The following is a 288358-nucleotide window of genomic DNA, read 5'->3' as shown; positions in this document are numbered from 1 at the left end:
TCCAGGCCCCTCACCAGCTTCGTCGCCCTTCTCTGGACCCGCTCAAGCACCTCCATGTCCTTCTTGTAGCGAGGGGCCCAAAACTGAACACAGTACTTGAGATGCGGCCTCACCAGAGCTGAGTACAGGGGGACGATCACTTCCCTAGCCCTGCTGGTCACACTGTTTCTTATGCAAGCCAGGATGCTGTTGGCCTTCTTGGCCACCTGAGCACACTGCTGGCTCATATTCAGCCGACTATCCACCATCACTCCCAGGTCCTTCTCTGCCTGGCAGCTCTCCAACCACTCATCTCCCAGCCTGTAGCTCTGCTTGGGGTTATTGCACCCCAGGTGGAGGACCCGGCACTTGGCCTTGTTAAATTTCATGCAGTTGACCTCAGCCCATCGGTGCAGCCTATCCAGATCCTCCTGCAGAGCCTTCCTACCCTCAAGCAGATCAACACACATGCATAGCTTGGTGTCATCTGCAAACTTACTGAGGGTGCACTCAATGCCCTCGTCCAGATCATCGATGAAGATATTAAAGAGACTATCTACTATAAGATGCTTGTAACAAGTGACCAGGACTTGAAAAGAGTATCCAAGGCTGGGAAGATTGACACCAAGAATCAGAAGCCAAAAGCAAGACCAAATCAAAGGTGTACCAGTGTAGTTGTGCTGGTAGGACTCAGAGAGACATCGTATACATCCCTTCAGGCACTATCTACTTGAGCTAGTGTGTGAACCTCAGCTACGAAGAAAACCTTGAGCAGCAAAGCTGTTTTTCATGCTGCAGCTCACTGAGGAACCCAAACTTGAGAGCAGATGGGCTCCCTGCAGCAAACATCACAAATTGTTCCCTCACCTCTTCATCAGGTATAGATGTCCCATTATTTTTTCCTCAATAAATTGTAGGAGACCCTGCCCAAGAGAATAAATTTATGAGGGGAATGAAATCACAAGCAAATGTTTATCAGCTGTATCTTCACTGAACATGGTAACATTAGGTCTGATCTACGTGGTCTAGAATAAACTGGTATGTCTCAACTATACGGACCACTTAACAAAATACGGATAGGAAGAAGGTAGAGGGAACTCAGGCAACTCATCAGAGAGTCCTAACTGTTTAGCCCATCCACGGTAGATGTTGTTTCCATTAGTTTCAGGACTTCTCTGTAAATCTTACCTCCCCAGTTAATGATTACATTGGAAAACAACAAGTGAATCCAGACCTAAATGCCATCTAATAAAGAACCTTTTGATTTGCTATTTCACTAAATATTTTAGATCAGTAATGCCAATTAGACCAAACTGCCTGCCACAACTTTGAAAAAATGTTTATTGGAAAGTGGTAATCCTTGTGATAAACAGAGGTATTTTTGGAAATGGTATCCCAGCCATATCTACAGAGGGGTAGTTGGGGCATTTGTGTCTTAACACGAAAAGCAGACATCACAAAATTGCTGTTTTGTTTATTTAGAGCAAAGCGGAAAGAACATATTAAAATGAAGGTGAACAGCATCCAGTGGTGACAGGAGGAATTTACCAAGTGTGATAAATATGCTAATGTTACTAGAAATAATGGCAGCATCCTGCAGAGACTGATGACAAACAGCTTCTTCCTCAGTTCTGGTGCAGCATTTAATGCTCTCAGACTGACAGGAAAAAGAGAGGAAAGGAAATGAAAAGAACTTTCACATTGAGTTTCAGTTAATTAGAAGCAGAAATTTGGGAGACAGAGAAGTCTTACCTTTTGAAATCTCACTTGCCCCTCTTTAGATTATATTATGCCCAAAGGCTGAATAAATATTCTTTTGTTGTTTGGAGACAAATGATGACTCTACTGCACAAATATTCCCAGTTCCCTTGTATGTGCAATAGAAGGAGCTGAACATATGTGAGTTGATTTTTTTTTTTTTTATTTCTCCAGCATGAGCACTGAAAGCAAAACAAGAACTTTAAGCAGTTGTGGTCAATTCAATCTGGAAAGAGAGAAAGGAAAAAAAAAAATATATATATATATATATATATCACAGGAAATCACACTTCTATTCTGCACTTGTAAGATTGCTAGAGGGAGCTGACAGTAAAAAGGAAGCTAAAAATCTGAAGATTTACAAGAAATAACCACTTCCCCCTTAGGGACTGTCATCATATTCTGATTTAGCGAGGGTACATTTTCTGAATCTTAGACCAGAAATAAGATCTCTATAGTAGTTCCTCAATTTGTTAGAATCACCAATAACCAATAGTTACTTACTTTATCCATTCCAGCAGTTATTCGTATCACAGTACTTAAAAATGTTTCCTACACCAGAAATTCCACTAATGGTCTCAGAAGCTATTTATGTTTCCTTTTGTACCATACACTATACATCATTTCCCCATTTCACCCTCTTAAGAATAACACTGTACACAGTCCAACATTTCATTTCTTTCACATTAATGTAAATGAAGACTTTATTAGAATAACTGATTGTGTATAGTGATTGCTGATTACTGATTTGTAAGGGATAATTTGCCTGAAGGATTGAGATCTTGCCTACATAATCTTGGAGGACCTGATCTGGGAAAGCACTTCAGTGTTGAAACAATTCCCATAAATTTGATGTATCTTGTTTAGCATTTGATGTGGTTTATTTCTTTCTTTATTTTGAAGTTTCCCACCCACCTAAAAGATTTCCTTTTGTTCATGCTCTAAAGCATCTCAGTTTTCAGAGAACTGGTCACTTGACTCAGCTCTTGCACTCTGCCCTGGGAACCAAGTATTCACCCAAACAGACAAACAGCTGTGGGAACTGCTCACTCTGGGTTTAGCACATGCACTGACCATGCAGCTGGTGGAATAATACACGAAATACCATGAATACCTCCCTTTCTCTTAGACACATCCAGTCAGAGAAGGACTGCAGAGACTGCCTCCTTTTAGCATACAATGCAGACAGAAAGTACCCGCCACCTACAGTAAAGCTGTAGTCCTCTTTCTGGGATGCACAGGGTGTGCATGGTAAATCTCCTCAACCCCAAAAAATTAGTGAGCCCAGGATTTCCATATCTCATGAGGTCCTCCAGCCATTACTGCACTGCAGAGCCATATCACATTATACTCACCCTGCTTTCTCAACCATATTGAAAGAAAAAGCAAGGCCACATCATTTCCTCAAAAGCAGCAGAGTGAGTAGGAGAGCAAGAAGCCCAGACCATGAATCAGAAATGGAAAGGTCATCTTCCCACAGCCAGGAGTGAGAGTGAGGCAGGCAAGGAGAAACGGCCTACCACTCCTTGCTGCCTGCAGGATTTCCTGTGGGCTGCCATACAGGATGATCATGGACTCTCCTGGGCACAGCACTGCTCCTGCAGGCTTTGTTAATCACTATGCTTAAATGGCAACATCCCTGATCTCTGCTTATTGAGTGGGGCCACCCACTACTCGCATGTGTGACATTTTGGTGGCATTTTTTAATCAGGTAACTCTCTTCGGCCTTTAGGGTCTTTAAAGACCTTTAGGTTTTCAGGGTGACTACCATAGCATAACCCTGTTCCTGGTTGTCCTCAATCACTTCCGTAATAAGCATGAATAGTTTTATGAAAATAACTAGTGAGAACAACTGTGAAACCATTAAAAAGTATAGCTTCCTGACATGAATATAATTATCAGACCCATCAGCAGCTCCTATAACTCCAGTGACTCAACGAAAATACTACTGTGCGAACGTTTGAGGTCATATTGAATTTGGAAGGCCTTGTTCCACTTTGTACTCACTCCAGTTTCTTAAGATTCAGATCATCCAGTCCCTGCCCCAGCCAGCTTGATCTGATAAAACTGTTTCCTACTATGATCTCTTAACAGTTTTGTCTTTTTTTTTATACCGTGCATCTTTGAAATTTCTTGTCATTATTACATACAGACTTACATGATTTTGAAATTAAAGTTGATCTGTAAGCCCTGAAAATTAATAAACTTGCATTAAAAATGCATATCTTTAGCTACTGTGGTAACTAAAAGGTTTTACACTTGTGTGTTAAATAACCTGTGAATAGAAGTATGTCCTTTTAGCTGTTGTACAAGTTCAGTATTTTCAGATTTGGTCCTTGTATTATTTTAGAGAAGGAACAGATCTTGCTTCCTAGCCCTGTGCTATGTTGTCTCTGTAGGCCAGCAGAAATAAGAACAACACATCAGTATTGTTGGAGAGATGCAATTCAGCTGAACATGTTACTTGAACAGAAATGTTTATCACATGCTTTGACTATCTCTGGGAAAATACTCTGACGTTTGGGTCTTATGTAGCTTATATATCAGATATGCTGTTACTGGTAAATAAAACAGGTCCAGGGTACAAAGTCAAGCTCAAGTCCAGGATCATCTGAACCATTCAATCAACTGTCCTGGGCACGACTCTGGCCTGTTCCCCCTTCACGGGCAAGGTGCAGGCAAAGCTTCCAGCACATGCCAGTACCATGGGGACATTTCCTGCAGGTGGTTTGGATGCCAATGCCCTGTCTGGGGCACAAGGAAGGCACTGAAACATGGGCACATGCTGGGCCGTGTCACCCAGCTTCAGAGCCAGAGAACAGAGTGAGGTCTCTTCAGTGATACCAGCACAGCTGCTGGTGTCCTCCCCATTGAGACAGCCTCTTTGTTTCTGAACATAATGGGTGGCATTGGTCATTGCCCTGCAGTGAGCAACAGCTGAATTAGAGCTCTGTTACTTATTACACTCAATTATTTTTTCATAAAAGTGTTAGAAAAGATTATCAGCTAAAAATCATTTTTGCGATGAAGTAGAAGCACAAACAGGCTGAGCAGAACATCTGCTTGAACACAGAACAATATCTCAATTTCTTTGCCAAAGGTGGTATCTCTAGAATTAATTTTTGCTGAACCCAATTAACAATGCATAGTACCTACTTGTGGACCTAAATATTCTGTGAATGATAATATAGGCATAATAATATCCTGAGCCAAATACCCACTCCCAAATTTGGAAAATTTTCTTTTCAATGATGCCAAAAATTATAATTGAACCAAGTCAGGTTTCTGAACACATCAGCTCTGCTGGGATGGAAGTAGACTGCTAGATCTTCTTCCAGAGTATGTATTATGCTAACATGTAACATACTGTACCATTGCAAAGCTAGCTCTATTTACCTTAGGCAACAATATCAGGATCAGGGAAAAATACTGCTTCACTAATAGCAAACTCTCTTATGTCTGTAAAAGCACTCTTATAAGTGTGCAGTCTTAAATACATGAATTTCGTATCTCTATTCCATGACATTTCCATATGCTACATAGTTAAAATTTGTTACCACAGCAAACAAGTGAGAGCAAGAATATTAACACGTGATTTGATGAGTAAATGAAATGTGGAAAAAAGGCCTGTCCTCTTGGGAGGAGTATAGAAGTGTTGTCAGGGCCTGCAGGGACACAACAAGGAAGGCTAAAGCCCACCTAGAGGTGAGGCTTGCAAAAGAGATAAAAGATAATAAGAAGGTTTTTTTTAAGTATGTAAACAGTAAAAGGAAGACTAGGGATAATGTGGGTCCCTTGCTGAATGAGGGGGGTGTCCTGGTAATGTAATGGGAGATGCTGAGAAAACAGAGATACTGAATGCTTTCTTTGCTTGTCTTTGTTTCAAGGACTAACACACACACACACACACACACACACACGGGACTCCTCAACCCTGGAGGGAGGAGAAAGAATCTGGGAAGTGGAGATCTCCCCGCCTTGTTGACAAGGGAGTGGTTCAGGAGCGTCTGAGTGGGCTCAATGCACACAAATCCCGATAGGATGCATCCACGTGTGCTAAGGGAGTTGGCAGAGGTGATCGCCAAACCACTCTCTATCATCTTTGAAAGGTCCTGGAGAACAGGAGAGGTGCCTGGAGACTGGAGGATAGCCAGTGTCACTCCGGTCTTCAAGAAGGGCAAGAAAGAGGATCCGGGAAACTACAGGCCAGTCAGTCTCACCTCTGTCCCTGGAAAGGTATTGGAACCGCTTGCTCTGGATGCCAACTCCAAGCAATTGGAAGAGAAGAATGTTATGAGGAGTAGTCGGCATGGATTCACCAAGGGGAAGTGATTCATGACCAACCTTGTTGCCTTCTGTGATGGCATCACCAGCTGGGTAGATGAGGGGAGAGCAGTGGATGTCATCTACCTTGACTTTAGCAAGGCTTTTGATACTGTCTCCCATGACATCCTGATAGCAAAGCTGAGAAAGTGTGGGATAGTTGAGTGGACAGTAAGGTGGGTTGAGAACTGGCTGACTGGCCAAGCTCAGAGGGGGGTGATCGGCGGCACAGAGTCCGGGTAGAGACCGTGACTAGCGGTTTTCCCCAGGGGTCGGTGCTTGGTCCGGTCTTGTTCAACATCTTCATCGACAACCTTGATGAGGGAATAGTGTCTGCCCTCAGCAAGTATGCCGATGACACAAAGCTGGGAGGAGTGGCTGACATGCCAGAAGGCTGTGCTGCCATTCAGCAAGACCTGGACCGGCTGGAGAGATGGGCAGGAAGAAACCAAATGAGGTTTAATAAGCAAGTGTAGAGTCCTGCACCTGAGAAGGAACAATCGCACGTATCAGTACAGGCTGGGGGATGACCTGCTGGAGAGGAGCTCTGAGAACAAGGACTTGGGGGTCCTGGTGGATGACAGGTTGACCATGAGCCAGCACTGTGCCCTCGTGGCCAAGAGGGCCAATGGGGTCCTGGCGTGCATTAAAAGGAACGTGGCCAGCAGGTCAAGGGAGGTGATCCTCCCCCTCTACTCTGCCCTGGTCAGGCCTCATCTGGAGTACTATGTCCAGTTCTGGGCTCCCCGGTACAAAAAAGACAGGGATCTCCTGGAAAAAGTCCAGTGGAGGGCCACAAAGAGGATACGGGGCCTGGAGCATCTTCCCTATGAGGAAAGGCTGAGAGACCTGGGTCTGTTCAGCCTGCAGAAAAGAAGACTGAGAGGGTATCTCATCAATGTGTATAAATACCTGAGGTATGGGACAGAGGCATTTAGCCAACCTCTTTTCAGTGGTTTGCAGGGACAGGACAAGGGGTAATGGCCACAAGACAGAGCAAAGGAAGTTCCGCACCAACATGCAAAAGAACTTCATGGTGAGGGTGACGGAACACTGGAACAGGCTGCCCAGGGAGGTTGTGGAGTCTCCTTCTCTGGAGATGTTCAAGGCCTATCTGGACACCTACCTGGGCAGCCTGCTTTAAGGAACCTGCTTTGGCAGGGGGTTTGGATCTGATGATCTTTTGAGGTCCCTTCCAACGCCTACAATTCTGTGATTCTGTGAAATCCTGGAAACAAGCAATGCAGGGATCTACCTTAGAATATATGCAGAAAAGGAGAGTAAAAATGGTTATCAATAAATGCTTTATTGTAGTAAATTCCAGTTTTACAAAATTCAGACTTTCTACCCATACTCATCCTGAGTAATTCCTGTGGGGTCAACTCAGCTCATAGTAAAGTAGAGAGACCCACATGATTTCCTTCCCCATGTCAGATTTACCTTCATTTAGCTCAGGCGTTCTTCCTCCCACAGATATTAGTGTGAAGCCATCCTGCTAAGCACATGCAAGATGACATAAACTATGATAAGAAAGGAAGGGTTTCTTCTCCTTCCTGCCCTCTGGGATGATCTGTGAGAGTCTCCCTGACAATGGGATGCAGTCTCAGTAGTGCTCTGAGTTGGCACCCATTCACAACAGGGGGAATGGAGAAGGTGGACCCTACTCATGTCCTTGGAGGTCAGAACAAGCTGTGCTTGTGGAAAACACATCTGTTGAAGCAGCACATTAGGAAAAAGCGGACTGAGTGTTGTGCATATGACCTACATGGAGCAATAATTGGAAAAAAAAAAAAAAAAAAAAAAAAAAAAAGGATGATTTTTCCAAAAATTAGAGTAATTTGTTCTCCTCTTGTTAATTTTTCATTTGCTTACTTCCCTGTACTCCTCAGTTCCAAGTGAAATTGAAAGAGGAAGTGTTGAAACAGCAGAGAACTTTTTGCACAGTATTTCTGGATGAAACAGAAACATTGAGCACTGGAAAAGTTTTGCACAAAAAGTAAGCAACATAGATGTGACTAGACAAGTTATGAATATGAATGTAAAGTCGTAGACATCAAGGTCTGCATGATTTATCAATTGTGTATTACATCTTACCTCTACCCCTCTGCCTCATGATTATGTAAACCACATTTGTCTCCTGAATGAAAAATATTAAAAAGGAATAAAACAAGACCTACAATCATTTTTTTGTTGATGTTGTGTGTGTGTGTGTTTTTTTTTTTTTTTTTTTTTTTTTTTAAGGAACAAAACAAGTCAGTATTTCCCTATCATCATTTCCCTTGCAAAACATAGTTGGACATCCCTGAACTAAGAAGTAAAGACTTAAGTGTTTGGGTTTTTTTGTTTGTTTGTTTGTTTTGTTTTGTTTTTTGCTTTTTTTTCTCCCTTTTGCTCAATTATGTCCGGTTAGATCTGGTGGCTGAGAATTTCAGCACCCTGATTAAGCCAGAAGTGCATGTAAAAGCAAAACCTCTGCTCTAACTGAGGACATAAGCATATATAGTTAACAAAGTAAAACAAGCACATGAGATCGCATGATAAATAATAACAAAATATAGTGGGGGGGGGGGGAAGTGTAGTGTAGGAGGAAGGATAGAGAATGTTATTTGATATTCATGACCAAACACAGAAAAGCATGCTGTACAAATGGCTTCATGGATTTCTGTGTATTGTTTAGGCTGTTTATGAGCATTTGCCTTGGGGAATAAAATGGTTGTTACAAAGAGAGTGATTGCAGAATATCATTTTAATAAAAGAAGGAAAATTCAGTCTAGGATTTTATTTTATTTTATTTTATTTTATTTTATTTTATTTTATTATCAATCAGAGATGAGAAAAAATAATCAAAAAGAACTTTGCCTGTGTTATCTGCAAACAGGGCTAGAAGAACCTTCAAGAGATCATATAATTTCTTTCTGTCCTATGCTACCTACCACTTTCCCTTAGTTGTCTGCTTTCTAGACTTTTCCTGAAACTTCGTGTTTTCTAAACTTATTTGCACTGCTCTTCTCTGGGCTATGTCATGAAGTCTGGGACCCAGTAATGAACAAACTGCTCCTTCTGAAGCACAAGCAGCACTATGTAAAGAATTACAAGCACAAAGCTTTTATATATATGATGCTCTTATCTGACCTTCTTTTTTTTTCCAAGAGTGCCTTATTACTCTTTTACTAACAATCTCAAACTTTCAATATCACTCGCATAAACCTAAATTTTTATGTGCAAAAAATAAATAAAATAAAATAAAATAAAATAAAATAAAATAAAATAAAATAAAATAAAATAAAATAAAATAAAATAAAATAAAATAAAATAAAATAAAACAAAACAGGTCTCACTTTCTTTGGCTCAGTGTTACATTTACATGGAGTGAAATATATTCTGGGGACCAATGCTAATATCTGCATGTTCTTTGTTCTGGTAGGAAGATAGTTTCCATCCTTAGTAATTTTATAGATTCCTGCCACACTTTCCTCACAAGCCATGGCAGCTTTAGTCCTGCAGTCCGGTATTTACAATACAAACCTAATTGTCTTTATTAGCCATTATATTTTTCTTAACAAATTAACATTTGAAAGGCTTGGTAATTCTATTTAGAGGGTCTGTTGTGGGAAAATCAACCTCCAACAAATGACTGAATTCCTCAAGCTCAATGCAATCATAATTGCTTGATACAAGGTACAGATTGCCTTTGTGTTTTCCTAAATGGGATTAATGCTTGGAGGATTCACTAACTCCTCATTAACAGGCAAAATGATTGAGTGCAAATGATTTCCAAATAATGGCATTGGTCAGATTATGAGTGTGCCAGAGAAACATATACCCTAAATGACTGAAATAGTCCTTTCAGCTTTCCCTTCTGCGCAGACCATAGATTTGAAGGGATAATAGACTCTTAGCTAGCATAATTGTGAAGTATTTTCTTATTATCTCTGGATAAATATCTATGTGGGCTAAGCAGAAATGCAAAATTTGAATATAATTTCCTGCCGCTGCAGGAGCAGACTGTAATATTGTGGTGGTTATCACAAAAGAGAGATCACAAATGCAGAAGTGCTTTTCTGGACTCTGCAGATCTGTTACCATTTAATAGCAACAACTTGTAGTTTAATTCAGAACTTCCATGGAGACAGAAAAAAAAAAGAAGCATTTGGTACATACAAGGATGCATGTGCTTATATTTTTTCTTATTTTTTTAATCATCATTTGTCTATATGTGAAGCAAACCACAGAGCTCTGTGTTTTGATAGGGCACTATGCACACCCATTTCATAAAATATGCGATGGAGCCAAATTACAATGGATACAAAATCTTAGCCTCAACAGCTGGAGTGTTTGAAAGGTAATTGAAGAGGATGCAAGTGAGCCTCTCAAGGCAAATGACTAAGGCAGTAGGAGAATGATCCAGATCCCGTTCAAGACCTTGAAAATCCTTTCATGGACAGCAAAGGGAGCCAGATCAGGACACTGTCACACATGGTTACTTCCAGGTAACTTCCTCTTAAGTCATAACAAGCATGCAGACACCTCTATGTAAGACCTCATGGTCTTACAGCACTGTAAATGCAAGGAAAACCTATAGCAAATTATTAGTAGAAAATCCATAGAAAATACTTCTAAGATTAGTAGTGGTGCTATAATTAAAATAAAGTCTTTACTTACCTTGGAAATGTGTTTCTGAATTTTGCCTTCTTTGATCAAGATACATTATTCTAAAAATATATATTAAAACATGGGGGTGGGATTATGGGGTGGATGTATTCTCTGCACATCACACTGTATCTGACCAGCACACCACTGCCAGTGCTGCAAGTGTGCCCCAAGATCTCAACTGTACTAAGAACACTCAGGATAACAGAGTTCTTGCTCACACAAATCTCTGTTCTTTGCAGTGCTATGCTGTAATTGAGTGCTTGTCTGTTATGCTCCAGTGATTTCCATCTGCAGAATGGAAATAAGTATAGCACTTCAAAGAGCTGAAATTATTTACTCAGCATCTTCTAAAGTATTATGTACATCAAAAGACTAGATAGCTGAATGATAATATGCAAGGATGTTGCATAAACAGCTTTAAAGCTTTTCTTATGAAAGCACTGTGTGGTTGGACTAGATAGTTTATCTACTTGCAGGAGGCAGTGTACTCCAGGAAATTTTAGTGGGTCAAAAACTAAAAGGCAGAAGTAGAAAAATATAAATTGAAGCCTGAGTGAGAACACTTCCTATTTTAATAGAGACTTCAACAGAAATCTGTAAAATATATTATCATTCAAGTCAGGTGGACAAGAAGGAAAGCAGAAGAGCAATGTGTCGGTAGAAAAGAGGAACTGTATAACAAAAATCAGAAAAAAAAATCTCCTAGCTTCATTTCTGAAGAAATATTTCAAGCTGAAAATTATGCTTCTTACAGCTCACATGACTCAAAAAAAAAATATAGGTATGAAAGATAACAAAGTATAAACCTGTAGTGCACCATTGGTTTGTCTCTTGTGAGAAAGGAAAGGCCTATAAGTCTTTCTAATCAAATATGATTATCACTTTTGGCCAGGTTCCCAAGTTACACTCTGTTGTAGAACATTGCTCTAGAAGAGCATAGTTAAGAAACAGGGAGCACCACCAAGCAGCCTAGGAAATAGTAATGCAGCATAGAAGTAAGGCCTTTATGAAATTTCTCTTTAATGAGGAAACAGTTGTTTTCTCAGCTGCAGGTAGTTGGATGTAGGTTTCATAATCACTAACTCCCCTTTGAAGGAGTAGCTTTTCCTCTGCTCCCACAGGCAGATGGCAAGGTACATCTCCCCGGAGGGAGCTGTGACAGTGTTCCCAATATGTGGAACAAGTGTTTTCAATGGGAGGTGTTCCTCAGAAAGGTGCAGCACATATTTCCTTGCCTTTCATTGGCTTAGGCAAATGAGTTAAATACTTTGCCTCTGTTTTGTGCAGAAAGATATATTTTCCACACGGGAACTTCATATCTACCAGTGCATTTTCAAAACTGATTGACGTGATTTTTAATGTTACTTGGACCTAAGTTCATTTCATTTAGAAATTTAAAAACAGATGGATTTTTTTAATAGAACTATAACTTTTTTCTCTCCTTTGTAGATTTTCTCACTTTCTGGTTTATTTCAAAATGCCATGTAAGCAGAATAGTCCAAGTAGGGTAAAAAAGGAGAGAAAAAAAAAATAAATGAAAAGACAAATAATCAATTCAATGCCACACACTATTTATCACTGAGTTGTCAGCTTGTGATTCATCAGCAAAATAAACCAGCCTGGTATTACTCTTCCATGCTTCTCACATCTGCAAAAGGTCTCTTTTGAGAGCACCTCATATTATGACATTCTCTCTTCTAAGCTTAATATTTTTAAAGGAATAAAAAGACAGTGTAGTTAAAGAAAAGTCATTTTATTTTATCCAATGTCTTACTAAAATTAACATCTTTAAAACAGATTATTAAATCATGACTAGCAGCATAATACATGCAAACATGAATTGTTCTTTATTTATAACCAGCAGCTTAGGAATCTTTATCTTATCTAACACAGAGTTTTCTGGAATATTTTTAATGATGTGGGTGGTAATGATGATTAGTGTGGAAGACACAAACAGCCTTCTCAAAGTTTTTCTCTTACAGATTTAATACTTCCATGTCCAAACTTGTCCACAGAAAATCTGTTAGACTATACCAGAACATAGCTACACAAACTCTGCAGACTTGGTCTTGCTCCCCCAAGCCAGTGATCATCATGGGAATCACTGAAGATACCAGATGTAAAGATTGCATGTAATTTCCAAAGTACAGTTCAGAAAGTTGCATTAAAATGAGTTAAATGGGAACTTATCTACAGCTCCAGGACTTGGAACAATGTTTTGGTTGTAGACAGTGACAAAGGCAGGGCTGGAAGGTACAATGAATATACCAGTCAGTTGTAACCTGCCAGTCCCTAGGACTGTAGGGCATGTAGGTACTTTGCAGTTCCAATCCCTGTTGCTTTAGGTGGGACACTTAGGTCTGGCCACTGCATCTGGGTTCCTTCCTGCTGGAAACACAAAGGTGCAGAGTACGAAGACTGTGGGCACTCATCCAAGCCTGCAAGCTGGTGAACATGCCCATGTCTCAAGTACTAGACAAAACATAAGAAAACACTGTACTTTTGCAGACCAAAGAAAATTTATTCCCTGTTGTCCTAAGCCTGGGGAAGTTAAAAGTGCACTAAAGGTTTACCCATACCTATGCGAAGGATGAGTTTAATAGGAGCTGAAAGCTTTCGACATCTTCCCAGAGGCAAGTATAAAAAGGTTGGTTTGGAATGTTTGGCAGAATTTGTCCAAAGATATGTTGCAGTGGAGGTAACACTGTTTACCGAATAAGATAGGCTTGTGCCTAGGCTAGTCAGGCTGAGCCCTGACCTCAGGACAATTCAAACTGTGAATCTCCTGACCTACATAGACATCTCCTGCTCCCACCCATGTGCAGAGTGAAGGCTGAGCTTCTTCCTAAGCGCAGAAAGGACAGAAGCCCATGCTGCCAGAAGCCCACCCACTGCAGTCTGAAAAGCATTGTGTTGGTGACCACCTCTTGCTAAGAGCTGAAGTATACAAGTACCCTAGCTCTGTTCCTATCATGTAGCATAAGCCACGTCTTGGCCCTATAATGCAAGAGAGAAAGAACTCTTGCGTAATCTGTCTCCAGCCATAGCAGAAACATAGCACCAGTTAGTGTTGGTTCCAGTTAACCCCACCAGCTCAGATATCTGCTCAAATACAGCCAAGCATTTTCAGTATGCTACCAATGAACCTAAGGACTCAACAGGACTAATCTCTGTATTTGGGGTGAGCTATAAATGTGTATATGAAACGTGAAATGAGGCTAAACTTTTTCAAGGATAAATCTCAGAGCTCTGTATTGGGCTGGGACTGGTAACGTGCACTGAACTACACTGACACAGTTCTGCTCCTTAGATCTTTTCTCACAGTTTTGCCAAAGAATAATACGTGTATTATTTATTATTAAAACAATTCACAGAAGTCTGAGGATATTACACATACTCTTTTAAACTGACATACTGTATAATAAGAAATGAATCAAATTTTACATCATCATTAACCTAGGGTCACCTGCCATCCCAGTTTGAGTGAGACAGTCCTGATTTTGTGGGAAATATTTTCAGGACAGAGACTGAGGGAACAAAAATTAAATGCCGTGAACACTTGAAATACATGATTGTGGGCACCATGTGTATCCTGGCTGGCTGTTTGGCAAGATTCTACTTCAGAGACAATGCACTGAACTTCATTCAGGACCTCTATGTTAAAAAATTAATAATAATAATAATAATAATAATAATAATAATAATAATAATAATAATAATAATAATGTGAAAACAGCCACCTAATCATAATTTTTGAGCATAAGCAAGGGGAAAAAACACTGTAGGTCTCCAGTATCTACAGAAAAATTTTAGAGGAATTTTAGGGGACAGATTTTAGACCTTGCTAGGACAATACAAACCAACACCTGTACAAATATGCTCCTTTGGAGGGTGTCTCCTTAGAAAGATGTCAAAGCTATCTTAATACATTTGTCTTTTTTTATGCATTTGGACTGTTTTTCCTCCAAGCTTGCTCGATGAGCCCATCAGCAGTATAACAAAGAACAATCTGATCAAGGATTTTTGACATTTATTGTGGTTACACAACCACAGTAAAAACACTTAATATTGAAATTTTTTTTCTTTCTTTCAACTATTGATAACATTTTGGAAATGTTAAAAACATATTCTGAAAATGATTTTTTTATATAGAAATACAGTGTATATTGTTCAAGGGATAGTACAGAGTAGACTAACCTTATTATTCTTGCTCATTCTGAAAACAACTGTCCCTAATTTTTATAGTTACAAGCCATGTAATACAGGAATGTGATACACCCATATTCCTGAGCCACAGAAGACTGAGATAATACTTACCAGAACCAAAAATCTTTTGTAGCTACCCAATCCTTCTTTAATGATCAATAGTGTAAACTTACAATATTTTAGTTTAAAGCTGTTAGCCTTTAAATCCCCCCAATTTTTCAAGCTGAATAAAGGGTTAGACCAATCATTTGAAATCTGATTGCTCAGCTGTACCCTGGGCAGAAAACCAAATTTGTTTAAGACTAATTTTATTTCAGGCTAGAGAATTTTGGTCATCAAAGGTTGCTTCAATAATCATGTTAGCTTTACATTGGAACAGATGCTTCTAATTGTAGGACTAAAGGCCTCAATTGAAGTCTTTACTTAGATGAAGCCTTTATTCAGACAAAACTCCAATTTATCCCTTTAAACACAAGTCAGTGTAATTTGTGAAAGCACTGAAGGAGCACTAGAGACTGAGCTAGCATTCTGTCTGGAGTTTGTTCTGCTAGTCTGTGGATGACATCTGCTTTCTAAACAGAAGATGCAATGATGTTATTAAAATATCTGAAAAAAAAATAAAATAGGACAATTTCCAGGGGTGGGAATAATTTTGGACCATAAATTCTGAGTATAACAAGTCAGCGTGGAAAGTCTGGAGAGTAATTTGAACTTCTGTTTTGATTGTAACTTCAGTTGTATGGCTCATGGTTGCAGGGAAAAAAAAAAATGAAGCTTTGGCTGGGGATAATTTAACAGCAAATTATAAAAACATCAGTCTCACAAAACAGGTTCTAATTTGCAGAAGGTCTGAAAGAAATACCATGAACAATATAATCCTCTCTAGGTTCCCACCCTGTTTGTGAAGATGAATCAGTAAATCAACACTATAAAGTTTTCAACCACTTTTGACTCCTTCCTTAGGAAAGAGTTCATTTCTGTGGCACATCTAACAAATAATTCATGCAATAAATTGTTGTGACATCTACCTTGATAGCTGCTTTCTCTCATTTTTAAGAATCACTTCATTATTTGATATTTTGATATTGCAGTTGAGTTGGATGCAGCTGTACATATTGTATAGTAAAAGTTTATTTGGGCTTTGTTGGAGTTGTCTTCAATGCAGCCTGAGAAAGGATACCTGTTGATTCCTTCATGAAAAGTGAAGGTGAGGAACAAGGACAGAAGTGCTCAGGGCCAAAGGAAACCAGGACTGGAGAAGAAGGAACTGGCTAGGCAAGGGGACTCAGAACAAGAGACTAGACAGTAGATAGGGACAGTGTCTGAAAGCAGATTTAGATAGAAGAGCTAGGCAAGTTACCCTTTGACAAATTGGGTAAGAACAGGATGGCAACCAGGTACCTCAATGTGGACATCTGTTCCTGAGAAAAGGAGTGGGCGTGGCTAGCTTAGAAGAGGGAAGTAGAAGAGAGAAATAGGGTGAGCAAGATACAAAATTAGGATGTGCAGAAGTTAGAAAGAACAGGGAAGAAGTGGTTGAGTTCAGGAAAGAAAACAACAACAACAACAACAACAACAAAAAGATTAAAAAATCCATGTTCCCTAGGACACTTCAGAGACCAACGCTGATTCCAGACCTGCTTCATAGAAAAGCTTCTTGCAATACACATCTCTTCCTCCAGCTTGTGACAGCAATCCAGCAACCTGCTCCTTCCATCACTTCCTCTCTTGTAGGTCCATGAATAGACTTAAACATTACAATGTCATGGAAAGCTACATGGCAGAATTTAGTTTTTTTTTATTTGCTTGTTTAAAATAAAAAAAAAAATAAAAAAGAAGAATGAAAAAAAAAATGAAAGAACTAAAGGAACAAAAGAAAGAAAAAAGAATGAAAAAAGAATGAAAGAACAAGAAAGGAAGAAAGGAAGGGAGAGAAAGAAAGACAGGAAGAAAGAGAAAGAGAGAAAGAGAGAAAGAGAGAGAGAGAAAGAGAGAGAAAGAGAGAAAGAGAGAGAGAGAGAGAGAGAGAGAAAGAGAGAAAGAAAGAGAGAGAGAGAAAAAGAGAAAGAGAGAAAGAGAGAGAGAAAGAGAGAAAGAGAGAAAGAGAGAAAAAGAGAGAGAGAGAGAGAAAGAGAGAGAGAGAGAGAGAGAAAGAAAGAGAGAGAGAGAGAAAGAAAGAGAGAGAGAGAGAAAGAAAGAAAGAAAGAAAGAAAGAAAGAAAGAAAGAAAGAAAGAAAGAAAGAAAGAAAGAAAGAAAGAAAGAAAGAAAGAAAGAAAGAAAGAAAGAAAGAAAGAAAGAAAAAGAAAATTACCATCAGAGCCCTGAGTGTCTTACTGGCCCTACCAGCCTCACCTGGTTCCCCTCGCCATCCCTGGCCATGGGCTAGGAGCCCCATTTCAGCTCAGCCCAGGGCCTTCAGTTCCCGCCCCAGTGATGCTGCAGAATATCAGTCTCCAACCCTGTCCCCTGTTCCCCTGGATGGTGTCCTGCCACGGCATCGCCTTGCTAGGGCTGGGCTGGGCTTATATCTTGCCTCCAGCTCCCTCCCAGGGCATCCCAACTCTTCCTGCACCCTGACACTTTACATCCCAATCACATCAAGAGATGATAAGAATAGCAAAGTCAAGCACTTGGAAATACAACAAGAATACAGATAACCTTAATCTGAATTTGGCCTATTCCTACAAAATCACTTTGTAAACATAGAAAATCCTATGACAGAATAAATTATTTGGTCTTCCATTAAAACGTTTGTGTAGTGTAGAGTGACAAAGACAGTGTCACTTGCTGAACAGCAAAGTAAAATACTAACAATGATCTTCTAAAAGAAGTTTAGTGCATTTGTGAAGTTGGTAAAAGTGTTGTTAGGATGAACTATTGTATGAATGCACTGCTTCAACTAGTAGTCCAAATAAATCAAAATAACTTCCTTCTTTCAATGTTCTCTTATCGCAAGCTGGATAGAAGCTGTTCACTTTCAGAAATTATGTCAGTCTAGATTGTTTGCATAGCCTGTGTCTGCCTGGAGATGAGTCAATTCTGTTGAATCAAGGTTATGTTTGATTTGGTCTCTCAGCAATGTTACAGCTCTGCTTTCAAGTCTGGCTGTATTTTAACTCCCACACTGCACCTGACTGTTTTTTATGGTATCCACCTACCATGTACCTTTCTTAGATTAAAGATTTCTGTTGTTAAGTCTTTTCAGCTTTTCCATGTAGGTATGACAAGTCAATACCAGAGGACATTGCTTCCAAAACCCACATTAAATGTGAAACATAGTATAAGAGTAATTTCCTGAGAGATCTTTGGAAAAAAAAGAAAAAAAGAAAAAAAAAAAAAAAAAAAAAAAAAAAAGGGCCTAAAGAAACCCAATCTTTAGACTTAGTTTTTGGTTTCCAGTGAAAAAGAGTTAATTTCCTGAAATCAGTGATGTTCTGTTACAGTTCTTATCTCATCACTCTTGTTCACTTCCAAGAATGGTAGACAGATATTAGACATCATCTGATGTGATAACGTGTTATGTTTATAAGTCTGATATGAATCATCCTACAAGTGAAGCTGTGGCACCAAATTTACTGCTCTCTGTACAGGATCTGGCATACAAATTAGTCTGCTGCCATAAACTTGAATTATGGAACAGGAAATACCAAGCTTACCCGCTTACCCTATAGTAAAACCAAAATGCTTACCTGGATGATTTGCCCTGAAGACAAGTTTTAATTATGTGTTTTATCCTGGACCTGCTCCATACACACACACACACAAAAAAAAAAAAAAGCTACTAGGCAAAAATAAAAGACAGCTTTTGAAAAGAAAACCAATACAGTATTAAGAAGCTTTTGTGTAAGTCGGTTAGAAATGTTTTCTGTCTTATGCAGAAGTTAAGCAATGCTTATAGGTGTGTGTGCATCAGGTCTCCCTTTTTCTGTTAGCGTCTAACTGTTGGTTGATGGACAGCTCTTCCCAGGACCAAATGTGCTATGAAAACACTGGGGAGCCAGCTGAAACACTGAAATTGTTAGAATAAGTCTAAATGCAATGCTTTACTGCTAGCAGTGGGTGACTGCAAAACAGAAAAGAGTCAGCAGGAGTCAGAAAGCAGCTTTTTGATTACAGCACTGTCTGTCAAACCATGTTTTTAAAGGATTCTGGTTAACAAGAGGAGGTTAAGTATGAAAACAAGATGTGTACCTGTATGCCATGTGAGAGCAAAACGTGGCACATGCTGTTAGACCAACTTTTAAAATGTGGTGGAAAAAAAGGGTCTTGTAAGAAGCTGCCAAATCCAACAGGCAGAGAGAGGCAGGGCTGCCCTCGGCATGCCTCCAGGTCTGGTGAGGCCAAAGGGCACTCACACAAGCACACGTGTATGCTGCATACACACCTATAGGCACAACCTAAGACACAGATCAGCACAGCCATGCTCAGCACTCACACAAATGCAAGTGACCTCATCCTCTTCCCCTCTTTGGCTGAATTTCTGTTAATAGGAATACACATGTATGCATGCATAAGGTGGATCCCTCCAGCAGCTCCCTGGCTCAGACTCTAGGTTTCCTGACCCCTGGATCCCAGTCTCTTCAGTTGCTGGCACCTGGGCAAACGAGCCCCTGAGGCTGAGGCCCTCCTGTGCCAGACACACAGACCACACACACAGACAGACCTCTCCGTCTGCCCCAGACAGAGCTTCATACACACATGCACCCAGAAGGCAGTGCCCTCAGTCAGAAATGGAGTTGATCACCTTGATCCCTCCTTTTCCCTACCTTTGCTTCCTCCTCCACAAATCCCATAATAAGCTTTGTGCCGTCCCCAAATGCTCTTCCCCTATGTCCTGTATTGTGTCCCATACCCTCAGACTGAAGGGTGCTCTGGAGAGCAGCTGTCGCCAGTGCTGGGCGTCACCCCCAGCACGTGGGGTTGATGGCACTGCTGGGACAGCCCCATCAGGGACTGTGTCCTTCTCTCTGACTGGGGCATTGGGTTCCCTGACAGTCATCATGCTCCTTCATGTCTGTGGAGAGGAGCTTTTTATTACAAAGCATCACTGTTGGACTGGATCTGATCATGCAGTTTTATGGCTGAGACATGAAGAAACCCCGTTAATCACACCTAGGAACTGCGGGCGTATGGAGGAGGGGCCCTGGCATGACCATGGAGAGCCCCTGAAGTCAGTCTTTACACAGCAGCTGGAATACTGCAAGCAAAAGGAACCGCCAGTTCAAACTGAGTCTTGAAAGTGGCTCTGTCATTGTGAACACGATGAGAAATCAAAAACATCACAAGAGACCTGAGGCAAAAATCTCCAATGCCATGTTCACAGGCCTTTATGGGAAAAGGAGTCCCACAAATTAGAGCAAAAGCAGACAGCGAGATTATATGTGCTTTTTGTTAGAAACACAAGAGGCTCCGCGGTTTATATCTCTTTGCTTGAGTGTTGCATTACCATTCAAGTGTGCAAAACCTGAACAAACACAAAGGCATCAGACTTGCTAGGCCAGGGCAATTACTCCTGCAATAAAGAGCAACATTGCAGCAGAAGGTTACCGAACCACCTTTTTCACTGAAAGCAGAAGGGACTTGCATTAGTTTTGATAGAGATCTGTAGGTCAGTGTAGTAAAGACCTGCTGATCTGGATTAAAACATTGAGCACCACATAAATATTACTGCTGTGTATAAACCGGAATAGCTCAACCACAGCAGCCATTGCAGCCAGTTCCCAGAAGATCCCTCTGTTGCCGTAGGCCACCGGGATGGTAATAACTCTCAGCTCCTCTGCACCAAGCACCACATGAATCAGATATTACATGCCTCCAGCCTCCCACTCCATCCCCTTAAAGTGGAAGCAAAAGCAGCAAAGGTTTTTGGTTGCTTTCTCCCAGGCTATTTGCAAATGCAGAGGAAGGTACTGGCTGCTGGGACCCTACAGTTAATCCACTTCTCCTTGCTGTGGTGCCCATAGAGGGGTGTCCCCAGCCAGCTATGGTGAGCCACTCTAGTCTGAGTAATGAAAGCCTTGTAAGTGTTTGAAACTCCTCTGCCTGGCAATGTTATCTGTTACCTGTCAAACACTGTATTTTCTGAGAGAAGGGAAGGTGGAAGGAGGAGTACTCACTGAAGGTGCTGACACCACTTGCTTGGAACCACTTGTATGTCTCAGCCTTTGTTACACTTTGTTATAGGCTGCAGACAATGACAGAATTAAACCTATAGGGTTCTGCAGTACATCTCTTGCCCCCATCCCCACCCTCTGTCCTGGATCCCCTCTTGTCCAGGCAGCATGTGATAGCCCCCGCCCCTGCATTTGCTCCCCAGGGAAAAGCAGGCACAGCTGCATGCCCACGTCTTGCTGAAGAGCTGGGAGACAGCCAAGGCACATACCTGGGAGGAGCTGAGTCACAGCATGAGAGACTCCTTGGCTCCAAGGTGTTGCTGAGCAACACGTTACATGTTGTGACCTTAGCCACCTTTCAAATGGCCCTTGGCCCTTTTACATTATAAAGGTAGCATGCTGCAGTTGGTTTTGCCATCCATCCATCTACAAATCTGTCAGAGAAAGCAATAGGGAAAAGCTTACAGTCATTTTGGGCAGTGAGACATAAGGAAAAATAATATGCCTTTTCTATCCTCTATTTTTAAATCAAGTTTACCTTTCAGGGAGAAGCTGCTCCCTAAAAGATGATGGAGGAAAAAGGAAAAAGAAAGAAAGAATAAAACCATATTTTTCTTTCCTCCCCCAAACATATAGTTTCAATAAAATTCTTAGTGGGAACATTTCACTGTTATTAGTGCTAGAAAAAAAGAAATCTCATCTGTTTTCACTGTAGCTTCATGTTCTGTCATTCTGTTACTCTTCACGTAAATTATTGTAAAATACTGCTGCTGTTGTGCATTCACCTCTCTGCTCTGGGAAGCATCACCTTGGGGCCACCAGAGCAGCTCTTCTGTTCTGAGTGCTTTACTCTCTAGCTTGTAAAAGGATTTTTCATTATTGCAAGGTACACTTCTATTATACCTAAAGCATTTCTACCCCAAGGTAGTGTCAGACTGGCATCACCAAGAAATGCAGCCACGGCACAGCAATGGTTTTGTTAAATGCTGAATAAAATATGTGTGCTAGAGTTTTGCCCAGTGAAGGACAAAGAACTGCACTATCCTGTAACCACTGTATAATGCAGTCAGAAGAACCTTCTCCTTGTTGTACCCCCTAGCTCTGTCCTTAGCTGTGTCTTTGTGTGCCCTTTGTTAACCACAAAGTGTAAAAAGGCTGTGCTGATTTAGGCTCAGTATGACATTTTTCAATACTCAAATATTCCAGGAGCATTTCCTAAGAGCATCTCAAAGTATTTTCAAGAGGTGACTCACAGCACATCTTTCTGGGTTCTCCTTCAGTTTGAATCATAGAAAGCGGATCCCACATTGCATTCCCTCTTTGAGACATCTGTGAAAAATGTAATGCTTACCCAAGAAACTGTCGCATAAAATTTTGCACGCTCACATCCTTCTTGTTGAGCAGGGAAGCTGAAGTGGTCACTAGGCCACTACTCTCACAGGTCCCTCAGTTCCAAAAGAAAGTGAACAAGTCTATGGAAGTAATTTTTCCAATTTGCTGTTTTTCTGTTTGTTTGTTTCTCAAAAATGAATGTCCACCTTTATATGAGGCTTTTTTTTTTTTTTTTTTTTTTTTTTTTTAAGTCAGCACAGAAGGCTACTTGTGTCAACCTTCAACTTCACTCCTACAATCCCAGCCCCATAGGCTTACAACAACAATAAAAAAGAGCCACATGATCTAGACAGGCATGGATGCCCTGAGCCACTGACCAGAGGTAAGATCTTCTGGATTTGTGAAGTGGAAAAAAAAACAGGAAAATACAAGTGTGTGAAAGCCCTGGGGAGAACCAGCACTCTGCTGCTGACATGCAGAAGGACACTACATCTGCCTTGAGAAGTCTCTGGCCCCAGCAGTGATGTTAAACTTCAACTGCCGGAAGCAAAGAGAAATTAAATGCAAGTTTTTCCTTTTGCAAAGCCATTAATAAGCTCTGTCTTTCTACATGAGAATAAATCGTAGGCAATTTAAAATTCTGCACTGCAAATAGGTAAGAGAACTTCAGAAGCCTCATCCATTGGCTCTCATCCCTCTCTCCCAGTTCTTGGATTCTCTTACAGAAAGGCTACTACTGTATTTGCCCTATCTTTGGTATTCTTGCTAAATATTTCCTGCTAGCTACCCTAGCTGATAGAATACTGAGTTAAACAGATCAGAGATGTGACTTACTGTGGCTGTTCTTGTTCTGCCTTCTTACCCATTTAATATCACTTCCTCAAAGGAGAAGGATGAACTCTTCCCAGTGCTTGCACTTGGCATATTGTTTGCACTCACATTTTTGGAGAACAGGACATGGAAAATTAGAGCAAAGCCCTGTGAAATCAAGCTGACAGATCCTGGAAAATCCGAGACATCCTTCAGAAAGCACAGTAGTATTTCCTGAGCCTCAGAACCTCATTCCAATTGTATCAAAAAGTTTTTAATGTTAATTCTATTACTTTTCTTTTTCACAGTTTTCTGTGACTGTATCCATGAACTCCATTTGGTAAGAATTTCAACTACAAGTGTATTGCTGAGCAGGCAAAACACAAGGTTAAGATATATACCTTACAGGGAGAGATTTCCTCACCAAAAAAAAAAAAAAAAAAAAAAAAAGTAGACTGGTTTGTATCCATTCATGTAGAATGATATGTCCCTGCAGAACATCATACCGACTGCAATCATACAATCATACTTCACCTGCAACCTGGGGGAAAACACAAAAACCATCCCTGCAACATCCAGATGGTGCAGCAAGAGGCTGGAGGGAAAAGAAACACTAAAGTTCCCTAACTGCGCAGAAGCAGCCAGAGACACTCTCCAAGAGCTACACAAAAGAGGCTTTGTCTCAGCTGATGAGAGATCCCTTTGAAGCTTGGGAATCCTGACTGGCAGCATTTCATAACTGGCCATCATAAGGTTGGAGCAATGAAGAATGGAAAAGAAGGAAAAGATGGGAAAGGAAAAAGCAGGAAGGAGAGAAAGTAGGATCAGGTCAGAACGGATCTGGCTGAGAGCCCATGATGTCAACATATATTTTGCATTACCACACCCATGCCATTTTTTGTTTTAAGACTTTCTTATCAAAATGGAAATTTCCAGTCTACTTTTGCCTTTTTGGTCAGAAGGTGGGAGACATCTCATAACTGCAAAGACATATTACAACCCACTGTTAAAAACAGAAGTCCTCAATGTAAAGATACATTGTAAGACATAATAAGTCTATACTGAGAGCAGGCACTTTCATTTTTAAGAATGCATGCATTGCTAGTTTATCTATCAGATTACAGGCATTTTTTTAAATGACCTAATTCTGACTACCTGGAAATAAGCTGATATTGTTTGATTATTAATATTTCCAGATTTAGAAAACTCTATAATTCACTTCCTGCTTCTATACTGTAATGTGGTTACAAAATATTTTTACTCTTCTGTGTTTTGCTTTCTCCATTCACAAACTGCACAGCTTCCTTGTTGAAAGCTGTAACAATATTGTAGCTGATTCTTGTACAGCAGCAAGTGTTTACTCTTTAAGATGTAAAACATTCTAAAGTTACACAAATCTTTTCCCTTAAGATGTTTTTCTTCACCACTGTCAACTTCCCATATCCCTATTATATAAAACTCAAAAACTTCATTCACCTCTCTGATCAACTGTTCTTTTGTCTTTTCATTATTATATTTTATTTAATTAAATGTCTTTAACTGTGGTTGCAATGGCAGAAAATACAAAGTAAATTAAGCTTTCACTTTCAAGTCTTTGAATACAAAAGAATCAAAAATTTATTTCATTTGTGATATTCTATTGTTGACTCTGTTATTTTCACCTCCTCTATTTAAAATGTATAACTCTGATCTTATGAGCAAAGAATCCTTATATTAGATATTTCAGAGAATGCAAGTGCTAACCATAAAACTTTTTCATTGGATATAAAAGGGCACTAGAGATTACTCTCCACATTTAATAATAGGACAGGCTATGTTTCACTGAAGCCAAGCAAGAATGGTAGAGAAAGGATTAGACCTCAAGCATTTGTGATTCTCTCACAAGTTTTGAAACTAAATCTTGCTTTTCTTGAAAATATCAAAATTTCTCCTTCTTCCAAGTGTATTTCCCAGTGCTTTCAACAATTGCACTTTTCTCATAAATTGATAGGCTTTCAAGAGTTTCTTCATCATTTAACTATAATGGGATCTCTTATGAAATGTTCATCATAGGGACCACCAGCCATGATGCCTGATCTGTATGCAGTTCAAAGATGATGTCCAGTGACCAGCCACAGCACTTTACCAGGGCACTGTCATGCTCACACACCTCCACAGTGCATCTGTATGGGACTCAGCTGCCTTCCACCTCACCTGTGTCCTCCTAGGAGGCTTCTAGGGGGCCAATGCCCGTTCCCCTGGTTAGGAAGAGACTCTTTTGGAGTTGCCTTTCCCTTCCATTCCCAAACAGATGATATTCCTCTGGCCACTGAAGAAATGGTTGTGAGGGGAAGTACACGAAGGAAGGTTGCCTAATCCTTGATTAGTGCTTTCAACTTTGCTCTATTGTGTGAACACCTCTGGGGAAAAATAAAAAAGAAAAAATAAAAGAAAAAAATACTTCAACATTATCTTCTTCTTTCTATGGCTCAAGACAGGAAAGTAAAGAAAATCCCCTGATGATTAATTTAAAGGGCAAGGAGGGCAAGGAGTTAGGGATTTTTATTTTGCACGTCTGAGTGGATATCAATGGATGTTGACATTTTTCCTTAAAGTTTACTATCTGTCCTCAAAGGGTAGGAGTAGCTGGGAGAAAGTCTCTGTTGTGGATGGGACATAGGAGACAGAACTACCAACCCCTGTAGCCTCAAAAAAATAAAATGTATAAAATATTTAAACTCTCTGAATATAATTTAATTGGGACTTGCCTACAACTCTCATGCTCACTGATTTCACTTAATCTATGCTGGCAGAGTACATCAGGCTGGCAGAAGTGCTGCTGCATTACAGTGCCCTGACTTCGTTAAAACACCGAGCTGCAGCTAAACTGGAGTAACCTTATGTTTATCAAATCCTCAGCTGGCCCTGATGACTCAGGATGGAAGCTATCCCTAGAAGAGGGGAAGTGTAAGGAGGCTGCCCTCCACTGCACACCTGGAAGGGTGCATTTATGAAAAAAGAAGACCCTGCAGGTCCCCGTGCCAGGGAATGGACTGTCACCCTTCTGTGTTCCCCTCCCCAGTACGTTACCGCCCTGGGAACAGCTTCTCTTAGCACTTGAGGCAGCAGTCAAAGAGCTCAGAGTGGAGCCACTCTGTGATTACACTTCTCATGTGCTCATGTAAATGCTTTATTATGGTCTTTAAAACAAAAGCAAACGTGTTTTATTTTTTCTATATCTTCATGACAGTTCCCCGTGTCATATGAGTGAGACATAGGAGACTGAAGGACTGAAGTAATGACCCCCTTAGCCTCAAAATACATATGTATATAAGTATGTATATATGTAAAATAGTAAAGCCTATGAATATAATTTCCTTGGGAATTGTCTACAGCTCTTGTGCTCGCTAGTTTCACTTAATTTACCAATCATGAGCACATAGTCTAAGTTCCAGGTGATTGTCACCCCACCTCATGTACTACTCTGCAGTTATATGAAGCCCTTTTACTCACAACCCCCTGCTGCCACTGATAGCCCCCATTTTGGGATGCTTGGAGCTCAGTCTGAGACAAACCAGTGAAAAGACAAAAGTCAGCAGTCATTGAAAGGAGACTTGTCAGGGTTCAAGCACACCCACTACCTCTGCCACAATTCACTTGACAGGGAGCAGAGTGCCATGACTGAAATCTAGCTCATCAGCACCAAGTCAAATATTTGCCATCTCTCCAGGTAGGTCCCACTTCACGTCTGAGCTGGCGCCAGCTGGGCTCCTTGCTGTTAGCTGACAAGACATCATAAAAGCTCAGAAGCAACAGTTGCTTCATGTGCAAGCAGGTACTTATTAACATCTCCTTATTGGGTCTGACACAGTGTAATATCTCCTGTATTCTTTCTGAATTAAGTACACACAGGTGCTGAGAGCTTCAGCTATAATGATAATTACTGCTGATAGCCAGGAACATCAGGGCACTTACCACCAGCTCCTGTCCTGGGAAGCTCTTCTGGGTGTATATGGTATACATCCTTCTGCTTCCTCTGGGACTTTGCTCTTCCTTCTCCAGAGCAATTCGAGGCTGTGCCATCATTGCACAAAATTGCTTTCCATTCTTTACCTCTTTGAAAGGAGTATTTTCTTTCTTGCATGAGGTCTCGTAGCTCCCTTGCCAGGCTCTGTTACTCTGAGTAGTCAGACAGGAATTGCATTATGACAGTTACAGCTGCCAGCTTTCTGTTGAAATTTTGGGAGGCAAAGATCTATTCATTTCAGTCAAATAGCCCAGCATTTTTCTCTTGGACTTACAACATTCATAAAATAGATATTTCTTCTTCTTTCCTATCCTGTATCAAAAAACAACCTAGCTTTTATATAGACATTTGCAGCTATAGTTCTGATAGCACATTGAATAGAGGAATTACTAATACTGTTTCAAGATAGGAAGTTTAGTAGAAAAAAATCAAGTGACATACCCCAGATCGCTGAGCAGGCATGACACATATAGTAGTAAAGCTCAGGTCTGCTGTGCAGAGGAGCCTTCCTGTACAGCATAGCAGAGTTGCAACAGGATCCCAGTGCTGAAGAGCTCCTTCAGGGTCTTCTACAGAATAAATAAATACTATTTCCCACTAACACTCCAGGCATTTCCTGCTATTAAGCTGTTCGTTGGTTAACATAGCAATGCCAAAAGATCAGCTTTAAAATATTTGGCAACCAGAGTTGCAATTAGTCTCAAAAAAAGATGTTGCCCAGATTGTTAGAGGTGAATAATACTTGCATGTTGCACTCTCTTGGCACCAACTGCTTGCCCAAGTGCCTGGATATGTTATGTCCCTAGCAGATGTCAACCAAGTTAAAAAAAATTGTTCATACTGTAAGTTCACATTATTTCCAGCATGTTGAATAGTATCTGTGATAAAGAGCTTTGCATCTGACTGAAAGAAGCAGCTTTTCTTCTCTGAAGTGACTTTCCCGGCCCTCCCTTTTTTCTTTCAGGCACCTAATTGTCTTGGGAAAAAATGACCTGTTTATCAAGTTAAACAAAACAACTGCTCTCCAGAACAGACCAATAAAACAGGATTTATATGAAGAGCTACATTTTTATTGGCTATTGGCTTAAGCTCTTTGTCCTAATTTAGGACAGTATCATTTTTATTAGTTTTTCCCCCTTGTTGAAAAGACTATTAACTATATTGTCATAAATAAGGAACTACATTGTTTAATATGACTGTTAAAAAGGAGGTTTATAGCTCACATGGTTACAAGGGTTCTTTTAGGTCTCATAGTAATTAATAGAAATAGATGTATAGGATTAGTTCACAACATGCTTTTGTTTGACCTTTTTGTCCTACATTTTTGACCACTTTGGGACTGCTTTATGCAATCGCTCCAAAAGCTAACATTCATTGCCCTCTGCTGGCTACATCTTTTATTCAGTGTAACTTGCTGTGCACAAACTTGAATATTAACTGGGAAAGTTACAGGGCACCCTAGGCAGGCTGCTAGAGGTAGGAGCTCTCTCAGAGACTACCAGAAGCAAAGCTGTGGTCGAGCTTTGCTGTCTATAGCATCCATGTTAATGAGTTTAATGCATAGTCTCACTCTTGCTAAGGGCAGAAATCACCTTGTGAACAATCAGAGTGAATATTCCTAAAATATTCCTATGGTACAGTCCAGCTTCTCACCAAGGAATTTCCATAAAGCCAGGGAATGTGAGAGTCAGCTGTTTGGTTTTCAGGGAGAGGTGAGGGGACAGAGCTGAAGTAAGCACTGAAGCAAAGCTCATCTCTGTCTGCCTTAGCAGGGAAGGCATTCATTGTGGAGTAAGTGCACTGGAGGTCTAGGAATATTTGCACTGTTTTTGCCTTTGCTATGCCTGTTTCTTGAGTAAGTACATTGTGTGTTTCAAGAGCAGCTTATTCACTAAACACTGAAAAAACTCTCACTTCATACATTCTCCATGTGCTTGGCAGGTGCTGATCACACATGCTGTAGGAAGCTGGCTTTGAAAAAGTGATGAAAATTCTCTTTCTCACAGAGATAATGTAGCTCATGACTCTCTGACTCTTTATTTTTTCAGTCATATCCTCTTCCTTGAAAACAGTTTTGATATGTTTTTGCCAAATATAAGATGGCATATTTAGTAAAGCACCATGTAGACATTTTCATTCACCAACAAGGAGTATATTATACAAGTTGAAGCCTACATGTGCTTTATGTAGGAAAAAATATTTTAAATGAGGAGATGTGGTGGTTTTACTCAGCTGGGCAGTTAAACTCATAGGAAAGGGGGAGAAAATATGATGGAAAAGACTCAAGCGTTGAGATAAGGACAAGGAGAGCACTCAACAATTACCATCATGGGCAAAACAGACTCAGCATAGGGAGGTTAATATAAGTTATTGCCTATCAATAACAAGCTAGAGCAGTAAGAAAATAAAAACAAACTAAAAATACCGTCTTTCTCATACACCCTTTTCTACTTCCTCCCCCTAAGTGGCGCAGGGGAACAGGGAATGCGGGCTCCAGTCAGTCCCCTCCGCCACTCCTTTACGGTCACTCTCGGCCCCTGCTCCACGTAGGGTCCCTCCCACAGGATGCCATCCTTCCCAAACTGATCCTGCTGGGGCTGCCCACAGGCAGCAGCTCCTCAAGAACTGCTCTCACATGGCTCCATACCACAGGGTCCATCCCCCAGGAGCAAGATGCCCCAGAAAGGGTCCCCCACGGGCTGCAGTTCCCCCCAGTCCTCCTGTTCCTGCATGGGCTTCTCTCCAAGGGCTGCAGCTCTGGCCCCAGGGCCTGCTCCTGTGGGGGCTTTCCATGGGCTGCAGCCTTCTCCAGGCCACATCCACCTGCTCCACAGGGAGCTCCTCCATGGGCTGCAGGGTGGAGATCTACTCCATGTGGGATCCATAGGCTGCAGGGGGACAGCTTGCTCCACCAGGGACCTCTCCACAGGCCACGGGGGAACTGCTGCTGTGTGCCTGGAGTACCTCCTGTCCTCCTCCTGCACTCACGGTGGTGTCTGCAGGGCTGGTTCTCATTCCTTTTCTTTTCCCTTTCTTAAGTCTGCTTTCACAGAGTTGCAAAAAACACTGCTTATTGGCCCAGCTCTTGCAGTGGTGGGTCCCCTTTGGAGCCAGCTGAAACTGGCCCTTATCTAACACGGGGCAGCTTTTGGACTCTTCCTCACAGAGGCCACTACTGCAGCCCCCCACTACCAAAACCATGCCACATAAACCCTATAGAGGATAACAGAACACTTTGGGCATCTTGAGTTCAGCAATCGGATAAAAATAAATTCACAGAGTACTGCACATAGCAAACTGGAGCTGAGCTGTTTTTAATAAAGCAACAATAGCCTTTAAAAAACTTTGGGATGATATAAGGAGGAGGAAGAAAAGAAATGTTATATGAATCATGGTCTTGTAATGGAGAAGTGGCTATTTCTCTTTTGTGCTGTCTGAGTTCTTCAAAATTAGCAGTATGGTGCCCCTGTGGTTTTCTTTCAAAGGGTTTAAGATACACAGGACTGCAGTGATTTTCCCACAGTTCATCAGTGGACTTTACCAATGCTGCCTATAATTTTCAAACTAGTTCCTGGAAACTCTCAAGACTCTGCTAGGTCTGCTAGGTAGGCAAGGGATTTCACATAACATCTCTGAGTTCCTTGTGCACAATAAATTACAGAAAGTCCCCTTTGTGTAGCTGTCATTGAGCCATTCAATATTTAACACAGCATTTCCTTTAAATGAAAAACAAAGAGTGAGGTTGTTATTCTGTTAAATTCACATTTTAATAACAGCCGTATACAGCTCCCTAGTTCCTACCACTGGAAACTATTCATCCTCATTGGGTCTTAGACCATTCTCAATTTATTAGCAGATAATATGTTGTAAGAAGAAAGCTAGGATTTTCACTGGAGCAAAAGATGAGGTCCAGTCCTCTGACTGACAGCTTACGGAGAAGCTGCTCAGCCTGAAAAGAGCCCCTTGGCTTCCCCAAATGCCACATGCTCTTACAGAATTATGGAATTATGGAATTGTAGGGGTGGGTTGGAAGGGACCTTAAGAGATCATCGGGTCCAACCCCCCTGCCAAAGCAGGTTCCCTAGAGCAGGTAATGTCAATGCGCTTAGTCAATATGCTGCACAATTAAGGCCCAGAAGTTTCAACGTTACTTAATTTATGTACTTCCCTCTTCTACAGTTTGGTTCCACACATTTTGAAGGAGAAAACAGCTGTTCTAAAACCTGTGAGCATGTAAAAATGTGAGGTATTCTTTCCTGTAGCTCAACAGACTCTTTATGATGACTCCCAAGTTTATCTGTCTGAGAGTGAGTCAGAAATGAACAATACAGTGTGGAAAGGGGAAGTATCCTCAAATGGAGGTAATGCTGACAGTGGCTACAGCCAAATTCTTCACTACCACAACAGTTTCCCACCTGGGACTCATGCTGGCCATCGTGCCATGACTGTGTATCTGCTTTATTCAGCACCAGAAGAGAACACTTCCTCCCACACACCTCCTGGGCTTGAAAACAAACATACAGTGTGACCTAATGCTTCACACCCAGTGCAGATTAACCTTCAAAAATGATATCATTAAAATGATGTGCTCCTGCGGGTTATTGTGAAAAGCTTGCATTAGACAGCTAAGTAGCTGTCCGGTTATCTAACATTTTGTCTTTATGCAGCCAGGATCCTGGATAATGATTGGAGCTAAGTGCCAAAAGAAAGTAAAATGCATTTGGGATTTAAAAAAATAAAAATAAAAATCAAAACTACTTGAAGAGTTGAAAGTAAAGCATTTACACTCCCAGGGGACAAGACAGAGACACGATAAATCCTTTCCTCTCATTAGAACCAAACATTAGAGTATCTTTCCTGTTCAAGAAAAACCACAGAAATGGGAAATGTCATTTATGAATAATTATCCCTCTTTCTGGGTTCCTGCTCACTTTACCAAGCCATCTGTAAAAAAGGCCCCACCTCCATCAGAGCAAAGGCAAAAGAAAATTTATTTTTAACAAGATGACAAACTATCAGGAGGGGTCCTCAGCAAGATCTTAGAAAATTGATTAAAAAGAAGACAGGCTGCTTTTTAAAATGTTATGAAATCAGATTTTCTAATGGTATCCCATTGCTTTTTTGTATTCTCCATTAGTCTGCAATGGAAAATGTTCAAAGGATCTTGCCGTGAAAATGCTTCCTATAGAATAATGAAAATCTCTACTTCCATCTTGAAAGCAACATGAATACTGGCCTGCTATACATTAAAACAACAGACAACAAATGAAGTTACCATGCAAGTTCTGGGAAAGGGAAATGTAAACTCATACTCGTCTCTCCCTTGTTCCTTTTGATGTCATACATTCATTCATCAAAGAAATACAGAAACAAAATTGAGCAGAGGATAATGAGTCTGAGGAAAAGTTTCAGAAAGTTCTGGCTTCCCTTTTAACAAACATCAAATCAACAACACATCGTTAGTTCATAAGAGACCACATCCAAAATCAGTGAAATCAGTGGGAAAGCTCCCAGTTGGCTTCAGCACGCTCAGAATCAACAAAAGCACAATTACAGATGTTTAATTTTTTTCAGTGAAATTACATTTTTAAATGAGAAATAGCTTTTTAACAACAGTGAAATTCTCATGGGGCCATTTGTTTTCATTTATCTACTTTTCTTTCCTTGGTGAAGCAAGCTGGAAATAAATAAATAAAATGTTTTTCATGTCGCTCATCCCCCAAACTCTAAAACTTCATTTCTTTCTTTTGCACTGGAAAAAGGATATATGAAGCAGCATAAGAGGGAGAAAGGTTCAAAAAGGCATCACAGTGGTCATGCAAGGGAATTGGCACACCTGGAACACTATGTCTGCTAGAAGGACAGGATGAATTACCCCTGGAATGGGCAGCTTGGTCGGTTCTCTTACTTTCTTTGTTGCCCTAGCAAATAACTTCTTTCTCCTTTGTCTTTTTTTATGTTGCATACAAACTGATAAAAGAAATGCAGATATGATACTGAATGGAATCTGAGAAAAACTTTCAGAAAGTCTTAAAATAATTTGACAGAACTGATAAATTTCAAACAAATAATACAACTGAACAGAAACAGAAACCATCAGCTGTTTCTTGGTCTGTTGCAGGTACAAGGGGACCACTCATAGTCTACATGACAGTCTGCAGAGTTCTCATTCATTATTCTTAGCACATCTGTCCATTCTCTTTTTTGAGAAACATTTAAATGCTCAAAGCAAATCCCTATCTTCTATAGTAATGCCTGGAAGATCACCTTGTTGAGCTTCTGTGAAAAAAAAAGGGGGAGGGGGATGGGGGGGGAAGGTATTATTGCATTATTATAATTTTTGTGGATTTTTTTAATTATTATTATTATCATTCACTATGTAAATCTATTTTAACTGGCAATAAATTAAATTAATTGTCCCCAATTCAAGACTGTTTTGTCTATGCTGATAACTTCTAAGTAGTCTCCATGTCTTTATCTCAACCCACAAGATATTCATCCTATCATTTATTCATTCTACTATTGAGGAGGGGGAGTGAGTGAGCAGCTAGGTAGGTACCTGCTGGCAACATTTTTTTTTCTTTTTGTGGGGTAGGGACTACTGAGAATAAAAATCTACCTCTGTTGAGAGTGTTCTCAGGCTTCCGTCTTCATGCCTTTACTCTATTAAATAGTTTTGGAAGTCCAATAACTTATATTTATTTAATGATTTGCATTTATTAGCTTAAAAAATATATGTTTCAAGGTATTAGAATTCTGTGTGTATTTTTTCAGTGTTGAGATCTTTAGAGATTCACATGTGTCTCCTGGAACTAGTATTTTTGGTGGAAAAAATGCAACAAAGTGTCTGAAGAATAAAGAGGAATTTAAAAGGATCTTTATCAAACAAATTTTGGAAGATAGCCCAGCAGGAAGAACAAGGACTTGAGGTAAATGCAGATAAACCTATCTTTTCATTTTAAGAAACAAAGTTTGACTCAGCTTTTTGAGGATAGAGGGAAGAAAATAATACAACCACCACTTCATGATGTATTGATGACACCGTGTTTTGAGAACTGAAAAAATACCCCTGGTGTCATCTTTTCTGTTTTAAATGTTCAACAGTGGAGACATTTTAACATTCTTCAGTCTATTTAAGACAAGACTGATAGGGAAACTGGTGGGGGGAAAACTCTTCTTATATAAATGTATAATAAGTAATGAGTTATGTTATAACTTACAGGCATAACTTACAATATACAGAAGAGCATATAAAAATTTGGGTTGCTATTTTGTCTACTATTCAGAGTAGTTAACAGTCTGGTTAACTACTGCTAAAGGGAAACAGTACTAGTGGTCAAAGTCAATCCACCACAATTTTGGTTTTACTATCATTTATGTTGCACTACTATTTTGGAGCTCCAGCTAAAATATGAGTTCATACGCATAAGATGTTTCAAACATACAGATCTCTTCTCATTCTATGCCAGCCACTAAAAATTAATAACACTAAGAAGACATCTAAATAAATGCATTAATGACATCATTTTCCCTTCTTTCTTTTGGATTCTTGTAAAGAGTTACACATATTTTCCACTACACTGCCATCACCCCAAGAAGCATTGTGTTTAGCATTACTAAATTCTGGAGTAACAGTCTCTTTTTTCCACTCCAAATGTGTTTTAATTAGCAAAATCTTTGAGCTTTGAGATTTACTACATGTCAACACATGGATTGATGTTGCTTGAGTTCATAACACTTTCTCTTCCACTTCATAACTGTAATTTACTACATTCAAGCATCCTATTTGTTTTGCTAACTACTGATACATATTGGCCAAACACATATGCTGAGCTCTCTGCTGTCAGGCCTCAATAACAGAGCTCCTGAACAGCACTAAGTGTTGGGAGACTGTGGTGATCTGAAGCATTATACCCAAAAAAACTAGGTCATGCAGAAGAGGAAGATTCTCTGCTGTCTTATCACATTTAAGATGTCACTCTTCCAATCTGCAGTGTTCAGATTCTAAATCTGTGTTCAGATTCTAAATCTAAGTGTTCAGTGTTCTAAATTCACTTAACAGGGTAGGTCTTACTGTAAGTGCTGAGAAGGAGTTAGAGTCCCATACCTTGACCTTGGTCAAACAAATTAGAAATGGCTACCTGGTTATTCACATTGGGAGGTCAAAAGTGACTGTACTTAATATGAGGTGCACCACTCCCTTACAAGCTATGACCTGCATAGACTAGTCTATTCCAACTGCACTAGCTTCTAGGATTATGTAGACACAAAATTTACACAGAAGTTCAGATAACTGTCAGACACAAAACAAATCTTACATGTGTCTTTCTACCCAGTATTGTTATACATCATATATATGTTCCACATTTGCATTCATCCTTAGTTTTACTAACAAATTGTCAGGCCAATTACACAGCTAACTCTTCTCTATTGCATTCTTCATCCCTTCCATCTGTCACTCTTTCAGTCCTTCTCCTCTTTTGCACTCCTTCTCTAAAAATCCTTACATTATTGTGAGGTAAAATAACACTCCATCCAAACTAATATGGACTTACTTGTTGGCACAAGGTCTATGTCACTTCTTAAGGTAAGTATTGGAGCTTAAGACACAGAGATCTTGAACTTTAGTGGATCTGTGCATAGCATCCCAGTGTAAACTAGAATTTTTCATGGTTACCCAACATTATGTTTCCTGAATATTGCCACGTGGCCTGAAAAGGACAAAAAATGCACTATACTTTCTGTTTTTACAGAAGTATGTGAAAAAAAAATGTTTGTTTTCCATATGCAGGAACTCTATGAACTCTGTTTTTCTCTAAAGACATTCAGAGGTCCATGACCACATCTGAAAATGTTTTCTGTCATCCCTGCATGTTTCCTGTAACAATCCAGTACACTACCAGAAATGTCTAGAATAAGGCCAGATAGTTTCAATTACTTGTTTCAAGAAGATGTCTTTTCAATCACAACTTCTTACTTAAAGGGCAGCTGCTTGGGTCACATTACCCGTCAAGAGCCAGACTTCATGATTATTGAACTTTTCTGTACATCAGTCTCAGAAGAAAAGAAAGAACAGACTGCATACATAAAACAGCATTTCATAGTAAGAATTACTTCAGGTACATAGGCAATCACTGAAAGGATAGAAATCATGAGAGAAATATAGCTGTACTGGATTATTTAATTTGATTTTTTCACTGACCACTGTGGCCAGAGCTGCACAAGATCTACAGTTATGTCTTGCCAACATTCCAAGCAAATAGAGGTAAGTATCAATAGACATTGTTTCTTCATGGCCAAAGGCAGCACCTTCTAAAGTCAGTGAAAAGGCTCTCAAAGACAATGAAAACTTGGGATGAGGTTATTGATTTCTGTTGTTTAGCCAGGAATTTAAAGAAAATGTAAGCAAGAGACCTTGCAGATGGCCATGTACAAAATACATTTTCCTTTTTTAAAAAATCTTTTTTAAAAAACAATTATTTTTTTATCTTTTTTTTTTAGAAAACAATAATTATCAGTTTCTGAAATGGGTGATTTTGAGATAAGAAATTATACTGTGGTACATGATATAAACCAAATCTGTCAGGCAGACATGGGTTTGTATTACTTAACCTGTGCTAATTCATTAATTTTTGTTTTTGCAAAACTGAGATAATTTGGTTCCTCTGCAAAGTTCACCAGTGAGATGGGTATAAAGGAAGGAATACTCCTTTCCTAACTATAGCCTCTAACACAACTGAGGGAGTCCATGAATAAAGTATCTACTGCCTACTCAAATCTATAATCTCAGTAACACCAACATAGATTTCACATTAGCTGAAGAATCCCAAAAGCAGAAATCCTCATTGTCTATTCCCAAAATCTCTTTCCCACCCTGTCTTAATTCAAGTTGTTTTCATTAAGTTGAAATCTGTCCCTCATAAGGGATTTCCGTAGGCAGATATCATACAGTGGCTCACCCCTGTATGCAAGGACCTAAAGTAGATACAGTACCATGGAGCACCTCCATCTGTGAAAAGATGTCACTGGACTGCCAGTAATTGATTGCTTTAACACATCAGCTTAAACTTTACTTCTTTTATTATAGATCTCTTTTATTAGAGATCTATTTTATTAAAGCCATCCTTCCTTTTTTGAAATATGAAATTTAAAAAGCTATCAAAATGTTGCTTTGTATCACAATACTGCCAAGTACTGAAAAGGAAGTCCTGTCTAGACATTTTTAGACATATCTACACCTTATTCATCTCTGAAAAAAGATTTAGGTCCCGTTGTGGTAAAAGCAGTTTGGTTGATACAGGTAGTGGTTTGTTAAGCTTCTCTTGCACATCCTGTTCTCTGAACCGAGGAAGAATGAAGAAAATTAAGTTATTAAAAGCTTCAAACAAGTTATTTTCTTGTGGTAGGAAATAATGCTGTTAGCTGGGGAGAGGCACAACTGACTGCATATTGAACTTCCAGAGTAAGGTAACACTGTTTTTCAGAGATTTCTTGTAACTACTTCGCTAGTTAATCTCCATCTCACTAATGCAAGAGATTACATTTTTCCTTGTCTCCTAATACTGCTCATCACCTGCATTGTCTTCTAGAAGCTCATTGCTTTATACTGTTCATATTTAAGGAATTGTTTATACCACAACCATTGCCATGAAAATACGAAGCAATAACTCAGGATGAAGTATTCATATAATGAGGAACAAATTAAAGCAAATAAACACTTCACTTGAAAAACTTCTATTACTGTTGTGGTTTTTTTTATATATATATTAATTACAGCAAGAAAAGAAATAACGAAAATATTACTGCTGATTTTTCAACTTCCTGGTAGTCTTCACTTTGCTCAGCTTACAACTGGGTTACATTAAGATTTTCTATGAAAACTCACATGGACTTTACATCTCTGTGTCAGAACTATTCCATGAAAGCTCTGATGAATGTACCATTATAATATATAATATATAATATACAAGATATAATATACAAGATATAACATATAGTATATAATGTATAGTATATAATATATAGTATATAATATATCATATAAAATATATAGTATATATTATATAATAAATATGAGATAACATATAAGCATAGAAAAATGATAAATACAACTGGTAGATGGTATCATCATAACACAATATGCTACATTTCCCAAGGGCACAAACATACCAAAAATACCTTGCTATCAAAATACAGAAATAGGGCTTTCCAAAGTCATTTATGAAATTGATAGTCCAAAGGAGTGGGACTCCTGAGACTCCCTGTGAGTATGGTCTACAGGCATTGCCACAGAGTCACAGAAAGCATAGTTCAAGCAACCACTGAGGAATTTATTCAGGTCAGTGCTATATAAGAGAAAATTCAGGGAAATCAATAGGAATGACTAAAATATTGATTAGTAGTTAAATTGTGACATATAAAAATTAACAGATTATTAAGTACTTTGGAACGCAAACTACCTAAGTCAAAGACAAAGGTCAAGAGCTATTTTCTTGATGTCAGACATCATAAGCATGCAAAGACAATGGTAAATGTGATATAACATAATGAAACAAATTCTGAAAGAGAATAGAATAAGGAGTTACAAGAAAACCATATGAGTTTTTAGTTTGCTTTTTTAATAGAAATTGGTCATAAGTAACCTACCTTAAACTTACCTTAGATCTTCACTTTTAAGGTAAAAAAGTTGGAGCATTATCAAGATGTTCAAGCACTGTTAAGATGAACAAAGAGAAGATGCAGGAAGTAATTAATTTCCAGAGCTACTTTCTCATTCATCCCTTCATTGAGGTAAATTATCTTTAAGTAATAAAGATAATCAAAGGAGGCAGGTATATTTCTTCAATGGCAATAATCACGGAAGAAGTCTGCATGTCTGCATTCACAGCTACAAAAAGATATTTTTAATTTATTCTTCTCTCAAGTTTACACAGCAATCCTTTAGGATACAGAATAAAAGAGAATCCCTCTTCATCCTGCCCAGAGACAATTGTGGAGCCTCATCTTCACCTGCTGTGCAATTGACTGCATCGCTTGTGCTTTCTCACCTTACCAGCTCATTCCTCAGTAGGTTATACCAACCGCACTTCTGTGAGTAATGTACTTTATCAATTACCAACTTAAGGCCTCCTCCACATCACAGTTGATTTCACTGATGTAGTATGAAACTCATACTGAAAGAAACAGGACATGGCTAGAGACTGGAGAGTACTAATTTTGTGTTTTGTTTTGACCTTGTGATGTAACAGGCAGCTGTTGAGTTAGGAGTGTTTTGCATAAAATAATGTGACAGCTAAGAGAGCACAAAGAAAGCGTTAGACCTTTTTTGCATTCCAGACTCTTTTATTTTTTTTTTTTTTGGATGCATTTTTTTTTGGATAGGCCCAGGCAACTGGCTTGGATAACCTGCCTCATATTAACTAGACCATCATTTTTAGGATGAATTATTGCAACTTGAGAAGAAATATAACTGTTCAGTCATTTCAAAATGACATTTAAAAACTGTGATTTTTTTTTTCTGCATTATTTAAGAGTGTCTGGTACCCTGGCAGTGAAAAACCATGCAATCTGAAATTTGTCTTGAGGTATCAGACCTTTTTGTTGTCCTTTTCTACTTTCTCCCCTTATTTATTCTGCTATTTTCATTATGCAACAACTTTGTCCAAATGTTTATTTTTCATTGATAACATTTCTCAGTGATTTAGTAAATATTGATTGTTTGTTGGGTGTAATGATCAGAGATCAAGTTATATTGTTTTTCTTGTGTAAATGAATACACAAGATAAACCTGGACTACACATAGTCCAGATACACCACTCACCAAAGACATTGTGTACAATATTTTGTTTTGTTTTGTTTTTTTAAAAAAAGTCAGAACCAAAGGACAGTGGAAAAGAAGAAAAGAAGGATGAGTACAGTTGCATGAATATGCAAAATAGGTGCTCAGGATAGCCTTAGATAATTATCTCTTTGTTGTTTTTGTTTGTTTTCATTTTGTTTTGTTTTTCTCTAATAACTACACTTATAAGTTTGCAATATCAATTCTCTCAGCACAGCTAGTCTACTAGTTTCAATTATACATGCTGGGATGATTTTTTCCAGGTTTTTCTGTGCTTTGACAGGTCAAAAATTATTTTAAGATCCACCTCTGGGATAAATTTTGATATATAAATTTTCAAATATCATTTTCCAGATGCTTCCTCTATGAATATGAGAGACATATGAGTATATCAAAGGTAGATTTGAGAGTGTCTTGCAGATTGTATCATGAACAAAACAGAAAACCAGTTTGGTTCTTCTCATGCCCAAGAACTTTTCCTTCATTTAGGACTCAGTTATGAAAATAGAATGTTTATGGATATAAATTTGTAGGCTCTAGCTTTAAATATGCAATTGTGAACTGTTAAATCAAACCAAGAGTATGCCTTTAGATTCCTGCCTAGTTTAAATCACTTTGTCTTATTTTGTGTTGTTCTATTCTAACTATTTCTGCTTTTCCATCCTAACCATTTCTGCTGTCTGTTTGAGTGGGGTGAGGAACTAAATATGCTTTGTTCTAAGCCTGATTTAATATGATTATATTTCTGGAGTGTCATGAAATTCAAGAAATAAAAACGGAAATTCCTGTAAAAACCTGGGTTGAGTTAATCCACTACAGTGATGTTGTCTGGACACTGACCAGTTTTAATAGCAGCTCTTCTGAAAAGGATTGGGGTCTTGTTTGGCAGTATGCTAAGCATAGGCCAGCAGCATGCCCTGTCCTCAAATAGACAAAATTAATAATAATAATAATAATAATAATAATAATAATAATAATAATAATAATAATAATAATAATAATCTGGACTGAATTAACCAAAGTTCTGTTAGTGATTCTTCCCCTTTATTTGGCACTTATTTGACTGCATCTGTAAAGCTGCATTCAGTTTTGTACCCTTCAATAAATGCACACATTAGCAAGTGGCCACCAAGATGGTCAGGAGCTGGAGCAAGTGTACTTTGTGGAAAGTCTGGAAGATTTGGTCTTGTTCAGCATGAGGAAGAGATGGCTTAGGGGGAATTTAACAGTGCCTGCTAGGTTGCTAGGTTATAAAGAAGATGAAATCAGACTTTCCACTGGAGGAAAAATGAAAATAAATTGGAACAAGGAGAAGTTACTACATTCCACAATTAAAAAAAAATAAAAAAAATAAAAAAAAGTAATATCTGAAAAATGGTTAATCATTTCAAGTTACCCAGAAAAGTCACAGAATACCTTTCCTCCAATGTTTTCAAGACCAGTCTGGACAAAGCCCTGAACAACCTTGTCTGAACTCAGTGTCAATCTCACCTTGAACATGACACTAGAAGAGACCTCCCAAGGGTACTTTCCAAACAATTTCCAGTTAGAAAATGGGAAATAGATTTCTGCTAAAGCAATTGAAGAAAACTTTGATTTCTCCAGTTTTAAAAAGAATGCTTTAAAAGAAACCAAAATAGCATGACCTGCTGGTCAATAGAGATTAATGAAGACAGGAAGATCGGGAAAGAAATTACTAGGTTTTAGAGTATCACCCTATCACCTTGTTACCCAAATACCATCTCAGCAGTATACAATTAATTTTGGCTTCACAAAGTACCTCTGAAGAGTTTCTCTGAAATGTGTTCAGTGTCGTACAAGGAATTGCTGGGTTTTTTCCTATTCTTGTTGTGGCCCATCTTTTGACTAAGCCTGTTTTTTTGGTTTGGAGGATGTTGTGAAAGTACATGTAAGAGACCTCCTCTTTAGACTAATCCCAATTTGGCTTCACTAAGCTGATCTCCATTGAGTGCAAAGAGAGCCAGTGCATTGAGTGCATTGAGTGCAAAGAGAGACACTTGCTCAGATGCAGGTGTCCATATTTCAGGTGTCTTCATTTGCCAGAGGAAAAATTACCATGGTATTTTTGTTATAATCACACTGGATCTGGGTATTTCATCTCAGATAGATACAAAAACATAATAAATTGTGCTGTGACATCCATATAGCACTCTCATGCAACTTATGGCTACCAGCAAGCTGAACTAGAATTAAATCAACGTGCAAGAGAAGGGGAAAGTATCTGTAAGCCACTAGCATTCTCCCAACTAGTCCCATTCCCACCAGTGAGAACCTGTGCCAATTAGCTCTCCAGTATCACTATATCGCAGACATAGTTTAGAATTCAGTCCAGTTCATGTTCTTATGACAGACAACAGACATTTCAGCAAGTCTCCTGACTTTTGGTATGTAATTTGTATTGTGTTTTCCTGCAATAATTCAATATTTTAATGACATAATTTATTTCTTTTATTTATTAACTCATTTAAATTTATCTTTCCTGTAGTATGGGCAAATTAGCTCATTCATTGTCAGGCATTCTTTTTCATTCAAGTCTCAGCACAGAAATCATACAAGCACTGGTGCAAACTATGCAGTTTTCCTTGTCCTCACTCAAGGGATGTCACAGAGCCCTGTGTAATTTGCATGCACCTCTCAAATGACAAACTTTGAACAGTTTTCTCAGTTTATAAGTAAAAATATCCCCTCACATTGCCTTAACCGCCAGCCCTGTAAACTTAACTTTTAGTGAAAATGTTTCTCTCTTCTCTGTCATTCATGTTCTTCCCTAAGAATAATAATTTAAATAAATAAATAAATAAAATTCAGCCAGCTCTGCTGTTTAACAGAGTGGCAATAATGTTTTTGTACAGCATAAGAACTGTTTTTATACAGTATCCTGAATTGCTATGGTTAAAATAAGGATTTTTCACCCTTTAGGAAAACCTTGACAGAAAAAGAATTTTCAAAACTACATTGTTATTATTAGCAAAACAATTAGGAAATGTTCTGGATAAAATTGCATACTGTCAAAAGATGAGCTTATGTTTCAGAAGGCATACCACCACATTTCCAAAAGAAAAAGATTGTTGGAGGTGATAGCACAGCACTCACTTAGCAGATGAGGCCAATCTCCTAAACATCTGCTTTTGGTCAATTGAGAAAGAAAGGACCTCTCAAAATGGTGACTGAGAACAGGAGTCTAGCTTAGTCTTTTTTTAGCATAGACGAGGTATCTTTCTCACTGGGAACATAAAGTTAAGAAACGTGAATACCACTTCACAGCCTTTAATCTGAACATAGTGGTCTCTCTGTGGGCTGTGTCTAATTTTCAGTGGTGAAAGTTGAGAGAGAAAGTTCATCAATTTGCATTTCACCATGGAAGTACAGCAAGGCAGAACCTGAACAGAACCCCATGGCAGTTACAACCCCCACCTCACCACAAGCCACACATCTTGAAACTTTGCACCAAAATTTTTCGGCCAAATGCCTGTTACAGAACTTCACATCTATAAGCAACAATAACAAGTTACTTTTTGAAGAAGGGGAAAAAGATAAAGCCACTGGAATCACTTATGCCATCTTTTGTACAACATGACCAACAACAATAACATATATCTGTAAGGTTATACCTGCTTTCTGAGACAGCTCACTAATTCAAGCAAAAGATAATCCTTTATTCTCAAATAATAAATAATAATAATTATATATGTATATAATTATAATTAATAATATATATATGTATCAGAGTATGCCACATCTCGAAGCTGTTATGCACGTCTTGGAAATTATCATCATCAGCATATGAGTTAAACAGGTACATGCTGATGGCTAGGGTTTGTAATAGACACAATAAGGCTGGTTAGAGTATCAGTAACACAGACTTCAGCATTTAACATATCCAGATCTTGGGGCTTAAAGTCTCTTAAGGTTTATTTGAGATCTAACATCATCTATTTTTGTGAACATGCTAAAGAAGAATGCAGATATAATGAGATCCTCCGAAGATGTGACTGGAAGGATAGCTAATGAGACTAACATCAGCTGGTCGGAGCCAAACTCCTCATCTGGCACCTCCCATCCCAGTCCCATCTGGCTTGTCCAGATGGTGATTTAGAGTAGACTTAACCTATATGTTTGCATTCATCTATTTTCATCTCTGTTGCCTAAAGTAGCAGCTTTAGGGAAACTAACTTCTTCAGGCTAGTTATAGACTGAGCGAATCCTCCTATAGGGAGAAACACAAGTGGTTCCAGTTCTCTTCACCGTACAGGCTAGCCCATCTAGATCTTATAAAGATTGTTAAAGATGGAAAAGGCATTCCTACACAGAATTATTTCCACAAAGACTACTAGCAGATATTTCTGCTCAGAGTTTGAGGGCTGCCAATTGGAAAAAAAGCCTGGAAAATAAAGATATGGGTGCACTTATGGTCATAGGATGACCATAGGATGGATCATATTATGATTGAACATCAGTAATTAATACAGAAAAACCTTAAGAAGTCATAGGTAACTCTGGGTCATATCAGACAATGTGTTTCCAGAGACAGAGTGGTCATACAGGCCCCAGGTAGGACCATATCTGTCACACTGAGATACACTTCTGTTCAGGAAAGCTGAACTCCTGCTAGAACAGATACAGAAAAGGGCAAGTAGACTTGGTGAATACAGAAGATTTCTTGCAACGAAGAACTCAACTCCTCTTCTTTGTTTGGTTCAGAAGAATGAAGACCAAGTTGAGATATGATTTCCGTGCAGAAATACTTACATGAAAATAGAAGAATCATTGAATCATTGAAGTCAATGCTGGCAAGAATGCTTGATAAGAAATTGCCAAGCATTAAGTCTAGGCTAGCTAAGCAAGAGTTTCTCTCAAAGGAGTACATTTCAAAGGAAGTTTTATGAAAGAAGAATGGGACAAAATTCTTAAGTAAATCTGAGGTAGTTCAATGCAGCTATAAGCGGGGTATTATGGTGTGGCTGTCTCCAGGAGTGGTAGACAGTGTTTGATGACTCACTCTCACTCCTATGTTTCTGTCTGTCTCCTATTAATCCTTGGCTTTTTTAAAAAAAAAAAAAAATAGTGAAGCAAATGCTACAGTTAAAAGCTAATCTGAAGCTAAAGATGCTTCTGTATTAACTATACAGGTTATAAAAGTAATAAAATGGCAAAAAGTTATGTTGGGCCAGGTTAAAAATATGTCCCAACACTGGAAGTGAACTGTTTCCCAGGGAACACCACAGTGTGATGTCCTACAGCTTTTAATGGTCTCAGAGATAAAGAAAAGGAACACCTGGGATACCTGCCAACATTTCAAGGTACATCCATTTTTTACATGCCCCCTGTTTCCATCTCTGCATCCCTACTCAAAGAGAAATTGTTTTAATTTAGATAATGCTATCTGTGTCCTTCTTCTCAGGTGTGAATTGTAATAAAAGGAGGCCATAGTAATCCCTAAAGGTTTTGGCACTGTTGTTTGTTTTTTTTTTTATGTTTGTTTTGTTTTTTTATAAACTCTGATTCAAGTTTTCTGAATATTCTATATATCGACGTATATTGTGAAAGATAATATATGCAAAAGCAGCTTTCTTTATTATGAATATACTTATCCTTTTCAGACTGAATAAAAAATGTTCTATGTTGCTCAACATCAACAGCAGGTTGGTGATGATGGGATGACAACTCCATGGATCAACTGCAGTGAATGAGCTCACAGTTTGTGCAGTGGCCTCAGATTATGACTCCACAGAATGCTCACTCCCATGAGCTGAAATCTTTCTATTGGTAAAGCAGCACAGTCTTCTCAGTCCACAAGAAATGATCAGCAAGAGCCCTTTCCAAGTAACTGCCTGTTGGGGATAAACACTGCTGCATCAGGACAGGTCTACATCAGAAGAGAAGCTTGTCTGGCTTCTTTAGGAGAAGCCTTCCTGGAGACTTGCCAGTGAGCTCAATCCTGTATTCTCTGATCCAGTATAAACACTCAACAACATGCTTAACTTTAAGCATATGAGTTGTCCCATAGACATCAATAGGGCTGCTAATGTGCCTAAAGTTAAATATGCATCAAGTGCTGTGCTGGAATGGGGCCAAGGACTCAGAAATTTGCAGGATCAAGGTTTGGCTGAAGAACAGAGAGTAAAAGGGAGACAAAAGCTGAGAGATACTGAGTTACTCTCATGCCCTCTTGCGTCAGTCTTTCATGGAAGCAAGCCCTGAGATAAACCCCTTATTATAATAAAAGTTAAAGGAATACCTGTACAGAATACTTAGACACAAAAAGATATTGTGAACACTCCTTTTTTACAGCCTACAATGTCTTGTGATTGTTATATGGTATTACATTTTAAAACAGATACAGTGATGTCACTGCAGGAAAACATCACAAAACATTACAGCAACAGGCATGTCTTTCAACAGATGCCTGCTTGACTCACTCTCACAGCTGCACCAAAGTACTCCAATGTGTTTCTGGAGAGCATTCCTGCTTGTGAAGTCTTTATTGGGACACTCTGACTGTAGGGGAATGCAGCCGCTTTTCATTTCTTGTGGCAGTCAAAAAGTTTCATTGAATATTTCTGAGCTCTCAATCTCTTCCAAAACACATGCCGAATTTCCTGGCACTCTTCCTTAAAATCTGGTCTGGGTTTCTACCCCTGTCCCCTCACAAATTACTTTAAGTGCATGTAAATTCCAAAATTGAAATAATATATATATATATGTATATATAAAATTAAAAGCATTCCGATTTTTCAGAATTGATTTTAATTGCTTTTCCAAGCTTTGTGATTTTTTATATTTAATCACTTTTATATTTAAACAATTTGTATTTTGAACTTATCACTGGAATCCAGCTAAAATAAGCTAAATAAATAAGCTAAAATAAAAACAGTTGTCCATTAACTATTAGTAATGCAACAGTGCCAACTAGAGGCATTGGGAATTATCAAGTTCTTCTCTTATGGACCACATCAATAAATGTGAAGGGTTGTAGAGCTATAAATACAGAAAGATCATATTTACTCTACAAAAAGCCCACCCAAAACCTCCAAACAGAAAGGTGTTTGCATTTAATTTTCTGTAGATGTTGATGTTTCAGTAAGTAATTTATTGAATCCAAACACCACAAATATTATCATTCAATTAAAAATTGCATCATCCAGAAACTCAGATATAATCAAGTCAGATCTCAGATTACCTCAGGCTCCTCAAAGAGTTGCTAAGCCATTTAAAAAACTTTGCAAAAATACCTCCAGGCCCTGGAGGTGGTCTCACCAAGCAGAGCCATGCTTGGTGGCCCCTTCAGTGCCTATGGTGGTAGGGCACAATGGTGTGCAGGTTCCCAGCATCTGGCAAGAGGACGCTGGAGCAGAGAGGATTGGGGATCTTCTGCAGGTCCTCATGCCTCCTCCTTTTACTGCAACAAAGCACTGGGGAAAAGCTCTTTCCAGCTGCACACTTCTCCACAGTTCCCCCACTGTTTTATCACCAAGTTAAACACAACCTATGTGTGGTCAGTCCCCTGGTGCAGAGAAAACTGAGGTTCCTGAGGATGCTCCATGCCTGAGGATGCACCATATGTGCACACACTGTACCCCTCCCAAGGAAGGGAGCTGGCAGCATGCACGCTGGGGCATGCCAGCAGCCTGGGGGGCCAAAATGCCTTACAGAGGTTCTCCTTGCTATACTTCTGTACCACTCTTCAGACAGGGAGACACCTGAACCTAAACAGAGATGGCTTTTCTTCTGGCAGAAGGATTGTCTGAAATCTGCACAGCTAGAAACACAGTGTCACAGAAAGGTCTGTTGGTGGAAGAGGAAGCTCTGCCTGTTGGAGCTGACATAGCAGTAAATAAACATCCCATAGAGAACATTTTGTACTTTTAGGCTGGAGGGTGGAGCCAGCAAGATCTAGTCCTGGTATCCCTCTTTTACCAAAATACATTTATTCTGTAAATCTCAGTGAAAATCATCAAAAATAATACATTCCATTTTTCCCTTGACATCTATACAAGCCTTTCCTGGGGCTGTAGCACAGGGCAGCTGAAGGACAGAAGAATCAGAGCATCCCAAAAGAGCAGAGGAAACACTTGGGGGGGGCTGAAGGTGACAGTACTGGAATAAGATGAAGGCTTAGAAGTGAAAACATAGGCTTTGGCCTGGGAAGCTGAGAATACAGCTTGCAGCCAGTATAACCACTGTAAAATCTTTTTTTTCAATAAATCTTTTTTCCAGTTATATTTTTATACTTATGTTCCATAACTATGTCTTTACAGGAATACAAAGCTAAAAAAGAACAGTGGTCCAGTGGAATCAAACCTCTGGGGCTCTGGCAAGACTGAAGTTATTCAGTTGACTGTTACCTAGAGCTCTACTTTCAACAGAGGAAAAAAAAAAATAATAACATCTGTTGTGAATCATCTTGTAATACCAGAAGTGACATTTCCACAATGGTGACTCTTCTGAAAGACACACACAGAAATAAAGCAGCATGTCATATCTAGATTTCTTTTAATGGCTTCATTGAAATGAACCAGAAATTTTCTAAAAATGATTTTTGGCTGTCAGTCAAAACCTAAGCCTAACGGACACTTGTAGGGTTTTTCCATTTATTCATGTTTCTGTTTGGCAGTGAAAGTTAATGTTCTGTACTCTGAGCCTGAAGCATAGTTTTCATCTCTGGTACTATTTGCTCTTTGATTGCACCCTGAGATCCAGACCTGTGTTAGTAGGAGCCAGATGTACCTCTCAACCACAAAAATATATGCTCTCTGAAGCTTTCTTGTGCTGTTTTTTCTAAAATTTGCTTGGGCATTGTGTCTATGTGATTTCCTAATTATTTTGTTTATTGATTTGCAAGGCACATTAGGCATGTGTAAAATTCTTTCATGGAGTTATAGATGGATGTTGCGGGAACCATGCTGAATTACAGCTGTCACGGGAGCTGTGCTCTCATCCCTATGTACGTATGAGCTAAAGCAGATTCACACAGTGTAAGAACTTCATCAGCACCTTTTGTTTCTGTGGAAGCAGATCTGAATCAGCCTGTGATGATCAGTCTGACTGCTAGCGAGTGCTAGCTGGAGGTGAGGTCTTTAGGTAAGATAGACCCAAGGACTTCCCAGCTTCTTGCCATCAACATCTTTTAATCCTTACATAATTTTTCAAGGATTGTTATCATAAAGTTTGTATATCATTTGGAGGGATCAAGCAGGTTGAAAGGAAATATGCAGACACAAAATATTATACTGTCACATCCTAGAAAGGCAGTACAATGACTAAGCAAGTGCTCCAGGATTCATACAGTCAGATGTGACACTGATATCTGCCACCTGTTATTTTTCCATGCTGCACTGAAAAAAATCTCTATATGCCTGAGAATTTATTTATGATTATATTGGCCAAAACAAAACAAAACAAAACAAAAAAGCTTAATAAAAATAGTGTCAGTAACACGGGAATAAATACACAGAAGGAATTGGTATTAAAAGTTCTTTGCTCAAGGAAACCCATGTACACAGACAGAAAGAACATCCTCCAGTCATCCTGACACATATGTACCTGGGGACCAGGCTGGTGAGGCACAAGGATTACAGGAGCCCAACGGCTGGATGAAGCCCCTTCGGAACTGGACACAGGCAAATGTACTATGGGGCCCTTGCTGAGTTCACCAGGAAATCAGCACAAAGCTGCTCAGCCCTGCCAGGACCACTTCTGGGTGCAATGCCTTTGACATTGTCAAGCTAAGGCGATTAAATGCAGTGCCTACGTCCTCTTGTGAATCTGGGTTTCTTGAATAATCTCTGGTTATTACACAATGCACTTGAATTATACTCATTCACAAGATGGTTATCTTCAGCAGGTTCAAAAACAAAGACAAAAAGATCTACTTACCATTGCTCATTGATTAACATCCCGACTAATGCATCACAGCAGTTTTTATAAGCAGAACTAGGAATTCACTGTAATACTAACTTTCGTATGTAACTAAAGAAAAACTAAGAGACAAACATTAGTGTGGTCCATCATCATTTAATTCGTTATAAGCCTTTCCACACAAATGCCTGTGTGATTAAAATTGTAAAGATAATGTAATGAGTGTATATTGCAAACTAATTTTCATGCCATGTTAGTTACTGATGGTAATACTGAACAACAGTATTACCCTCTGCAAGTCTTTGCTCTGGTGTTATTTGCCTTGTTTTTGTAAAGGTATTTTATCTCTAGAATTCATCTTATCAACTCAATATCTTATCTGATCTTGGCTGGTATCTTGCCTCTCCGTGGCATGAGATGTGTTCCCCACAACATAGCCAAGTACACTACTCCCCACAACATGGCTTAGTAGGGTGAATAACAAGGACAGCTTTTGTAATTGCTGCTTTCCTAAGGTGGATGTGCTCTGAAATGCAGGACCTCGGTGCAGCTCCACACAGGTAAGAGAGCTGCTGCCATAGGAATTCAAGCCACCACAGGGCTCAGTTTCTGCCTGCCAAAGTGTGAGTACAAGAGGGGTTTTATGGCTTTCATAGGCACTGGCTAGCATGGTGCAATGTCTACTCCACCATACTACCCCCTGGTACCAGAGAACCAAGGAGTGACTGGACGCACATACACACACATATGCTCAACACAGACTTCCACAGCTGTAAGTTAACCCTGCTAAGGTCATAGCTGAGTCACTCAGTTCACTAGCACTGGATGAGACACAGCAACCTTCCCAGGTTGCTCAAATGCTCCCTGAACAGCCATGCCTAGCACAAGCAGCAATCTTCAAAACTCTAGAGGAAAATTTTGTCACCATACAAGCAAAAGCTGATTGACTTCCATGGGGCAAGGCACTTTGCTCCCAGTCTACAGTATGACATGGTCCAACCAAAACAAGCGGCAGCATTATCAAAAATTCACAACCATCAGGTGTGGGAATTGGAGAAACAACTCACAAGGAGAATGAGTGAAATCTTTTATATAGGTGTAACTTGTCACTGAAACCTGAATCCTTTATTATCTTTCCTCTCTTCCATCAATGACGCTGAAGCACTTTTGCTTCTCTTTTTAAACCCAGAGTCTTTTGTCTTACTGTCATAAAGAAGGAAGCTGACACTGTCTGGCTTACAAAACAAAGGGTCAAACCATTTGTTTTCATTTGCTGAAGAAACGTGGTCAGGGTTCAATGTGACTGAGCTGCAAGCCCCCCCTCAGCTTCCCACAGTGAGACCAGCTCACCTGTTGCAGCAGACAGCAGCCCCAGCAGGCTCCTTCCAGAACAGGCAATCAGACCTGTTCTGCCCTTTTTTAAAGCTATGCTTTCAATATTAGGATATATTATTATATTAGGACCCAACAAAACATCTAAATTATAGATGCTAATACAGAAAAGAGCTTTTTAAAGGTTCTTAATAATGCCCTTTGTTACTGCAGTGGTGCTGTGCTTCACCCTGTCCATACTTTCTCTGGAGCACGGGAGGAGCACATGGGACCCAAAGGGATGGCAGCAGCAGACAGGAGGTACCTGACAGGGGTGTTTCAGTTCTGCAAGTGCTGAAGGAGGATGTTTTAAACGGTCAAAAACAAAAGTGAAAATTTTCTTTCTAATTTGAACTAAATATGCTTTCTCTACATATATTAAGGGTTTCTTCTACTGAGCTGTAATTCTAGGGATTCTATACCTACCATTACGAGGGGAAGCCATAACCTGTGACAAAGAAGAAAGAATGAAGAGGTGTCACAGGGGCATCTCTTTTTCCTAGAAATTCTCTCAGATGCTTAATTTCTTCTTTTATTCTTATACTATGAATTCTCATATTATGCACTCAAAAAATTCATATTTGTATTCAGCTTAAAGGCTCAAACAAATTTGCAAAGGTTAAACAATCTGATATGATTATCATATTAACTGAGCCCGGCAGTGTCTACACTCATGCCCACAAAGCAGAGTTCTTGCAGCTCAGCCAGCTTCCAGCTAGCTGGAAGTGCAAGTTTGAAGTCTCCATTAAAAATGGTAAAGATAAGTTACCACCAAAAATACAGAAGGTCGTATTTTGAAATTTTTATTACAAAAGCAGTGGATTTTTTATTTTTATTTTTTTGTAGCAGCAAATATTTAGGAGGAAAAAAAGGAGAGAATCAGAGATACCACCTGAAAAGGTAATATTTTATGCACAAATATTAGAAATCATACTGAGAAGGCTTGTTGAATAGATAGAAAAACACAACACAAGAATTATGTTATTAATCACATATATATTTCAGTGGCAACAGAAATCAAAATATCAAAGCATCCAAGTTAAACAAGATTCACATGAAAAGGAGAAGGAAAAACTAACAATACAGTCTATACAAACAAGCACACGTGAGAGGAAGAACCAAAAGGGGATTGCTCCTGATTCCCATGCAAAGGCTATCCAAGGAAGAGGGAAAACATGATCCAGCTAACTCCTTGTTTGTGCAAAGGGAATAAATAAAGGGCTGGGGGATTGGACTAGATGATTTTTCAAGGTCCCTTCCAATCCCTAACATTCTGTGATTCTGTGCTTTTCCCATCTTAGTCAAGATAGATAAAAATTGTATAAAGCAACATGTCCCAAGAATTAGACCATGTTTAAACTACAACTCAGAGAAGCAATAATCATAGAATCATAGAATGGCTCAGGTTGGGAGGGACCTTAAACTTCATTTAACTCTAACCCCCCTTCCTTAGGGATTCCACCCACTAGTTCAGGTTGGCCAAGGCCCCATCCAGCCTGGTCTTGAACACCACCAGGGATGGGGCAACACCTCCAGGAATGGACCAATAATTTAACTTTATACCATATTTTAAATAAAGAATTTTATTTTAAAAAAAAAAAAACTTTATTTGTTAATTACTTTCCTCTACACAAAGTAACCCTTGTTACTATTAGCTTCATACCTGTCTTCAGGCACCAGTGAGCACAGCCATTCACTGGGAACAAAAGCCCCTACAGTTCCAGCTTTCATTGGTGGTTTCTTTTTTCACTGGGCATAAGCCAGACTCAAACTGTTTGAGGGGGGAAGTAACAGGCACACATAAGCCACTATTTATTTTTGATCCTCATACAAGACACCTGATACAGGCCAAGATGAAGAGAAATCCAAAGATTCAGAGTACAAGCATGGGAACTCACAAGAGTGCAATTTGGAGGGATGGCAAAAAAGGAAGGGGGAGGGTGGAAATGCATGAATTTGGTTTCCAGCTAAAAGGTCTCTCTCCTTTTTCTCAGATGAACGTGCCATTGTTGCCACACAGAGATACGGAGAGCTGAGGCATTCTGTGCTTAAATCACTGTTTTTAATTTCAGAAAAAGGACTTTCCAACAAGAGAACTGATTGCTGCTGGTGAGAAAACATTTCTTATTCCTAACTTTCCTTTAATACAGAAATGAGTTTTGGCTGACAAATGCATTACAAGTCTAGTTATAAAAAAAAAAAAAAAAAAAAGACAAATGATAGATGCTTAGAGATTAGTTAGCAAAATGTATGTTCTGATAGAGAAATGAAGGTAATTTTTATGTTTTTCGGGCTGCCTTTTTTTTTCTTTACTCAGTTCAACTAACATTGGATCATGTAGCATCAGAATTTCAGAATATTGAATTTCAATTGCCTCCAGCTAAAACTCCATAAATCATCCTTCCAAAACCCTGTGGATTTTCAATAGGGTGGTAATCAATTATTTAAGCTTCAGATAAATAATCATGTGACTTGGAGAGATTTACACTTTGATTGTTTGTGAATACATTATGAAAGGTAGTGTTTCACACATTCCATACCTGATTTATAGTGACATATCAGGTGTGATTTCAAAGCCATAACTATTTATGTTTACATAGAGTTTTAACAGGTTAATATAAATGCTATATTTTATCATTAACATTTGACAGATAAACTAACGTTACAGTTGTTAGCTTTCTGTGAAAGAGTTGCTTTAAAAACTGAGTTGTCAAGAGTAGCAGTACACCCCATAGAAGGGTGTGTATATATATATATATATATATATATATATATATATATATATAAGTATAATGATCTGCTTTTGCTGACTCAAATTAGTGGTCTGCACCAACATAGTGAAAATTTGAATGGAGTTTCTATTCCCAAAAATTTCTCAGCCTGCAAGCTTAGCTAAAAGTTATAGTCTTTCCTTATGAAACACTGGAAAACTTTATGTTTTCTTATTAAAATTCTATAATGTCCAATCATTAAATTAATATGCAGAATTAATAAGCTCCAGAGGATGTGTCTTTCTAAAACTCACTCTATAATAGAAAAGATGAACAAACTTAAGATGGAAGGTATGTGAAAGAAAGAACAATTCTGATGCCATGTTGGGGGTGAAAGGGAACTGTGATGGACAAGTCTGAGAAGAATAAATATTATGAGTGTATTAATTATTTTAGCATTTGGGGGAAATTTCTTCAGAAACACAGAATTGCAACAATAAAATGATACTTTTTTTTTTTTTTCTGTTTCTTAATGTGCTTTTTTTTTTTCCGGTCACTTAGATAGAATACTTTTTTTGAGATTGCCAGTTATTGGAAGCAGTATTTGAATTTGTTCACCAGAAATTGAACCATTAACAGTGATGTTAGTGGTGTTGGAGGATTCATTAAAGAAAGGATAAAACCTGCTGCACTTTTTATGCCTTCATGTCCTGAGAAGCACAAAGCATTTTGTTTTGCCAGTGCTCAGGTCTGTAATTCCACGTAAACGACACTACTAAATTCAAGTTTGAAATTTTCTTTATAAATGCAGGCAAAAGTGCTTTGGGGGGTTCTTTAATTTTTTTTTATTTTATTTTTATTTTATTTTATTGTCTGTTTAAGTCAAAGCACTTTATCAGCAGATCCTTTATCCTAAAACTCAACCTTTGAAAAATGAATCTCCGGTGAGGATCAGCAAGCTGACTGGGTGATATTCTGGGCTACACAGATTACATCTTCTAAGCTAGTACAAATCATTGGGTATTGTCCCAGACATCAGAGTTTTAATGTCTAAAGACAGCTGTACAGGGCAGAAATAAGAGTTATTTATTCAAAATATTTGGCTTTGTTTTGCCTCTCCTCAACCGTCACTTTTGTTCTCTGACTGTTATCAAAAACAGAATTACTGAAGTTCTTATAGTGATCTTTGTCAGGAAGAGAAGCAATCACCTTCAGAATATGGAAGCAGACAGGAACACTGGTGGATAGTTTTATTTGAGATGGAAATTGCTTTTTAAATCACTTTTTAAATGTCATGAAGAATAGGGGAAATATTTGAGTTCTTGTTGTGAGAAATAGTTGAAAATCAGAATATTTGTTTGAAAATTATCTCACAAGATAGTGGCTTCCTGATAATGCCCTGGTTCACAAAGTTAGGCTTTATTTTCCAGTTTCCTTGCTGCACTGAAAAGGATCAAATAATGTTCCATTCAACATTGGCCTTGCCCCTTCTGCTAATTGCAGTCTCATCAAACCTTGCAATGGCAATCAAAAAGGAAAAAAGAGCACCTCAGACACTATCAAGAGGTAATGTATATTTCACATTATGTAGTTATCTCCTCATCTTACCATGTAGGTCTGGAAATGTTTTTATTTAGAATATACCTGAAAGCATATATATACTTCCTTAGGTTCACTTATCTCTAAGGATAAGTGAAACACTAAGTAATGTATCTTTTTCCTCCATGTCATTTCACTCCATCAGTTTGTTCTTAAGAATATGTCTGAGGGCCTCATATAGCCTCTGTAATTTATGTCATTCACAGTGACCTAGTAGAAGCAAATAAACTAAATTAAGTCTCTGAAACCCATATGCACTTGAAGAACTGTCAGTGAAAAAAATAGTTTTTCAGATGCCTGTTAAAAGATAATTTGATATGGTAACTTATAGCTCCTGAAATACAATTTCATAACTTAGTTTCTGTGCATTTTTTTTCTACAGACCCATTTGTATATGCAGAACAACAGGTTGAGCCATTTGTGGGGTTTGAGGATGATCTTTCCTTTTCATTTTCATTTTCATTTTCATTTCCTTATTAGCAGATAGTCACACTTAAAAGATTCTCTTGTGGTTCATAATTTTCAACCTGGATGTTAAATGAAGATGCTATTTTAAGTTCTTTATGTCTAATCAAGAAAAAATGACTGGAAAAATATCTGACTGAGGTCTTTTCCTATTCTCAGTCTTCCCTCTCCTTTCAGGTCCATTCACCCTCCAAAATTTCCAGCTCACTTCCTGAGCTGCTCTGCAAGCTGTGCAAAGCATGCAGACCCCATGGCTCACCTTTGAGTTCTTCCCATACAAAGCCTTGGCAGAGCCCTGCATCAGAGGCTAGTTGCTTGGGAGGCATCTGGGCAGCAAAGGGAAGTATAGGAACAGATCAACTGTAGGAACTGTACTGATGTTTTAAGTTATTCCATATGACCAAAAATAAATAAATAAATAAATACAGGGCAGTCAAAAAGCTTCATAAAATACCAGAAACAAGGATAAATGCTTTTCCATATGAAACACTTCATATATACAGGACAGCATTTTCTAACCCCTGGACTAACCAAAGAGAAATGTCAAATCACTTTTCGTAAGTAGTATCCACGGAGAATGGTTACACCCAATCTGGTACCTATTGCCTATCTTGCCTAGATCAGAATTCATTTTTCCCACTCAGCCAAAATTCAAAAATAAATAAATAAATAAATAAAAGAGGAAAAAAAAAAAAAAAAAGAAAGAAAAAAAAAGCAAGAAGTCAATTTTATTGTGTCAGCTTTGAAACAAATTATCACAGAAAGCAAGTGTCAGTTTTCTAATTCTGATTTATGGGATTTTGGGATACTGCAGAGCCTTGAGCACATTACATGTAATTTTCACAGATCAAAAGGGAATACTTAAGCATGCTGTAAAATGACCCCAGCTGACTTCTCTGTGTGACTACCTATGTCAGCAGTTGATTTCAGCCAGGGCTGGGAACACACTGGTTAAGAAGCCAGAACCCCACCATCAACCAGACAGATCTGAAATCAAAGTCACTCTCCTGAAAGAAGAGATGGCCTAGTAGACTCACAAGCCCCATGAGAAAGCTAACAGCAAATCTCTGCATAACCAAGGCTGGACCAAGCATTGCCCAGACAGTGCAAAAGAACGGGAGACTTAACATGGTCCAGACCCAGAAGCTATTCTGCCATGTGCAGATTTTTATTTAACAGACATTCTTTTATTAAATTATTTAATTAAATGAAGCACTTGCAACTCAATGGATTGAAATGTGTGACTCAGGAGTTATGTTTAAAACTATGTGTTCTTCAAAAACTATTCACATTAAAGTTAATATTATTTGACTTTTCATATTTTATTTTTCTCTCTCATTTTTATAAGCCAGCTTTCTTTTTAAACACATCTACAGCATCTACATTAAATACAGAACAGACAATATGAAGAAGAAATATGAAGATATAAGGAATTTTGTCACTGATTTAGGGACCTCTAAGTATTCAGGAAGAGATCTAATGAGTTTGTCAAAGGACCTGAACTGGGTACAAATCCTCAGCCAGCTGAGGTCTGTTTTTTAAATATCCCAGTGCACCTATCAGCAGATTTAGAATTTGCATATCCACAGTGTTTGGGAATATTTGACTGGAAAAAAAAAAAAAAAATCCTATTTATTTACAACTACCAATAAATGTCAAAAATGTAATTTCTTATGAGTTACTGGCATGGCCACCAGTTAACCATTTTCTTATATTTCTAGGGTGGGGAGATGAAATAACCTGGGTACAAACTTATGAAGAAGGGCTTTATCAAGCAAAGAAAAGGTAAGAGATTACAAAATAGTTTGAGAGACAAAGCTGTTAATCAGACAGTCATGCTTGAATACACTGTAATGAAACAGAACAAAGAAGCACTGTCATGGTTGATTTGCAGACCACTCACTCAAATAAAACAGATTTTCTGCATATAAATAAAAGCACTTGTAGAGATCTTATGACTCTGAAGCAATAATAGACCATTAGGCAAGTCTGCTTTGAACACTGTCTTTTCTTTGTGGAAAGATGATACTGCTGTTCAACGACAGCAGTGTTGTCATTTGAATAGGCAATGATAAATAGACAATAATAATACAGGTTTTGTTTGTTTGTTTGTTTTTTAATGTATCATGGATCTCTGATTTCCTCCTCAGTCAACAGCTAGAAATCAATTATATTAGTTCTTGTATGGTGACTTACCACAATTTCTCACTATCCTGGTAGGACCAAGAGTTAAGTGAGTCATTCTCTGAGTTTCAGCTGAAAATATGTTTGAGGATGCATAACAATACTTATTTAAATCACTATTCCCATTAATTTTAGACTATAATAGTGTAGCACAAGATATTGCTAAATTGAAATTTAGCAAATTGAAATTTCAATTTAACAATATCTTGTGCTACACTATTATAGTCTAAAATCATATTTATATTATAGGAATCCTGTCTGGACGCCTACCTGGGCAACCTACTCTAGGGAACCTGCTTTGGCATGGGGATTGGACCCGATGATCTCTTGAGGTCCCTTCCAACCCCTATAATTCTATGATTCTATGAAAGCAAATTGTTTTTAAAGTAAATGACAATCAATTTCTTGTACCCTGTGAAAATGTCTATGAACCAAACAATTCTTGACAGTGACTGCAAATCAAGCATTAATAACTCATTGGCTGAACAGTAACACAAGTTGAAAAAATGTAGGAGAAAATGCATAGAATTGTTTTATATTTTGACATGCTAAAAAATATAAAACTTTGATAATCTATAAAAACATTTACCAAAATAAATAAATAAATGAAAATAAAATTAGAGTATATCTGTTCAAGAAAGCTTAAAAGAAAAAAAATCTTTTCATAGGGAGCATTTGATGAGAAACCTAATTTTATAAAAATTATTTCATTCCAGTTTGCAGATTATTTTTATTTTATTAATCATGGAGAACTACACGCCTAGGCTATATTAAATATCTCTTCAGTACTCATAGTTTGATTGTATATTAACTAGGAATGAAATGATTCTGACTCTTGTCACAGAATGCTGTGGTATCTCTCTTGTAGAATCTTCTACTTTAGAAAAACTATATAGACAAGGAAACTCTGTTCCTCTACTTTCTTTTATTTCCTTTGTCTCTTTTACAAAAATGCCTGTCATTCCTCACAGAATGCCTATATGGTTTTCCTGTGAGTTAACATAAGATGAAACAGGCTGCCCAGGGAAGTGGTGGAGTCACCATCCCTGGAAGTCTTTAAAAGACGTTTAGATGTAGAGCTTAGGGATATGGTTTAGTGGGGACTGTTAGCGTTAGGTCAGAGGTTGGACTCGATGATCTTGAGGTCTCTTCCAACCTAGAAATTCTGTGATTCAGTGAAATGTAATTTGCCTTTTCCAGTCTGCTAGTAAAATTATCTATTTATGTACTTGTCAAATTATCTAACCACATGTTTTATTATTGTTAATAAAGTAACAAGCCACTGATGGTCATTCATCATTTGGAAGACTGCCAATACTGCCAAGGTAATTTTGATTTTTTTTGAGTGTTAAATTTTTGTAAACATATTTATAAGAAACTACAAATATCTATATATTTACCTTGTACTTACAAAAACTTATTTAAATAAATAGGTATATGAAATTGTAGTTGAAAAGCTATGAATTTATTACTATTTTTTTTACAAAAAGTACACTATGAACCTACTAAAAAAAAGAACATAAAATATTCAATGCTGCTGTCCGTCTATCCCTGATGCAGCACTTGTCAGTTTAAATTAAGAGTAACATATTTGTTACTGACTCATTGAACAGATTTAATATTGTTGGCCCTCCTGAACGGGTAACTAGAGAAGCAGACAAGACTGATGAAATTGATCTAACAAGAATTTTCTGAGAATAAAGTACTTTTGTCAAGCCGAGACATGGTATCTGTTGAAACTACAGGCTTCATAAATAACAGAAGAGAGCTTCCATTTTCATAGCTGGGAGGTTGCACAGACAAGGGTCAAAAAAATAAAGGCTGTGACAGAGCCCTGAAGTGTCTCCTCAGGAATGTGAATCGCCAGTGACAGGAACAATGTGGCCAGTCTCCAGTACCCAAACACAGAAGGAATAGCAGTGTTTGAGATGGACTTCAAAATGCTCATGTCTTTTCTAGCACTGAAGAAAGCTTTTGCTGAAAATGAAGAGGTACAAGAAATGGCCCAAAATAACTTCATTATGCTGAATCTCATGGTATGAAAGGTTTGGGGAGATTTGACAGGTATCACTATTTGGCTTGTTTTTTCTCTTTCTAAGTCTTGAATTTTTCATGCCATCTAATTACCTCTGGCATTTCAGTTACATGCATATATATGCATTTGTGTGTGGATATACACACACAAGTAGTACCTTTGGTGTTTCTGTCCTCTGGTATGAGATTGTTCACAAGGGATCCTACTCCAGGAATATATATTTACAGGAATATTTTAATAATTAGCTTTAATTTCTCTGCCAGCATGAAACTACAGATAAAAACCTGTCACCTGATGGACAATACGTGCCTCGAATCATGTTCATAGGTAGGTACAATATTTATGCATCTTTTCAAGATATGATTTCTGAATCTATGCAAGTGTCCTCTCCTGGGGACATCAAAATGAATAATTTTGTAAAAAGAAAATAGCTCAGAACTTGTCATTACCATTAATCTGGAATTTGGCAGACCTGAGTTCAGTTCTCCCTCTATCGGAGGCTTCAGCCCCTGTGAACTTCGCAAGTTACAGATATGTTCTGGGGGGTATGTTGTGTTTGGGAGCAAGGTGCCTAAATATCTATTAGTATCTGGGCCTCTGTTAACCCCTGTTAGCTCTTTGTCTTTCTTGCTAGCACTGTTAAGAGAGAAAGTTTGCTGAAAGTAAATATCTAACAATGTAGATGTCCATAGTGCAGACATTACCAAAAAAGTCAATGGCCAGTGGAGTCTAAGAAATGATTTCTTGCATTGCAAAGTTGACTTTTGGAATAAACCAAATGAATTGTGCCCCACTGTACACATTCCTTTTCGCTGACTGCGCAGGGAACCTAAGGCGGCCAGCTCTGGCATAGCATCCAAAGTTAGGTGGGATGAAGCCCACACTCAAACAGAGCAAGGTAGCAACAGGAGTTTGATGATTAACTAACAAAAAACTTGTAAAAGGAACCTGTTGAGTAATGTTCACAACTTGCTTTCACAATAGAAACATTAAGATCCACAAGATCTTAGCTCTGAAGTCTCTCGGTAGGTCATGCTAATATTGCATTGTCTGCATCACCTTCACTATCTGTCCAGTCAAACTGGCCTCTCCTGAGGTAACCCCAGAACTTGTTATACAAGATATTTTTCTTTAAATATGGATGAAATGCATGCGTAATCAATCCCTTAAAAATAGCTGCATAATATAAAACTGAGCTCTAGCTTTTGTTCAGGATTTCTTCACATAAAGAGCAGTTGGTTGGAACAGAGCGTAACGGCCTCGTAATTGTATGGCTGACGAAATCAGGACTTCTCAGGAACAGGGCTGTCAGTGCTGCACCATGGGCATCGCCTTCAGCTGTTGTGGAAAGCAGTGATTAATATGGTTATTTTTTCAGACCCATCTCTCACAGTAAGAGCTGATATCACAGGAAGATACTCTAATCGGCTATACGCTTATGAGCCACAAGACATACCATTCTGTAAGTGCCCGCTTCATGGTGTTACTTTCCATTTCACACTGTAAGCAGCCAGATACACACTAATCTCAATCATCTGTGCTTGAGAATCAGTTAAGATCTCAAAGTAATGAATAAGGAATGTGTGTGAGCATTTACAATCATTTATAATCATCTAACCTGTTCTAGCAAGACATGTTAGCCCATTAGTAGTAGTCCCACTGAATTTACTGGGACTACTCAGGTAAGACAAGTTGAAAGAGTTGTGTGAGAGCAATCAGGACCAAGATCTGAGCAGTTTGCTGGAGAGTGGTGAAAGTCACTATGGCTCAACTACAATATAATATCCAACTGCAATATGTAAACAGCTGGTGGTGGGAGGAAAACAGAAAAAAAAAAATGCTGATGGTTACCTGAGTACCATCTATGACCCATATTTTGAAAAGGAATGTGATTTTTCAAGTTGAGCTAGTCCTTACACTATACCATCTACCTGACACCAGTATCTCACAGCAGTATCTCACTGCAAAAATGTATGTCACCAATGATTACCAGGTTTGCTGTTGAGAAGTAAAGAAGTTGAAAGGAATCTTGTCAAATCCCTTTAATTTAAACATTTTGATTCATGAAAGTTTTTGCCTTCAGCTTTAGCATTCTTACGCAGAAACTTTTACTACATACTTTTACTATATGCAAGAATTTTTACTATATACTATACAAATCTCTAAAATATAATGTGTTAATGAATTAATTTTATAGTGAATAATATAGTGAACAATTTTATAGTGAATAATTTTATAGTGAATAATGTACTAATCAAAATAGATTTTCTTAATCATACAATGCATTTTAAGTACATTTTACTGTTCTTATTTATTTTTCTTTCAGTAATAGAGAACATGAAGAAAGCATTACGTCTCATTCAGACAGAACTGTAACAAACAGTGAAATGATCATAGCCTCTACAGGGTGAAGCTACACCAGGATATCCAATATTTTAAAATATTTTAGTTAACCCTTCTGTCTCTACTAGTATTTTGAACTCTAACCAAGCAACTTTAATATACCAGATTTTGTAAGAAGTACATATGCATGATTTGGAGAACAAACATAAAAAGACTATCATGCCCACTTGGGAAACAGAGAAGAAATCTATCAAACACTTGAAGTTAGTTTTCTGAATAACTGAAAGTGATGGTTTAAGGTGCAGCAACTTTGAGCTGCATTTTATTAATTCAGCTATAGCTTCATTGTCAGCTACAGCTTCTGATCAAGAGCTATGGACAATCTTTTTTTACGTCAATTTACAATTTATTATGTAAGGTAATATCTACATCTCAGCTCCTAATTTTTATTTTTATTTCATGTAGCTTGTAAGTCTTTAGTGTAGCTCAGATTTACATGCTTATTTCTCATTTGTTGGCAAATCAGACAGGAAGGTTCTTGCTATAGACTTTAGAATAGCTAATATAGAAAAAAAAAATCTGAGATCCAGGCTTAGCTTTACTCTGTGTCTTTAACTATTATTCTGATAACTTAAAACAGAACATATTTATTATTCTGAGCACGTGGTCTCCATGAAGTGATGAGAATCATCAAGTAAAAACTACAGGCTTTGCCATGATAAAAATACAGTGATGCAATAGAGATGGAAGGAGATAATCCCAGAACTCCACACCTGAGGCCAAGTCATGCTTGTAAAGTCTGATATAGAAAACAGGAGCAGGCTTTTCCTAGCTCTTTTAAATGCCATGTAAGGCATGTGAAGCTCATCACAGGCCATTCCTTCTTCTGCAGCATCCCAATTCAGACATCATGGTAGAAGCGTAGTGAAGGGATCTGTACTTACAAACTCCTCTTCTTAACAAAACCACCATGTGGAAGGGCATGCACTTATTTTAAGTAAAAAGCTTAAGTCAGTTGAGATAGTTTGTTATCCCAACAATATTCTTTTTCACTAGAGTAAGATGGTAAGTCATTAATCCACAGGAAGAGCAAGTGTGTTACGTTCTGTGCAAGAAACCAATGTCACTTATCTGTGTAACCTGCCATTTCCTATGATGCTGCCTAAATGCACATATGAAAGATGTGTCCTTTTCAGGACATCTATGTCAATTTACAATAATGAGTAATAATTCATAATAAATTAGTTATATTGTGGCTATCTATGTCTTCATAGCTATGTAAAATTTGGATACAATAACATATTCCAACAGTGGTCATAAGTGGTTGGTAAAATCAGAGAAAATAGTCTTGTATAAATCATTAATGGTATATTGTCTTCATAATCTGTTAAATGTTTTGTTTCCTTTTTTTTAAAAAAAAAAAAAAAAAAAAAACTGGGGGAAAATGCTAGAAACAAAATTAAACTGGTGATCTCATTCCTTTGAATTGTATTTATTTCTGATCATTTCTGTCCAAATCTACTTAAGATGTAGTAACGTTTCCCACACTGTAGCTACATCCTCTCCTGAGCATACCAGAGATGTTCAGGAGAAAGGGATGTGAGCTAGCTGCCAGACATGACACAAGATAGATATGGCAGTACTTTCAAAGTAGGGTTGAGAGAACACTGGAGAGAAGCACACCACAAAATAACTTTGGAAATGCTGGCATACAGTAGATTCAGAATATTACCAAAAAATTAGATGTAATGTGGTAGGTCTTTACTGTCATTTTGCAGAGGATTTCTTTTTTCCCTCCATATATTCATTTTCAAGGACATTGGCCAAGATCTCCCAACATGACAGAATGGCTCAGGTTGGAAAGGACCTTAAAGATCATCTAGTTCCAACCCCATTGCCATAGGTAGGGATGCCTCCCGCTAGACCAGGTTGCTCAGGGCCTCATCCAACCTGGCCTTGAACACCTCCAGGGAAGGAGCATCCACAACCTCTCTGGGCAACCTGTTCCAGTGCCTCACCACCCTCTGAGTGAAGAATTTCCTCATAACTTCTAAAATAAATCTTCCCTCTTCTAATTTAAATCCCCAGAGCCCCCTTCTCAGACTATGAGAGACATTGGCTTGAAACAACTCCTGCTCTAACTTGAGTAGCAAAAAATATGTCAGACAGTTACACTATCAGCCAATGCCTGCATGATGTATTTATGCTTCAGAAGACAAAGGTTTCAGGCTCTTGGTGGATATTTAAGGCAAGGCTGTACCTTTGGAAGTGTCTGTATGCCTAAGCTTTCGTTCCAGTGTGAAAGAAAAACTTTCAGTTTGAAATCTAGAAAGCAGCTGCAAAACAAAACAGTTGGCATTCCTTCAACTCCAGTAGCTACATCTTTGTTCATGGTATTCTTGCTTCCTTGCCTACTACTACCGTGCCACGAGATACAAAGATGACTGTGTCAGACATAAAAGGCTACCCTTGTGGACTACCCTATTCAATGCAGATACTACGTCAGCCTTTCTCTATAGGAAGGGTATCCTCATACACACAAAAGCTGAAGAGCATAAATATGCTGAGGGATCCTTTGGGATTGTACAGTGGATGAACATTTTAATTCCTCTCTCCTGTTAGATAAATAGACAACAGCACAAAACATACAAAACATACAGCCCAAACCCAGGGATGACAGCATTTTTGTGCTGATTGTTGCCACTGCTCACACCCACGTTACTATAACAGAGGGAAACCACAGACACAGCCTGGTGTCACAACACAGTAACTCAGAGGTTCAAACTTAGTGCAAATATATAGTTGAAATCATAACTACAATGCTTTTAGTGAATTCTTTATCAGATAAAAATGCAAGTTAGTTGATATAAAACAAGACTGGTTTGCTTAACTGAATGGAGCATAATTGCAAAAACAACAGAATTCACAGCAACAAGGTCTTACTTTTACAATTTACACAGTCAAGGTTATGGAGATGAAGGGTGGCCCTCACAGCTGGTGACTAGCTAATTTGCAGGAGATGTTCCTAGATACAAGGACACACTGGAGTCTCTCTGAGATAAGTTTACCAAATTCAACCCACATCTCATATCTGTGGTTGTCCTCAGACAATTCACAGTTTTGAGAAATCCAGATGTGCAGCCTTGGCTCTGTTTTTTCTGGAGATAGCATATATTGGCTGTTCTCACTCAGTCAAAGTCAGATTTATTCATTTTTCACTGTTGATAACAATTGCTAATAAAATACACACTTGAATATATTAACCTTGGCTGGCACAGGCTTAAATGAAAATGGATAGTATTGTCATGTTTCTCTCTTCGTATCTGTGATGCAACAGGTAGTGTTTCAAGTTAGAAAACTAGCTAATCAAATCAAATACACCTTAGTCCCTATCAAAGCACCAAACTCCTGTATTTATGCTTCTTCTGCTTAGCTACAACCAGATGGGTGTCACCTTGCTTGATCTGAAAGTTGCATGCCAATTATTATTTTCTGCAAGCCTATGGATTACATTTGGGTCACTTTTTTTGTAGATCAATTCAAAAGGTTTGTGATTCAGGACTATAGTCCTGAATTCACCTTGGCTCAGTAATGCTAAACTCCACAGTCTCATCTCACTGCTGTAACAGAAAATAAATGGTAGAATTATCAATTATTGGCATTGTGGAAGAAACAATTAACTCAAGTCCTGGAACCTACTGTCCTTTTCCTTATTATAAAGAACATATTTTAAACAATAAAAAAAATCAGAACAATATACAGATCATTGAGTTTCATTCTAGGAAGAAAGTTGACCTGTGCATATACACTACAATGCTTGTGACTTTGACATTTGAAGAAAATCAGGATCTATTTCCAAAGGTCTTACAGATACAGACTACATCTGTAATATAGAACTATATTTTCCACTACAGAATTTTTTGACAGCTTTGATGCACCATCCATCCAAGCAGACAGACAGCAACCACTTCCCAGAAATGTTACAGGCACAGGAATCCCTCTGTGTCAGATGAGATCTGCTACGCTAAGTGGCCAAATGGAATTCAGTCCTCCTCTTTCACTTCTCAAATCCCTATAGACATCAGGCTGAAATGTGTAACCTTGAGAAAATAGAACTAAGTTTATCTGATTCTTAAAGATTCAGATGCAATCCTTTTGGTGGAGCTAGATATTCAGGTAAAAAACACCCTGAATGTTGCGCAACATTTTTTCTGTTCACAGTTTAGCTCAACATTCATCCGTAATTTTACAGCTGATACTATCTTTCTGCCCTCTCTTCCTTGGAGATTATCTGACCTGATGAAACAGAAATTCAGATCTGAGATTAAATTCTTATTGCTCAGGGACAAGATAACATTTCTGTAACCTGTGCAAGGAAAGACACAGCATGATTCTTTCCCCTTTTGTCTTTTTGAAATAAATGACTGCTGGCATGCCACAGTATTCACAATATTCATGGGCAGATCTTTATTCATGCTGTTTACTTCAATTTCTTAAAATAGATTGGGAAACTGTTCCTTTTGTTGTTGTTGTTGTTGTTTTTGGTTGGTTTTTGTTTAACCAGAATTAAAATAACCAGCTTTACTTGACCTCTGTTCAATTTAGAGCTAAAGAAGGAGAACAAAAGACAGCATATGTGAGTGTGAGAGCAGTAGCTATTTTAAACAGGATGAATTCAAGCATAATGTAAGGACCTATAGCTGAGAAAACCCATCTGGGTAGCTTATGCACTTTATAGAATTCATAACCATTATATTATACACATGGATGCTAATATTAACATGGGCGTAGTATCACCTATGGAAACAACTATTTCATGTAAAAGACTTCTCTGATTTCTGCCTTTGTTCTGACCACGACATATTCTGGAAAGCAAACTTTATTGCCACTTGCTCACATATCCATACCTATTTCACTGCCTGGACTTATCTGTTGTAATCAGACCAAGGGTAGTCAAACAAACGTGGACTTAACGTCAGTGAGGTGAGGCACAGGAATCTATGAACCGACAGAACAGGATCCTCCCCTATGTATCCGTCTCAAAGCAGAAAGGCGTTGGCTTTTCTAGGCAGATGGCTGATGCATTGGTCTGCAGAGCTAAAACATTTCTCAGTGTGCAAATATTTGCGAGGAACCAGAACAAAAGAAAAGCCACCATAACTTTGTGTACCGTGGAGACAAGAGACTGTGGGACACCTCAGCACTTAAGTGGCAAAAGTAACATTGTCTTGCAAAATAAGACTGATATACTGTGGATTGGTTCATGTACTACACGTGTTCTTGCCAAAGGCTGACGCAGAGAAATTTCCAAATGCTGAGGTGTCCTACACAGGACTGACCAAGTCATTGCTGTGTTTCCTTTTCTTTCTTCCTTTGTTCCAAAGGTTTGCACAGATCCTCAGAGTGCATGAGATGGAAACAAGAAGTCCCCACGGTAATTAAAATGTCCATAAATGCCAATGAAAAGGGGAGCAATATTTATTCCTTCAACAGAAAATCTCCAGAATTAACAATTCAAATATTCATACATTTTCCTTGTTATTCAAGGTGCTCATGATATTCATCACTTACCATGTTGGGTTGCTACAGTGCACTGTAAAGTAACTGACCATGTAGATCCATTTCAGCAAACATTTTTCTTTTAAAAGGTATCAGATTTTTGCTTAGAAACATTTAGAATGACAGAAAACACACAGCAATATCTTTTATTTTTAATAAGAAAGAATCCAAATGCAGTAGAGCCATCCTTCAGTTCACACTGACATATCAAGCACTGCATTTCCAAATTTCCTTATAATTCCAAATCCAGTTATTCTTAAGTAGATATTCATCAAGTCACCCTTTGCATACATGTGACCTGTATGAAAGAGAGAGAAGATGCTATATGTGACAGTTTTTCAAGGTTATAATGCTCTTGAGAAAACACTCCCATTTTTTGGTGCTTGGATTTGGTTATGGCTTCAGAAAAGAGCCTAAAAATACTATTAAAAGATCTACTATGTCTTCTTTTTTCCATGTACTCTAAGGATCACTCAATTCAGCACACCCTGGCTGCCAGTCCCCAGTACATTGTTTGTAAAAGGCTGGCACACAGGAAACCATTCTGCTATTTAGTACTCAGACAGCTGGGGAGAACTGAGTTCATAGGTATATATACACTTCTGTCTTCACTGCCTATGTCCACACACAGGGAAGATGACAGTGACTGACTAGAAAAGAAGCTAAGTTAAGGTCTATTGTACAGGGTAGAAAAAAGGAGCCTTGATCTGACAAGATGGTTTTGTTATCTTTGTTGTTTCAAAACTAAAAGCAGGTAGGGCTGTAATTTTACACATTTCTTGAACATTTCTATCAGAGAACCATGAAACAAACTTGGAAAACAGTTCCACATACAATATACTTCACTGTTATCAAATATTTTCACATGTACATACTCCCTGAGGCAAAATCTCACCCTAATAGAAAGAATTATTCCCTCATGTCCTAAGTGGCTTTAGTTCTCATTAATTTGTATACTCTTGGTCTTAATGAAAAAAAAAGACAAAAATGCCAAAATCCTATAATGAACTTCCAACAGGCCTGAATGACTTCAAAGATTTAGTGCAGCTGTTACACTGAGCCTGGAAGCTCAATCTTTTCTTCCTTGGAAGAATGCCCTTTCTTATTTACTAACCAAACAAATTAATCCATAGAAAACCACACTCTACTGAAAACACATTATGGGTTGTTCTGCTTTCTTCAACTAAAGATATGGGAGGTGGGACACTCCTTTAAAGAGAAATAAAGTTTTGGAGGTTTTTGTTTGTTTGTTTGTTTGTTTTTGTTGCGTGCGTGTGTGTGTGTGTGTATATAAGAGCCAATAAACAATTTTGTTAATGTTCAATAGAGATTTTTAAAATAATAAGTATTATTTCATGAAATCATTCTAGAAGGCTAACATGCAAATGTGAGCCCATCTTAAGTGCTTATGTGGTGTCCACTACATTAACACCATCAGGTAGGACTACAAGTCTTCTTAGAGATACATGAAGGCTGTCTTTCCTGACCACATGTGTTGACTATAGAGTAAGCTGAACTTGTACCGCCTCAAGTACAGTTATAGGGCATCGCTGGAGTACAAATGACCAGACAGCTTAAGCATTAGGCAATGCTGTTACCTTCAGACAGCTATGCTGCCTGAAGGTTGCCTATAATAAATGGGTAGTATTAAAGAGACTGATACATCTTTTGGTTATTTACCTTGAAAAGACTCACAGGGTCTAAGGATGTTTAGTTATCTGTGTTTTTATATAGAAGTAACTAAAACATCAGCAGATTAAGATCACACCTAAAACATGTAGCAGGGCAAAGAAGTGGAGATGCATTTACCCAGCTTGTATGAATGGGAATAATAAATAAATAAATAAATAAATAAATAAATAAATAAAGTAATTAGCATAGCTTTTTTTCTGACTGTGAAATGTGTTCTATTGGTCATTTGAATACTTGAAATGAAGGGAAAAAAGGCACTGTGCTAAGATAAATGAAAGAGAACATCCACAGTTTTATAACCAATGCAGATGCCTTAAAGCATAAAGCCTTTCCTTCCTGCACTGAAATGAATCAAGGGATACGTGTCCTTCTGGTGGAGAAAGGATGACTCACCAAGAAAGCTAAAGAAAATTCTCTGTGTGCTATATAATTTCATGACATGCTCTGCTGAGCCATAAACTAACCCAGAGGTAACAATGTCATTGAGAAAGAGTAAATTCCAGAAATATTTGTGGTAAACAGATAATTCCACAGTTTTAGCTAGAGGTCTTAAAGTAGCTACCATTTCTCCAGGTAAAGTTAAAATTAATTTAAAGAAAAAGCTGTTGTTCCAAGTCTAACAATACTAAGTATTGCCAATGCTAGTAAATACTTTGGCATTGCTTTGTCATATTTTAGTCATGTAGATTCAATATATTTGTGACTATATGATAATAAATTACAGAAATGTTCGAACTACGAAGTAACCACAGAGGAAAGTTGCCAAAAAGACTTCAGGCTGATAAGCTTATTTTGAAACAGCAAAGTTGAAAAACAAGTAAAACCTTCCATAAGAACAGTAATTTAAAGCAGTATAAATATATATATATATATTATCTAAATGTATGCTTAAATTCTGAGTGTTTTGGCAAATCTCAGTGATGGAACCAGAACAAAAAGATATGCTTTTAAGGGTATTTCATTTATAGAAATACAGATTGCTTTGCATGATGTTACAGGAGAAAAAAAAAAAAAAAGTATCATTGCTCGCTAAGACTGCTGCTAATGTTCTCAGCAGAAACTATTCAGACACCAAAAGCTTCCAACAATTAAATAGTCCCCTTTGCCTCACCACAACAAAGTATTCTCTAATAAAGTTGTAGTTTCTTTACAACATATTATCAAATAACACATTAGAGGTATTTGTATCCAAAATTAATTTGGAATTCTAACACTAATTAATTAACCTATGTTCTTGTTGGATAAAGTGGGCAAGTGAGGGATCTGAAAACCAACAAAACAAGGAAGAAGTGGGCCTATCCCAAGGGTATGCCTACAGCAAATGAATGCTGATGAGGCACCATTATGGATCTGGTCCTTGCGGTGGAATGCTTGAACCACCTTGATATTTACTTGAGGGACAGCACAGCAGAGCACACGCAACCCAGGAGGCTTCTGGAGTGAGTTGAGGATAACTTCCTGACACAGGTTACAAAGGAGCCGATGAGGGAAGATATTGCTGGACATCATACAACAAGGATGAACCTGTCAGGAATGTGAATGTCATAGACTCAGTGACCTTAACATTGTGGAATTCAGGATCCTGAGAAAAGGAAACAAAGCAAATAGATCACAACCCTGGCCTTCAGGACAAGAGATTTCAGTCTGCTCAGGGTTTGTCTGGAACAGTCCCATGGGACATGGTCCTGGAGAGAAGAGGGGTCCAAGAGGGCTGGTTGACTTTTAAGGATAACCTCATCCATGCCCAGAAACATGTCAGCTGAAGGGCAGGAAGTCAAAGACAGTAGAAGATGTGCATGGATGAACAGGAAGTTCCTGATGAAACTCAAACATAAAAAGGAAGCATAACAGAGGTCAAAGCAGAAACAGGAGACCCTGGAGGTATACAGAGATGCTGTACTTTCATGCAGGATAGGAAAAAAAAAAAAAAAAAAAAAAAAAAAAAAAACCTCAAGCTGAATCTGGTAATGAATATGAAGGGCAACAAGAAGGTTGTACGGGGGTACCAACCACAAAATGAAGACTAGGAAAAATATGCCCCCCTTGCTGAATGGGGCAGGATCCCTGATGACAGAGAACATAGAAAAGACTAGGATAATCAGTGCCCTCTTCACCTTGGCTTTACTGGTTAGATTTGCTCTCAGAAATTCAGAGAACACAATGGGTTGTTCCAATGAGTGCTGAAGGCGCTGGCTAATATAATCATGAGGCTACTCTTGATTATCTGTGCAAGATCATGGCAACCAGGAGAGGTTCCTCAGGACTGGAAGACAGCAAATATCACTTCTGCCTTCAAGAAGGACAAGAAAAAGGATCCAAAGAACTTTGGGCCAGTAAAGACTTAGCTCAATCACAAGGAAAGTGATGGGATAAAAAATCCTGGAAAACACTTTGAAACATAAAAATCTATAAGGTGATTTGCAGAAATCAGTATGAATTAAAAAGGGGAAAACACGTCTGACTAACCTGATAGCCCTGTATAAAAACACAGTCTCAGTGGATGAAGGGAAAACATTAAATATTGTTTATCTCAACTTTAGCAAAGTTTTCTGACCTAACACCCCCACAAACTGATGAAGTACGGTGCAGTACAGTGAACATCAAGGTGGACTGAAAACTGGCTGAACTTCCAAGCTCAAAAAGTTGTGACCAGCAGCACAGGGTCCAGCTGGAGGCCATTCACTAGTGGTGTACCCCAGGGGTCAATATTCTTGACACCTTCATTAGTCACCTGGATGATAGGACAGATAGCTCAGCAAGTCTGGAGATGATTCAAAATCAGAGGGAGTAGTTAACAGACCAGATGGGTGTTTCAGAGAGACTTCAAAACAGTCCGGAGAAATGGGCAGGCAGGGAACTCATGAGGCTCAACAAAGCTGCCGTTTTAGCAGCCCAGTGCTGAGAAGTGCCTCAGTGCATGCCCTAGTTGGGAAGTAATAATTGCATGCACCAGTGCAGGGTGGGTGCTGAGTGGCTGGAAAATAACTCTGCATAAAATGGACTGGAGATCCTAGTGGACAAGAATTTGAGCAGGAGCCAGCAATGTCCCTTTGTGGCAAAACCATCCAATAGCGTCCTGTGCTACATTAGGCAGAGCATTACCAGCAAGTCAAGGAAGGCGATCCTGCACTTCTGTTCAGCCCTGGTGAGGCCACTTCTGAAGCTCTGGGTCTCTGCAATTTTCCTATTAAACAATACTGGCTGTGCTTTGATGTTGGGAAAATATGGTAGCTGATGTATTATTATTGCACTTCTTGGTGCATTTTGATACATGCTTAAACAATCATAATAATTTCTTGATTATTACAAGCTTATCAGACGTTAATCAAGTACTTAAATGCTAGTTGGCTTTGTTCAAACTCAAGGGAAAAGCTTCAGTTTAAAGTCAGGACATTCACTACAGATCACAGCTGGCTACAAGAGTAAAGGGACAGCACTAAATCTATCATGAAGGGAGACACATTCTGTTTAGAGGGCAGTGATGGACGAGAGAAGAGCTTTAGTTTTCAGTTCACAGCCAATTACCATCCAAGTCTTGAGGATTTCTTAATTTTTTTTTCTCTTACGTTAGCAGTATTACTCTTAAATCAAAATCATTATTAGCATAAAGTGTCTGATTTAGGACAGATGCACTGATGTCCGTATGTACCTGAAGGTGGGCATACATGAGCGTATGAGGACTTAACACTCAATGTGCCTCAGGGACTTATCTACACATCAAGTGCTTTTCAGGAACTTTTCAGGCACATCAATGCAATTTAGTCACATACTTGTAACATATTGTCTCTCTTGTCAGCATTTTTAATTGCCTATTTTACTTCCCATAAGAAGGATATAAATTTACTATGCATTAAATATCAAGCACGTTCTAAATGTGTTTCTGCAGTTTTGTGGGGGTGGTTATAATCTCTATTTATAAAATGCTTGAAACAGAAAGGTTACATCCTCCTGGTAAATGTTAGCTTTAATTACTACTTTATACACCTCTCTGTGGAACAAAACTTATCTTGATTATCCGCATACTTACCAAGGTGATTACTGTGCAAAGATTACAGAAAATTTTCAAAGTCATCTCCTGTATAAGCTAGGCTTCATGTGACCAGAATAGAACAGCAGATAAATATTAGCTTGTTTACTAAACAAGACCAGCTTACACTGTTGAAGACATAATTAGGAAAGATTAGATGCTGAATTAAAGTACAGATTTCTTTTAGATGCAAACTGATGTAGATAAATGCTAACCAAAAATTGTTTGCCATCTGATTAAGGCTCTTACTGGAAAATACAGATCATCTCAATCTCTGCTCAAAGGGCAAGTCACTACCTAAACTGAATGTTCTCACCCTAATTTTAGCAATTACTCTAGATTTAAAGAATCTGTTATAAATGTCTGAGACATTTGGGATTACATAAAATCATTCTGGGTGTTGGTCAGGCTAGTGAGATCTCTTCGTTGACATGTAAAAAAAATAAGTGAACACAGTATAAAAAAAACAACATCCTATAAGAAATGTATCAAGTATCCAAGTGTATTTTCCAGTAAATGACAAGAAAGCAGGCCTAACCATGAGGTAGGAAATGGTACTAATTGAATACATCTACTATACTGTATTGCCTAGCAGCATAAGATTGCAATAACTGCTTCACTGCTTACAGAATTGGAAAGGTTAACCTGAAAATTGCACCATGGGGAGATTTCAAGGAGCCGTGTGAACTCCTAAGGTGTTTCACACTACTACATTAATCTGCAACACAAATTACAGCACTAGGTAGAATCAAAAGGATTAGCCACACTACAAATTAACTAAATTTTGGAAAATAAATACAATTTTTAAAAAAGTTCTTTCTTTCTGCAGCTCTTTTTTTTTCTTTTTTTCTTTTTCGTTTTGACAAAACCACATCTACCACATGGACCTAAAATTCACCTTTATAATTCAGCTCATTCTTTGGATAAGACAGCAAGAGACTACAAATGAGCATGATAAATTTGTTAGCAACCCATGTCACTAAACCACTAGTTTGGTTAATATAATGCAAAATATTGGATATTAAAAAACATAAGAACGGTGTATTTCTTCATTTGTTTTCATAAAAAACACTACCTCTCAGTTCTCCTTCTCACTGTTCTGACTGGTCTGACTACATAAACTTTGCATCATTCCTTGATTTAAGAGGGAAAAAAAAAAAAAAAGAAAGAAAACAATGTCAAAGGCAAAACTAATTCTGGAAGGCAGTAGAGGAACAAGGGAGAAGCTACATTACAGATATGATTTCTCCTCTCCAGTAACAGCAGTCACACATTTCTCCTTCCCATATAACTAGCATGCAGCTTCCTCATGGATGCAGACTAAGCTTGACCTTCCAGGACCAAGATGAAAAGGAACTAGGGGCATGGCCAAAGAAAGGACTTTCGGATTAATTTAGCTAGTAAATGAATTAAAAAAAAAAAAAAAAAAACTGAGTTTCATTCTATATTTGTGTGTAAATAATGAAATACTTCTCTAGATGATTTTTTTCAAAAGTTACTCCAGTATCATTTTGTCACCCTGACATATAATTATTATTATTAATAAACCAAAAGAATGTTCACAACCATTAAAAATTCCATTTAAATAAAATCAACTTTTAGTTAAGATTCTCAGTAAGATAGAAGTTTTTTTGCACTAAGAGATCCTTTATCTTAGCTGTATAAAGTAGTTAGTAGCAAAATGAAATAACCCAGAAATTACAGAATCATAGAATGGTTTGGGTTGGAAGAGACCTTAAAAATCATTTAAGTCCAACCCCCCTGCCTTGCGTAGGGACACCTCCTACTAGACCAGGTTGCCCAGTGCCCCATCCAGCCTGGCCTTGAACACCACCAGGCATGGGGCAGCCACAGCTTCTCTGGGCAACCTGTGCCAGTGCCACACCACCCTTTGAGTGAAGAATTTCCTCCTAACATCTAATCTAAACCTACTCTCTCTTAGTTTAAAATAATTACCCCTTGTGCTATCCCTATACTCCCTGACAAAGAGTCCCTCCCCAGCTTTTCTGCAGCCCCCTTTAGGTACTGGCAGGCCACTATAAGATCTCCACGGGGCCTTCTCTTCTCCAGACTGAACAACCCAAACTCCCTCAGCCTGTTTTCATAGGAGAGGTGCTCCAGCCCTCTGATCAACTTTATAGCTTTCTTCTGGATTTGTTCTAATACTTCCACATCCTTCTTGTGCTGGAGGCCCCAGAGCTGAAGGCAGTGCTCCAGGTGGGTCTCACAAGAGCAGGACAGAGGGATAGAATCCCCTCCCTCGCCCTGCTGGCCGTGCTGCTTTTGATGCAGCCCAAGATAGGGTTGACTTTCTGGACTGCGAGTGCACCTTGCAGGCTCATGCCAAGCTTCTCATCAACCAATACCCCCAGGTCCTTCTGCTTGGGGGTGCTGTCAAACTATTCTCTGCCCAGCCTGTATTTGTGCCTGAAATGGGCATGTGTCATTGAGGGTAAGCTTTTTGTCCCTTTACAAAGTTTTGATTGTTGCTCAACTCTTCTTTGTCATTCTCTGGTTTATTATATTACTGATTCTATTTATCTTCATTTACCTTGTGAGCCTTCTTTCTAAAACACCAGTGGGAACACAAGCGAGCCAAAACCCTTCACAATGCAGCTATTCACTGCAGACTGTGCTAAGCACTTGCTCAAGGTTATTCATGTCAAGAGTGGTTGTAATTGTTCCTACAAGGCTTGCAGTAGATAAGAGCATCCTTTCCTATGCTGCAGAAATCATAGAATCATAGAATTAAGCATAGAATGGCTTGGACTGGAAGGGACCTTAAAGATCACCTAGTTCCAACCCCCCTGCCATAGGCAGGGACACCACCACTGGATCAGGTTGCCCAGGGTCTTGTCCAACCTGGTCTTGAATGCCTCCGGGGATGGGGCATCCACAACCTCTCTGGGCAACCTGTTCCAGTGCCTCACCACCCTCTGAGTGAAGAATTTCCTCATAACCTCTAAAATAAATCTCCCCTCTTTTACTTTAAAACCAATCTCCCTTGTCCCGTCATCACTGACTGAGCATAAAGTTGCTTTCCATCTTTTTATAAGTCCTCCTTAAGTATTGAAAAGCTGCAGTAAGGTCATGCTGGAGCCTTCTCTTCTCCAGGCTGAACATCCCCAGCTTTCTCAGCCTTTCTTCATAGTAGAGGTGCTCCAGCCCCTTGATCATCTTTGTGGTCCTCCTCTGGACCTTCTCTAACAGTTCCTCACCCTTCTTGTGCTGGGGACCCCACATCTAGATGCAGCACTCCAAGTGAGGCCTCACAAGGGCAGAGCAGAGGGGGACAATCCTCTCCCTCTCCCTGCTGCCCACTCCTCTGTTGATGCAACCCAGGAAGTGGTTGGCCTTCTGGGCTGCAAGCACACACTGCCAGATCATGTCAAGGTTTTTGTCCACCAGAAACCCCAAGTCCTTCTCTTTAAAGCTGCTCCTAATAAGTTCTTCACCCAGTCTGTACTCCTGTCTGGGATTGCCCTGACACAGGTGCAGCAACTTGTTGGACTTGTTGAACTTCATTAGGTTCACATGGGCCCACTTTTCCAGCCTGCCTGGATCCCTTAGGATGGCATCTCTTCTTTATGTTACATTGACTGACACCACTCACTTTGGTGTTATCTGCAAACTTGCTGAGGGTGCACTCTATCCCACTATATCATTGATATTAAACTGTACTGGTCCCAAGACCTCCACCTGGACATAGAGTCATTGACCACCAGTCTATGGGTGCAACTTTCAAACCAATTCCTTATCCACTGAATGGTCCACCTGTCAAATCCATCTCTCTCCAATTTAGAGATCAGGATGTCTTGTGGGACCATGTCAAAATCCTTACAGAAGTCCAGGTAGTTGACATCAGTGGTTCTTCCCTTACTAACTGATGCAGTCACTCCTTCATAGAAGTTCACACCATAAGCATGCGGGTCACCATCCTGACTCTGCTTCCTCCCCCAGCACAGAGCTGCATCCAGTGAGGAAAGAAACAGAAAGGGCTGTCAATGGCTGTCACATCTTTTTCAAGGATCTTATGCAAAACAGGTATATCAGTCAGAGCTCCTGTTCACCTTCCCTTGTCTCAGAGAGTCCACCCAGCTAAACAAACACAGCAAGAAAAGCTCTGCAGCCAGCTGCAGCAGTGAGCCTGCAGTTACACCACTCCCTCTGCAGAGGCACAGCTGAAGCAGAGAGGAAGGGGTTTAATTTCCAGGACACATCTCTCCTGCCAGCCCAGTTTACACAAAGCAGCCTGTGTAAGAGCGGCTGCCCCTTAATTCTCTTCCACACACAATAACTTCACTGAGCATGCAGCAGGGCCTCACCCTCAGCAATGAACTTAACATGACCAGGTTAGGGACCAAAGGTCTTCCTGAGTCTTTACAATGCAAAAGGAGCCTGTAAACAATATGATAAGAGTGATCAAGCATTCAGCAACCGTTCCCTGTCATTTTATTTGACAGGATATTCTGTTTCTTATGCTCCTTCCAAGCCCATAATATTAGAGGGGGGGAAAGGCATCATATTCATTTGCAATAAGCACAAAGTAAAGAAAAAATAGCCAGGGTCAGAATGACAGCTTTTCCCTACATGGGTATGTTTAGGGTCTTTGTTGAGCAGGCTATTGTTTGAAAAACTTCCCTAGATTTCTCTCAGAGCAGCAGTTTAGCAGAATATGCTCTCTCATTTCTGGGCCCCCTTAGCAGCAGGAGGCACTGCTCAGCCCTGGGCCACTGGAGAGGCAGCCATCTCCTTGAACCACCAGCCATGCCATGGACCTTCTACCAGGTGCTGCCATGGGAGGCCTGATACCCACTGGAGACAGCACATGCCATGTCAATGGGCAGATTCCTCCGATCTGACAGTCCCCCTCCCCAGGCATGGCTTGTTGGTTTGGAGTAGATTCACCCATAGGAGAGCAGGTATTCATGTGGCTTGTTTGTTTGTTTGTTTGTTTTCTCCAGGGTAGGATTATTGGTGTCACTGCTTGTTGTTAGTGCTGTATGTTGGTTGTTGACCATGATGAAAAACCTCAGATGGGTAGCATTAACATCACTCTGCACAAAACAAGCAGAAAAGCCCATGAGGCTTTTCAGTTTTGCAACAGCAAGAAATGATCTTAATGGATATGAAATGCTTGAAATGGCCATGAAGAAAGCTTATTTCCCATTTCTGAATATTAACTGAAAGAGGCCTGCTGTGTCACTGCTTTGGCAAGACCCCATGTCATTTCTGCACCGTCTTTGTGTGTACAGTCATACACAGATAGATGACAAAAAATGTAGATTTGATAGACAGACACAGAAATTTGAAATTCATAGAGCAGATTTTAATGATACATAGAGATTGACATTGATTAGAAACCAGAAAGATAACAGTGATGAAAGTGGACAAGATTTAGGGCAGGCTTGAGATTTAGAACAAAATATTTAAGTCTAAGCATTCTATAAATAATTGCTTAATACAGAAGGAAGGTCTTTGAAACTTAAATTAGCATCAGCTTGAGAAACGGAAACCTTCACAGATATATATAGCATGGGTATACTGTAGCCCTGAAACTGCTCTTTAAAACAGGAAGGAAATAAGAAATGGAGAGGCAGCCATTCACAGTCTAACACGTATTCTCTCCTTCAGTAAAAGTGATTTGAAAGGGATCTGCATAGCAGGAATTCTGAACAGATTTGCTATCATTTAATGAAACATGCTGCAAGTAGAACAACATTTGCAGCAGACATATTATCTGACCTAGGTCACCTCCTGATTAAACATATATAGACTGGAAGGAGATTAGTCATTAAACCAAGCTGAAACAGAAGCCAAGCTACAGCTTACACTGAGAAACTCTATCCAATTAGCTTTGCAAGTGAGCTAAAAGCAGGAATTACGAGGAAGGTGGTTCCAGGACATTTCTGCCAGCACGTCCGGTATCAGAATGCCTGAACACATAAATGCTTCACCGTGTGCGTGACTTAGATGTCTACATTAGGTGTTTCAAAGGTTATTAAATCTTGACATCTGTATAACCATGAAAAGAAAATTGAAAAATGAGGGAGTGAATTAAAAAATTTAAGGCAGGTAACAAAAAACTTGCCTTGCCACATTATCTTAAAACCAAGAACTGTAATCACACATGCATGCATCATCATGCATGCACGTCATTTGGGGTGTGGGACGCTCACTCTAGGCTGGTGCCTCAGCTCAAAGCCAGTTCTCAGAAACTGGCCAGGAACCAGTACAAGGCTGAGCACTTACACATGATCCACAGGCATACCTCAGCTAGTTTAACCTTAACACCTGGTCTGGAAGAAGTGAAATTCTTCTCATACCCTGAAGAGGTGTCCAGCAATATAGCAAAGCTTGCACAAGATGAAATGGTAAGTTCTGTGACTGAGAGTAAGGAACAGTGTAGGATGGAGGCACCTGGCTATGTGCTTAATGGATCGTCTGTAATTATAAACTAGATGTACTCTATCTATCAAAATGACAGTACATTCATCTCTGCTATCTCCCAACATAACCTCAGTGCTGAGTAGGCTGATTTTATTCCTTCAGGGATTAAAATATCTCAGTGTATCATACCATGTAAGCTGAGATTTTCCACACAAAAGACAGCTTTTTAGTCTCACTGTGTTGTGACCTGCTGATTACTTCACCACTGCGTGCTTGTACATTGCTCTGCTCTGGCAGCCCTGGCATAGGTGACACAATCCTAGGTACCTTCAACAACAGTAAGACTCAGATGCAAAACTGGGCTGTGTACCTAAGTCCAAAATTTCTCAAATATCCCTGATATTTTGTTCTGGAGTTCCAGTTCAAATGAATCACCACTTCAAAAATTTGAAAATTTTGCTCTCATATTTTCAAAAGCCTCATTGCACTTGAAGAAGCACTTAAACTCCCTGTTTTACTCCAGGAAAAATTCCACTATCCTATTTTCTACCAGGAGTGGAAGAAGTGTTTCTGTGAAGCACTACTTACACCATTCCATTGGTTGTGCCTCTTTTTGTGCTCATTATCATTTTATGACTTAGTCTATTTCATCCTGCCAATTTCTCATCAAACCGCATACCTGGTTAACTCCTTTGTAAAGCACTGACTTTGTGACTGATTCATGCCTTCATTTAAAGCATTCTTCATGCTTACAGATCTTACCAGATATCCACAAGTTAGAGGCCATGCTCTGGAACACAATTTCATTGTGGGAAGGGAAGCCAAAATAATAACATTTTCTAAACAATTTTCATTTCTTTTGCATGAGAAATTTTGAAAGTCTTACTTTTCATTCCCAAATGGATTTTTTTCAAAATGACAGTCTGAAACAGAAAAAAAATCTACACTTCAATCAAAAATTGAAATAATAGACACACAAATATTAACATTTTCCAAAACACTTATTAATACCATGGTACTGCTCTTATGCTTCGAACTAGCTTTGCATTGTAAAGTAAGTTGTGGGAAAATTTGTTAGAATCTTTTTTACTAGTAGTTGTAAAGTATTTGTTGACAGCAAATAACACTCCAGATCTCCAGTCTGTCCATTCAAAAAGGTTGCCTTAGTCATAGTTTTGTCCCTCAGGAAAAGGCTGAATGAAATGAAAGATGGAAGGAAGGAAGGAAGGAAGGAAGGAAGGAAGGAAGGAAGGAAGGAAGGAAGGAAGGAAGGAAGGAAGGAAGGAAGGAAGGAAGGAAGGAAGGAAGGAAGGAAGGAAGGAAGGAAGGAAGGAAGGAAGGAAGGAAGGAAGGAAGGAAGGAAGGAAGGAAGGAAGGAAGGAAGGAAGGAAGGAAGGAAGGAAGGAAGGAAGGAAGGAAGGAAGGAAGGAAGGAAGGAAGGAAGGAAGGAAGGAAGGAAGGGAGGGAGGGAGGGAGGGAGGGAGGGAGGGAGGAAAATGCTCCAGATCCAACTCCACTGTTATTTTGAAGATGTACATGGTGCAGTAGCTATTAACAAGCCTTTGGTAGAGGGGGGAGCATTTTCATTAAAACATAGAAGTAGTGTTATTATTTTATTACAGCTCCCAAATATGCATTTATTTTTCAAAATATCAACATTGGCACATGCAGCTAATGAGGAAAGAAATGCTTCTGGGTCCATCATGAAAATCTTTAACACTGGTATAGCATGAACTGGAGAATAATGCAATCTTAAAAGTGGAGAAAGATATAACCAAAAAAAAAAAAAAAATCCAGGGTGGAGCTTTTATTTGCATTTACTGTTATATCCAATTCAATTCCTGTTAGCAAAAACTACAGTCACATTCTCTGGATAACTTAGCTGCAAGCTATTGTTTAACCAGCACAATAAATTCAGCATTAACTTTTAGATGTCTCATATTGGCTAACTGAGTGCTGCATTAAGATGTCCTGTCCACTGTGTTCAGAACAAAATACTATTCTTCATAAAATATATAAAGACAAAGGAAGACAATACCATTTTTCATGAACAGAAAAGGGTCTCTCTCATCTCCCATAACACTTAAACCTCATTACTGTGACCAGCCACAGCTGCTCTCTGTCCTTTTCCCTAACAAAACTAAAGGCAGCAAGTGGCGTATTTTGATTATTAATTAAACAAAGCCGCTCCCAAATTGCTATGGTGCCACAGAACGGAGAGCCAACACCCAGGGCTGCTGCTGTTATTCCAGATTCCTGCTCGCCAGCTCTGCAGGTTGTCCTGGGTGAGACTCACCAGGCAGAATTCTGTGAAACTGAAAATTAGTGCAGTATTTTCTTGCACCTGACTAGGTGTTTTTTCAGAATTCAGCTCCTGACATGATGTATCTTTCACTTTAAAATATTTTATCAAGAAAATTTTAAAATTATAAACCAGTTTGTAAGGAAAAGTGAATTATTTTACTAGACCAGTAATATATAGTCAGCAAAAGCAACAGGTGTTCAGTTTGAGATGGCTTGACAAGGGCTGACCTTTAAAAATGGAGACATTTTTATACTCAGAGTCTTGAAACACACCATCAAGGTGTACGTGTAAGTTTCCTTTATAAAAAGGAATTTACCTGTAGTCAATAACAAAGCTTTGTTTTAACCTAGTATTTTCTAGAAATTGCATTAAGATAGATTGAAGACAGTCACACAGAGAAGCTGGAAGCTTGCATCTCCCTGTTTTTTTGTTTGTTTGTTTGTTTGTTTTTGTTTGTTTGTTTTTAATTAGTAAAAATGACATTCCAACATGAGTAACAGAAAGAAATCTTTATGATCATGCAGTAAAATGGTGCCTCTGGAATATTCCTTCTTTCAATTTAAATTACCTGTGAACACAGAGTAACAGTTTCATTTTCCCCACACTTTAGGGAATTTAACACTTCCATTTAATGAACATCTTTCAACCTTTAACCTGAACATCTTTAAATATCTTTAGTCTTCCAAGGCACATATCAGATATCTGGAAAAGATTTGTTAAATTATTTTTTCTCATTTCCAGAATTAGAAGGAACTAAAAAGTCTGAGTATCTAGGCCCTAGCTCTGCTAACCACATGCACATGTGGCACGTGGTTCCACTGCCTCTTCTGAGCGCCTCACAATGCACTTAGTACAACACATTTCAACAGCACAGGCTCTAGCAGTCCCAGCACATACATATAGACTCCCAGAAATTCTTACAGCCTGCAATGAAATAGTTAAAGAGTAATAGCTACTGGCATTAGGAGATTTACATTCCCATTTCCTGTATTTAACAGAAGAAATAAGCTGGTTTTATTTCAAAACCAATCTGATTGCCTTGCAGAGACAATTGGAAAATTCCTATTATTGCAGTGCATTCAGGCTTAAGTTTCATAGGCAGAGCATTGTCAGTCATCAGAAGGATGGCCTCCTAGTTCAAGATGCAGCTTGTTGCTGCTCACATCAATTCTTAGGCTCTTCAGATAACTCTACTTTGGTTAATCATTTATTTACAATAACATTATTTACTTATTTGGGGGACTCAGCAACAACAGCAAGAGTGGAAAGTGGGACTGCTCCTGCACATATCACTGATATATTGCACACATCAACCAGGAATTGTACAAGGAAATACAGGTGCTACAATCTTATTGGTCAACATTAAGAAGAAACCCGAGTATAACATACAGCTTTAACAAAACAACAGTGGAGGCATTAGTTGGACACACAGTCTATTAGACTGTAATTGTCTTCTATGATAGGTCTCTCTTTACAGGAGACCATGCTGGAGGTCACAACTCCTAAAAATAGGGCACGACTTCTCATGTACACAAGCACAACATTGCAATATTCAAGTGCCCATATCAATCTCATCTAAAGCTGCAAGTTATTTGAGTCTTTTGTATGACTTCTCTGGGCTTTCCTTCCTGGATTTTAGAATAGAAAGTACAGCTAGCTAGAACAGAAGGTATAGCATACCAACTATTTGCAGGTTATTTGATCATCACATGAGAAAGGTGAAAGTTACCTCCATCGTATAAACTTATAATGAAAATAATGTTCATCATTTTTGGTTTACAAATGAGAACTGATGCACACAGACACTCCATCAGGATGAGAGGAAACAAAAAAAGCCCATTACAGGCTCCCATGTCTGTGGTCTGTCAGCAGAAGCACACGGTATCCACATCATTGTGCATTACTGAAGAGCATAGCCTAGATGATTTGCTACTCTCCAGGAAACTGGCATCATTTACCTGAGTCAGCTATTCATTACCTTCAATTTGTTTAGCTTTTTTTTTTTTTTAGTAAAATATTTGAAAATATTTAAAACTGACAGGAATTGGAGAGAGCAGCACTCTGTATTGAATTAGTAACTTGGATCTCAGCACTGTTAGCCAACCCACCCAAGCAGCAGACACTGCAACAGCAGAGCTCCACACCAAGCAAAGGCCAGGCATACAGAGACACGTACATTCCTACAGTGCTGTTGGTTTACATCCCCCCACCCATGCCAGCAAGCAGGCGGGTGCTCCCAGTTATCCCCAGGTTGTTTCCGCCTGGTGACACCTGCAGAGCGCAGTGGGCTGCTGGTGCCAGCCAGCCCTGCACCAGCCGCCTGTTTGCTCTGCAGTGCCAGCAGCTGCATAGTGTGCAGGAAGAGTACAGGAACTGAATCTCAGGCCTGCTGGAGTTCATAAATGCCTTGAATTCGACTCTGAAAACTTAACTAATCCAAGTTCAACAGCTTCATGTTTTTCAACATAAAATAAATAAATAAATAAATAAATAAATAAATAAAAGCACTGTATTTAATATTTTCCTTTCAGAGAGGTTAAAAGCACAAGTGGCTGCTAACAAACCACTGACATAGCATCTCTAGTACATGGAATTTTACATACACATTACTCTTCTTGAGTCTTTACGTGTTCTGCTTTCAGATCACTCTCCCATCTCGATCTTTCCCACCCAACTTTATTGTCAGTCAGAGCACCTGTGACTTGACCATGAAGGAATTCCCTGTGTCTTACAGAATCTCCCAGTGGTACAGCAGAGAACGGCTGGCTGGAAGGAGACCGCATCGTCTAAGCTCACTTCTATTTCAGCCATTCTCAGCTGCCAGAATGACCTCATGGGGAGGGAGGAGAAATGAGACTTGGCTGCTCTCTCCCACTTTCTGAATATCTAGGCTAAGCAAAACTGAAACATATTTCAGCTGTTTGACCATGGCAAGCTAAGATTCAGGATAGTGTTGTTTATGCAAGCTACAACAAAAACACAGTTTTAGAGGAGCAGCATGTATTTCACTGCATTTGAATGCAGAGATAGAGCTTCATGACACCATCTGGAACAGGGCCAGCAGGAGAGTGGGAACACCCATACTCCTATCAGCTCACCATGACTGATAGTGCTTATTTAACGTTACCGCCTGAGGGAGGGTGCTTACCACTTCCAGGCCATAACGTTTAAACAAGACTTTAAGAACACGTACCCTTAAGTTATTCTAATTTGCTTAATTAGACAGCTAGCTATTCTGCTAGAGATAACACAGCAATATTTGTTCCAGTACCCAATAATTCTCACAGTTAAAAAAAAAAAAAAAACCACCTCTTACAAGTTCCTGAATTTCAGTTTGGGCCCATTTCCTCTCATTCTGTCACTTGATGTCAGTGAGAAGGTACTGTGTCTGTCTTCTTTACTTCCCCCATCGTGTATTTATATACATTGATAAGAGACCCCCAAGCCTTCTCTTCTCCAGGCTGAACAATCACAGCTCTCTCAGCCTCTTCTCAAACAACAGTTGCTCCATCCATTTACCACCTCCACGGCCATTTTCTTGACTTGACCCATTATGGCCATATCTCTCCTGTAGTAGGGAGCACTGCAGAACACCAGATGTGGCCTTACCTTCCATGACCTTATGGCAATGCTCTGCCTAATGTAGCCCATGATGCTGTTGGTTGCCCTTCCTACAAGGGCATATTGTTGCCCATTCCAAGTTCTTGTCCAACAGGACCCCCTAGCTCATTTCTAGCAAAACTACTTTCCATTTACTTGAACCCCAGCACTCACTGGTGCCTCCCCAGGTGCAAGACATTGTTTTGCCTTCTGTTGAACTTCATTACTTTCCTGTTGGCTCATTTCTCCAACTCTCAAGGTTCCTCTGCATGGTAGCACAACCAGTGGTCTATCAGCCACTCCTCCCAGCTTTGTATCACCCACAGACTTGTTGAGGGTGCACTCTTTTAATCAATTAATGAAGATGTTAAATGATATTGGCCCCAGTATTGACCCTTGGGGTACACTGCTAGTGATTGGCCTCCAGATGGACTTTGTGCTACTGATCAGAACCTTTTGAGCCTGGAAATTCAGCCAGGTTTTGATCCATGTCACCCACATCTTATTTAGTCCTTAGCTTACCAGTTTTACTATGGGGATGTTATGGCAGATGTATCTCATCCAAGGTCACTGTGGTGATGTGTTGATGTGTTGATGTTGATGTGTTCCCTGTCTGAGGGAATGACTCAGTTCCTCCATGATGGATGAACTCTGATAAGTCCCCATCATTGATCCTGCTCCTTTGCCAGCATCCTGCACAAACATAGTCAAGTTAATGCACTGATAAAGTGTGCTAGGTTATTGGCAATAAAAAGCTACTCTTTAAAGAAATTGAGGGAAAGACTCTCTTCCCTGTGAGATGAACCATTTTTGCAGTAAATAGTGTTTAGATACGAGGAATAGTGAAAATCCAGGAAAAATCAATACTCATACAATGAGGGAGTGCAAAAAGAGGAGGAATTCTATTACATGACAGAATCCTGGCATATATTAGGATTTGTAGTTCTAAAGGGATTTTTAAGGGTGACCTTGGTTAAGATCTTTTTAAGGTATATGTCCCTAATGTTCCTGTTGTATTGGCAAATATGAAATTATTTCAGAAACTAGAATCAGTGTAGTATAGATATGTAGGCAATCTAGAATGTATATACATATGGACAACCTAAAAATAAATTTAAAAATAAAGAAAATGTGAAGTTCCAGGCATTTCAGTTTCATTCTGCAACAGGATGACTTTTCCCAATGGGAAGGCAAACCAGTGGTCTATAACACGTCATTAAGATACTGTGTAACTAAAGGAAGTATAGTATGTCAATATTTGCCGACAAGAATTATAGTGAGAAGCCTTCACATTCAGCAATCAGCATTAAGAACTAATTCATAGCATGAACCAGCTGGAACAGGCTCCTACATTATTTCAAGGTTCATGTTATAAACTGTCAAACAGTTGAAGGTCAGGATGACAAACAGGATGAAGGTACTCTTTCCAGCCTCATCCCTCTGCATGACCACTGACTAATGACATTAAGATTCAAACTTTGAGAGCCATCTCTTGGAAACCTGACAGCAGAGCTGTCCCTCCATCTCTCTGTGTAACCTGTGCCACTGCTACCATTCTCATGAAGATGACTTTCCTGATGTCCACTATGAATCTCTCAAACTCACTACAGCCTACACAGCCTGGAGAAAATGACCAATGGCACCAATAACAGAGAGAAACTTGGCAGAACAAATAAGCTTCATTGCAGAGGTAACGTTGATTAGGATAATGGCCTAAACACAAAAGTAATATTTAATAATGTGAGATTAGCACACATAGTGGGGCTGAGAAAGGAGTTGTGTCAGTGGATTGAGCTGGAATTTCACTACAGACACATAGCACTCTAGAGAAGACAAGATACTGCTCATTTTGAAAAGAAAAAAAAAAAAAAAAAAAGAAAAAGGAAGGAAGGAAGGAAGGAAGGAAGGAAGGAAGGAAGGAAGGAAGGAAGGAAGGAAGGAAGGAAGGAAGGAAGGAAGGAAGGAAGGAAGGAAGGAAGGAAGGAAGGAAGGAAGGAAGGAATGTTTTATTTTTGTAAGCACTCAGGTAAATTAGTAAGAATAAAGAGAATCCTCTCTGTAACACTTTAGGGACCAATTTTGGGAATCAGAGCTTACACTGTGTAATTCATCTCTGTTTATTGTATCAGTGGCCACTTGTCAGGCCCTTTTAGAAAAGCAGAGTACATAGTGGTGCAGGGTTACATCCATTGCAGGAGAAACTTGTTTCCTTCCTTCAGCTGAGTTGTGAATGGGGTTTGGCACCTGATGTGTTCCAGAGAAAAAATACAGACACATTTGGTGGTGCAGAGGGCACTAATATTGACTAGAAGAAAAAAAATTCTCATTCATAAAAATGATCTTTGAGGTAAGCCATTAAGAAAACTGAATGGTGTCAGTCTGGGCTACAGGTAACCAAACATAAATTCAAAATAAGAACTATGAATACAAGGAGGCAAACAGAAAGATCAAAGGAAGATGGCAGTTCAAGAAGAGTCACTGAATTTTGGACACTGTGGGTAAGCTACTTCATTCATAACAGAGCTTATCAACCAGGGAGCAGGGGAGGAAAGTTTTATAACAGAAAAGAGTTAATTAAAAACTCTCTAGCTGATACCAGGTACAAAACGAAGCTGTTCAAAACCCAAGAGTCCTCCCACCATCTTCATAGATAACAGTAAAAATAGTAAACTTTTGGTTTACAGACTTCAAGCAATCCTGAAAATCAAACATCAGTTGCTCAGACTGAGGAGGAGTCATTGGCTTTAATACTTGAGTACATATATATATATATATACACACATACATATACATATGTTTTAAATACAATACAGATAACTATTGAAATTAATTAAAATGCATTTACTTAAAATTAAGTACAAGAATTTCAACTATGAAGCCTTCCCAATCATAACCAACCAGCCTAATTATGAAGATTAAATAAACAGTCTTGTCTTCTCCATAGGCTGAGGTACATCCCCAGCTTCCCAGTCCCTCCTACCAAAAAATTCACTGAAAATTTCACTTCAGATTTGAATCTAAGAGTCATTAGAATCAGGCTTTCTCTTACCAAATACTAGGTGAACAATTAAGCCCCACATATGCTGAAAACCTTGAGACTGCTTGGTAACAGATCTTGATAACTTCCCTACTACTGTGAAAAAGGACACTAAACAATACAAGAGCAGGTGTATTTACCTGTTCAAATGACATATGGATTTTAAAACACATCATTCAGCAATGCCTTCCAGACATTCCAGCATTTCACAGCTCAAAATAGAGTATAGTATAGGAACTGGTCACATGGCAAATCCCCATCTTTATCTGAGGCTATGTAAAGGATGGTTCATGGTTGCATTACAGCCTGCTGATTTCTATCAAATAGTGTTGATTTGTATTATAAACTTGCATTTGCAAATAGAATGTTTTCAGGCATCTCAGAATCCTGACAGATTGTTCTTTTGTTTGAAAGTGGTGGACAAAGTGCCAGATAGTTCTAAGAATGTAATATTTTAAATCCTAACCATCTCTTTGCTATCCTCTTTGAAAATGTTACCAATAAGCTGCAGGTACTCCATGTTAGTAGAGTAATTCATTCAACAACAAAAAAGGGGAATGTGTTAGGCTGATATATTTTGGGAAGTCATCGTCCTTCAAGACAAATCATCAAATTCTTAGCAGACATTTACCTGAACTCCAGATACCAACTTTGAGTGTTCGGAAGTAAAAATGTGCTGAAGTTTTGGGTTCCCAGCTGAAATGCAGTTGAAATGCAGTTTTGTACCAAAAGTAATTGAAAAGGAGACTGGTTGAACCATGTTTTTCCAAGACTCAGGTGTCTGGACTTCTTAGAAGATACCAAGTTCCTCCTAGTCTCTCTTTAACCAAAGTTCCCTGAAACAACTTGAGAAAAAAAGCACTTTCTTGCTTAACAGAGCAAATACCAAGCTGGGAAGTGAGATATCTGGGGTCTGCTACCTCCTCCAGCATGAATGGCTGTTAATAAAAAACAAAACAGTATTGACATACATAATGGGAAATGTTAATCATCACGCTGTATCCTAATCCAGAGAACATGTAACTATAATGTAAAATATAAAGGTTTAAAATATTTCAAGGGAAAAAATGTGTATATATAGAGAGAGAATGAGACCTGCATCTGCCATAGGTGTCTGAGTTCCTAAAATGTAATGTGAAAGTTTTTCCTGAAAAACTGTCAGGCCAATTTCATCCAAGTAGATTTCAGGTGAGGACAAAAAAAAAAAAAAAAAAAAATCTGTTCATGTGATTAAAGCATTGATGAAAGAAGTTTGACAAGTTCTCAAATGAAAGTATTCGACTTTCAATCACAGTGTCTAACAATATACTACTATTTTAGCAGCACTGGAAGCTCACTGACTCCCAGATACACTAGTTTCCGGCTTTGACTTGGAGTATTTCTAGTATGTGTCTGACTTTACATTTTGTTCTTTACTTATATTCCTCCTGTGTAAAGTTCTTTTGTGTTTTTGTTTTGTTTTGTTTTGTTTTTTGTTTTTTTAATTCTGAGCAGCAGATCATGAGACTTAGAAGCATGTGTGTTTTTTTTTTTATGAAACTATAAGAAATGGCAGAATTTTCTGTGCTTCTGTGAAATCTAAAGCTTATTACAAATCATAAGGAAAAATTAACTGCTTCTGAAAATGCCTTTAAATGGGCTATATTACCAGTCACCAAAACAGAGATGATTTCTGTGCCACATGATGAGTGAAAGTACCCACAGACCAGAGGAATGAAAATGAAAGGAAAAATTCAGTGACTAGCTTTGTAAAGATTTTAACTATTATCAGTAAATATAGAGAAATACTTATCAGATCATTACAGCAAAAGAATAAAAAACTTCCAGGATGGTCCTACTTCATTCCAAGTTCTCCTGGGGCAATGTGTTTTTAGACAAAATTAATTTTCACTCCAGCTGTGTGAGTGGGACCCTACATGCTCATTATCTCTTCACTTAACAAGAGAACAGCTAGAACTTCTGCTTCAGACTTAAATGTTACCAGGTGTGACCTGAGAAGACAGTCAGCAAGAACATATTAAATTACAATTAGGAATTGCCTAAAACCAAGATATCAGAAATGGGTACCTAACTTTTGACTCCTATGTCCACATTGAGGTGGATTACAGATGTAACTTGATTGCCCAAAGTGAATACTCAAATACCCTAATATTGATCTTGGAAACTCATTTTGGTGTATGTTTTAGAAGAAAACCTGTATGGATGTGATTTGAATACACAATATTGAAGCTAACAAAACACATCTCTGACTCTTTAGAGAGAAGTACTGGAGCAGGAGCATGAATTCACATGCAGTCTCTCTCTTATTTCATTCCTTGATTAGGCTATACATGACAAAGACCACATGGAAATAGGAGTTACAATGACTGGCCTCCCTGGGAGCTTTGGTTTTGCCATTCTGATAAGTCAAGCATCTGAGCAGAGCATGGTACTACTGTATTTTGTAAGGAAAAGCAGTTAGTTCTTTGTTTGAGTTCAATATCTTGTTTCTGCACCTCATTTTCCTAATTGTTCTTTACAAAATACGTATTTTTAAGTTATCCAAAGCACTGTTTTCTTTTAAATATATTCAGAAGAAATGTGTGTCATTAACAGCCATTAGAGAGTGAATTCAGAATTTCTGTGAATTTCAGACCGGAAAATCCATATATCTGATGGAATTCACCTACCCAGCTGAATAATGGTAAGTACTCACTGCCTGTGAATGTGATTCCAATCTCAATAAAATATATGAGGCATGCACCAAACACAACATACTTTGGTTTCCCTGTGTTGACCTCTGAGGAAGGACCACCGGCAGGAGGTGCAGTACTAGGGCTGGCCTTTCAGCCACCTAGGAAAGGGACAGTTTTCCTCAGTGTTGCACTCTAATATACACATACCTGAAAACTGAAATGGTTGGTTTTCATGGTGTAATTAAAAATAAATGTCTACACCGTTTATTAGACATGAAATTTGACTTAAATATTTATTTAGACCTCAATTTATGAACACATTGTTTTAGCTTCCAAATACATTCCTGTGGAGATCTTTATAACCTTTCTTTCAGACTTCATTAATTTTTTCTGTATGGTGTTATAGCTGTATGTATACATATATATCTGTGTAATGTGCACGATTAATTATCTCATTAACACCTAAAACTCTGAGTCATCAATTTAACTCTTTTTCAGAGAAATAAGAGAACAGTGACCCACGTTCACTTTCCAGCCAATCAAAAAAAGACAAATCACTCTTCAGGCAAATCAGAAGTCTTGACTTAAGCTTACCTGGACTTGGACCTTTGCCAACATTTTAAAATCACCTTTCCTAAATGTTCAAAAAATCTCTGGAAATATCTCTGAGCTTTATACCCAGCGCTTGGCAGGAAACCGAGATGTTAACTAATTGCAAAATTAACCCAGAACATTTTGGTAGGGGGAAAAACTGGAAAGTTTAGCTCTTTAGAAGTAGTATTCAAATTCACAGCTTGTGGGTGGGGTTGGGGTGTGCAAAGGTGCATAAATAGGCAGAAGGAACCGTGGTGTTCACAGTGGGACTGGGAACACCTTCGCACCCCAGTGGGCAGAGCAAACAAGGTAAGGCAACACATGCGGCACTGGGAGCTGCCAGCGGGAGCACCCAGGCTGCCCAGAGCTGTGGCAGCTAGTCAGAGGAGAGAAAAGACTGCAGCAATGTAGGCATGGTTTGGTACAGCTTGCTAACAAGAAATATATGTAGAGAAATGCCATCTTTGCAAGTTAAAAGAAGCAGGACAAGGAAGGGCTTTTTGTGGGTTGAAGACCTTGTACAAGTGTGTACACTGAGGAGAAGTTTTGAAAGAGCAGGTTTAATGTTTCTCTGGCTTGTCTTTCTGCACTAGCAATAGAGTAAACTTTTCCTGGTCTTTGACTTCCTGGTTGTACATTACTTTCTTTTTTTCTTTCTTTCTTTCTTTTTTTTTTTTTTTTTTTTTAAATGAGCATTACTTCCGCTATACAGTTCTAGTCAAAGCAATTCAAGGCAGCCCTGAAAATCCACTGCATTTAATCTAACGTCATTTAATTTTCTTCCTTGCCAAGGAGACTTTTCTTAGGACAAGCAGTCTCTTGTGAAATCATATTTGATGTCCTTAAAACAGTAACTGTGTGGATGCTTGAGGTCTGTTGGACATCCCAGTAGCTAAGAGCACTATATCACTGATGCAAATTCATCTACTGCCTCTCCCTGCAGTTCCTACCTGTAAAAATGCTTCTATTTTCCCAGAATTTTCATTGTCTGAATTTTAAAAACTCTCAGCCTGTGATAGTTTTTGCATTAATGTTTTGAATTTTCCATATTGTTTTTGGAAAATCTTAGGTTTTCCTACTTTACCCAGTATATTGGTATTCCATTTTCCAGGAGGAAAATTAATGAGAATTTAAATTTAATGAAATTTAATAGTGTCGTGTTGTTAAAGTGTTTCTCCCCTTACAAAGCATCCCAGCTGAAATGCTGAGGAGTTTCCCATTGGACATGTCTTGTCTCCATCTCCATGCCCCAGGGTCAGGGTCAGAAAAAGCACTCTGCTTTGCATTGCTTAAACCAGCAAACTGCATTTCAGTTCTTACTGTTCCACCAGGCATCTCTTCCCCACTCTTTTTATTATAGATTTGACTGTTTTTCAGGATTAGATGGTACTTTTAAGGGAGAAGACAGGATATGAAGTTTCAACAACAACATTAAGCTGCATCTATGTTAATCTATCAGTATTATACCTAGCTCAAAATTTTACATCTCCGTTGAGTCACTCCTATTGCAAAATGGAGGAAGAGCCTAGACAGGTGAATTTTTCAGCCCCTGGGCTGCTAACCTGCTCGTTTACTGTAAGACTGGGAGATCCAGAGATAACCATGAATTTATGAGTACTTAAAAGTACTTTTGAAATGGCCAAAACTCTGTTGTTTTACTGAGCAAATTCAACACATGCAAAAAGAACAGAGGGAAACTGACCCATAAATGTTCATCTTAAGAGGACCACAGCTCAATACCACAAACACAGCAGCAGAAAACTGCCAAGTCCTTCATGACAACTTGCTAAGCAAACTTCACCTCTCCTGCACATTCCCCCAAACCCAGGCCCCTTCCTGGAGCAGCCAGGCTGGGCTCTGGCTCACCCTGCTGCACACCTGACCTGCTTATCTGCTGCATGCCTCAGAGCAGCAGCCTGGGAGGCATGACAAAATGTAGTTTCTCTCCTCTGTCCCAGGAGCAGCCATGGAGAAGAGTTATGTGTCCGTGTTCCTGCTGCTCGTTGCGATCTCCTGTGTTCTGGCCAAGGATGTGGGCAAGAAGGATACGAAGGAAACTAACGCTAAGCCCAAACTGCCTCAGACACTCTCCAGAGGTAAACATAAATTAATGAATGAATTATTTCTTTAAACAATCTAAAATTTTGATTCCTATAATTTTCTGTGAAATTAATTTTCTTGCAAACCATTCTGCAAACATATTTTCTGGTATTTTCTACCCCCTCCTTTTTCCTGTCTTAAAGCCCTCCAGCTTTGTCTGTCCAAAACCCTCTTGGGCACAGGAGGGCTGGGATCAGATATGAGCTCAGCCTGTAACATGCCTCCTGTCTTTCCCTTGCAGGCTGGGGAGACCAGCTCATCTGGACACAGACGTATGAGGAAGCCCTCTTCCGCTCCAAGCACAGGTACCGAGCCCCTCCATGCCCCTCTGTGCTGAGGTGTCCCCCAGCACCTCCCCTGCACCCCACCAGCCCTAACAAGGAATTTTCTTTCCCAGCAATAAGCCCCTGATGATTATCCACCACCTGGATGACTGCCCACACAGTCAAGGTAATTCTTTTGCACAGAAATAAAATAAAATAAAATAAAATATCTGGGTTTCAGTTTCAGATAGATGCAGTTTAAAAAATAAAAATGAAAATCTGCTTGCTGGGGAAGCAGTAGCCAAATGCCAGCCTGCACACGCACCAGGGAGCATTGGGCATGTCACTGAAAATACATGGGCATGAGCTGACCCACATGGCAAGAGGCATGCATTCCTCAACAGCTGTGTACAAGGGTTAAAATTCTTTCAGATATTCCAGGTTGAGGTCCTATATATATCTCCACACTGCATTGGCCATGCCCTGAGAACTGGAGTTAGAAGCTGCAAGAGGAGAAAAGGGGTTTTAAAGGGCAAAATGCTCAAATTCAAACTTGAGCAGACAGTTGTGAGAGAGATGCACTATCTGAAGCAAAAAGGGACATTTTGTCCCATTACACTCATTCGTTTCCACAGAATAAAGCTGAGTTCATCACCTTTCAGTGAAATGAACTTTAAGTCTTTATTTGCTGTAATTGTAAACTGGAAATTCTCATTTTGATTATTCTGATTTTTTTTTTCTAGGACTATTTCACAAGCATTTTTTATTAACTATCATTTCTCATTGCTTTCACTCTAGCACTCAAAAAGGTCTTTGCTGAACATAAAGAAATACAGAAACTGGCTGAAAAATTCATTCTCCTGAACCTCGTGGTAAGTTTCCTAGTTACACTTCAAGTGAAAGCAACAAAGTTTTATTTCCAATTTTGGCTTCTCTAGCTATAACTAGGCAGTTTTATAGCTAACTAGGCAGTTTTATAGCCATGATTGGCTAGGAAAAACAGCCGGTGCTGGAGTGTAATAGATTTAGTAATAAAGATATTTCATCTTAAAATATCAAACTGACAAAATATAAAGGAATTTAAAGTTTAATATAATAATATCATTAAATGATATGAGCAATATAGAGCTCTAGCTAGTTAAAGGTTGTAACCCAAGCAGTGGATTTACTGGAAGTGTGAAATGCATTGCTTAGTTTGTATTTGATAGCACTGAGTATAAAGGACAGAATCACATAACACGCCCTCTTGCAATCTTGACTGAAAACCCCATCTGTTTTCTTTAAGTATGAAACCACAGACAAGAACCTGGCACCTGATGGCCAGTACGTCCCTCGGATTTTGTTCATCGGTGAGTACATCTCAGATCAAAGACCCTGCCGTGAATCTCAAACCCTCAGGCTTATTAGCAGGATTTTATTCCATGAGAAACATAGAATTTCATGTTGGTTTTGGTGCACATAAGAAAAGAAAAATCTCCCCCCCAAAAAAGCAATAGCTGAGCAAGAGCATATTTCAGGGCTAGGTGCACACAGGGTACAAGGATAAGAGCAGAGATGGAAAAGGAAAAGCTTGCCTCTGGCCTGGCTCTGAAGATCAGGGAGCACACCATGCTTAACCCCTGAAGCTGCCACTCTCTAAAGTGGACTAAAATGCAAAGCAGCCCCAGCAGTGCCGTTAGCAGTGCCATAGGTGTGGAATTCCTCCCTCTGTGATTTCATCTCAGACACAATCTCAGACATCACAGGAAGAGCAGTAATGCCGGCTGCTTCAGGGGCTGGTTTTCTAGGCCCAGTCCATAGCTCTGTGCTCCAGCACTTTGCATCAATCCCTGACAAGGATTTGTATTTTGGTGATTTATCAGTGGCCATGCATGCAAACAGGTATTCCCTCTCCCAGAAGAGATACACAACCTGACGTACTTATATACATATGTCATTAGCATATCTGCACAAATCTAGGTCGTGATGACCATTTTCATCAGACCAAAACAACTAACTTCATTATTTCTTTCTTAATATTTGTAGCCTGAAAGCAGGCTACAAAGCCTCAATTAGCCTCATTAGCCTCATTAGCTGGCTGAGCTAATTTACGTGCTATGCAGCAACACAGGGTCTCAGGCTGATCAGCAATGATCAGAATCAAACCGATCGCCTCCCCAACAAACCTGCAAACACATCTTGACACCAGAGCTGCAGTTAACCGCAGAACAATGACCTGTTAGTGGGAGCAGACTTGTCTTGCAGAAACACTTAGGAAGCAAACAGAAATGCAGAAAGGCTTGCTTCCTTTTTCTGCTCAAGGGTTAATCCTGCGCTCTGCAACTTTCCTCCTTTTTTTCCAGATCCTTCCCTGACTGTGAGAGCTGATATTACTGGAAGATACTCAAACCGTCTCTATGCATATGAGCCCTCTGATATTTCATTGTGTAAGTAGTGTGTTCTCAAAGCAGCCACATTTTTCACTTGGCAAGGAGTAAAGCCAGATGTGGCACACTTGCTGTCAGTGCTGGTTGAGGGACAGTTCCCCAGCATAAGCTATGGGCAGGTTTGCGAAGGGTATCGCATGGCTTACCTCTGCATGTTAACCTGCCCGGGTATGCTTTGCTGTACAAACACTGAAAATACTTTCTTGTGAAAAAGTTGCAACAAAAAATAACATATGAATTTCATTTCTAGTGTATTCAAACATGCAGAAAGCGCTGAAGCTGCTGAAGACTGAGCTGTAAGGGGAAGAAGGAAGCCCCTAAAGACCAGAAAGTCTGATCTTCCATCTCTTCTCCACTCATTGACACTGGTGAAGAGACTATTTAGGGTGATGTTTAGTGATGTATAGTGCTGGTTTATACACAAACACTAGTTTCATGTTAGCACTTTTGTACTGGGCAGCATTTTTAAAGGCTGGAGTCTTTTAATTTAAAGCATACAGAATACTGTATGATTCAACTGTACAAATGATTTTTTTTTTAATAAATCCATTTCAAGTGTTTACATACAAACATTGCTCTGTTTTGTTTTTATTTTACCTTATTATTATCTCTTAATATTAGAGTAAATTCAGTGTTACTTGAGACCACCCCTCGCACTTTCTTATCTAAGCACTTTGGAAAGAAAACAGCTTTTTATCTCGGTTCAGCAGCTAGCAAAGCTCTATTCCTCAGTGTACTTTATCTCCATTTACTTTCCTGTAACACCAACCCCTGCCTTGCTCTCATCAGTCCTTTCTTTACAGCTAGGTAACAAGAAGTGCAAACCTTTTACAAAACTTTTCTATGTTTGCAGTTAATTACATGGTAATGTGCAGAATGCTTGAGCCTTTCAGAAGGAAAACAATTTCAAATACAAAAAAAAAAAAAAAAAAAAAAAAAGATTAGAGAATGTGGTGGTTTACATATAGTTTTGTTGTGCATATTTTTTGTTTTCAAAGTTGGCTGCATTCTAAAGTGATCTGAGATCACCATAACTACATGAAGATCTTTTTTAAAAATTAAAAAGTTAAATACTGCTTGCTTTAGAAGACCTTTGTTTACAGTAAAGCCTTGAGATCATTAATAGAAATTATACTGTAGTGAGTATATGGCTGGTTTCCTGATTTTGTGGCTTGTGATTGCCCAAAATGGACAACAAAAGTTAGAACTAAAAGACACGCTGGAGCTGAACACCTGCAGAGAAGGACTTGGGGGTTCTGGTGGACAAAAAGCTCAACAATAGCCAGCAGTGTGTGCTTGCAGCCCAGAAGACCAACAGCGTCCTGAGCTGCATCAACAGAGGGGTGGCCAGCAGGGTGAGGGAGGTGATTATGCCCCTCTGCTCTGCCTTTGTGAGGCCCAAAGATGCTCAGAGGGCTGGAGCACCTCTCCTGTGAAAATAGGAAGAGAGAGCTGGGGATGTTCAGGCTTCGGGGACACCTCATTGCAGCCTTTCAATACTTAAAAGTGGCTTATAAAAAAGGAGAGCAACTTTTTACCTGGGCAGATAACGATAGGGTAGGAGAAATGGCCTCAAACTAAAAGACAGGAGATTTAGGTTAGGAGGAAATTCTTCACTGAGAGCATGATGAGGCACTGGCACAGGCTGCCCAGAGAAGCTGTGGATGCCCCGTTCCTGGAGGTGTTCAAGGCCAGGCTGGACAAGGACCTGAGCAACCTGATCTAGTGGGTAGCATCCCTGCCCATGGGGGAGGAACTAGGTAATCCTTAAAGTCCCATTCCACCCAAGCCCTTCTGTAGTTCAGCATTCTTCCAGCAGTTCAGTAAGATGTTCCTTTCTATTGCAGCATCCTTTAGTTGTGGTGAGGAAATTCTTTGCTACAGAAAGGTCTTTCCTTTTCCCTTTCATCCCAAGCTGAAGTGGGGGAAAATGTGGCAGTTTGGGCAGAAACTTTCTCTAGAAGCAGCTATCTGCCACACACAATAAAATAAAATTAAAAAAAAAAAAAGTTTTTACACTACTGAGAAGAGAGACAGCACTGATGAAGGTAGGAACTGGTTATCAGAATCATCTTTATCTGCTTGACTCAACAGTGCACCTACAGTATGGCATATTTTGCAAGTCTAGTGGTACTCTTAGTTAAGCCTGAGTACTCCCCCCCCCCCAAAAAAAAAAAAAAAAACACACTTTTTAATTTGAAACTTTTTTTTTTTTTCACTCAATGCTATACTTTTGTAATTTACTTTTCACCTTAGCCTATTTTTCAAGAATACAGAAGTGGTCTACATAATTCTGCTCTTTTCATTCCCTCCTCTAAACACCAATTATTTAAAGAGGCACCAAGTCAAGTAACTTAAAACTATAAGAATTTTTATCTGAAAATCTGGGGAAATCATTTCTGAAATGTATATGTACAGTAACTTGAAGTGCACTGGATGAATGGGGTTTCTGCAATTCCATTACGCTTCAAAAAATCTTTAAATAATTACAATTAAAATAACAATGCAAACTCGTAACACCAGTATGTTCCTATTCTCTTGTCAGCTACAGATTTTAAGGTATATTTTACAGGTCGGATAGTATATGTGGTATTTTTTTTAAATGTGTTTTACTGCCCCCTCTTAAGAATCAGATTCTGAAATTGAATCCGTATCTTTGATATGAATTTCAAGGTTTGTAGTTTATTTTAAAAGCAAACAAACAAAAAACCAGTCTTAGACAAAGTATTATTAATACAATAGAAAAACTTTAATCAAATCTTATGCTCCACTGATCTGTCTTTTGAACACTTAAATTCACACTAAGTGTGCTGAGGCATGACAGTTTCTGAAGTAGTAACATTTTCAGTATTTCTTCAGTAACACACATGTACACACTCTATATCACCTACTATAATCATGAAGCTAGAACCACCCCAAACCAAGCTCTAAATACAATGAAGAAAAATTTCAAAGTCGAAGCAATGATATAGTATTATTTTAACATTCAAAAACCTCCTCCTTAATTCTCTTCCTCTGGTTTATGACATTAATGCACAGAATACAAAGCCCATCTAGACTAGGAAAATTAGCTGTTGCTACGGACAGCTTTGAGATCATCACTGTCCTCTTGACACGTATTGAGAATGGCAGGGTAAGTACCCTTTAACAGGACAGCACTTGGAGGAAAATAAAAACAAAAAGACTGTGCATATTTACATTATACTTCAGTAACAGTCTGAAGGCTTTTAAGGTCCCATTCCCCTCAGTACATGGGTTCAGCACGTCCTTGAAGCAGAAAGCAATACTTCCAGACATATGAAGCAGGAATACACAGATCCAACACCAGGAGATGGCGCTACTAGCAGATGTTGAAGAATCATTTGAGGACAAGCTGACCTAAGCTCCTCATAGCCCTCTCCATGTTCAGGTTCAGCATTTTCCTTTGAAACCTCGAAACAATTCCTTCTTGAGAAGCACTGGGCACATGAAGTCTGAAAGCATTCTGATAAGCAGGTATTTCAACTCGTTTGTGCCTTCTTTGCAAAAGCGAGAAGGCATCTGCCTAGCAAAAGGCGACCCCTATGAGAACCTTCTTTCATTTGCACTCAGTGACAGCCCTTCCACCACACTCAGCTACTGTGTGCAAGGCAGATGACCTTAATACACTTCCCTTTTTCTCCCTGCAAAGCTGTCTTTCAGGCTACAGAAACTGCCTACACCATGCTAGAAGCAGCAGTTTAATTAAGAAAAGGTATAGGTCTGCAATTCATTGTGGTTAGAAACAAATGGAACACGCACACCTCCAGCTGCTTACATCTTCCAGCTCATGGATCACTTGTGTTGGAGATTGGACCAGGGACCGTGCTCTCCTTTAGCTTAGACAACACTCAGCACATGAATGATGTGCCATTCTAACGTTAATCTTTTTTTTTTTCCCCTCATTTTTTCTCCTTTTTTCCTCCTCCCCACTAGTCAATTTCTTATCAAATCAAGACTTGAAGTTGGATGACAGAAGAATATATACTGCTAAGTGAGTACAACAATAGTTTTATACTATCTGTAAAAATATTTATACAGCTTTCCAAACACCAAGTCAGGTTTCCTACGTAAACAAGATGACAGACCACTATCAATGCTTATGTTGTGCAAATACCAAATTTCATTCAGTTGTCAAAGAAAAAAGGCTCAGGTTAATTAGCTCCAGATTACATCAATGGTTTTCTTCATTCGTTGTTCTCATAGTGAAGATATCCATAAAAGTACTTCTTTTTAATTGTCAAAACAACTCTAAATCTGCCCCCAAGAAAACAAAACAAACCGGGTACGGAAGGGGTGAAGAGTACAGTAGTCAGTTAATACACACTTACACGCACTACAGATTATAACATCTTTACCTTTTTAAAAAATAAGAACAGGAGAGTGGGAGACCACTACTAAGACAAAAAGAAGTTGACTAGAACTCATTGTAAATCTTAATAAAAATCATACAGCTTCAAACACCCACCATGTAATTTTTATCATTTTAATGAGAAATTACATGAGTTTTTGTAATCAATGAATACAGCAGAAAATACTTTGTTTTTTGGTTTTTTTTTGGACAGCAGAGAAGCCAGTAGTGCTACAAAACTCACTGAACAGAGTTCACCATGTCAACTACTGAAGTCGTAACAGAATTACTCTGACTCTGCCCAGCTACTGAATACTCTGATCTACTTCAAAATAGAGATATTTAAGAAAAACAGTGGGAATTTAAAGATGAAAACCACAAACTTCTTATGGAAAAAATTTTCTTTTGGGTACATGGAGAATCCTTATTACTGGGAAGTATCAAACTGGAGATCTAATATTTTGAAGTAGAGGGTGCAGAGAGAAGATTCAGTCTTTTATAAACTTATCAAAGAAAAGCACTAGGGTTTGCACGGGGATCCTTTTGGTTCCTGTATCTATAGGTCAGCCAGACTCCCAGAATCTGAAAGGAAAAAAACATGCAGATATTATTAAGCAGAGGGAAAGGGTTTCCACCCTCATCTTCCATCAGTTTTAGTAAGTTTGTTTTAAACATAAAACCCCGATAACGAATTTATAGTATATGAGTGTAGGGTATTATACTTTTGCTGAAATTGCACAACCCCACACCAACTACCTTAATTTAAAAAAGAATGCACCTTCTCAGAAGGTATTCTTATCTAGCAATAGGGAGAAGAAAATAAGGCCAAAACTGTATCCACAGTGCTAAGCAAAATATTTATCAGAGGATACCTAGTATCACAGTATCTAGAGCTATCCTTCCCCCCCCCCCAAGATAAATATTCATAAGCCTGTTTTTAGGATAATGATAAATAATATCCTCCAAATTGTTTCACTTCATCAGCTACCGCTTAAGAATAGGGTTATATTCCACTACATTTTCAAATTCCGCATAAAAACACACACACGCACCCCCTACAGCAACTTCACATTTCGAATACAGAAATTGAGGGCAGAAGTCAGAGTAATTGTACTTAAGTTGCTATATCCCTTGCTGCTGCAATATCTACAAACAGTCTGAAAACTGCACTACACAGCAGGAGCAGTATTTTAACATGCCGTACTGTGAAATTATGAAAGATCTGCTCCAACGATTTTTATTCACTGATTGATAAAGCAAGTATATGAACCATCTGGATACTAAAGCATAGAGCCAAAGACTTTAAAAAAAAAGAAAAAAAAGAAAGCACACCATAATGCATAAAATACAGTTCATTTATTATGGTACAGTCTCTGCGCTACTGGAGGCACAAAAAAAAAATCCAAAAATAAACAAAGGAGCATGGAAGAACAGAGAGAGCAGGGAGAACATGGAAATAAGCTAAAAGTAACAGCATATCTTTATTACTTTTAGATAACAGTAAACCTGAACAGCTAACTTTTTGCAAAATTTAGGCTTTATAGCACCACATTTTAATGCATTACATAGTAAGTTTGTAGTCTAAATAACAGAAAGTCATAAATACTCCCAGTGTTGAATAAAGACAAGCCCTACTTTTGGCAGACTTAAACAAGCTGATAAAGTGAAAAGCTTTGACCTTATTAGGTTTGACCATGTGGGGAGTTCCTGTAATAAAACCCCTAAAACTTAAGGCTTTGTTTTGTGTCACAATTATGGGGGGGGGGGGAGGGAAGCACTGTTTTCTAACCTACTTACCTCTGTGAAACTGAAGAAGAGTCCTATGCCTCCAACAAATCTGAGCACCATTCCAGAATATTCTTCTATTATCGGTGCACATGGTTGACACTGGTGACTTCTAAAGCAATCCTGTAACAGATACAAACGGAGAATTGCATTCCATTTTCTGATGAAGCTTCACTGATTGAAAGTATCCAGTTAGCTTTATAGAAGACTGCGAGCCACAGACAAAGCTTTAGGAACTATAAGACTCCAAAAAAGCAAGTACACAAATAGAACCTTTAAAGAGGGCTCTGTAAGGTTCCCAGTAAGTTAAATAAGGACCTTAGTATTATCATTACAACTAACTTACAGATTTGTTAAAAACCTCTATTTTCTTCAACTATGAAAGCAATTATACATTATTGAACAAATACAACAATAGAAGGTTGAGGTCTTCTTACACTTCAAAAAAAAAAAAAAAAAAAACAAAACTTACAGAGGAGCAGGTTTCATTCGGATCAAAGACTCTGAATCCACAACAATTGAGATTTCTCTCAATATCTGTTCTTGCACTGTTAGTGTTATTCCATCCCACCTCTAGAAGTTGACTCTACAAGACACAAGCAAATACATTAATTAATCTGTTTTATATATCAGTGGAAACCAACATGAGGCAAAGTAGGTGATTCTCTTTTTGCTTCCTTCATAATTGGAACAACGGTTGACTTCCCAAACACAGCTCAAACAGAAATCTTATGTGATAGCTTCTCATTGAGCAGGCACATCCAAGTAACAGAAATGACGTTTCTTAACTAGCTTTGCTCCACCAATTATATAGCCCTTAACAACTAAAACCTTCAGATCCCAAAGTCTAACAGAATAACATATTAAAGAATGACTTCAATGTTCAAACAGTCTGGATTGCAAATGAGATTGCAGCACTTAGCAGCAGCACGTTTATGGTCGTAAATTGTTTTCCTCCAATCCTTTTCCTAAACTGAACAAGAGCACGAGTAATAGAACACACGACTAATCTAAACATGATTGCTAAGGTTTTAAACAAACTGTGTGTACATGTAGAAGCTGGTCATTTCATCACTATACCCTTGCCTCCTTCTTATGCAGTAAGAATTGTTCTCCATGCCACAGACGCTTGTCTTACTTTTCCACTTATGGGTCAGTCACTCCTGTACCTAATGTAGTCATAACTTTTTCAGTTACACAAGAACAATTCAGTGGATTTATCACCTTTACATCATGATTACTGTAGATTTTATCAGCTTATCTGGAACTGCTGAACACATGATATACCACGCTGCTACAGCTGTGAACATAAACCTAGATGGGAACCTTAAAATCAAAACAATTAAAAAATAAAAAAAGACATCCGCAGAGCATTTTTAAACCCAGATTTTCTTAAAATATGCACTACACACTTGGAAAACTACATATATATGTATAGATAAATATGCACACACACATACATATAAATACATGAAATAAAATATTATGCTATAGATTAACTGAGAAGTCATTAAACATTTCTTACCTGCTGTTCCTTGTTTAGTGCCAAACAGGCACAGGAGACAGAAAACTGGACAATAAAAACCAGCAAAAGGATGATCATGTACTAAAAGTAGTAGTTAAAGATACTCTCAAATTAATTTTGTTTATAGAACACAAATGACTAATGGCATGCCTTATTTCATCAGATAAGGACAGGTCTTTGGAAACAAAAGAACTACAGAAAAAATCTAACTAGATGTGGAAGAGATAACAAATAACATCCCCAGAACTCAATCACCATATGTTATCTCATTTTGGCTATTAGTATTCACAGCTTGTATTTTGGGGTTTTGGTATTTCTTGTTTAGGAAGACAATATGAGCAAAGAAATAATGAAAGTTGAGAGAGAAAAAAAAAAAAAATCTCTGTAGTTGGTTTCTTTAGCTTTACAGACTAAGGTTGCCATTTCAAGATACTTCACTTACAATGATAAATAAAATACTTCTCCAGATATTACACATTTTTTGCTTTGTTCAATGACATCACACTGTAATTAATTAAAAAGGTAACTTTAAGATAGATTATAAAAACTGAGAGCTGCTTTTGGAACACAATTTTGCACTGATGTATCTGAAAACAGTATAAAACCAAAAAATATCATGTTTTATTTATTCATGTTTTGGATTCACAATTTTACTGCCATGTTCCAAGGCAAAAACCTTACCTCATGTAATTAAATTGTGTATGATGCAGACATCACTATTTATTCACAGACCACAACCAGAAATATAAGAATTTTATCTGATTAATCTCTTCTCTCATCCAAACAGATCAATTTTGTTATGCAAGGCAGCACCACGGACTGCTTACCCATAAAGGGACAGCACAGCACACTGAAAAGGCCTGTGCTTCTTTCAAATCTGGGTTCACATTTAAAGACCAGGTATGAAATAAAGTGCTTATTGGCAGCATGTATGGGTAACAACACCCTCCTCTGCCAGCTACAGCCAGTTTACTGTCTGGAAGTATTGTCTTCCTCCACTGTTAAACGTTAGTAGTTCACACACTCCAGCTTGCTAGATGGTTGAGTGCACAGTGAGAAGGGTTTGTAACATGTAACACAGTGGCACACTTCTCAATCTTCTCAAAAAGCTGAAATATTTTAATTTTTAAAAAGAGAAGGATAGAATAGTTCTGTCTTCAAAGTGAAAATAAGGGCAGAACAAGGAAATTAGAATAAAGTAAACAGGGAATTATGTTTAATTTAAACTGCACCTGACCAAGCCAGAAATTCACAGCTTTGTTCTGTTTTTGAAGCACCTTCCACAAGGTGTCAGCCCACAGAGCAGGTTGTTGACATGGCTTGAACCAAGTTATGATTCATGTACTAACACATCAGAAGGATACAAAGAACAGCAATACTTGATGATGTTTCACCGCACCAATCAATCCAACAAGGGCAATGAGGAAGAGGAAGATGCCTACTGCAATTGCCACTCCGACAACTCTGAAACTAGAGATGAGGCCAAAACCGATTCCCCATGCTGCAATTCCAATCAGCAGCAAGCTTACCAGCTGGAGGGAAGAGAAAACAGAGTTAGTCTGCATGTTAAAAGAGGCTCAACCAACACACAGCTACATTCCTTACGTTAAGGTTGTTAACAGAAATGTACAATTCTTTCCAGTTCAAAGAGAAGCAGCACAATGCTAAACAAACTAATTTTCCACTTCATCCTGGAAATGACTTTACCAGATGTTTTAAGGCACAGATACTCCTCAACACTGTTACAGAGGAACTGTGGTAGCTCATGCAACATGGCTTGACTTGTAGGCTATCTGTAACTGACTAGAAACAGTGAATTTGTGTGGATTATAACAGAATTGACAAAATAAGATAAAAATCATCATCTTTAAAGTACAGAATGGTAGAATGAAACTTCCCGATGTTTTCTGCAACTCTGCATATTTATGGAGTATAGCTCCACAGCTCTAAACGTATAAAAAAAACGTACTTTGCCAAAACTTACCGTAATCAGAAATACTTGTATTAATTCGTTACAGAAGATTCTGTGTAGTACATGATATAACACAGCAGTTAAAAAGGTCACACAAAAATACCTTTTAGATCTGTATCTCAAGGACTGCATATAGTGCAACAATTAAGGGGTCCTGTCTCTGCTATGTGTTTCATCAGGAAATTAGCTCTCCTATGAGGTCAATCCTACTTCAATACCCAAAGCACTCCTATGCTGTTTCCTTCCTTTTAAAGATGGTATTCGGGGAAAGCAAGCAGAATCTGTCCCAGTTAGTTAGCTAGAATTTATTGTTTATGTGGGCAGGAAGCTCCAGCCTTTCCTGTTTCCAGGCCAAAAACATAGGAAAAAAAAAAAAAAACAAAAAAAAAATTTCCAACATGAAAAGCTGCAGAGAAATCTGCAATGAGTTACAACAGGAGGGAAGAAGCAGACAAAGCAACGCAGATGTCCTTGACACAAGATGCCTAACACTCATTTGAAACAGTTAGACCTATGCATAACATATCGCCTATTACATTCTCCATTAAATAACATCAATTTGACATGCAAATTTCAACTTTCCCAAAACCTGAACTCACCAAAAATACCCAGAAGCTGTATTATTATAAAAAGTAGTAAGCACTCTGTCTAGTCCAACTGCATGGCTTTATTCAACAACAAATATAGAGCAGCACTTACACTTGTTTGAACAAAAACTGATGAACAAGATTATCATGACATTTTACTACTTACCAGAGGGATTTAAAAAAAAAAAAAAAAAAAAGTAAATTTCCAGTTTAACCATCATTTCAGTATATTTACCCTAAAGCAGGGCATTTTTACTGGTTTTAATGCTAAACGTGATTCTATGAGAGCGTATTTTTTCAACTAAAGTATCTTTTAGAAGACTGGTTGATATAATGCTGCTTTTGAGAGAAGGAAATCTAAAAGAACATCGAGAAAGCTTGTGAGCTTTCTTGATCACAAGTTTGATGCTCAGCAAGATCGAAAAACAGTGGGAGTTTCCCCCAGCTTGCGTTCAGACAGAAACACATCTCAAAAAAGTTCTTATGAAAAGCCACAAATCCTCAGGAGAAATTTAATCAGTCTGCAAGAAGAAAAGGAGGGTATTTGCCATCCCTACACCTTCCGTTCACAACATGAAGAGACAGAAGAGCAGTATAACAGTGTTAGAAATTGTTCAATACCAGTAGAGTTTCAGGATTAATTCACATATTTGTTTCTCTTAAATGAAAAACCTTAATCATCATGTTTAGTGAAAATCAAAACACTGGGCCAAGATGTCAAGAATCTAAATTACAGGGAAGAGAAAAATAAGAAAACAATAACAAAAGCGCCTTGGCTCTGCCACAGACAGATCTTCTGAACGTATGCTGCATAAGGCTATAAATTTCCTAAAACTGCTGGTTAAAAATTAGCCACGCTATCAGAGAGTTAAGTGCAAGATCTTCCTGTTCTGATCTATGCCCATTCACTTTATTTCATTGCTTTGTACCACAGGAAAGATTCATTTTACTACATTAGCGTCAGAAATGCCCATATCTTTGCTCAGTTATTTCTTAAAAATTCTAAAACAGGTTTATTAAATCACCTTATTCTTAAAAGGATCAAAATCAAAAAACAGGAGATCTAAACAAAATCTATGCTTAAAACATTCTTAGATGTGTGGTATGTGAGCTGCAGAGTACCCCTTACTTCTTGCTGCTGTTAATTGCCTCAGCTTCCACTGCTCCAAGGATATGTACATTAAACAAATATGTATGACACCAGAAATTATTACCATGACCTTCTGGCCCAAAAAACATTTGTGGTAGAAACAGACACATAAATCCAGAACTGCTATGATTTTCAGCAGACAGTAAAAAGGAAAAAAAAATACTCTTCTAGACTCTTAAACCTGTTGTTCAACCTCAAATGTTCAATAGTCTGGTGGCCAGCTTTGACCAAAAAAAAAAATAAATAAATAAGAAAGAGATAAGTTTTCTCTTCATTTATGAAGCTGACCACTGCCTAATTCTTCAAAACATCTGGAAGTTCCTTATGATCACAGGTCTATATTACTGGGTTCCGGTTGGCAAGTGATGTGAGAATGCTTCATCCAGTATCAGCCAGATTGGGATCAAAGCCACTCCAGACTCCTCCAATTTCAGCCACTTGAAAGTGTGGAAAATTGACCGTGTATTTCAAAACTGAACGCAAACTGAAGGCTTACAAACCATTTTCAAAACGGACTTAGGATTAAGCTTGTGCCTCTTCTGCATGTTGAAAGATGAATTTTTTTTTATTCCTTTGTTTTCAGTTGTGGTTCGACACTGGGAATCATCCCCTCTGGCTTCTTATTACCAGGTCGACAGGTGGCTGTCAGGAAGCGTCAGACATGCAATTCAGCAGCTACAGATCCAGACTGTAGACGTAACCAATTGCTCAGATGTAGGTCTCCAAGAAACGAACTCCCTGTCTAGTAAACTAAGCTTTTCAACTCTTTTGTCCTCTCCCTCCAAAGAATAAAGGCATTTTTCCCTGTTATTGTTCATTCCGTTAAGCAATAAAGGCAGAGATATATGCAGTTTTATAGCGTCATAAGGTGAAAAACTAAAGTAAACACATACTACTACAAACAGGAAAAATAACTTAAGCTGTTTTGGGAAGTTTTTACAGTTCTGTAAAACAAAGCAAGATTCTTAGGTTAAACAACTGTTTAGCTGCTACTCAACACTGTATATTCAGGTGTTTTGAAACAAAGAACTTAGATGTAATATTTCGAAAAGTTAACCTACTGTGACTTTGAAATTAATCATGGTTCAAAAAAAAAAATCAGTGCCCCTAACTACTTTTAAATGAACAGTATGTACATTCTAGAGGTACCAACTTTTTTTATTTAAAAACTCATCTATTTCTGCTAAATAAAGACAAAAGGATTGTACAGATCTTCCAAATGTCATGTTTAATTTTACTGACTCAACATTTCACAGCAGCAACCCCCCGAAGAAAATAACGTCATCTTTGGAAGACTGAAGTAGAAGTGAAACTATTTTCTCTACATAAATTTTACATTATGTAAAGCTAGCCTTACTTACTGGTGCTTCAAATATTTACTACCAAAAACATAGCAAATCACAGCCCAGTTTCTAGTGAATAGGACAGATCTGTTTTCCCACAGGTCATTAATAAGCTGAAAAAACTTGGGTTGGAAAAATGGACTGTTAGATTGAATGAAACCTGGCTGGAGCTTAAACAGTTTGAGCTTAAACAGTAGTAATGGATGGCTCTGCATCCTGCTGGTAGCTGGTAAGGGGGTTGATAGAGGGGCCAACATCACTCAGCATCTTCAACAACAGCCTAGGTGATGGAATAGAACAAATCCTTCAAACATCCATGGATGATACTAAACAAGAAAGAGGGACTGACTCTCCAAATACTAGAGGTTCAACTCAGACCTTGATGAACTTTGTGAGGTTTTTATTGGCTCACTCCTAAAGTGCAGAATTGTGCACCTGGGTTATGTCATTGCAGCCTGGGAACAGACTGGCTGAACAACAGCCTTCCGAGATAGACCTGGGGATCACACAGGTTGCCAAGTGGAATACGAGCCAAAGTCTGCTCTCACTGTGAAGGGAAAGCCAAGAGGAGGACGATCAAAGGAAACTCAATGCTGGAGAAGCTGCAAGCTGAAGTACTGTGTCCTATTTCAAACCTCCCAAGTCAAGAAGAAATATGAGAAGCTGGAAAGGGTCTCCGAATGGCCTGGAGATTTGAAGACAATGTTTGAGAATCAGGTGATGGAGCTAGGTTTGCTTAGTCAGTAATAATCTAATAGTAGCTGAAAATGAAGGAGTGTTATGAAAACAATGGAGGCAAACACTTCTGAGTACTGCCAGGCAACAAAACAAGGGTGACAGCCACAAGCAATGGCTTGGAAGGTCCTGAACATCAAAAAAAATAAAACATCTGCAAGGTGGTTTGGTGCTACACTCAAAAAGATGATGAAATCTCTGTTCTCTGAGGTGTTCAAGACTGAAGTAGACAAAGCCACAGCTGGCAACCTAGTGTTGCTCATAATCCTGCTCAGAGCAGAAGCCCAGACAAGTGGGCCCTGAAGTCCCCTCCAAACACCACTGCCAGCAGATCTACCATGGAAATTTTACCACTCCCCACACCAAAAATCCAAGTTTTATGAGAAGGATGGGGGACAGGTTTAACACTAACCAAGGACTCTGCTGAACCACCTGGTTCATTAAATACTACAATCTCCTAAGCCATGCAACAGCAAAACACCTTCTTACAAGTAGTTCTCAATAAAAGAGCTACAAATGGTTCTTCAGAAGTACTTACACAGTGATTTAAAAGGTCCCATTCACTTAAGAGCAAAAGAATTTATTACAGCCTCAAACTAGAGCAAGTTGTCTCACAGAAAGATACTACAAGCACATACTATCCACAAACCAGAAAAGCAAGACAGAGCCCCAGGAAGTATATGAATATGGGGAAACAACAGCCAGTATTCCAAATTTAAGACTCTCTGTGGTGGCTTTACCCTGCCAGGCAGCTGAGCTCCACCACAACTACTCTCTCAATCCCCTTCCCAAAAGGAAATGGGGAGAAAATACGATGTGGTAAGGACAGAGAGATCACTCAATAATTACCGTCATGGGCAAAACAGACTCAGCATGGGGAGATTAATGTAATTTATTGCCTATTGCTATCAAGCTAGAGCAGTAAGAAACCTAAAAATACCTTCTCCCCCATCTACCGTCTCCTACGTCCTTCCCCCAACAGAACGGGGGCTGCGGTCAGTCCCTGATGCTTCACCTCCACCACTCCTTCATGGTCACTCTCAGCCCCTGCTCCCCCTGGGGTCCCTCCCACAGGATGCCGTCCTTCCCAAACTGCTCCTGCGGGGGCTGCCCACAGGCAGCAGCTCTTCAAGAACTGCTCCCACATGGCTCTGTACCACAGGGTCCATCCCCCAGGAGCAAACTGCTCCAGCACGGGTCCCCCACAGGTGGCAGCTCCCCCCAGACCCCCTGCTCCTGTGTGGGCTCCTCTCCATGGGCTGCAGCTCTGGCCCGGGGCCTGCTTCTGCAGGGGCTCTCCATGGGCCGCAGCCTCCTCCAGGCCACATCCACCTGCTCCGCCGGGGGCTCCTCCACAGGCTGCAGCGTGGAGATCTGCTCCATGTGGGACCCATGGGCTGCAGGGGGACAGCCTGCTCCACCAGGGAGCCTCTCCACAGGCTGCAGGGGAACTGCTGCTGTGTGCCTGGAGCACCTCCTGCCCTCCTGCTGCACTGACCTTGGGGGCCGCAGGGCTGCTTCTCACTCCTCGCTCTCTCAGCTGCTGTTGCACAGCAGTTATTTTTCCGCCCCCCCCCCCCCCCCCCCCCTTCCTTAACTCTGCTCTCCCAGAGGCCCACCCAGCATCGCTCCCTGGCTCAGCTCTGGCCAGCGGCAGGTCCCTTTGGATCCGGCTGGAGCTGGCCCTGACCTGACATGGGGCAGCTGCTGGGCTCTGCTCACAGAGGCCACCCCTGCAGTCCCCCTGCTGCCAAGCCCTTGCCACGTAAACCCAGTACACCCTTGTTTACTACCTTCACCAATACAAACTCCAGCAACCTTTTCTAAAAACACATACACAATAACCCAATATATAAACCCACAGATTTGAAATTAAATGTCTTCCTGGAACAAACCTACAGGCAGCACAAGTCCTAAGAGAAGAACAGTAGATTTCACTATGAGGTCAAGTACTTTTTCTACAGAGTCTGAAAAAAAAAAAAAAAAAGTAAGAAAATCAAGCATCTTGTCATTAGAGAAAATGTTACTCCCATATCAGCATCTATTTTAGAAAGATTTTAGGGACTGTATGTTCAAGATCAGTGGAATGAATCAGACTCCACTTGAAGCATCTTCCATTATACGCGTCTAAAAATACACATATAAATGTTTGTCCATTACACACACACACTTGGATTTCAGAGATGCTTCAAAAAAACAATTTATAGACAAAGTAGAATTTCTTTGTGACAGAAGCTGAAGTCATCACAAGTTTGCTTGTCCCATCCTCCAGTTAACTTATTGTTAACACGAATAAAGGATTAGCCTTTATAGTACTTGTCTGGTTTTCTTTTCCCTTAATATTGCATAAAGTACTCCTTTAAGTCATCTGAAAGCAAAAAGGAAAACAAATTCTTAATTCACCAGTCTTTAAATCCAAGTTTTCCTGTGCACAAGGTTGCTCATTTGCACTACCACTGCACCAGATAAATGCATTTCCCTTCACACTTACCCCATGTATTTATACACAAGCTTAACTTCTATGTTACAAAAAGAAACCAAGACACCAAGAAATGATTTCACTAGACACCACTACTGACAAACAATTCAAATGACCAGACCAGTTCCTCCTTCCCTCAATGGCATGCCATAAGCAAATCTGCTATTTTCACTGGCTAGCAACTTTTCAGCATTTCAACTAGCTTCAACTGCTTGCTAGGAAGCAAGTCAGACACAGAAATTAGCGTTCTCAGTACTTCTTTGTAGCCTCAGACCAAAACAGAGTTAATAAAAACTACATTTCAGAAGTTAAATTTCAAGAAATACGGCCTCGCCATTCCTGCATTAAGAGACTATAAAGCCTTCGCACCACTATCAGCAAAGAAAATATTTACAGAAGAGCTGTCAGACTGGATAAGGAAGAGGAACTGAAATCAGAGAGATTGCACACATGATGAAACGCATCCTCCCTGACCCCTCTCTCTCTCTACACAATTCATAATCATAACACTTCTTTTAAGGGGGCTTTAAAATCTAAACCTGAAGTGGTATATTGTGTATTATATTGTGTAGTGGTATTTTGATGTCAAAGATTTCTACCACTCTCCCCTTCAACTCGGTCAATCATTTCTTCACATCCACAGAGAATCTACAAGACAATTTTTCTGGTTCCCCACACTTCATCTAAAAACAACGTGTTAATATAAAAGGCAGTATGTGCTGGTGCACCTTTAGCAAGCCACGACTAAGTGAAATTGATTTTTATCACGCCTGCAGGTTATCCAACCCATAAGCAACTTTGCCTCTCAGTATTTCTTCAGCTTTACTGAAAGCAAAGTTAAGGTTAAGCAGGAAAGCTTTGGGCACTTCCAGAGGATTTCCAACAGAAAGCAGAACCTTTCACAATTATAATACTTATTCTATTTACATGAGGAACTATCAGTGGTCTGGTTACTGAACAGCCTTGAAAGGCATGATGTGGAGTGAGCAATTTATGTGAAAGGCAGCATTCCTGTCTCTTATCACAGAAGCCAGCTCCTTGGGTTTGATGGCCCAGTTCAGAGTTCTTTGTGTTGTTGGCCAGTAATTAGGAACAAATTGTTGCTGACCATGTCACAAGCTTCTGTAAGGTTGAACCAGCAGTGAGATTTAACCCTTGTTTTGTACTCCATGGTTTTGGGAAATGCAAGCTTTCTGCTGTATAATGGGAGCAGCTGTCTTTTAAAATGCTTACTTTTGCTTGCCCCCTCCCTCCCCCCCCCTTTTTTTTTTTTTAATAAATGGAAAATGTTTTCAGGAAGCCCAGTGATCCTTCCACACATATTTCATAAATGATCTTCTTCCACAAATATTTCACCCTCCACCTGAAAACGTCAGTAGAAAATAATGATTTGAGCTCCAAGACTACTTCAGGGCATTCAAAGGGCATCTCTAAATGATACTGGTTTTAAAGTGTCCACCTGCACTGTCAGAATGGTTGAACACATCAGAAAACAAAACATACCATACTCCATACGACCTCCCCCTTCTGCACCCTATCATTCTCCAGTTCTTTTATTAAGCATGGTGGTCTGGCCTTCCTAGGCCTTCCAACTGCAACTACATACTCTGCACAAGCTGTTTCTAAATAAATAATTAAAAAAAACACTTAAACACTCATATCTGATCTAGAGACCCACAATTTGGCTACAAACTGACACACAGCAAATCTGAGCGCATGCCCAAGGACTGACAAGTTTTAAAATATATTTCAGTGTAGATACTCTTTGGTATTCTCAAGTGTGAGCACAGAAGCTTTCCAGAAAAGCCAAGGAAAACAAACACACTAAATTAACATGACCAACATTGACCTTCCTTGCCACATAGTCGGGAGCTTCTGTACCACTGTTGGACTTACACACAAAAACAGCACAGCTCGTCCTGCTGCCTTCACACTGTCCTTGGGAAAGAAGGAACCACTCCAAGGCAGCCTGCCCCGTCTGCTGAGCACCCAGTCAGGACAGTGAGTTAGAGCAGCCCGATGCACAGGCAGGTGCTGCAGCAAACTTGACCTGCACGCTTGTACACAGACCGGAGAGCGTCAGACACAGCAAGCTATTTGCTGCTTGCTTCTCAGGGCAGAAAAACTTAGTTGAACCAAAAGGGAACTGAGCTCAGAGATCACAGGTTCCTCTACCACTGTGAAAGAAATTGCTGTGTAGGACAGGAATTGGGTTTCTCTGATTACTGCCTGCTAGTACCTGGGTCTGCATAACCACTGCAGCAGGCAGGAAATTACCAGAAAGCACAAGCGACAGCTGCATTCCCTTTCCCTAGGAAAATCCAAATGTTTACCCTGCCTCTGACACCAGCTCTCTCTATCCAGAGTGAGAAGAGATGGAGCCTGCACACTTCCTGGGGGATGCAAGGTGCTCTCCCCTCTGCACTGGGAAATGTGCAACTTCCACGAGCACTATTACAAGCCCCACCATGCCAAACACTTGCTGCCCAAATCTGGGGTTTTCTGTCCTCATCTTTGCATATATTTACATAACACAGGGAAGGCAATTTTGCAAAGGTGGCAGACAGAACAAATGTAGTAATTACTTACAGTAATTATTGCACCCAGAGAACAGACAGCAAGAGGTAAAGGAAAAAAAAAAACACACAAACTTTCAAGTACAATACTTTCAATAGCGATGCAAAGAACAGGGAGGGCACTGAACAGGCAGTCTAGAAACAAGTTCAGAGAGCAAAGTACTATAAGAAGTAGATGATTTTGATAAGGTGCTTTCTAGTGTTATGAGGAAACATGGATGCTCTCATGGCATGAGCCCTGTGGTACTAAAGAAAATACTTACTTTTAATGATAATGTTTTACCTTAAAATCAAACAGCCACTCTAGGTGTAAGAAAAACTGAAAGCCTGCTCTTAAAAACAAAGGCAAGATATTTACATACTGAAAACAAACAGTTAATGTTTGGTGCTGCAGGAATAACTAAGCTGCTCAGGTAATAAAAACAGCAAATACCATCCAAATGAACTGTATTTTTTTTTAATTTAAATACATTTAATGTTGCATCCCAGCCACCACTTCAATCTTTCATCACTAGCCAGGACTTGGGAATTTCCCTTTCCTTTCTGGGGAATCTGATCTGAAATAAGATATCAACTGTTCACCCTTCAACAGAATTACTCAGGACTTCCTTGAAAGGAACACTGTCTACCTAAGGAAATCCTTGTCTGATTAAAATGAGCAAATACCGGTGAGGCAAGCAACTAGGGTTCTCTCATACCTGGAAGATTAGAAACCTGTAGTTACAATGCATCCTTGAATCCAGATGAACTCCACGGACAGCCCTTTTAAACAGTTTATATTGGTCTGACATTCACAGGAAAACATAAATATGATTGACTAAAACAAAATTGGTCAGATATCTAAAGCTAGAACTCTAAAAATTATTGTAGGCAGACAGTTCTTCCATGTAAAACCTTATTCTAGCAATGCACTTCATTTTATACATACTAAGCCAACAGTTTCAATTATTTTTCTCTACTCTTCCTATACCTGCAAGGAACCATACTGAAGTCAGCAAGACTCAGATGCCAGAATTACTCACAGAAAAAAAAAATTAAAATAGAATCTGTGCCTAAGGACATTAACTCAGTCCAGAGAAAAACCAAAACGCATCAGCAAATATCACCTGAAAAGAATGGTAAGCAAGCAATTAGGTTAGGCAGTTTCTGGTTTCTTACCTTAAGCCAGTAACTGATTTATTACTGCCAGGATATGTATTTTTCTTGGTATACAAGAAAATAAGAGTAAAACAAGACAGCAAGCCCCAATATCCTACTTTGCTGTTTTGAAATTCAAGATATTCTAGAAGTGCTTAAAAAAAAAAAAAAAAGCTTAATACAAACTATAACTCCCCCAAGCACGTGATACAGACACATTGATGTAGCTGAATGTTCAAGAAGTGTTACCTAACAGAGCTTGTTATCTCTCCTCACTACTCCTCTCACCAATCCTTGCTGTGAATTACTGTTGCTTAAAAAGGTGAAGCTCGTTCTCTGTTGGTCTTCCATGTGCTTTTCCAGTTTGGAAAACTGAGAGCAGGCCATCTCCTCTCTTACCAATCATTAATCGGCAACACAAGCAGTAACAGGTGGATATCCCAGTTACTGTAATTTAAAGTCATTCCTTCCTCTCAGCAAAAGCATATGCTCTGCACAGGTGACACAGATGAATACCAAGTGACACCCACAAAGTAAATTCTACTCAGAGACATCAGAGCAAGATTCAGGGCACAGGTACATTGCACAGGTGTTACAAACGGTACCACGGAGGTCTGAGAGATCAACCCACCCCTTTAAGGCTAAATATGCTCACAAGTCCTACCGGACCCCATAGATCTGGTTAGTATCTGCCTGTCAGAATACGCAATGAGATTTCATGAAAAACGCATACAGATTGAGATTTGTGCACATATATTACATTAGAAAGACCTACATTTTTCTCACCTGTCGTACAAGAAATAACAATTAAGAAAATAAAATCTTGCTTTACATCTTGGTTTACTTAAAGAGAAATCAGGGTGGAGCACTCCAAGTTACCTTCACCGTGGTCTACTACACAAAGGTTACCTGAGACTACAGATGCCAAAGCAGACGATGCCTGCCTGCTCTGTTAGCTGGGGCGAACGTGGGCAAGGCACAGTGCCACAGGGACCCCGTGCGACTTCCTAGGACCACCCGGTGTTCCCACCACAGCGAGAAGCAACCCTACACCCACTCACACCCCTCCAAGGAGCTTACAGCCACACCTGACAAACCGCTGGCGACGGGAAGGGTTTGGTGGCTGAACCCCATCAGACCCGCTCACTCCCTGGGCACACGCAGCCGGGGGCAGCCATTACACGCAGCCCTGCTCCCCGCGCTGCCTCGTGTGAGCATGGAAAAGGAGGAGAAAAAAGAAAAAAAACACCCACACCCCAACCACCAACGTTACTGCTGGCTGTTGAACACCGCCCCCCAGACTCACCGAAATAACAGCAGGTGCCTGCCCGGGGGCAGGACCCCCCAGAGGGCAGTTACCCACCCTAATGCACGGCGTCCCCCTCCTGCCATGCCCCCGCTCCCTTCTCGGGGAGGCAGCGGAGCCCAACCGGGGGGCAGCGGGACCCCCCAGACACACACCGCAGGGCTCTCCCCCAGCCCCGCGGGGCAGCCCTCGCCGCCAAACCCCGTCCCCCGAAGCCCCCCGCGCCGCCCCGCGCCGCCCCGCACCGTGTAGAGCAGGTTGAGGGCGCAGAGGCAGTTCTTGGAGCAGGCGAAGCCCCCGCACACCATGGCGCCGGTGCCGGTACCGCTGCCGGCGCGGTGCGGTCCGGGAGAGCCGAGCCGAGCCGCGGGGAAGCCGCACCGCCCCCGCCCCGCCGCCAGCAGGTGAGCGGCGCCCGCTGATTGGCCGGGCCCCGGCGCAAAGGTAACAATATGCAGATGAGGGGCTGAGGGGATGGGGATGGCGCTGGCTGCTCTCTGAGGAGCAGGGGGTGCTCGGGGCTCAGCCCCGGCCGGCCTCCCCTGGGGCGTCCCCCTGCCGTGCCTGGGGCCTGGCGCGGGGGTACGGGGGGAGAGGCGGCGCTGGGCGTTACCGGGGGGTCGGCACCGCCTCGGCCATTTTGTTGTGCTGCCGCCTGCAGCCGCCTTCCCCCTCCCCTGGTCTGTGATCGATAGCCTCACCCCCGGGGTAATGAAAAGGAGGCGTTCAAGGGGTTGTTTTTCCAGAGCATTTGGAGTACTGTGAAGTTTCACTGGCTCTTTGTGTATTTCTTTTTTTTTTTTTTTTTCCCCTTTTTTTTATTGTCAGGTTCTTTCTGTGCCTTCTCCTACAAGCCTACATCAGTACATTTCCTTAGTATGAGAGTTAAATATTTTTCCTCATGGGCAGCCACACAAAATAACCCATCTATACCATTTCACAACAGCCTTCCCAAATTTGTGCTGCTGGTTCCACTTGACTGAAGCACTGTCCCGGTTCACCAGTACCCTCCAAAACCCCATCTTCAGACCCTGTGGAGCGATGCCGTGCAATAAATGCAACAGGCCCAGTAACTGCAGGCTACTTCAGGGTGTGCACATGTTGCAGGATTGGTGACCAAAGTGTTTTCTTATCTTTTTCTGTGCTTCACAAAGAGGCAAGATCTGTGTTCCTCCACCATGATCACTTGGGCTGTTTTGTAGCGCTGTGGCTTTATTGCAGGAAGGTTTGGTGCCAGAGCAAAACTTGCCAGCGATGGTCAGTTCCCGGATAGCAGAGGAAGCTGCATCTACTATCTGATGAATTCACGACAATTCTTAATGGGAACTTGTCATCAAAACAATTTAAGAAGGAAATTTCAAAAGCGTTGTGTTTTATGTAATTTGGCTGGCCTCTGTCTGCTAAGGAAAGCCACAGCAGGCTAGTGATTCCTGCCAGCAGCGAGACAGAAAGAGGCTGAACAACAGCAGGCTTTGTCTTTACTGGGCTGTCAGTCAGATCTCTCTTTTTTTAACATCTTTTTCCTATGCTCTTTGATGTTTTGCCAGACTTCTGCAATTAAACAATGCTCTTTTTTTTTTTTCTCCTCACACAGTAATGAAGACCCATAGTTTTTTACTGATGTACGTCTACCTCTCAGCTGCTAGCCAGGCAACAAATTAAAATTCTCCAATACTCGTGACCACAAATTAGATCTGAATGCTCAACAGCTGCTAAAGCTTTTTGTTTGTTTGTTTCCAGAGTTGACAGACACAGACTATCCCTGCTGCTGGAGCTCTGTGAAGTGGCCGGATGAGTGAAAAATATGTTGTGGGTTTTTGTTGTTGTTGTTTTTTCCCCTTGCTAATTAAGCTGACTTGATATTGTAGCTAATTTGGCCTATTGCTATTGGGAACGCAGATTTACTGACTTGAGCTTCTGGCTTTATTGGGCCCTTCTGAACTTTTGGGCCCAGATCTGGCAGAGCACAAGCCCAGTATGAAGTCACTTGCTTCAATGCAGTTTTACCAGCTGCTTCTAATTTTGTTGTAAAGAGCAGTTTCAGAAATTGTTTGTTGTCCTCTCAATAGGAAATAGTATCTTGAATGTGTGGCCTTTCCTGAACGCAAGAAGCCATTAGCCTGTCAAATGTTTTGTTGGATTTTGTTGCAAAGGCTCACTTATTAAATTACTGTACCATTGTTCCTTTTGTTATAGTGCTGAATTATTCAATATTATCACCCACTGCCCTTCTTGTAAGAAGATCTCTTTCTCTATTAATTATTAAAAGGTGTACCTCCACTTTCTTAATCAATGCCAGTATTATTAAAGGACATGGCTCCTACAGTCCCACTTAGTACAGGATTACTTCTTCAGATTCGAGCGTGCATCCAACCATATGCATTGCAACTTGGTTTGTCCCCGCCTTGGACAATGATAAACTCTGTGGGGCACAGTTCAGCTTGGCTAGATAATCAGAGGGTTCAATTAAATAGAGCTATGACAAATGTAGCTGGGCTTTAGGTCTTTTCTCTCCCACGCCTCTGATTCTGTTCACAACTTACAGTAGGAGCTTGGAATGATATTGTTTTGATTTAATACAAAACTTGCTTTTACAGCACTGAGCTGCACAAGTGCTCTAATTTCTGGTAGTGGCCAGAAGTACGCCTGTGCTCCTGTTCTTATCAGGCTGAAGAACTTGTATCATATTCTGGTTCTGGCTAGAACTAATTGTCTTTTTTTTTTTTTTTTTTCTTTTTTAGTGAATTGTTTCAAATTGTCAGTTACAACAAGGCACTTTTGTAGTTGGAGATGAATCTTCCTTCTCTGTAGGTAAAGCATAGATAGTGTTTACTTGATTTTATATTTTTTTTTAAAGCTTAGTTATTTAAACAGCTGGTCCAAGTGAGAATCCTAAGTATGTCTCCTCGCCCTTTGTCTCTGTAGGGGACAAATTCTGCACTCCCATCTGTGACATTAATCCCCAAGCTGCCAGACATAACCAAGAGCAGAATATGACTTTTCCTGTTCTTCCCCCACTTTTTCCGATGCCTATTCTCCGCTTCCTTGCACACTCTTTGTTCTCCTGCCCTTTTTTCTTGCCTCTCAATGGCACTGCTGGCAACAGGAGGAGCTACAAACAGTGTAAATTAGTTGTTCTTCCATGGGAAACTGCGATGGGGGGAGAGAACACTGGGCGCTTGTGCTGCTGCTGGGGCAGCCCTGACGGACTGGGCAAAAGGAAGAGCTCCTAGAGGGAGAGAGGGGAGTGAAAATGCAGAGCTGCCAGGGCTTGCTGCCAGCATGCTTCTTGCAACTCAACAGAGCTTCAAGCAGAGACACTTTGGTTCTTCACTGTTCATTTCCATATAGACTGGTGATTTCAAGGAGGTTTTCTGCATGGGGCCTCCTGTGGAAACACTCAATTCAAACTGAGCATTTGGGCAAAATCTCTTCTGTATCAGTAGGCTGCAATCCCACATTATTGTTGCTCTTTTATTTTACTTATTATGTGCCTGAAATCTAAAGGCCTGTGTCACTTCTGAGTACAAATTTGAAATGTGGAGGCACGAGTATATACTAAGTTGTCTTGAAGTGTATACCATTGGCTTAAAATTACGACATTATGACACCTAATCTTGCTTTGTACTAGTACAGAGTACCTAAAACATTGTTTGCAGAAATTGATTTTTATCGCTTTATTTTTCCCAGGTTTACAATGAGCAGTTGACAGCACTCTGAGCAGTTCCTTTCATTCTTTGTCTCACAGTCATTTTTCTTCCCTGTTGTTTGTATAAAGTCTCTCATGCACATCAAAATCAGGGAGGAGAAAAGCTGGGGTAAAGCAAGCCAGGTGTTTTCCAGAGCAGGAATGCCACATGCAGGATCTGTACTTTGTAATTAGTATCAATTGGCCTTTACTTTGACTTTCTCTCCTTCAATGTGTAAACGAAATACTTGTGAAAGTAGGAAAAAATACAGATAGTGGGACTAAATGCTATGAACTGAGTTGCAAGACAATCAGGCTTGTTCAACACTTGCTGATTTCATGAAAATTTGTAGGAAATCTGAAATGCACCTTGCACAATTTTCTTCTCTGCCTGCTTGTCTTGGTATTTCTGCTTGTTTTGTTGTGTGTTTTTTTTTTTTTTGGTTGGTTCTGTGTGTGTGTGTTTTCTCTGAACTTGTTTTTTGATTGTTTGTTTTTAAGTCTAGCATCAGGCTTTTTGCTTCCTTTAAGGCATTATAGGAAAACTCCAAATGATAGTCTTACAAACAATAATGTCGTATTTGTAGCTATGATGATGCAGCATCTAGAGAATTTCTCATTTTTCTTTTGTACATGCAAAAAGATCCCATAGGATTTTTTTTAAAGCTTACTGCATCAGCCCAAAAACCAAGACAAGCATCTACAGTCTAAGTTTTATTTAAAATATTTATTGTACACGGTTGGCATTTTTAAATGTTAGTGTTGAGGCACATGGTGAATATGAACAAGGGGAGAGGGTCTCAGCTACCTTATCATGGAGTATATAAAGGGCTCAAACTACCTTGGCACCTGACCACTAAAGCACGTCCCTGTGCTTGGCACAGAAGTGTGTCTGAAGTTTGCTGATAGCTGCAGGGTCTGTGCTACAGTCAACGAAGTCTGTAAATCAAAATGACATTTACAGTCTGTGTATGATCAACTGCATCTCTCCATGGAAAGTAGAGGTTCCTGTATCAAGCCATTTCTTGTCACTAAAAAAGGAAGTCTGAGTCATCTTGGTCACCTGAACTACCTCAATTATTCTGCCAGGTCAATTAGTCACCCTGGTTACCAGTAAAGCAGCAGGAAGAATATATGGAGTCAATAAAGGGGACACTTAAAACCTTGTCTGCAGCAATATTTTTTTAAGAGCTAAATTCAGTGCAAATGTCCAGCGGCCATGCCCCAGCTATTTACCGTATTGTTTGTCATGAACTCACTGTGCCATGGTAAGTATTTGCCCACAGAAGTGAATTTCTCTCTGCTTCCTGGAACAAAGTGGGTTTACCAGCAGCACTATTGTGCCTGTGCCATTCCACCCCCAGCCTTAAGGAAGCCCTTTCTGGCACCAGGCACTGAAGACAGCATAAGCAAGGTGTATCTATCTGTTCAGGGATCATATGGCCATCATATGGGTGCCAGGTGTAGATGGACCAGGTGTTGGAACAGTGCTTTATGCTGATGTTCATTATGTTCAATTCTGGTGTATAGAATAAGCTTGCCTGTGTTGTATGGGATGAAACTTCTCCGTACAGAAGAAAAAATATACAAAACTCTTTTGGACTTTTATTTATTTTTAGTGAATAAAACTCATTGTAAACAGAGAAAGGGGAAATTAGGACAGGAAAACATGCCATTTAAGTACAGAGGCTAGAGCAACCCACAGCTAGGTCTGAAAATAGCTCCTCCAGAAGCACAAAGATGTAGCAAATTATCAGTTTAATAATTCTGACAAGCAGTTACAAATGACTAATGATCAAAGAACAATTCATTCATCTTTACTTTTAGAATGATAAATGCTGGATGTATTCTTTAAGAAACTTTCTGACCAAAATCAAAATGGCATAAAGCTCTTGAGTTAAGCCTTGAAAATTAAATCACTGTTAGAAAGCTACTTAGAATGGAGTCTCTTTTCAAGCAAAACTAGTGACAGGCAACTGTGAAGCCATTGTTCAGGACTGAATCTTTTTTTAAAATCCCATGATCCACCATGCAGTGGGTGAAAATAACGTTTGAGTATAACAATAGCATTTCTACTAGTTAATTCAGTTGATACCCGTTTCTTTTGTATTGTCCCATGAATAGTGCTTTCCAGACAAAAGATTGTTGAAGGGACAAACTTGGTGAAGTTTGTCCCTGTTACATCTATAGACAGGTGAGAGAGGAAGGAAAAAACAAACAACCAACAACAACAAAACCAGGACATTGATTTTAAAAACATTATTTTTTGTATTTCAGAGGTCAGCCTTCCAAAAACATTTTAAAAGGCAAATACTGGTTTCATAGGATTAAAAGCTAGGTCTTGGGATTTTCTGAAGCTCTTATCATAATTGTAAGATTTGCCTTTCAGCATTATTTAAAATCCATTCTGAATTAAGCTGATAGAGGATTAGGATAAGGAGAGTTTGTTGTATCTAATGTATTAAAGAAACAAGTAACCAGAGGCTGAAAATAGCAGAATAGTTGTATATTGAACAGTAACACGTCAAAGGCTTGACACAAAGCCTCTTCCTTCTGCTCAAGGTAAATATCCAGGGATGTTGAATGAGCTGATTTTAGTTACGTCTGAAAGAGAAAAAGACAGACTTCTAGATCCAGGCAGCTGAGTGGGCTAATATTTCCTGCAGACAAACTGAAATATATTTGTGGCATTAAATACAAGGCATTTGTGTGTCTCTATAGAGACAGACCTGCAGCATAGATTGGCTTTTGGAGAGGATATTCACTATGCTCTGTTCTACCAGGAGGTGGGGGGATCGTTCATATCAGTGCAGTGTGCTGGCACCTGATCCACCATCACATTCTCTTCTTCGGGTCTGAGATAAAACCAGCAAACTTCAATGTTCGATATAAGACAGAGTTATATAAGATATAACTCTGAGATTAACAAGACATGTTAACAGCAGAGAGGAAGCAGTGGGGAGAATCAATAGTTTTAAAATTAAGTGAAGTTTTTATGGGTCTCCTGTCTGCTGTGGGTTCTTGTTATCATCACCTCCCAAAGGTTACCACTTGATCATGTTCAGGTGGAAACCATCACCACTTGGTTTTGGTTTGAAGGAAAAATGGATACCATCCACTGAATGCTTTCCTAGGTGATTCCCTGGAAGCATTCCAAGAAATCTTGAAGTAATCAGATATCACATGCCAAGAAGCAGAAATCTGAAATGTTTACAAGTATGTAGAAGAACAGTAGAGGAAGGCCTGAGCTTGTCCTACGTGAGTGGAAGGATGGGGAAAAAAGGTTTATATCACTAAGGAAAAATCAAGCACCGAGAGTCTGATGTAAGCTTCTTAGATAAGTGCTCATCATTAGGTGTGCCTATTGACTGTGTCACTGTTGGTGCTGAGCTTTCTGGTGAGTCATGTGCCTGGGAAAAAAAATAAATAAAAAAAAAAAGATAATTTGGAAGGGGCCCCCAGAGATCATCTGATCTAACCTTCAGCTTGAAGTAGGGCTAGCTCCTGTGGTAAAACAGGTTGCTCAGGGCCATGTCCAGTCAAATCTTGGAACATCTCCAACTATGGGACTTCCACAACCTGGTAGGGCAACTTGTTCCTGTCCTTGAGTACTCTCAGTGAAAACGTTTCCATTATCAGAATTAAGTTTGTTGCAGTGTGTGCCATTACCTCATTTTTTTTGCTGTGTCACGGTCAGAAAAGTCTGGCTCCAGCTTTGCTCTAACTCCATTTAGAGAGTGGAAGACTGCAGTCAGTCTCCTTTTATCTAGGTTAAATAAGCCTCTCCTCATACATTACACAGTTCAGCCCTCTAGCTGTTCAGGTGGCCCTCTGGCCTCTCCCCAGTTTGTCAGTAACTTTCTTGAACTCAGGAGCCAAACCCAAGAAGTGGTATTAGAGGTGTGCTGAGTAAAGAAGAGTAATCCGTTCTTCCCACCCACTGGCAATGCTTTTAATGCAGCCTCACCTGTGGTCAGCTGTTTTTGCCACAGGAGCACACTGCTGGCCCATGTTCAGCTAGTCTACCAGCTCCATAGGTGCTTTTCTACTGAGCTGCTCCCCTTCACGTTACCCTTCACCAAGGACCCCAAATACCAAAGGTGAGAGTCCTGTTCTGCCTATTTTTCTACCCGTGGCATGAGATTATGACTGTGGGATTTAGTCTTTTACATTTCAGCAGCATATGTGGAGACTACACAGTTAGCTCAGGGAGCACAGCAGGCTGTTAGAGGCCTGCGCTGCTAGGGACCGGATCCAGTGACCCGTGTGATTCCAACACATCCTTTCTTTTCATTTAGCACATCAAGCCACTGCACGTAAAGGTTATCTTCCTCCATAAGTCAAAAATGATGGCATACTGTGTTGTAAAACTGTATTAAATCGTGGCACAAGCATTCTCTAGGCCAGTCACAAGTTAAAAGTGTAGATCAAAAAAGAAATCAGTTATTTATTCTCAGAAATGCATATTTTCAGTTTAAGAAAAAAAATGTTGCACTTCAGCTTCACCTCATTCTTTCAGCTGGTCTGTGTTGTACATACTCCAGATAAGCAAGTTCATTCCAAAACACACCCAACTGATTTTTTCTTTCTCAAGGGCATGAGTTGCAAGTGAATGTATTTTTCCCTAGCACTATACCATTTGCTTAATGATTACCAGTAAATAAATACTTTTTTTTTCCCCCCTTTATTCAGGGCCACAGAAAGCTGAGAAGTATTAGAAAAGGCAAGGTAGACAGAACATATGGGAAGGTGTTTTATTCACCAGCCCTAACTACATAATGTATATGTTTGTAATATGCTCACCCTGCTCCATGAGCTTGGCTTATCTATAGTAAAGTTAGCTGCTGCAGTCTTATGATGATGTGCGAATCTTTCAGAAACAACTGTTTTGAACAAAATCTTGAAAATATGAACAGTAAATGGTTCTAAATTCAGCAGATAAATCTAAAGAACCCAATTTCTTTCATAATACCATAGTCTTAAAGTAGTGTCATAACTCAGACACCTGACATACGTTTTGAAGCAGTTGGTAAGTAATAATACTCTGTGCCCCTAGCAATTCATCTTTCTTTAAAACATCTCTTTAATAGAGCAGAGTAGCTTCTTTTCTTGCAAAGAGGAGACCTACAGCCACGAGCTGCCAGTAATGTGAGTGCAATACTTTTTAGTGTGTGTAAGGAACATAAAGAAAAAGCCATGGCTGTTTCCTCTTGTTAGCAATCTGCCACTGCCAGCCAGTTCTGCTTAATATCCACAGTCATCTGTGCACAAGCTGGGAAGCAGTTTCACCATTTGGTCTTTTCCCTTGAAAGCAGTGAGTGAATTTCTAGCCCTCCTCAAATATGTGAAGTAACTTGAGTGTTCAGGAACATGCTTATCTGGTAGCACAGTTCTTCCCAGTGGTCTTCTTGCAAGCAGATGATGCTGATTGTGCAGCAGGTGCCTAGAAACTACCAAAGACGAAACAGCCCTCACCACAGTTTGTGACTTGGAGTGTCAGGTGATATCTAGTGTTTGAGGATGAAAACACAAAGTCTTGCACTTACTCTGAACTTATTTCTCGCTGTTGAGTTATACATCCAGCTCCTGTAGAGCAGCAAACATACCACTGTGACCATCAGTCTGTCTTTGCGTGGAGAGCACTGCTGACTTTAAGCTAGCTGAGCTTAAGCTTATAGGCTTAGACTTAGCTTCATATTTTATCCTACAGGTTAGCTGCTTATCAAGTCTTCTATCAGTCTTCTATCTAAGGCTTTCTGCTAAGGCTATCAGTGCCAAACATCTGGGTTAGGGATGTTAATGTAAGCTGACAGTCAGGTACTGATATTTGCAATAAGTAATTAATCCCTTAAGCACAAAGGAATTTTCTGTCAGTTAAATTTGCTTATTACAGTTTCCCTGAAAGAATGATAAAGTTGATAGGACATGGCTTATCTTTCACCAAAATTTCTTCTCACGGTCCCAAGACTCACCTCTTTTTGCTGTCTGGATTGTCAGCCTGCATGACACGTCATTCCCACATTAGGGTTCATCTCTTTGAAGCTGTGGTTTTCACGTGCTAGTCAGCACTAGACAATACAGCAATCAGTCAATATGGATTTATATGAATCAGCTAGGCGTTACGGCTTTTTTCCCTATGCAGTTACTTTTTTCTATGCAGTTTATAAAAAAGCATGCCCTGTTAGTGTGGCAATACTGCCCTCATTTAGTTAATGTATCTTCACATAGGTAAAGGAACCTTAGGCAAGGGAGTAAGAAAGGCCAACTGTAAGGGATGAAGGAAGAACACAGGGTTTAATGCTGTTCCATTTTCTTTTTTCTTTTTTTTTCTTTTTTTTTTTTTTTTTAAGGAAATGAATGACGATCACAAAATGAGAGAAAATTTGCATTGACTGTGCTTTACAGAAAGTACACCGAATGTAAGTATAACGGCAAATCTAAACTTATTTAGTACTGAAGAGAATTTTAAATGGTGGTGGATTTTGAACTTAAAATAATTAACTTACTTCTCAGGATGAGCTGGAAGGCATTTTTTTTACTGTTGACCACTGTGTCAACTGTGTTTTGTTTCCACTTTCTGTGCTCGAGTGAGAGATGTCAGCTCTGGAAGGTGCCAGCCTGCCACTCCAGGAGTGTTTTTTCCTCCAAATGTGTATGGAAGCTTGTCTTACAGCACAAATTTCCTAGAGCAGCTGAAGTCATGGCAACTAACAATATACATAGTGCTGCTTGCCTTACTGATCCTGCTGAGACACACAGCAGCCTACACAGCAGTAATAACTCTGATGCTCCCAAAAAAACAAGGCCATTTCAGCAGTGGCAAGTCGTGGGAACTTTTTAAAGTGTCCAGCCATAAGAGAGTATGAGACACTTAACATAAAGAGCTCTTAAAGTCTGCTTTTCACTGGGAAATATTTCTTCATGTAATTTAGGCAAAGCAAGCTATCAATCATGTAAGGAGTACATGGGCCTGGAGCACTGACTGCCTGTGAGTGCACTGCAGTGCTTCTTTGCAGGCATTCAGTGGGATTGCTGACATGAGTGGTCATAGATATTATGAGTGCTCTTAGCTATTACAAGTGATGTTAAAACAGAAGTGGATTAACAAAAGTCTGGTAGGCTTTATGGCCTTCTCCATGTTAACAGCAGGTCAATGTTTCTTTACAGTCTCAGTTCTGACTGTTGGTGGTAAGATGTTCAGGTTGGACATCAGGAGAAATTTCTTCTCAGAAGGAGTGGTCAGGCATTAGAACGGATTGCTCAGGGAGGTGGTAGTGTCACCATCCCTGGGGGTGTTCAAGGAAAGGTTGGACGTGGTGCTTAGGGACATGGTTTAGTGGATGATACCGATGGTGGTTTGATGGTTGGACCAGATAATCTTGGAGGTCTTTTCCAACCTCAATGATTCTGTGATTCTATGTTTGTCTCTGAGAAGACCAGCAGGAGTGGACATAAGGTGTCTTTCCTCTTCTCAGTGCTGTATCTGTGCTGGGGTTGACAGCCTACCACTTCATCCCTAGAAGTTTCTGTTGTCATGATTTCATGCAGTATTTCCTGGTATCTTGTTGTCTGACTCGAGTGTCATCTCCAGCTCAGAGACAAAGGACAAGAAGTCACAAGTCTGACAAAACAGCGTAAAAGATGCCGCTAAAGTACAGGATTTACCCCAAATACTAGGTAAATCCTTGACTGTGGTTGCTGCTAGGACCATTCTTCCAAATCGAATGCTTCTTCTGTTTGACATTCCTGTGTTGAAGGCACATCCCCTGCACTAACCAAATGAAGCAGATACCTATGCAATAGGAGAACAGAGCACGTTCACTTGATATTTTTAATCTTTTTTTTTTTTTTTTTTCCCCAGTGCTTTATCATGTCTATTTATTGGTATTTTACCGAGATTCGTGACCTGTGTTTGCTATTTTGCCTCTGAAGAAAGATGAATTTCTGCACATTACAGGCTAGCACAGCAGTGAAAGATGGCTGGTGAACAGTGGGTCAGTAACATAATTAAAGGTTCAATGCCTTCCTAGAACTGGAAGTTTCTGCTTCTGATGCCTTCATCTTGGGGGAATATGTGGTTTTCTATCACTTCCATTTTATGCAGTGGAATGAGAACCTGTGAGAATTTCAAAAAATCTCTGTGTTTCTGATATTTTAAGTGACTTTTGTGAGAACAACTAGCATGAATTTCAAGGAAAGAAAATTTCAGTTTAAATGTCACCTACAGCATAATTCAGACCCTCACACTGATGCAGGACTTCACCTGGAAGGTTGTTGCTCTGTTGTCACTCTCACTGATGTCTGCAGAAGCCAATGCTTTTGTGCTTTTCCATGAGTTTACTCAGGTTCCAACCTAACTTATTAAGTTGTCCCTACTGTATTCTTCCCTTGAGATGGGATGAAGCTGTACTTTTTCTTCCTCTCTGAGGATTAGTATTCTCAAGAAGACTGCACTTTTCCTCCATGCCTTTTTCATATTAAAAATTCAGGGTTGCTTTGCAACATCAGCACCACCATGTGTTCCTCTTCGGTCAGTAGTCTGAAAGCTGTAACTGGAGACGGACCTCTCCCAAACCCTGTGGAAACCATTTGGAGTCTAGGGTTGTGAGAACCAGTTGCTTCAGCACTTCTTTAGTAGATAAATTCATATACATTTGATTTGTACATATTAATTTTTCTTGCCTACATCTGATTCTTGCATGTGATTTATCCTGTTCAAGTTTTGGAAGGTACAGAGGTGATTTTTCACACAGGCAGAGCATAAATAAGTGGCCATTTGCTTCTCTAGTCCTTGAAAGAAAAATTGTGTTATTTAGGCTTAAATAAATCATCCAGATGTGTGCCTGTATCTTTTGAGGTGCATTTTGCCCTTAGACTTCTTCAGCTAAAGGAGCACCATCGGCTGCTGTTTCAGGAAGGCTTCTTTAAAGAAGAAAAAAAAATCATAAACATAACTATAGTAATGTATATGGTACATAAATCACTTAACTATAACTAGCTGTTGCAAAAATAATAAAACTACCCACACAAACAAAGCAAAGAAAACATGTAAAGGAGACTGAATCTGAATATGTACAAAATGAAGTTGAAAGCCAAAATAAAAGGGAAGAAGTGGAGATAAAGCAATCTCTGTCTGTAACAGGATTCTGTGGTGTGACTGTAAGAGCAGCACCTGAGTGTGTGTGTATATACATATATATATACATATATATATATATATATATGTATATGTGGTACAGAAGTGACAGTACATGACCTTGATTTATGTAGTTATTCCAAATTATCTCTGTCCAGTTGTTTGTGTCCCATACCCATCTCGGGAGTGGTACTGGATGCTCCTTCTCTCTCTCTCTTTTTGCATTGTTTCCAGGAGTTGAGTTTTCCCCTGCCAAAATACTGCCCTATTTGGGATCTTCACAGGATGTATCCAAACAAATCTGACTGCTGTGAGTATTTTTGTGTTTGACACAGATTTTCCCAAGCAAGAGTAAAAATGTGCCAACAGATGCAGGCCATGTGCTCAGCTTCCCCTGGGCCTGGCCAGGAGGCTGTGGGCACACTGGAGGGGCACCAAGGAGAGTCCAAAAAATGTCACTGCCCCAGCCCCTGTGGTAGATTGCAGAGCCAGACCTTGTACTGGGTGACAAAATGTTCCAAGACTTTCTGGAAGCCTGTGCCAGCCTGTGAGGGTGAGCTAGGTGAGTTACCATGGTAAGTGAGAAGTGATCCATCTGGGAACAGACAGTGTTTCCCTTTTCCCAGATGCGTTCAGCTGGCTACAGGATGAGATACCGTTTGATTTAAAGTCAGACTTAATGATTTCTTGTGGAACAGCTTTCCATGTTCTGAGGCTACTAAATGTGCTAATATCTGAAGCTCAGAGTAGGAATTCTGCGACAGCAAAAAGAAATGTAACTCTGCTTCTGTTAACCCCAGAATTCTACTGTCTCAATAAAACAACAGAAAAATGTTCATAATACTCAAACAAGGGGAAAATCTTCCAGGTCTGTTCATATGCTGCTCCCATATCATGGTGCAAGAGAACTGTCTAGTTGTGAAATTACAGTCTCATTGTGGGGCTCTTTCAGAAGACGTCTTTGCATTGGCATTGCACAAGGCTTGGACTCAAAGGTTACTATTGTCACGGGAAGGGACATACTTGGTGCAGGGATGGGCACCCAGCCACGTGGTAAGCACCATTTTGTTCCTGCCTGGTGTAGCGTTGTCTGTGACCCTTGAACAAAGGTGGAGAAGCCTGAATCTCCTATATTTGAATTTCTTTGTCATCAACACAGCAAAAGGCAGAGATTAACCTTTTATTCCACTGATTTATCCTTCATATGCCACAAACTATAAATTATCTGCCTTTTTCCTTGCAGATAGTCCCTTATAATTTCCTCCTGCCTGCTGACTTACCCTTAGAATGTCCTTCTGTATCACAGATACCATCCATTTTCTCTCAGGTGGTCTCATTGGTACAAATCTAACTAAATTTTCGAGCTGTTGTTCTCAGTTGGGATTTATTTTTTCAAGTCTGCTGCTTCTATTTTGGACCTAGAAAAGGACTGATGTACTTGAAAGCTTATTGATTTTTCCCAGCTAGATGAGTGGGTGTCATAACATAGGTCTGCCTATAAAACTAATTTTGGTCGTATCCTTGGATACATCAACAATACTATTTTGTTATTTCTTCTGGAATAATTTATGACTGCCAGCGTTATTCAAATATCCCAGCAATAGCTAGTAGTGATAGAGAGAGTCAGGCTGGCCTGTCAGCAATGTTCCTAAACTTCATTGAGGGAAAATCTCAGGCAGTTCATGTTCTGAAAGGGACTGTGTTATCATAGCGATGTGTTATCATTATGAAGTTGCGACAATGTCGTTATTTTTTTATTCAGGGTCTTTTAAAAAAAATATCATATGTATTCAAATAGAATTTCTGGTACCTGGCAACCACAGCAGTGGCAGATTCAATTACCTAAATGCTGTGTTGGCCTACAGCTGTGCCACATTAGCAGTTTCAGCACAGGCCTCTTTCTTCTTGCTGACTGGGAGATGATGGTAGGTAAGACAGCAATGCCTCTCCAGCAGGTAGTAGGTATGTCCTGTGTGTCTGCAAAACAGAGCCATCACATTGGTCGTGCTCTGTGGTTGCTAGGTGACCACTGAGCCTGAAACATGCATTTCTCTTCCTCTGAGCTTACCTTCCCTGGTGGGAGAGGCAGAGAGGAAGTAGGCCAATGCTGTTCACCTTCCTTCATGTCTGGATCACCTCCAAGCATTCCCATGGCTCCTTCTGAGGGCACAGGAGTTTACCCAGGGCAGACCACTGACAATGTACAGTCCAGCAGCCAGCCTTAGGCTCCTCCAAGAGCAGCTTTGTGCCTTTTGAAAGGCAGGAGAGCTCTCCAGTGCAGGGCAGAGCACATGAAACCCTGCTAACGCAGCCAGGCCTGCTGCAGGAAGAACCACAGCCCCTGGATATTCACTTTTAATCCTCCCCACGCCTTTCACACCTGGGATATTTGCAGTAAAATTGAAAGGTGTTGCTTCTTTTCCCCCTTTTTGGAAAGATATTTATGCATTTCATCTTTGTGTTGTTCCTTCATAAGCAGCACAGGTCAGCCACTGTTGGAGGACTGGCTGTAATTAACCTGTGTGATGTTATTTGTAGCTCTTTTTGAGGAAGGGCTGTTTTGTCTTCATCAGCCCATGAGCCTTATTTTTAACAACCAAAAAAAAAATAATGTGTAAATGGGATTTTTAAAGGTATTTACTCTTGTCCATGAACATGTCAGGAACGCGAAGTGAATCCTTTTGAGGTGTCAGAGAAATGTTATTTCCAGGTAAACCGAGCATCTCAGTAAAGGCACCTCTGACCACACTCAGCTCTCCATTGTATGCCAGACAAAAGAACCACAGAATGGTTTGGTTTGGAGGGGACCTTAAAGATCATCTCCTGCGACCCTTCTGCCATTGGCAGGCACACCTCCCAGTAGACCACGTTTCTCAAATACGCATGAGATGCTTGGTACTTTGAAGTCTTATCCATGATCTAAGAGAACCTACTCTTATCTCTTCGTACAGAACAGGAGCCCTTCTGGAGTGTGTTTCTCAAGCCCCTCAAAAGAAGCAGTAGGAGGAGAAGCTTCTGCAGTGTATATGTACATCCAGAGGGCACCGTGTGTCCTGGGCCGTGTCTGAGGTTCTACGGCATTCCTACGTTACACGTAAAGTTATTGATGAACTGTGTATCATGAATTATGCTTGAGATAAGAATTGGTCTTTCAAGGGATTTCTAATAGCCTTAAAATCTTACTTCAAAAAACTGCAGGGGTAAAAAAATGCATAGCTTAGAGGTATTGGAAGGAAACCAAAAGCAGTATCAATAGCTAGGTGATCAGCTGTGTCTGTTTCTTAAAATAGTTGCCCAGCCATTTCTTAGAGCACAGCCAGGAGGAAGGCTGGATCTTGTGTTTGTCACCTCAGTTAACGCTACAGATAGGGTGAATTCTAAGAAAGTACCTGCATTCAGGCTAAAAGAATTCATTATTTGTGAACAATGCTTCAAAAAACAGGTGTTCTGAATTTTCTGAACATTTTTATCAAAGTTGTGGAGTAAAGCTATGAATGCTCTCAAAATATCTATGAATGTATTTGGGAAGTATTTAAGTAACAAGCTAGTTTATTCATATAGAAGTAACTTATCCCATGGATTGAAATTGAGTTCTCGTCAAAATATTTTGTATCTAAATATTTTCCTTTACACATATATTATGTTAGTGCTGTGACTTTCTCCTGAGTGTATATTTTAAATGTTTTTTATCTAAATACTTTTACATTTTATAAAAATGTTCTATTTGTATATCTTTAAGGGTACTTAAATATAATGCATAAATACATTTGAAAATTTATATATTTAGCAACAATATTTAAAAATATTTATATTGAATTTATAGTAAGCATTTTTAATAGTTATATATTTTATTTATATTTCAAAGCAATGTTCAAGAACAGTTTTTCAAATGTATTGACAAAAGCATTAATGGTCAGGGCCTTAATCAGAAGGGAGTGTTTACTGGAGTTCACTGGTTTTGTGTAGTTAAGTTTTTTAGAAAAAATACATATAGATTTAACTCAACAAAGAGAGAATCTATAAAGTAAATCTTTAATTTGCCAATTGGTTAATAAATTGCTAGAACTAATTATTGAGAACCACTTCTGTGAAGACATATTAACTCTCACACAAAATCACCCAGGTATCCCTCTCCCAGGTGTGGGAAGGGGCTGGGCCCTGGGTGCCTGCACAGGGTCTTGCCAGCCTGGAGCTGCTGCCTTGGTGCTGGAGGAGCCCCTCCTCACTTCATCGTCCTGGAGCTACCCCAGGGACAAGCCCAGGGACTTCTCCATCACTTGTTTTGGCACAGGCCACTGGGTTTGGGATGTGCTGGCCCAGCAGGTAAGAGGGATCAGGTGAGGAAGGTTGTACTGAGTGTTCTGGGAGTAAATCTCTTATCAGCCAAAGCACAGCAAGGAGGGGAGCAGGATTGCTGCTGGAAGAGCTGAAGGGAGTATCAACTCATTGCTGTTTTGGGATGTGTAGGATTACAGGCCTCTGTGGGGTAGGAGCTCCCTTTGTTATAAGGCTGCAGTACAATGGCATAGAAGCAGTAAGAAATAAAAACTGTATCAGCACCTTTCAGGTCCCTAACGAGTGCTTTAACTGAGGAGGCCATAAAGTCTAACTCATTTTTGCATCGCAGGTACGATGCAATCCCTCTCCTGGAGAGCACTTGCATGCTAGAAGATTGCTTTAAAGCAATATAAATGGCTCTTAGTTAAAACCTCAGCATGGTTTCAAAAGGGAGAGGCCAGAAGGGAGGAATCACCTTCAGTAATCCCACCTTCACCTTCAAATTCAATAATCCCCATTTTAAAGTGCATCCTATTGCAATTTACTGCTGAGTAAAAGAGATACTTACAGTTCTGACATTTAGTTTCCACTGATATTTCAAAATAAATACATTTTATGAAACTTTTTTTTTGGAAGTTTATTTTTATTTTATATGATAACTGACTCCAGATTTGAAGAATATATTTAGCATTGACTGTAATTTTCACTTCTCTAGAAGAGGAATACTAATTTATGGCTTGTGTTGAAGAAATGCTTACGGCTGGGGATTTTTTTTAACTGAGATTTGGACTCTATAAAGGCTGCTATAGATTGGTGCTTTGCTTGGGGAGAGTCACATCAAAACCTCTGTTCGGATTCTGTCACAGGCTTTTTGCAAAGCCTAATCATCCCACACAGTTGTATTGAAATTCAGTTGGATGCAAATCAGCTGTGTTTGTAGTTGTGCCCCCACCTAGTTCACCTTCCAGCATACATCCTAAATGCTGCTTGATAATGTATGTGCACGGAAAGTCCCTAACTGAACTGATCCTGAAAACCAGTATCAGAAATCCTGCCTAAACAAATTATGAGGTCAGCTGAGCGTGGGCAAGCTGAAAGGGGCTTGCAGGAGGTGTCTACTTGGCCCCACCCTAAAAACACCCATTTCCTTCCAACCCAGCAACTAAGGGAGTAGGAGACAACTGCATCCTGTATCTGTGATGGGTGCATGGCTTGTAGGTATGCATAATGAAGGCACAGACGCATTGAAGACAAGCTGTTTTGCCAGTGATTATTGCTGACAATGTTTATTCTCTCCAGCAGATGGCTCAGCCAGCCTGCAACCAGACACATCTCACCAGCCCCTGGCAATCTCACCCACAGGTGTGTCATTGTGTCCTTTGTGCATTATTCTAGATTGGCTCCATTGAAATCAGCTTTGTTTAGATTATGTGGAAAAGTAGTTTTTACACAGACCCAACTGAATATTCATTACTACCTTTGAAAAGCACATTTCTTAAATTTGAAACGTTTCCAGCAATAGTGGTTCTGTGTCAATAATGAATTGATATTATACTGCAGCTGCAGAACTTGTGAAGAGATCATCTCAGGTCAGTAGTGCCTGGCAGATTTATTTTCTGTAATAACAAAGACCAGAATGAAAAGCATACAGCTAATTCAACAATTCTGTTTTATAATATGACAGTCCAAGTGTCTGCTTACTGTTGCTATAAGTTACTGGACTCATGTTATACATTTCCCCTTTGAAAGATCAATACCTGTTCAAAAATAAATATTGTTCTAGATGGAAAGCTGGCCTTCAACAGTACTTGATTTCTGCTTGCTCTCTGCTGCTTCCTGTAAAGCTAGATACACACCGAGGTAAGACTTGAAACCACAGGGTCTGTGGTTTACATTGTGTTGACTTTTCCCATCAGAAAAACCTGTACTGTTAGATAGCTTATTGGTTTCTAATTCCAAAATACACAATTTCAGTAGTTAATTATGCTTCCCTGTTTCTTTCCCCCTGTATGTTTCCTTTTTCAAAACCTTACCAATTCAATTTCTCATTTATGTGGATTTAACTCTGTTTAAAGGGAAGGATGCAGTGTTTTAAATAACACATTCTTAAGGAGAAGATGAACTGGCGGGGTGTGACATACTGGCAAACTGATTCACTGCCCTAGCAATTCTCAGCACTGGCATGGTTAGAGGCATGGACAGCAGAGGCAGGAGTGAGGCAGAAGATGACTATTACACAGTAATTTGGGCTGTGGAAAGTGAAATGGCAGCAACTGTTATCCGATTGACTGCTCTGTGAAAAAGAGGTCAGTCAGGAGACCACGCTGCACAGGGCCTTTGCTGTCCAGCTCACATCCACAAGCTCCAGAAGCTCTGATCATGAGGGTAGGCTGAGTTTTCCCACAATGTCAGACATCTCATTCTGGGCTTGGGTTTTGAGGCTTAAATGAGTGTATAAAGCTGCACACTGGCTTTATTTATGCAACATCTTAGCCAGGTTCCAGGCACTGGCGTTGTAAATTACATCACATTAAGGCATGAGGGAATATTATAGAAAGCCAGATGGGTCTTGAGAAGTTTATATATTTATTTGTGTACTTCAGTCAAATATCTTGTGATCTGTAACATCACCCTGGCATAAAAATGTTTCAGACTTCAGACATCATGCATGGTTTGAAGTTAATGCTTCTAAAATGAATGCTTTTTTTTCTTGCAAAACTTAACCGTCCCCATAGAGTGTAGTCTGAATGGAAAAAGACATTAATCTACTTATTATTTGCAAAACTTTTGTACATGCGAAACTGAGACTGTGGATTTGTTTCCGTACATTTTTGTAAGTAATTGAATCCATTAGTTTTTGCTATGGAATCTCACTAATCTGTCCATTGAACCCTATTAAGTATTGATGTTCATTTTGTGAATAATAAGTGTGAAAACAGTCTCTTGCCATTCTTGTGTAATTTTTACTCGAAGAATCGTGAGAACTTAGGGGCAAACCAAATCTGTAAAACACACTAACACCACAAGAGTAAGATATAAAAGCTATTTATTCAAAAAAATGTGGTGGTGTCAAATCACATACACAAGCCAATATTGAGCTACAAACACAGACCAAACAGTTCTATAAACAGAAATTGGAGTGTTCATATACCATAGTACCTGAAAAAGACCGTTAATAAAAAGGAGTCCATAAGTATCTCATCTCACTTTTTCTATATGGCTCCTTGCTGAATGTCTTTGCCTAAGTTAGTGTACAATGAACCAGAGGTAGAGTCCCAAGTAAAGCATCTAATGCCTCAGGGCTCCATTAAAAACCTTTATTCTTCTAAACAAAAGGAAAGCCTAGCCTATAGTTTTCTGTATGACACTGAAGTAAAGCCTCTTTGCTTGAACAGTACGGCATTCCCAAGCGCATTTGGCATTAACCTAGATTGAGACTGTGCTTTGTTAAACCATCTTAGTTTTCTTCCCCTTCAGACTCCGACTCTAGAAGAGAAGAAAGTAAAATATTTCATGTAGTTTGCACAAGGACACGGATGTGGTTCCTTAAAAATAACAGAATATCCTTCCAACACTCCAGTTAAAATTTTCATCACACCTAGTACCTCCTAGGAAGGGTTGACAGATTAAAGAGAGTAAACCAGAAAGCAATGCACAGCTTCAGAAGACAAAGATCTACACTGTTACGCTCCACAGGGTAGTTCTTAGTTTAGGGATCTGTCACTAGTTACCTGTTACTACGAGTTGGATTTGATGGTCCTTGTGCATCCCTTTCAACTCGGGATGTTCTATGACTCTAGCTTACCATGAATGATTCTGGTCCTCATCTGCAGAGCCAACCAACGCATATCCAAGCTGAGTTTAATTAAGAATCAGCATCCTTTGTTTGCTCTTCTAATCTCTGCGTAGGCTGTACTGCTATTATCCAGGAAGCACCCTTTTAACTATTTGCTCTGCAAATATCAGTCATGATCATCATACAGACTACTACTCTACAGCAGGTATGGAATCAGTACAAAAGATATATTTTTTAAATGATTTGTATAGTATAACATTAATTAGTAATTTAGGAACATGCACACTGTTTTTGTCACCTAAAGCTATTTTGCATCACATTGCATTTCTGTCTTGGTGTTCACCTGACAGGAAAGGGCTTGTTGACACAAATATAGCAAGTTTGCTCTGAGAAATCTGATCTAACACAATCTGCATATACTAACAGCAATACTTTGCCTTCAGTGGTACTGGACTTCGTAACTAAGGAAATCTGGGAGAAGGGACATGCAGAAAAGGGTGAAAAAGAAAAACAGAATGGCATACAAGCAGAAGATTAAAGGGTATAAAAGTGTTTTTAACCAAGATTGCTAGTATACAGTGTGAAAGGAGCTATCATTTTTGTTTTTCTATATATATATGTGAATTGCTACAAAGACTTACCTGTTCCTTAGCATTACTAAGTTCCCACTAAAAGTCTAAAAGAATCAACATTGCAGGGATGCAAATGAACACTAAGAATTATATCCCTAGCTATTACACATGGATTGATCATCCTAACTGACATGGACTTCCTTTTTGAAGGATGTGAACTTGGTAAAAATGGTAACCTATTTGTTCAGTACAAAGAATAACACATTTATGGACCAAAGAAACCAGTTCCCCTTCCCAGTAACTGTTTTAACACAGTAAATGCAAGCCACATATTTTAGCCTAAGCATTCATATAGAATGAATTTCAACCACAGTGGCACAGGCAGGCTTAAGTTATGTTCATGTGGTCAGTATAGATAATAGAAAAAGAGGTATCAATATAAAAAACCATCAGCTTGTATATGCTAACACCAAGGTCATCGTGCTGTCATCAGTGCTAGCTACGGCAAGGTAGCACAGTGATGTCAGCGCATGCTACACTTGCACTGCCATTTGGCTGTGAAGATGTTCCCAAAGATTTTATCCTACCTGCAGAAGCTTTAAGAATTTATCTACTGACAAGTGGTACCTGATGACTTAAAGAGTTAATAAGGACACCTTAAATTAAGAAGCAGCAAGTGCTGTTAGGCTTGAGCATGACTGTAAACAATCTGGAACAGTCAAACCCACTGTCTTTTATTCCAAGGCTGTAGACTTCATGTGCCTTGTACAACTAAAATGTGAGAAGAAACACATTTGGATTCACAAAGAGACTGACACATTGCTTTAAATGAATCCATACCTTCTTCAGCGTTTTGCAGCCACTCCACAAATTTCTTCATCTGGTCAAGAAAAACACTTTTGCCTTTAGCAACATGTGCTTCTTTATACCATTTGAGGATAGCTTCTTCACTCAGAACATCAGCTGAAATACAGATCAGTGTTTGTATGTAGTCATTGTACTTTTTAAGGTTAAAAGACAGGGGGAAGAAAGATAGTACCTGGTTTTGTTTTTTAAAGGCAGCATAAAATAAGTTAATATGGTCACAATGGAACAAGTTTTGCGTTAACTATAATAGGCTATAAGGACAGAGTATCTGATGCATATTAGGGATCCCAGATGCAATTAAATGTGTTAGATGTAAAATAAAGTACCGAATATTGTGCTTTCACAAAGGGAAGTTCTCTATTCATCTGCTTTAAATACACCATGTAAGATAGTTGATTAAAAATCCATCTACACATCTTAGAGGTTACCACAAGAAGAAATACCGTGCTTTTTCTTGCTGTTGGATCACAGAACTGTGCATGGCTCTAAAAACCTGAAGCAAAAGATATCTCCTGACTGCACAGTTAAAAGACAGCTAATAGGGATTTTTGGACATTTTTCCCTAGAAGTTTTATATTGCTTTTAGGTAATCAGTTTTAAGACTACCATTCATTCAGACCACCCATTTTAAGGGAACTGCTCAGATGGACAGCACAGCTGACATTCTTCTGTCAAGTATCAAGAACAAAATAACTGTCTGAGGGAGCGTGAGACTGAGTGAAATTCAGAATAAAGAAATCCTAATAAGCAACAAGGACACTTATTGTTTCCAACAGATGCAAATTTAGGTCTAGCAACAGACCCCTAGCCCCAGGAACAAAGCTTCTGTGATCCAGCCAAGCCAAATATCTCCGTAATTGATGGCTGCGGAGGCAAAATCTGGGATCCACAATGGCATTTTGGCAGTTACATAATGCAGGAGGAAAGAACAAAAATCAAACTGTATTTGTTCTATAAAAAGACTAAAGACAGCTTTCTGCATCTCATTAAAATTTCCATTCTTCTTGCCTTTGAACACACTACCCTCCCTTGTTCTGCAAAATCAACACATTTATGTTGAGTGCTTTTCTGCTGCCTTGAACTCCTTGGTGTCGTCCCACTGATTTGGCATTCACTTGCTGAAGTGTGAACCCTGACCATCACCTTCTGCTGCAGCCTAAAGGTCACAGCAGATATGGCAGTGAAGAGAAGGTGGCAAACTGAATTAAGTGACATCCGATCAAATACATCTGATCAAACCAGACAGAGTAGGCACACTTCACATATGCTGTTGAATAATAAACAGATGGAAGAAACCTGGGATACGTCTGAACTTAATCAAAACTACCCCAAGACATCCTATAGTAACTGAATGCAAAACATCTCCCTGAAAATTTGGAATTCAGTGAGTGCATGACTGTAAGTTACCTTGTCACTCAGACACTTTCAAATTTAAACCTCTTCTGCAGTTTGCTGCAATTGACAGTAAGCTGAAAACACAAGGAGAGCAAGACTGCTCTGGCTGTACATCGTTTTTCAGTACATGTAAGTTGTGCTGAGAGAACTCTACAAGCAACACAAAGCTGTTATCTTTCAGAAATCCTGACACCCCACAATGAATTTTTCCTCAAAAGTAAAAGCAGTACTGGAGCTAAAAAAGAGGTTTCACTTTGCATTAAATACTTGTCAGTAGTCTGTAGCAGCACCTCAAAAGCATTACAGCATTTAATAATTCAGGATTTTCACTTACCAAGCTTAAAATATATTTCACATGGGCTCTCATGAAGCTGGAATTTCATCCTTGTATGTAAATCATTTTCTTGATTTGCAGCCTATAAACTTGGTGGGTTTGTTGCCAAAGAGGAAAGGGAAACTTACCTCTCTCCACCCCCAACCCTAAATCTGGTAATAGCAGTATGCAATCTCACAACGTGCCCTGAAGATTAAAACATTCTCGAGTTGGGTGGATGAGGAATTTGCCTGTATGTAACTCCATAGCAATAAGCCTCCTACACCAACAGAGAAGAAAAAATGCTTTCAACTGCAAAAAGGACAACTGCAACTCTCCTTTCATTTCTGAGCAATATTATCTGAACTACATTCATGCCTCCAGTGCTCATGAGAGCTGTGCTGTCAGCACAGAGATGCTCAATTTAGCAATCAAGCAGGACAGGGTGTAGTTAATCATACCCCTAGGTTGCTTTGAAGCAACAGAACACTGGAGGGGACAGAAGGAAGAAGGGAATGACTCATTTATATAAACTCATATAGCTGTATCATCTATGAGTTATTTCTCATTAAACTTGATTATAGGTATATTTTAACCGCTGAAGCTGAACTCTGTGGTTTGTGGGCATGTGCACATCATTTTCACTGCAGTCCCAGGTGATGTCAGCCCAAGAGACGTCTTTCCTGCAGCTGCAGCCACCCTCCACTCAAGCCACCCACTGCGAGAGCCTCCAGGGACATCTGTCTTGAAAGAGAGAGGTTGCAAAGCAGAGTCTTTGAAGAGCCCAATTTCTTTACTGCAGGGTTAACTGGAATGTTACTTGAAGTTTAGGTCTCAGCTTCATACTAAATCACCCAGCGTGAATGCGCTTCTGCTTTTAACTCAGACTGCATAGCCATCGGTGGTAAAGAGGAGCATACGCTGGCAGTTGCCAGCACAGTCAATCAATCTGCAAATTTCAGCTCAGCTCTACTGCAGACAACTCATCTGGGAGGACAGCCTTAAGGCAAGAGCTCTTTCAATACGGGGAATGTCACCCACAGTACAATTACGGTCTTCATGATTTATTTTTTTCCTGGGAAGATTTTGCATCCAGTACCAAAAGACAGTACTTGGATACTGAAGATCATTTAAAGATAATTGGATTCTATCAAGAACAGAAACCCACCAAAACCTGAATGTCAAGCAGAACTTGAAGATTCAGTTGTAAGTGCAAGATTCCTACTGTTTGAGAAGAGAGTCTGCATCTTCTGGTTACGACACCTCCATACTGCAGGGGAGCATCTCTGAGGTCTAATTGGGCTACAGTAGACTGGAGTACTATTCCACATGCACAAGAGATTTTCTCCCTCCTCGTTATTTTGTAAATACTGACTCACCTTTTAATGCAGAGGTACACAGACACTTTGTGCCTGCTAAGGGGGTTTGTTGTTCGGAGGATGAAATTTTGATCCTCATGAATGGTTATTAATTTCAATAGTGTCACGAGTTCACACTTGAAATTTCCAAGTTGGACACAAACTAAAAGAAAGGAGAGTCTGCAAGCCTGGACTATTTTGTATAAGTGATTTGCAATTTTTCTGGACAGATTTCTGATCCTGTGGCTGTGCTCTTTAAGCTTGGCTAAAACACTAATTACAGTAGCACTGCTTCTCTGGTTACCACTTAAAGCCAATGTCACTGCCAGGAATTAGTACAGAACAGGACAGGTTATTTTCCTCAATACTCTACCAGGAGCACAAAGATATAATAATGTCAACAAGCTTTAACCAACTGCAGAACTGCTTTTGTAGATTATACCTACAAACTGGTAAAAATATTACATTGCACATTGTTTAGAGATGCGACAGATTTCAGAACAATTAAAAACACCACAGGTTTTCAGGCCTTCTAGATAGTAATGAACCTAACCACTCCAATTAATATATTCAGACATTTCCAGGTAATTCCTGGGAAAGTAATCCAAGGGCTATTTGGTAATGGAAAAATGGGAAGGATTTAAACCCAAGATGTTAAACTAAACTTGTCAAAGCATGGGGTGACAATCACATCTCCAATAATCATCTTCATGCCCAGGAAACAATCCCTCATGATGAGTAACAAGCAATAAGCAGTCCACATGCCTGCTGGTAAATAGCTGCATTTCTGACTGCCTGTCCACAGATATCCAGATGCCTATATTTGTCTCTAGGTACCTTGAAACCTCTCCAAATCCTATATAAGTTACAGATGAAGCACAACAGAAATGGGAATACAAGCATCTGCTGTTCCCTCACTGCCAACACAGCCATTAATAGCTTTTGGGGGCTGTTCTCCTTGACTAATAGGAAGCATAAGATACATTGTCATCAGCAAAGAACCTGTGATAAAGCATGTCTCTAAAAGGACTGGATGGCTTGTTTCTAGCGGAGAGGTATGAGCTGGGGAGGAAAGGGTGAGGTCCACCAGCACTGAAATGAAGCCGGGGCAGGCAGCACCCAGTCCCCATTTCAGGCTGGTATCTTCCTCTAGACAAACCAAAGTCATGAGCAGCTAAAGTGTGATAATAAGGATCACGTGGGAATCTTTCCTGGTTAATGCAGAAGCACACCCTCACCTAATGGGCACAGTCTGACTCCAAAGCTGCCTTAAATGGATGGAGCTAACAACTTCCTTACCATGTCCAGGCTCAAAGGGGTCCTACTACTACTGGCTGTAACATCAGGCTTGCAATTGCTGGTAGGCAACAGTATGTTTGTCAAATGGGCAAATGTAGCTTCAGCCTAAATGGGGGCAGGAAGGGCTGGCAGCTGTGCTGCCTCATGACTGCATCATATGATAGAGCAGGAGGAACTCTGGCATGCCTGCCCAAGACACTCAAGACAGATATGGGCACGTGCACTCTGAATATTGCACATTCTGAACACTCCATACCTGCTGCAGTGTGCTTTCATGGATGGGCCATGGCTCCTAACGTTCTTCTAGACATCATGGGATGTTGTGACACATGTAGTGCTGAGGCTAAGGTCTTCCCATCCTTCCTAACTAGCCTGCCCACGCACATCTCCAGAGTCAGAACAAGGGCTTGTGGGGTGAGCAGAGTAGGTGGGAACTGGATTTTTGCAGCACCTTAAGTTTAATGTACCCATTAGTATTTTGTTTTTAGGTTCTTTGGAATGTCGGGGTTACTCTTGCAGGCTAATGCAGTACTGAACTTACAAAAAAAAAAAAAAAACTTGAAAGGAATCCTATACAAAACTATTTATTTTAACCATTGCTTATTGTCCAACTGTACAGGTCTTAAAATATTGGCTCATTTGCCACGTGCAAAGTGATTTTTCCTTTTCCAAAGAAAACTCAATATAGTGCTTGTTGCAGGTTGCACTGTCAGGTTTTTCTTCAGTTATTCATGATCTTTACAAATTATAGAATTTGAAGGCAGAGGGACCACTGGGTGTACTGCTTTTTCATTTAATCATTGAGGCCACAGTATATTGACAGAAGGACGGAGATAAATCTGTCTGATTCACTTGTTTCACCTTTTGAAGCCATGAAAATATTTTATCAATTTGAACTTGTTTGACTTGAATGTGCACCTGGACACCACAGGGTGAACAAAGGTCGGTGCTGGGCTTCTGCTCCTGCTGATTTTTCTCCTTCAGCTATTTATAGCAGGAATGTCAGAACAAACTGTTTGGCACTCACCCATTGCACACACTGCAAGACCATTAGTCTCTATGACAACCTGATCTGAATAAACTTGCTAAGAAGTCTGCTTCACAATAAAAAAATAAATCTGTCAAACTGTGGCATCTGCAATGAACTGTCAGGGGAAGAAAAAAGGAGAAGAAATAAAGAAGAGCTCCATTCTTGCAGAGAGGGAATAACACTGTACTGGGTCTTGCTGGGATGGAGTTAACTTTCCCTGCAGTGGCCCATATTGGTGTTGCGCTCTGCATCTGTAGCTAGAACAGCATTGATCTCTCACCAGAGTTTTGTCTATTGCTGAGCAGTGCTGGCACAGCACCATGACCTCCTCCAACTCCCCCCTGCCCCCAGAGCCAGCAGGCTGGGGGTGGGCAAGAGGTGGGGAGGGGACATCACCAGGGCAGCTGACCTAAAGGGACATTCCATGCCACGTGATGTCACACTGGGCCATAAAAGTTGGGAAAGAACTGCTGTGCCACAGCAGCTGGGAGAGAGGAGCGAGAAGCAGCCCTGCAGCCCCAAGGTCAGTGCAGCAGGAGGGCATGAGGTGCTCCAGGCATGCAGCAGCAGTTCCCCTGAGGCTGAGAAAGCAGCTATGGTGGAGTTCAGCTGCCCAGCAGGGTAAAAATCACCACAAACACCCCCAAAAAAACTTGAAAAATCTTCCTGCCAAGATAGTTTGCACTTTCAAATTTTTAAAAAACTAAACTCTAATTTGTTTTTTAAAGCTGTCAGAAATGTACAAAGATTTCTTCTCAGACCTGGTAATATACTAGGACAAAAATCCCCTCAGACTGTAGATACTGCTTAGATCCTGCTCAAGCTTGACTGTAGGATAAACAGAGAAAGACGGGCTTGGTTTGACTTCTCCTGTTGCCACACACTCCTTTGAACTAACAAAGTGTAAAGTGTTTCAGAGTTCAATTCAAACATATTTTTGCATATGCAGTTACCTAGAGAACATCAATTTCCTATTACATCATAGGTGAGCAGTTGGCACACAGCAACTACACCACAGGAGAATGGTTTGAGCGTTTAAAATTAAGGTCTCCCTACAAAGGGGCTACAGTCCAGCCCTGCCTCTAACACATGCCCATAACATACTTAATAACTTCGTTCAACACAGTCAAGTCAATGCCAGGTCCAATGTCCGTGTACAGTATATGACAGTGCCTAAAGACTTTTACCTTTATAAAAGAGTACCACTATCTTCTGAAAGGCTTTCATGAAGTGGATGTTGTCATAACAGTACTCCTGCACCTTCTGGAGAAGAATCAGCTCTGACTGGCCTTGAGTGCTGAAGACAGCAAGCAGAGGGGCGTATTGCTGAAAGGAGGACACACAAAAAAAGCAAACTGCATATCAGTATAGAAAAAGTAAAATAAACGTAGCTTCTTATTTGTATGCATCATGAATTTCATCACTGAAAATGTTTCACTGAAACCGTAGATTTACTTGCCAATACATTTACCTAAACATATACAGTGCACATATAAATACCAATGAGCATTCTGTAACGTACTGCATGCTGTGAACTAAATTTCAGTATGACTTTTAGATACTGAATTTTGTAAAATGAATTTATGAGTCCACATCATTAAGTACTGGTGTTTGTACATTTCACAAGACAGCATACAGCATGTAGATTAAGGAATGACACTTTATTGATGGTCATTATGTAAGATATCCAAGGATGAAGCACATAAAACTATAAATCCCCAGTTTTCCAGGGGTTTCAGAAGTCTCAGGGAAATTCAGTTACTCCCATCTAACTGTGTTCAAGTGTCATTATTATTCTTACCACCATCAACCTATCATGAAAACATTGCTGTTTACCAAAGCAAAGGTTGTCAAAACATGGCACTAAGTGCTAATGAGATTCTGATAAGACAGCAGCTGTACGTTTCATCATCTTTTCCTGGAGTTTATTAATATAATAAAAGAAAATATTTTTCACTTTATGCAATTTGTATTATTTCAGATCCTAAAATTTAAAATTACATTAAAGGATCAAATCTGAGTCACTCTTTCCTTAAAAAATGACAGTTTTTATATCCATCTCTCTTTCTAATTTCCTTTCTTCTTAGCCTGCAATGAGTCCAGCTAAGGCTGCAATTTTAAATTTAAGATACTATTAAAAGCATTTTTCAGAGCTGAAGGGAAGAAAGAATACCCGTGATCTTCAGATCCCCTGGCCATAAATATAAGTTAACATTACTATTTAAATTGTTCTCGCATTGATCAGTTCAGCCTTTCTTTGTTTTCAATAATACTGCTTGGCTTTTACCAGCTGGAATTGCAATGGCTTGACGTAACGGTGTTAAACCTGTGTGACTAGGGCTCCCAACTGGTAATGTCAGGTAACTGAGCACCTTAGGCAGCAGTGATATAAACGTTCAAAAACATGCTTTAGGACATCTTTACAAGTGGCTAAATCTTGAGGATGTTACTCAATGTGATCCACAGGAAAAAAAAAAAAAATTGAAACACATGAAAAAAATGAGCACAATCTGAATTATTTTGCAAAAGATATTCTAGAGCAACCTGTATTGGCTATTAACTTAGAGAGAGAGCAAGAAGTCATACAGTAACTAATAAGAGCAGCTAGTCAACCAGACAGTGTAGTTACTTTTGGAAGAAGCTGTTTTACAAATTATGAAAAAAAAGACTACAACACTGCTAACACTAGATGTTGAGTTTTTCCACTTCAGAAAGGTATACATACGTTTTCAAAAACAATTTACTTTTTACTCCACAAAAATTAGGGGACTGTGGGTAGCAAGATTCCTCCCATTCTTCTCTTCGGCCCTATAAACATCCAGCCGTTACTTAGTCAAGTTGCAGGTAGGCAGGGCAATATACACTGCAGTTTGTCTAGTACTATCAGCAAAACCCAATCCCATCCACAGGTCTGTGATGTGCAGCTGCCTCTTGGTGTTAAGTGATTTATTAAAAAATATCTTAACTTCTCAGTTTAGAAATAAGAGATCCTCATATTGCTAAGTTGACCGACTCCCTTCACATTCCTCTCGCTCATTAACTGGTACAGACTTAGAACTGGAAGTTTCACAAGTGTCTAAATGACTGAGGAACCATAAAATTAGATTTCTCTCATTGTTGGCCAAGCAAAGCTGCAGTATTTTCCATTTGCCTCAGGTTATGTTGCAAAAGGTCGGCAGCTCTTGTGCCACAAAGCTGACACCACAGTTTTGTTTCTAGTGAGAACTATCTAGACGATTCTCTCCATCCACGAGGATGGGGCTAGATCCTAGGTGGCCTAGGGGTTAAGTCCTAGTGTAGCTGTGAGGTTACTGGAAGGCTGAGGAGCTTACTCTGTAAGATTCAGGGTTTAACAGCTTTCCATATCTCCTCCTCAGCCCAAAACTTACCAGTCCTGCAGTACAGATGGCACACATGACATCCACGTTTACTGCACCTTGGAATTTCTTTCCAGGGGTCCATTGCACACAGCTTACTAAAAGAAATCTAATGACTTCAGCAGACTGGTACCTACATGTCAGTGCTAGGAGAACTGTGAGTTATCTGTTGGTACAGCCACACAAGAATAAGTCACAGCACCTGGCATGTTCCACTTTGAGTAGGTATTTATATGCATACTGACTCATACCATCAGGGCAAAGCAACTCCATTAATTGTTTCAGGGAACGTCAACACACAGGAGAAAACTGGGCTGTGTGTCACGCTAACACACTTAATTTGATTTCTGGAGTTGGATCACACATTTGGTCAGCTTAGAGCCCAAAGAGGGGAATCCAAGACCAATGTGGAACAAATGCTGTTTATTTCTGAGCAATGACAAGTAAAGAAGCAGCAGCTAGTAAAATCTACACTTTTATTTCTAGTACTTCTGTTAAACTCCTACCTGTAAGTATAAATAGTAAACACCCCATAAAACTCATCTGATTTTAGCCTTTGCACATAGTAATGAAGATGCGTATCTTACATAGGTAAGTTGCTTTACCTAATTTAGTGGTGTTACACACATAGCTGATGGCTTGCTAAGCAAGGCTTGTAGGACTAAGCATCCAGTCAACAATATCTGTACAAAGCCAGATATGTTTCTCTTCCCACTGTTCAAATATTCCAAGAAGTATTTGTTAATTTGCCCTGCGGTACTAGATGATAAATCTCAATGGATACTCTGTTACAACTCAAATAAAGAGATGTGATCAATCACTACATCAAAAGAACAAGAAAAACAATGTCTCTCCTCCTTCTGGAAACTCTCTCATCTTTCTACTGTTATTTGGGTTGTTGTAGCTGCAGAAGACTTCAAGGCATTCAATTTTACCATCAAAGACTATGCAAGATCCCGAGTGACTACATTTCTAGGATGACTGATGTTGCTCTTGGGAACCTAAATTCAGATGAAACGACAGTCATAGTAGGAGCTAAACCGATGTGGGAACTTCAAATATGGGAAAGCACCAATACAAAGAGGAAAGGAATTCTGATCAAGCTTAAGATCCATTTTATCACCAAAAAAAAGTACTGATTGCTTTTGTCTTATGGTACATTTTTGCAGTCCTGGCTGTGAAGGAGTATCTTTTTGCTCATAGTAAACTTAGTCCTTTTCAGCTGGTAAACTGAAAAGCCTTTCTTTCCATGTCCTGAGTTCAAGTGTCTTGCACTGCGCAATCCTTCATGATTGGATTGAAGAATGATAACCATTGCAAGGAGACTGATTATTCTGCACTGTGCTTTGTTTTGTTTTTTTTTTCCTCCTGAGGTTGCAAGGGCTTTTGTAGCAGTACGTAACTGTGACACTGCAACCTGTCATCACTTAAAAAAAACACAGTCTGGCTTTCTATGCATTTAGTTCTCTTACCCATAAGCAGAGCATCTGGGCTAGAAAGTGCACACTCACTACACAGTGCAAAGGCTCTCAAGTCAGCTCCTGCCTTACTAGCTGAGTAGCAGCTACCCAGCTCCCACAGTCAGCAACAGCATCAAACACTTCACAAGTTCAGAGCTCAGTAGTCCTGCCAGGATCTAAACAGCTCTGTGCAAAGCCAGCACAGGTGCTGCCTCACCATGCTCCCAAAACTTCTTTGCTCCTGGCAAAGACATTGCAAAGACAATTCCAGCAGGCTTACTAGTCAGGTCTAAAAAGACTCAAGTCTCAGCACTTGTTTAATATTGTGCCCTAGGCAAGGAGCCTCTCAGCACGCTGAGAAAGCATAATGCAAAGGCACTCAAGCTACAACCACCTCAGCTTGCCCTGGTTTTCTGCACTGTATGCCTCAGGGGACAGTACAGCATTCAATAATCTGCACCTTATTTTAGCATTACTGTGAATGAAGGAGAAGGTACTACACACAAGATACTGCAATGCATGGTATTGCTATTAGCCCTTAAGACTGAATCTCCTGGATTTAATCAAGTAAGAACTTGGCAGCTCTAGAATGTATTCTGTTGTTTCACAGCAAGCTCTTCCCCTCGTCACCCAGGTACACACCTTTAGATGTTTGAGGGCTTGCTCTGCAACCAGCTCTTCTTTCTTGTTCCATTCCACAGCATTCATTACACAGGTCCACAGGAGACCAATCACTGCTGGCTCCGGCAGCTCGTTTCTTTTCATTTCCTCTTTTACATAAAGCACTACCTGAAGCATGAAATAAAATGCTGTGTTGAGCAACATTTCCAATCAGCCAGTAACAAGTCCATCACCACAGTACAGAAACAACAAGAAACAAATTTAGAACAAGAATAAAAACACTTACCATGTTTTTATTTGGCAACATTACTATTACTTGACTACAAGTTTTCTCCTTCCCATACAAACTAACAGTTAATGCAGGTACATGAACTTCATTCTCATCAAGTCTAACTGAACATAAAAATGTAGTCATTTACACTTACAAATCTATAAGGTGTTTTGTTGCTTTGGCCTTTTGAAGGCACAAAGTGAGTTGATCGATAAATTAAAGGAATTTAAAGAAAAACAGAGGAAATCTTTAGGAGTCTGTACCTGCTCCTCTCTATTTATTCTTTATTTACATATTTAACTATGATTATATAAACAGAAGTTGTAAAACACTCTTTACCTCCTTAATTGGGCATTCCTGAGAGAGACGTTCTTGTAGCTCTTTTTGAAGTTCTTTACGAGTCCCCAGTGACTGCTGAACTCTAAGGAAATCTGAGAGCTCTTTTAAACCTGCTTCAGTAAAATACTTGGCAAAATGATCCACATTCTGCCTGTTGGCTGGAAACAGTTCCTAAAAAGACAGGAAAGCTCTCTGTTACATAAATAACAAACAAGGACTCTTGACAAAATGGAATTTATTTATTTATTTATTTATTTATTTTTAAGTCTGTTCAATGGTAATCACCTGTTACCACACCTGTTACTGCTTGTATTAACACTGGAAAAGTCAACACTTCGTTCCCCTTGTTTAGTTAGAGCAGAGAGAAGAAATGGTGGTCAGTTATGCAAAAAGCCTAACACCCTTTCTACACATACTAAGGGTACACATTAAGGGCACATACTAGTGAACAGCTGTGAGTGTAAGACTGTGCTCAAAACAGTTGAGCATCTTCCAAGTTCCAAGAGTCTTGTAGGGAAAGTGCAAAGGAATAGATGGTAAAGCCATCATACTCTAAGCACGTTTATCATGCCCTCCCAGTTCTTCCACGCATTTACCTCAGCAATATATACCTGGTACAGGCACCCTGGCCTAAACGTCACTACTCTGCTGTGCAATGATTACCACTGATGCATCCCTTATCAAAAATCACAACATCCACAATGCACACTGTTAACATTAACTCAGAGGCGCTTCTAATTAAAGAAACTGACAAAATCATATATTGACAATCTATGATTTGTCAAAGTCCAGCTACTTAAAAAAATATGTATTTCTTAAAATTTGCTATAGCGTATGCCATGTCTCAGCATGGATTCAGTGGTATTTGCTTACAATGAAACTCTGGTGGAATGGAGAGTACTTCCCCACCCTCCCCCAAAGAGACTCCAGACCCTCAGTATACTTGTTTATCAAAAAGCAGATTAAGAAGAAACTTTCTTCAACTCATCTCTGCTAAGCAACAACATCCGACACTTGATACTTCTTTAATATAGCAGCATAATGAGAGCCAACAGCTGAAAGCTTTAGTCACTGAAGTTTAAAATGGAAATAAGACACAGTTGGCTTTTTTCCCTTCTAATAAATGGTGTAATTAGCCCATTTCCCAGCTTTGTGGCAAATGATTTATGATTTGGACTCTTGAAATCAAATACAAACTGAAGAGATGAAGGGGTGTGGGAGGCTGCTTTGCTTTTGAAAGATTCTAGCTTAATCATAAATTATTGAAGTAGAAACAGGAAATACTGCTGAAATTCTCTAGGCAGTGCTACACAGGATGTAGCACATCTGATCGGATTATCGCAGCAATCTTTTTGAAGATTAAAAAAACTATTGATCTTCAGAAATAAACTGGCAGAGAAAGGCGTATGACATTGTTCCATATTCATATACACTGAACACCTCAGGCCACTGCTACAAACCAAGAACACAGGTTTTGAGTCAAAAGGCTGAAAGCTTTCTCTGCATTGCTACTATTAGTTCTGCTGTCATCACTGCAGGACCATTTATGTTACCCAGATGGCTACTGCTGTGGAAAATTAGCTTACTCCGCTGCCGCCATACTATTCAAACATTGTCGGTTTGGAAAACTATATGCTCATCTTTTGTGATTACACAAACTCTTTATACTTCAATTCTTATTTACAAATGTAAAACATTACAAATAAAAATGAAAACCTTTGTGCACAGTTGCTCGTGGTGTGTTTTGTTAGAAAGAAACATTTAATTAATTCCCAACCCCCATGTATACAGCCTTTCAGGAGGCACTTAACTACACGAAAAATAGAGACGATGTTGAAACGTGTTATTTAGTGTTCCTCAACCTGTATCAATGCTACACAGCCATAACAAAATTGCTGAGATTCAAATTATTTTAAAAATGCTAAGAGAGTCTGAGAGTCTATGCCTAACATGCTTAGAGCAAGCTACCACCTGAATTTTATTTTCTTCTTTTCCTCAAGGAGAGATAAGGATTATTGAAAATATATTGTACTTACTAGCAATCTCTTATCAAGGTTGGCTTTTCTTAAAGCAGAGGTAACAGAATTGGCATCTTTCTCTGCCATCCATGCTTTAAAAAGTTTTACAGCAAAAGAGGCTGCAATCCCTGTTTGAGAAAATACACAAAACGTGTTTCAGCAATTTTCAACATGAATTAGAGATGGTTACAAGAATTTAATACGTAATGAAAATACATTTATGACAACAGGACCAAACGTGAAGCTGAAGTGCACTTTTTTCTTTAATGAGGTATTAACTTTCTGAAGTATGCTACACTGTTTGAAAATCCTTTCATTCTGTTTTACCCATCTATCTTTAACTGTTCAAAGATTTTGCTTGCAATTATTTTTCCTACCTCCCCCATTTACAGACCGAATCTAATGCAAAAGGAAAAATTATGTGTTAAATCAGCTAGGAAACAGAGGCACAAAATAAAGGACAGTCAGAAATAAGAACTCGAAATAAGAAGTATAATCAAAGGTTTTTTTTTTTTTTTTTTTTTTTTAAGTCCTGGATACGGTTAAATCACTTCACAGCTTCAAGGTAATAGCCATCCTGCTAGAAGGTACTTAGAAGTTGGCAGGCCCAGGCACAAAATACTATTTTGAGCAGAAGAATTCCTTCCTTAAGGCAACTTACTATTTTTTTTTTTACATTAAATCCAAAATAACTGTGTCCACTACCTGCAGGTTTCCAGCTCTGCTCCAGCTTCTTGGCTGCAAAGAGCCAGATGAAAGTGAGCTGCAGTGTCTCAGAGCTGGAGACTCAGCTCTTTCCTGCTGAAGTGGTCCCTGTTATGTTTCTTCATACTACATTCATGTCAACATTTACAGTACTACTGACGGTGATGATAATATGTAACTGTGTACAGCCAGCCATTATAGTTTTGTGGTTTTCCTTCAAACAGTCCCCAAAGTCTAAGATCTACATGGTTCCTTCTGACAGGAAGTAGCTTAGTCATTCCTAGCCGCTTAATTGATACCCATTCTTTTTATTTCTAGGATACATTGACTAAATGAGTCACCAAACAAAAATGGAAGCAATTATTCCCCAAGCAGCATCAACTTCATTAACATTCGTTACAGATCTTGACTGTTATGACAGTTTCACCAACCTTATTTCAAGAGCTTAATTGTGAGGCATGATCCTTTGAGAAGTACTATATGTAACTATGGATGCGTAATGCCATGAAAGAGACCTAAAAATACCACCACTTTGGGCTTGTTTTACATATTGTGCATCATGTTGCAAATGAAACCAGCACGATGCAGGGATCATAAGTGCTATGAGCTGACCAGTCTTGACCAGAACTGACCAAGCCTGTTCAACTAACAGGGGCCCTCTGAATAACACACACCTGTAACTCTGAACCTGCAAACACCATTCAGCCTATTTGAAATGTGCACGTGCATTGCAGAGCTGTGGCTGAACTTGATAAAGTAGCCAGAGGCATTTATAGCTAGAAATCATTATTCACAGCCCACGTGCTCTGTACAATACTTATACAAAGCTGTGACAATATAACCCATTCATATCTGAGGGCAAGCTAATGCAAACAGAATTTATCTACTGCAGCATCGCTATAACCTCTCAGTGAGCAGTGCCTGGTGGCACACACCTCGGAATTTGGCTTGAAGCACGTCTTTTGTTAGATGTCAGTAAGATCCACACTGCACCTTGTTAGGTCACAGGCTTCTTCTTTATAAAAGCAAGCATGGAATAACAAAAACACCAACCAGCTGCAAAAAAAACATGCCTGTAACAGAAAAGCACTCCTCCTCTGACCACTGGAATAGTGACCAAGATCAAATGGAGCTGTCTTTGTCACCAAGCACTGCTCCCATACCTATGTCCTAAATCCTTTTTCAAGCTTTATCTTAAAACAAGTTTTAAGCCAGTAACCTGTATCAGAAGGAGACTGTTCCAAGGCTTCACTACCTTCATGTTTTAAAACTTCTAATTTACAGTCTGAATTCATTACTGGTCAGTTGCTATGCTCTATTCCTGTCTGCCACGGTCTTTTCCATCAAAATAGCTTGTCTTTTTCTTTTTTTCCCCCCTATCAACTCTATTGGCATAGAGCAACTTCAGCCATTTATTTTATTGATTATCTCCATTAGCTGTTCTTTGTATTTGCATTCGTTTTCCAACATGACTGACGATAAGGCTTCACCGGTACCATGAACATTTTTCTCCTTCTCTGCTAGAAATGTCAGACATCCCCAGAATACATTTTTTCCCATTTATATATGTCACACTAGAAGTAATGACAACACTGAAAAGGGGTAATCCTAAAATTTGTATTTGCCCTCAAACTTGACAGATCATCAATCAGTACAAACTACCCTTACCTTCCTTATAGCCAATCTTTTCTTTGCCCATGTTACAATTCTCATTTTTATCCAACAACTCCATCAGCTCAACTAATTGTTTCATCATGTATCTTACAAAAGTTTATCTTACCTTTCCTTAAATTATGGAAAAAAAATTGCTGGAGGCAATCAGCTATATTCTTATATAATCTACCTGCTTTAAGCCTTGATCCTTTTTCTGTTTCATTTGTATATGCATCTGTAATCATTCTTCCATAAAACATCTTTTCCAGAACACTGACTGAACAACCTTTTCCTCAAATGGTGATACAGATACATTTTGTGTGTATATACACACGAGTGTGTGTGTGTGTATATAGACAGATACATACATACACACACACACACACAAATATACCAAGAAACAAAACTGGAAGTAAGGTCCTGACAAAAGTTTAGAGCTCTCAAAAACAAACTGATGATACGAATTGAATTTGTTCTAGCACTTTTACATAACAATTGCACTCTTGAGATGTTAAATTAAAAAAAAAAGTTGATTAGACAAATCTGAGTTTTCAGATGCCTCTTGTGTTGCCCTAAGAACAGAATTTGATTTAAAAACATTGCAGTTCCCTAAAACAGGGATTATTACTTCTGTTTGAATTTTCTCCTACTTTAATTCTGATCCTGAAAAGTTGCGGGTGATGACAGAACAAAACTGCAGCTGTGGCTTTTATTTCTGCAGCATTTAGAAAACAAATGCATGCTGCAAACAATGTGCAGTTAGAATACTTTTTTAAATAAATCAAAGTTAACACATTTTGGCTAATACATAGCTTAAAAAAAGCAGAACTCTCCCCCTGCCCCCCGCCAAACAAACAAACAAAAAACACTAAAACCCCTGTCACAAAAAGGCATTAATGCCTCAAGATTGGAAGAGCTGTTACCCATCATATGGTAAAGATGAGTCCATGGGAAAAGCACAGCAAATACTCATTACTCGTATGCAGTCAAGACTGATGACTTGAATTATTTTGTTCCCTTCTGCAATACCCACTTGGTCTGTATATGCTATGTCCCAGTTCACGTTTACTTGCACACGATATTGGCAAAACTTGCCAAAATATTACTAGGCATATCTCAGGAAAAGATGTCACACTTCACACACGTATAGTATCACAAGAATCCAGACATACTACATTTTTGCTGTATAATATACAAAAAAAACTGTTTTAATTTTTTTTATTTATTTTTATTTTGTTGGTATTCTCCTAACTTTTTACTGCCTTGTTAGATTTCAGAAAGTGCATTGGCCTTTCCTGTCTGTATATGCTTCTGCTTTAAAATTCTGCTTTCTGTTTAACAGTTTTTACAGACTTCCATCGTATAAAATACGTTGCAGTAAAATACATCTCCTATTAAAGCTAATGTAAGGAAAGAGGTCATTTAGAAAGTTACCTTCTTTGACTATATTGTCAGTGAAGAGGCTTGTTAAAATGGTAGCAGGAAGAGTCCCATTGGCTAACAGGATCCCGGAGAGCATCGCCAACTTTGTCTGCTCTGTTTCAGTGAAGGCTTTAAGAAACAGCAGGAGCTGTGGGTCAGACAAGAAGAGACAGATACATTTGAGCCATAGGCAGTGGTAACAGAGATAAAGAATTAAGCTATCTATTAATATTCATTTCTCAACAAGTCCTGCTGTAATTAGTAGCACTCATATCAAAATCAAAAGTGCCATTTCAGTGATCACTAACAATTTCACTTTCCATAGGGATACAAGCATGTGGAATACTGCTTTACTCAGACAGACAAGGTCTGTCATATTCTTCAAAAAAGCATGCAAGTGTTAAAAAAAAAAAAAAAAACACTCATTAAAGGCTTAACACCCACAGAAATTAACGGGAGTTGTTCAGGAACACAGACTTGATTGCAACAGGCTGACAGAAGCCTGCCCATTCACATCACCAAATTTTGGACCAAGACCCACACAACTGCCGTTCCTTTTCTAGCTAACAAAAACTATTACTCATGCAAACAATGATAAGATGAGAAAGTTCTCCGTTTTCCTTTTGAGGAAGGAAACCCAGCACAATTATTCCAGATTTTCTATTGGCTAAAGTTAGAATTTTCAAGTTCAGACCTTCTTGGTGGAGCTGATAAAGAAAAGACAGGACCACAAGTTGCTCTAAAACCCGGCTATTCCCACTCCTAATTAAAACAGCTTGAGGAAAAAATACAATTTCACTACGCCTTAAGTGCTAAAAAGGTAAATAATTAGATATTCTAAAGTATAATTTTAAAGTCTAAGTTTTATGTGTATTTTAAATTTCATTTCAAGGTATGACTTGGAAAGTATATTAAAGCATTATAGCTCTTTTCCTTTTTAGCAAGAAAAAAGTTGTGCAAAATAAGATTTTCTCACTAGCATTATCATTAACAATGTCTTCTTAACATGTTGTTAGCGAGCACATTATGGGTGATGGAAAATGGAAAGCTAGACAGCAAAGGACTGGGGGAAAGGAAAAAAAGGCTGCAGGCATGTATTTCTGGACTTAAAGAGGAAGTTCCATTTCCAGCTACCAGCACTTGATTCAAGTGCCTCCTGTGGTCATCACCTTTACTTCCTTCTCCAAATGAGCACCAGATGCAATCAAAGCAGACCAGCTCATTCTAATGAAAAATTTGCACTCAGTTTCCAGATGAAGTATATTTCATAATTAGCAATACCTACAAAGGGATAGGACAGCAGATACGCCCCTGTACTTGTTTATTCCCATGGACAGTGAGAGCTCTTCTCCAAGATGCCCAATAATCTTACCAGTAACTGTAAAGATTTCTAAGTATAATATTAAAAAAAAAAATCCAGATAACAAATTAAGTTATTGAAAGACATGCGAAGTTTTATGAATACCTCTGATCTGTATCCGCAAACAAAACCAGAAAAAAACCTTTTCATTCATACAGTAGTACTTACATAACATCAGCTTTAAATTACAGCTTACACAAGCCTGAATGATTCAGCCACAGACATATCATTTGGCGTTTTAGTGGGCTCCAGACAAATGATTGCAATATGCAGTTTTAGCTCAAAAGAAAAAAATATCTAAACTATAAAATCTCAAGGTGTCATTTTATTTCAACAAACGGTGACTCAATTAAAAAAATGGATGAAAATTTGGGATGCAGATGAGTGCATTTATTATTTCTAAACACATAGACGAGAGACAAATGTTAGGCTTTATTTCTGAATGTAGCAACTGGTATATACAATGGAGCAGGTAAAATAAGTCCAGTGTCACCTTTAATGTAAAGACAAGTCATTTTTACAGAATTTTAATATAAACCTAATATAAAGCCTGATTGGAAGCTTAGGGATTTTAAAGGTTGTGTAAGGAATACTTAATCAACAATACTGTACCAAAAGGAAGTCTGTATGAGAAAAAAATTTGAATTAGACCTTGTGCTCTTTACTGTAAGTACTGAGACAAAGATTGCTAATAAAAATGAAACAGCTTTACATTTCTGTGTAGCCTACTTAATGTTCATTTCTTCTGCACCCAGACAAGCAACGGATACAGATTTTGAGTAGAAAGTGGTCATGTTGACTACTTGAATGCCATAGACCAAGTCTTGACTTATTTCTGAGGCCTAACCTGCACTGTGTTTTGTTAGTAATGAGTAGACCATGAACAGAGTTGTAGCCATTTATGTCAGATTGCAGTCATGAAAGCAACAGCACCAGTAAATCCAGCTGTAAAGTGAGAGTTATGCAGCCCAAGGTGCAAAAGGACCCTATGAGAAGGATCCAAACATTTATCAACTCTAATTTTGAGAAATCTGTAACTGTTCAAATGTTTTAGAAGGTCTGAAATCATGCACTTATGAAGTTTACAGCCTCCTCCTCTTCCCCTCTTTGTTGAAACATGCTTCTTGCAAGTCTCTTTTAATACGAACTACGATGTTCTCGAGCCCCCATGGCTGTATCTTTTCAGCAGGAACCAGGTCATCTATATGTCCCTCGATGCTTGAAGTATTGCTGGTGCTAGTAGCATAATTTGTTTTATGATTTGCAAAAAGCATCTCTAACAAACTAGTACATGCCATTTTCTGCTGTTAGGATATTATTCTCTACTTTCAAGTAATTTAGGAGGAGACTGGGTGATTGGAAGAATCAAAACCTTTAATTAACCCCCCTTAGAAACTATCAAAAAGAACAGAATGTTCAGTTCAATGCTGTTGTTTCTGATTTTTATTGCTGATTGCTTTAAGAGCTCTTCTTTTACCATCACTATTACAAACCTCTGCAGGGAAGTCACAAAACGTCCAAGTTATTTCAGAACAGTATGAAAACACCCACAAAAAGTTTCAAGCTGATTCTTCCCTGCTGTTAGTCAAGTGCTAGCATTACTGCTTTTGTTACAGATGCAGACTGATTCGAGGCATAAAATACACAACTCTGGCCCACAATTTTGTATTTCTAGCATAGTTATAAGAACTCCCACCTATTCTGGTGGGAGTTCAGAATACCTAATAAGCACAAGACCAGACCTAATGTTCTGTTCCGTGCTATTTTTGTCTGCTACAAAAAAGCCTTTCAGTCACAAGTTCTAGGTATATAATACATACACAAGTAAAGACATGCATGTAAAAAAAAAAAAAAAAAGAATAAAATAAAATAAAACAGTGTTTCTACTCTTCTATTGCCATCTGGAGATCGTAACAGTGAAAATGAAGGAATTCTATCCACGCAGGGAGTGAGATGTCTTTTTATATCTTCACTATCTGAAGTAGCCTGTTGCTTTTGTATTTGATAATCTGTTACAACTGTAGGCAGCACTGAACTGTCACCAGTTTGAATTGTCATATTTGGTCTCAAAATGCTAGTCAGACATTTAGGACACAGGCAGCTAGTAACACTGCACACTTGATCAGCTGACCTGTGCAGAAGTACTTACATAAGAAAGATGAACACAGATTTGGAACTGAGAGTTTTACAAAAGTTATTGCAAAACACTGTCACAGGTCTATACAGGAACACTGAGCAGTACTCATATGAATTTAAGCTGACCATATTAGAAATCACCAGGTGAGAATTGCACTTAAACATCTTCACCTTCTGTTGAAATTGCTTGTACAAGATAATTAAGACATAAAAATTCAGATGTACAGTTTACTTATGTTACTGGAAGAAAGAATAATTTTGAGCGATAAGAATTAAGAAAAAATAGTTTAAAGCTAGAAGCTTTTCAATAAAAGGGAAAGGTGCTGGGAAATAACAACCTGAAGATAAAATTATGAACTAGAAGACAAAGCAAATACTTGTATGAATACTGCCATCTAAGACAAACTCTCTTGAAAGAGAAGTCCCACTGACACCATCTGCTTCCTTACAATGAAACTGCTGGTATTGCCTTGTGTTGTTTTGCTTTGTTTTTTTAAAGCGTGACTTTTTCTGTGAGAAGAGCTGGTTTTCCCCCAAGTACTTTAACTGCCTAATGATACTGCCAGAAAAAAAAAAAAAAAAAAGTGAAACATTTAGGAGTCACTCTTTTCTAACCGCTGCCAAACTGCAGTAACCTTTGAACTACTGAACCTTGCAGAAACATCTTCTAGAAATATTAATGCATCTATCAATCTATCATGTCACTCTCTTTACAGGCAGCTACTCTCATCATTACTGCCCACAGTGATTAAAGCATTGAATAAGTAAAAATCCAGCAGCATTGTCAGAAGACAGACGTTTGAAGTATGGGTTCACAAAAACAGAAGATGACAAGCAGAAGGCAACACAGAGTCCTCAAGTGTTTTAAGGCAATGACAGCGCACATGCAACACAAACCCAGATCTGGGCAACAACCTTTCCAGTTTTTAATTCTGTAATATGGGGTATTAAAGGACTCTTCCTCACTGCCAGATAAACTGCATATACTGACAAAGAGCATGCTGGTACTCATGCTTAAAGTCCAGGTCCTCAGGAGTCACACTAAGACTTGCAGAAGAGCACAGAGCTCAGGGTAGCAATGGAAGGGCAGGTGGAAAAATTACTCCCAACCTAGGACCAGTGTGAAAACTTACTCCTGCGATTTGTTATGCAAGATGTAATTGGATGCTGAAAACCATGTAAACAATCTGTACATAAAATTGAAATTTGTAATCTGCAAGCTGAACAAGCTCACTCTGAGCCCCACGCTGCCATAGGTAGGATGCTCCCAACATCTTTAAAAAAGATTTCAGGACTCCAGCCAAACTGTACCTACAATTCCTGCTTTGTCTCAAGCTAGCATTGGTTAATCTTCAGATTAGAGGCATTTGTTCCTCAGCTGAGGAGTCAAATTGTTATATATTGACCATGGTTTCATCCAGTCACTACTGTGAAAAGTGAATTCTTAGAAACTTAAACGATTCAAAAGCCAGCAAGTTACAAGAGAGGGAGGAGGCGGTTTGGATTGACACGGCATTTGTTTAATATGCTGAACACTCTCAGAAACTTGAATGCTGTGAGTCAGCGTTTCTCATGTCAATGATTATAGTAATTAAGAGCAAGAACATTAGATTTGTGTGGGGAAGCGAGGTAAATTTAGGTCTTTAGAATGATGTATTGAGCAATCAGAATCAGTTAATAGGCATGCTGGCCACAAGTGCAAAAATAATTTCCAATGTGAACAAGAATGTACAAAAATAAGTGCCAAATTCATTCAGCCACAGGAGGTGGTGGTGAGGCATCACACTCCAGATTTATCCTCACTTGACCCCTGCAGCAGTCGTTCTAGTGCTCAGATGATATGAAAATACATTTTTCCTTTTAACACACTTGACATTTAGTCACATAGGTCATTAGTCATATTGGCAAAATTGACATTTTGCCAATATCAGCAGGCCTGTTAAATTACAGCACAGCACAGAGTTTATCATTTATTCAGGCCATTTAGAAAATAAAATGGTATTTACATCTGCTACTAGGAGCTCAAAATACTCACATATATTTCTTCCAAAAAATTCTCAGGAAACAGGAGAGACATAGGTAGAATTCAATACCACAAAACAGTACCCACATCTACTGGAATATAACAGGCAAGTCCTGAAATCCCTAACAGTGTGGTGATGACTTTTCTTGCACATATCTATGGCCTCAAATACTAAAATTTGTGGTTAGGACTCATTCAGCAACACAGGAGCAATTTAATACTCATAGATCAAGTGCTATTTTGCACAGCACATCTGCATTTATTCTATGTGAAAACAAACAAACAAAAAAAACACAACGCAACACTAAATAAAATAAAATAAAAAAAACACAAATATACTGTTCTATTAGCAGGACAGTAAGCCTTTCTCCAAGAACTATACCCCAAAGCACACAGAAATCCTGTGCAGAAAAGCCTAGAATATGAAGGTGAGTTTGGTCAAAGCAACTAAAGGAAGCATAAATTCAGAACAACTCAAGAGCAAGTGCTGCCAGCAGCATTCCCACGGAGCTAAAGTTGCAGACTAAAGCCACCACCCCTGCCAACCGTAGATTCCATCCTCTTTTCCATGAGAGCTAAATAACATACACAACAGAGCAGCATTTACATACAAAATTACATTAGACAGGGTAAAAAGAAAACAAAAAAACCCTTAAGGATACCACCACCACCATTACCTTTTTGATTTCATCTTCAAATGCTTTCTCCAGATATTTGTATCTCCTGATAAGTTTGTTGAAGACCTAAAGATAAATACAGGTTAATTTAAAGAAAACAGTAAAAAATTTAGCAAAAGCTTTTACAAAAAAAGGCAAAGAGAAACAAAACCAACACTACTGAATCCAAAAAGAATGTCCATGGCTAAACCGTGATGAGATTATTTTTTTCATTTGAATGTTTTCACAACAGGAAAGAAAATGTAGGAAGCATAGGTGGCTTCTTACACACTATAGTTCTGCTATCTGCTTTTTCTTTAGACAGTGATATAGACATTGTTTCCAGGAAATAAGCAGCCAGCAGTATATTTCTGCCATCATCTGCTGCACTGCCCATCTCATGACTTATTATGAAACATCCTGTTCTCTGTTAGTTTGTTTAGAACTGGAAAACGTGAATTCTGCAATTCTTGATTTATAAAGCAACACTTGAACCAGAGAATTTACTACAGTTTGAGAGTTTTCATCTTCTTTCTATGTCTCAACATTTTATTCTCACTCTCCTTTACACCCCAACCATAGATCAAAAGCAGGGAAAAGGGGGAGGAAGAAGAGGTTAACAGATACAGGCAATTTGCACTCTGCCCCCTTCCTTTGATAACGCAGCTGTTTGGGGAAGCTGTCAGGTATAAATCAATGGAGTGAGGCAGTAAAGAAGCACTGCTGGTCATCCTTCAGTACAGGCAGGATCTTTATCAATCCACTACCACAAATGCTTACAATAAGACTCGCTGCTGTCAGGGTAAGAGGAAGAACAATTTACAAAACTTTAATAAAAAATTATGATCTTGGAAATGCTTGATCTCTAGTTTTCACTATGTTTCCCACCTTGTGACCCCAGATTATGAAAGCAGAAGCAGCACAGGTGCAGACTGCATTCTGATAGAAGTGAGAGATAAATTAAATAAGCAAATAACTGCCCTTACTACAGAACAAAGGGCACAGAACATATAACTCGCTGTCACAGGCAAAAAGATTTACATGGGGGAAAAAAATGACATTATTATCAGGCTGGATGGGGGAGGTAAAGGAGGAAATGACGTTCAAGTGAAGTTTCAATTCATTTTTCAGAGAATGTAAAACCATCCTAAATGGTAGTATTTTGGCACTGAACAAGTAAAACAGAAATGAACAAGCAGTGACCATGCTGAAATGCAAAGACATACAGAAGTCTAATAAAGTAAGATGTGAAAGAGAAAAAATGTTAGCTAGAATTTTGTTCATATTTCTATATATAATGTGTATATTGATAAGTCACAGAATGGGCAGGGTTGGAAGGAACCTCCGAAGATCATCTAGTCCAACCCCTCTGCCAAGCAGGATCACCTAGTTTTTACTTAGTCTTCAACATACCAGTAATAACCAATTAATTAATAAGATGAACATTACTTAATTAACAATATATTTTTGACATATGTTTCAACGATGCTTCATTTTTTTATGCAATCCTACACATATTCAGAATTGCAGTGACTTAGAACTTACAATACAATTCTTACTATATTATCTCATGTAATAATTATGTTAAGGAGTCATGCAACGTTAGCTTCTCTTCAATAATGTTTCTGGCTTCATCGCTTATTTGTCTTCATTTCCTTTCACAGGCCTATTTGTGCAAGCCATATTATTCTTGTAAAAAGAAACTGTACAGCACGTATGTAAAAGCAATGAAAGCTCTTCAAGAGCTTTTCTTCAATATGAGTCTGATTCCTAACTAGCTAAACAACCAAAGGTTGGAGGCCTGAGCTTTATATTTTTGTCATTCATAGAACCATAGAATCATAGAATGGCTTGGGTTGGAAGGGACCTTAAAGATCGCCTGATCCCAACCCCCTGCCAACTAGATAAGGATGGTCAGGGCCTTGTCCAACTTGGTCTTGAACATCTCCAGGGATGGGGCATTGGGCAACCTGTTCCGGTGCCCCACCACCCTCTGAGTAAAGAATTTCCTCCTAACCTCTGATTTAAATCTCCTCTTTTACTTTAAAGCCATTCCCCTTTGTCCTGCCATTGTCTGCCTGAGCAAAGAGTCACTCTCCATCTTTTTTTATTTTAATACTTAAAGTATGGAAAAGCTCCAATGAGCTCCCCTGGAGCTTTCTCTTCTTCAGGCTTAACATCCCCAGCTCTCTCAGCCTTTCTTCATAGGAGAGGTGCTCCAGCCCTCTGATTAACTTTGTTGCCCTCCTCTGGACCCAATCTAACAAAGTGACATCCTTGCTGTGCAACATCCTTCCGATTATTCTAAAAATATGTTTACGCAAATCTTTAAGGTTTAGAAAAGGCCAACAAAAATAACAGGGATGGTGTCCTAAAATATACTGAACCCAAGTGTAGACTGAAAAAAGTAAAACCGCTTTCTGTAAAAGAAAGAGTTGACAGCTGTGATCAGATAATCATAGACATCTTATTTTGTTACCTGAAATTTATTGGTTAGGGCAGCTTATTGGTTAACCATTTTTCAATTACCCTACATTTGGGGTAAATAGTGGGCAGTCTATAGGTGTTCTACTATAATCAGTTTTCATTCATAAATGGAAAACAACAAGCCCTTTATTATCCCAACCTGAGCATAATTTCGGATGGCATCATGATCTTCTTCTGCAAAAAATACACAGTGGCTGGTCATCTTGGTCTTGTCATTGTCGTCTATGCGTGTGCCTCCAGGAGCTAAAACAAACAAAAGAAAAACACAATAAGATTTAGTAAATTTTACATTAGCACCACTGAAGTATAAGGTAGGAGTGAAAACTGGCAATGGAGAAAAGAGTGTAGAGGGGGAAACTGACAAGCTTTATGAAGTTGTAGTGGCACCCAACAGAAAGGACAGCTGGCCGATAACACTGCATCTGAGATCACAGACCTCAAAGGACAAAGAAAATCAGGTCACATTAAGGAATCTTAGCTGCTTTTGGGAGCATGGAGTGGGTTCAAATAAGAATGGGTTGCAGCATAACTTTTGTGCTTATTTTAACTACTACTTTAAACACCACAATAATGTAAATCATTTCCAAAGATAAAAGTATTAGAGCTCTGTTGCTAATTTGAGGACTCGGAACATCCTCCCAACCCCATGTAAACATTTAAAACACTGACACAAAAGACTTCTCCTGGCTTACTTTGTTCAGAGCTGTTTTTTTTTTCTAGAACTTCCACCAGCTTTTGTTTCCTGCATTACCTTAAGACTTACAAAAATATCTTTTCTTCTTGCCAAAGAAAAGGAAGCTAGAATCAAACTAAAGTAAAGTAAATAGAAAGAAGAGCCCACATTCAAAATACAGAGGTAGGCAAAAGGTGTCTTCTCCCATGCTGCCACTAACACCCAGGAGAAACTCCCCATAAACATCCATAAAGCACTCCTCGCTGTCCTTCAGTTCTTTCAGCTAGCCTGTGTTGCAAGGTCTACAAAGAAAACTTTGCAACAGCTAATAACTTGTAGTGTTGTATGATAACTTTTCAGACTAGTAAGTTCCTGTTTCCCCTATGTCCTGGTTTTAGTTAGAACAGAATTAATTTTCTTCCTAGTAGCTGGTGGAATGCTGTGTTTTGGCTTAGGATGAGAAGAGTGCTGATAACACCCCGATGTTTTAATTGTTGCAGAGCAGTGCTTATACCAAGCCAAGGACATCTCAGCCTTTTGCTCTGTCCTGCCAACAGGCAGGCTGGGGGTGCAGTAAGAGCTGGGAGGGGACAGACCCAGGACAGGTGACCCAAACTAGCCAAAGGGGTATTCCATACCATCTGACGTCATGCTAAACAATATATAGGGGTGGCTAGCCGGGGGGAGGGGGCCGGACTGCTCGGGGTTAGGCTGGGCATCGGTCAGCGGGTGGTGAGCAATTGCATTGTGCATCACTTGTTTGTACATATTATTATTACTTTCCTATTATCATAATTGTAACATTATTGTTATTATTGTTATTATTATTTTGTTATTATTATTTTCCTGTCTTATTAAACTGTCTTTATCTCAACTCACGGGCTTCACTTTCCATTTCTCTCCCCCATCCCAGAGAGGGAGGGGGGAGGGTGAGCGAACGGCTGCGTGGTATTTAGCTGCCAGCCGGGTTAAACCACGACACCCTAGCTGGCATCTCATTTTGTTTGCTGTTGCATTTGTATGCTGTTTCATCTTTGATTGAGGGCTTCTCAAAACAGTACCCATGGTTTTTTTTTTGTATTTACAGAATGCCAAGGTCAAGTCTCTAGGTATTATAGCACTACAAACAATAAAATATTGTATGATACTAGATCCAAAAAGTAGCTAGATAAGCATAATTGAAATACAATTTATAATTTCCACTTTGTAAAAGAAGACAGCATCTTAAAAGAAGCAAGGCTAATCCTCAAAATTTTGCATTCAGTACAATGCAAGGGTAATCCTCAAAATTTTGCATTGAGTACACTTCAACTTACCTAGCATGCTGCCAGCTACCAAAATATCAAAGAGTGTGTCAGCATAGCGGCGATAATCAAGCCGTGAGCCTGTTGCATCCAGAAACTTGGCTATAGCCTCCAGGTCATTCCCAGCTTCATTGAGGCCTTGGACAATAGTATCCCTGAAGACGGTGGGTTCAAATTTCTCTTTTTCATCTGGAACAGACAGGAAGAAGAAAAAAAGAGAGGTTGACAGTTTTAAAATCCTGTATCCACCAGCAATTCAAATGACCATGGCACCTGAATACATTCTGCCCATTCTGATCAACGTACTGTACAAAGGTCTGTTTGGTTGGCTTTTGTTGCCTCTGGAAATTTTGCTGTGTTTACCCTCACTTCACGCTCCTCTTCACCCCCCAAATACCATGCAAACAAACAGAGATGAATAAATAAAAGGGGGGACAAGCAAATACTGAAATGGCTTTCAAACTTCATACTCTTCGCTTCTTGAAGATATTAAATAATGTGCATAACACTACACATTTTTAAATGATAGCAGGATAAAGGATATGTCAGTTTTGTGTAAATAATTTCACTGTAGGAATACTTCATTTTTCACTTCTTGATATTTTTATTTAAATAATTGTGGTTGCATATCTGAAATGTTTTCAAAGAGACAAGCCTTCAGGAAAAGAGATCAAGGTATTCATAAAAATAGCTTTTCTGTAAATATTTCGTTCTCTGCAACATGGTGTAACCAAAAATTTATCTTTCATTTACAGACCTGAGCAGCAATAAGAACACAGAAATGCGGCACTAACACCACATTTTCTACAGATGTCCCTGGTTGAACTAAATTAGGATACAGTCTGACCCCAACACAAACACATCCCTATGCCAAGGCCATTAGTCACAACAGACACAGCCGCAAACTCCAGATAAATCTAGGCAGGTTTTACACATGCCTCCTGCTGCTTTTTCTTGCAGACAGATAATACCTTATAACTTGCTTTGTACAAGTCTGACTTTACACAAGGGCACGGGTGAAGTGCTTGTTGCCATCAAGATAACTTTGAACTTCAGAAACACATCTGGGAACAGTTCTGTGACACTCCAAAGAAAAAAAAGAGAACCTATTTTGTTACCACTTGCTAACATCAATGTTGATAAAAAAAAAATCTTAAAAAAAAAAAAAAAAAAAAAGGGCAACAAACCTGCTCATATCATATCCCAAAGACAAATCCAGAGGTTTTAGTTACTGATACAAATGACCATTGGTAAAATTCCCATCTAAATAAGCATGCACTGCTGTAGTCTGAAAGGTGCCAGCTGCAGCTGTGGCAGGCTTTCTGGAGAGGAGGTTCTCCACGTTACCCATCCTCTGGCTGCAGGTTTCCTTGCTCTGGGACTTGCAGCACAGAAAAAGCAATGCTATCCCAAACACAAGTTTGGACCTTGAATCCTAATTGCCTTTCTTCCTCCTGCCTTTGGGCAATTAACTAACTTTGAAGCTAAATGCCCACTCCTATCAGCTTTAACACTTGCAGTACTGAAACATTTATAGCTTTCCTTGTTTCCCCACATGCACTTGTGGTTGACTTGTTCTACCACCTCCAGCACATCACCTGGATGTTCTCCCCTCCTTCAACACATCCTTTCTAATCATCCAATTTTCAACAATTCCCTGCTACTATGCCCAGCTTTTAGTGGCTTGTTGACTCTATTTCCTACCTCCAAGTGGCTTGCAGCCCCATCCTCCAAACAGAAGAGCTGAGGCCTACTCAACCCCACTGAGCAACTGCCTCATGTAGCCGTCACGGGGGGTAGCCCAAGGTGGGCAACCTAAGGAGGGTCCAGCATGGAAACAGAAGTACAGGCCTACAGAAAACACCACCACAATCCCACCTGAGCTCAGGTGCAACTCTACCTTGAAGCATTAAAGCAAGAAGCCAACCAACCCACAAACAAGCAAGCCTTTTGCTTAAATGTAAGTAATTCAGCACGCGTGCTTCAGCCAGTTTGACTTGTGCACATGAAACACTGCTCCCCCCATAAATAAATACCTAAGAATAATTACCACATAAGTATGCACTATTTATACAGTAAAAAAGAATGTCTGGTAACTCAGTAACCAGAAAGATGACAGACTTTTGTCTTAAGAGAGAAGTAAAAACAACAATAATATAAAAACATCTTATTTTAACTTTTTCACTGTATTTTGTCTAAAATTTAAGATAGTTCTTCTTTACAATGAGGGTGAGTGCTGGAAAAGGCTGCCCAGAAGAAAGGTTGTGGAGCATCCCTCTCTGGAAATATTCAAGACCCACCTGGACACTTTCCTGCTCAACCTGCTGTAGGGAACCTGCTTTTAGCAGGGGGGTTGGACTTGATGATCTCCAGAGGTCCCTTCCAGCCTCTACAATCCTGTGATATTCATGTTTAAACTTCAAGGTGTTATGTACTTTGTATCATGTGTATACAGTCCTCAGTACAAACACAAACACCACCGTTAACATTTCATAGCTATTCTAAACAGGTTTTTCTCCTGCCCCAGAAGTTCTCATGTCATTTGGAGCACCCCACTATTTATTTGTCTATCATAATCTAAAAATTTATGCAGGAAGAGGTGGTGAACTCACTGCATAAAAAATGATTTATAATTTTTTTTCAACATTTCCTACCAAACTAATGTACTGGGGAGGAATATGCTGATGTCGTACAGCACAGTGAGTAAGAAGCCATCATCAAGAAGTGGTAACAGTATGTTGAGCTGTCAAGTACATAATTACTGAACAAGCACAGTTTCAATCACAGGCTAATGGAGGCAGGTGTAGCTTGCAGATGTGATGCATGCAATTTCCAATGCAGCAGCACTACACACAGCTTTTCATTTTCATCATGTTCCTGGATCCTTATTTCCTTTCTTTTGCTCGTAAGGAAATCAAAATACATTTGTACCTCCCTCCGTAAGAATAACAAACACGCCCTGTTTGGCACCTCTTCTGACTTCACATTAATATAAAGGTGTTAATATTGACATTATTATATAATTCTCTTCATGAAACAAGGTACATATGCATTGTTTGCTCTGCTTAGTTTCTTTTTAACATGACACTTACCTTTTCTTTGGAACTAACCGAACTATTTACCCAGATTGCCAAAAAACTGACATGGAACTGTGAGCTGCTTCCTTGCCCTGGAGGTTATTCCCTTTACAACATCAGGTTTCTTCCTTCACATCTTTTAAACTGATTTTAATACCTGCCACTATATACACTGGAGGCAAGGTTTATACCCTTTATTAGGTCAACTTAATAGAACTGGAAGGAGGGGGATTTACAAGCTCCTTCTTCAGATCATAGTTCTCCTTTCAAAATTTTAGTCACTAAAAACACTTTCAAACTTTAATGGAAAAAACAATGTTGTCTTTTTCCCTTTCTGCTTTCTGAAAGATCAAAAACTGGTCACGTTTGCAGTCAGCTGATCAGCCACAGAACTCATATGAACAAGTATTTTCATTAGATGCCTGACTGCTGCATCACACCTCACTGGCTCCTGAGGTTACAGTGGTTTGGTAGAAGCTGCAGAAGGGGAAAAACAGTATCCTGAGAAACAAATCAACTGGCAAGAAGTATCAACTCTCACCCTACCAGCTCCCTCCTGTGCATTTCAGCCCCTCCTAATGACCTTCCGGTTCCACACAACAGAGTAGTCTCTGAAATGTCACGGTCAAACCACACTCACTGCGCTCATTCATATCTGGGTACAATTTAACAACTCCTTGAGATGCTGGAAGTCAGGATAAAAACAACTAATAGTATCTTCTAGTCTAAGACCAAGACATAGTCTGCAACTCTGACATGATACAAAATGAAAATGTATATACATGCAGAGAGGAATAAACATGCTAGGAGTCATTTCTACTCTTCTGCGTTTAGAAAGAAAACAGGTATCTAAAGGTATCTACAGGTTTTTCAAAGCAGGAGCCTTGAATATTAAGGCAACCAGGATCTCACCATTTTTAAAGACATTGCTTACATTTTAGACACAAAGAAGTGTTTGCATGTTACGAGTTCTATAGTAAAGGTGTTTAACATCCCCATTCTATTAAGTAATCTTTTAAAATAAAACAAAAACCAAACAGCCCCCCTAATCTTCCAACCCTTGCTCCAAGTCTTCCCCTTCTTCCAGGCAGTCAACTGGTATCTACTGCCACCTAATAGCTGTAACAGAAATTTAATAGATAAGCACAGAATTATAAATACAAACTCTTCATTTACTTTAATTATTACTTGTATTATAACAGAATTCAAAGACCAAATCAATATTAGGACCTCGTTATGCTAAATACAATGCAAAATGCAAACTGAAAAGAAAGTGCTTACAAAAGAAAGAACATTCTGAGACAAATATGGCAAACACCTACCATAACTGACTGAACTGGACCAAACAATGCATTTAATCAATCCAGCAGTACGCGTATCTTGGATTGCCATTGCTGGTTGACAGGTATTTTTCAGGGACTGCTAATTCCACCCCTCCAGCTACTATACTGTTGCTGGTTAATGCTGTTCTGAACCATGCTGACAGAAAGTTAATCCCACTAATTACTGTAGCCCTGTGACATTTATTTGCAAGCACTAGAAGTTTCTTTTCCAAATTAGTTCTACCTACAAACATTGTACATGCATCACAGTAAGGACATTTTCAACTTCAGAGACTCCATTCACTTGTATGAGCTGTGACGGTCAAAATAACAGAGGATGCAATGTGTGCAAGGGAGGAAAGATGAGAGAAAGCTGGTAACAGATGTAAACAGAACTACAAAAAACTATTTCACAATTCTCTCTCTGTGACTTTCACAGATCTTAATATGTTCACTCAGCTCTTCAGATTTGTGGTAGAATCTGCAATTTTCTGAGAAAGACTACAAACTCTTTTTGTTTCTCTCATCCATACTGAGAAAATGCTCGTATTCACATTATCTGTCATAACAAGCTCAGACCAGGTGTTAGCTTCTAACGAGAAGCAGGAAAGTCAAGATGGGAAAAATGTGTTAACGTGACAGATAGGAACTCCATCTGTGCACACCAAAATAATCTGCTATTGTAACAGCAAGATGTCTAGGTCGTCTTTTCACAGACATCTTCTGAAAAAGATCATCAATTATTGTATCATCAATATTTTGAGTAGATCAATATATTACCAATATTTTTGCTCTCTGCATTAGTGCTCAGCTTTCATTTGTCTCAAACACCTAAATTGTGACAAATGAACTCTAAATATATGAACAAGCATGTCAGAATGACACTTGCTATACAGAGTACTTGGATGATCACTACAATCAACACCACCTGCCTTCATTAAAGATTGATAGCGTATATGAAGAAAAAGACTTGGTCATATTTGTAGAAAATCAGAATCACTATTCTCACTACTACAAATAGGGCATTTATGCCATGGCGTTTAAGTGCTTTATTTCAACAATAGGAAACAAACAAACTACATTAACAAAGGAGAAGAGTATTTGTGGGATTTTTAGTTGCTCGTGGTTTTTTTTGTGTGTGTTATTTTTTTAAAGGAGCTTTCTAACCTCTGCTCTTCAAGAAAGCATGTCCAATGAGATGATCTGACCATCTCATACAGAAGCAAGGTGAGAAAATTCCTTTTTAGAAGTAAAAGGTTCATTTATAGAGTTGGCACTGACTTAAGTCAAAGAAATAAAAACAAAATTCCACATAATTTTCTTCATGCAAACTTTAAATAAAAGCTCATAGTTTGCTTTCCTAATCAGAAGAGGCACCTTAAGAAATATCTAAGACAAACATTCCTTAAGTTTTCTTCCTAATATATAAATGCAGTAAAAATTCATTCAGGATGTAATTATTTAACTAAGGCTTCTTTAAGAATGACTAGCAAGTAAAAGCAAACTAAATAACAATAACGTCCTAAATATATAGCGAAAATAATAGAATCTTTATTGCTTAGTAACAAATACCATTTGCATTCTTAATATGGCTAAGAGAAAAACTTTAATATATTAAACATCAGTTATTCCATTTCTAGTAGTTTTCACAAAGAGAAAAATAAAACCATGTAGCTTAACCTACCCCTCTTCCTAGTTTTGAACCGCTGGCCTGTTAGCACCGGCTTCTGATTCTTATTCATAAAATTTCTGGAAGAAAAAAAAGAAAAATGTTTTTACTATTACATTCACAGACATTTTAACCTAAAGGCAAAACAAACATTCAACGTAGCAAAATACTGGTGTGGAAAAGGGAAAGGAAATGCTTGATGTATACTCAAAGAATAATTCATATTATTTTGAAGATGAAGAGTATTGCAAGCCAATGACAACTTTGATGAGATGTACTTCTCTCATACCTTAGCTGGACAGCAGGTAAAAGCAAACTACTGCTCCTGTCCCCCTGCTGCCTCCATCTTCATTTGCTTGTCATCCATAAATACAAGAAACAGACAGAAAAGCCACTTGTCCCCACACAATGCAGGGTTCAAAGCCAAGCAGGAAAAAGAAGGCGCCTCTGCCTGTACTGCCAGTGCAGGGTTACAGCAGCACAGCCCACCCAGCCAGCACAGAGAGCACACTGGGCTGATGGAGTCTCAGGGCTACACGTTGTCCTGCTGGAGAAATAACAACGCCTTAACCATCAGTTCTCTCCCAAACATTTCTTCCAAGCTGAAGATGCATTGATGAACTTCCATTTCCTGAAACACTATTATGTGCTTGTTGTGAACATAATAAAAGGTAACTGACTTTTCCAGCCATCATTTTTGTGTACAAATACATAGTTAAGGACCTACATGGCAAACTGTATAACAAGAATGGTGCAAAATACTGGGCTTATTACTTCAGACCTTAATTGCAGATCTCATCATACTGTGTTAAAATATTTGGGAACCAGATATGTTAACGCCATTTTATCTAACAAAACTACATATATTTTTCAGCTACGGATATAGTTGTCTCAATTGCTCAACACACAGCTTGCACAAGGAGCAGCCAACCTTACAGCTGGATGCAAACAACCATAGGTATGGCAAAGCCCTGCTGCACACTGCAAATTGTCACTGCTGTCCTGGTCCTGCTCCACCAGTGGTGTCACTGCTGGGACCTACCAGCCACCTGCTTCACCCCGAGGGCCTTAAGGTCACCCTTACGGATGGTTTGCTCATCCAGAACTGAGCCTTACCATACAAGAAGCTTTGTCCTTTGGATCTGTTCTCCAAAGAAGTTTAGTTTTACATAAATCTGTACTATTTCTTCATCATGGACTCATTCAATTAAAATTTTAATACGGGAAGCTCATGCTGCTGCAGGCCTGGTTTACAAGTACATACTTCTGCCAACACTTCTTCCTAGCGTGAAGAAAGAGAAACTCAAGCTCTGTGGCTAGAAAGATGCCATTAATCACACCGTATTATGTAAACAATGGTCTCTCAACCCTGAAAGCTTGCTTAACTCTGTTAACAGCGCTCTAACTGTATAACGCGTTCCCATTCACCAGACTGTCTCATCTAGTTGCAATGTCACTAGCTGGACGCTTTAGCAGTGTTTCAAATGTGTAACTTGGCAAACCGCTGCTTTCTAGTCTAGGTCTACGATTTATTAACAGTCAGAAAACGCCAGCACGCACTGGGAAGCGCCAAGTCAAGTTCACAGTCCAGGATGGTTTTGTTTCTTGCAAGTCATAAAAAATAAAAATCAAGAGTTACACCGAGAGGCCCGCATTCATAACCACAATTTAAAGCCACCGCTTTAGCAGACTAAGAGTGTTTCAAAACAACCGCACTGCTAAATGGCCTTGTGAAAAAATGATTTCACACATCTGCAAGGAGAGTTAAAATGGCAAACCATGATACCACAGGATCTTTCAAAAATGCTACAGGATCCAAGCTCCTCTTCACACAGAGCTCAAGCATCTCTTTCCCCCATGTAGCTGTCTCAGCAACCAAGAAACAGGAGGTGCTTTTCAAGTCCATTAGGCAGGTGATCCAGCAGTCACCTGCAATGAGCAACAGCCCAGCCTCCAGCCACTGCCAGGCTAGGTGTGACATATTTATACACTTTACCTTTGTGGTCACCTATTATTTGTAAGAGACACTGCAAGGTATAATATCTCCAAGATTGTTTTTTTTTGTTTTGTTTGTTTGTTTGTTTGTTTTTTAATGCTTTGCCTGTGATGCCTTATCTCTTGCTCTGGGACCAAAATTGTTAGCTTCAATAGATTCAAACCCTGCAGGCATGGGGTCTGTAAAATATCATGCAAGCCACGCAATAGGAAGATTAGGTCTTACCTATCTCAGTTCTTACAGAGCACAAATGTGTCTTTGGGCTAGCATCAACACTGCCTACTACTTCCTTTACGAAAAAAATAGAAGCTTTGGGGGCAAAGAAATGAACAAAGGCACCTGACCTCATCCTAGCACTACCAGTACATTTTTCCACTTGCTGTAAAAGTTAGAAATGCATAGGTTCAACTTCTAGCACTAGACTTCTTTCCTTTGACACAATGTATTTTTAAACTGCTAGAAGAGTTGCATGCACCTTAAGGTTGACTACTGGATTTTAAAGCTGTTTCCTGTGAATATAAATTATGCCCTTTAAGACAGCTGGGAATGAGAAAAAAAAAAAGAAAAAACAGTTAAAGGAAGACTTGCAACTTGTGGCAGATTTAATGACTAGAGGTTCAGTGCAACAGAAGAGACTCTTGAACAGTTAATTACTAGGAACACAGGATCTGCCTTCTTCTATATTTAGCTTTAAATACATCGTGCTCTAATCTGCTCGAGTGAGGGCCAGGCTTTATAAGGCACTCCCTACAGCACTGGCCCAGAAGGAGCAGAGGCACTGTCATCAGGAGACTACAGAAGCACGAGCCTGAACAAAACTAACCCAGTGATTTGTAGAACTGTAGAATATCCCAAGGTTGACGAGACCCACAAGGATCATCAGGTCCAACTCCTGGCTCCACAAAGGACCACACAAAATCAAACCAAGTATATGAGAGCATTGTCCAAATGCTTCTTGAACTCCAGCAACTCAATGCTGTGACCAATGCCCTGTGGATAACTAACTTGCAGCTACAAGATTTATTAGAAAAATCAAAAATTGTATGATTTAAAACAGTTCTCCAGATTGCACTCTTGTTAAGAGGATTCTGCAAAACAGAATTGAAGGACATCTACAGTTGTAGATATGATGCATATAATGATACAGCAGTTTTTATAGTCAAACAATCCTCACAACACAACTAATAAAAATTGTAGCAACCAATAAAACCAGCATTAACTAAAAAGATTAATTAATAAAAAAAATAAAGTTCAGAGCTTTAGCAAGTTTGAATTTGCTTAAAAAGTTAGAAAAATGCAGTCTTTTATGCATGCCACAGGGAAATTCTTATGATGATTAACTCCTAAATCATTTAAAGCCTTGATAAAGCTAATGTTTCTGCCAAGCTAAAACACTGGGAACATTTGGTTGTGGAAATATATAGCTCAAACTGAAAAAATAAATATTGGAAACCTTCATCCAAACCAATTCTATTTTTCAAAGCATTATTTTACACGTTCACAAAGATGTCAGAAACATCTGAGGTTCTTCAAACATTAACATGCTTACGAAGAATTCAAAACCAGTTGCTTCACAGCAGCAAAACTGCACCACCCCAGCTGCAGAAGGACAGAAATGCATGCCAGGCAACATCAAAAGAGAGCAACCATTTTATTAAACTCCCCTCCCAAAATTTTATGGCCTTGCGTGCCCTGGGCAGTGCAACCCGGGGAGGAAGCCTGCAGTGACAGGCTGCAACCCCTCACATGGGTCCCAGCCGCATGGGTTCCCACACTGCTGGCATTCGATTGAGGTGGTGCTGGGGAGCAGCAGGGGCACCACGAGCACAGCTCTCACGGGAACGGGTGCTGGAAGGAATCATCTCCAGCCCCTTCCTTCACTCAGACATCACAGATAACATTAGCGCTCATCATAAAGTCAAATGAAATACAGTCATAGATGGTGAGAGTTTCTATGGAAAAAAACAAACAAACAAACAAAAAAAAACATGTATCAAGATGAAGCTTCTCTAGAAGAGGAATATCCAAGCTATTAAGAGGTTTTATTGTTTTATTGGGTCTTTTTCATCCAGGAAAGTAATTAGGCATTTTCACATTCATATCACTAATGTCAGACTTAGTTTTGGGGCTTCTTTTTTTTCTTTTGTCTTTCAGCAACAAGCCAAGGGGGTATATTAAAAGCAAATTACCCAACTCTGGTGGCACAGAGGAAGAGCTGCCCTTGCACTTCTGCTAGAGAGGAAACGTGTCAACATGCTGCCTCTGCTGTCCGGGAAGGCAGCAGGCAGCTAGGTTATGAGTGAACAAAATCTGTAGGAGGAAAACTCATAAATCATCTCCAGTGCAGAGGAACAAAGCGTTTTAAGGGGACGACAGGACGGAGTGGATGTAATGTAGCCACGGGTTCTTGCCAAATCCTTGTCAGGCTTCCCACTTTCCACTGCGATGTTCAGCCTGTGCTGCGATTCTCTTTTTCCGCAGGCATTTCTCTGCAAATCAGCACAGTGAGAGGAGAGCAAACGCAAAGCACATCCGTCATGCAACCTCGGCACTTGCCACAGTGCTCACCTCACAACCGCAGCAACAGCTGCAGCAATAAAACCTTTTCTGTTACAACACTGCTTTCACACCCTTCGCAAGAAATTCACCTTGGGTGCCAGCATTTCCCAGATCTGGTCAGCATGAAAGAGAAGCCCTGTATTTACCCATGTGAGCCTGTACGTCGGTTGCCAGTATTGTGAAGAGCAGCAGAGACACTCCCTACAGCCTTCTGAAGTTCCCTTTGACACCGTTACAAAATTAAGGAAATAAAACTGTTCTGTTTGCGGTTTACCAGGGTCCCAAGTGCTGAGGGTGGGAGAGGAGCAGGTTATGAAAACACATCTCCTCTGCCTCTTCTCCCTCTTCAATTACACTTCTGGAAATCCAGCAAGGGCAAGTGCCCTCACTTACGGCTGAGTGACAGGCATTCAGGTGGACTTGTACTGTTTCAGCACCATTTTCTTGCTCTTGCCCTCTACTCCCAAAACATAATTTTTAATAAGTGACTAATAACCTGAATGTCTATAACTTCAACCAGCAGCAGAAAGAGCAATACTGGAAGCTGTAAGGTTTATCTTGCAATTTTGCCCTCAGTTATGACGTTTAGGAAACCTTTCTCCCAATGATCTCAGTCATTACTAACAGCTAGTAAAGCATTTGTAATATTTAAAATAAAACCTGTGAGGGAATTTTGGAAGGGTGAGAATATGATCTCAGTGGTAACACGAAGGGATTAAGCAGTCACACAATTATGTATAAGTTAAATATTATCAACCTCGTGCTGTTAATATTTCTGTGTAAAACAACACCATTAATTCACAAATTTATTGCTGAAAACCACATCTTCTGTTAGGGATTAATTTTGTTTATGATCTTACAGTGCACAAAGCAACTAGCTACCGACCTTTAATTTCGTACTTGGAAACGTGCCATAGTTACAAGTGGATATCATGTTTAGTATCTTAAGATAGCGGTGTAAAAGGTTTTTCTGTAAGCACTGAACACCTTGTCTTTTCCAAGAAAGCTTTCCAAAAGCTCTGAAGGCACTTAATTTCCGTATTATTTTTTTAAATATTTTTTTTTAAGTCACGGGACAGTGTTTTTCCACACTAAAGAGCAAGTGTCCACTGCAACAAAAGCATTTGTCTTTTAATACTATGTCTAAGGGGTGAGAGAAAACAAAGGGGTGAAACAATTGGAGTTTGTTCCATTCTGCAGCAAGTACTCAACCAGCAGAAAACAAATACCAGAACAGAATAAAACTTACCACATGTTAAACAAAACATAAAAAATTGTGCTCACGCAAGACTCTGCAGCCAAGAATTCTGTGTGATCTGTGATTAGTTATCCAGCTGACAACCAAGGAAGTGCAGACAAAAATGAGAAGACAAACTCACTAAAATTCGCACCATAAATCACATCAACTGACTGCTAAACTGGGATGCAGAGGGATATGCTTCTTGAAACATAGTCAAAAAAAAAAAAAACACCTCACATCCACTAATTATAATGCAATCACGGACTGAATTAGATACAGAACCCAATGCACAGATTTCAGAAGAGCAGGTATTTCTTAGGTCAGTAACCAAGGATTTCTAAAGAAGCTGCTCAGCTGAAGAAGGAGGTAAAAACGAGGCAGAAACCTCCCACACCTGAAGCACTCCAGATGTACTCCACCAAGTCAGGGAACTGCAAATTGAACCACCAAGGCAACGGGCTTCTGTGCCTCATAATCAGCAGCCACATGAAATATGCGTGAGTCACGGCACAGTCAAAAAGAACAGAGAAAAAAATCTTAATCACTGACAGGTGAAAATACAAGTCAAGCAAATGAAATCATACACTCGGGTTGACACACACAAAAAGCTATCTTTCGGTAACAAGGTTTCTTTCAGCAGCTGAAAGGGGTTATTAGATATAATTCTGCAAGGGCAAGGTATTAGTAGGAGCTTTTCAGCTGAGAGCTCTCTCAGACTGCTGCACTCCTAACTGGAGCACCCCAAGGTAATGGAGACGATGTATTGCTTCACATCCAATAAATATCAATTTTAAGGTGATGGTAGTCATCAAATTAAAGCTTGCATGGATTGCCAGAAGAGGAACATTCTAGAAAAAAAAGGCAATAATACGGATTGGAAGAGATTAGGATCAGGTTAACTTAGAAAACAAGCAGAACACAACACTTCTCCAAAGTTAACAAGGTTTTTTTTGGTGGTGGGGCTTTTTTGGTTCTTGTTTGTTTTTTATGCAAGACACCACTTTCAACGGACTATATAAAAGCTAAAAAATGATCATTTAATTCAGAGGAGCATTATATGCACTGTTTATCCTGGAAAAATACAATAGCTATCACTGTAAGAGATAATGGTACTGTAGGAACATGGTTTAATTGAACTGAAGTTCTGCAAAAACCTGATTATGATGGTACTGCCACAATTTTGCTCTACCCTTCATTAAAGTAATGCTTGGCAGAGGAAGGTGTACTAGATGCTCTTCACAATATACATAGAATAAATCATTTACTGGAGTTACTTTTTATAGTTCCTGTGCACCAGGAACTAACAAACCAAAAAACGCAAGTATGCAGGGGAAACCATGCTAAAAAAATTATCAGAGAAGCCTCATTCCTAGCAACGAATCTGTCAGAGACAAAACAATATAAGAGCAACTCAGCAATGGAGGCAAGTACAAGAGCACATTTCTCATGTGCAGTACTCTGCTCAAGTCCACCCTGTTCCTCTTTGTTAATGCACACTGACAGTAATATTTTCAGTGTCAACCCTACTCATACAATTCAACAATCACATCAATAAAATCAGAGATGTGACAGTTCTGTCTTTCTTGTTGTCTTAAAGCTTTGTGCATCAGCAAAAGCACAGGAGACCACTGGTATTGCCAGGACATGGCACTGCAGGATTTGAAAACCTGTAAGTAATCTTCAAAACAACAATGGCTAAGCTCAAAAAATTAAACACAAAGTATGGATTCTGCAGAAAGCACTCCCTCCCAGCTGCTAACAGTTTATTATTTCATGAACTAAATACAGTAATTGGAGGAGGGATATATTAATAGTCAGCACCTCTTACAGCCTTGCAAGTGGTGAAGGCCTTGGCTCTAGTAAGAGACAACTGCTGCATGCAGTAAAGCTCTTTTAACTTAAAATTCTCTGATTATTTCTACAAAGCTTGTACAAGGAAAATGAGTTCACCACGTTAACACGTGGCTCTTTACCTTCAGGGCAATGAATGGGCTTTCAAATGCTTGAGTTCTGGTATTTCTGGCTAAAAAGCAATGGTACGAAGAGCCAGCAGCAGAAACACGCAGTGTTTTGCACCATGTCAGCTATTCCAAACATACCGACTAACACCGATTATGCTGTTAGCAGCAGTCACTTGGACAGAAAAGGAGCCTGTAACTGACTTGCATCTCTCTGCAAACCAAAAGCAGTCTCTGTGGCTGCTGCTTCTTTCTCCTGGCTGGCTGAACACACTGACAGGATGCAGTAGTTTTGGTGAGCAAATTCCTGAAGTGGGTGATGAGAGCACTAAATATCCACACACCTTCAACATGAAAACAGACAGCTGTTTTCTTGGCAGTGATTGATCCAATTTCTCTCAGTCTAAGCTGAGATAATTCTATGGCAATAAATATGAATTCCTATCAACACGTTGGCAGCTGAAAAAACACACACAACAACATGTGGCACAGAGTGCCTGCATAACTTTTAGCCTTTGCAGGTCCAGAAAACAGATAGTAGAGATTGGACAAGCAAAGATGGGACAATACTTGCTATCCTTCCCAAGACTTGGCAGCCAACATATCAGAGCTCTCAGTCTTACTTCAGAAAGTAATTAAGTAATTTCTTCACCGCTGTGCAGCAACTCTAAAGCTCTTATGATACATTCAGGGAAGAAGAATGTGTCTAACAGAAGGGCTATCAAGCATGAGGATGGCAGAAACTCCTGAATTGAAAATTGCTGGAAGTGTGACAAGTGCATGAAAGGAAGAGAAATGCAGAACTCCCATCTATCCAGATTTATACACACACTTTTTTTTCCCTTTTAAAGAAAACCTACCCAACTGCTATGGGCCATTTTCAGAGACCGGACTCTGGAGCAAAGGCCCATTTGTCCTAACAAGTCAAGCTTTGGTCTGAGGTCAGGGAACTTGCATCCCTGATACATCATGCATCCCACATAGCTCCTTAGCTCTGTACTTCAAGAAATGCTGTCTCTCCAATCCCCAAATGCACAAGGGAGGTGTTAATCACCCATGGCAGAACATTCCACCTGAGAGCACTATGCCAAAAGCACTGCAAGCTGGGTGGCAGAGCAGTAAGGCCAGGTAAGGAGAAGAAATAACCAAAATCACAAGAGGACTGACTGGAGTCAGCATGTTATATTACACTTGAGTTATAACATGTTGTAACATGTTATAACTTTAAGTTGCTTCTTTTGAGAAGATGGAAGACATTTAAACCGGTTGTCTTCAGTTGTGAAAGCAAAAAGCTGAAGCACTCCAGTGTTAAATACTTACATGCAGCCAGCTGCTTTGTTCCAGTTGCTGTCTTCCTACCGCTTGCTCCCATGTGATGTCACCAGTCTCAGCACTGTGACATCTGAATTTTTACAACTGATGTCAGCCTACATTACAAGTATAGGTGAAGGGGCTATTACAAGTGTATGACTTCTTGCCACTTGTAGGGGAATTCAAGAACTAAACACACATTCACAAGTTAAGATAACCACGGCTGCTTTATTCAGCGTGAAGAAAGCCCTGCATTACTTCAACTTTTTGTATTCTGCCATCAACAGTAGTAGCATGACAAACACTGACGTGGTGAGGACTTTACACGGGTATCACTGCCTGATGAGAGGTCTGGGTCCATGGTTAGCAAGGTAGCCAGGCAAGGAAGAAATCAGTCAGCTGTTAACTGGTACAGGTTATTCAGTCAATAGCCTCTTATGGCACTTAACCAAAACATCAAATTTATTACTAATTGGTATTGAACAGGGCCAAATATTTTGAAGTTAGTAAATTGACTGCCACGACTGTCCTTACGGAGCACCACGAAGCAACGGCTGCTGCACATTACGAATCGTGAGAGCACGCAGGCAGCTCAGGGCTCTGGCCACGGAGCGGCTCCCCACACCGTGCCCAAAATGTTGGGAAGAAACAAGTCAATGAATCCAGCCGTATCACATCCTATGCTACTCAGCCTGGCATCACACAAATGCCATGCTAAAATTCTCCTAAACCAAGCTGCAAACTGTGCAGCTGAGGTGGAAGAGGCAGCTCCTGGCTGCTCCCACCAGCAGCCAGCCGTGCACTTTCACTCCTGTCCTGGTATGCTGCTGGATGGCCCCGCCTCACCTGGGCACCGTGTCTTAGCCATCAGCATGAAACGCACCCTGTGCTTACACTGAAGAGCCAAAAACACCCCTCCAGCTGAGGCACCTCCTTCATCCCGATGCAGACCAGAGCACAAACCCAACATCCGCCCCACTCCACCATATTATGCAGAAAATCCCAAACGAGGGCAGTGACGGTTACACTACAGCTGCTTTTGCATTTGACCAAACTCTAAAAATAAGCAACAACAGACTTCTAAGTCTGACCTCGCAATCCTTGGCTCTCTTCACAAACAACGGAGAAAAGCAAACATTTCCAGAAAACTGTTTGTCTGAAGTACTCTACTTGCCCAACTTTGGGTAGGATGTAAGGGAGTCTCCTGCAAACAGCTTCAGCTCTACATTTTTAATCAGTGACTCCGTCATAAATTTCCAACTTCCTACATCAGTTTCTACAGTGCTGCAAAATCAATTCATACCTGTGCACTTATAATCTGTGTAAAGTCTATAGCTCAGCGACAGCTAAATATATCTCAGAGTTTAATTATACAGTCAAAATTAACAATAGCGCAATCACTAATGGTGTATTACTCAATTCTATAGTTAAATCAGTAGACTTAATTGCTTATATTTCTTAAACAATTCATAAATTTCCATTGTTTAAGGTTAAAAATCCAGTTTACCACAAACACACTTGGCAAGAAGCCACCCACACCCAACTCACCTTCTGAAGCCATGAGTCAGTGCAGGAATTACCAATTTCTAACCCAGAATCACTAGAATAGGTTTAACAGCTTCTAAAATAGGCATTGAAACACCCCTGTGCTGGCCAGCCTCGCTTCCTTCAGCAGCAGGAGTGTGCGTCCGGTTTGCAGTCATTTGGCCTGCTTCATTGTCAGCTCAGCACAATGGTATTTGACACAATTAATAAGGAAACCTATTTTACTGTTTACAGCATCATTGTTCATGCAGCAGAAAGACCAACATCAGCAACATCCTTCTGCAGGTAACATAATTACGGCCCCACCAGATGCATGTCTGGAGGTGTACACACAGAAATGGACACAGAACTGAGTACGAGTGCCAATAAAAGCTACGTTAGATTTCTACAACTCATTTCTTACAGGAATGAAAGATATTAAGAATTTATAAGATTTATTAATGAGACAGCTAAAGGATTATTTTTTTCTCCTGAATTAAGGAAACACAATGGAAGGCTTGATTAGTTCCCCTGAGGACTTCAAAAGCCACATCAGTTAACCCAGGGCTCCTGAATGTGGATTTCTCATACATCTAGAAAAGATTTCTACGAAATACATTAACTTTCAGCGTAAAAAGAGCATATACCCCTCGGTGCTACACCTCATGGTTTCTGAAAGAAGCAGCAGCTTGTCAAAAGCCAAAAAGACTGCTAACAGATCTCTTATCTATTATACAATGAGGGGGGAGAGATGGAGAAAATACTTCTAATATAAAAAAAGTGAACTCATGCTAAAATCCCCAAAATGTAGATCTTTTTAGACATGGAGACAGTCAAAGTCAATGAGCTGACTGTTAAAGCCCATGCAGTCCAATGCATTTGCATCCCACCTTGAATACCGCCCTGCCCAGCTTGATACGCTGTGTGGAGCCGAGAAACTGAAAAACCTGGCATGTGTCCTTTGCTAATGGGAGATAAAATGCAAAGGTGGCTGAAGTGCCAATCTAAATTTCTTTTTCTTATTGTAAAATAAAAGAAGGCAGATATTCAACATGAGACTCAATCAGGGGCTTTGTGATACTTGGCATTTTTCCTCTATTCTTGGCAACGTTGCAAGGCCATTCCTCTTTCACAAATATTGAGGGGAAAAACAGAGTTAGTATTTCAGACCGTGGATATGTTGATATGAAGCTTTTTTAACCAATTGCTGAGAACGCTAATTAAGGTAGAACGCTAATTAAGGTAATTCAGTAGTCTAATAACCTAGTTATTAACAGGATCTGAGAAATTTATACTGGGATGACAAAAAAATAAGGTAAGGTTAAAAAGAGTAAGTGGGGAACATCTTGGTCTACAGCAGGAAGATGATGCCTGTTCCCCCAGAACCATCTTCTCCCTCAGCTGCACAAGACTTGCCTTGCCTCCTCACACCATAATGCCGATTTTGTACCACTGAGAGGTCCCAGGTCAGACTGGAAAAGGTATTTTGACCAAAGGAGAACTTGTCAACAACTGTTTACATTCACAACATAAAACAAAAGGGAAAGGGGAGAAGAATCAGACCTTCCTGCTGCCAGGAGACAAAAGCAGCTGAGGGAGGGCATTCAACCACTGAACGGATCCTAGCACCATGCAGGCTGTCCATGAAATGCTTCAGCTTGAAAGACTTGGTTTCAGGGAGCTGTGGGACCACTGGTTCCTACTGGCATTCCCCCAGAAATAAATAAAATTAAAAAAAAAAGCAGGTTATGAATCTCAATTACGCATGCCACAGTGATCACAGAGGAGTTGTAAGGGACTGCTTTAGAGATCAGAGCTCAAGGACCAAACCACACCAGAGACGTGACTGTGCTGTGCACCTTGGCAATTTAGCAGTGGTCACCACGCAGCCTGCTCTGTAAGGACAGACCTTGGAGGCACATGGCAAAGCAAATAAACTGACACACCAATGGCAGCACATGTTAGGAAGAGAGCACCCTGACTTCCCAGTACACACCAATAGTTCTGTTAACACTGTAACAAAGTTAAAACAAAAATTGAAAATATAAAGACCTCACCTCGTTCCCTTTGGAGAAGTGAATTATGAGCATGCTTTCCTAATTCATGGAAAAGTCTTCCATTACAGTTGTGCAGAACAAGGTGGCCAAGCTCAAAACCCAAAAAGACCCCATCATCATATCTGAGTACAGGAGAAGCAAGTGTTTCCCCGGCCTGGGAAGGCACAGGCTCTTATGGGCAGAGACAAGGATTCAGGAGGCCCTGGGGACATGTTGACTGGGGCCTCCTTTTGCCACAAAACAGAGGGGAAAAAACACGAAATCATCTTGGACAGAAGATAGGATTCAACAGCACAACACTGACCTTCCATAGAGCTCACTGGCTTGGGGTCCATAGGTCCCAATCACACAATGCCATGCACTGAGATAAGACGGTCAAAGCAGGCAGGAGAGAGACCACCAGCACGAGTTTCAGCAGCAATCTCACAGGCACAGAGACGATGACAAAATCAGCAGCAAGGCGCTAGCCAAACCCATCACATCAACCTTGGCTAGCACAGAGAAAGGTGCAGACTGGGAAGCATCTCACCATCTCCTCTTCTTCTTAAAAGGGTTGACTTCTTGTGTATTTAAAGAGCATACTTTGTTTTTTCTAATTTTCAGTGCAAATAAATGCCTACCCTTCTATCTACTAAGGCTCAATAACATGTTGCTAAGATTTCACATCCTGTGCCTTATCAAAAGAAAAATGATTAACGTGTAACTTCAATGGACTGAATGAATTTTCCCTCTTCAAATTATTTCTAGCGAAGCAAGGGATTTTATTTATGGAAACGAAACCTGAAATTAAAGGACTGCTTAAGCCTGTAAATTACAAACTGTTGAGCTGCTTAGACTTCTTTTTCTGCATGAAACGAAAACATATATTTAAAAAACACGTTAAACAGTGGTCAGCACAATGAGGTGCAACCCCAAAGTTGTATTTAATTGTTCCATCTGGAGTGGCAGAAGGGTGTAACTCACTGGGAATGAAGACATCACAGGAGATGTTTCCTTCCCATCTCCCTGACTGACCTTTCTGTCCCAGACTGTGTCTAGCATTTTTCCTTGCATGACCTGTCTGTTCTCCACTCTAATTCTCACCAGAGATAATCCATCCTTACTGAAGCTGAAAGCAGTAATCTTGGTCCACTGCTATGAGTCCGGAGTAACTACAAACAATCTCTATACAGAAGGTCTGCATCTGACACTACAAATAACTCAGCATGGAGGAAATCCTTCCACAGGACTCCAAAAAACGTGTATGTATGATATATTCAATAAATTTTAAAAATTCTACAGGAAAAAAAAAATCAATACAACTACCACTCCTAAACCACGTTTCTGGTCTAAAAGCTCTATGAAGCATAGAAACAAACAGCATTTACGGAGTCTCTGTCAGGGTAGGAATTGCTACTAATTCACTTCTTGGAAATATTTTCCTGCTTTCTAGGAATTTACAAAACACAATGTGCAACTCAAAAAAATATTATTTATTTTATATGGAGGAAGCATTTTACTATATTGAGACATACCTGGTGACAAAAGCATTTCTAAAGACACAGCGGGAACAAGACAAAGCAACAGAAAATAAAGCTGGTACCACATTTACCAGCCTTTACCCAGGTTTCAGCCTCTGTACTTACTCACAACCAGCTCACCTCTTAACAGCTTTCTCCCTTTGCCTCAGCAGTGTGCACCAGGCTGCCCTAGTGTCTCAATCTGATGGACGTGAGCTGCCCCTTGCAGCCATCCAACCCCATGGCACAAACTGGGAGCCGATTCAGAAGGTTCCTTTGCCAGCGATGCCTCACAAATACATGACTGCCCTTGGTTGTGTTTGCACTACACAACCACACTTACAGATGACCAGAGCTGTTAAACCAAAGTCAACGAATACTCTTTTCTTGAAACTCAACTTCACTATGCTCTCAGCTTTATGGCATGTAGGAAGCTCAAGCTGCATGTGCTACATACAAGCACCACACCACCACAATTCTTCTCTGGTCAATGGACTCTCTTTTTACTTTGGACTAGCTTTTATTTTGACTTTTGCACTCATTACAAGATCTCCGGTTAGATCTAAGCATAGCACAGCAAGTTCAAAAGGGTTTTCAGGCACTGCACTCCACACACTGGTCTCTCCAGGGAGAAGCAATAGATTTTTCCATTTGTCAACTTCCCTCTCGCACACCAGCTTTACTGCTGAATGATCCTCAAGTTTTTCAGTTACCTTTGAACAGATCACTGAGATTTTAAATTAACAAGAAAGCAGAACAACAGCTGAGGAGAATTCATATTTAATAATAGTGGATCACGTGGCAAAAGAAACAGTACCTGTAATCAAATCCACAGTTTAAAAGAGAACCACAGCAGTTCAGAGGTAAAATTCATCACAGATTTTGCACCAGAAGGGACTTATTTTACTCGTAGGCTCGAGCAGTGGGACAGGCATGGACAACAGCCTACTGTCAGATGTGCAACTCAAACATGAGAATTCTTCAATTTGAACAGGAGGAATTAAGACAGAAAATACGCTGAGAAGTGGGGGGAAAAAAAAAAAAAAAAGAGTCTCACAAAGCAATCTGAATAGTACATATCTGTTCAATGCATAATTTTACTCATCTTTCCTAAACAGTCAGCTTAGATCTGCAAACACATACATGTATCTGTAGGTGACTGTATTATGTAAACAGAGCTTAAAGAATCTTATGCTAAAATTTTACTCCCAGATTAGATCTAATCAGATATATTTAACCCAACTACCTCCAGTTCATCAGATAAAACCTTTGATACTCACAGACAGAAAATAGCTCGGGACTCTCCAGCCTGCATCAGCAACAGCTATTGACACACAGGTGCCAGGGACTTCCCCCATTGTGGTGCTCACAACTACAAAATGGTGGAGTGGGACCTATATCGAAACTTACCCAGTACCCTTCTGCACAAAAGGGTATTTCTGTGTTGTGCAATCTTACATCTCTGGAATTTTTAATTTATTTTACCAGCACGTATCTGAATGGGCATAGCAAACCAATTCCTTCAGAAGCTGTGGTAATCCAGAATTAGTTTAGGAGACACCAGTTGCAAAGCTTAAGTGGGCAAGAACTTAGTCTTGCAAAGGTGCTTAGATGACTGTCTGATACATATTACTCTGCAGCCACTAACCACATCTGTCCTTGTCAGCCAAAAGCTGCTTGCATGCATTTGTTTTATTACAGCTGGACTAAAATGAAAGTATATACCTACCTGGAATTCATATACATGAAAGCCAAGTTTTAAATAATTTGTTTCTCTTAATCAAAGAGAATAATAATAGCTAAAAGTCTCCTAATAAAAACAAAAGCAAAAAAAAAAAAAACCTACTGTCTGAGCGAGTTGTTTATATCAGGATCATCCAGAAGAAACAATTAAGAGAATACAAAATCGAGTCATTTGTTTGCCATATTACAAGTCTACTGCTGATCATATGAATGGAGCAGGGAGTAAACATGTCTGAAAGTAATGGTGATTATTTTTTAAAAGAAACTTTTAGCCAGGTACTACAAATGCACATTTATCTAAAATATTCACATTATCTTCATCATCAAAATACCTGAACACCTCAAAAGTTTTTCTTTATGCACTGCCTTACTATCTGGGGAAGATCACACAGGTAGCCCTTGCACAATTTGGAGTTAAAAGATATACACAGAAATAAAAGCATATACTCAGAAATGCACTTCACAGCCAATATAAGATGGTAGCAGATGGAAATCTCTCTCCATGTCTCAGGTGAACACCCTGGCTATAGGAAAACCCTGTCATTCAAAGATGTATCTATTGTGTTTGAGCACGTATCATTCACTCCTGCAGGTAGATATTTTCAGTTGGTTTTTTTTTGTTGTTGTTTGTTTTTGAGGTATTTTAATAATCTACTTTTGGTTCAAAATAAGACTTAGCAATGTTGATAGATCAGACCACAGATTCAGCAGCTATCTTGAGACGCAAATACAGAAGAAACCTAGAAAGAAAAAAGTGTTTACAATAAAGCAAAAATACTTAAGTCAGAGTTATACAATGCCAATCAACAGGGAGGGGAAAAAAAGTAACCTATCCACAGGCTATTTAAGAGGGAAAAACCATTGGCTGTTTCTAGCAATTAAAAAACAAAACAAAGCAAGACTACTTTGAACTTGCATGAACTTGAATTGATCTAAATGAATAATCCTGTTAGACACTCCTTGCTTTGGCCAGAATGTAACTATCAGGATTGGAGTCAGTAGGTCCAGAACCCAGCAAAGGTCTCTCTCAAAGGCTTGGCTCTAACTGAAGGAAATTCCCCACAGCACAGGGCAGAAGGCAGAACCATTTTAAAAAAAATAATCACTTGAGAACCATACAAAATGGCTTTTACACAGGAATGACTAAATAGACTTAAAATGTCAGTGTGGCAGAAAGACAAAGGTGGGGGATGATACAGGTCTATCAAGCTTTGAGTGCCTGTCAGAGGTGAATAGGGAACAGTTTTTCATTAATTCTCAAAAGAGGAACTAGGGCGGGGAATTAAAAAAAAAAAAAAAAAGAGGAAGAGCAAAAGAAGCCATTAAGTAGCAGGTTCAATAACAAATAAATAAAAGGAGATAATTTTTCATGCAGCTGTGAAAGTTATAACCACAGGATGCTGCAGATGCAAAGTTTACCTGAATTCCAAAAAAAGAGCCCACAACAACACTGCAGACTACCAAGTTATAAGATACACCAAGATACCATCCTGCGTTCAGGAAGCGCCCAGCTGTAAGACAGTGGGATGGAAGCTAGGAGAGTATGTCATGGAAATACTTTGTTGGCTTTTTTTTTTTTATTTTTCCTTAGATAAAAATGTAGCGGGTCTGACCATGTTTCTGATCATCTGGCACAGAAAGAGGCTATCGGATCTTTGAGCTGTGACACCATCAGCAGAGTACAATCACCACGATTCAAGTGAGCCACCAAGACAAGAGAAGGATAGTCACTTGACAGGGAGGGAGAAAGTGGCTTGAAACCAGTGAAACCAGTTCAGCATCTCTTTTTCCTCTCTTTTATATCCGAAGACAGAGTTTCACAGTGCACTGTCCAAGGAATAGTGTAGAAGAGACTGTCCTACATTTATTCCCCAAAAAACTTACTGCACATCAAAAGCAAACATTATTATATTTTCTTTTATATTCTTTTTTTCCTCTGTTTTTTTTTTCTTGCATCAATCTTGCTCGACAGCTGTAGAAAAAAAATCAGGTGTTTAGAATGACCTATGCATTCATTACAACAGCTATGGTACTTTCCCATGAGCATAACTGCAGCAAACTGGAGTGAGAAAACAAGTCACCATTTGTGCCTGCTTCAGAAATCAAAAGCACCAGATATACACATAACCTGACGAGGAAATATGGGAAATTCCCATATGTAATACCACCTGAAACTTAAACATTTCCTTCTCCCTCTGTAATGCCCAACACTTAAGTTATTAATCACTACACAATAACCACAACTTAAACGTATGTAAAAAACTGACACAGTAGATAAAGGAAAATGCATTAAGGGGTAAGACACCAAGAGTTCAGAAACCTACACTTCCAGGTTCCAGTTCCCTGCCCTGACACAGACTTCCTACACCACCGTGGAAAAGTCACTTGATGTCCCCATGCTTCAAGTTCTATACATAAAATGGAGGCAACAGCACTTCGCTACCTCATCAGGATACAGGAAGAATAAACAGAAGATTGCGAAATGTCCGCTCACTACTGCACTGAAGGTCACACAGAAGCCTTTGATAGGTAAGAGCAAGAAACGTTTTAAAGCACTATTTTAAAAGTATTTTATTTCTCTTTTAGATGGAGCACTCCTGTAGCCTTAGTCGCTAAACAAGCTTCAGTGAGGCTGCCAAGGAAAAAATTCATTTGCCCATTTACACAGTGAACAAGGGTACGATGACAGTACTGACACTGCCACATTAAAAAAAAAAAAATGCAACGTGCATATTTTTGTACATTGAATGTCTGACAGGATATTTTAGAATATGAAAGGAATCTTGTAGGCTCTTGTTATTTAACAGTGTCACAGAGATTATCAACATACTATAACATCACAAAATTTGTTCGCAGCGGGTAAAATTCACCCCCTGCAGTGAACTGACAAAAGACTATTTAAACCCTAAATTCAGCCTTCGTGGCTGAGCGAGTGACAGCCTTCTGCTAGCACGAACAGGCATATCTTTCACGGCGAGCATATAAAAAGCACTTCTGTCCTCGGAGTGTTTCCTTCGAGGTGATTTTGGTCCCCCACATAAAGAAGTTGAGGGAATCGGCTGTAATCTAGAGCCCCAACGCAAGGACGCAGCAGCCTCACTTATTTGCACTTGTTGATTGAAATAAAATTGGATGATAGCAACGTCCCTGTCTTCCCACGACTTTTAAAACCAGGAAAGCCCACGGAACTCAACCATTTTGTTAAAATAAAGTCGTACTACGCTTTGGCTGTGTACCCAGGGGGTTGTAAAGCCAGGCTCGCGTTCACAAAGCGCGCTCGCCTGCGGCCCGGCAGCGCCCCGCCGGGTACCCCCGCTCCTTCCAGGGGCTCAGGCACGTGGGGAACACCGACGGGGAGCCGTGGTGGCGAGACCCCAGCCAGCAGCAGCCGTGGGGCGACCTACAAGTGCTGCGAGTCGCCTGGCGAGACCGTGCCTCCAGCCATCGGTTACAGGCACACGAGGCGCCCGAACAGCCCCAGGGGACACACCCGGGGAGCAGGACGGGGCAGCTGCGGGGCGACCCCCGCCCAGCACCGGCTTTGGCGGCGCTGCTCCCCGCCCTGGCACGCACCGCCACAGGTCCCCGAGGACAAACCCGCGCCGAGCCCCTCGGCCCGGCCGCGGATCGGAAAGTTGGACGCGCCCCACGGCTCGCTCTGCGCCGCGGGTTTAATTTTAGAAAGGTGCCAGCAGCGGGCTCCCCCCCCCCCACGCACTCCCCCCCGGCACGCGGTGCCGTGCCCTACCGGGTCTTCACCCGGCTGCTTTAACCCTACCCGCGATAAAAACATAAAAGAAATAAACCCCACGAGGCAGCGGCGGAGGCCGGGGAAAGGCCCGCTGCCCCGCCATGGCCGCCGCCCGCTGCCCCGCGCCTCCCCGCCCCGCACCTGTCGGGTGGTTGCGCGCTGCGGCAGGGCAGGGCGGGCGGGCAGGCGGCCGGCGCGGCGGCAGCAGGGGCAGCAGTGGTAGCAGGGGCAGCAGTGATAGCAGTGGCAGCAGTGCTGGCGGCGCTGGCGGCAGCAGCAGACAATGGAGGCGCGCAGGCCGGGCACATTGACACACGGGCGGCTCGGCACCGCCCCTCCGCCCGCCCGCGCCACTGCGGCGAGCGGGGGAGAGGGGAGAGAGATGCGAGGGAAGGAGGGGAAAAAAGGCTGAAAGACAGCGCAATCCGCGCCGGTACACTTGTTGGGGTGTGATAAAAGAGGAACGGGCTCCTCTCTCCGGCCACACCGGGATGAGGGCAGGGCGGGTGAAAGCCGCTGCCGGTGTCCCCCCCCAGGCGGCGAGAGCAGTGCTGCGACCCGCCCGGCCCCCGGCGGGGTGGAGCCGCCATTACGAGCGGGGCGGGGGGGCCGGGCTGGGCCCCGAGCGCGGCGCTGCCCGGAGGGAGGCGAGCGGCTGCCATGGCGCCCCCCCGGCGGGGCGAGCTGAGCCCCGAGGAGAAGGAGCTGCTGCGGGTCATCGCCACAGGTGGGCCGCGGCCGCCCCCTCCCGCGGGGAAGGGGCCGCCTGCACCCCTGCTCCCACTCTCCTTCCCCTTTCCCTTCCCGGCGGGAGGCCCAGCGCTGCTGAGGGGATTTGCGCTGCCATTGACCTGACGGGGATGTTCTGGGGATAATCGGGGCCCTGAGCCCGTCACGTCGCTCCCCGTGTGCCGCCGCCGCGGGGCGTCCTTGCGGGCGCGGCGTTCCTCAGCTAACAGGGCTCGGGCTGCCTTCCCCCAGCGCCTGGCGTTCCTGGCGCGTTACCTTGAGTTCTGTGTAGGAGGCCAACTGCCCCCCGTCACGTTAGGTGCGTGTTAGGGGATTTCTGTGCTTCTTGCCGGCTTTCGTGGTGCTGCATAGTGATCCTTGCAGCCCTGCCTAAATACTTTCGGAAAGGCGTGTTGAAAGCTGTGAGTGGTATTTGTTAGCTGGAGGTGAACTAAAGCCGCCTGACGTGCTCCGTGCACCTCTGTACGTGGTTCTGAGTGAGTTCGAACCAATAGGAAATGTTATTTATAGTTTTGGGGCTTTGCTCGCAATTACGTTCACCCGTTCCCCTGTGTCAGATGTAAGCACGGGACAGCCAGTGATCAACTTACTGTGCCTCAGAGTCAGTCTGGCTCGCTTTAAGCAATTCAGACCTTACTCTTGGAAATGCCTCTAATTTACCTTATGCTTATAATTAGGATTACAGGGTAATCCTGGTTGGAAGGGCCCTCAGGAGGTCTCTGGTCCAGCCTCCTGCTCAAAACAGGTCAGCAGTGAGGCCTAAAGAGGTTGCTCAGGGATTTGTCTGATCAGGCCTTGAAAACCTCCAAGGATGGAGACAGCAAAGCCTCTCTGGGCAGCCCCTTCAGGTGCCTTACTGGGCCCGTGGTGAAAATGTTGAGTTTTGTTACATCTGATATGATCCTCTCTTCCCTTCAAATGCTGCCTGTTGCCCCTTGTCCTCCTATCACACAGCGTTATAAGCAGCTTGGCTCCAACTTCTGAGAGCTAGCCAACTCTGGAAGTTTGACTTCTGCCAAAGTTTAGTGCCTTGTTTGGAAATCCTTCAGTGGTTTGTCATACAGAACTCTGAACTTGTAAATGCAATTTTTCTTTGCTTTTCTTGCATTAAAGTTTACTTTGACAGTCGTGTCTTGAGGATTTGCTATTTCTAATATTTGTTATTTTGCTGAGACATTCTGAAAACTGCACCAGGTCCTAAGAAGCTTCTTGTATGTTTAGAAAAAAATTATTTGGTGAGCAGGCTAGTTGACAGTGCCCTGACCATTGGCCATTGTATTTTACAGCACTATTGTCAAGTGTGTGAGATGAGCCAGGTTACTGGCGCTTCTCCCTGAGATAATAAATTTCCAGATACAAGTAAAGTGTATGTTTCCTGTATACATAACATACCAAAACATTACAAAAGAAAATCATTTCTGGTGTTTGTAATCTTTGGGGGGGGCAACAAAATGAACCCAAACTGAAATTGCAAAAGCTGCTTTGCTGGAAAGTTGCTGGAAGAGTACCTCCTTGTGATGTATGAAGAAAAATGTGAAGCCCCTCATTAAGTGAGGGATTATAATGTTTATATTTATTTAAGCAGGCCACTGTTAAAAGAGCTTTGCTTGTGATTGAATCGGTGATCAGAACTTTCTGTTAGTTGCCAATAAATTAGATTTCATTAATTGAGAGTCAATATTCTTTTGTTTCGATTTGATGAATAAAGTTGCATTGAAGGTCCCTTCAGTTATGTCAGTGGGCTTTATATGAGATTTTTACACCTGTGCCCTAACTGAAAAGATTCACGCAGCAAACTTCCTTCTGTGAGAATCTAGGCAGCTCTTATAGACATGCGGTGCTCTAGAAGTACAGAATGTATTAAAATGCTCAATATTGTTTTACCCATTCAGAGTTGTTCTGATGCAGTTTATGAAGAGGCATATTAGTGTCATGCTCATGTGTGTATGTAGATCAGATACTTCAGAAAAAATGAATGCTTACTTATACCGCATGCTCTTAGACTACTCTTTGATGTTGACTTCTTTGCTTTTAGAGCAGAAGGCTGTTCTTGTGCTTCTTTGTTAGGTGTGGTTGACTTACTGATAGTTAATCTGCAAACATTTTTTTTTTTTTCTAATCAGTTGTGCTCTTTTTCCTGTTAATTCTTCATTCCTTTTTCTCATCCCCTTTTCTTTCTGTGTCTCTTTTTAATTAAAGGAAACACCGAAGAGGCTGGAAGACTACTGGGCAGCAAGAATGTCCGTGTCAATTGCTTGGATGAGGTATGACACAACTGTACAAGCATTATACTGGGTTTAGCAATGAAAATACTAGGTCCAAAAGACCTGCTTGGCCTTTTTATAACTCCGCTGTACAGACTCCTGGAAATCAGAATTCTTTTGAAGAAGTTTCCAGCCTGCAGCTGAATAAAGAACCTTTGAAGAGCTCTTAATTTCTTTAAGGAAGCTTAATGTTATATAAGGTAGTACATGGTTTGTATTTCCTCTCATATTCCTGCATGAGCTTTGGTGTCTGCAAGGTAAGTTGAACACTGCAGCAGGATACGAGGGGATGCTCCCTGGCTTCTTGTCACCTCCACCAAACTGCAGTCCATCTGTTGTTTATCTAGCAGCAGGCAGAGTGAATAAAGAATATCTGTCCCCATTTTTCACCCATCTCACGCCTGTACCATGTCACCTTTTGCAGAGCAATAAACAGAGTGAGCAGCTAGGTCAAAAGTGGAAAATGCTGTCTTCTGCAGAGACCGATGTGATAGTCATGTAAAAGATGCAATTCTTTGTGTTACGTGAAGATGGGAGGAAGTTGTCAGAGAAAAAACTCTTGCATGAGGTTCATGTTTATTTCGTCTTTATTTTTTCTTTACAGTGTTTCTCTTTACAAAAGCATACAATGTTAAAATGTAACATGGAAACAAAACTGTAATTGACCAATATGCATGTTAGATCAATGTGTAATTTATTAATTTAAATAGCCAGCAACTTGTGTATGTTCTTGATTAGGTACTTTGTATCAGTTTGTGTTTTTCCCAGTTTTATCCCTTCATAGGATCGCTAGGAAATTGAGGTTAGAAAAGACCTCAGAACTTTAACTCCTTGTCTCTTGCCCTCCCACCACCATTAACCAAAGAGTTGGGCTGTGTCTTCTCAGGAACTTTCCTGTAGGCACCAGCAGGCTGCTTCTGTGTCCCCACTAGGCCATCTCTCCTCTGGCTGATGAAACCCAGTTCGCTCAGCCTCTCTTCACTGCTCCAGCCCCTAGCCTGAGAGCTCTCACCATATCCTGGCTTTACCCTGCTGAACTTGCTGCAGTTTATCCATGTCTTTGTTGTACTGGAGGATCTGAAATGACTGCACCCATGATGCAGTATTAGTGCAACATTACTGCTGAGAGGATATGGTTTATTAATAGGCAGCCTATCTGAGTTATGCCTTAAGCTATTGTTAGAGAAGAAACACTATTAACAATACTTGTCTAGTGTTCACATCTGACTGAGCCATATGTGCTTTGGGTATATTTAAATAGTTCATCTGATGGACTTCTTGCATCCTCCCCTCTCCCGAGAGTGGTACATTGTGAGGCATGTTGAACCAAAAAGGGTTCAGACTTAAAATTTTTAATCCAGCGGTCATCTCATGGCAACTTTTAGAGGCAAAATGTTTCATAATAGAAAAAAATCTGATGTGTTATTCTAATATTTGTACATAAATAGTGTATGAAACAACAATTATACATTAGCTTTGTCTGTTATCCAAGGCTGTCAGAACTGGAGACTGCTTTGAATGCATCAGGTCTCTTTTTTTTTTTTTTTTTTCCCTCAACTGCCTTAGCTGTTTATTTTGAAATTCACTTTTATTACTACTGTTACTTATTTTATTAAATTATATTAATTTAAGAAATGAGTAAATAGAACCCTGACAAAATCAAAAGCTTAGATACTGAGAGCGAAGGGAACTAAGAATTCATTTCCTTTTCTTAAAGTTTTGGTTTTCTTTTTACACGAGAGAGTCAATAGAATGAGCATGGTTTTAATGCAATTCTCTATTCTATTTGTGGTACAGCAAATATACGATCAAACTTTAATAATTTTGTGTGCTGGAGAATCCACATCCAGTAGAAGGCTGTTACATATTGCACTTCGTGACTTAAAATATCAATACGTAAGACAATGTCCCATTACCTTCTGTTTTGAATGTTTCTAGCCTTACATTCTAACTGCTTAGGTCCACTTGGTCATTAGATTTTAACCTAGAGGAATCAGCAATCTTTTCCCTATGTATCTTTAGACAGGACAAAGTTCCTTTGTAGTACCTTGCAAGTACATTGACTTTTAACAATTATACCTAAAGTTATTTTTTTATAGTAATTGAGCTGTATTCATGTCTCTTTTCCAAATCCTTTGCAGTTATTTCACCTTCTTCCTTCAAGAGTGTAGGCATAAGCTGGATACAATATTGTAGCATTGCTTCTGTGGTTGTTACAGATAGATAGGCTTAGAGTCTAGATTTCTTTTTAAACTGTTTTTTAAATATCTGCTTCTACTGCTCACGTGTCCAAGACTTGCTCATCCTTTATCTCCTCCTATCTGCAGTACCATGGGTCATGTAGTAGCAGTAGGTGACTTAGAAGCAGCATAAGGCCCCTTTATTCAAATTAGCTTTGCCAATCTTCCAGAATGGTGCAGGTATCCAGGAGATACAGCCCTATTTTTTTTCCCCAGTGTTCTTTCTCACCAAATCATTTTTGTTGTTGTTTTATTACTTTTTCTTTTTTTTTTTTTTAAATTTGTGGATTTAGGTAGTTGAAGGAAAGGACATTGAGTAAGCCTAAGTATTTTCCCTATGAAAACAAAGATATACATAGCTCTTCATCCGTAAGTTTAAGTTTTTAGCTGTTTGATTCTGTCAGCTTAAATCTAAGAGGCATTTATACTCAGATAATAAACAAAAGGGCAATGGAAAGAGGTGCAAAAAAAGCCACCCACAAAACAACAATAAAAACCATCCACAATTATATTTAACTTAAATACATGCTGCTTATTCATTCTTATCCCATTTTTAGGTGGGGAGGTTGCTAATTCAGAAACGCAGTGTGGAAGAAAATGTTCAGGAGACTTCTTTCCCCTAGAAGTACAGAGCTTGTAAACAATGCTGTGATTTCATGTTGGCAATTTGCTGACTCTAACGCCATCCATTTGCCGAGTGGGGCTAAGAAAACTACAGAAATACAATCTAGAAGAAGCAGATTAGGCTTCTAGATATGGAAGTTACCTCCAGTCATGTTGATAGCTAAGGTTAATACTTACTAAGGGTAATACTACAATACCATATTTTCCTGATAATTGATTTATGCAGATTAAGCAGAAAGGTTTGACCTTAAAAGACTTCACAGTTTTTTCCTATTTAAAATAATTTCCAGGTTCATAATTTTATCACGTATAGAACTTTCACTTGGCATTGGCAGCATTTTTTTTTCTAGTTTGGTAATTCAGCCGTTCATTCTATAATATAAAATACATCTTTCAGAAACAGTCCCCATCTATTTGCTAATTACAGAATTTAAAAATTTGTTGAAATTACAGCAGCAGCCTGCCTATTGGTGCATGTCTTTCTTTTGATGTTTTTGTGTAGTACTTCAAAATCCACAAATCAAAGAACATTGAACATCTATTAAGAATTCCCTGACTTCAGTTCAGGACAGTGATGTAGAATGTGATTTTTCATCACTACAGTTAAACAAATCATCAGTCAAATTTAATGTAATACCTACATGAAGACAACAGCTCAGAAGGATGACTGACTATAAAGGAGGAGTATAACGAGGAGATCTATACTCACTGAAGAGTGTTTCATATTAGAATTAGTTCCTACTTAACTCTAGATAACTTTTTTTATCTATCTGTCCAAAACCAGGACAGTAGACTAGCAGCATTCAGTACCGTTTCTGTTACGTTAGAGGCATTTTTACAATTCAGATCCAAATATTTGGCTGAATTAGACCTAGTAAGTTGTTCTAACTTTAATAATGCTTTTTTTTTTTTTTTTTTTTTTTTTAAGGAGTTGATTTTGAAGACATTCCTTAGTAGTATCTATGTGTTCCTTGTGGCACCTGTTTTTCCTGTGTCATTTCTAGTAACTTCCCAAATATTGTCTTAAATAAAAGCCAAACCTTCAGCCTGTGCATTTAATTTGTGATTTTCTGAATGAACTGGATTGTCTGAATGTAAAGAATAAAATAACACACTTTGTCCCTGGTAATATCCAGGTGGCTTCCTCAGTGCAAAATGAACTGGGAAGGGAAGAGGTGGTTTCTTCAGCAGTGGAAGCATGTAAGTGTGTACAGCAATGTTTTGGCCAAGGTTTTCCTTTTTTTTTTTTTTTTGGGTTCTTTTTAATGTAAATCACCTTTGACCTAATCTCCAGCTAGGTGGCTAGTTTTCCCATGTGCGGTGCTGTGATTTGCCTGAAACCTGCTGAGGGAACCGTTCTGGTGTGATCCAGCCCACATGTGCCACATCTTGGCCAAGTTTTCATGGTTGTGGTGTAAGACAAATGAAGTGAGTGTGAGAGGTGTAAAGCACGTGGAGTGTTAGTATTACTTTGATTCCTTTTTCCTTGAATAACACAGGTCAGGTCGTGTGGCTGTTCCAGTTTGTGATAGTCAATCATGAGAGTGTTACCCACAAAACAGTGACTTCAGTATGCCTGTGTTGTGTTCTCACATACTCAGCAGGAGTGTTTGGCCACATAAGCTTGTCAGCTTTTCTGCCAAACATAGGTCACTGGTATATGAGGTGATTTTTTTCCCTTTTGTTTTATCCCAACTCCTGCTCCCTGGCATTTCCTCTATCCTGCTGAGTACCTCCAGTCAATGAACGTTGAGAAACAGCATTGTTGAGAATTTACTCTACAGTTCCTTGAAGACAGAGGGTTGTTTTTACAGTTTATGATCTTTACTTTGTTCATCCTGTGGAAACACACCTTGATGTAGTAGCTCCCAGGTGCAGAAGAGAAATACTGATCTGCTTTCTTCTGCCCTGACTTCTAGCAGTGGAGTCCAAGCCCTCCCTGGTTTTGCTACTAATCTGCCCCTCCTGCCTTCCACTAGGTCCTTTTCTTCCCTCCTGAGGCAATTCAGCCTACCAAACCCACAGTGTATATTTTTTTCTTCATTTCTGCCACCATGGCAGCAAGCAATAGCTCTTGAAATCTCATCTTCTTCCTCAGTTGCTTCTGGTATATTTTCAGCATTGGGAACTGGGCATGGCAGTGTGCAACAGAGCTGGGCTGGTGTGGCATAAGGCATAGCCCCTCTATGTCTTTGAGTCCTTGGGGGTGGATTAGCTGAACAACTGGGTCAGAGGAGGTGCCAACCAATTTCTAGAGGCTCTGCAAACTCGATCCTCATGGTACAGTCAGGCATACAGGGAATGCCTACAGCCCTGCAGAAGACAGGAGATGTTAATTTTCCTTCCTAGAATCTGTGTGGTATCCCTACAAAGCGAACAAAAAACTGGGAAAGATTCACTTTTCTCCCCAAGGGAATGAGTTCAGAAGAATGGATTTTTGGACATAAGAACATTTCATAGTAGCCGCTAGAAAACTGCTGCTTCATCCTGTATTCCATTATGGAAGAATAAAGTATTTCCTTTCATCTCTGTGCTTAATAAACTGTCTGCCAGCTTAGTCTTTTAAGGATGGTGCACCGACAAACCAAATGTCATGTCAAAAAGCATACTGTTTCTGGACCCATCTTAGATATTCAACCTGTGAATCACATTTGCAGCCACTTCAGCTTCTGCGTAGGAGCATAATAGAAGATACCAAGCTTTTCCAGACAAGCTTGTGTTTATCCTGTCCCTTTTTAGTTTGCTGTGAATGTAAAAGGCTGATATTAGTGTGACTTTAAATCCAGTTTTATAACATCTCTGCACATGTTTTTGCTTGGTATGTTTTTTGATCCACACCACAGCTTGATGCTTTCAAAATTGAATCAAAGGCTTTCCTGAAAGTTTCCCAGAAGGAGGGGAGTACAAAAGAAAATACCTTTCCTTTGTCCTACAATCTTCAGACAGATTTTTTTTTAATTGAAAAAACTCATTCTATATATAACCAAAATTCAAGTAATTGTTTTCTTAAAGTTTTCTCCAATCAAAAACCTTCCTTAAGTTGTATCATGTTACAGAGATACTTTCCTGTGCTACTGAAGGAGGAGTTTCTACAACATGACTTCAAACTTGGACTGGCATCTAAAAATTACTGTCTATGTAATGTATAATGTATAGTAGGAAGGAATGCCTTTCTTTCATAGGACCACAAATGAAACCTAGCAAAAACAGTCACAAACTCATTTAATGAACTTCTCTTCAGATCTTCTGTTTCTTTAATAGCAGTTTATATTGCAAGATATAAAAGTGTATCTGGTTGCTAAAATAAGGTGAATCAAGAAATTATTTTTCAATGTTTTCAGTTAGGATAGGGAGTAATGAAATTATACTCGAAAAATGTTAAAATTATAACTTGCCCAATTTCCTTCACCTTTAGGATTATTTTTTTTTAATGATACTGATAAATATAACTTTAGGTTTTGTATTATAAATGGAAGCAAAAAATATATTAAGGCTCAGACTGACAAGTAGATTATTTCAGAAGATCACATTACCCTGCGTTTATAGAGCTGCAGTGATGTTCTACATGACTGTATTCATGCACATATCCCTAACCTGCAAAAAAGGGAAGAAAATGCTATTTTAATTTCCACCTGGGACAGACTAAATCACATTCCCATGTACTCAGTGCTGGAGAATGTTTTTAGGCAATTACTGTGTCTTGGCTGATAACTCGAATCCTGACTTGATGTTAAGTGGAAATGAACAGTGTATTGGAAAAAATGCATCAAAATCTCAGAACTGAATGTCATGCAGTTTGCTCAAAAAGAACTGCTTCTCCCTGGCCTTTGAGAGGGAGAAAGTGTGTGTTAACAATTCCCCACGGTTCTGAAAATTGCCCCTAGGGCTTGCCCAGGTTCACGTTTGTAGTTACAGCAGTGCGACTCCGAGAGCCTCCCTTGATGAAGGGTAAGCCTTCATCAAGGCTTGCACTGGTGCAGTTTATCAAACGGCAAGGTTTGAGAATGTATGGTTGTTAACATCTGGTTAGAGCTGGATAGCTTCACAAGGACCTTTAGAGTTCTGACTGGTGTGAGATCCCAAACACAGTACCAAAAGGATGGATAAATGGGAGAGAGGAAGACAGTAAAATTATCAGTAAGTGTGACTAAACAAGATGAGCTTCAGAAACTGCAATTATTTTTTGCATTAAGAGCCTATTTCTAATTTCCTTGTTACTTAGCTTATAATGCAGGGGAGAAATAACAACTTGAGGAACCTGACAAATTTTCTACAAACAAGCTTTTCCTGCTATGACGAGCTTTAGTTCTCTTTGGTCTTCTGTATAAGACATTAGTGTTAATGACTCATTTGTGGAAAATGTTTCTCTGTTTTTCAAGACTGGTCTGTTTTCAGATATATAGCACAGCAGAAAACACTGACACCATGGAAAATAGAAAATACACTGCACGATAGTAACCACGTTTTTTCATCAAGATTTTATGAGCTTTTTTGTTCTTCCTAGCTTAAATATTACACAGGGCTTTGGCAGGTACACTGAATGTGTGTGAACAAGTGAAAATTGTCTGTGGCATGAAGACAGAGAGGTGCAACTAATTCTTGTATGCTTCTTCCTCTTTTCAGCATGGCATGACCCCTCTAATGCATGCAGCCTACAAAGGGAAAGTGGACATGTGCAGGCTGCTCTTGCGCCATGGAGCTGATGTTAACTGCAACGAACATGAGCATGGGTACACTGCCTTGATGTTCGCTGGGCTTTCAGGTAACTTCTGACTAAATTTATCTCACTGATTTTTTATGGCATTGATGTATACAGTTTGCCATAAATTAATAATTCAAAGGAAAGTGTTGATGCCTTTGTAGCACGGAACGGTTGTGATTGGAAGGAACCTCTGGATATCATCTAGTCCAACCCCCTTGCTCAGGCAGGGTTCTCTAGAGCACATTGCACAGGATCACATCCAGGCAGCCCTTGAGTATCTCTAAGGAAGGAGACTTGACAGCTTCTCTGGGCAACCTGTGCCTGTGCTCTGGCACCCTCCCAGTAAAGCAGTTTTTCCTCATGTTCAGCTGGAACTTCCCATATTTCACTTTGTGCCTGTTGCCTCTTGTCATTGCAAAGAGTCTGGCCTCATCCTCTTGACACTTTCCCTTCAGAAACACACACATTGATCAGATTTCCCGAGTCGTCTTTGCTCCAGGCTGAACAGGTCCAGCTTCTACAACCTTTTTTTCATGAGAAATGCTCCAGTCTCTTAATCATTTAGTAGCCCTTCCCTGGACTCTCTCCAGGAGCTCCATGTCTTTGTTGTACTGGGGAGCCCAGAACTGGACATAGTACCCTCTGTGTGGCCTCACCACGTGTGAGTAGAGGGGGAGTTTTCTCATGCAACTTTTTTTTGTGCAGTGGGATTTGTTCTGTCTAATCATACAGTTACACTGAAAATGATGCTGCACTGTACTTTTTTAGGACTTTGTAAGCTTGTCACATCAATCCAATATTTTTCAAAATTTGCCTCTCTTCTATGTTATTTTTGCAACTATGCAAAAATGTTGTGGGCTTCTAAAATCTATTTAGTACGTTTTAAAAATGTATTTCCTTACATTATTTTTCTTCTCTCTTTTATATATATGCGTGTGTGTGTGTATGTGTGGTGCTTTGCAACTTTCCTCTTGCTCTTCTTTTACCCTCATGAAAGGAACAATTATATTTTTGAGTGAGAAGAAGGCATTGCGTAAGGCATTGTTCCTTCTAGGGAAAGGATTAGATTTGGCAAGGCTAGGTTATTTTATTAGGACACTAGAACTTTCTGTTTTGGGAAGATGTAAGATTTCTTATCAGGTAGGGTTTAAAGTCTGCTTTCTTTCTTTATTAAAAAAAAATAAATATTTAAAAAAAAAAAAAAGGAAGACGTGTGTACATGCACTCTAACTGGCCTATCAGACTTCTTTTCTGCTAAGACTTTCATAAAAAGATTTGGGAAATTTCAGCATTTTATGACACTGAGCAATATCAGAGCTGCAGCAAATAGATAGGAACAAACTGTCAGAGGCTGTTAAAATGCCTGCATCTTTATGGAAATTGCTGTATTTTTACCATTTTCTCCCAGCTGTGATTTTAACCTGCCATCTGGGTTTGCATGCTTCTGAGTGTTGACTTTAAGGTCTGTTATTTGTGAGTGCAAAAGGTACACGAGTACTACTGATGCATTGCCTTTGTTTTTAAACCAGAAACCTTAAATTCTGCCTACCACCCCCTTCTTTTTTCATATATATTTTTTTTCCAATTAGCATGTGCACAAAAACTGATAAAGTAAGAGAACCTTTGAAAAAGGAACCAGCACAAGTAGTGCCAAGTGCCCTTAGTAGTCTCTTAAGGGCACCAATTAAGTCCTATAATCTTCCCATCAAATTTTAGCTTCATTTTATTTGGTATTTAGCCCAGTCTGAACACCCAGTTCCCACTGTGGAAAAAGGAACAATCTGTTCTCTTCTCCATGCTCCTGCTACATAATAGTACTGAGTTTGTTTTTTATTCTTAGAATAGCAAGCGTTGTAGTTGAGCTGCCAAACTAGATTAGTAGAATTTGCTTCTGTACTGCTATCCAGGGGGACCAAGTGCTAGGATAGTTAGAGGCATATGACTCCCATCAGCTCCCCAGGGAACTTGATGTATGTTACAGAGGGCAGAATTTTAGCCTGCATGAATTTAGTTTTCCCTTCGATTTAATGTTTTGGGACCGTAAATAAGGAGGCAGCACCATGTTTCTCTTAGCTTGCTCTTAAAGTAATGTTCTTAATAGTATTATTTTTCCTCACTGTTAATCGTATTAGGTTTTAATAAGAAGTTTGCTCCTTGTTCTTCTATAATATGAAGAAATACAAGTTCTGGTTTATTCTTTCTAATTCCCCATATCTTCTCCCAAATTCAGGAAACAAAGAAATCACCTGGATGATGTTAGAGGCTGGAGCAGAGACTGATGTTGTCAACTCTGTAGGAAGGACCGCAGCTCAGATGGCTGCTTTTGTGGGTAAGGTTAAGGTGTAATATCATTTCCTAAATCCCTAAAATAAAATGTTAAGTTTTGATGCTTTGTATTGGTGAAACAGTGTTCAATAACCTGTCCTGAACTGACACGGTTCTTTTTCTTCACATTTCATCCTGTAACAGAGTCCATTTATGTTTTATTTCCATGTTCGTTTCTTCAATGCACAAGTGATGATATCTGTAAGAATAGATGTTGCTGTTCTCCAAGTGTGCAAGTTCATGCAGTGTCGTTATTTTGCAGACAGTAAGAGGAAGCTTGTAATAGTTGAGGTCTCTGAAGTGCATGTGTGTGCTCCTGCAGTACAAAGTGTGTAACTGGAGCTTTCTCTGGAGGAAGGAAAAACACAGTACTACAAACCAGGAGCTCTCATCTGAGCTTTGGCACCAGCATGCTGTGCTGTAATGGTTAGTCATCTCCTGCCCTTCTCCCTCTGCACGTGTGAGAGGGAGAACTCTCAGGACCTGTTCTGAGATAGGTCAGTACATACTAACCTGGACTTGACTAGAATAAGAAAAGAATTGTCATTACAGAGTGCTAGGTGGTCATGGGCAAAACATGCAACCTTTTTTGTTTTCTTTTCTTTTTTTTCTAAACCCTTTTTACTTCTTTACCCACCTCAGCAGTGATCAGAAGATTTCTGCATTAACGTTCCCAAATACAACCCAAATATAGCACTCTTTTTCTTTATTTCCAGCAAAAATTTGTGATAAAATACCAGAAAAAAAGTGGTGTATTTTTCATGAATCAGCTAGTGCTGTCCAGATGGCCCCACCCCCAGCAACCAAAAATGGGGGTCTATTTTCATTTTAATGCAGCCTTTTCATCTTCATTAAATGTCTGAGAACTCTCCTGCAAGACCATTAGTTGTTCCGGATTCAAAACCCTACTTTGACATTTAGATTTACTTCCTTTTATAGTGAGTTAGTGCAGTTTCAATTTCAATTGTATTTCCTCTTCTTTTAAAGAGTAAAAGATTGATATTACTCACTTGAGTTTCAACCAGCAAGTCCTTAACTATCCACATAACATGCTGAAGAAGTCCACTCCTATTAATTACACTTAGGATTTGGAGAGATTATTGGAATGGGATGTTGAATTGTGTTATTAGTGAATGATTAATGGCATCTTCAACATAATTTTGGAGAATTCTTGTTTAAAATCATCATATCACCAGAGTAAATATTTTAAAATGTACTGAGATACGCTACTCTGCACAAGTCTGAACAGTGGAATCTCTTCTTTTTTTATTCTCTGTCCAATCAATTCATCTGTCGTTGTGTGGGAAGTGAGGATGCTTCTTCTGTCATTGTCTTACCCTGTGCTCTATTAGCTTTGAACAGTCTCTTCAAAAACAGTGAAGGGTTTTAAATGCTGGAATTTGGTTGTCTGTGTCTTCCACTGATGATAAATTGAGTTAATGCCAAGTTAAATCAGTCAATTTAAAGAATGTGGCCCTGACCTAGAGAAGCTAAATGTTACTTTTGCTTCAGCCTAGTAATCCATCACTTTGTTAGATGGAGAAAACAAGGAGCAGGCGCAACTTCTCTCATGCTCTTTCTTTCATCACAGTCCTCCCCTTTTTTTCTTTCAGTAAATACTAAGCATGTTCTGTTATTTAGATTAATACACTACTGTCTGTTTGGGGCCTGAGAACTTGTAAGAAGTTTGAATGCAAATGTCATCGATTTTTGAAAATGCAACGTGGAGAGAACTTATGTTAAGAAATTTTAACACCGATATGGCACTACTAGTATAGCTGCACATCAGTCAGAATACTGGCTTTCTTTATGGCTTGATTCTGAACATAATAAATAACTTCAGGGAGTTATACCTGTTCTTTCAGTTTGGGCCTAACAGGGAGAAAGGATGCATGAAGGGGATGGAGTTCTCGAAACGAAATTTCATGAAGTCATTTTCTTCTTGAAGTCAGTAAGTCATGCTTTAAAGAGAAGCAAGACCTGCCTGTTACCAGTGTAAAGCATGTCAAGCTTAGCTCCTTTGTGGATAATCCTCATCTGTGTTGCTTATTAAGTTTCAGGGTTCTTTGGTGATTTTTGTTGTTATGATTACATTTTGTTAGTGATTGTTTTTTCTTGTGTGTTTTTAGGTCAGCATGATTGTGTGACCATCATCAACAACTTTTTTCCACGTGAAAGGCTGGACTACTATACTAAACCACAAGGCTTAGATAAAGAACCAAAACTGCCAGTAAAGTTGGCTGGGCCTCTCCATAAAATTATCACTACTACTAACATGCATCCTGTTAAGGTGAAGTAGCATGTGAATTGCATGTGTTCATTGGCATGGGAACTGGTTTTTTTATGTCAAAAAGCATTCAGCTCTTCTATGAATCCAGTTGAGATCAAAAGCATTATCTACTAACTCAGATGCTTCTGAAAATGAGAAAGAATCAGGCCTAATGTCCAGACATGACTAAAAAACTGAAGCTATTTGAGTGTTCAAATAAGTTAGAACCTTGAACTAATACCTTTTAAGTGAAGAGATTCATATTTTTAACAAAACAAAACAAAGATTATTTTCTGGATTTACTTTTTCCTAGCCTTACTCAAAGTGAAAACATAAAACAATTCTCATTATTCTGTTAGTGCTTGTCTCAGCATGTATATTCCTACCTTAATCACTGGTTAACCATGGTAACATTTGCTGCTGTTTCTGAACGTATATGCAAGAGATATTTATTTTGACTTGCCAGTATATTTGCTGAAAATAAAGCTTATGTGAGGTTGATGTGTTCCGTGGAGCCACTTAAGTTGTACAGGTCCAGTTTATTTTAGGTGTTCAAAAGGAAATACATTTTAGGACAGTGTGTAGTAGTTTCTGTAACTGCTTCTTTTAAAATAGCTGTAATTCTTCAAGTAGCTCTCTTTCTTACAGTTTTTTAATACCAGTATTGATTTTGAACACTTCTTGTATGGGAACTGTGTATTACAGTATAGTGAATAATAATAGTAAATAATGACACTGACAGAAGAAGGGGAAGAGAGCATAAGATGGAAGTAGAGGAATATTAGAAACTCCACTGATATTTAGTTAAAAGACCTATTTAAACTTTAATGCTAGTAAGTAAGTTTAAAGATATACTAGCTCTGATATGGATTACATCTTCTTCAATCTTTGTCATAGATTGTGTTGCTAGTAAAAGAGAACCCTCTGTTGGCTGAAGTAGAAGCACTGCAGAAATGTTACAGGGTTCTGGATCTAATTTGTGAGAAATGTATGAAGCAGAAAGATATGAATGAAGTACTTGCTATGAAAATGCACTACATCAGTTGCATCTTCCAGAAATGTGTTACGTTCCTAAAAGAGCGAGACGATAAACTAGATGGATTCATCAAAAAGTAAGTATTTCTACACAAAGGTCTGAAGTATGCATATGAGCTAGATTTACAGGTATCAGAAAAAGACAACTGTAATAGGAATAGTTGGATTGGTTTAGGTAAAGGCTCTGACAAGTAAATTTTGAAATAATCCCAGTGCATTCTTCAGTGTTTGTTTTTATTTTGTTTTAACCCCAACAAAGCATTTTGCTACTTCACTCTCACGTAGATACTGGTCTGCTTGTGGATGATTATTTTTCAGTGTGTGGCTTAATTATTAAGTACTCGTTTCAGAGCATACACTGAATTATTTTTTATTTCATAACACTTGTGCATTAGAATACAAATAATTTCACTTGCATTTTAAACACTTCTGAGTTTAAAGTTTCAGAATTATTTTGAATGATAAATCTTCTCTATTAATTAAAATATGGAATAGGACAGAATGAGGACAGAGTGCTGTGTTTGTTCTTGAACATTTACTGTATGATTTCTTATTTGACTTTGTTTTTAAAAAATTTAGTCTCTTGAAGGGGAGAGATAAAGATGGTTTCCCTGTGTATCAAGAGAAGCTAATTCGAGAAAGTATCCGAAAGTTTCCTTACTGTGAAGCTACATTGCTCCAGCAGCTTGTGAGAAGTATTGCTCCTGTTGAACTAGTAAGTTTTTTCTATCAAGAAAATATTTTCAATAACTTCAGTAGTAAATTCAGTTTAAACTAAGTCATCTTTCATTTTCTTAGCTTCTTCAGTGTTTTATGCTAAGCAAAGTTTTTGGATGTCCCTGAGTTCTCTGGTAAAATGGAAGTTCATTTTATATGTTGCAAGAGAATACTGTAAAATATTTCAACCTAGTAGTGTTGGTTGCTTTTTGTTGTTGTTGTTGTTCTGTTTTTGTTTATTTTTCCCCCTGTGCCAATACCAAATGCTTAAATGCCTCAGCTTTTAAAGGAAATTGAAAGAGTTTGTTTATGTGGCTGAGCTTTCTTTTCGTACTCTGGGATGTCCATCCAGTTTCTCTTTTCCAATGTGCTTTTACAAACTGTAGATTCAGACAGAGATGATGATTTCTTCTTTCCAGGGTCCAAGTGGACTTCCAGATTGAATCATTTCCTATGTTTAATGCATTCATTATTTCCAGTGTATGTGAGAAGTTGATAATATTTGATGGTAGAAAAGGGAAAAATATTCTGTGAAGCTCCCTTTATCACAAGGAGAGACAAGATGATGCCATATGCACAGTACAATGTGTATCTGAATTAGGAAATCATAATTACAAGTAAAATATTTAACTTCAGCTTTCCTCATACGTCTTTGCTAACACACCTCATTATAGTAGTTTTCATTAGTTAATCTTACACAAAAGTTGTTATTCTTTTTTTAAAAACTGTGTTCTCTCTGGTGTCTGAGAGCTAGATGTTACAAACCCTAACACTGGGGAAATGGCACAGTTTTTTGACATACTTGGATTATGCTGAGTGAATTAAAAATAGCCTTTATCTTAAGTGGCTCCAGTGAATGAAAATGTCCTGAGGTTTAATGCAATCCCTACTGTTTGCCTAAACCAGAAAAATAAACAGTATGAAAATGTAAGCCTTCATGATGCATTAAGAGCTGTCTTAGAGTAAACATATTCCTTCCTGTCTCTTTTCTTAGAAGAGCTTGCAGCCTTCTCCCTTTAAAGACATCTGCTTTGTTGCACTGTATTTTTGTCCATTTTACAGAACTGGAAAAGAGAAGATGCTATAAATTTTTAATTTCCTGGAAGCCCTTGACCTTTGGCAATTACTCGGATTTGGTCTGGGCATCTCAGAACTGGTGTAGTAGATAGGGCCCTGCATATTCCATGGTGGTCCAACTATTTAAGGATTTACAGAGAGCTGGAGAAACTTGATGTTGTTTCCTCTGTTTACATCATTGCCCAAAATAACTTAGTTTATGGTTACCAGTAAAATATACTCAATCTTACTGCCTGTATTGCATGGGAAAGATACTGCAAATAATAATAAATAATATATAAATAATAAGCAAATAATTGTTTTGAAAATTCGAAGTTCTGACTATTCGGTCTGCAGTCTGAGTACACTGAGCACGACAGTACACCAGTGCTAAATAAAACATGTTTTAACAAAAAATCTGTACCATCACAGAGACTAATATGCAAAAACCTGCTGCATAGGATCTACAAGTGGATGCCTGTGAAAAGACCACTGAGTTCTTTAATAGTATTAGGAATAGTAATATTCATTAGTTATAGTTAATTATAGTTGATAACACTTCATTAATTCATCCAAGAGATACGTTACAGGGGCATCCGTGATACAACAGCAAAAGCAATGGGGTATTCCGATAGAAGAATGGCACAAAGAACATATGGCACAAAAGTAAAATAGTTGAAGTAGCACAGGAATAGATGTACATGGAGCACGTTTCAGGAGTTATTTCAGGTGGAAACGAGGAAAGCAAAGCTATCCATTAGTAGTAATATACTTGTATTTGTGAACCTCAACGGGTACAAAAATCATCTTTTAAAGCTTCTGAACTTTGTCCCCATGTTTTAATGTGACTGAATGCTTCATTTGGAGGTCTAGACTTCTAATTTAGGAACTTTATGCAATTAATGGATCTTCAAGGAAGATTCAGAGCATTAAAAGTAAAACTTGTTCTCTGAAGAGAAAGGAATCTATTTTCCAAATGCAGCGGAGTCAGTGGCGAATATTTATACTTCAAATCATCTAGCTTGTCTGCACAGAAAATTAGCAGTTGTTTGAATATACAGGCTAACACAGGTGCTTTGTATTCTATATATTTGTTACATTTAAAATTCTGTCTATTCTACATGAAACTAACAGTGTTATTTAGGACTACTCATATACTTAATGACTGCTTATGTCTTAGGTAGTGCCTTCTATATTATCCAAACATTTGCCCTGCATTAATAATGCTTCCCTCCAAAATAGCTTTTATAATTATCAGTATTCATCAGTTAAGGAAGGGGTAAATCTCACTCTTTATAATGAGCTTCTTGAATAATCCCACAATATGCAGTTATTAAAAAGTCCTGTTATCTTTGCCTTCAATTTTTAGTTTCATTGCACCATGCTTCTGGTATTGATTCAAAACAAGGGCACAGGATAAGGGAGCATTCTGTGCAGCCATCAATTCTTCAAAATGTAAGCATGTGCTAAAAAGCTGAGAGATAGTTACCTTCAAATCCATCTCCTTTTTTGCAGAATAAAAAAAAAAAAAGGTAATTTTTATCTTCCCTTCCACAGAAGCGAAGATCTAAGTTAACTTTATATACAAAAATGGATGTAGCTGTATGCATGCTAAATTGTTCATGCTACTTGAAGCTTTATGATTTTGTTTTGTATTCTTGCTGTTACAGCATCTTCAGTGAGACTAAGCTGGCCACTTAGAAACTTGAATTACTTTGCTTTTCTCTCTATTGTCCCTCTTCACATTGATTTTTTTTTTTTTTTTTAAACTTAAGCCTACAGGATAACTGCAGTATTTGCTGTGTTTTACAATTGATTTTGTTCTCATTACCCCTTCTTGACTTTCAGGGTTCTGATCCTACAGCATTTTCTGTACTTACACAAGCTATTACTGGCCAAGTGGGTTTTGTGGATGCTGAATTCTGTACAACTTGTGGGGAAAAGGGAGCAGACAAAAGATGTTCAGTATGTAAAATGGTAAGAACCCATAAATAGTTACAAGGTATCACACAAGTTAGTACCATTGAGGTGATGAGGATTTTGAATGTTTGGCTACTTACCATGTAAGCTTATGAGGAATCGATCACATGTACATCTGCACTGCAAACATACAAGTCATCTATTTCTAGGAGAGATGGCTGCAGTTCCAAGTAGGAGTACGTGGATTTCCAAGTGTCTTATGTTTAAGGATTAAGAAAGAATAAAATTTCTGCATGTTCAGAGTTAAGCAAAACAAACTACGCTTCTAGAGTTTTGTATAGGTTAGAATTGCTTTATGACCTTACAAATTGCTTTAAAAAGTACCATTAAATGCTATACATAGAAAGATTTTACTTGAGGCACTAAAAAATATAAGATTTTTGTGTATTTTTATAATACATGAAGATGAATTAATGGCTCTGACTTTCAGGTGCTGTACTGTGACCAGAACTGCCAGAAAATACACTGGTTTACCCACAAAAAAGTCTGCAAGACCCTGAAGGAAATTCATGAGAAACAAGAACTTGAAGCTGCCAAAGAAAAAAGAAAACAAGAAAAAAAGCAGAAGAAAGGTTAGGATCTATTGGTTTGCTTGCTGAAACTAAGGCAACATGGACTGTACCATAAGGAACAACAGTAACAGGTCTTAAAAATCTGTAACAGCTGAAGTTAAAAGAAATGTCTTTGTTGTAATGTAACAACATAACATGCATTTGTTGGAATTAAGTCTTTCAATTTGCAAATGCTGTATACTTTCTAAAACCTGTTTTTTGCTGCTAGAGTTACATAGGTTTCTACAACTGAAGCATTCTGGATTACATTACACTATTTCAAAATCCAAATTTTAAAACAAAATAATGAAGAGGTTCATGACACTCTGCTTTTCATTGGAGGTATTACAAGTTCCTCAGAGAAAGGATCCTGGTAGATGGCTCTTCTCCCTCCTGTTCTAAAAAGGGAGGCTAACTTTTTTTTTATAACGTTAATACTGCAGTACCTACGTTTTCATTTTAACTCCTTCAGACACATGGTTAACACACTACAGACTTTATCAGATTTTCTATTTTTCACAAGACAGTGAACTAATCCTAGCTTCAAGTCCCCTTGTGGTGGTGGTGTATCAACCACCATCACATATGTATGATCTTCATATCAACAGTAGTTTCAGTTCAGAAAGCTACTAATACCCCTTACACATCCTATATATCAGCAAAAAGGATAAAAATATAAAAAAAAAAAAATCCACAGCTGTAACTACAGGTGAAAACAAGAGTTTACGAGTGTCCACTGCAGAAGGGTGAGTGCTAAGAAACTACAGGCTGAAGCATAGACTAAAGAAGTTGTTAGCTCCATAGCCCAATGGGACCATGGTATGTTTTGGCAATGTTGTGGCTAGCGAGGACATTGTTTTCAACTGGTTATCAGTCATAACAGAATAAGAAACCAAGGGGGATTACTTCTGAAGATGCCTTATGAAGGGACCCCAACTAGGCTTTCCTCTCTTTCTTTTCATAATTGTTAGCATGTGACCCCCACTTAGCAGAATCAGGGCATAAAGTTATTTAAGTGTTTTTTCTCTGAAAAAAAAATTGCTTAAAAATTAAAGTTGTACTAGCTGACTCCTTTCCATGCAGTCAGGTTATAAAATTTGGGATGACTCATTTCAGCTGGAGTTCATTGTGGCCAACTGTTCATTAGCAACAATTTCTTCAGTCTGTTATGTGCAAAAAAAAAAAAAAAAGCTTCCTGCACAATTATATAAGTAACCTTTTTTTTTACAGAACACCTGTATTCTATGTTTAATCAGCCTGCAGCCATTCTTTGAAGAGTGAACTGTAGTGTCAGTAAAGCATGTTTGAATTCAAAGTTAAAATAACAGCGGAGTTCTGCTCTGTTCCTCTACATATGAAAAGGAACTGTGGCAAAATTGTAGAGAAATTAAATGAGAGCTTTGTGTAGAGTTAGTTTCAGAATAATCTTATGGTGATTTAAGCAGAACTCTCATGTCTTACGTCTTTGTTAGTGATGCTTGCTAAAGTAATCACTTTTTAATGCAAAGTTTCCTAGCATTCATTCTTCTGGAATAAAAGTGGTTTGCTAGCAGATGAGTTCTGTATTTACGGATGATGGCTCTTCTCTTTTGTCTAGATGAAGTGCAACTAGGAGAGTCTAGTACTACAGATGAAGAACAGTCAGCTCCTGGTCCAGATGCTACCAAAGAAGTGGATCCAAATCATGCTGCTGACCGAACAGAAGAAGCTGAACTTGCCAAAGAGTCCGAGGCACTAGCCCTGAATCCTGACAGTCCCCTGGAAAGTGAGACTAGCTTAGCTGCCGTTGATCTTCAAAAAATACAAGATTCTGAGGAATAAGAGGAGGGTAGGAAGGGACTAAGCATTCTGGTGAAGTCCCTGTACCCCAAGGGTCAGAGATATTTTTTTTTGCTGACCGTGTCTGAGTTCTTACAGCATGGCTTATGCAAGACTCTCTATGAAAGCATATCTCTGTTCACGCTGAGATGGAATACTGGCTAGTTTGTCTTTAGGATCTGTTGTAGAATAAAATAACAAAAAAATTATGATAAAAACTAGTGGCATAGATCCATCTGTATGTGTACCAGCAGTAACCATAGTAAAATCTATGAGTATCTGTGGTCAATCAGCCACTTAGTTTAAATTTTAAAAAGTGTTTTGGATTATTCATGTTTTCAGAACATGAAATCTATTTTATTTGTAATTCAAATATTTTTTTCTGCAAGAACACAGAACTGCAGTTAAAACATTGGGAAGCCAACTGTTAAATTGCTTTTTTACACCGCTTTAGGAAGCTTTATCTGAAAGAATTCAGTAGCAGTTAAGTTTCTAAAGATACTCATCTGAATTCTCAACTTCTCATGACATTATTGTAAATATTTTTGACTAGTGAGTGCACAAAAATAGTGTCTATTTTGTGGCAACTTTATTAAATGATAACTGCTGTTTCAGATATCTCAAACTTACTGTGAAATGTGTGTTTCAAGAGAATTGATTTCATTATTTATTTGCTCAAATATAGTCCAAGTTTATCAAAGCCTAATGAAGGGAAGACCAGAAGGATTTTAAATATTTTGACTCTCCCAAATAATAGTTTCTGAATCCCAGCTTTCGGGTGAAGATGCCTTAGAACACACTGGGATGTTCATGAATTATTTTATAAACATAAAAGATGTTTAATATTGCACATGCTAAACCTGGTCAGAATGAACTAAACGGGAATGTTCATGTATTCATTGATACAATTGTGATTTCACTTAGGCTTTCAACTAAATAGCTTATATTGAAAATAGCACCCCTTACCTTTGCTGTTTTCACTCAGATTAGCTGCTGTTTTGTATGAAATTAAAGGGAATGCCACAACTAAAACACTACTTGCTGCATAAGAAGGATGGTAGAGTTTGATATCCTACAACTGTTGGATGAATAACTGATGTTTTGAACATGGCAATATCCTTCAACGTAGAAGAATAAGGACCACCCTCCATACAGAGGAAAAATGTTATTAATTTTTTACTATTTAATATATTGAAAGTTTTTGTTTATTATTCTTCAACTTGTAAGAGTGAGGATACATAAATGCAGGGAATGTATCTTTTGTATGATCCAAGAGTGTTTTAATTTCAATGATTAAATGAATAAAATGTGAAGAATAAAGGGAAGGTTTTCAAAAGCTGGGAGCTGAGTGGCAATTCTGTTTACTGCATCTGTGAGTAATAACTGCTGCCACATGCAGAAGTGCTCCTTATTCCCAATTCTACACAAAGCTGTTGGGGCTCATTGGGATGTATTTCTCTTTTAACACTTCTCTGGTAATGCCATTCATTCAGAGCAAATGATTCAGAGTCTTAGAAGTGTCATAAAATCCACAGCACAAATCCTGCTTTCATTCCACCAGCCAACACCTTTCTTGATAAAGAAAAATCCAAGCAACAGAGAAACTCTGGAAATTGGAAATAAGTGTGAAGGCTACCTGGTGGAGATTATGGAGATGTGTTTTTATCATTCCAACTTCAGAAGGGTTCTGAATCGTTACGAGCAGAGGATGCCACGCTTCATTCTCTTTGCAGTGAATCTCAGAACAAAAGCAATACAAACTAAGGCCCTGGTGGCCTCAGAAGAGAGCTACTTCAGCCTTCCTCAGCTTGAGCTGGTGGCAGCTCAATTTTCTGTTGGGAAATGACAATAAGTTCTGCATACACTTGAGATAATGAGGAGCCCTTGTACAATCATGAATTGGAAGAAACATCTCACGTGACGTTACTGATACAGAGCTTAATATAGAACGAAAATTAACATACAATTTACTGATTCATTAAGCAAGGTTTTAAGTGACAAGGTTTTAAGTGACAAGACAGCTGTGGAGTGCAAAGCCAAGAGATAGCTCTTGCGTCTTCACGGGTATACAAGTCACAAGACTTTTTTTCCTCTCCACTGACCTTGCTTTCTAGGAAACATGAAGTCCTCCCTTCTGCTTTTCCAGCTGTTTGCTAGATACAAGGACGTGGCAGCTGTGCATGTGTACAGCCTGCTGAACCACTGTACTTGTTTCCTAATTCACTTCAAGGCTATTTTTTTTTTTTTAATATTTACTCTTTCTATTGCCTTCTGGGAAATCTGAATTAGGAACATTGAAACAAGCTTCTAAAACTAAGTACATCTTCTAGTGAACTGAAAATGCACATTCAAATCACTTTCGATTACTGATTACTTGCCGAGGCGATCGGCTGCGGGGCAGACGCGTTGTGCAGCGGAGCGGGGGATCGGCCAGGCAGGGCTCATTTCTCCGGCACCAAGCCCACTCGACGGAGCCGCCAGGGCCCGGCAGCCCTCGCCAGGGAGGGGAACGAGGCCACAACGAGGCGGAGGCGGAGCCAGCAGCCAGCAGCGCCCCCTCCCCGGCCGGTCAAACGCTGCCCCTAGGGAGCGCGGCCACCAGGACGGGCAAACAGCGCGTGGCGCCTCAGGAGGGAGTGGCGCGGCAGTTGGCGCAGGCAGGGCGAGCAGGCAGGGCAGAGCGCGCCCCGCCCATACGAACACCTCCTCTAACGGCGGTCTACTGCTAGCTCAGCTGCGATGGTGTACACCAGGCACAGTGATCTCTTCACGGAGTCTGTACACACCCAGACCGACTGCCCGCTCCAAACTGCGGCAGTTCAAGTCTGCGGGTGCAGGGACTGGCTGAGCCTGTTGCTGCCACCTGCGGGGGGCAGAGAGACTGTGTGCGTGAGGTGCGAGCAGGTGGATGACCTGATCCACCTCATGGCAGAACTCTAGGAGGAGGTCGAGAGGTTGAGAGATATCAGGGAGTGTGAGCAGGAGATAGACTTGTAGAGTGACTCCTTGCGTGGCCTGAAGGATAGGTACCGGGGTGAGATACCCCAAATGGGGGTGGACCCCCTGCCCTGCTGCTGTTGGGATGAGGCAGGGCACCTAGGAGTTGAGGAGGAATGGAAACAGGTCCCTGCTCGACATCCCAGGCGATACCCCCCCCCCCACCGGCCCCACCTTCCCAGGTGCCCCTGTGCAACAGGTTTGAGGCCCTGGAGCTTGAGAGACCAGTAGCTGAGGAAGAGGTAGAAAGTCTACCCAGGAGGATGCCTAGGGCAAGGAAGTCGACTCCAGGCCTCAGGACTGCCTCCACCAGGACAGAAAGAAGGGTGATTGTTGTGGGCGACTCCCTTCTCAGGGGAACAGAGGGACCTATTTGTTGGCCTGACCCTACCTGTAGGGAAGTCTGCTGCCTCCCTGGGGCCAGGGTCAGGGACATTGCCAGAAAGCTTCCCAACCTGATTCGCCCCTCTGACTATTATCCTCTTTTCATAGTCCAGGCTGGCAGTGATGACACTGAAGAGAGAAGCCTGAAGACCATCAAACGGGACTTTAGGGGACTGGGACGGTTAGTGGATGGAGTGGGAGTACAGGTGGTGTTTTCATCCATCCCTGCAGTGGCAGGGAGGTGTACAGAGAGGACACGGAAAGCCCACCTGATAAACACGTGGCTCAGAGCCTGGTGCCAACACAGGAAGTTTGTTTTTTTTGACCATGGGGCGCTTTGCTCGGCACCCGGCCTGATGGCCGTGGACGGGTCCCTATCTCTAAGGGGAAAACGGATCCTGGGCCAGGAGCTGGCGGGGCTCATTGAGAGGGCTTTAAACTAGGTGGGAAGGGGGACAGGGCTGAAACAAGGCTTGTTAGAGCTGTGCCAGGGGGAACAATGGCAAGTCTGGGAGAGAAGGCAATGGCCCAACTGAAGTGCATCTACACTAATGCATGCAGCATGGGTAACAAACAGGAGGAGCTGGAAGCCATCGTGTGGCAGGTAGGCCACGACTTAGTTGCCATCACGGAAACATGGTGGGACCACTCCCATGACTGGAGTGCTGAAATGTCTGGCTATAGGCTCTTCAGAAGGGACAGGCAGCATGGAAGGGGTGGTGGTATGGCTCTCTATATCAGAGAGAGTTTGGATGTCGCGGAACTTGAGGCTGGGAATGATAAGGTTGAGTCCCTATGGGTTAGGATCAGCGGGAAGGCCAACAAGGCAAGCATCCTGGTGGGGGTCTGTTACAGACCGCTGAACCAGGATGAGGAGACTGATGAGGAGTTCTACAGGCAGCTGACAAAAGTTGTGAAATCATCAGCGCTTGTCCTTGTGGGGGACTTCAACTTCCCAGATATACCCTGGAAGCACAACACAGCCCAGAGAAAGCAGTCTAGGAGGTTTCTGGAGAGCGTGGAAGATAGCTTCCTGACACAGCTGGTTAGTGAGCCTACCAGGGGAGGTGCCCCGCTAGCCCTTCTCTTCACAAACAGAGAAGGACTGGTGGGAGATGTGGTGGTTGGAAACTGTCTTGGGCAGTGACCATGAAATGGTAGAGTTCTCCATTCTTGGAGAAGCCGGGAAGGGGACCAGTAAAACCGCTGTATTGGACTTCCGGAGGGCCGACATTGAACTGTTCAGGACGCTGGTTGGTAGAGTCCCTTGGGAGGCAGTTCTGAAGGGCAGAGGAGTCCAGGAAGGCTGGGCGCTCTTCAAGAAGGAAATCTCGATAGTGGTACTGGGGCCGGTCCTCTTTAATATCTTTATCGATGATCTGGATGAGGGGATCGAGTGCACCCTCAGTAAGTTGCAGATGACACCAAGTTAGGTGCATGTGTCGATCTGCTCGAGGGTAGGAAGGCTCTGCAGGAGGATCTGGACAGGCTGGACCGATGGGCTGAGGTCTACTGTATAAAGTTCAACAAGGCCAAGTGCCGAGTCCTGCACCTGGGGTGCAATAACCCCAAGCAGAGCTTCAGGCTGGGAGAGGAGGGGTTGGAAAGCTGCCAGGCGGAGCAGGACCTGGGAGTATTGGTGGATAGTCGGCTGAATATGAGCCAGCAGTGTGCTCAGGTGGCCAAGAAGGCCAGCAGCATCCTGTCTTGTATAAGAATCAGTGTGGCCAGCAGGTCTAGGGAAGTGATTGCCCCCCTGTACTTGGCTCTGGTGAGGCCGCACCTCAAGTACTGTGTTCAGTTTTGGACCCCTCGCTACAAGAAGGACATCGAGGTGCTCGAGCGAGTCCAGAGAAGGGCGACGAAGCTGGTGAGGGGCCTGGAGAACAAGTCCTACGAGGAGTGGCTGAGGGAGCTGGGCTTGTTCAGCCTGGAGAAAAGGAGGCTCAGGGGCGACCTTATCGCTCTTGGTAAGTACCTTAAAGGAGGCTGTAGCGAGGTGGGGGTTGGTCTATTCTCCCATGTGCCTGGTGACAGGACGAGGGGGAACGGCCTAAAGTTGCACCAGGGGTGTTTTAGGTTGGATGTTAGGAAGAACTTCTTTTCCGAGAGGGTTGTGAGGCATTGGAATGGGCTGCCCAGGGAAGTGGTGGAGTCACCATCCCTGGAGGTCTTTCAAAGACGTTTAGATGTTGAACTTAGTGATCTGGTTTAGTGGAGGACTTGTTAGTGTTAGGTCAGAGGTTGGACTCGATAATCTTGAGGTCTCTTCCAACCTAGACAATTCTGTGATTCTGTGGTGCAGCTAGATATTCAAGGATTTTCTTCATCTAACGAAGGGAAATTTTCAGCAAAATTTGAAATTACCTTTGTAATTTGAGTACTTTGTACATGTACATAAGTAGCAAACGTGCCTTTTCACTAATGACTGTAAAACACAGACCTTTTTACATAGCTCACATGGAGGAGTGTAATGGAAAGCCCTGCTTAGTAAGTAAGGTTGATTTGACAATCAGTATTTCTACTGACTTGTGGTTTGCTTGACAGCATCCAACACTTACAAACTACAGGTGTGAACAAGCAGCAAATACTACAATGAAGGGCTTCTGGATGACATGATAGACTGTTTTGTTTGCTTTTTTACTCTGTATTCCTTGGACATTTGTGTGCAACAGTGAGAGGGCCAAAACTCTAGAGGTTTTGTTGGACTTTTCACCATCAAAGACCATATAAGGGTAAAGTAACTCAGTCATCTCTGAGCCCATCTGTATGCTCAAGAAGATTACAAGAAGTACAGTTAAAATCCTGTAAGATTTACTCATGTGAAATGCTTTTTGTTGTTTTCAAAATCTATATTATTTGGGGAAAATGAAGTTGTTAGTTGTTAAAAAAGGTTCTATAATAAAATTCTTCATGTTTTGCATTCCAGAATTTTCTAAGCAGAAAACTTTAAAATAGGAAATTTCACTTTGATTTTTCTTTAAGCTAAAGAAGACAGGGACAAAAGAAATATTGCAGGCCAGAAATATTGTGCCTCTGATTTGATCCAAAAATTTGAAATCAATGAAATTTACTCTGAAGTGACATTGCTTACTAACTGAGCTCCCATTTCCATGTGGGGTGCAGTCTGCTTTCAAAGAAAACATTAAATTCAGCCTTTTCCGTGTCAATTATGACATGTGAAATCTGATGTGAAACTACAGATTCTGGGATTGTGAAATTGCTGCTATGAAATTATTACATTGCAGACTACCTCTGTGAGCACAGCCAGCTGTAAGAGTTCAAAAGAGCCAGACAATCTAGGGATTATTTGATCTAGCTTCTCTGTAAACTTATTCTATTTGAGAAATTAAATGTTCTTGAAACCTACCAAGGTGTTGATCTACCTTTTAAAACCTCAGAGATGAGGATGATTTAAGGGCATTTAGAAAATGCATACAGCTTTAAGCAAGAAAAATAAGGAAGCTGAAATCAAAAAGGAAGGAATCTAACATCAAAAAGGTGAAAGGAATTACAAGGTTTAACAAAGGATGAAGTCCTGTATCTGGGATGGAATAATATCAAGCAGCGGTACAGGCTGGGATTTGTCTGGGTCTGTTGAAAAGCACCTGGAAGTCCTGGCGGGCAGCAAGCTGCCCCTGAGCCAGCAGTATGCCCTGGCAGCACTGAAGGTAAAGACAAAAGTATAGTCAGCAGGTCGAGGGTGTAATTATTCCACCTGACTTGGCACTTGTTAGGCCACACCTGGAATACTGTGTCCAGTTTTAGTCAACCTGGACCAAGAGAGACATGAAAAAACAAGAGAGCTTCCAGCTAGTGTGCCATCGTGGTGATCTGAGAGCTGGAGGAGCTTGTTCAACTCCAGAGAAAGGACGACTTGGAGAGATATAATCGCAGTCTTATAACACCTAGAGGTAGCTACAGAGATGATGAACCATCTTGATGGAGATGCACAATGACGGGACAAGAGCCAACAGGCCCACGTTGTTGCAGGCAGAATTCCATCTGGATATGAGAAAGTTGCTCGGGATTGCAATTAAACAAACACTGCCAGAGGTTGCCAAGAAGTGGTGGTCTCACCCTCCCTGGAAATATTTGACTTGTCTTGACAGGATGCTGGATAACCTAATGTCAGGCCCTGCTTTCAACAGGGGTTGGACCCACAGATCCCTGCCAGCCTAGACTGCTCCGTGACTCAGTGCTAGCTGAGGACAAAAAAAAAAGGAACTCAGAAGACAAGCCCTGGGCTGAAGAAGGGCTTTGATATGTCAGATAGCATTGACTGAAAGTAAGCCTTTGGCAGAATGGAGAAGGAAAGATGTGAGGAAATGTATTACTTTACATCTGCATACACATTGCCTGCTGGCTCCCTTTGTGGTAACTGCCTTGAGAAGCCAAAAGCGTCAGGTGTATTGCTACAGCACTGGCAGCAGGCTGGGGCCAGTGCGCTTCATGTGATATGCCCCGTCTCCACAAGGACTGCTAAATAGAGGCCCGCATCCTGGGGGAATATGAGCAGCCAGAGACAAGAGCCAGATTTCAGCACTTAAGAGCTCCTGGCTCCACAGCAGTGAGACCCAACGCAGCATCCTCATAAAACTAAGAACTTTTGGTGAATTCGTGCAGCTCACAAATCAGCAAATTGGAACTTTAACTCCTCTAATAAATTAGAAAAGCTTAATGAGGTTTATCTGATATCTATTTTGACGGAGGAACCCAAATTACTAGTAGTGAACATAATAAGTCAATATTAGCCAGTAGAAATGGTAAAGAATAAAGTAATTCATCCTTAATTTCTTAAAAAATTGGCTTCTATTTTGGCTTTAATAATTTGTGGTAACAGAAGCATGGTAAGAATTGCATTTCGAACATCTTTTATTGTAACATTGCCACTATTTATAATTTGATTTCTTTATTTCGTGACTCTCCACATAATATACGTGTATTTGATAATAAAAGGAATATTACACTAATACTTTTTGTTGCTGGAAGTTAATTTAATTGGATGTGGGGTTTGGTGTACTTCTGTTATAGAGATATTAACTTATGTAAGAAGTTTATATCTGCTCTAGACAGAGGAGTGACTTTTTTCTTAAGCAAGAAAGCAGTCATCTGAATTGGATTGTCAGCTTCTCAGGGGAATCTTCTGCTTTGTTTTCAAGACGTCTTTCTCGACAGGTGGATACTTTGTTCCAGTCAAGAGAGGAAAATACCATTACAGATCTTGTCATTGCCCGTAGTAAAACAGCATCTTCAGGGTTCTCAAATGGAACTCTGCAAAAAGAACAAATCAAATGTAAATTATCTCAATATTTCCAAACTCATTTGGAGCTAACTTACTAAGCACACTTTGTGTAGAAAATGAAGGTAGAAGTCACGATGATACTAACAGCGAGGATTTTAAAAAATTTAATTTTGGAAGGTTTCCTTCTGTCACCAAATTTTTAAAAAGCAAAACAAAACTAGAGAAGTTCAGAATCACAGGACTCTAAGGAAAAAATATTCATGCAATAAATTATTTAAAATACATTTAAGGCAGACTTGAATTTGCTATTTTGTTTTCACTGCTTCTTTTTCATGAAAAGTATAATTGTTGTACATTTTCATGTTCTGATTCTTAGAAGTGTAAATCATAAAACTGTGTACTTTATGATTTCATAGTGATATGATATCCATTAATGCAAATGCAACTTTTATTTCAGCATGGGTCTTTTAAATAGCCACCATGTAAGTGAATCCAAAACTCTGAACACAGAACACCAAGAACTTGTGTTGTTCAGGTATCCCGCCACAGCTGCAGTCTGGGAGAGAGAAGCAGCAGACTTGCAACATCAGTTCAGAATTGACACAGGCTTCATGTTAGACCAAAAAAAATTTAGACTCAGATACAGTATTAAAAACTGAATTTGTAAGAACTTATTTCACAAATGTGTAGCTGTAGTAACACATACCTAACAGAAATCATGTGACTATTCCCACTGAGTATAGCACTTTGTTAAATGCTCAGGTACCTTGTAAAGCCTAAGCATCTACGTAAGTAAGATGGAGAGGAAACTGTACACTGTATCCATGAGGACAACTAACTCCACTGAAAGCAGGAAATAATTTTTGAACGTAATTTAGGCTGATTGTAAAGAGCTGTATTCAAAGTAATTAGGTATATAAAATCAAGTTGTTAAAGGAAATCATCATGCTGTCTAAAGAAGGGAAATCGTGTCCAAAGAAGGGCAACAAAGCTGTTGAAAGGTCTAGAAGCTACAAGGCTTATGAAGAGCAGCTGAGGGAACTGGGGTTGTTTAGCCTGGAGAAGAGGAGGCTCAGGGGAGACTTTATCACGCTCTACAATTACCTTAAAGGAGGCTATAGCAAGGTGAGGATTGGGCTCTTCTCCCATGCACCAAGTGTTAAGATGAAGGGAAATGGCCTTAAGTTGCAACAGGGGAGGTTTAGGTTGGCTATTAGGAGAAATTTCTTCACTGAAAGGGTTGTGAAGTATTAGAATAATCTGCCCAGGGAAGTAGTTGAGTCACCATTCATGGAGGTTGTCGTGGTTTAACCCGACCGGCAGCTAAACACCACGCAGCCGTTCGCTCACCCTCCCCCCTCCCTCTCTGGGACGGGGGAGAGAAATGGAAAGTGAAGCCCGTGAGTTGAGATAAAGACAGTTTAATAAGACAGGAAAAAAAAAATAACAAAAATAATAATAACAATAATAATAATGATGATACAATGGGGATAATACGAAAGTAATAATAGTATGTACAAACAAGTGATGCACAATGCAATTGCTCACCACCCGCTGACCGATGCCCAGCCTAACCCCGAGCAGTCCGGCCCCCTCCCCCCGGCTAGCCACCCCTATATATTGTTTAGCATGACGTCAGATGGTATGGAATACCCCTTTGGCTAGTTTGGGTCACCTGTCCTGGGTCTGTCCCCTCCCAGCTCTTACTGCACCCCCCAGCCTGCCCGTTGGCAGGACAGAGCAAAGGCTGAGATGTCCTTGGCTTAGTATAAGCACTGCTCTGCAACAATTAAAGCATCGGGGTGTTATCAGCACTCTTCTCATTTTAAGCCAAAACACAGCATTCCACCAGCTACTAGGAAGAAAATTAATTCTGTGCTAACTGAAACCAGGACAGAGGTCTTCAAAAAACGTGTAGATGTGGTGAACTTGGCAGTACTAGGTTAAAGGTTGGACTAGACGATCTTAGCGGTCTTTTCCAACCTAAAAAATTCTATGACTGCGTGAATCTATGAATTCTATGTGTAGGCTTTTTTATTTCCTTTAATACATCTTACAAATATTTTGATGTATGAAACCAGAAAGTATAAACAAACCCAATATCTTAAGATTGTAAATATGCCTTATAAAGATAGCATTTTAAAATTTCATTGCATTAAAATGTGGCCATTATACTGCCTCAGTCTAGGCACAGAGATAACAGAAGTGAGTTTTACATTTATTTCTATGATGTTGAAATATAACATCAACTATAGACTAAAAATAATAAAAATCCTTCTACAGGTAAGTAATATTTTCCAGACTGTGTGTATTACTGGACAGCCAGACAGGAGAAAGTTGTTAATGCCACAAGACAGAACAGCTATTCTGATGCAGTAATGCTTCAGGCACACTTTTTCTAGCAATCAGTACTTGATCTTATAAATAAATAGCATTTTTATATACCTGGAATACCTTTCAATATTAAATTTAAAACAGCAGTGAGTAGGCTGCCATATCAGAATAATGCAGAGTTATAACTATGTTAAATACAAAAGACCAGAAACATTTTTGAAAGATTATTTTTACTGGTTTTTTCCTTCTGTTAGGGTTTATTTTATGTACAGGAAGAGGAAAATAATTAAATGTTTCTGAAATACAAAAGAAAAAGAAACAAAAAAGTATAGAAAAAAATACTTACTTATTTGTGTGATTTCCAAATTCACAATCTGTAAGAAAAAGTTCAAATTAAGACATTAATGTCTACACAGCAGTTTGATTAGCTGAGGATTACCATCCTGATCCTAAAATACTTTTTAGTTCAAATTAACTAAAAACCAGCAAAAGATTTGAAATGTGTAATATCATCTTTTATTCAATTACTGTGGAAACAAATACCTAGTTTTTTTTAAGCTTATGTAGTTGTCATATTTTATTTTCCCTAGATAAACATTTCTGTGTGTTTTTTTTTCTTCTTTCACAGAAGACAGACAGTATTGTGTGGAAATCCAAGGTCTGTTCTGAAAGGTCCCATGATACAAGTCACAAGGTTATGGATGGTACTCACCTGCTTTCTTGTGCCAGGACCTTACACAGTCTTACAGCTGTGAATGTTTTCAGGACTCTTTAAAAATTACTTTATATGCTATTACCAGACATCATTAAAACAGTCTTAGCTTGGAAAACATAAACAGGCCTCTGCTTACAAAACTAGGCAAGATATGCAAAATTAACATCACTAGGAGGAAATAAATTCTTCAAGAGATTATTTTATAAAAGCACTAGAGGGCATCAAAACTCTATGATGTTGATCACCAAGTCAGCATAGTAGTATATTGAAATGTTTTAACTAAACAAAAGTAAAAAAAAAAAAAAAAGCAAAACCAAACAACAACAAAACATAAAGATACATATTGGAAAAAATGCTGTTTGTATCTTAAAAACAATTCTGTAACTACAGGGAGTGGCAAAAGCATATTTGTCACAATAGACGCAGGCGAAGGAATCATTTGTTGGCTGTTGCCACCAGTGCTCCTGACTTGAAGCAGTTTGGTTGAGTTCCTGATGCATTTATATTTTACTACTAAAGACAACAACTTTTTATCAGATGAATGTAAAGAACTTTAAAGTTGTAAAGAATGAAAATAACTTGTTTTCTTCTAATTCAAATCACTCAAATATGTATACTCTCATTTTTTTTTATTATAAATACCTGGGGCCATCATCAGTCTTCTGGCTGGTTGAGCACCTCTGCTGCCTCCCATGGCGGTCCCCAGCGGTGTATTTACTCTCTTTCCAAAAGCTATTGACTCCATAACACAAGACAGCTCACAGCTATAAAGATGAAATGCTGACTCCCTTTCTCTTTGTGTAACTGCTGTTAAAAGGGATATTAAAAAAAATACTATTTCTATCAACTTAAAAGTCTGGTATCAACTATGTGCATGCAGAAGGCGATTCCCATTATTTTGTACAGAGTTTTACAACAATTGCACTGTAACTGCATGATTTCACCATGATTCAGAATGGGACTGTGGAGTGATACTTCCAATGGCTCTGAAGTGAAGCCCTGTCAAATAAAATCAAGTATTTGTTTTGGATGCAGTAGGATCAGGCGTTTTAAACCAATAAACTAGAAAGCAAGTCTCTTCATTACCATTTTAATGAGACCTACTGTAGAAGTTACTAAAGACTTGGAAGCTTCTGTATGAATAGTGAAAACAAATCCTGCTTCAAAATCAGTTCAATTCCCATCCCTCAATTACAGAGAAAACTGTAGGACCACAATCCAAAGAAATGCTTCATGTTTTCTTGTTTTGCACTTTACTTAAAAAGTAACTTTACATTTTAAAGAAAGAGCTTGAGACCCTAAGTCAAATAGGGGATTTTAACTTTCATGATTTGAACTGCATGCTAATCCAGCACTTCAGATAAGAAATAGAAGTGAGCTGCAGGTTTAGAACATAACTTTGGCAGAAACATTTTGAATTCTGGGGAGCTTTTAAGTCATGGTGTCTGGGGGACTAATTAGAAAGGAACTGCAGTAGCCATGCCTGGAGGTAACAGAAGTGTGAGCATGTGTCCTGCGTAAAGCAGACAGCCAGGACAGAGCTGTGGGAATGTTCCGCAGCCAGAACATTTTCCATTTAACACAAAAAAGGGAACATTTTATTTAACAGTACAGTCTTTGTAACGTTAAAGAAATAGTTCACTAAACAGAAAGTCCAGGGAATGGCTTGGTACAAATTAATGCCTCAAGTCCTAAGCCAAGACTAATTACAGTATGGGTGTATTGAAGAGAGAAGTCCACAAAGTTTTATGGAAATGTTTCCAGAACTGTAAATGCCATATGTATTTTCCAGCAGGTTTACCTGCAGTCACCCCACCCTAGCCAAAAATGATTATAGTAAAATTGTCTGATGGAAGTGCTAAGCACAGGTGTAACACCAGCCCAAATATCAAAGAGACTGGAGGTACAGTTACCAGTGTACAAGATGAATGTGTAGGCAAATGGCTATGGTCAAATCCAGCAGCTCACTAACCCCTGACACATACGATGTCCCACCCGCCAGTTTTCGTTTATGACGGAGCTGTGCAACCTGCCAGCCCATGCAAAATCTTGTGGTTGCCATCTCAAGTCCTGCATCCTGTTTCTCCTAGAGACTGGGAACAGGTTTTCAAGATGATGTTGTCATTTCTCCTCATTGTTTTTTATGAGGAAGAACTGGGGTACGAATCAACACCTCTCACAGTGCTTCCCAGTGAATCACACGGCTCTCCCAACTCCAAAGACAAAATCACGAAGCTAAGTTCCTGGCTCCACTGTCATGTTTATAGATTTATCATCTGTCTGTTCTCAAGATCATTATTTTTTCAGTAGCATTTACAGCTGTGAAAGATCTCCTGATGATTCATGAAGATTTATATTTAACAGCTTGGTCAGCATGGATCTTATCAGGAAATGTGCACGTAAGCATTTAAACTGTATAGAAACATACAGACACCTGAGAATATTATCCATATCTAAGTACACAGGATCACTTGTAAATATGTTAGTCTGAATGCATATAGAATTCATATAGAATTATAGAATATCCGGAGTGGGAAGGGACCCACAAAGATCACTGAGTCCAACTCCCGGTAGGTAGGTGTATGTAGATATACTCACGTACAGGTTCATATGCATATAAAATGTAGGTAGGTGTTTCTTAACTATGGCTTTTATCTCTTACCCCCAAATATACAGACCAACTACAGGATAAATATACATAAGTCAAACAGAAAAAGACAGAAATAAAAAATGTTTGACAAAGTAAACTGTTTATGCCATACAGCTGTTTATGCCAATTGTCTATTTGCATGACAAACCTTGCACAAAATAGCTACCAGTTCATTAGATCTTTTGCTGTATCAACAAATGCATATAAAAAACTTGAAGAAATTAATTCACCTATTTTTTCCAAATGGATTAAAATCAAAAGCAACAATCTCCGTGAAAAGAGAAAAGCAATTCTTACATTTCCTGTCAAGGAGCTGTACTGAAGGAAGGAAGTGTATCACGTAAAGGCGGTAGTCTGGATCATGTGCAAGAGGGTTATGGAATAAGTCTGCAAAATATATACAAAATAAACAACACCAACACCACCAACAAAAGAACAAAAGAAAAACAACAAACTTAGCAAGATGGGAAAATTAAATTATAATAGTTGCCAAAGATTTTGTACAAAATAGTATTAATTCAAATTATTTTTATAGTAGGTAAATAAAGCAGTTTCTTTACACAGACAAAATTACTCAGCTGAGCACAGACTGCAAGAAGTGGCTTATTGCACAGGATGCAAAATACCACAGGCAAGAACCAAATAAAGGTGCCATTATGCACGATGAGCCTTTGAAGCTTTTTTGTGTTTTTTACAACTTACAGACAAAACCACTAAGTACTTGCCTTTGATTTTATTGTGTATTGTTAGGTGATGCCTATTTTAAATTGTAGTAGTCTTTTAGGTGTGATGGCTTAAAGATAAGACAAAATTTGAAGGGGGGGAGAGAGTTAATTGCAAAAAGATGAGCTTCAGGACTCCAAAGGCTTTGTCGGAGCTGATATAAAGTTATATTGCATCTCAGAGATGCAATATAAAATGTAGACACTCCGTTTTCTGATGTACCAATGGAAGACGAGTTTTTGAAAACTCAGAAACCTAAAGACTAAAATGTTTAAAAGGGCCTAAGCTCCTGGAACCTGGATGCCACCAACTTTCATTAAGAGGTGAGGCCCTAAGCTTCAAAAGCCCATTAGCAACTTGACTAAAATTGCACCACAGAGGCAGATAATCAGCCCTGTGCTGCTGCTTTGTACAGATGTAGAACATTCGCCTAGCTTACATGCCAGATTTGGTTTGGTTCATGCAAATGATATCTGAGGTTGATTAAAGCAGAAATTGGCTCATTCCCAAATCAGAAAACAGGAAAAAAAAAAAAAGTTTTATGTTTGTTTGTTTTCAAAATTAAAAACATAATAATGCTGCATTCTCCTTACACAAATACTGTTCCACTTGGACAGTAAAGTAAAAATAATCAGAAGGTTTCTACCTTAAGATCAGAGCAGGCAAAAAAAAACTTTTAAAGTTAATAATTTTGACAACTTCTACACTGTTCTGTTGGAGGAGAGGCTGTGGCTAATATTCATTATAGGGCAAAAAATCCTCTCATTTATGTAATTTCTGCATGTAGGGAAAGGTGGCATTACAGACACAAATAAGGGTTCTGATATTTCAGGGACACTAAAGGAAGAAAGAAATCTAGAAATATTCTACACAGCTTTGAGAATGGGTGTCATTTTTTATTCTTCAGGATGGTTTGACTGCCAAAGAGGGCTCTGTGTTTGATGGTACTGCCCGACTGTTTTGAGGGCTCAGTCTGTCTGGAAAAAGGAATTGACATCTTTTATGCAGAAAATGTCTGTTCATGTATAGAGAGAAGAAATTAAAATTTTTAATTCTTTAATGACTTTTCAACAAAATCACTGTATATAGAAGTAGTAAAAAAGCCACAAGGTGGCAGCAAAAGAAAGTTACATTTTTATTGAACACAGTAGTGCGCAGCCATTTTTTCTAGGTGGTGTTAATTTGAAATAACATTAGGTAGATGTCTGGTAAGTCTGATTTTGAGTCAAGACAATATGTGATAGCATTCCAGACAGAAAAATGGTTCAGAAATTTCTCTAAAAGCTAGTAAATTTTGTGTTTCAAGCAGTACTGGAATGGAATGGCAATTCAAGAGAGATTTTCCAAGACACAAAGAGGGGTTGATACTGAGTCCTTCTGAATCTGGATGCTACTTGGAGCACATCCCTCCTCCCCAGTACTGACTGGTGGGTTTTTTTTATACTATACAAATTTTTCTGCTGCTTGTTCTTAAAATAAATCCAGCCATTGTATGGATCAAGATGGTCTTATTTTACAAAACATCTGGGATCAATTTTAGGCTCTGCTATCTACTTTCCAGTCAAAGTCATGTAGTTTTCATTCTACAAATTAGGGATAATACTTTCTTCCTCCATAGTTTTGTCTGTTTTCTCAACTGAGACTGTAGGAAAACAGTGTGCCTGTCCCACACGGGGCAGAAAGGAACTATTGTGGTAGAAACACAGTGAAGAACAAAACAAGTTTTCTGAGGACTGGCAGCAAGATGTTATCAGTTGTGGATAATAAATCAGCTGAGGCAATTTACAGAGTACATAACAAAAATCTTGGATTCCAAAGCAGAGATGGGAGCACAAGGTGAGCCCATAAAGAATCCCTCTGTATCTCCCAAAAGGCTGCAGTTTTGAACAACCTATCCAGTAAATCTTTAGAAGCTGACTTTCTTCCCTAACTGTGTGATGAAGAGATTTGTTATGCTTCAACTCCATTGCAGTGCAGTGGCTAAAAATCACGAGAGCCTTAAGAAAGAGAAATGCAACATTCTGGTAGCTGAATGTTGCTTCTGAAGTGCCCAATAATAGCGTATTAGACTGCCCCATTTTAACAATTCTAATGTCCACCAGTGCTACACAATAATTAAATATTAATTTTCCGGAAGTTCTATTGAAGGTTTGCAAGTTGTTTTACTTTTTTATCAAATTGTCCAGCTAATAAATAAATAAACAAACAAACAAACAAATAAATCTAAAAAAGATCTACCTCACAACAGCGAGAACCTTCCCATTTCCAAAACAGTTTTTATTTTATAAAGCTGAATATGGGCACAGGCCTTTTGAAAGATACACAGCCCAAATGTGGTACCCATCTCACGTTTCTGAACTCTGCAGACAGGCAGATAAATGCTACAGTAATACGATATGTAGGATATCACTTTCAAAATTTATTTTGTTCATTTATTGCTGTCATTTACTTCAAATACATGTATGATAATGTATTTTATTAAACTAATGTAGTACTGTTAATCTGAGAACTCAGTACTATCTAATTTCTTTGAAGCAAAGGCACTGAAAAATTTTTGAAAGCTTAGCAAGGAATGACTGTAAAGCAGATTATTAAGTTTCTTCCAATGGTTTGCATTTACTCTCATATCTTTGAACTGAATAACATTTTAATCAGGGCAGACCGGCTTACTCTATGTATTCTGTTTGATAGTACTTTTAAATAATTGTTTTTCCATAGCAGTGACCAGTTCAATATCCATCCAGTTTTCATGGTGTCTTTGTGACTGCCACTCATAATAACTCAGCAGTACTTTAACTATTTCTCTTTATTTCCCATACACAACTGCAAAAAGCACAACAAACTCGCTGTGCTTTATGAAGCAACATATTAATTGGCAGAGCTATAACATTAAATTCAACTGACAGCACCATTCATACATAGGATGTCTGTCCAGACTTTGCCTAATCACTTCAAACAACTGCATTCTTACATGGACTATTTTTTCAGTTTTGCCCATAACAAAAAAAAATAATGATTTTGCTGGCATGTTGTCTTCTGAAACACTTGATTTGTTTGTGAATTTTAGACCAACATCAAGTTCAATTAAAAGTATAATTTTCAAGCCATTTTTCCTTTCCTGCGGTCAAAAATTCAATTTTTGAATACATAAAGAGGTATGGTTTGATGACGCTCGCCTCCATTAACTGTGATAAGACATGAAACTAATTTCCTGTTTTCTCAAAGTACTGAGAGTTTGGCATGTCCAAAGACAACATTCATTTAGGAACCATGAAAAAAAAACCAACTGTTTACATTCACATTTTCAACAGGTTAATAGCATATAATCCTACTTCCCTGAAGGCTACTCCTTAGAGTGTAACTCAGTAGTGACAGCACTGTCTTGTATCATTTAATTTCAAATTTCAGATCCTATGCAACTTTTATTTCCAATCGGTACACGAAAAATTATACCACAGATACTATTATACTTAATATCTAAATACTAATATCTTAGACTCTGGAAATCCACAGATTTACCAAAAAGATGTAGAATATAAGTTATCCAAGCAATGTAATTAACAAGACAGGAATTTGGGTTCTATAACCTTCCTCACACTCGCAACAGCAATAACATCAGTTTCTCATCTCCCTTCACCTCCGTGAGCAGTGTACTCCCACGTTCCCTTACAAACTGCTTTGACTGCCTCCACACTACTCATCCCGGAGACTGGCTAGCCAACAGCCAAAAGCAGTTAACTTTTGAACTCACTGAGCATTTTTTTCTGTAGTAGCAGTACTCTGTGGAGTTGTCATGCTTTACAGATCTCTTTCTTCGGTCACATTTGGTTGAAATTGATAATTAGCTTCAAAAGCTATTAGCAAATGATGCAGAAACAGACAAGAAACATCATACACTAAAAAAATACTACTAGTGTTCTGCAAAATAGAAATAAGGTATTACTTAGGGTCTGCAGGCTTATTATTCCTTTTAATTCCTTCACTGTTTTGCCAAGTTGTTTTAACTGGTTGTTATGAAGCAACAGAATCTGTAGTGCACACAAGTGTTTCAGAGCACCTGAAATGAAATGAAATGAAATGAAATGAAATTAAATTAAATTAAATTAAAAATAAATATTTTCAACATATTTCATTGTATTTATTAAATAATTATTTTATGTTGCACACTATATTTGACATTCTAGTTGTCCACCTAGGTCTGCATATTTATAACACCTTGCATGAGAATAGAAAAAAAAAAGAGGAAAAAAAAAAAACACACTATCAGAGATTTCAATATCTCTTCTGTCTTTCTAGTCACATCATTTAAACATATGCCTCACTGCTTTTGTTTTTTTTTGCTCCAGTTCTTTCCATTTGTCTCCATCACTCTTGCCTCAACAAATCAACATCAACTACCTTCTTCCTCCCTTCCTGTATCCCTTCCTTCCTCCTATGTCCCAGTGATCTTTGATTAATTCCTCTTCACTTCCTTTTATCCTTAGCTAATATTACATTTGCCTTGCAAGCAATGCATTGCATATGCCGTAGGAAATAGTTCAAGTTATTATAAATGTATTTTAAAAGTTATTCCAAATAACCGTTGTTGCTGGCACAGACTATATATTCACATCGTCACACCACATCAGGTTTAGACATCTCAGGTTTAGCACATACGTTGGTATCTACTGTAATGTCTCTCGTGTCTGAATGTTTCTTTCAAACATTCACTTTTCTCAAAATCTCACAAGAACTAATCAACATAATTTATTATCTGAACAGTTTATAGGGACTGAGAAGAGTAAAATATTAGCATTTAGAACACCTAAAATACACAGGTTTATTAATATGTTTTGGGCTTTTCATTCAGCAATTCACTGGTCTGAAATAGATACTTTAATCTACACTAGCAAGCAAAATTTAAATAGATGGATAGGATAAAGTTTGAATTTTAGAATAAAATGGTTTTGCAGTAACATTGCAAAATACTTCTGATTGTAAATATAACTGCATCATAAAGAAACTGCAGAACCTTAACCTGCATTAGAAGTGGGACATCTCGTTAATTTATTGTTCTTTCATTTTCATGCTAAGTCCGTTAGCACTGCAATCAGCTTTTCATCACGTAAACATAAATGGCTCCCAGAAGGTTCTATCAGCTTATGCAGTGCCTGGTCAGCAAGAGGACTACAAATCACCAGATGTAAAAAGAACTTTGCATATCCATCTTGAATATAAAATATGGTCATCCTAGATCAAAAATATTTTACAATTGCCTGACATTAAAGTGAATGATATTTCATTCCCTTAGACCAGCACAAACTTGATATTGGCTATTAGTTACAGCCACTCAAGTACATTGGAAGAAAATAATTAACATTTACCCATACATGGGAGCTTTCAACCATTAAGTTACTGGCTGTAGTCCACTGTTACAAATTCGAATGCCAATACATAGAACCGAAGGTATAGATTTCTGTCCAATAATCTGAAAAGGGAAGATTTGTACCTGATATATCTGTGATTTCATTGTCGTTGAGATATAGTTCAGTCAAGCAGTAGTTTTTCTTCAAGAAAGTTAAATCTTGGATCTGAAATTAGAGTTAGGAAAACTTCTATATGTCAGTCTGAATTTAACTTTGGAGAAGTATAAACACAGCCTATCCGAAAACTGGCATACTCTAGAAGTTTTTAGTGATCAGTCTTGACTTGAGTGCGAGGTAAAGTATATACAATGGGGTAGCAAGCTGACCATTGTAACAGCATTCTGAAACTAAAATCATATTCTTCACAATGATTATTGTACCATGCGTAGTGTAGGGCCTACACTACTGAAGGGAGACCTCAACACAGTCTACAACTTCCTCACGAGGGGCAGTGGAGAGGCAGGTGACCTATTCTCTGTAAACACCAGTGATAGGACCCACGGAAATGGTGTTAAGCTGAGACAGGGAAAGTTTAGGCTGGACATCAGGAAGAGGTTCTTCACTGAGAGGGTGGTTGCACACTGGAACAGGCTCCCCAGGGAACTAGTCACTGCACCAAGCCTGTCTGAATTTAAGAAGCGTTTGAAATGTGTACTTAGTCACATGGTCTAAACTTTTGGGTAGACCTGTGCAGTGCCAGGAGTTGGATTTGATGATCCTTATGGGTCCCTTCCAACTTGGGATATTCTATGATTGTATGATACTATGATACACATACCTATTGTATATAGCGGCACTTCTCTACCTTTGACAAGTTTGTTTTAAGATCATCTTAAATTTACTTTTTGTGATGAAATTGTTGTAATGTGTTCTTAAAGGAAATTTAAAAAGTGTTTAGCTCTTTGAAGATCAGAAAAATGTGTTTCCCCTATTAGCTGAAGTCTTCTCAGAACAGCCATTTAGTGGCTTCTCCACAGTTTATACAGAATTTTTTTTTTTCCACAAGTTATGCAGAACATTGAATGAATGATTTTTGTTACAGCATAAGTAGGAAAGTAAGACCTATGCAAAAATCAGATTTATTTATCTTTTACTGATCAACCAGTTCAGCTCTGCTTAGTCATCAGGCCATTTCTCCTTATTCTTTAGTGCCCTTTAGAAGTAAAAGGGAAAGCCTTATACCTGTGGGTTTAGTTCAACCTTTTCACATATCCATATTTTTGCTTTTTTTGAAAACAGTTGGATAACCACAGGTCTTTCAACGAAGTCTACATAACATGCTATATAATTGATGTTAGCCTGGGGCAGCAGATATACATACACTCCTAAATTACATGGAATGCTTTTTTTTTTTTTTCCTGCTGCTCACAGAGCTACTTATTTACCTGAGCAAGCACTTACGGTGCTTTAAGAACTTGCACCCTTTGTAAAAATCATGTAAACTACTATAAAATAATAAATTTAAAAGCAGGCTCCAGCCTTTTTTTTTTTTTTAATCACCAGTGGCTAATGGGGAAGGTTGGATATGTATTTGGAGATTTCTAAATGAGATAATTCTAGACTTGGCTGAAAAATGTAGTGTCTGGGGATTTTTACAGAGCATTGTCGTAGAACTCGTACTTATAATTGCTATGATCTGGATTTGCACAGATGGAGAAAGTATGGCTCATAGTCTGAATAACTGCCTTAGGACCATATAACAGAATTTACGGTGGCTCATTGTCAAACTCTAGTCACTCGCCCAGCAAAGTCTCTTAATTCAAACATGTTTAGATGACATTACAGCCTGCATAATGACAGAAGACATTGCATCCATCTTAGCATGGCAGTGCTACTTGTTGTGTGCAGGTGGGAGCAAATGTGAAAGGGTTTTATGTCACTCATGTGCGTGACAGCAGAAAGGAGTCTCACCTCAGCTGCCAGCCTGCAAGGAAACAAGCCAGGCATGTCTGGAAGGGCACAATGAAGGACCTATGCATTTCCTGCAGTCCGCTCCTTTCCTGAAGAACTAGAAAAACCCTAAGTTTCTTTAAGAATACCTTAAAGTCAGTCTGTTCCAAAAGCTGCCCATTGTGGTGGGCAGAGAACACTTGCTATGAGCTACACTGGAAAATGCTCTCCTAGGCTTCAGGTATCAGTATGGTATCAAGCAACTTTTCCAATAACATAGTTCTAAGTGTACCTAATCCGTCTTTTTATTGCTAAGACATTAGCACAAAAACTCAGCTCCTTGAATTCATGGAATTTATAAATGAGATATGTAAAAAAAAAAAAAAAAATCAGCTTATACTCTAATGTAAAACAATGGTTTCTTCAAAACTGTCTTATATAAATCAGTTAAATTTGCTAGATACTACAATCATATTTTATGTTAGGAAAACCGTGATGAAATAAACAGGGAATGTTAATGCATTGTTCTGCTTTTTAAAGGTATGCTTTATTACCTTATTGTTGTTAATCCACAAGTACCTCAACCTATGAAAGCGTGATAGACTTGGAATACTTCTTAGTCCTCTGGTGGAAGAAAATAAAGTAACAAATTTCTTAATATTCATTGTGCTTACTGACTTTAAAAAAAAAAAGAAAAAAAAAAAAGGTTAAGTTTTTTATAAATAATATTATGCAAACACTAAAAAGCAACAATTCTCTAGAAATTATAGCAGGGAAAGACACACAGAGCAAAAATGAGAAACAATGTATGCATTATAAACACCTGAAAGCATAACAAAGCAGCAGGTGGTAAAGAAATTGGAACAAACTCAGTTATAAATTATTTTTCCATAACAGCATTTATTTTCCAGGGAGTATGAGTCTCATCTACTTTGCAGCTTGTTAAAATTCTCTTCAGAACATAGGAGGAGGATTTTTGCATCCTAGAGGGCAACAAATGTAAAAAGAGAGCTGTCTTAGGTACAACACAGATTCTCCAACCACAGTGCCAGAGATGCAAGAAAGACACTTAGCACATCACTGTACATTTCTTATTTTTTGTATTAATGCACACTGTGAAATCTTTTCTCTTTTTTTCACCCCTTTACTCTGCTGTATAAACTTTCGTATTTCCTCATACTCATTAGCACACTTGTTTTACATGAAACTGCATGTTCACTGAAGCTGGTAGTCTCTGCTTGTAGGGGGGTTTGGTTAATTGTATGTAGCATGTTGAAGCTGAGCTTGCTAGTGTACTATAAGTAATAAATTACCTACTACCCAGAGAATACGAGTGAGCTGCTGAGTAATTTCACTAATTGTTGCTGGGTTTTGTTGTTTTAAATAAATATTATTGATTTCCTGTCAAATAATTATAGATGATGTTTACAATTTTAATTGACATAATAAAACTTTGTGTTGATTTGAATATCTTGCAGCACCAGGGTAAGTGTTTCAGAAAGAATTAATAGCATTGGAAAGAATTAACCTCACATTAGCAGCCTATAACTCAATCAGCTTGTGTTCCAGCTATGAAACCTAGTCTCTTTTCCCATGTGTTTTTTTTTTTCCAACAAACCCACCACATACAGAGGAGGAGTGGACACTTTTTCTGATCTTGTTTTTGAAAAAAAGTCAAGAGCAAACCCCACACAGTCCATCTGCTGTAATTTTATTCTCCTGTATTTCTGACAATCAGATTATTCCATGCTGATCGCATATTTATGTGTTTATTTTATTGTCACAAGCAAGTACATTACTGTAAGTACTAAAGATAATCGCTTGAATGCTGACGGGACATCCAGAGCTTTTACAGAACTATTTTCTATTTTTTCTGTATAGCTTTACCTGTACACCCCTGAACTACTTTTCAGATAGCAAAGCCCAAATCTCCTCATATTCTTTGTCATTGCATTTCTACACTTAGTTTACAGATTTACATTTTCATTGGCTTTACTCCTCTCTTTTAACAGCCTCATCTCTACTATATCCAAGCCTTGATCTGTGGGTTTTTTTTGTGTGTGTGTGTGTTTTTTTTTGTTTTTTTTTGTTTTTTTCCTGGTATTAAGGCATTTAATTTGCCCCAGGTAGAGTTTAATTCCTCTAAAGGAGCCTGTCCCTTTCTGTATGCCTTCCAGACTTTGTATGTCTCTTACAAACTGATACTTTCTGGCCTCCAGCCCTCTACTCCTACCTACTGCTAAGTTAATCAGTTTTCTTAGGATGACAGCTTTCAGTGATGAAAAGTAAATTTTTTCATGTCCCTTTAACAGCAGTGGTTTAAAAACACAATTTTGTTCCCTCTAGTTTGATTGACTTTCATTATTATTTTTTAATTTTCTTCGTACTTTAGCCAACAGAAATATATGTCAAATCAACAGTTAAGGAGGCATGATCTGATACTGAGATTGGCTGAGATTCAAGGTTTATATAAATTGGTATAGAATAAAAGGAAATAGGTTCTCTCCAATCATCAAAGAAGCCAGCTACAGAAGTGATCTGTCTTCCCATTAAACCATTTTGAGAAAGATGATGGTTTAAAGACAGATCACTTCTGTATCTGCCATCTGGTAATTTCTTTTTATTCATTTTTTTATTCCACACACAAAAAAGTATTTCAAAGCCAATGAGGGCATATATTTAAGTACTTAACATCAGAAAATGTGCTTCTTAAGATTGTATATATATATAGTCTTAATATTTTACACATATGCATTAGAATAATTTTATCATATTGTTTAAAAAATACATGGATGCATCTTGTACATTTCTATTTAAATTTCTTCCTTACTTGGATTTTCTGTGTTTTCTTCTTTCTATAATAAAGTTAATAAAGATTATAATAATTTAACAGTAACTATATGCTTCATATTTTCTTTTCACAGAGCATCAAATTCTTTCATGGTGTAAATCGAGAGATGTGCTAAGGAATTTAGACATACCAGTGGACACATGGAGACTTTCAAGGGCACTTAATTTCCACTTAAATCACTGAAATCCTGTAACACTTTTTTTTTATTCATAAAACCTGGAGACTTTTAAAACCTTGTCCCTGAATTATTCAACTACATTAGTTCTTTACATATGATATCAACAATACAAACACTAGACACAGTTGTGAGGCTGCAGACAGGTATGCAACAGTTGGAATTGTGCCCTGGCCAGAAATTCAAAGTATGCTTTTCAAAAACTTTGAAGTATGTCCTGTCATGTATCCATCTCTCTACAGTAGCCTCTCAGCATGTTCATCCTACAGCATATCACTCTATCAACCTAGATCACCCACAGGTTCGTGAAAGCTTTGCCTTCCTTCACTTTGCATGGTTTATTCTCCTCACCTGCCCTATCTCTTAAGCTGCTTCATAAAGTTCACTGAGGAGATCATTTCTCTGATCAGTGCTGTCAGCTCCAAACAAGTGTTCTCGTGCTCACTTCATGTTGCCCTGCCCTCCTTTCAATTCTTAATGGTAGTGATGCACAGGTAATTTCAAAGGTGCTACCAATGAGTTTTGCTATTGCAACAACAGATTTCTTCAGGGAGGTCAGAAATTTGGCAGTTCTCAGACTGGGCAGGTCCTGTGTTTTTGCGTTTGCTTTCTTGACTGTCTTTCACCCAGCTTTACAAGCTAGTTAGAACAGGTAGGGATCAGCCCATTAAGCTTCATGTCTCTGTTCCCTTGGTAGAAGTTCACGCAAAACTCTATGAACTTACCGACCCTCAAGCAATGCTGGGTTGCTAGAGGACTGTGTGTCTAGGGCTGAGGCATTTAACTACTTCATTGGGAATGCAGTTCTGTTATCTACATCCATATATATCTACACCATTTCTTCTTGCACAACATGTATGGACTAGGTATAAATATGATTTACTGAGAATTCACATATAAATGATGTTCAGAGATGGAAAGAGCTACAAAAGGTTACCATTTACCATGTGCTCCATTTTTAGTAAAAGCTGAAGAAACATTTTACTTACTGTCCAGCCAGATACAATACTAAGACATCGATATTCCGCTTAAAGCCACAGATCTTCAGCTGTTTTTCTACTGCCTGACAGTACACAGTACATTTGTCAGCAAAAGATACTGCATAATTAATTACATTATAACATATATATATTCAGTGTCTAAATTAATACATATGCCAAAATTAATGTATGAATCACAGCACCTCGCAAACTACAGCATAGTCTAAGGCAGATAAAGAGATATCAAATTGGCAGTTTCTATTTTTAATTGATAAAAAATACATCAACAGTTATGTTACTCCAGTTTTCTATAGAGACCCACAGCTCATAGATGTATGAAAACAGAGGTTGGCTGGAGAACGGGCTTCTCAACTCATGTCAGCCAAAACAGTACAGGTGTTCAACATGAGAACAGCTTACCTTGCAATGAATATGCAAATTTATTTTACACGCATGACTTTTTAAAATTATCTGGGGGGTTGGAACTGGCTGATCCTTAAGGTCCCTTCCAACCCGAGCTATTCTATGATTCTACACATCCAGAAAACTCTACATGTATATTTAATTTTGAAAAATGTAGGCACAAATATCATTTTCAGAATATAGTGCTTATGTGCCATAATTTGTAAAAGCAATCCTAGTAGCATGAGTATTATGGATCTCAAATTCTAGCAGCTGATAAAAAGCAACATACCAGTAAAACATTTAACGGCTTTAGTAAATGCCCAATGTCCTTTAATATCACTCTTGCCTCTAACATGAAATTGCAAATTGGACTTTGCAAACTTGGAAGTACTGATGCGTATGGTTAGAGCAGCCTGTATTAGGCGCTCTATGAGTTTTGGAGCATGCTCTGGGGTCATTGGGTTGACATAAAGTAACTTTGGATTCACTTGCAAATGGGCTGAAGCTGTGGTGCTTTCCCAGTGGGGCAAGCACAGAGCTAGTGGGACCGGTAGGGTGCACCAGCCTTTTACTCAGCACAGCTGGTGGCTGGACATAGTTGCCACTTCTCCAAGAACTTGATACAGCTCCCAGCTGTCAGGTAGGAGAAAATGCTGTCCAAATGGCCCACAACATCCGCAGACAGAAAAAGAAAAGCTGCTGGGAGCACAGCAGCTGTACCACATCCCCCCAAAGAAACGCCTGTCCCTGGGGATTTGCAGCAGGGGCCAGCTGCCAGGCACGCAGCCAGGAACCACGCACCTACTTCGGACCAGAAAACCCAGAGGAGGCTTTCAACCCCTGTGCACGGGAAGAAAGGGAAGCGCCCTGCGCCTGCCATTCCTCCGGGCCCGGCACTTGCCACTTCCCCACCTCCTCCGCGCCCCGAGTTCCCCGTCAGGCGGCCCCGCCGAGAGGCGGGAAGGGGCTCACCTGCCCGCCGCCGGCCGCCGCCATTTTAGAGCGGCGCTCGCTCCTAGGCGACCGGGGCGCGGCAGGGCGGGCAGCCGCGGGGAGGGGGTGGCTGTGGGGCTGTGAGGACTGGGAGCCCTGCGGGAGGCCTCGGGGCCGCAAAGTCTGAGGGAGATCGGGGAGCGCTGCTCTGCCTCTGTGAGATCTCCTCCAGGAGATTTCCTGGGCACTATTCTGTTATAATCCCGGAAAAGATGGGCTCTTTTCCTAACTACCTTCCTATTTACTTTAAATGCAGACCCTACATACATATATGCATGTCACCAGGAGAACATTTGTGAGCTTACAACTAATACGCACCGTATGTGTTACCCGTTTGCAACTTACAAATCACCTTCGTGTCTAAGAAAATGCATTCCATATCCACTCCCATGCCCACTGCTGCTAAAATGCGTTTGATTGAGCTGGATTGTAACGTAACACAAAATGTTTATGACATCCACATGTGCAAGCAACTGTTGCCATTTTATTTTTAAAACCATTTTACTACATAGCACAAGCTGAAGAATAGAAAAAGCCCTTTCCAGGGTGTGTGCGTGCACTAATGTGCATGTAGGACAATAGAAAATATTTGATGGAGCTACAAGAAAAATAAGTCTGAAAATTTGGAGCTTTATTTAGAATTTAATTTACAGAGTACTCAAGTTAGCAGAAATAGCCATTGTAAATTATGTGCAACTGATATACAAAGAGCAAGAGTTGTGTGTGCGAGTGTATGAATAAGCTGTCCCTCATGGAATTAATTATGTGCATGCCTTTGCTTGTTCAGACCACTGAAACTAAATGTAGTATATATGATGGAGGAATGGAACTGCAGTACAAGTATTATGTTGCAAATATCTCATTTTCATAGAAAAATTGTGTGGGTGGCTTCCATTTCAGCTAGTTAGATTTAAACAAGTAGAAACCTCAAATAAGAAAGCCTAGACATCTTAAAAGTATAAAACTGACACAACAGAAGTGTCTTTAATCACTTATTTTAGCTTCTAAAAATATCTCTAGGGTATTAAAAACAAAAAGAGAAAATGCACTTGAGAAGAAGAAACTGGTACGCAGATCCATATTTTTTATTTTATGTTGGAACACGGCATTTTGAATTAACAAGATGAAGCTACCACTTTAGAATTTTGGAAGGCGAGATGGTTATTAAAGAAAAAGTCAGCATTCATAATAAAATCATCTTATCAAGTAGTTGGGTCTGAATTTTCTTGTCATATCATGTTTATTTAAAGTATGAAGAGAAAGGGAACCTCTGGAAGGTATTTTGTTTCATTCCAGTAAAGGTGTGACATACATTGGCTGAGGTGCTGAAGTTTGTTTTGATTTGTTTTGTTGAGATGCTTCTCTCTGTTAAGAATTACTCTATATCTATTGATTTAGTCTGGATGCCTAAATATATAAAATTAATATGCCTAAATGTATAAAATTGTTTAAAGTTAACCCTTTTTTAAAATTTTTATTTCTCTTTCTGCAAGTTGACTCCTAAAATCCCAAGTAAGGTTAAAGGAAGTTGGGTGGAAAACGAATACTTCTGTATACAAACTGCACTATCAGCACACTTTATGTTGCCTGTGTTGTCCTTTTCAAAAACACATGACCTCTAACCTATTTAAACATATTCCTGGATTGCTGTGCATAAATGAATTCTTGCCCTTCAGGATATTCGGAGTAATGACTTAATTACTACATACATTCTTCCAAAAAGTCCTCATTATATTTCTGTGCTGAAAATACTATATTTGCTTATATATGGGTGCAGAGTTGTAACAAGACAATGTGATCTTAAATATGTGATAACAGGATAACAGGATAACAGGATAACAGGATATGAAGATACAAGAAGGACATCGTCCTTCTTGTATCCTTCTACAAGAAGGACATCGAGGTGCTTGAGCGGGTGCAGAGAAGGGCGACGAAGCTGGTGAGGGGCCTGGAGAACAAGTCCTACGAGGAGTGGCTGAGGGAGCTGGGCTTGTTCAGCCTGGAGAAGAGGAGGCTCAGGGGTGACCTTATCGCTCTTTTTAGGTACCTCAAGGGAGGCTGTAGCGAGGTGGGGGTTGGCCTGTTCTCCCACGTGCCTGGTGACAGGACGAGGGGGAATGGGCTTAAGTTGAGCCAGGGGAGTTTTAGGTTAGATGTTAGGAAGAACTTCTTCACTGAAAGGGTTGTTAGACATTAGAACAGGCTGCCCAGGGAAGTGGTGGAGTCACCATCCCTGGAAGTCTTCAAAAGACGTTTAGATGTAGAGCTTAGGGATATGGTTTAGTGGAGGGCTGTTAGCGTTAGGTTGGAGGTTGGACTCGATGACCTTGAGGTCTCTTCCAACCTAGAAATTCTGTGATTCTGTGATTCTGTGAAGATAAGGGAAGCACACATCTTATGTTTTTACTGGCAAAGGTGGTAGGCCAGCTCAGGAGATTTGTGTAAACCACCAGAATCTTAGGTACTTATAAGAGTTCATGTGATCCACAGTGTTACACCATTTATTCCCTGAGGTAGTTCAGAGGCATTCTTGGGTGTTTGAGTATGTACACCCTTCAGCCCTACACCATGAGGGATTGTCATTGCATCTCTTTAGAGACCTCATTACCAAAAAATATATTTGCTTTGGATAATAAAGTTCAGGTTAAACCTGGTTTAAAACAAACCCCATCTCTTTCCACATTCCTGAACCACTGTATATGGACTTGGGTGTCCCCTAATGCAGTCCCCCACATTATCTATTGTCTCTTGGGAAAATGTGGTGGGGAGAGTTTTGTTACAACTTATTAACGGCGTTAAATGATAAAGGGAATTCATCCCACGAGCTGGGGAGGAAAAAAAAGTTCTTCACAGAGCTGCTCAGCCAGTTTCCAAGCCTACTTCCTTCCTACGGATGCAAACGAGAGCAAGAATGACTTGGAGATGTTTCCCTCCTCTTGAGACAGGCTCCCAAGGCTGCTGAGCTTCTGACAGCGCTGCTGATCAGCTGATAGTCTGGCTCTGGATTACAGAGAGGGGAGGAGACTCTACTCAAATTTCAGCCCCAGCTGCAACTGGGTGCTTCTGATTTCCAGTTGAAACCATTGACTGGCAGTGTATGCACCATCAATGGGCTTAGGGATGGTCTTGCTGTAACAAAGCACAGCCAGACTTAGCCTAATTACCCTGCATAACTTACTCTTTTTTTGCCTTATGCTACCTCCCTGGAACACTTACAGTCCAGTGAAAAGTGTTAATATCACAGAATCACAGAATTGTCTAGGTTGGAAGAGACCTCAAGATCATTGAATCCAACCTCTGACCTAACACTAACAAGTCCTCCACTAAACCAGATCACTAAGTTCAACACCTAAACATCTTTTAAAGACTTCCAGGGATGGTGACTCCACCACTTCCCTGGGCAGCCCATTCCAATGCCTCACAACCCTCTCGGAAAAGAAGTTCATCCTAACATCCAACCTAAAACACCCCTGGTGCAACTTTAGGCCGTTCCCCCTCGTCCTGTCACCAGGCACATGGGAGAATAGACCAACCCCCACCTCGCTACAGCCTCCTTTAAGGTACTTACCAAGAGCGATAAGGTCGCCCCTGAGCCTCCTTTTCTCCAGGCTGAACAAGCCCAGCTCCCTCAGCCACTCCTCGTAGGACTTGTTCTCCAGGCCTCTCACCAGCTTCGTCGCCCTTCTCTGGACTCGCTCAAGCACCTCGATGTCCTTCTTGTAGCAAGGGGCCCAAAACTGAACACAGTACTTGAGGTGCGGCCTCACCAGAGCCAAGTACAGGGGGGCAATCACTTCCCTAGACCTGCTGGCCACACTGCTTCTTATACAAGCCAGGATGCCGCTGGCCTTGGCCACCTGAGCACACTGATGGCTCATATTCAGCCGACTATCCACCAATACTCCCAGGTCCTGCTCCACCTGGCAGCTTTCCAACCCCTCCTCTCCCAGCCTGAAGCTCTGCTTGGGGTTACTGCACCCCAGGTGCAGGACTCGGCACTTGGCCTTGTTGAACTTTATACAGTAGACCTCAGCCCATCGGTCCAGCCTATCCAGATCCTCCTGCAGAGCCTTCCTACCCTCGAGCAGATCGACACATTCACCTAACTTGGTGTCATCTGCAACTTACTGAGGGTGCACTCGATCCCCTCATCCAGATCATCGATAAAGATATTAAAGAGGACCGGCCCCAGTACCACTATCGAGATTTCCTTCTTGATGAGCGCCCAGCCTTCCTGGACTCCTCTGCCCTTCAGAACTGCCTCCCAAGGGACTCTACCAACCAGCGTCCTGAACAGTTCAATGTCGGCCCTCCGGAAGTCCAATACAGCGGTTTTACTGGTCCCCTTCCCGGCTTCTCCAAGAATGGAGAACTCTACCATTTCATGGTCACTGCCCAAGACAGTTTCCAACCACCACATCTCCCACCAGTCCTTCTCTGTTTGTGAAGAGAAGGGCTAGCGGGGCACCTCCCCTGGTAGGCTCACTAACCAGCTGCGTCAGGAAGCTATCTTCCATGCTCTCCAGAAACCTCCTAGACTGCTTTCTCTGGGCTGTGTTGTGCTTCCAGGGTATATCTGGGAAGTTGAAGTCCCCCACAAGGACAAGCGCTGATGATTTCGCAACTTTTGTCAGCTGCCTGTAGAACTCCTCATCAGTCTCCTCATCCTGGTTCAGTGGTCTATAACAGACCCCCACCAGGATGCTTGCCTTGTTGGCCTTCCTGCTGATCCTAACCCATAGGGACTCAACCTTATCATTCCCAGCCTCAAGTTCCGCGACATCAAAACTCTCTCTGATATAGAGAGCCATACCACCACCCCTTCCATGCTGCCTGTCCCTTCTGAAGAGCCTATAGCCAGACATTTCAGCACTCCAGTCATGGGAGTGGTCCCACCATGTTTCCGGGATGGCAACTAAGTCGTAGCCTGCCTGCCACACAATGGCTTCCAGCTCCTCCTGTTTGTTACTCATGCTGCATGCATTAGTGTAGATGCACTTCAGTTGGGCCATTGCCTTCTCTCCCAGACTTGCCATTGTTCCCCCTGGCACAGCTCAAACAAGCCTCACTTCAGCCCTGTCCCCCTTCTCACCTAGTTTAAAGCCCTCTCAATGAGCCCCGCCAGCTCCTGGCCCAGGATCCATTTTCCCCTTAGAGATAGGGACCCATCTGCAGCCATCAGGCCGGGTGCTGAGTAAAGCGCCCCATGGTCAAAAAAACAAACTTCCTGTGTTGGCACCAGCCTCTGAGCCACGTGTTTATCAGGTGGGCTTTCCGTGTCCTCTCTGTACCCCTCCCTGCCACCATAGGGATGGACAAAAACACCACCTGTACTCCCACTCCATCCACTAACCGTCCCAGTCCCCTAAAGTCCCGTTTGATGGTCTTCAGGCTTCTCTCTTCAATGTCATCACTGCCAGCCTGGACTATGAAAAGAGGATAATAGTCAGAGGGGCGAATCAGGTTGGGAAGCTTTCTGGCAATGTCCCTGACCCTGGCCCCAGGGAGGCAGCAGACTTCCCTACGGGTAGGGTCAGGCCAACAAATAGGTCCCTCTGTTCCCCTGAGAAGGGAGTCGCCCACAACAATCACCCTTCTTTCTGTCCTGGTGGAACCAGTCCTGAGGCCTGGAGTCGACTTCCTTGCCCTAGGCATCCTCCTGGGTAGACTTTCTACCTCTTCCTCAGCTACTGGTCTCTCAGGCTCCAGGGCCTCAAACCTGTTGCATAAGGGCACCTGGGAAGGTGGGACCGGTAGGGGGGGGCATCGCCTGGGATGTCGAGCAGGGACCTGTTTCCATTCCTCCTCAACTCCTAGGTCCCCTGCCTCATCCCAACAGCAGCAGGGCAGGGGGTCCACCTCCATTTGGGGTGTCTCACCCTGGTACCTGTCCTTCAGGCCGTGCAGGGAGTCGCTCCACAAGTCTATCTCCTGCTCACACTCCCTGATTTTCCTGTTATATATGGAGTGGTAATTTGTGTCAAGAAAATGGTTGATATTAATAATTAGGGGGAAATTTGGGAGTGTGTCCATGGGGGCCGGAAAGCCCCGTGGTTAAAGACAACATTAGTCTCTTCCTGATGAGGCCATCAGGAATGTAAAAGAGTTTAGAGGGAACAAAAGAAGGGTCATTCAGGAGACTCCATGCAGTGTCAGGTTGCTTTTTCTCCAGCCCTTAAGGCATGGAAGTTTCTGGGTGTTTGCCGTTGTTGTTATTTGCAAAGTTATTTGACCAATGAAAAGCTGTTTTGAAAGGAACTGCTGTGGGGAGAAGGGTATAAGAGAGGAGCCTGCCCTCAAGATAAAAAAAGAAGGCAACACGATGAAGTTATGTCATCAATAAAGGAGTAGAAAGAAGGAATGAAAAGGAACAAGGCTAGCAGAATGGAGACCAGGATGGGAACAGGTACATTGATCACCTCATGAAGATAGGTTCGACCAGACTCAGTAAACTAATCAAAGAAGCTCATACAGAAAGTCGCTGGAAACAGGCACACCAGAGCTGGAGAGAAGCTCAAGCTGAGAGAAGCGTACCTGCCCACACAACTGCCCCTCGCTGGTAAGTAGTTGCGCATTATGGGGAATCATACGTCCTTAGAAACAAAGACTGTCCTGGTAACCTTACAGCTTATTCTCCTTATTAACAATCAGACAGTTTATGATCCTGAAACATGGGACCAAATTGAGGTCAAGGTGTGGGACTACTAAAAACAAGGTAGCAGCGGGATTGCTCAGCACCTGGCGAGCAATCCTTGAGGCCTTAAAGAACCATGTGGGACTGCAGTCAGAAACGTGTGGTTTCCCAGACAGTGAGGGAACTGCAGGTTTCTCCACCGATCCTTCTGCTACATCATTGGCCCTTCTGCTGTTACACTCCCTTGTGACCTGGACGTGCGTTTTGACCCAGGCCTATTGGCCTTGAAAAGGAGATAGATATGCTTTACTTCGATCTGGGAAGAAGGGGATACATAAGGCCTGAAGGCCAAGTTGCTTGACAACTTAAAGCAAGACATATTTTTCAAAAGGAATGGAAAACGGAGACTTGTTTGTAATCAAGAAAAGGAATGGAAAATGGAGACTGTTAAGTCATGAAACTTAAAGGATTGTTTGTTACCTTTTCTGATTGTACATATGTATAGGCGTACTCGGGTTTAGTATGTAAAAGCAATGTTCTGTATATTTAGAATGTTTGATGTTCGTGTGTGCGTGTTGGTGGAGCGCAGACTCCCCACACACCCAGCACTGTTTACTTGCCTTTTATACCTTTTATAAATATTCTTTTGAAAATATTACTAAATTCAGATTGAGATGAGACTTAATTTATAACATTCCTCAACCTCTCGACCTCCTCATTGAGTTCTGCCACGAGGCAGACCAGGTCGTCCACCTGCTCGCACCTCACACACACAGTCTCTCTGCCCCCCGCAGGTGGTAGCAACAGGCTCAGCCACTCCCTGCACCCGGAGACCTGAATTGTCACAGTTTTGAGCGGGCAGTCGGTCTGGGTGCGTACAGACTCCGTGGAGAGATCACCGTGCCTGGTGTACACCATCGCAGCTGAGCTAGCAGTAGACCGCCGTTAGAGGAGATGTTCGTATGGGCGGGGCGCGCTCTGCCCTGCCTGCTCGCCCTGCCTGCGCCAACTGCCGCGCCACTCCCTCCTGAGGCGCCACGCGCTGTTTGCCCGTCCTGGTGGCCGCGCTCCCTGGGGGCAGCGTTTGACCGGCCGGGGAGGGGGCGCTGCTGGCTGCTGGCTCCGCCTCCGCCTCGTTGTGGCCTCGTTCCCCTCCCTGGCGAGGGCTGCCGGGCCCTGGCGGCTTCCTCGAGTGGGTTCGGTGCCGGAGAAATGAGCCCTGCCTGGCCGATCCCCCGCTCCGCTGCACAACGCGTCTGCCCCGCAGCCGATCGCCTCGGCAAGTGGCTGCGAAATGGCGGTGGCGCCCGATTTAAATGGCCCGCCGCTAACACAACAGCAAAATGACAGCTATGAACAGCAAAAAATGACAGCCTCTGGTACCAGAGCCCCATCCTTATTGTCTCTTCTAGAAATAAAATAGCAGTCTCTCGTTCATGTTGTCATTATGTATTTACTATCATTTCTATCTCCCATATCCTAAACATTCTTCTTCAGGGTATGGTACGCACAGCCCAGATATAAGTTTTTGTCAAGATTAGGTGTTACCTAAAATCTAGCCAATTGCTGTTTTGTGGTGATAGACATTACTTGGACTGAAGAACGAACCCTTACGTCTCTGCTTGAGCTTAATTATTCCTCCAAAGTTATGCTGCCATCCTTTTTTTTTTTTTTTTTTCTTTTCCCTAAATAATTTGTTTTAATACACTGTAGTCACTAGAATGACCTTGTCATGTATTTCAGATTTAATTCTTCATGAGGTTAGTTTACCAAGTGACACTCAACGCAACTATTAGGTGATGGGCTAGGTCATTCAACTGTTCAACCATTTTTTACTTTGTTTTTGACTTCCCAGTTGAAATCTAGTACAGTAGGTTTTGAAAGTGTATTGAAAAATTGTGAGCACAGTGGATCTTTTTAATTTAACCTATTATTCAGTAGCTGTGAAAGATGCAAAATGCTAAAAACAGTGTAATAAATCATATTTTTAGTTGCCAAAGTTTTAAATCTTTTTTTTTTTTTTTTTTTTTTTTTTTCCTGTCTACGATATTATTGGAATGATGTTCTGTATTTTGAGGGTTTATCTTCAATTTCTGTTACTCAGAGTTACTATTGTCAAGGTCTCCATTTCTATACATTTTATACTAGTAAGATTTTTTAGGCAATGTTCCAAATATTTTAAATAAAATCTACTTTCATTTTCATACAGATAATTTAAATGACTTGCATGTTAGTCTCAGCTTTGTAGTCTTATTGACTTGTGATTTAATGTTGTGTTTCAATGCATCTCCCTGACAAGGCGTATATTTTTACAACATATTGTAAAAATAAAATATTTAACAATGAAAAATAAAATAGTAAGATTGCACTCACTACTTTTTAAAAGAGATCAATATAATATATATCATATAATACTGTGCTTTCACAATTCTTTCCTTTGCTGTCTTCTACAATCAAATCCTTATTATCAAATGTACTGCCTTGCATGGGATTTTCACAAAAGGTATTTTTAAAAACTGCATCTGCATTTTATAGAATCAGCTAATTTATGTTGGAAGGCATCTTTAGAGTTCATCTTTTTCAACTCCCCAGCCAAAGGAAATCCGACTACATAATTATTTTCAATCCCACGTTTGTACAGTTCTGCATATTTACGGAACATCCACCAAAAAATAAGAATTTTTTCTGCTATTTAGTAACTGGGACAAATTTTAAATTGCCTATGTTACGCCAGTGCTACATAGAAATTAGTACAATTAATATGCTTTTGAGGTTGTAAATAAATTTGACTTGGAAAGCTGTGAAGTAGATGCGATATATTGTAGATAAATGCATATTTCCTTTTTTCTTCTTGCTACCGGAAATATGTTATCAGTGTTTATCAGGTGAAACTTAGAAGCCTGAGGAAAGATCAGTAGGATATCCCACCTGCATTCCAGCTATTGCTCCAGAAGAGCGCCAGTCTGCTGTAGGTCCAGTAGCTGCAAGCCCTGTGCAGATGTTTCAAATACTCCATACTATCTAAACTGCTCAGGCATTTGTGTGATTTGAATCACTTCTCTTGCTCACACTATTAATCTTGCTGATAGTACTGACGACATCTCAGTGACCCTAACAAGTTCAGGAGAAGAACTGTGGGAGGACATTTATTTTTCAATAAACACCACAAACTTGACCCTGTATTAAAAAAGTTCAAGCTATTTTCAGTTTGAAACTAGTGATTAATTTGAATGGTTAAAGCAGTGCCTGTGAAACAAGAAATCCAAATTCTTTTTTTTTTTTTTTTCTGGTATTATGTGTAATATAAATTGATACATCTTGCACATTGGTAAGCATATGGAAGAGTAGTCCCAGTAGATTGCATGGTATGGATGAACTAGTTTATTCAAAGCCAGCTTTGATCTGACTTGACATCTGAATACTACCCTGGAGAATAAAGACCACCAGCACAAGTGGCAGGCCTGATGGAGAAGTGTTTCAACAGATATAGTGGCTCAGTATTGTTTCTCACCATGTATCACTCATTTCAACATACTCACTCTTAGCTTTGACAATATTGCATGCTTGGAGCTTCCAAGTCTGATCTACAGTCAGAAGTAAAACTCTTGTCTGCTACAGTTCTTTTATGGATGCGTAAATAACATTATGTCAAACAATCCTATTCCTCTAGTCTCAGAAATCTGCATTCTAATATTTCAAAACTTTGTATATACACCCCCACAATGGTTTGTATCTATCCTAACGTTTAAAAACAAATCTCTGTTGCTATGATCACATATGCTTTCCAGAACATGATAGTTAGGTTTTTTGGTCCTCTATAATGTACATGCCTCTAATGCTTAAGGCTTTATGGGAAGATAATCCAATAGAGAAGTAATTACAAAAGTATTGCTGTTAGTCATTTAAGTAAAAATTTATATGCTCACTACGTGAAATCATGTTACTTACTAACATGGTTGGTATTTGTCTTAAAAACATATTATGCATTTTAAAAACTTTTAATACTACTTCCTAAAAAAAAAAATGACCACCTCATCCTTTTAAATAAAAACTGTTTCTTAAAGGATGATGTTTGCAGAGCTCTCTACATGTAGAAGTCAGTAGTGTTCTTACTGATGTCAAATAGCAGTTTGCCTATTGATTTAGAGAAATCTTTGTTACTGGTGATAATTTTTTGTTTCATTACCTGCCAATATTTAAACATCCCCTACCTTCTCATTTTCAAATAAAAATTTAATCATGATGGCCGTAGAAGTAATTTTCAGATATAAACTTCAAGTATTCTGTCTTAGTTTGGCAATCAGACTATTTACATGGTGCAAGACTGTGCCATGCAGAGATAAAGCAGTTCTAAATGAATTACCTTGGGTATTGCAAGCTCTGTAATCATTGGTGGCCCCTAAACACTTTCTGAGGAACCACAAGGATTCAGGAAACCTGATCAGACAGCATAGGTATTCCTGTAAAATAATAAGAATAATTTTTAAAGTGTAATAACTTAATTGTGCAATTAATGCCGTGGAGATGTAACATGGTAAATGCACAGTCTGTAGTGAATTCATATTGTAGTATATGAAATATCTGCAAACGAAAATATGCTGATATGAAATAAAACTGAAGTCTGAAGAAGAGTTTGAGCATATACGTATAAAAACTTAAAAGGTACGTTGACTCAGGGGCAAAGGAGTGCAGTCATAATACTGGAACTCTTAAAAGTATTATCTTAATCATATATGAAGTCCTAATTTGTATAAATTATGTTTATGGGCTACCTGGCACATTTCTTTGTGCCTTCTGCCCTGGGAAAAAACCTGACTCATCTGTCTCACGTTTTGGGATCCTATAACTTGTGTTTAGTTTGCCAAATCTATTCTAACCCAAGCTATGTAAATGAATTACTGATACACTACATTGCTATTCTTATATTCTATTTTATTCTATTCTCTATGCTTATTCTCTGATAATTACCACACTCTCAGAACTGTAGCTAAGCTAAAGGCACTAGAGTAGCTAAGGCTACTAAAAGAGGATCAAATGACATCTCACCACTGTAGTGCATATCAGAGGTAATAAATGTATTAATTCTCAGTTGTCTCTTGAATCTGTGTACATGGAAAAGGCCACCATTACAATACTGTCCTGCATGGAAAGGAGTGGAAGAGACTTTCTAAATCAAGTCCACTATTTTCCTCTTTCATGACTGTTTCTACTTTTAATTTCTTGCCTTCGTGCTTGAGAAACAGGGAGCAGGTGTGTTGAATGATGACGTATTCAAGAAGGTGCTTGAAGAACAACTACATAAACTGAGACATTTTCACCTATATATATATATCTGTGATTTACTTTAGAGGGTTTTCTACAGCTGGTAGGCATGGTGATTTAACTGTTATGTCAGAATGGCTTAATAAATTCAAATTAAAGACTTACGCCATTTCTCATATCATTATCTTGCACTGATATGTAGGGACATTGTATGTAGAGACAATGTATATAGAGAGGCATTGTATGTAGAGGCATGACATGTATAGTGATATCTACTGGAATGATGTGGGCCCAAGACTAACACGGATGTGTGTTCAAGTTCATAAAACTGTTCGAGGGAGAAAAATACTTGAGAATATGTTTGTAAAAAGCTGTAGGGAACTCTAACAAGTAACAGTCATAGTAGCAAAGCACAATTTGAAGCCAATGTGGATGCTTTGGATTGTTAAGCAGAGGAAATTCTCATACCACATGAACTATAAAGAGCTTTATCTAGCTGCTTGGACTTACAGGCATACTAATACGTTTAAGAATTTGGCTTTCAGTCTGCGTTTGTGATTTGTAATCTCAGAGAGCTCTTCTACCTTCTTACAGTTTGGTATATAAACACTATTTTCATCCATAATGCATCTTTGTGCTCTTCTAAACATATTTGGTAACTGTTCCAACACCACAGTAAGCTAACTTCTGGTGAGTTCTAGGGGGTTTTATTAGCAAAAAGTAGTGCTTCATGACTGGACAATTTCTAAGCACGAGCTGAAGTGTTTGCAATCCATTTACCATATTTATATTTTCCCAGGCTCCCACTAGTTTGATGCCTCTTAGACAAATGTTTCCAGTAGCTGCAGGTGTTAGGGCTACCTGATTGTTTGCCTTGAGGAAACAGAAGATTTGGTGTTAGTTAAAGATTATTGATAGAAGGAAGCTCTCTCTTTTGCGTGTCTGCTTATTGATGAGAAGGAAAAGTTTTTATTAAAAGCTGTATGTCAGATGTGATGAAAAAAAATGCCACACACATACATACACAGGACTGGCTTTTGTTATTTTATCTCATTCAAGATGATAAGAAAATTTTCACATAGAAAATACTACTTTATATTGTTTTGTTAAAAATAAAACTTTTTGGGGAAGTCCTAGTGATCTGGGACAAGTAAATCACTTCAGAATGTAAAGGAAAATTGTAAGATCTGAACTTTTTGATAAAAAATACTACTTTGAAACAAACCATTTAACACAAATATTTTAAAGGTTGTGTTCAACAAGGATGTATTTCAGAATTTTGAAGGACTTTTGTGAAATGGAGTGGATGTTTTCTAGTTATTTATTTCTCCACTATGAATAATAACCAAAGTCTGGTCCTGCTTATCATAATTCTGTTTTCCAAGGCTTCCAGCATTTTGTCAGACAGCTCAGAATACAGTTGGGGTTTATTTACCTTCTAATTATTGTATCTCAACATCCTCTTTCCTGGTTACAACAAAAGTCATAGATTAAATTTAAATACAATGCTGCAAAAATCAGCATTGGTTCAGTTTAACTGGGTAATTTATATATATATATGTATATATGTATGTATATATATATATATATATATAATTTTTATATATATATATATATATTTATATACCCTAGTTAAACCTGCCTGCATAATCAAGAAGAAAGGAATGTATCTAGAAGGATACTCAATTTCCCCATTTTTTCATCTAAGCAAAGAACATATATTCCATAAAATTCATGTCATACTATCTGTCCCTATATTTACAAAATTTTGGTTCTCAACCTGATGCATTTTTACTTTTCAGATTTTGAGGTATGGTGGTTTTACTCAGGTGGGCAGCTAAGCTCCACCACAACCGCTCTCTCACTCCACCTCTCCTCAAAGAGGAAGAGGGAGAAAATACAAAACAGAGAACTTGAGGTTTGAGATGAGAAAGGTTTAATTAAAGGGAAAGGGAATGGGGAGAAAAAGAAACAAAAGAAACAATAAGTCCACGCGGAAGCACAGAGCGAGCGAAAAAAAAAAATATTCTCTACTTCCCATCAACGAGCGATGTTTGGCCATGTCCTGGGAAGCAGGGCCTCAAAACACGTCGTGGTTGTTCAGGAAGAACAGCCCCCTCCCCCACAAGAGCCCCCCTTTTTATTGCTGAGTATGACATCAGGTGTTATGGAATATCCCTTTGGTTGGTTTAGGTCAACTGCCCTGGCGATGTCCCCTCCCCATCACTTGCCCACCCCCAGCCTGCTGGCTCTTGGGGGCTTGGAAGGAGTCCTGATGCTGTGCCAGCACTACGCAGCAATAGACACAACACTGGAGTGACATCAGTGCCGTTCCAGCTACGAATGCAGAGCACAGCACTGTGTGGGCTGCTGCAGGGAAAAGGTGACTCCAGCTCAGACAGACCCAACACATGGGGAAGTAACGAACATCCATTCTTTGAAAATCCTCTGGTCCATGTTACTTCCTAGTTCATTCCATATATCAAGGAATTTAGTTTTTATGCTCTGTTCCAGACTCCTCTACTTGAACTGTGAATACACTAAGTGTATACCAAGAACCCAGCTCTCCTGACACAGCTGGTGAGCAAGCCGACTAGGGATGGTACCCCACTCAACCTTTTGATTGTAAATAGAGAAGGACTTGTGGGTGATGTGAAGGTTGGAGGCCATCTTGAGCGCACTGATCATGAATTAATAGAGTTTTTGATTAGTGGAACAGTAAGGAGTGGGGCTAGAACTGCCACTCTGGACTTCCAGTGGGTAGACCACGGTCTGTTAAAGAGACAGGTTGGAGTAGTCCCTTGGGAGGCAGTTCTGAAGGGCAAAGGAGTCCAGGAAGGCTGGGTGCTCTTCAGGAAGGAAATCCTAAAGGCTCAGGAGCAGGCCATCCCCACATGCTGAAAGATAAGTTGGTGTGGAAGAAGACTGGCCTGGCTGAACAGACAGCTGTAGCTAGAGCTCAGGAAAAAAAAGAGGGTTTGTGACCTTTGGAAGAAGGGGGCAGGCCACTCAGGAGGACTACTGAGATGTCGTGAGGCTTTGCAGGGGCAAAATTAGAAGAGCCAAAGCCCAACTTGAGCTCAATATGGTTATTGCTCTTTAAAGACTTTTTTTTTATTATTATAAATACATAAATTAAAAAAAAAAAAAAAAAAAAAAAAAAAGAGTACTAAAGAGAATCTCCATCCTTTATTGGATATAGGGGGAAACAGTGACAAGAGATGAGGAAAAGGCTGAGGTACTCAATGCCTTTTTGCCTCAGTCTTTAGCAGCAAGACCAGTTGTCCTTCAGGTACTCAGGCCCCTGAGCTGGTAGATAGGGATAGGAAGCACAAGGAAGCCCTCATAATCCACAAGGAAATGGTTAGTGACCTGCTAAACCACTTAGGTGTATGCAAGTCTATGGGGCCAGATGTTATCCGCCCAAGGGTACTGAGGGAGCTGGCACAAGTGCTTGCCAAGCCACTTTTCATCATTTATCATCAGTCCTAGCTATCAGGGGAGGTCCCAGTTGATTGGCGACTAGCAACTGTGATGGCCATCCAAAGGAAGGACAACAAGGAGGATCCAGGAAACCACAAGCCTGTCAGTCTGACCTTGGCGCCAGGGAAGCGCATTGGAGTAGATTATCTTGAGTGACATCATGTAGCACCTACAGGGCAACCAGGTGATCAGGCCCAGCTAGCATGGGTTTATCAAAGGCAGGTGCTGCTTGACAAACCTGATCTCCTTCTATGACAAGGTGTTGCGCTTAGTGGACGAGAGAAGAGCTGTGGATATGGTCTCCCTAGACTTCAGTAAGGCTTTTGACCCAGTAAGGCTTCCCACAGCATTCTCCTGAAGAAACTGGGTGTTCAAGGCTTGTATGGGCATATGCTTCACTGGGTAAAAAACTGTCTGGGTAGCCAGGACCAAAGAGTCGTGCTGAATGGAGTTAAACCCAGCTGGAGGCCAGTCAGTAGTGGTGTCCCCCAGGGCTCAGTACTGGGGCCAGTTCTCTTCAATATCTTTACCGATGATCTGGACAAGGGGATCAAGCACACCCTCAGTAAGTCTGGAGACAACACTAAGTTGGGTGTGGGTGTTGATCTGCTCAAGTGTAGGAGGGCTCTGCAGAGGGATCTGGATAGGCTGGACTGATGGGCTGAGGCCAACTGTATGAGGTGCAACAAGGCTGAGTGCTGGGTCCTGTACTTGGGGCATGACAACCCCATGCAATGCAATGCTACAGGCTGAGGGAAGAGTGGCTGGAAAGCTGCCTGGCACAAAGGAACCTGGGGGTATTGGTCCATAGCTGGCTGAATATGAGCCAGCAGTGTGCTCAGGTGGCCAAGAAGGCCAACATTGTCCTGACTTGTATCAGAAATAGTGTGGCCAGCAGGACTAGAGAAGTGATTGTCCCCCTGTACTTTGCTCTGGTGAGGCCAAACCTCAAATACTGTGTTCAGTTTTGGGCCCCCAGCTGAAAGGACATTGAGGTGCCAGAGCCAGGCCTTACTGATCTCTACAACTACCCCAAAGGAGGTTGTAGTGAGATGGAGGTTGATCTCTTCTCCCAAGCAAGAAGTGATAGGACAAGGGGAAATGGCCTTAAGTTGTGCCAGGGGAGGTTTAGGTTGGATATTAGGAGAAATTTCTTTACTGAAAGGGTTGTGCAGCATTGGAACAGGCTGTCCATAGAAGTGGTTGAGTCACCATCCCTGGAGGTCTTCAAGAAACGTGTAGATTTAGAATTTAGCAGGATGGTTTATTGGTGAACATTAGTACTAGGTTAAGGGTTGGACTAGATGACCTTAGAGGTCTTTTCCAACCTGAATGATCCTATGATTCAACAGACTGTATTAATTCTTTAGCCTCTGTTACTGACATCCCCAAGCTAATAAGTTTGGAATAAAATTAGGTATCTGTAAGAAAATTCTCCACAATTGCAGTTTACCCTTGGTTCTTTGATCATATGCAGTTCTAGGAAATATTAAAAATTTATTTTATATATTTGTTTAAAATTTAAAAATTAATGTTTAGCAATCTAATTGTCTGAGAAAGCTGATTTAACTCTAGACATATGGATAGCTTTTAAATCTGTTTCTTGTTTTCAGCTTGAAAGACAACAAAAAATATACAGTTTCTGAAACTACACTTAATATACATACATGCCTTGATTACAATATTCTGTATAGTCAGGAATACAATATTGCCCAGTCTGCACAGGGGTAGTTGTCTACAAATTTCCTTGTGTCTGACAGTGCATTGCTCAGAATTTACTGGGGGTGAATCTTCATCTGCAAGGTGTTAATACAGTACCAGCTTATCCTTCAGAATGTTCTAAAAACATTTTATTTGATCACTAATAACTACTAGATCTTGTGTTTTAAAATGCTAATGTGCGGTCACTGGTAGGCAATGCTGTAACTCTAGAGATAATGGGCTTGTAGTTAAATACTGTTTTCTGCCCCAAAAAATCACTACTATAAACAAAACAAACAAACAAAAAAACAATGAAACCACACAAACAAGAACAAGCTAAACCGCTATTCATTGCAAAAGGCTTTCTGGTTTTCCTTTGTTTTTTACTCTATTATTGTGCAGACCACATAAAGAGTTTTGGCATAGTATGCGAGGACAATGAATTAAATAGCGCACACTGCACCATTTTGTCTTACCATCTTCCATGCTGCCCAAAAAAGCCAAAGAAGTCCCAGTTAATGTTTTAGAAATACAAAGGTAGGAAGCAGTTCTGCAGAATTCTCACAGATCTTCAGAAATAACTCAAACGGCTATTTGGAGCTGGTACCAGAGAGATTCCCCAGTGAAAGTCAGAAATTCCCGTGCCATTTTGTGTCACAAGAATAGTGGAGGAATGGTGGACAAGAAAGAAGAAAGATGTGGAATCACAGAGATGTAAAGGTAAGAAGAATAATTAGAAATAAATGCCCCCATTTTAACAATCCTATTATGAAATGTAACTGCATGAAAATGAGGGAAAAGCAATGCTGTGCTTCAATGGCATTCTTCACCAAGGAAAGATTCACTCCTTTTCAGATCCATAGAATCATCAAGTAGTTTGGATTAGAAGGGCCCTTAAAGACCATCCAGTTCCAACCCCCTGCCATGGGCAGGGACACCTCTCACCAGACCAGGTTGCTCAAAGGCCCATCCAGCCTGGCCTTGAACATTTCCAGGGATGGGGCACCCACAGCTACTCTGCCCACAGCTTCCAATGCCTCACCACCCTCGTAGTAAAGAATTTCCTCCTTATATCTAATCTAAATCTCCCCATTTTTAGTATAAAACCATTACCCTTGCCCTATCCCTATACTCCCTGACAAAGATTCCCTCCCCATCTTTCCTGTAGGCCCCCTTTAGGTACTGGAAGGCTGCTATAAAGTCTCCCCAGAGCCTTCTCTTCTTCAGAATCACAGAATCACAGAATTTCTAGGTTGGAAGAGACCTCAAGATCATCAAGTCCAACCTCTGACCTAACGCTAGCAGTCCCCACTAAACCATATCCCTAAGCTCTACATCTAAACATCTTTTGAAGACTTCCAGGGATGGTGACTCCACCACTTCCCTGGGCAGCCTGTTCCAATGCCTCACAACCCTTTCAGTAAAGAAGTTAAAGGTTGTTCAGGCTGAACAACCCCAGCTCTCTCAGGCTGTCTTCGAGAGAGCTCCAAGGTGCTCCAAGTCTGGAGAGGTGCTCTAGCCTCTTATTTATCTTTGTGTCCTTCTTCTGGACTTGTTCTAATACTTCCATGTACTTCTTGTGCTGGGGGCCCCAGATCTAACACTCACAAGCAGAAGACCTTGGGCTAGATTTAAAAGGGAGACATATGAGTTATAAAACTTAGTAATGCTCTGCCTGATTCCTGGAAACCCCTCTCGTTTAGGGAAATTCAGAATTTCAAGTGAGTCACAAAGCTTTGTAAGAGTTAGGTATCTAGGAGGGGATTAACTGAAATCAGGGCATGGTGTAAAATAAACTAAGATAGCAAACAGAAAATGCAGCTGTGACTTCCGGGGGAGTTAGGTGCCCAAATCAGCTCTGTACCTGTAAGGAATGAAGAAGAGAACATTTGGAGATAATATTAGAGCAGAAGCACTGTGTTCAATGGGACTCTTTCTGTCTCAGACACAGCATCACCACAATGTGACAGTAACGTCAATCTTTTTGTCTGCACTTTCTCCTGAGAAGGTCTCCTATATTCCAAATCCAGTGTGCAGAGGGCTCCAAATCACTCCTCTGCCAGATTTGCTGCAAGAATTTCAATCTAAGCCCTGTGTGATCATAACGTAATTGTAATGTACTGTAGTATAATGCACATAATGTACTGAAAGGGTGAGGCTATTCCACTTAACTTTTTTTTTTTTTTTTTTTTTTTTAAGCCCATCAACCAAAATTAATCTCATTACTTTGTTTGAAAAGATAGTTTCATCAATAAATACTGAAGTTTTATATAAAGGAAATTATTTTTTTCCCTGTTTTATAAAAACACAGAATTCTAAAAGCACAGAATGGCAGTGACAGAAATTAAATTAAGATCTACTGGCTCTACAAACCTATGCCCAATTAATAAATCAGGCATAAATTTAACAAAAAGCTCCTTGCACTTAGAAATAAAAATAAATAGAGATAAAATTAAAAAAAAAAAAAAAAGTTAATGTAAAGATATTTTAATAATGTGCTTTTGGAAACTTTTAAAAAACTTGCACTCAGTGAAATTTGAGAAGAATTTTTTGAAGAAAATTTTCAGTGCCTGAAAAATGGTCTGTTAAAAGTGTTAAAAGTGATCCTCCATTCTTGCTTGACTGGGACGCTCACAGAATATATCAACTGCTTCTGTGTTCCATAAGAAATTAAGAAATTAAATAAATAAATTAATTAATTAAAAACAAACAAACAAACAAACAAACAACAACAACAACAAACACAACTTTTTATTCCGAATTTTGGTTCACTAGTTTTCAGAGAGAGAACATACTCTCCCTCTGCTTGTCCTTTGTCAAAGTGAACCTGGTCATTCTTCTTGAAAGATTTAGTTTAGTCTAGGTTTAATACTACCTTTTGAGACCATTTGTAAATGGGAACAGTGCTGTATTTTCTCAACCTCACAACTAAAAAGACAATTTTCTTTATATCCTTTATATCTCATTTTGAGAGGGCAGATAGCTTACTATAAGAAAATACAAGAAAGTCTTGAAGTTGGATTGAATCCAAGTCCATACTGTAGGAATATATTTTCATATTTATATGACAAAGACACGACTTAGACAAATAAGCAATTTTAATTGAAAAATCCTGACAAGATCCTAACTATTTGGACTGTGCAATCTGTTTTTGATTTTGGACATAAAAGGGTCTTAATTTTATAGAAAAGACATGATGGGACTATGTATTATTCAAAGTTCTCAATTGTCAATATAAATATTATGATCTTGTTCAACAGTGAGGGGATTGTATTCGTTTTGGCAATACTCAAAATGCAATCAACCATAGATTATGAGTGCCTTTAGACACTGTGCAATGATGCATAAAACCAATCAATTATCCTTTTTGGCTAGGTTGATCTGGCACTGAGACTGGAAACCTGTTCTATTGTGAATTGTATGCACCTCAAAAATACATACAAACTATTTTCTTGTTTCTGTTTGCTTAATTAATATACATGACATTCCTAGTTATGCTGGGCATGGGAATCTTTATCACCCAATTTTCACATGTCCTACTTCTATGAAATTTATCCAGGAATGAAATAAATCCAGTTTATTTATCACTCCTTAGAACCTTGTTATATGTATCCGTTTGTCTCAGCCTCATGTGGTACCCCAAGTGAATGTGTGCAGCACAGAGCTCACAACTGTACAGCATACTGTGAGATTTTTGCAGTGTTTTGAACTCCACATGAAAGTAAAGGACTAAATGTGTTTGTGGTCAGATTCCCTGAAGAATTACTTGAATTATTTTGTCAGTATAGGTCAGTTTGGATCTTTGCCGCTGCTGCTATTTGTAATCCTCATCAGAAAAAAAGACAACTGTGCCAAACTCTGCATCCTGTCAATCTGCTTATATGAAACTCAGCAGCATCAAGAATTTTTTTCTGTGCTATAGAGTGGCCTCCCACAGAGGAACAAAGGAGTCGGAGAAAGATATCGTATTCCTTGAGCTTCCTACACATCACTCTGCCTTATATGAAATGGTCAAAATCCCTCTCTTCTTAGCTAAATAAGCAGGTTCATTTAATTCTTGATTCCAATCAGCAGTCCAGTTCACCATTATATTAAAAATGGCACATGCCGTTTTATCACAACAGTAAGTCTTAGAAGTTTTCTCCACATTCCTTAGTACGTGTTGCATTTAGAGGATGCTCCCTTCAATCATACTATTACTATCTTGACAGTCTAGTCATTGTTATTCAGGAGGACTTCTTGATGCTTATCTGGAAGTTGTTCAAACTTGTCAAGAAGATCACATAGCGATGACCTTGAAATCAGAATGAATGAGGCCTTTGTGTTCTATAAATCAAAACCAGTCAACACAATGCTTCCATTTTTCTCCTGGGAGAAAAGAAGGTAGCTACCTGTGCCTGTAAGCTTCTGCACTTGTAGATAATATTTGTAATTAATGCAGAACTAAACCCCTAACATATGAGGTAGAAAAAGCACACCTTAAATAAAGGAAATTTTTCAAAACTAGTGTTCAGCAGAAGCTGTTAGAGCAGGAGAAATACTGAGTGTCAGAGAAGGTAGTGAATATATATGATTCAAAGTCTTTGAGGAAAACTTTAAAGACATTCCAGAAGAGCCTAACATAATTAAAAGTTCTGTATATAGATAAATGCATTAAAGGAATAACCAAATAGCACATTAGAGAAAAGTGTGTTATTGAAAGACAGCAAAATATATTTATGCTTAACTTGCTATAGCAAAAAATATGGTACTTCTCAACATTTTAAATTTGGAGTTAATGAATAGCATTACATATAAAATAGCTGGAAATTAGAAAAGAAAAAATCAAACTATATTCCCCAGGTATAAATTCTTGTGAACCCTTAGGAATAAGCAATAGGGAAAAGTAACTTCTCTTACCAGAAAGAGAATTATCACCTTGATAGTATGGAAACCTTCAGTATTCTTTTCAGCAGTGTAACAGTTTGACCCCAGACTATGCTGAGAAACTCACAATAAATAAATAAATAAATGAATAAATAAAAATTAAAAATGTCTTGGCATTCTGCACAACAACATAAAGCTCTATGGGCAACTGAAATGAATTAGAGACTGAGCAGCTACCTTCTGAGGAGAAACTGAAAAAGCTGGGACTCCAAAAGTGAAAGGAGAAGGCTGGGGAGAAAAGTGATGAAAATAGTGGTTAAAGCAGAACCACTAGTTCACTGTATCTCATAATATGAGAATTTGATAAAAATAATAGGACAGCAGCTTAAAACATGTCAAACAGCATTTCTTTAAACACAAGGTAGTGGGCTTCTGGAATTTGCTGTCACATGAGACTGTAGAAGCAAACAGTGACAGCAGGTTCAAAAAGGGATTAGGCAAATAAGGGACATCTCCATACGGTAGGGATGTATTTTTCATGTCCCTAACACAATAATGGTGTGTCAAGTGGAAGAGGAATGGATCTCTGAAAATGGTGAGGCTTGTTACTCACCATGGATAGACTCTCCTATTGCCACTGCTGAAGGCCAAAAACAGAGCTGGAGGGACCTTTGTTTTGACCTAATCAGGCCTTTCTTACGTTTTTAATGTGAAACTAAGAGCTCTATTTAAATGCAAGCGCCAATCTGATAGGCATTACTAATCCTAAAAGTGACTATAAAACTTGAATAGTTAAATTTGTTGTTAAAATAACTTTCTTAATAAATCAGTGTCACTTATCTTGGCCTCATAAATGTCAAAACTGGGTATTTCTAGTAAAAACAATTCCAGTAAATGATGTCCTCTCTTTACAGGAATGTTGCTGCTTTCTGAATTTTAAGAATTTATGTTTATTTTAAATATACCGCTTGTTTATTTTAAGATTCTATATTGTATCACACAAAATGAAAGTACTACGTGGTTGTATGCATTTACAAATTTACAGCCAGCCTTAACCTATAAACTAGCATACATGTATTACAGATCATTAGAAATACAGTTGGTGCCAATAATATTTCCCATCAATAACACTCTGCTTTATTTTTACATTTATGATGTAGAAAAGTTCAGGCTATAAAATTTGTGGGTTATTTGGCATAAAAAAGAGCTGATCGTGTGAGGTTTTGCTGAGGATGAATTTAAAAAAGAGCAGTAGATTTTCATCACATCAGCTATAATTATACACAGATGCAATTCTTTCTCCCTCTATTATTTTAACTTTTAGAAAAGACACCCTATCTTTTTGTCTGGTTGCTTCATGAGAAATATAAAAGTAGCAGACAAAAAATGTTTTTCAAGCAAATGTGTAACATGACTATCAGTAATCTTGTCTTCGAAATACTAAAGAAATTCAGTAGAATAACCCTGATTCTATGGAAATCCCTCAAAACATTCACTCTATCACACCAAGAAAAACAAAACAAAACAAAACAAAACAAAACAAAAAAAGACAAATGTTCTAAAATGAGTTGTTCTCTGTATGTAGTCTCCGTTTGACTAAAGAGAAAAGGTTTGGTTCAGAACCTTTTACTCAATGACTAAATTACATACCTTTGAGCCATGTAATGAATCTTCAAGTGCAGAGAAACCTGCCCCATCTCTGTTTCCATTTTGAAGTTCACTTTGTGATGGACTGGTTTCCAGTAAGATTCACAAAGCCCACCTAGGCTGCGCTCCGCAGCTAGGACCAAGTGAGTCACATGAACTACATCTGCATTCATAAGTAGTGTAGGCTAATAAGAAAGGATTTGTGGCATTGAAATGTTTGCATTGAGAGCTCAACATCCACAACACATGTATCAGGCAAGTTTAGTTATGGGTATTTCTAACATGGTCTTGTAGATGAAGAGAGTTAGGTGAGCTTTTGGAGTAAATCTTCTGGTTTAATCTTGTCCAAAAGGAATCTCGTCCCTGTGCTTTGAGACTGCTTTATGATGTGAATCATAAAGCATGGTAAGTTCCACAGAAACACATGCTAAAATGCTAATGCTAAAACACACCTATGGGAATCATCAACATTCAACATGAGTTAGAATTCAGTATTTTCGGCACAAAGGTCTTTCATGGTTTGCGTTAATTTCTAAAGGGTAAGTAGGTCATGTTGGGGAGGGATTGCATCTGAGTAGTTCTTTAACCTTCCTTTATTATGAGACTGGTTAAGGCTAGGGAAACTGTTAGGTATCTAAGCAAATATGAACTTCAAAGAACAACAAAAAAAAACTTGTTTGCAAATATAAATATTTGCTTTAACTACAGCTATCCACCAGATGGTGTCCCACAACATACCGTTCAGGAGCTGCCTGAAAGAATGAGGAATGGTTCTACATGTATTTCACAGTTACCAACACTGGAGTTTTGAAATACGTAAATATTTTTCAATACTTGAACATTAAAGGGCAAATTTAAAATTTTATCAAAATGCCATATCTGGAAAAATCACGGTGAAAGGTGTTTTTTATTGCTGCAGTACTGTGTGCCCATTTTTTTGTCTTTCAATGAACCATGGAGGCAGGAAGCTGTCAAGTGCCCATATTTTTTTAAGTGTAGGAAAACTATATGTGTAGCGACTATTGACACTAAGCTAATCTATTCAAGCTGATTTAGTAGGAGAAGGTTGGGCATATATAAATAATAAATAAATAATCAACAGTCTAGTCAATGACAACATTTTGAAAAAGGGTAAAATAGATCCTTTTGATTACTGACTCAGCAGTTGAAAAATGTTGCCCATACCCATCTGTGTTCCAGACAAACTGAAAGAAATGGTTTATCTCTTTTCAGGACAAAAATTAGCACAAAAGAAAGATCTTACAATGGAGAACTCTGGTGTGTTTTTACTTAGAGTGTCCCACTGAATCTGTAGTAACAGTAGGGAAAGGAAATGTGACACACTAAGTAAAATCTCATGGAAAGCCACAAAATGAAAACTATACATATCCTTAGGTGGCTTAAAATGTTATCATTTTACTGCTTTTGTTCTTTGGTATGCACCTGGACCATAGCATTTTGTTGGTGTGTAGGATATCCATGTAATTGCTAAGGCCTTCTGCACATTCAAGAGTTTGCCCTGGTGGAATACAGAAGGAATATACCCCTAGAGGATGGAAATTTTGGTCTGTATCTTCGGTATTCTCCCAAACATGTAACCTTGCCCCCAGAAAAAGTAATTTTCTAACAGAAGCTATTTGCATTATAAAAGAAACCTTGTAAAAGGTGTGGGCACATACAACTGTTTTTATCAAGGAATTATTCACTTTATTCACTTTGATACTGCTGAGAATCTGACAGCGCTATTCTTAAATTAGATTTTTGTCATGAATACCTCAATGTTTTTTACTCTGTGTACAGTAGACCTCATACCATATTCTTAGAGACAAAAATAATTCTTTTGTTTTCAGCTGAGTAGCTTGGTAGGTCTTTGATAGACTGAATAGTGATGAAGGAGAGAGAAATTAAAAAAGGACTTAGAGATTACTGAAATCTGCACCTTGCAAGAGGAAATACTGGGTGGTATTATAGGGAAATGGAGAAATAGAGTGCTTTCCTTCTGTTCTTCTAAACACTTATCCTTGAGACAAGGAAATGCTGTATGAAAAACTACAGCCTATGGCACAGAACAATATACAGCTTGGCCGCCTTGTGTGGAAAATAAAAATAAAATAAAATAAAATAAAATAAAATAAAATAAAATAAAATAAAATAAAATTGTGAACAACAAATCCCAAGAAAGCACATTAAATGTTATCATGACTTAATTTTAAAATTAAAATTGTCCTGTTTTAAAAGGATTGCTCCAAAACCTCATACACACACACAAAAAAAAAAAAAAAAGGGAAGATTTTAGATTATAGTTGACTATTAGAAACAAAAATGGAAAATGTACATTTAAAAATGGTTTATATTGTTTTTATGTATAAGTTATCTATACCATATGAGTTGTGCTTCATACATAAATGTTCTATTGATAATTTATTTTAAATATTTGGATGATTTACCCTTTGGCAAGAGTGAGGCAGCATGGAGGACATAAACCAAGAATCAGTGTAATCTATTTCTTCTAGTGAAAAATATTTTTATTTGTTGAGATTTCTTTCTCAATGTACTAAATGCAGTTTTGATTTGACTTAATATTTCTAATTCCACATACTAAGTCCATTCTTTTCCAGACTTAAATAACTGCGTTTCAATGAATGGTGCAGCTACTCTTCAGCATGCTAGATCCTGCCTCACTTATGCACAGTTTTAGCTGAACTCTGTGATAGCTCTTTCTTCTAAAGAAATAGACATTTGAGTTCTAACTTGTATCGAGCATTTTTGTATTTTTCAACATGCTTGATGCCAGAACATAATGCTGTATGACAGTATTGTAAGCTAACAAAACGAGCATTCACTGTATCCTCCATTTTCTTTCCACTCTAATGGAAAAGCCCGTAATGTTAACCATTTGCTGAATACTATTGCTTGTATTAGTTCCTTACATGCAGTTCTTCTTTTCTTTCTAAATTACTGCTATGTGCAGTATTTTCTATATTAAAGGAGCATGGCAGCCTGGCAAACAGTTGCTGGTAACGTTCAGTCTGACACTCTCTTGTAGGGAAGCTGCAGCCTCACTGAGGCTTTGTATCCAACAACTGTCTTATCTGTATGCAACAACGTACAGAGGTGGATATCCAGATCTATCTCGTAGGAAAGCTTAATGCTCCAAGCATTAGTGGTAAGACACCTTGACTATAATTATTCCAGTCCCAACCAAACCATTTCAATGCTTTTACCTTCCCAAGTATTTAGTGGACTGGTAAAGTTTACAACAACTAAGTAATTTGAAAAATCCAGCATCCTGCCCATTTTAAGCAGATGAAAAGGTGTAATTCTTTCAACAGTGACAGGATTTTAGTTCAATGTTTTCATACAAAACTTCCATGGCCCCAGGTATGCAATGTACCTCCGTGCCTGCTTGTTGCTCCCAACGCAGTTCAGTCACATTTAGGTGACTGTGAACGGGTGCAGTCTGCAAAGCCTGTTGGGGTTTTTCAGGCTGAAATCCACTTTATAAATGTAAAATATTGTATTATTACAGCTGCCTCCAAGAGAGAAGTTGTGTTTAGCAGAACATTCGGAAAGAAAATTTACAGAAATTTATTACAAGCTTAATTTTGTTTCCAAACCACAGTCACTAGAGATTCAAATTGTTTATCTTGAATGGTACCTGCCAAATTTTGATGAGATGAAATTCCCCCCTCCCCATTTAAAAGAGCAGGATTGACCACAGTCATACTTCAGACTTTAAAGTAACCTGCATTATTAGGTTTTCTTCACATTCCAACCCATCTGCCTTAGGGTATTAAACCCTACTTTCATCTCTTTGAGGTTCAGCATTTCCAAATCCAAGCCATAAGGCCATGTCTAGACTACAAACTGAAAAGTGGGTTTGAGTGCAGACATGCGCACACTCAGCCACATGTCCCACAAATTTTCCATCTATACTTTTGTACGTAGCCCACTTACAGCTTGGTTTTAAATAATCTATGCTGTTGTAAGGAAAAACAACCTCCCAGTACTTGCTGAAGAACCATTACTGTGATTGATTTTGCCTGGGTGCAGTCCAGGCAGCTTGCCTGAACAAAAGCTTGGCCCACACAAAACCACCGAGTATAATCAGTGTTTCTGAGTATAGTAAGTGTTTTTCCACCTCCTGGCACTTATGCTAAAATAATGCCTTGCTATTAGTTTAAGGGTTTGTGGTGTGAATTATGGGAGAGTTAGGTCTTGAGAATATTCTGAGATCCACACATGCTTGATAGTACAGATGCAAATCCTAGACCTTGTAATGGCCCCAAAGTCACAAGATTAGATTAATGAGATATTTTCAAGTACACCGCCAACTTTTGATGCTGGAGCCCAAACCAATTAGGGTTCGGGATACGGCCTGAACTTTTACCATGCAAAGATTATGTGTGCCACAAAGCTGAAGGCTAGATTTGGAAAGCAAACAGTGCTGCTGCTTCTCAGATGTTTTGCTGAAGGTAATAAGGCAAACAATGAGTGACTTCAATCCTCTGCAAAATCCCTAGCCAAGAAGGACTTTAATAACCAAGAGTAATCCTGAAATATGATTACAGTTTGCAGCCTCTGTATTTCTGGGACTGTCTTCCTTCCTTTAATCTTTGTGTGTGGGATAATTAAGATATTTTGAAGTTCTTTCAGGTATTGTAGTTTCACAAAGTGGTGTTTAGTCTTATGTGGTGATGTGGTATTAAGTCACTGCTACATTACCTATTGTATCAAAATGAAGAATGGTTAGTGATACAAAGAGGAGTCAAATAGAACTGGAGGATTCCCAAGACTGCTTTTCAAGGAAGACCCCAGATTATTTACACTGGCATAACTGCATGTGGCATGAGAATGAAACCAGAGCCTCAATGCTGAATGCTCGTAGGAAGCAGTGCCTGTTGGAGGGGAAGGGGACTTCGAGGGAATGAGGGATTACATTCGCTAATGACCTCTATGCAGACTAACCTTTTAGTCAAGAGGAATGAGAAAAAGTTAGGATAGGATAGGATAGGATAGGATAGGATAGGATAGGATAGGATAGGATAGGATAGGATAGGATAGGATAGGATAGGATAGGATAGGAAAGAACAGAATAGAATAGAAAATATCCCACAAGAATCACTGAATCCAACTCCTGGCTCCACAACAGGACCACCCAAAAATCAGACCACATGTCTGAGAGTGTTGTCCAAACTACTTCTTGAACTCTGACAGGCTCGGTGCCATGACCACTGCCTTGGAGAGCCTGTCCCAGTCCTCCCTCAGATGTTTGGAACAAGGTCTGGGAAGGACTGCCACCATGTTATAAGCATAAGTGTGCTGACATGAGTGATAAACATTAAGTAATGGAGAAAGTGAAAAATATGAACTATTTGTAACAAGATGGATAATCTAATATTCTATAGCTGCTATTCAATAAATATGAGTTCTGTTTAACATGGAAATGTGAATCTAATAATACAAATTAAATAAAAGTGAGTAAAAAGACCACATTGGTTTCTGCATATAGACTCTTAAAGTTCATATTGGCCTTTTAGATGCAACTGATGAAATACCATTTTCCTGTGTTGGTGATGACAAGCCATTGCTTTGTTACTTTTTGGACTATGAGATCTCATATGCCACCTACTGGACAGATGTTTTAAGTTAATTTAACGTGCACACTGAACGCAGATTATACACACACTGCCAGCAAATCTCCTTGTGATTTTACTGCATGGAGACTCAAAATACAATTCCTTTCAAGACAATTGAAAGATTTCCATTGACTTCAAGGAGGTTTGAATCGGACCCTTAGAAAAACTTAATGCTGTAGCAAAAGCATTCATTGTTTTTCCTTACTATTTATATACATGTATATATATTAAAAAAAAAAAAAATCTATCTTAAGCAGTTTATTGCCAAACACATAACATTCTTGACAGCACATGTTTCCTAGAATGCAAAATGAAGCAAAGTGTTTGATGACCATATATACCCTTTGTAACATCATATTCATTCATTTTTGTTTATACTTGTTGACTAAATGAATAGTAATAAAATAACCACTTTCCTCACTTCATTTAAAAACAGAGAAAGTCATTAAAGTCTTACTGAGTAAATTAGTTACAGTAGTTCAGTTTTAGTGCTTCTTTAACAGACCTTATAATGATACCAAGTGTTGACAAAAATTATGTATTGGGCTGCCCAGAACAAGTATATCTTGTTCTGAGTAAGATACTCTTCTTTAATGTTGTCCATATTATTTTTTAGAAGGAGCACAAAATATGTATTCTTTGCAAAATTTGTAACATGCTACATATGTAAATGCTGTACAGTTCAAGTAGGAAACAGGTGTAAAACTGGGTAACTGGATGTGGGACGGCGTGGACTCAACCTTAAAAGTTCACATAAGCATTTAAGATAAGCATTTACTGACATTTTCTACAACTATAAAACATAAATTATGCTAGAACTTCTTGAATTCCTATTTCTACTTAAAGGAGAAATAATTTAAGTATTCTTTAAAAGAAGAAAACTCTCAGATATGGTTCCTCAGTATTTTAAGGAGTTTTATAGCAACACCTAATTTGCATGTCACAGAAACCACTGAAATTATTTTCCACTGATTTTTTCATAAACGGGTGCAAAATGAATTGCCACCTACTAGTTAACAGAATCTCCTGAGAATGCCAATCTTATGAAAGCTGTCCCCAGATTGCCTCCTGGACCTGCCTGACCTACTAGCTCCTTATGGCATTGTGCAAGTTCATGGCCTTGGTAAGAATCTCAGATGCTTTTCCTCTCTTGAAATAACATCCTGTCACAAGCTGAAATATATATATATATATATATATATATATATATATATACACACACATATGTATATATATATATGGAAAGTACCCTTATAACGCTGTATCTCCTCTGTTTGTTGCTAAAGGTGCTTCTTGCGCAGAGGAGCCAGGTGGACAGACATGGAAATGCCAGGCAGTTGTCACACCTCTTGCACTCCAACAGCTTGCCAGATTTTGCTACGGAGAAAGGAGGGAGTCAGCATGGGATACACTACAACAGGTGGATGGAAATGAGCACCTGAGACACAAAACTGTGAAGAGAAGCTGGAAGGCAGGATTTTGTGATGCTACCCTCCCAGCCACCCCCAGCAGGTACCAAGTCAGGAGAAAAAGAAAGATTGTGCAGGTCAGAGGCAGATACCAAAGCACCATCTCTTCCTGGCTGTTCAATACAAAGCTGGCTTGCTATACCCAGCCTTCAGGAGGAAACGTGCATCTCCTGGACTTACAGGGGGCAAGGCTGGTACCCACCAAGGAAGAATCACACCAGGAATTTCCACCTGTAGGATTTTCCATCTACAGCAAAAACTGTTGTGTTGGCCTGATCAGGCAGGCATGAGTGTGTGAGATGAGAGCTACATTTTAGACGAAAACTACCAGGAGGGAGTAAGCTATTCTGTTTTTCCTCAGAGTGAAAATTTACTGGAAATATTCCTCCTGGAAAACAAATTCAGATGTTGACAGTTATGAAAGCTTTATTTGTACAATGTCTCCATGCGAGGATACATTTTAGAAAAGCAGCCCTGTGAAAAGCTTTGAAGAATTGCAGAAAGGCCAAGTGAACAAACAAACCGTTGTGACATTTCCCTGCTTGACTAATGGCAGCATGTCGCTTACACCAGTTTCTAACTCCAAATGGATTTAAGACCAAAATCCCCAAACAAATCTCCCTCACAACAACCATGCTTTGCATTGGAAAATTAATGTTTTTGTTGCCTTAAGATTAAATATGTGAAGAGTGACGAGGTTTTGGGTAGGAGGTAAGAGGCCTAACACATGGTGAGGAGCCCACTGGGTTTCTTGCCACTGCTGGTATGGGTGCATCATCCTGCTGGTCAGTATGGACAAAGCTGAATCTCTGGAGAAGTAGTCGTTTTAAGTTCATCATTGCTGATCATCTCTGCTGACAGCAACCTCATTGTTAAGTTGTTTTGTAACCATATCGCTTTAACTACATTTTAATTCCAAATGCTAATCTGTTGTGATCATACAGATACACAGAGCATCAGCTGAAGACTGAACCTCCACTGCACTTCAGGCTAGAGGACGGTTTTGCTTAAAACTCTGTGATTAAGCAAGCACAGCTAATATCTGTTTATTACCGTAAAGATATACCGAGAGACTTCTAGGCTCAGATAAGATAAGATAAATAATCCTTTAAAACCTGATGTCATGCTTAAGGCAGGGATTATCTTGCTGCTGTTAAACTGCCATTATGTTAAAATCAAAAAGTCAAGATTAATCAAAGGAAAAATCAAAACTGAGCAGTAACATCTGGTAAGATTTTATTTTTTGACTAAAATTTCTTCTGCAAGGAAGTTCAGAAAGATAAGATTATTTTTTTTCTGACTTGGATCAAAAAAAGTTTTTGAAATCTTGACACCTACTGCTGCAAAGAATTTCCATTCTTTGTTCTTCCCTGAAGTGTTTTGATACTAAATTTTATCTGCAACCTAGAGAATGGGTGGAATGTATTGAATATTCATTCCCATCTCTCAACTTCATGGCAATAGAACTCCTATCCAAACTGAGTGTGCATGTGTTTCTATATATTATATATGTGTACATGAGTCAACAGCAACAACAAAAAGTTCTTGCTGTAAAAAAGCCTAAAAACTGTTAAGGACTTAGCCCTAAGATTTTGGAAACTTGACTCTCAGTGAGCATTTTGCCAATTCCTTAGCTAGGGCTGTAGGGAGGTCATATTTCCATTTAATAGAAATGTAATTTTTTTGCTTTAAGACAGATCCTAGAGCATTTCAGTGACCAGACCCTCCTCTGGCAGGGTTCCATTAGCTACTTCTGTTAGATTTTATTTTACTTGTGAATTCAAGGCAAATAAAATTGCTGGAAAGTAAATCTGGAATGGGTAGTAGTGTCTACGTAGGCAGGTGGTACTCAGTTCTGTGTCTTATTTTCATTCAACCTGACTCACTCACTCATGGCATGAAACAGTTCGGGACTTAAAGAGGACAAGGTGGCTAAAACTAAATTCAGGTAGGAGGCAAGTATCAGTAATTGAGTCTGAAAACCTTTGTACTGATCTGATATTCCTAGGGATCCTTTGAGAGAGGCACATAGCTAAACCCTTAGTTCAGTCCACTTTAACCAAGGTTCCCAGTGTTTGAAACTGTTTGGGGTGATAACATGGAAATGTTCTCTGGATTGTAGAAGATCCTATATGTGCAACTAATAGAGATTTTCAATACTGTACAAATGCATTGTAATATTTTATGGGTTCCTTTTAACAAAGTAAGCAGTATATGCTTTGTTCAATTATTTTCTGGTTTGTGCGTTATGAGTGAAACCCTGATACCAAATGCATGGTAAGTCTGTGAATTCGTTGTGCGGGATGGGCCATTTCTGTCTCTTGGCAGGGAAAGGATTACACAATATTACAATTATTAAAATTCTAATTTGGGGCCAGGTTTTACCCTCAGGTACTTCCTTAATTTCAGTAGGAGTTGTGCATATTTATCTGATTGAAGAATTTGGACATTAACATTCTTGGTGAAGGTAACTTTTTTCTTTAACAAGAATGTGCGCCAGCCAAATCTAGGATCTGAATATAGCAGGGATAGGTTTCTTACCAGGAGAAAAATGTCAGTAACTGTTCTGTTTTGATAAGGGAAAGTGATTTCCTTGTAAGGGAGTGGGAGATGGAGCAGAAGGAAGGAAAGAAGGATCTTCTTCCAGATACCTTGTAGGCTTGTTTTTAAATTATGACTTCGGATCTAACAACAGGTTTGGCAAGTGTTTGCTTAGCAAACCCTGAACCTATGCCAGACTTTCTTAGCTGGTTTGTTGTAGAGTGTGCATTTTTTAAATACACTGTAATCATTTCAGACCACATAATTAGAAACACAAAGCAGTTTACTGAAACATAGTGATATATTAAGAGTTCAGTTAATTACATGTAAAGAAACAGGACAGACTTCAAAACCCTTACTCAGTTGCTATTTTATTTGCAACTGGGGCATGTTGATGGGACTTCGCCTGCTTAACATTGAGTAGGAGTTTCAGAATTTTAACCTGAGGGTAAAATTTTCAAAAGCATTTAAGTGACTGGTTCACCGAAAATCAATAGGACTTTTACTCCTTAGGGCAACATTTTAGAAAGTATGTAGATAGCAAAGTCCAGTTGACTTCTATGTCTATGCATATTAAAAAATCCTGCTTTATTGCCTCAGATCTCTTAAAAAAATAACCAAAAAAAAAAAAAAATAATGCTATATTTCACTGCCACCTAAGAGTTTCCCAAAAATGTTACCCCAAATAGACAAGCCATTGTCCCTATAGTTTTATGCTTGTAAAACCCTGTTTTGTTTTTATTTCTTCTGTATTCAGAAAATGATAATACATACTTTGTGTGATAGTAAGCCACAATGTCTTCAGTCAGGTCTTCAAATCTTACTCCAAATATTCAAGAAGAGGTGGCAATTATAATTAGTGCAGGCAGTTCTTCACTCTGCTGTAAATTTGTATAGAATTTTAAAATAAACTTAAATATTTTCCTTTTTTCCGTCTATATTTAAAGTCTTTTTTTTTTTTTTCCTGATAGAAATGATGAATTGCTTCCTTTGAAGGCAAAGCCTGACCTAAATTATTCTGTCTACATTATGTATAAGAGAAAGTAGAAAAAAAAAATAAAACTGCAGTACAAAATCTTAGGGAGAGGAAGAAGACATAAATCAGACCTAATTAACCATTCCCATTAATGAGAATATATGTTGTGCCTTCTGTCGGATCACTCAAGTGTAATTTAATGAGAAAATTTTAAATGGACACTTGATTTTTTAAAAACTCAGTATTCAAAAAATCTTTGGTTTGGGAATTTGCGGGTGGGGGTATCTCGCTAACATGTTTTCTGTGTGAGTTTTAGAAGTATGCTAACTTGTTGCACAACAGCTTACAAGTTCTCAACAGTTACATTTATTACAATTTTACCTCACTTTCAGACAAGTTCTCTTATCATGCTCCAAATCACATTTTATGCTGCTTTGAAGTACATTACTAATATGCTTATTGCTTAACAGAAAATAGCCTGACAGTCATTTCAGTTTTAAGGTGCAAAGTAATAAACGTCAGTCTCTTTTTTTTTGCAGTCATTTATCTGAGCCTGTACTTTGGAAACAAGTCAGAAGTGTAGTGCTCTAATGGTCTTCTCTTTGGACGAACAATAAAAATACAAAAATGAATTTTATTCCTATCTTTCCATGCAGCCTTCATTCTAATCCAGGCCCTCTCCTGTCATTATTTAAAATGGGCAGGTCCAAAATCAGGAAAAATTGGAAAATCCTTCTTATTTTGTGTGTGTTCAGCAATCACATGGATTGCAAGGATGAGGTTCCCTGGAAGTCATTTGTACTTGTCCATGCATACCCTTCTGTTCCCTGTGGCTGTTCTGTGCTGCTCGACAGGTGTGTGCACTCTGCACAAAACTTTGCCCTTCGGACATCATCATAATGCCTCAGAAACACGAAGGATGGGATCCTGACAGGCATACGAATGACCATGGAGTCATCTATGAAGAAGGGAATTCTCTTTTGGGACCCTTACATAGCATATGTATTGCACGCAATGTATTCTGCATACAGGGAGACAAGTGTGTGTTTCTGCATCACAGAAAATGACAAAAGCACAACTGAAGGTGCAGATACCTCTGGATACCATTCTCTGTGAAGAGTGATGGATGGCTTTACTACTATATTTAGGTCCATTAGAAGCAAGGCTGTTAAGATACAAGAAGCAGTTAAGCAGGAAAACAAAAACAAACAAATAAACAAACAAACACAAAAAAAAACCACTACTCACCCCACATAGTTAAATTGTACCACCTCATCCCTGGGTACATGTACAAACATTTAAATTAATCTGCTTAACAGATTTCTTCCCTGAGCTTTCCCAACAGCTACCTTATGAGGATCTGAATAAACAGGGGGCTGTGGGCAGCCACGCCAAGCAGCAGAATGGGCTCAGGGATCTCTGAGGGATCTCTCAGAGATCCTTGAGAGCAGTGAAATCCAGCCCCTGTGCCCTCCACTCTGAGTACTCAACCCTCGAGACGCAGATACAGTCAGTGTGCCCTGGCTGATCTTAAGTGTCATAATGGCAGATAAAGGAAAGAGAATTTATTGCTTACGACTCAAAGCATATAGGGTTTTATAGATCAATAAGAACATCCTGAGTTATGCCCAGAGGCAAAAAGGAAGCCAGTGCAGACTTCAAAGACCTTGTGTAATATATTCCTTATGGCCAATATTACAGATTAAGCACAGAGCAATGTTCCACACAATCCACTGAATCTGACTAGAATAAGGACAGACTATGCACTGTATTTGTCTGTTTTTGAGGCCACGAAGGCATAGGCAACTTACAGCCCTCACCCCTGAGAACTCATCACAACCTTCTGAGTAAAGGTAGCAGAAACTTTATGTCTAGGAACCCATTCTGAGCTGAGCTTTAGGGAACACCTTTTGATTGTGAGGTTTGCTCAGGAAGAATAACAAAATCTGACTGACCAGCATCCCTTTCCCTCATGTGACTCCTAATCTCTTTCAGGAAAACTTAGCCAAAGCGAAAGACTGCAAACTCCAGGTTTGACAACAGAAAGGATAAAGTCAATTGACTGAGAAACTCCTCGGAAGCATGCTTACCTCTCAAAGCAGGGAGGCTGACAGCACTGCCAGAGGTACCAAAATCATGAGATTTTCATACAATATTTGTAATAAGTGGAAAATGCAAATGAAATCAAAATGTCTACAAACTACTAGCTCACAGAAAAACAAGGTAGCAAGGTAATCTGTGCTATCTTTCTTATGACAAATTCGGGACCAATTTTTTCTTTTATGAAGGTTGTAAGAGGCTTGTCCTGAGGTCTTCCTTCTCTGAGTGATGAGGCCAAGAGAAGCATGTGACAAACTTAATGGTTTCCTATAGCCCAAATTTGAAAGGACGAATTGTAGCTTTCACTGAAAGATGGAACGGTTAAGGCTTAGCAAGGTCTTTGCAGGCTCAGTCCTACAGGCAATCCAAGCTCCCATACATTTTTCTCGTGAGAAGATTGCGTGCCTTATTTCAAAGGAAGCATCTCCCAAGGAAACCTCTGACTTTCCCAAGTCTTGTGTAATGTGGGAAAATCTGTCTAACTAGGAAGAGGTCCCCTGACTATTATTGACAGGAACTGTGGAGAACTGGAAAATGGGTTCCAGGTTTTTAATTGTATTCGGCCAGTTCAGCTCAGAGACTATCCTACAGGGAAGGTGAGATGCGTGAAGCTCTGAATATGAGAAAAAATTAGGTAGGACTTGAACAGAGGCAAAGTAGACCTTTGGTTAGCTGCTGCTGAAAGAGAATAATGGTCAAATATTAATGGTTCTGTAACGTACTTATCTTCTTTGACAATTTGCTTAGAAGCTTTCGTTTTCTACTTTATTTTACAGGAAAGATAAAAGGTACACCTTCACTTCTGTGGTTAAATAAGACATTCCACGAGAGTGGAGCTCGGAGCTTTGTCAGGGGTTAGTACTGATCCCACTCCTCCGTGCACTGCCCCGCTGAAAGATCTCACTCTGCCTTGCAACATTCTTGTTATTCCAGAACTGGGTTGGGCTACTCATAATAGATGCAGGCAATCAACTCACTTCCCCACACACAGCTCCACCAGAAAAACTCACTTCACCTTGCACCACTCCTGTTTTTCCTGTGTCTTTTAAGCAGAGGCTATCAATTGGGTCCTGGCTGACGATCCGTCCTTCCTCCAGCTGAAGCCCACGGTAACTTTCTCAGCACAAGAGGGAAATGGTGCTGATACAGACGAATGTCTGCTTGTGACTAGGATGAAACAAACCTGTCTTCTCTCAATTTCTGGGGTTTTGACCTTGTCAGCAGAGGTAACTGATCTGTATTCCAGCTCTGCTTTCAAATAAAATCCAGCATGACTCTACAGATATCAACTCAGTTACAAAGGCTTTGAGACTGGAGGCTAATCTTTACATGATGTCACCTCCCGCATGGCTGTGCTTTCTCCCAAGGAAAACGTTTCCTTTTAATCGGAACACTATAGCTTTCAGTGTTGATCACAGTTGTTTTATTTATAATGAAAATCTACAGAGCGTTCACCGCCGATGCAAACAAGCATTGGCCTACTGACAGCATCTCAATTTACACTAGCGTTTGGATTTGGGCCATGTAATTTTATGGAAAATCAAGTAAGTGTGTGACACAATAAAAGCACATGCCAAAATAAGGACTATTCTTCCCTCTTTGTTTTCTTTATTACATGAAATAATACATTTAAAATACAAAAATGCTCTAGGCAATGTGGAAAACTAAAAAAGACGAGTTTGGTGAATGAGCATAGTGAGAGGCTATGAATATGGACATTTTGTGCTAAGGAGCCTAGAGGAGATGCTTTTATGCATGGTGATCCAGAAATACATACTTGTAGCAGTGCACACCAGGGAGAGAATATTCCCCTAAAACAAGTAGTTTCTCCAGCAGTGCTACACTCAGTTGATCAAAGCTGCATAATTTAAAACATCTAGAGGCAACTTTAAATTATTCACTATAATTTTTTTAAAGCCATCTTGGCATATAGCAGACAGCCTTTGTGTTACTAGGGCTTTCCTGCAAGATCCGCAAACTTCTGCATCCTCACGGCACGGGCAAGTTTTTCTGAGGGGCGCCCTGGCAAGGAGGGGAAGGGACTTGGCATGGCAGGAGCCACAGAGGCTCCTTGTGCCCCTTAGTGCCAGGAACATGAAGCCGAAGTGCCCGGCGTCGTTCCCGGGTTTTGGGATGCCCTCAGAGCCCAAGGAGGGCTCCCAGCACCCAGGACCCAGCACCCAGGACCCAGCACCCAGCATCCAGCCCCTCCTCTGCTCGCTGCCCGCTCCCATTGGGAAGAGGTCTTCGCAGGCTGCTGTAGGGATCCCGCCCCTTTTGTGGCTTTTCATTCTGAAGCTCTCCACAACTTTACACCTGAACGGATGCCAAGCCTCTCTGAATATATAAGGGAAACGTCCAAGAGCGACTGCAGAGTTCCCGGGAAGCAGCAGCGGAGAAACCTTTCACCGGGCTCCCTCGGAGACCGCCCCAGCCATGCTGCTCCCTGCCGTGCACTTCTCCGCCTTGCTGCTCGCTTGCATCTTCGCCAAAAGCTTCTCGGCTTTCAAGAACGATGCCACCGAGATCCTTTACTCGCACGTCGTCAAACCCGCTCCGGCGAGCCCCGGCAGCAACAGCACGCTGAACCAGGCCCGCAACGGCGGCCGGCACTACGCGGGCACGGCGCCCGAGCGCGGCAGTGAGTATCCGTCCGTCCGTCCGTCCGTCCGTCCACCCGCCGACCCCTCTCTTGCGGGGTGCTGCCGGGGGGAGAGCTGCCGGGGGTGAAGGAAGGTGCCGGGGGGACGCTGCCGGCTGTGCCCCGGGGGTTGCTGCCGGCTCTCCTCCTGCCCCCGGCTGTCCCCGGGGAGGGGATGGGAAGCGCCCCCCGGCCCGGCTCGCCTCCCTCAGCGGGCTGTGGGGGCTGCTCTCAGAGGCAGGACGGCCAAACCTCCCATTTCTCTTCCCGCTCTTTGGTTTTGCTTCCTGCTGGAGCGCCTACCTGCTTTACACCTCCAGCGGGGGTAAACAAATGAGCTCGGCATTTACCTGGGAGCCCTGCTCCGACTTGCCTCCCGTAGCTTCCTCCCGGGTTTTATGTACGTGTGTCAGATGCGCGGGGAGCTGGGAACCTCCCGCTGACTTTATCTGCTCCTTCCCTGACCGCCTCCCTAAAATGAAAGAAAATCCAAACAAGCACCCGACCCACCCACAGCGAGGCGATAAAAATAGAGGCAGCCCTGGAAAGGGAGGGCACGAAGCGGCCCCCACAGCGCGGAGCCACGCCAGGTGCCGAGGGAAGGGCCCCTCACGGCCAGGTGGCCGGGGCAGCCAGCAGCTAATTCCCTGTCACCGAGCTGTCACTGGGGAAAAGCTGAGCCAGGAGAGACGTAAAAACAGGGGAGACAAACTCGGATCCGCCACCGGCTGCTCCCAGGTACATTCCTGAGTGCAGCTGCGGGAAGAGAAACTTGAATTTCATCCGCAAGTCAGGCGGGACCAGCCCCTCAGGTCGCCCCGCAGAGCTGCCCACCCTGAGGCGCAGGGGACGGGTGGCCTTAACTCCATGTCCCCGTTCCCACCTGGCTTCCCCAAAAGCCAACAGAAGCAGCCCGTAGCTGTGATATGTAGATGGACCTTCAAAGCCTCTCATGATTCACTCTGAAATGTTTCTGGTAATTACTTGTATTTTAAAGGCGTTAGTTAATTGCATTGTGTGTAGAATCTGCGTCGTAATTGTCCTGCAGAAAGAGGGAGAGCGTAGCCAGTAAAGATTGCTTATTAAAATTAAGCGCGCTGTGGGCGTTTATTTCAAAGTGTAATTGCTGAAATAAACAGTTGTGTTTATTGCAGGGTGCAGAGCTGCACACAGACGGGTACAAACACGCCTGTGTTAGAAGCTCTGCATTTTCCTTCTATGTCAGTTGCCCGAGAGAATTTGCAGGATCCTCTATGTTACACATAGCGTAGAGATTACTACGACCAGGCAGATGCCTTCTGCTCTGAAGGCAGAACAGCCGCTCAGAAATTGCTCCTGCCAGTCATTCAAACTGTACGCAGAACACCATTCCCTGGAAACTTGAGCTGTTATCACTCTCACAACCTCTGTGTTAAGAGCATCAGTGCTCATGGGACACTCAGTCCGCTGTAACCGTGGAAGGACAAGAAACATACTATTTTAAATTGATTTAAACACATATAAACAGTTTCCAATGCACTGTTTTCCCCCTTGCTAATGATCCAACATAATTGTTGTAAACATCACAGAGCAAGTTCCCTAGACTTAGAACAAGCAGGAAACATTTCTTCCCTTGGGGCATTTTTTCTCTTCTGAAAGGTATGTCCCTGTGAAGAAGGATAGAGAATGAAAGTGCCTCTTCTCCCACAACTGCTGAAGTGTGTATCCTTACCATTCCTTTAAGCTGTACCCAGATATATCATCAGTGCTTGAGGCCCTTGTGTTGGGGGACACAACAGTAAAAAGATGTCCTGTACAGATTAAAGCCTCCTTTAACTTCTGCAAAATGCCTCTTGTTAATGTGAAAATGTCTGGTTAAGGAGATGGTTGCATTCCGAATCTCAGTGTCTGTCCTTCTGTGCACTCTGCAGATCGGGTTCAAGTCGGTTGCCGGGAGCTGAGATCCACCAAGTACATTTCAGATGGCCAGTGCACCAGCATCAACCCCCTGAAGGAGCTGGTGTGTGCTGGTGAATGCCTCCCTTTGCCACTGCTCCCCAACTGGATTGGAGGAGGCTACGGAACCAAGTACTGGAGCAGGCGGAGCTCGCAGGAGTGGAGATGCGTCAACGACAAAACTCGCACCCAGAGGATCCAGCTGCAGTGCCAGGATGGAAGTATAAGAACCTACAAAATAACTGTGGTCACGGCCTGCAAGTGTAAACGCTACACCAGGCAGCACAATGAGTCCAGCCACAACTTTGAGGGAACCTCTCAAGCAAAGCCCATCCAGCATCACAAAGAGAGAAAAAGAGCCAGTAAATCCAGCAAACACAGTACAAGTTAGAAGTCAGACATTCTCTCCTCTCTCATCTCCTGCTCCTCCTGCCAAAACTGAACTCACCTGTAACCGTTTGCTTTACAGTTCTGACTGCTTAAAGACAAGTCTGCCATTGCTGTGCTCTCAGCTGACGCTGCACGCTTATTGCTTTGACCAAAACCAAAAGGGGCATTCTCAGCATATGGACGATTTGGGTGATTTTCCAAGTGCTCAAGATGGAGAATAATACACGCCTTCCAAACCCACACTTTAAACTTTGACATTTTCTCCTGCCATGGAGGCAAAGAAAAGTTGCCACGAATATTCACTGAAGTCTATTTTGTAAAAAGATGCTCTGTTGTGTGTTTTCATGAGAACAGTTAATTATCACGTCTGTTGCCTTCTCTATCATGTTTTATGAACTTCTGACAACAGCTTAAAATACAACACCTAGTATCTGCTTTCAGATTCATTCTTAAAAAAATGCCTTGCATGCTCACCTTTCTTTTATCTCAGTATACCAAAAATTAAAATATGCATGGCAGCAATCAAAAAGTAAAGCTGAACAAACTATTTATTTGTTGTTGTAATTATTTAATGAGCTTTTATGTGTATTATTTCCTTTCAAAATGTTCCTATGTTTATAGCTTTTCTCATGTATCAAAGTATTTTCCTATGATTTGTGGCTGGATTAGAACATACATTTTGTAGATAATGTAAAATAGATGTTTTAGCATTCTTGGTTTATATATTTTCATTTTGAACATTCATAGACGTAGATGTTATTTTGAAGTAGCAAATTAAAAAATGTTTTGTTTTGTTTTATCCTCCATTCTGTATTATTTTTGTTTAAAAGTGTGCAATCAAAAGACAGATATGACTTCCTTTCAAATTAATTTGTTTCTCTTTTTTTTTTTTTTTGTACAAAAATAAATACTGCTAAGAAACTGTATCGTCTGGCTGTATGTATGAAAATATACACATTTTAATCAGTTAATCTTAAAAAGTGGGAGAACATCTGCTCAAAGAAAATCTATTCATGACATTTAATATAAAAATAATATTTCTGTAGATTCTTTTTGGATGTAAAAATCGTTCATGACTGAACAGATGGTGCTTATTAACAGTCCAAACTAGGTTCATATTTAACAATTCTCAAGTTGTACATTGCAGAAGAAATGTGTATTTGGGAAGTTTTACAAGCTAGTAAAACACCACATTTTTTTACACTAAAGATGATGATCAAGTCAAAGACAAATGGTAAAAATAACAGTCAGCTTAATCTTTCCCATGCAGCCAATACAGTCCTGCACATTACCCACAGATCATTACAGGACATGTCAGGAAATACATAGAAAACAACCTACTTTTCAACACATAGTCCGTGAATCATCTGGTCTTAATCTTTCAAACTATATTGAGGTAATATGGGCACGATTTCATCACAGGGCACTGCTGTTCATAAATGATTAACTTTTACACCCTGTTTGCACCCAAAGATAAGACAACAACAGAGGATAATGAAAAGTCTTGCCTAATAATAAGGTGTCACATGAGCTCCCTTTAACCTTCTTGTTGTTTTCTCATTCAATCTTGCATTTTAATTTCAAAGGATTCATCATGAAGTTCTTAGCTCAGATCTTCCTCGGTTGTAAATAGAAACTGTTTGAAACTCATTGCTGCTGCTTGACTTATTGGATCCTAACTTTTAATGACAAAATTTAATGATTTTTCCTCAAAGCTACTTTAAAGAATTCTCTTAAAAATCTGCTACATGTGCAAAGATAGATACTTTCTTCATTTAAAGGTATATACAGGGTGATACAGTTAAAAAAAATACATCAATGACCTAGTTGCTTCAAGTTTTGTTCTATGACCATGAAACTGTAAGAATGATGAGATCAGAGACCATTTATAAATAAAATCTCTGATCTTAAAGGGTTCTTCTTTTAAGCCTAAGATGATAGGAGATGAATAAAAGAATTAGCAGGGAGAGAGGTGATGTGACATTGCAAATCAAGCCAGCAGATCTACAGAGTTCAAAGTTTTTGATTTTAACAGACATTATAGTCTCATTCAATCTCTTTTATAAGGGAAGGACTATTGCCAAATACCAGTAATTATATATATTTTTTTAATTCTCTGGCTAATTCTTCAAGATGATAAAGCAAAAAAGACAGATAATAGACCAAAAAGTTACCATAATTCTTTTAAAAGACAATGGTCATCAGTAAGGTTGCCCTGCCTGTTTTGTGCTTGGCTGCTAGAAGAGTAGTGAAAACAGGCACAGATCTTGCTCATGACCCTCCTATAGTCAATGAAGTTTGACCGTAGGAACAACGTGCGTATTTAATAAGACGTTGCACTTAGCAACAGAGATAGTAACTCTTTCCTAGTTTGTCTCTGCACACAGAAACACCTGAAGGGGAATAAACTGACACACTTTCATTAAGATGACTTCATGGAAATTTGCTGAAGATGCAACAGAAAGACCACAGGGTCTCAAGACTGGTATAGTTGAATAAACAAGAGAAGCCAGTAGAAGCTTTATCCATCAGCAGTGACGCAACTTTGAAGTGCCACCTGAGGTAGCTAGGGTCTCGTCTTTGGGCAGGACTTCAGCTTTTTGCGAAGGAAAGCAATGTTAGAAAGAGGCTCATCCTGATGAATTTTTTTAAGGTATCTTGTCATTCATCTCCTGGCTCTGAATGCTTCCATCTGGACTACAAAACCTGCTTTCTATTTCACCCTGTTACTTGCAAGACTCACAGGTGTCTATCCAAGGATCCAGACTAAAGGCATTTTAGAAGTATATCCAGCTAGCTTTTCGTATATGGAGAG

At 39.6% G+C, this 288358-nt stretch overlaps 7 protein-coding genes across 8 annotated transcripts; 4 read left to right on the top strand and 3 right to left on the bottom strand.

The window, feature by feature from the left end:
* Positions 1-55440: 55440 nt before the first annotated feature.
* Positions 55441-62639, top strand: AGR3 (anterior gradient 3, protein disulphide isomerase family member; the record flags this gene model as incomplete). The annotated part of the gene is made up of 7 exons (XM_084281898.1): positions 55441-55546; positions 57766-57829; positions 59501-59553; positions 60188-60264; positions 60527-60590; positions 61642-61725; positions 62590-62639. The coding sequence occupies 7 exons, from the start codon at positions 55441-55443 to the stop codon at positions 62637-62639; spliced, it is 498 nt and encodes a 165-aa protein (XP_084138024.1).
* A 31812-nt stretch (positions 62640-94451) lies between these two features.
* On the top strand, positions 94452-97574 carry AGR2 (anterior gradient 2, protein disulphide isomerase family member; the record flags this gene model as incomplete). The annotated part of the gene is made up of 7 exons (XM_084282983.1): positions 94452-94581; positions 94827-94890; positions 94983-95035; positions 95647-95720; positions 96134-96197; positions 97191-97274; positions 97525-97574. The coding sequence occupies 7 exons, from the start codon at positions 94452-94454 to the stop codon at positions 97572-97574; spliced, it is 519 nt and encodes a 172-aa protein (XP_084139109.1).
* Positions 97575-100007: 2433 nt separating this feature from the next.
* Positions 100008-118657, bottom strand: TSPAN13 (tetraspanin 13). The gene is made up of 6 exons (XM_084281418.1): positions 118484-118657; positions 106318-106485; positions 104954-105034; positions 103901-104014; positions 103441-103551; positions 100008-102225 (listed from the first exon to the last, which is right to left on the bottom strand). The coding sequence occupies exons 1-6, from the start codon at positions 118544-118546 to the stop codon at positions 102151-102153; spliced, it is 612 nt and encodes a 203-aa protein (XP_084137544.1). The 5' UTR covers positions 118547-118657; the 3' UTR covers positions 100008-102150.
* Positions 118658-138369: 19712 nt separating this feature from the next.
* BZW2 (basic leucine zipper and W2 domains 2) lies at positions 138370-194504 on the bottom strand. Of its 2 annotated transcripts, none has more exons than XM_084282682.1 (12): positions 194323-194504; positions 174559-174623; positions 168488-168664; positions 166638-166741; positions 164033-164098; positions 157849-157984; positions 154075-154184; positions 152039-152209; positions 151450-151596; positions 147158-147296; positions 140549-140671; positions 138370-138826 (listed from the first exon to the last, which is right to left on the bottom strand). In XM_084282682.1, exons 1-12 carry the CDS (start codon positions 194487-194489, stop codon positions 138798-138800), a joined length of 1434 nt encoding a protein of 477 aa, XP_084138808.1. In that variant the 5' UTR covers positions 194490-194504; the 3' UTR covers positions 138370-138797. The 2 variants fall into 2 exon arrangements, with proteins under 2 accessions (XP_084138808.1, XP_084138809.1); XM_084282683.1 differs by lacking the exon at positions 194323-194504 and adding an exon at positions 174833-174928.
* Positions 194505-194786: 282 nt separating this feature from the next.
* On the top strand, positions 194787-217853 carry ANKMY2 (ankyrin repeat and MYND domain containing 2). Its single transcript, XM_084281488.1, has 10 exons — positions 194787-194908; positions 197131-197195; positions 204683-204821; positions 206992-207090; positions 209216-209376; positions 210253-210467; positions 210970-211105; positions 214012-214140; positions 214574-214715; positions 216292-217853. Exons 1-10 carry the CDS (start codon positions 194842-194844, stop codon positions 216513-216515), a joined length of 1377 nt encoding a protein of 458 aa, XP_084137614.1. The 5' UTR covers positions 194787-194841; the 3' UTR covers positions 216516-217853.
* Positions 217854-225001: 7148 nt separating this feature from the next.
* On the bottom strand, positions 225002-243724 carry LRRC72 (leucine rich repeat containing 72; the record flags this gene model as incomplete). The annotated part of the gene is made up of 9 exons (XM_084283050.1): positions 225002-225167; positions 227819-227846; positions 228830-228994; positions 231135-231224; positions 235504-235617; positions 237049-237130; positions 239410-239479; positions 242871-242979; positions 243556-243724. The coding sequence occupies 9 exons, from the start codon at positions 243722-243724 to the stop codon at positions 225002-225004; spliced, it is 993 nt and encodes a 330-aa protein (XP_084139176.1).
* Positions 243725-283013: 39289 nt separating this feature from the next.
* On the top strand, positions 283014-285544 carry SOSTDC1 (sclerostin domain containing 1; the record flags this gene model as incomplete). The annotated part of the gene is made up of 2 exons (XM_084282993.1): positions 283014-283218; positions 285129-285544. The coding sequence occupies 2 exons, from the start codon at positions 283014-283016 to the stop codon at positions 285542-285544; spliced, it is 621 nt and encodes a 206-aa protein (XP_084139119.1).
* Between the last annotated feature and the right edge of the window lie 2814 nt (positions 285545-288358).

This window comes from Netta rufina (genome assembly GCF_964035555.1).
Source record: "Netta rufina genome assembly, chromosome: 2".
Lineage (NCBI taxonomy): Eukaryota > Metazoa > Chordata > Aves > Anseriformes > Anatidae > Netta > Netta rufina.
This window is presented reverse-complemented; position numbering and strand designations above follow the sequence as displayed.

Excerpts from the sequence above, each read along its gene's own strand:
- TSPAN13 (XM_084281418.1), bottom strand. The coding sequence starts at position 118,546 with ATGGTGTGCGGGGGCTTCGCCTGCTCCAAGAACTGCCTCTGCGCCCTC. Across the intron at positions 106,486-118,483 it reads CCCTCAACCTGCTCTACACG|CTGGTAAGCTTGCTGCTGAT; the intron begins GTGCGGGGCGGC and ends TCTTCCCTCCAG. Across the intron at positions 103,552-103,900 it reads CGAATGAAACCTGCTCCTCT|GATTGCTTTAGAAGTCACCA; the intron begins GTAAGTTTTGTT and ends TATCTGTTACAG.
- BZW2 (XM_084282682.1), bottom strand. The coding sequence starts at position 194,489 with ATGTGCCCGGCCTGCGCGCCTCCATTGTCTGCTGCTGCCGCCAGCGCC. Across the intron at positions 152,210-154,074 it reads ACCTTGATAAGAGATTGCTA|GAACTGTTTCCAGCCAACAG; the intron begins GTAAGTACAATA and ends CTGTCTTTTTAG. Across the intron at positions 147,297-151,449 it reads AAGCCCTCAAACATCTAAAG|CAATACGCCCCTCTGCTTGC; the intron begins GTGTGTACCTGG and ends TCCTCCTTTCAG.
- ANKMY2 (XM_084281488.1), top strand. The coding sequence starts at position 194,842 with ATGGCGCCCCCCCGGCGGGGCGAGCTGAGCCCCGAGGAGAAGGAGCTG. Across the intron at positions 197,196-204,682 it reads GTGTCAATTGCTTGGATGAG|CATGGCATGACCCCTCTAAT; the intron begins GTATGACACAAC and ends TCCTCTTTTCAG. Across the intron at positions 214,141-214,573 it reads GATGTTCAGTATGTAAAATG|GTGCTGTACTGTGACCAGAA; the intron begins GTAAGAACCCAT and ends TCTGACTTTCAG.